The following is a 288,358-nucleotide window of genomic DNA, read 5'->3' on the forward strand; positions in this document are numbered from 1 at the left end:
ACTTTCCTTTGATGAATAACCAATCTCAATCATCTGATAACTTCAGGGCTTTATCATGGATGCCAAAGGTCATGGCTTTCACATAGCATTTCTCATAGTTTTCTAACATGCCCCCAGTCTAGGTCTTCTTTCTTTTAACTCTCTCTCAAACGTTGGACTTTTGTTCTAAGCCTCTCTTTCACTTTTGTCTTCTCTTATTTGCCCCCAGTGTGGGGTGTGATCCTAGTCAGGGTTTCTTCTTGAAAGAAAATATTTTACCAGGCTCAAAATGGGACTGCAAGGGATATAATCTTTAGAAAGTGAAGGGATATCAAAGATGGCCTTTTCTCATTTCAAGCAAGGTCGGTTAGAACCGATAAATTTTGACCTCATCCAGTGTAATGATTGGGACTTATAAGAATAATGATTCACGAGTCCATAACTATCGAATCCACTACATGTCATTATGCATACTGCTAAAACTTAGCTATATGATGTGTGGTTCAGTTTCAGGCGGTATGAGTTCAAAATTGTTTGGTCACGTCATGTCATTTTCAAGCATCGAGTTATTTCTGCAATCAAAATACTTTTAATCTTCAGGATTGATTAATCTTAATCGCATGCTGGAGCTTGATTAAAATATTTTGTAAAAATACCCTTTGAGAGAAGCATCTCTTGATTTCAAAACAACAGGAAGACAAAGGAAAGACATGTTTCGTTCAAGGATGAGATGTGACCCCAAAACAAAATGCAAGATGGCAAAATCCATAACAAAAATGATTGACAGTTTAACCCCTTCTTAGATCAGCCTCTTTGGCAATATCTCTGTTTTGCCAAGCAATTCCGATCACTCGTCATTCTGAGGATGTTCTGGCGACAAAATGATCGATGACAAGCTCATGTTTTCAGACTAGGTTTGACTCTTCGGCCTACTCCAATGTTTCGGTGCTGAAACTGATGAGACAAAGTTTTGTAGCGTGTGGAAGTACTGCATCCCCTCTTGCATGCCCCACTGGCAGATCCACAAACAAATCTCTACAGAGAGAGCTCTGCCACATAGAAGTTTGATGTCTACTCATGTTTTTTTCTAACCAGGTCTGGCTCTTCAACCTGCCACAGTGTCTTTGGGCTGAAACTGATGGGAGATTTTTATAGCATATGCAACTAATAAATCCCCTCTTGCATTCCCAACTTGCAGAGCCATAAACGGATTTTTGTACAGAGAGCTCTGTCACATTGAAGTTTGACGACTACTAATATTTTCAGACCAGGTCTGACTCTTCTGCCTACTACAATGTTTTGCTGGTGCCACTGGTGAGAGAAAGTTTCAAAGCATATGAAACTACTACATCTGTTGCGATGTCGCGGTCGCACAAATTAATTACCCTAGCTTCAAACACAACACACAAGATAGTATAGAGCAAGCAAGGGGTTGATCCCACAAGGAAGATTCAAGTCAGATTTTTATGCTAGATGATATGCAATTTGGGGGGGGGGGGGTTGGACGTTATCTAGGCTAAAGCAAAAGAAAACAGAAAACTATCAAACTAAATTTAATAAAATTAGAAAATTATCAAGAGAACAAACCTTGGTCACAAGCACACATCCACCTACAGAAATCAGAACTGATCATGGAAACGAAACATCAATTTATATTCTGAATATTTATCTCTTCTTAACATTGGTTAGTTAACGGATCCGCCGTATAACTAGCCCTAACCATCAAACAACCACAGTGTCCGCACTAGTAATTTAATTCAATGGCAGCCTTAAGAACTAGATAAGTTGATTAATCAAGAAAACATAACTGTCCGCAGTCTATGTTTGATTTGATTGAATGTTCTCCCTAAGATTAATAACGTAGATCCGCCACAATTATTAAACTCAGTTGCTTCACAAGTTCATATACCACAACTCCGGTTTTGATATCAAACTTAACAATAAATTGTCTACAATAATAACTTAGAGTCTACTCTAGCAATTAAAATAAACAATCATAGGAAAAATAAGCATAGGAGAACAAACATATTCATCATATAAACTGAAAAGAAAAGGTAAAATAAATCTCACAGTTCTTGAAATCCGAAGGTTTCCGTGTCCTTGCAACCAAGAAAAAGTGTTTAGCCTTGCATGTTTGTTGAACAACTCATCAAAAAGAAGGAAGAATGCATAATTTAGGGTTTCTTAGAGGAAGGGGGCGTTTTTCTCTCCTTGGCTGGCTGCCTCCTTCTGCTCTCCCTCATTTTATTTTCTTGCCTTAGATGTCCAGAAAGGTATGGATGTTACCTTTTTAATTCCACTGGAATCACTTCATTTCAACCTCTAGAGCTCACGCTCTGCACAAAACATCGACTGAAGGTCAAATCTGCCAATTATCTCCAATTTACTCCTTTTTGCATCTTTCATCCAAAAGTGCCTTCAAAACATAAAACAAAGAATATCAAGGCATTTTATATATATAACATAGGCAAAACACTAGTTAAATGTGGGTGAAACTATTGAATAATATGGTTGCATCAACATCCCCTCTTGCGTTCCCCACTGGCAGATCCACAAACAAATCTCTACAGAGAGAGCTCTGCCACATAGAAGTTCAGTGTATAATCATGGTTTTTTACATTTTGTGCTGCTGAACTTGGAATTGAGCTCATAGTGGGGGTAACTTCAAAGAAGGCTAATGCACCATGCACAGAAGGCTAGCAGTTATTTGGTGCCATTGAAAGATGTGGAGGCGATGAACAATTAACAGGGCAATTGATCGAGAACAAAAGTTGTCATTAGTTATGACTGAAGGCATTGTCGTTGTTGTTCAGGACTGAAAAGGAGAGGTGCAGCTTCACTTGGACGTGGACAAGCAGTGTTTCCACAGAAGACTGTGCAGACATTCTCTTTCCATTTGATGCTCAACACTTGTTCAGGGAGATCTGAGTCTAGCTACTTCACCTTTGATGCTCTTAACTTCCTTTTGACTCTGTGCCTCTCTCTGACATCTTTCTTCATTTCCCATCATCGTTGTTCAATCAGGTGTAGCAAAGCTCGGACGGGGAACCTATTTTTATCCCGTTACATGCATGATAAATGTATGACATGAAATCTATATGATGAACTCGCCCTTCGAGGGGTGACATATGGTCGTAACTCTTGTATGATGAAACAAGAATCTTGATTCTTGCCCCAAACTCTACAATGAAAATTTTCTGAGTGACGGCCATTGGGTCACCCAAAAGTCTTAAGTTCAAGATGCTTCAAGAAGGGTTTGCCCTGATGCAAAACAACTATTTATGAAGCATACATCCTAACGGCAGGTTCTAATCTTTTTAGGTGAAACAAAAGGTAGGTTTACTACTTGGTCTCTAAAAAAGGGTCTCTCGCTGTCCCAGTGATCGCCCTTGTAAAGGCAATATGGGGGTTCAGCAGATAGTGGGATGGCACATGTACCAATCACTATCAGTCTAAACACTCAGCAAAGAGTTGGGGTTTACACAAACTTAAACCTTGACTCAAGTCATAAGGCAAGCTGCTAGTCCCCCACCTAACCTAAAGCTTGTGTGTGCTTTCAAAAATTAAAACATGTGATGCATGAGACAATTCTACACAATGCATGAATAAAAATAAGACAAAAAGCAAAAAATTTAAACACATCAAAAACACAAAGCTTAGTCCAATAAAGTTGAAAACAATACCTTCCCCAGTGGAGTTGCCATTCTGTCGCACGTCAAAAAAAATCCGCGCGGCATCGGCTTGGTGATTTTCTGTTATGTTGTTTGATTTGATTGGTTCGTTGGAGTCGCCACCTAGTATTTAACTGAAGGCTACTAGGAAACCTGGGTACTAGTCTTATCAGAGATTTGCGGGTAAGGGACTGGTTGTGGTTAGGGAAGGTATTAGCACCCCTAACGCACCCTACCTGAGGTAAGCTGCTTCATGGACTTGATGTGTTAAAGAAGTTTTAAAAATTCTGTTCTTTCATCGAATTTTAGAAATACAACTTACATGTAAGTTCATAATTCTTTATCCGTGAAGAAATAAAAATATTAAATTCTTCTTTATTCTTGCAATTTTATCATAGAAAAAAAACATTCATAAATAAAATTTAAATCACACATTCTCTCACTATACTTTTCTTTTTCTTTTCTTTTCCTTCTTTTTTTTGTACATCCACATTACAAATTAAAAAAAATTCAACACTAAACAAAAATTACATTACATAATTTAAAAATTACAAAATGGTCCCTAAAACTCCAGAAATTGCAGGGAAGGACTTCTGCAAGCCGGAACAGTGCCGCAGGAACAGTGGCGGCGCGTGGGTTCACGCGCCGCCGCCGGAAACTCCAAAATACAGGGGATCTGGAATGTCTTCTTCCCCTCTATCTTCCTACGCCGGCGGTGACCTGCAAGAACAACCAAAACGCAACAAAGCAGTCGATTTTAATTCTCTCTTCTCCTTCTCAGATCTGGTTCATTCGGTTTTTTGGATCTGCTTCACTGCAGATCGGTCTCCTTCGGTCATCTTCTTCTCCTCTGTTCCATGTGCTGCGCGGCAAGGAGGAACAGACGAGGGAGTGGTGTCGCTGCTGGTGGCGGTGAGCTGGCCGCTGGTTTAGGAGGAGAGAGCTGAGGAAACAGTTGAGGGACAGCCGACTTTGGCTTGCTTTGGGGCTGAGGAAAAGGGAAAAGCTTTGGTTGTTTTCTTCTTCTAAGGGAGCGGCGGCCTAGGAGCAGAAGGGGAACAACTCTGGTTTCGGCCCGGCGTGTGGCTGAGCTGGGGCTGTTGGCTTAGTTTTCTGGTGAAGGGAGAGAAGACCCGTGGAAGGGTGGGGGGCGGCTAGGTCTCTGGTTGGCTTCGGTGGAGAAGAAGATGGGGATAATAGGGAAGACTGAAAATGGCAGGGGAAGGGACGTGTGGCTTCAGTTTTTTTTTTAGGAAAAAGGGCCGCTGCCTTGGTTGAGGGTAATGCTCTGTGTTCAGGCGGCTTAAAAGGGATAAAGGGGAGTCTGAAATGGCACAGCATTTCAACAAAAAATGAGAGGGGGTCAGCTGCTGTTTTGGAGTAAAGGCCGGTGTGCAAGGAAGAAAAATCTCAGCGGGCAGTGGCTGAGAGTTTGCGCTCGGCAGCTCCCAGCAGAAGACAATCAAAATGGAGGGGCTGGTTTGGTTCCTTTTTGTGCCCAGGGGAGGGGGCAGTCTTTGGTTCTTTTGGCAGCAGCTCCTCCCCCTTTAGGTTTAGGTCTTTTTTCTTCAAGGAGAAGGGGGCGGCTGCAGAGAAGATAAAATTTTTTAGAGTTTCTCTTTTTTTTGCCCTCCTTTAATTGCCAAATTGCCCCCCCCCCTTTGTTTGAGTTGTGGACCAGTATTTATAGGTAAAATGTTGCATGGATCTCAAAATTGGACCCTCAACTTTCTTTCTTTTTTTGTAAATTTGATTTTTGTAAATTTTTTTTTATTTTTTGAAAACGAGCAATATCAACGTTGACTCAATGAAGAAAATCAATGGTTTTAAAAATAACGCGTTAAAAGTTGAACGCGTTCCAAATGTATTTGAAAATTTAAATTCTTTTGAGACGATGCTAAAAATGCTAAAAACGATGCAAATATATCAAAAATGTATTTTTTGGATTTTCAATGTTTTTTCGCTATTTTTTGGATTTTTTCTAAAAATTTACCGAAAACATGGGTCAAAAATTAGGTAGCAACACACACGTTGGAGGAAGTCATCATCAGGACTTTCGTTCGAAAGCTGGCCGAAGGAGAAACGTTCCAGAATTGGGAGACCCAAGAAGCTCCATTGGTTTTCAAAATGTAATCAACAATGATTTGTTGGATTATAATTTTATCTATGTTGTTTGCCCTTTTCTATTTTTGTTTTTATTTATTGACAATCGAGGCTCAAGATGTCAATTGGATTTTATTTTTTGAGCCAATCTTTTCCTTTTAATGAGATCATGCATTTTCAAAATTCATCTTGATGTCTTACTGTGCATTTACACATCACTTTCCGCCTTCAGGAACCCTGAAAGCGGATCCTCCACAACAACACCTGCACTTTATATTGAGAATGAATGGCCAAACTTTAAAGAATACATAGTAGCTGTAGAAGATGAGGAATGGGAGGAGAAAAACATATGGGAATTCACAAAATTAATAGAACAACACGAACAGGCTTGGAGGCCCGCTAAAGAGGAACTTGAAACCATAAATGTAGGTAATGAAGAAATCAAGCGAGAGTTGAAAATAGGGACTTTGATCACTCCGGAAGAAAAGGAAGAGGTGATTGCACTGCTCCGAGATTACGTATATGTCTTTGCCTGGTTCTACGAAGATATGCCTGGTTTGGATACGGACATCGTAGTATATAGGATACCACTGGTGGAAGGATGCAAGCCGGTTAAGCAGAAGTTAAGGAGAACTCATCCGGAGATCTTAATCAAAGTAAAAGCAGAAATTGAAAAGCAATGGAACGCTGGTTTTTTAGAAGTAGTCAAGTATCCACAGTGGGTGTCAAACATAGTGGTGGTACCCAAAAAGGAAGGTAAAATCAGAGTTTGTGTGGACTTTAGGGACTTAAACCGGGCTAGCCCTAAAGATAATTTCCCTCTACCACACATAGATATGTTAGTTGATAATGCAGCACGCAGCTCCACATATTCCTTTATGGATGGATTTTCAGGCTACAATCAGATAAAAATGGCGCAAGAGGATAAAGAGAAGACAACCTTTGTAACACCGTGGGGAACATTTTGCTACAAAGTCATGCCATTTGGTTTAAAGAATGCTGGGGCCACCTACCAAAGGGCTATGGTGACTTTGTTTCATGACATGATGCACAAAGAGATTGAAGTATACGTGGACGACATGATTGCTAAATCTAGAGAGGGAGAGAATCATGTCCAAATATTGAAGAAATTGTTTGAAAGACTAAGGAAATATAAGTTGAGGCTTAACCCGGCAAAGTGTTCGTTCTGGGTGAAATCTGGGAAGTTGTTGGGATTTGTGGTGAGTGACAAAGGGATAGAAGTAGATCCCGACAAAGTAAAGGCTATTCAATCTATGCCACCTCCCAAGACTGAGAAAGATGTGAGAAGTTTCTTAGGAAGGTTGAATTACATTGCTCGGTTTATATCTCAATTAACCACGACTTGTAACCCGATCTTTTGTTTGTTAAGGAAGAAGAACCCTGGAAGTTGGAATGAAGAGTGCGAAGAGGCTTTTGAGAAAATCAAGCAATACTTGTTGAATCCGCCCCTGCTTGTTCCTCCTGTGCTAGAAAGGCCATTGATATTATACCTAACGGTAACAGAAACAACAATGGGATGTGAGCTTGGGCAACACGATGAAACCGGAAGGAAGGAAAGGGCCATTTATTACCTGAGCAAGAAGTTCACGGAATGTGAGTCTAGGTATACTGTGATTGAGAAGCTGTGTTGCGCACTAACATGGGCTGCAAAGAGATTACGTTAGTATATGTTGTATCACACTACGTGGTTAATTTCCAAATTAGACCCGTTGAGGTACATTTGTGAAAAACCCTATCTATCTAGCCGAATTGCAAGATGGCAAGTTCTATTGGCTGAGTATGACATAGTATATATGACAAGGAAAGCTGTGAAAGGGAGTGTTATTGCCGATCACCTAGCTGACCATGCTATGGAAGATTATGAGTCATTAGACTTTGACTTTCCCGATGAAGATGTGCTTGCAATCGAGGAAGAGAAATCAGATTGGTGGATTATGTACTTTGATGGTGCTGTAAATGCATGTGGTAATGGAGCGGGTGCGGTGATAATCTCTCCTAATAAGAAGCAGTATCCGGTTTCAGTCAAGCTACAGTTTGGGTGCACCAACAACACGGCTGAGTATGAAGCTTGCATTCTCGGTTTAGAGGCTGCATTGGAGCTAAACATCAGAAAGATAGATGTGTATGGAGACTCAATGCTGATCATTTGCCAAATAAAAGGAGAATAGCAAACCAAGGAAGAGAAGTTAAGGCCTTACCAAGAATACCTGTCTAAGCTGACTGGAGAATTTGAGGAAATAGAGTTCACCCATCTAGGAAGGGAAGGAAACCACTTTGCAGATGCTTTGGCTACACTAGCATCTATGGCCAAAATAGACTTTGGGCACAAGGTACAACCAGTACACATCAATATCAGAAATAACCCAGCTCATTGTTGCTCAGTCGAAAGAGAAGTGGATGGAAACCCTTGGTACTATGATGTCAAGAATTTCATCCAAAACCAGGCATATCCCATGGGGGCATCCAAAATCGACAAGAAGACCTTGAGGAGGTTGGCAATGGATTTTTATCTTGATGGGGAGATTTTGTATAAGAAATCATCCGACGGGACTTTGTTGAGATGTTTGGATGAGTTTGAGGCAAAAAGCGCATTACGAGAAGTCCATGAAGGGATTTGCTCAACCCATGCTAATGGACACGTGATGGCTAGGAAGATACAAAGAGCCGGTTACTTCTGGATGACGTTAGAAAAGGATTGCATAGACTATGTCCGAAAATGTCATAAGTGCCAAGTATATAGTGACAAAATCAACGCCCCTCCAGCTCCTCTATTTAATTTGACATCTCCATGGCCCTTCGCGATGTGGGGAATTGATGTGATTGGACCTGTAAACCCAAAAGCCAGTAATGGTCATAGGTTTATTCTCGTGGCTATCGACTACTTTACAAAATGGGTAGAAGCCGGGTCATTCGCTCATGTGACGCAAAAAGTAGTGAAGAAATTTATTGAGAGAGATTTGATTTGTCGATATGGTCCACCAGAAAAGATTATCACTGATAATGCCCAGAATTTCAATGGCAAGATGATAATAGAACTCTGTGCTAAATGGAAAATCAAGCATTCCAACTCTTCGCTGTATAGACCAAAGATGAATGGTGCGGTAGAAGCTACTAACAAGAATGTCAAAAAGATTATTCAGAAGATGGTAGTCACCTATAAGGATTGGCATGAGATGTTGCCGTTTGCCCTTCATGCGTATCGCACCGCAGTCCGAACCTCGACAGGAGCCACCTCATACATATTGGTATATGGAATGGAGGCGGTTATGCCTTTAGAAGTGGAAATCCCCTCATTAAGAGTGCTGGTAGACTCTGAGCTGGAAGAGGTAGAATGGGCAAAAGTTAAATATGAACAGCTGAATCTGATCAGTGAAAAGAGGATAGCCGCAATCTGTCATCATCAACTTTACCAAAGAAGGATGGCCAAATCATACGACAAAAAGGTTCGACCTCGAGGATTCCACGAAGGAGATCTTGTACTGAAGAAAATATTGTCTTTACCAAGAGAAGATCAGAGTAAATGGGCGCCGAACTATGAGGGCCCTTACGTGGTGAAGAAATCATTCTCGGGAGGAGCTTTGCTGTTATCTAGAATGGATGGAGAAGATCTAGTTAGGCCAGTGAATTCTGACTCTGTAAGGAAATATTACGCTTGATGTATTCCGTAATCTCCCAATCAATAAAATAAAGTTTGGCCATGAATTTTCTAAACCTTTCTTCATAAAAAGCATGATCTCATCGCATTTGAAATCTTTTACTTAAACAAACTCTTTTCTTACACATGACTAAGGAGATGACTCCATCAATTGGAGAGAATCAAATCAAATCAAAACTTGACATATTTTTGCACACCACACTAGGGGCAAGGAGCGCACGAAATGCACATAGGGGACCAAAGTTAACCAAAGCCCAAAAGGGGTATCATCATAAAAACTTCTGAAAAAGCATCTTTTAGGGGAATTGCTAATTGCATTGAAAGTTTCAGTTTTCATGAACAAAACCAAATCTTTTGAGTTTTTCTTTTAAAATAATAATAAAAGACAATACTCAATGGAGCAAGAAAGGGCCCCAGAAGGAACCAAAGATCTCTTCACCAAGAGGATAGGAAGTTTAGCGCGTGGAATATATTCTGGTTCGAAAAGGACAGGACATGCAAATAAATGGAAACAGGAGCTCAAAGACGGCTACAATGGAAAGGGGGACCTATGTTTCCAAAATAGGTAACAAAAGCATGCATACTATACTGTCATAAACATTAACCTGGCAGGAAAGGTGGCGAAAACCAAACTAGTTCCAAGTGTTTGGGAACCACTGAGATACAGAATCTAAGGTCAACGGAACTACGGAGGAGATTGGTGAGCTAGCACTGCTTCATTCCTTGAGGTAAGATGATTTCTTTTGAGATTCAAAATGGGCAGGTCACCCGACATTGAGACCATTTCTTAGAAAAGCATGGAGTTTTCTAAGAATCTTAAGATGGGCAGGTCACCCGATATTGAGACCATTCCTTAGAAAAGCGTGGAGTTTTCTAAAGAATTTTAAGAGGGGCTGGTCACCCGATATTGAGACCATTCCTTAGAAAAGCGTGGAGTTTTCTAGGAATTTTAAGAGGGGCCGGTTACCTGATATTGAAACCGTTTCTTGGAAAAGCGTGGAGTTTTCTAAGAATTTTAAGATGGGCCGATCACCTGATATTGAGACCGTTTCTTAGAAAAACGTGGAGTTTTCTAAGAATCTTAAGATGGGCAGGTCACCCGATATTGAGACCATTCCTTAGAAAAGCGTGGAGTTTTCTAAAGAATTTTAAGAGGGGCTGGTCACCCGATATTGAGACCATTCCTTAGAAAAGCGCGGAGTTTTCTAGGAATTTTAAGAGGGGCCGGTTACCTGATATTGAAACCGTTTCTTGGAAAAGCGTGGAGTTTTCTAAGAATTTTAAGATGGGCCGGTCACCTGATATTGAGACCGTTTCTTAGAAAAGCGTGGAGTTTTCTAAGAATCTTAGGATGGGCAGGTCACCCGATATTGAGACCATTCCTTAGAAAAGCGTGGAGTTTTCTAAAGAATTTTAAGAGGGGCTGGTCACCCGATATTGAGACCATTCCTTAGAAAAGCATGGAGTTTTCTAGGAATTTTAAGAGGGGCCGGTTACCTGATATTGAAACCGTTTCTTGGAAAAGCATGGAGTTTTCTAAGAATTTTAAGATGGGCCGGTCACCTGATATTGAGGCCGTTTCTTAGAAAAGTGTGGAGTTTTCTAAGAATCTTAAGATGGGCAGGTCACCTGATATTGAGACCATTCCTTAGAAAAGCGTGGAGTTTTCTAAAGAATGTTAGGATGAGTAGGTCACCCGATAATCGGACCATTTCAAATTTTGGAGTTATTCTAGAAATTTGATAGGGATACTTGTGTTTAGGAAAAGCAGTTGAGATTTCAGCAGGATCAGATGGTTTATCTTTACAACACTTACTACGCGAAGCACTTGACAAGTTTGGCTTCGTAAGCATTGTAAAGAGGGGGCAACTGTTGTTACTCCATTTTGGACCCCACGTGCTGGAGACGGTGTATACCTCTTTTGAACAGAGTATAGGAGTTTAGCTTATATTCTCCAGAACATTGACAAAAGCACAGAAAGAAATATTTTGTTTTTTTGAAACCTGATGTTGAATAAATCCCTCAAAAGTGGCACTAAAAAAAAACTTGGTTCTGCTGCTGCCGTAATTTTTTTGTTCCAACTTAGGCCCTGATTCTGACTGGGCTTCATGCAATATCTGACCATCCCCAGCTGAATTATGTCACTCGTGACATGTTGAAGAATGGACCTACACCTTTATTGGGTCCTAAGGCTCAGTGTTCCTATGACAGACTCGCAGTCGAACTAGGATGTTTGGCATTGTTAGTTTCCTGATTTTAGATCGGGAGACCCTTTCTAACCAACCAGATTGCGGCCCGATCCTGTCCATTAAAACGATTATATCTTGCCTTGAATCCTTCGTGAAAGTTGTAGTCCTACACACATAGATGAATTTTGGCTTTTGAATCGCTGGATTTCGATATCAGAAACTCAAGATATGCATTTTTGAATATCTAATGAGAAAGTGAAATTTCTACCGCATGTTTTTGGCTACCTGCAAACATAATATTAATTATATATAAAAAGAGAGTAGAACCCGAAACAGTGTCATTTTGAGACATTGTTCCTCCCATGTGCATGCCGCTGCCCGAGACCCTCAAGAGTGGGGAGCAGCTGCAGGCGTGCGAGCAGTGCAGGCGTGCGAGCAGCTGCAGGCGTGGGAGCAGCGCAGGCGTGAGAGCAGCGCAGGCTGCCCTGGCTTGGTGTCCCCTGCTCCCCATGCGCATGCTGCTGGCCCCGCTCCCCCTTCACCTATATATACTGTTATTAGCAGCTACCGTTGGTTTTTTTTTGGGAGAGAGGGAAGAGGAGGAGAGCAGTTGTGAACAGAAGACAGTAGGGAAGAAAGAAAAGAGAGAACAAAGAATAGAAAGAAAAAAACCGAAAGAACCAGGAGGAGGCTGAGGATAGGAGAACGGGAGGAGATTACCTTAAGTCTATCCTAACTTGTCGAACCGGGGCTTGCAAAGACTCTATGAGGTTTTTGAAAAGTTCCCAACGGCAAAAGAGAGGAAGGCTTGCTTTGGTTATCAGAAGTAATTAAAAAGGCAGAAGCTTGTCCACCAGTTGTATCTCATTTTCTGCATTTAAACGTGCAGGACCCGCATGTATGAGTCTTGACTTTCTTTTTCTTTAACATATGTAAAGCTATTTGGTTGGTCTTCTTTTCTTTTCAAAATCTGTTTTCTGCTTCTGTTTGGGACGTTCATTTTCCATCTCAGCAACAAAGTTGTATGCTTGCCCACTGTTCCTCCCATGCCTTTGAGTTTAGCTTGTTATTTATGTTAGAGCTGCGTTTTTTTTCTGTTGGTTACTCATACGGTGACTCATTTAGAAAGAAAAACAAGAGAGGGCCCTTTTCAGTTGAGGTGATGTTTCGGCTGGTTCTGGAGTGTGTTTTCCTTCCTGTTTTTTCTTCGAAAGAGAGATAGTTGGCCATTTGATTTGTTGTTTTTGTTTAGCGTCTTCGATATATGCTTGACCGCTTTTTATGTTCGGCTTGTTTTAACTCGCAAGTGCACGAGTGTGCGATGTAGCAATTAACTCGGTAAGATCGAGGTCATATCCACAGAGAGCTAGATCTGGAAATTAAGCTAGGTAACAAAACAAAACTCAAGAGAAATTAAATTAACAATAACTTGGTTGAAAATGATTGATGGATTTGTTTTCAAAGATGAAAAAGTGTAAATAGATTTTAAATGACAAGAAAAAGTAAGTCTTGGTCCAAATCAATTTTAATGGTGATGTATTGGTGATTCCTTCAACATATATAAGATAACTCAACCTAATATCAACGATGGTGATATTAGATCGGAAGATATTACAATGAAGTTTAAAAAGATGAAGATTGATTATTGCTTAAGAATGAACAAGTATTTTCATATTAAGTAAGACATTGAATCAAGCAATCTCTATACCAAAACTAAGGTTTGTGCATAAAAATTCAAGATTATAACATTACCTAAATGATTTCTAAAATTTATTTGCAATAATAAACATTCATGAAGAAAATGAAAAGATAGACATTAAGATTCATTCATATCTTAAAGAACTCACCTCAACCACCATCATCCTTGATTTGGATCCAAGAAGAAGATTAGCCAACCATGATTATATATAATAACACTTTAATAAACATAAAATGACTTGAATCAAACTGAAATAATGAGTTTTACAAGCTAAAGAACCGAAATCTATAAAGAAGAACACAACATAATTTCAGTAAAAATTCGGACACAAATCTGACTCTAACTTTGGACAGCAATTCCACCCTTTTAGAAGCCTCCTCTGGAGATGGCTATTAGAGACATATTTATAGGCCATTCTATTAGCTTTCCAGATCATTAAAGAAAAGCTGATTTGGACATCTGATTCAAAAGTTATGGACAAAACACCGAAAGGTGTTCTGGAAAATCAAACCAGGCCAGCTTGGAGAACACTTTGGTGCACGTTTTTCTTCCTCCTTTATGAGTTGTCTCTTTCTTCTTTTGACCCAAAATAATGTCACAATGTCCCCTCCAGCTTTCCATCCATGTGCTTTCCCTCTTGGATCAATGAATTACCCAAATAAATCAAATGTTATTTATTGTGTGGACATGTAGGATCATGGATTGTGTTTGGGCTGATTTGGAGGGTGATTTGGGGCTGATTTGGGGCTGAATTTAAGCATCAAATAAGGATACAAATGTACCTATTATTTGGGCTAAGATTGACATTGAAACCTTGAGTGTTTGATGGTTGAAGTTTGCACACAACATAAGGCATGTTTGGGCTTGAAATAGATCATATGATATTCTTTTCTAGAATTGGACTAGAATTGATTTTTGGGGCAAATTTGGAGCACTTATTTGAACCAAGATTTGCTTCAATCTTCAACTAAATTTCTCTTCAATTCTTTGTTCCGAATTCCGACGTTGAATTTTCTGAAATAATTCATTTAAGCTCCAAAAACCTATCGAGACATTAAAAGAAACTTCATTACTAAAAAGCACATCAATTATTATAAAAAACCCAAATAAAAATAATAAATACATATGTAAAATAAGAGACTTAATGATACTTTTGATGCACAATCACACCCCCCAACTTAGATTTTGCTAGTCCTCAAGCAAAACAAAACATAAAACCTTTGAAATAAAAAGAATAATAATAACATAATTAGGCTTGACTCATCACACTTAAAGGACCTATCATGCAAACATTGGTATATTTAACTTAGTGTACACAATAGCAAATAAAGAAAAATAAGCATACTCACATTCTCTAAATCAAACATCCATACAAAATTCCAAATTCAATCGTATTTATCATGCAACCAACATAATTGATTCACGCAAAAACTCAACTTGTAATCTTCCCTTCTTACTACTACAAACAAGGTAGCAAACTAGAGAAATATCTATATATATTTTTTTCTTTTTTTTTCTCTTTTTTTTTTTTGAAGATATTATTTATTTTTTTTCTTTAAGTGGTCACTTCCCTTTTGACGCGAATACAAACATTTGTGATGAATGCACCCGGTTACTCACAAAGTCACAAACTTAAAGTGCTTTGCATACTCATATTTCAAGCTGCCGTTTGACGTAAAGATAAACATTTGTGATGAATACCCCTAGTTACTGAGCAACTCAAAACATTGGAGTAGATAGAACTTTGTACACATTTGTGTAATAATGATTACTCTATTTACTTAAACCTTGTTTAGGACTAGATCAAAAGGGATGATCACAAGTAAAGCATCACACTCATCTTTCATGCATAATCACACAACTCACACAACTTTTACAAGGAAAGATGTACTTCAATAATCTTAAGAAAAAAGTATGCTATATCTTGCTTTATAAGATATTATCTATCCCAAATTAAAGCATGCAATGTTCAACACAATAATGAATCCAAAAATATAATGTTGATCCTAAACAAGTCTCATTCACATACAAATGCAAGTTTTTTTTTTTAACAAGCATGGTTATCTCAAGCATTCAACATAATCAAATATCTAAAATTAAGTTTTTCATTATCCTCAATGTAAAAAAGAAAGAGAAGAAAAGTATAAAGATTAGAAAACTGTTACTCCCCTTTTGTTCTCAAGGATGAATGTCTGATTGAATTGGACATGAGCTGACTTCTTGCTTGATTTTTTTTTTACCTGCATATCACAACTAAAAGAAAACATTGATGTTTTTTTTTTTTTGAAAATAAAGAACCTCACACCCCCCAACTTAAAATAATGCATTGTCCCTAATGCATGAACAAGAAAATATAAGAGATGGAAGAAAGAGAAAAAAAAAATAAAAATAAAAACTCATTACTTCTGATACCACAATGGTATTGGATCTTCAAGATCCAATGTCTCAACTTCAGCCACAAAGTTTTCAAGATAAGGTTTCAATCGATGACCATTTACTTTGAAAACATTTCCATTTTTAGGATTTTCTACCTCAAATGCACCATGCTCAGATATGGATTTAATCACAAATGGACCAATCCATTTTGTCCTCAACTTCCCAGGAAAGAGATGTAATCGTGAATTATACAAGAGAACCTTTTGACCAACATGAAAGGATTTTCTAAGAATATGTTTATCATGCAAGGTTTTCATCTTATGTTTTGAAATTTTTGCATTTTCAAATGCATCATTTCTCAGTTCATCTAATTCATCCAATTGAAGCTTTCTATTTTTGCCAACCTCGTTTTCATCATCATTGAATTGCCGGATGGCCCAATATGCACGGTGCTCAATCTCAACAGGGAGATGACAAGGCTTTCCATAAACTAGCCTATAAGGAGACATTCCTAAAGAGGTCTTGTAAGCAGTGTGATATGCCCACAAAGCATCAACTAGTCGTAGGGACCAATCTTTACGGTTTGGATTGACTGTTTTCTCTAGAATGTTCTTGATCTCCCTATTTGCCAACTCAGCTTGGCCACTAGTCTGTGGATGATAGGGGGTACTGGCCTTGTGAATTACACCATATTTTCTCATCAAAATCCCAACGGGCTTGTTACAAAAATGCTTACCCCCATCACTAATCATAGCCTGGGGCATGCCAAAACGAGAGAAAATATTTTCTTTCAAGAATTTGACCACAACTCGATGGTCATTGGTTCGAGATGCAATGGCCTCCACCCATTTAGACACATAATCAACAACTACAAGGATGAATTGGTAACCAAATGAACTTGGAAAAGGTCCCATGAAATCAATCCCCCAACAATCAAATATTTCCAAAACAAGAATGGGGTTTAGGGGCATCATGTTACGCCTAGTAAGGTTACCTAGTCGTTGGCATCGGTCACATGCAACACAGAAGGCATGGACATCTTTGAACATGGTGGGCCAATAAAAACCACACTGCAAGATCTTGGCAGTGGTTTTCTTGGAAGAGAAATGCCCACCACAGGCTAATGCATGACAAAAATTAATTACACTTGGAATTTCATGATCAGGGATGCACCGCCTAACAATTTGGTCAGGGCAGTATTTAAATAGGTAGGGGTCATCCCAAAAAAAGGTACGCACGTTGCGCAAGAATTTTTGTTTGTCAAGTTTAGACCAATGAGAAGGAATCTGACTTGTGGCTAGGTAATTTGCTATGTCGGCATACCATGGAGAGCCAATGTAGGAAACAGTACCTGCACAAAATAAATTTTCATCAGCAAAGAATTCATTTATTGGAGATTCATCAATTATGGTCTCATAGCTTGAAAGACGGGACAAATGATCAGCCACTACATTCTCTACTCCCTTTTTATCTCGAATTTCAAGGTTAAACTCTTGGAGTAGGAGGATCCATCGAATCAAACGTGGCTTGACATCTTGTTTTGTGAGCAAGTATTTCAATGCTGCATGATCAGTGAAAACAATAACAAGAGATCCAACCAAATAAGACCGAAACTTATCCAATGCAAAGACCACAGCTAAAAGTTCTTTTTCAGTTGTAGTGTAATTCAATTGAGCATCATTCAAAGTCTTGCTAGCATAATAAATGACATGAGGTTTCTTATCTTTTCTTTGCCCTAAAACAGCCCCTACCGCAAAATCACTAGCATCACACATCAGTTCAAATGGTAAAGACCAATCAAGAGCTTGCATGATTGGTGCAGTGGTCAACAACCCTTTAAGCTTTTCAAAAGCTTCTTGACATTTTGATGTCCAATCAAATTGAACATCTTGTGACAACAAGTTACACAATGGTTTGGCTATGGTACTAAAAGAATGAATGAATCTTCGGTAAAAACCAGCATGTCCTAAAAAGGATCTCACATCTTTCACAGTCCTAGGGGTAGGTAATTTTTGAATGACTTCAACCTTTGACTTATCTACCTCTATCCCTTTTGAAGAGACAATGTGACCTAAGACAATGCCATGTGTCACCATAAAATGACATTTCTCCCAATTAAGTACAAGATTCCTCTCTTCACACCTTTCAAGAACTTTTTCTAAATGCATTAGACACAACTCATAAGAATCCCCATAAACTGAAAAATCATCCATGAAAACTTCCAAAAAATTTTCCACCATGTCACTAAAGATACTCATCATACACCTTTGAAAAGTGGCTGGTGCATTACACAAGCCAAAAGGCATTCTTCTATAAGCATAGGTACCAAAAGGACAAGTGAAAGTGGTTTTTTCTTGGTCTTCTAAAGAAATCTCAATTTGGTTGTAACCTGAGTATCCATCAAGAAAACAATAGAAAGCTCTTCCGGCTACTCTTTCAAGCACTTGGTCTAAAAATGGAAGTGGAAAATGATCCTTCCTAGTCACCATGTTCAACTTACGATAATCAATGCACATACGCCATCCAGTTTGGATTCTAGTTGGTACTAGCTCATTATTTTCATTCTTCACTACCGTGACTCCAGATTTTTTAGGGACAACTTGGGTTGGACTAACCCATTTTGAGTTTGCAATGGGGTAAATGATACCCGCATCAAGTAGCTTAAGCACTTCACATCTTACTACTTCCTTCATGTTTGGGTTCAATCGTCTTTGCATTTGCCTTACAGTTTTAGCCTCTTCTTCAAGATAGATTCTATGTGTGCATAAAAGAGGGCTAATTCCTTTCAAGTCAGTAATAGTCCACCCAATTGCTTTCTTGTGTTTTCTCACCACTCTTAAAAGTTCTTGTTCCTGCTCTATGCTAAGTTTTGATGAAATCACAATAGGATATGATTCATCTTCCCCTAGAAATGCATATTTAAGATCACTCGGTAAAGGCTTCCTTTCTGGTTTATAAGGTTGGACAAGAGATGCCTCAGCTTTCACTTGGGGTGAAATCAAAGGCTCAAACGATGGGGTCCATTGACCTATTAACATAATAGGCATTGGATCTAAATAAGTCTCGAGTTCTCTTACTTCCTCATCAACACATTCCAAAGAACAAAATCTTTCATCATGAATTAAAGTTCTCTCCAATGGATCCTTGATCCACTCTCTCTCAAAGTGTTCTTGACAAATTGTTTGGATCAAATGTACCTCTCTAATGTCCTCATGTTCACCAATTTGTTTAGAGACATTGAATATGTTCATCTCCACAGTCATGTTCCCAAAAGACAATTTCATCACCCCATTCCTACAGTTGATTAAAGCATTGGATGTAGCTAGGAAAGGTCTACCTAAGATGACTGGGATGGGAGCATTAGAACCTTGAATAGGTGCAGTGTCCAACACTACAAAATCAACAGGAAAGTAGAATTTATCTACTTGGACCAACACATCCTCAACAATACCCCTGGGAATCTTGATTGACCTATCAGCTAATTGAAGGGTGATTCGAGTAGGCTTGATTTCTCCTAAACCTAATTGTTCATAAACAGTGTAGGGTATCAAATTCACACTTGCTCCTAAATCCAACAAAGCTTGGTCTATCTTATGATTTCCAATAATGCATGAAATGGTAGGACAACCAGGATCTTTGTATTTGGGAGGGGTCTTAAACTGGATGATGGCACTAGCATGTTCAGTTAGAAAGGCTCTTTCTTTCACATTCAATCTCCTTTTGACTGTGCATAAGTCCTTGAGGAACTTTGCATAAGATGGGACTTGTTTAATTGCATCAAGGAGTGGAATGTTGACTTTCACTTGTTTGAACAATTCATAGATTTCTAAGTTCATAAGATCATGTTTAGGTTTCCCTAACCTTTGTGGAAATGGTGCTCTAGGAACAAATTCTAAATCACTCACTTTGACTCTAATTTTGCTTGAATCATCTCCTTTCTCACTCATCTCTTTCTCATTTATCTCACCTTCTTTGTCACTCAAGCTCTCATTTGTCACTTGTGTTTTGATTTCCTCTTCACTTTCCCTAGATTCCTCCTCCACAATACTTCTAGGAATCCCAAAACCTATAGCTTTGTCAACAATCTTTCCACTTCTAAGGGTAGTGATGGCTTGGACTTGTTCATGGTTTGAAGGTTCACTAGATGAGGATTCACTCATGTGTACCTGACCTCTAGGATTTGGCATTGGTTGAGCTGGGATCTTTCCCTTCTCTTGAATGCTTAGTGATTGAGTCAACTTGGTTAGTTGACTTCGAATGTCATCTAAGGTCCTATTGGTCTGGTCTTGAAATTTGTAAGCTTGGTTGTTGATTCCTCCTTGTGTTTGCATGAATTGTTGAAGAGTATCCTCTAGGGATCTCTTATGTGGTGGTTGGTATGTATTATGTGTGGGAGCATGAAATGGTTGGGGTGGAGGTTGAAATGTTTGAGGTACTGAAAGGCCCTCATTTCTCCATCCAAAATTTGGGTGGTTCCTCCATCCAGGATTGTAAGTCTCAGAGTAGGGATTGCCTACTTGGTTTGAAAATGGCTTTCTAGCATTACTTGAATCAGAAGTTTGGCCATATAGCACTTCCTTGAAGGCTGGAATGGTAGGACACTCAGTTGTCCTATGCCCTTTGCTCTCACAAACAACACAACTTTTCTCTTGTTGTTCACTCATGACATGCATTTTTTTAATCTCAAGAGACTCTACTTTCCTAGCCAATAGGCTAATATAGCATTGAGGTCATCAGTCTCTTTCAATTGGAACTTCCCACTTGAATGAGAAATGGTGTTTCTAGACTCAACATGAAGTGGGAGAGAAGTCTCCCATTGCTTTGTGTTTTCAGCCAATTGATCAAAGAAATCAAAGGCTTCACTTGGTTCTTTGTCATAAAACTCACCATTACACATGGTTGACACTAGCTTTTTAAAATCGGCGGTAAGAGAGTCGTAGAAGAAACTCACTAACCTCCACATCTCAAAACCATGGTGAGGGCATGCATTTAACAAGTCTTTGAACCTTTCCCAAGCTTGGTGAAATGACTCATTTGGACTACAAGAAAAATTCATCATTTGACGTTGTAAGGCTGCCGTCCTATGAGTGGGGAAGTATTTTTTCAAAAATTCAGCTTGCATTTCTCTTCATGTACCTATAGACCTAGTACGCAAGGAGTTTAGCCAAAGCTTGGCTTTATCCTTTAGAGAGAATGGGAACAATTTAAGCCGAATGGTTTCCTCGGTGCATGTTCTATCAATAAAAGTATTACATACCTCTTCAAAGTCCTTAATGTGTATGTATGGATTTTCAGAATCCATACCGTGAAATGTGGGAAGAAGTTGAATCATGCCCGGTTTCAAATTGAAAGCTTGTTGGTTAAGAGGTAAGATAATACACGAAGGTGTACTTTGTCTAGCCGGGTGAAGATACTCTCTAAGAGTTCGAAAATTAGGTTGATCATTGAATTGTGGAGGTCCATTACCTTGAACACTCCCTTCACCCTCTACATCTTCAACATTAGCCATGATAAAAAAACAATAATATAACAATTATATGAATACGAAAGGAAAGGAAAAGAAAAAGAAAAAGAAAAAAAAGATTGCAAATAAAAGTAAATGAAACGTAAAAGATAAAGTAATAGCTCAAAAATAAAAATACAACAAATTAAGAAATTCACTCTCTAACTAATAAGCAATATTAACAACAATAAACATTAAAAGATAATTATAACAAGCATGAATAAAAGGCGGTAATACCGGCCAAGCACTTCAAACAATAAATATAAGAAAAATAACAACAATAAACAACAAAATAAAATAAAATGAACAAAAGGCGGTAGTACCGGCCAAACACTTCAGACAATAAATATAAGAAAAATAACAACAATAAACAACAAAATAAAATAAAATAAACAAGAGGCGGTAAAACCAGCCTTATAATATAAACAATAAATATTATAAACTAATTAGAATAGACAATAAAAGAAAAATGGTTGAACCAACCAAAATCCAACAATTAATAGTCCAGTCCACAATCCAATATCAGAAGTTGAGGTCAATTTTTTTTTTTAGGCTGTAAAACCAGCCATTTGATTTTTTATTTTTGTGTATTTTTTTTGTTTTCCAATAATCAAATAGAAATTTGTTACCTTTGCTTGCTAGCTCCCCGGCAACGACGCCAAAATTGCTTGACCGCTTTTTATGTTCGGCTTGTTTTAACTCGCAAGTGCACGAGTGTGCGATGTAGCAATTAACTCGGTAAGATCGAGGTCATATCCACAGAGAGCTAGATCTGGAAATTAAGCTAGGTAACAAAACAAAACTCAAGAGAAATTAAATTAACAATAACTTGGTTGAAAATGATTGATGGATTTGTTTTCAAAGATGAAAAAGTGTAAATAGATTTTAAATGACAAGAAAAAGTAAGTCTTGGTCCAAATCAATTTTAATGGTGATGTATTGGTGATTCCTTCAACATATATAAGATAACTCAACCTAATATCAACGATGGTGATATTAGATCGGAAGATATTACAATGAAGTTTAAAAAGATGAAGATTGATTATTGCTTAAGAATAAACAAGTATTTTCATATTAAGTAAGACATTGAATCAAGCAATCTCTATACCAAAACTAAGGTTTGTGCATAAAAATTCAAGATTATAACATTACCTAAATGATTTCTAAAAATTATTTGCAATAATAAACATTCATGAAGAAAATGAAAAGATAGACATTAAGATTCATTCATATCTTAAAGAACTCACCTCAACCACCATCATCCTTGATTTGGATCCAAGAAGAAGATTAGCCAACCATGATTATAAATAATAACACTTTAATAAACATAAAATGACTTGAATCAAACTGAAATAATGAGTTTTACAAGCTAAAGAACCGAAATCTATAAAGAAGAACACAACACAATTTCAGTAAAAATTCGGACACAAATCTGACTCTAACTTTGGACAGCAATTCCACCCTTTTAGAAGCCTCCTCTGGAGATGACTATTAGAGACATATTTATAGGCCATTCTATTAGCTTTCCAGATCATTAAAGAACAGCTGATTTGGACATCTGATTCAAAAGTTATGGACAAAACACCGAAAGGTGTTCTGGAAAATCAAACCAGGCCAGCTTGGAGAACACTTTGGTGCACGTTTTTCTTCCTCCTTTATGAGTTGTCTCTTTCTTCTTTTGACCCAAAATAATATCACAATGTCCCCTCCAGCTTTCCATCCATGTGCTTTCCCTCTTGGATCAATGAATTACCCAAATAAATCAAATGTTATTTATTGTGTGGACATGTAGGATCATGGATTGTGTTTGGGCTGATTTGGAGGGTGATTTGGGGCTGAATTGGGGCTGAATTTAAGCATCAAATAAGGATACAAATGTACCTATTATTTGGGCTAAGATTGACATTGAAACCTTGAGTGTTTGATGGTTGAAGTTTGCACACAACATAAGGCATGTTTGGGCTTGAAATAGATCATATGATATTCTTTTCTAGAATTGGACTAGAATTGATTTTTGGGGCAAATTTGGAGCACTTATTTGAACCAAGATTTGCTTCAATCTTCAACTAAATTTCTCTTCAATTCTTTGTTCCGAATTCCGACGTTGAATTTTCTGAAATAATTCATTTAAGCTCCAAAAACCTATCGAGACATTAAAAGAAACTTCATTACTAAAAAGCACATCAATTATTATAAAAAACCCAAATAAAAATAATAAATACATATGTAAAATAAGAGACTTAATGATACTTTTGATGCACAATCAATATACATGATGAAAAGCATGCTCTTTCGGTTCTTTCATTCTTGGATAAAACAAACCATGGCAGTATCAGAGATTAGAAAAAGGGTAGGCGTGAACAATGTTTTCTGTATTAAGTTTGGTTTTCAAATGTTCAGCTTCCATGTGTATATGACCTGCTCCTCTTTGTCGAAAATGATGGGTCATGGCGTGTTTAGACTGTGAGTTAAGAGGCTGGTTTAGCTTTCCAGTTCTACTACCCAAGAGACCGCAGGTTGTAAAGGTCTTCGTCACCCCTGCTTTCCTTTGGTTGGAGCGTCTCTGTGCAATTGGAACATTACGTAGGAGTAGTTACGGCTTATAGGTACATAAGAAAGAGTGAAAAAAACGTGAGGGAGTGTCCTTTTAATTAAGGGGACTTTGTTTTTGCAGGTTCTGGTTTCATGTTTTTTTTTCCCTCTGTTTCTTGTAGAAATGCATGGCTTCTGTTATAGGTTTCAGTTTCAGGACTTTGTTGTTTTTGGTGCCTGCGGAATTGTTTTTTTAGAGTAATGAGCAGACTTGTTTCAGACTTTAAGCTTTGATTAAACTGTAACCTCCCGCACCGTGCATTTTTTTGCTTTGTGTTTGCACTGTTCAAGTGAAATTTATTTCACTTGAACAGTAACGTGGTCTTTTGCATGCAGTTTGGGGGTACTGTGCATGTGCACAGTAACTGGAAAATTAATTAACGTGTTACTGCGCAGAGGAATAGTAACACGGTTACTGTACAGTGAACAGTAACCAGTCATGTGGTTTGGGCTGGGCTAAGTCCAGCCCTGTAGAAAGTAGGCCCATTTTATTTTTGGGCTGATTTCGGCCCATTTTCCTTTTGGGCCGGGTCTGGCCCATTCAAAAAGTTTTCTTCAAAGATGTATTTAAAAAAATCTGTGATTTTCTGCAAGGTTGTATTTTTGTACTATAAAGATACAAGTCCGGTATGGAAATACCCGGTTTTCGTCGAGACATCAAAAAAATATAAAATAAAAAATATTTTGTTTTCCTGCATACGGCCAATACCCTAACATTGTTTTTACGTTTTTTTATATAAAAAACAAATATTTGAAGTTTTGAAAATGTGTTTTCGCATGGATTTCTTAAACACAACAAAAATCATTTTTCTTGCATTTCTGGATTTTACAACATGTTTGTAAAACTCCAAAGGGTATTGGCCAATATTCCAAAAAATATAAAAATCTTATTTTGGTGGGAATTCATCTATTATTCACCGCTAATGTTTGGATAAAGAAATCCTTAAAGGACGAATATCCAAAATATTATTGGGAATAATTTGTTATTATTCACTGTTAATATTTGGATAAAGAAACCCGGAGTGGTAAATATCCAAAATAATTTTCTAGGAATAATAAATCCGCACAAATCATTGAAAGAAGCCTTGATTATAATCGAGGACATTTCAATTTTTTTTACTCCACGGTTTACGAGACAAAAAATAGGTTTTTAAAGCACCCTAGATTTCGTTCATCAGAGCAGACTTATCCTAGGAAACTGATGGGATTAGAGAACATCAACACCATAACAGTTATAAGGCAAATCAAACACCAAGCAGCTTACCTTAGGTAGGGCGTACTAGGGGTGCTAAAACCTTCCCTTTATGCAACCAGTCCCTTGCCTTAGAATCTCTGAAAGACCAGTTAGGTTTCCTAGTGACCATAATACTAGGTGGCGACTCCCTTCTTCACAACAGAAAGACCCCAACATCAAATCCCCGCTACGAAGGAAGTGTCGCCGTGACGTCGAGCTCTCGGGAGGGTGCGACAGATCGGAATGAAGTTTGAAGTGTTTGAATTTGACAGAATTAGTAATCTCAAGGATTGCGGCATAATAGGACTGTGGTTTGGCTAGATTCCAGGGTTTGTAGTACCAATTTGGAGGGAAAATTTTTGAAGCAGCAATGGAAGGGTTTTCATGATAAAATCCTTCTTCCATAGTTAAAATATTTTGAAAAGTAGTTTTGAAAATATATTTGGATTTGGTTTTTGGAAAACTGGTTTGTTGTAAAGAAAGGAGGGGTTTTGAAGTGGAAATGCCTCCTTGATGTTTTGAAAGTGGTTTAGAAATACTACCTGTTTGAGAGATAGAATCACCGGAGGTCTGTTGAGAAACTTTTTGTAGCGCCAGGAGTAATTCTGGGGATTTGAAAATGGTGTCGACCCAATGCTGGACTGCGTCTGTTTGGTCATGTTGGGGTTTTGTAGCTTCTTCTTCTTCAATAACTGCCTCATACCAAGATTTGATTGGTTTAGCAGCTGAGATAGCTGAAGACATGAGTTTTGTAGAAGGATTGGGGTTCTCTGGTTTTGTAGGCTGGGTTTGAGGGGCTTTCCCCTTGTCTTTGGCCTTTGCTTTTGGAGGCATCAAGACCTGTTTTAAAGGAATTCTCGGGTTAGAAAATCTGGAATGGAATTTGAATCTCCTTTAATGTACACAATATCAAAATAAAAAATGCTTAAAATAGCTTGCCATCGAGCAAAAATTTGTTTTGAAGCAAGATTTTGGACATCTTTTTGCAGAACTTCTTTTGCGGATTTACAATCAACACGTAGAAGAAATTTTTGATTTAGTTAATCACTTTGAAATTTTGTAATACAGAGAACAATTGAAAGGATCTCCTTTTTTATAGTAGAGTAATTTTTCTGGCAATCATTCCAATGGGCAGATGTATATTGGAGGATCTGTTCTTTGTCATTGTGAACTTGTTTGAGAATTCCACCATAACCTATATCAGAGGCGTCGGTCTCAACTATCTTAGGAGCTAACGGGTTAGCTAGATGGAGGAGGGGAATGGTTTGGACCTGTTTCTTAATCTGTTTGACGAGGTTGGTATGAAGATTGGACCAAGGAATGGCGTTTGTTTTTAACCGATCATGTAAGGGTTTTGCTAGACGGCTAAGATTGGGGTAGTAATCCAAAACATAATTAAGACTGCCTAAAAACCGTTGCAATTGGGTTTTATCGGTGATCTTATCAGGGAATTTGTTTGTAAAGGTAAGGGACCTCTCTATTAGTGTTACAGTGCCTTGGCAAATATAATGGCCTAGGAATCGGACACGAGTTTGAAAGAGAGAAATTTTTGCTTTAGAAACAATGAGACCATTTTGTTTGGCAGTATGAAAGAAAATATATAGATGTTTGAAATGTTGATCAATGGAATGTGAAAAAATAAGCACATCGTCAATGTAAACAATGCAGAATTTTGAATGTGCATTGAAAATGTCATTCATGATGCGCTGAAATTCAGATGGAGCATTTTTTAGACCAAAGGGCATGACATTCCATTCATATTGACCAAAGGGAAATGTAAAAGCAGTTTTGTATCTATCTTTTGGATCAATCTGGATTTGCCAAAAGCCAGATTTCATATCGAACTCAGAAAATATGAATGCAGAGTGCAATTTTTGTAACAAATCTTTTTTGTTAGGGATTGGATATCTGATCCATTTGAGAGCAGTATTCAGAGGTTTGTAATTGATCACAAGTCTTGGTGTGCCTCTTTCGATTTCAGAATTTTTATTCACATAGAAGGCGGCACACGACCAGGGTGATCGAGACTTTTGGATAAGACCTTTAGACTCGAGATCATGGATTTCAAGTCTACAATGTTGTTCTAAATCAGCATTCATTTGTATGGACCTTGCTTTTGTAGGTATTAGTTTTTTGAAAAAAGTATCTTCATAAGGAAGATCAACAATGTGTTGTTTTCTTTTCCAAAAAGCATTAGGTAGGTCCGAACAAAGCTATTGCTCAATCTTATTTTGTAAATCAACGATTTTCTTTTGTAAATCAGGGTTTTGTAGTTGTTTGGTTATACGACAAAAAGAAACATGGTTTTGTAAATAATGTAAATGGAATTTTTTGCCATGAATTAGTGCATTGATGTGATAAGTATGTATGGAGCATGCTTTAATTAAATTCAAATTTCTAGTTTTAGACTGTTCTAAAAATGGGAAAACAAGTTTGATGCCATTGATTTTGGAAGTAATGCAATTATGATGTGCTTGGTATGGAGTGATCATGTCAATGAATGGAGTACCGAGAATGTGGTATGATTAATATCTTTTGTAACAACAAAAAATGTCTTAAGAGAGAGGCCTTTGTTGAAAACAGAGGCTTGAGTTTTTCCTGTAATATGTAATTTTGAATTATTAGCAGTAGAGAGTTTTTCAGATGTATGTTGCAAAAATCTTTTTGGAACCACTCCTTCTTTGATGCAGTTCAAATCTGCACCTGTGTCAAATAAGGCGATGGTGTCAAGTTTGAAATCTTCTGAAAAAATAAGAGTAATGCTAATTAAATATTTTTTGGAAGATATTTGTGTTAATACATTTAGAAAATCATCTGGAATATGCTCAATATTTGTAAGTGTATGTGGTAATGCATGAGTTTCAATGGTCGGATCTTCTGTATCAGACTCACTATCAGACTGGCTTTCAATTTTGGATAAAAGATGTTATAGTATGACAGAGTCTTTTTGTTGGGCTTGTTTAAGGGATTGTAATTCGGATTTGAGGGTTTTTATCTCAGAATGTAATTCTGGAATGGTAACAGTGGTTTTGGATTTCTTTTTATTAAGGATTTTTGTAATATCATAGGTATTGGTACTGGTAGAGGGTAATATAGAGCGGTTAGATGATGGAGGGTTTTCTGGCTGATTGAAATCTTTCAATAATTTGTCTAGATAGGTCTTTTGAAGGTGAGGATCATCAAGTCTTTTGACAGCTTCAAGAATGAATTCCTGGTCTTGGGTTAAGACGTTGATTTGTTTGGAATTGGTAGAGGTATCTGAAGTAGCACTGGTAGTTGCTATTTCATCAATTTGAAATTCTTCTTCAGAAGTGTCTGAAGAAGAGTGGTCGGTGTCTGTAGCTTCAATGTAGAGATTTTATAGTTGGTTGATGGTATCTTCATCTATTTGAAGCTCATGAAGTTTTGTATTGACTTTGCAAAAACGGGACGTATGTCCTTTCTGGTTACATTTGTAACAAGTAACGTTTTTGGGATCAAATTTTGTTTTGGGTTTTGATTGGAAAGGTCTTTGGGGTTTGGTAAATTTGTAGGGTTTTTTGTAGTAAGGTGAATCTGGTTTGGAATAAAACTGTTGTCGATTTTTATAGGCTGATCGTCTATAAGGAAGTTTGTGGCTTGGATGTTTTCTTGGTTGTGAGCAGTTTCCGCTGCAGGAAGGTTTTTTAGTGGAAAGGTCAAACTGTTGACAGAAACTACCAAGTTCTTGTCTGGTACGTTTCATTTCCCACTTTAGGTGTTTCTGGAGTTTAAGATCCTGGCAGATCTTAAGACCTTCTTTTTGGGTGAAACTTACAAGTTCACCATATGTGAGCTGGTCATATGGTATGGTTTTCGTTGTAAAGGTGTCTTTGATTTTGTTTCTAACCTTTTCTCCCAAGAGAATAGGTAGACCTGCAAGGAATTTTTCTTTCCAAAAGGGTTGGTTTGAATCTTTTCTAAGCATGGCACGGGTAAGGAAGGTGTTTTTATACCATTGAAAGTCACTAAGCTTCTTAGACCTAAGATTGGAAAGGAGTTCGGCATTTTTGTCTTTCAGATGAGAAGGGTCTCCAACAAAGTGTAAGGAGATTGTAAGAATAAGGGTCAATACAACATCTTGGATAGTGTTTCCGGACGGGTCAAGGATGGGTGTTTGGTCTTCATATGTTTGGAAGGAGTTTAGGATATGTAGGTGGTCAGTTTCAGTTAGATGGTAGTCCCACCATCCTTTTAACTGACAGAAAAACCAGCAATAGCTTTGTCTGAGGTTCCTGTTTGGGTTTTGTAGGCATTGGCTGCCATAGTCATTTGCTGGAGGGTGTTGAGGATATTGTATTCGGACATTCCATCTATATTCCATTCATAGAGGGAAGAAGCATTATATTTGTGTTGAGTAAGGATAGTTGGTTCAGTGGTTATAGAAATGTCTGGAGCAGTGGATGTTTTTGGATTTTGCCATGTAAGTTTGTTGAGGGTAAGAGGTTGGTTTTGAGAAGTACTTTCATCGGAAGACGCCTCAGGGCTTTTGTGTAGAGTACTAACTTGATTTGTGGAGGTGGAAGGGTTAGTTGTTTGTGGTGTTTCTGGGACAATTAAAGATAAACTGTCAAGGTGTTGTAAATGTGTTTGATAGCTTTAAGAAAGTCTGTCTGGTGTTCTTGGAGCTGTTTTTGGCTTGTTTTTGTAATTTGGTAAGGTTTGAAGACTGGGTTTTTTAGTTTCAAGTCAGTTGAGGTTTTAATGTCTATCGAGCTTGTAGTGGTTCTTTGTATTTGTTTTTCTAGTCTTGTAAGCTGTTTTCCCAAGGTGTTAAGGTTGGTATTTGTAAAGTTATTTTGGTTAATGATATGCTTTGTATTGGAAAGGGTGTCATCAGTAGAAAATTTGTAGGGGGCTGCCTCTACAGTCTAGTTGTTGTGGGTTATTTGGATATTTCGCAAAGGTGGATGTTGAGACTCAACTGTGGGTCTACTAGTAAGGTTCCAAACAGGGGTTTTTGATCTTGATGTGACTGGGCATGCATGTTTAATGGATGCAAAAGGATATGCAATGTGATGTTCAGATGCATAATATAATTCAAACCAATCAAAGAATAGAATCTGTATTTTATGTAACTTGATGAAATTATAAAATTGCTTTTGTATCTCACTTCTATGGTGGAAAAAGTTTTGAAAAAACCAAATTCGTTTTGTAGAGTTATAGGCAGAATAGAAATCTTTTTGGAAGAAAGTTTTGTCAAGAACAAAGTGTTTTTCTGAGGTTAATACGCTCAACTCGTTCTGGATATTTTCAGTAATGGCTGAAAAAGTTGGTGAAGTTGGAGGAAAGGATTGTTCAAGACTTGTATAGACAGGTTTTGAGATATTTGTAGTATAGTTTGCATTTTGGAAGCTAGTAGAAGGGATATCGGATGTAGATTTTCTCGGAGAGGTTTGGTGATAAGGAATATTGATAACAGAAGGGATTTTGGAAATTCTTCCCAGGTCTATTGCACTGGAAAAAGAAGAGGCTTCTGAGAATCTGGAACTTGTAGAGTGACGATGGAAAGATAGTTGGACTTTGCCATCTGTGTATTGGGTAATGTTTTTTATTTCAACATTGGGTTGAGGTGGTTGAGACTTTGCTGGTGGTGCTGCACCTTCAAGGATCCAATCTTCTGGAAGGGATATGTCTTTCCATTGGATGGCTTTTGGAACAACAGTGTTTGAATGGGATAAATCAGTTTGTAAGAGGAGTGTTTCTCCTTTTTGAGATTGGAATTTGTGTTTGCTGACAAAAGCTGAGAACATGGCTTTGTAGTGAATTTTAAATATGAGAGCAACAGGGATAAATCCTTCTAGCATGTTATAATTATAGGTTTTTATTTGTAATATCATACTTTGTAGAATATTTTTGTCTTTGAGAGATATGGTTATGTTTGAATAACAATCAAAAGATACGGGGCCACTGCAAAGGCTAGACTCAATAGAACTAAGGAGAGAGTCTTGGAAGTTGTGAAATCGAGCATCCCTTAGGACAGCTAGGATGGAGGTGTTTAGACCTTCTTTTGTGAGGGGTTTTATTCTGACTTGGACAAGGCCAACATGAATATATTTGTAGTTTTTGGCTAGATGTTTTTGTAAGGACTTTTGAGAAAAGAGTTTGATGGTTTCGAAAGGTTTGGTAAGCTGAATATCTCGTTCCTCAGTTTTGATAGTAAAATCTGTTTTGAAAATATTATACTTAGATTTTTGATAAATCTGAGTTTGAGAAATTTTTGGGATTTTCCAATCATCAATGTTTTTTGTAAAATCTTCAATAGTTATTTCTTCACTTTGCACAATTCTTTTACTTTCAGAGGATTCAGAGGTGGAGGAAGCTGAAATAGAAGTAGTCCTGTGGAAAACAGAATCCATAGTAAAGAAAAATAAACTAGGAAACAGGCTGCAGGTTATATGGATTTATTGCCCTTAAGACTCAAGCGGGACTTACACCATTCAGTTGTATTCACCTATTATCTAATATGTCTTCCTACCCGGACCCCAATAGTCTCTGATATATATATATATATATAAACCTAAAATAAAAAAATAATTTTGAAAATAAAACATCGTAAAATCCAATAAAGTGCATGACTTTCGAATTATAGATTTAGCAGTTTAACTAAGATTTTTTTATAATTTTTTAAATTAAATATTTTTATTTCTAATTTAATACTTCAATTTTTTTTATTTAGCATAAAAAAACATGTAGAAAAAATCTATATATTATTTTAAAAAAATAAAATCAGTCCGTGATGAATTGCTAATATTATTCTAAAGACCGAACAAAATGCAAAAATTATAAAATTTCAAATTCTAGGAATCAATTAAAATTTGGATTTTCCGCATAAGTCGCTTTTGTTTCTGCTTGACTGTTCTCTTTCGAATCATAACATTCAAGTTTTTTCTATTTTTAGGATTTGAAATTCATATATTATCTATTAGATATATTTTATTAATGGCGCAATGAAACGTTGAACTACCCGATCCCCTAAAGAAATTAAGGTTTGGAGTTTCTTGATTTATAATATAGCATATATTATTAATTATAGAAATTGAAAAAAAAAAGAATTATGAAAGATCATTTTATAAATAATTTAAATAAATCTATTGAGTTTACTGATTTTATCCGTAGGTTTTCCTTAATTGATTGTAAAAAAAGGAGATTAGATATTTCATATTATTGCTTACAATATAAAACAACATATATATTTCCATTTGAGAAAAGCAATTAACTAGAAAGTTAAAAACAATTTTTTTTTAATGGTTTAGTTTATTGATTTATTTTAAAGCACGGTAAAATTGGTTTTGATTATTTGATATCAATATATTTCTTTTTCTCTATACAATTGAGTTTTAAGAATAAAATAATTAGATATTTGGGACAACATCTAAAAATAAAGGCAAAATCTTTAAATATATCTCTACATTTGTGTCAATTATTTATTTATATCCTTGTATTTTTAATTTGATCAATTAACTATCATGGTCTTTAAATTAATTCAATTAATTCTTGTACTCTAAATCCATCCAATTAACTCAATAGCTAACTTTGTCAAATCTTAATATTAATATGTATGTAAATATGACATTATTAAATGCTTTTCATTCACAAGATATATTTTTATTTCTTCCCACTTTTTATCAAAAATAATTTTTAATATTTTCTAAAACAACTTGTTTCATTATAAAAAATCTACATAAATATAAAAAGTTATTCCATAATAGAATGCATTTAATAATGCTACAAAATAGCATATATAATTTATATTGAGATTTGGTAGAAGTTAACTATTATTAGGTCAATTGAAGAAATTCAGAGAACAGAAGGATTCGTTGAACAAAGTAAAAGTACGTGAGAATTCTTTTATATATAAAATGAAGAAAGTAAGAGTTAATTGCCAAATTAAAAATAGAAATATAAAAATGAATAGTTGATATAGATAAAGGGATAAATTTAGGAATTATATATATATATATATATATATATATATATATATATATATATATATTATCTTTCCACTAAGTGATTACATGGAGTTTTTTATTAAAAAAACTAAAAGGTCAAAGTCACCATAAACTTTTATGTTTTAAAGGGTGTTTGTTTGTGGTGTAATAATTATTTTTTAGAGTATTTTTTTTAGAAAATGTATTAAAATTATATTTTTTATTTTTTAAAAATTATTTTTGATATTATATTTGAAAATATAAAAAATTAAAAAAATTAATTTTTTTCAAAAATATTTTTAAAATAAAAAAAAATCATTCCATGCGGATAACAAAAACGAAAGTAGAATATTTTATCACTGTTGTTGTGTTGTTGTTTATAATAATTAAGTTTTACCCCACCCCAAATTTTTGTATCCTCCAATTGCATGCCTCTATACTTAAGCAATGAGATTTCCCTTTGCTTTTGTCCAAAGAAAGTGGCTGGAGGGCATTTTGGCAATAGAGAACTGGGGGTTGGACATGATTGGAAAGAGACACGCCAGACCAAAAGAAAAGCATTGTCTGAATAAAATGAGAAAAACCACACCTGTAGCCCATTTAAATCCCGGTTCAGAGGTTAAGAGCCAAGACCCCATGGGAAGGAATGCTTAAACCTCTTGACTCCAAAAATATTCAAACAAGCAAAGAAAAGAATTATCACAGTTACCCTTTACCTTGTCCTTCTCTCTATATCTATTCTCCTCCTATTTCTGTTTAGAACTCTAAAGATTCTCCTCCTCTGTCTCTCTCATTGTCTGTCTCTCAATTCCATGGCATTGTTTTTAAGCAGAATTGCCATGATTCATGTTTTTCTTATACTTTTCCTAACTTTTTCAGGTACCTTCTATCTTACCTAGTTTATATATGATGCATGTCTATTTCCTCAGTCATTTCCTTTTTCAAAGCTTCAACATATCTTGCTGTTTCATTTAAACGTTTTTTTGGGTTTCCTCTAATGCTATTGCCTCTATGTATGGTTAAACAGATAATTACGGTTTTCTACGCGGAATCAAATCCCTTGGTATCAACTATGGCCAAGTTGGCAACAATTTGCCACAGCCAGAGAACGTTCTTGATCTCTTGATCTCTCTTAAGCTCACAAAGGCAAGAATCTACGACACCAATCCTCAAATATTGACAGCATTTTCCAACTCCAATGTTGAGCTGATTGTGACTGTAGAAAACCAAATGCTAGCTGTTCTAATGGACCCTCAACAAGCTCTTCAGTGGGTTAGTACCCACATCAAGCCATATTTTCCGGCCACGAGAATCACAGGAATCGCTGTAGGAAATGAGGTTTTCACTGATGATGACACAACATTACTAGCCTATCTTGTTCCAGCCGTAGTCAACATTCATAGCGCGCTTGCTCAATTAGGCCTAGATAGATACATTCAAGTCTCAACACCCAATTCTTTAGCGGTGCTCGCGGAATCATTCCCTCCTTCAGCGGGCACTTTCAAAACTGAGGTCTCAGGAGTTATGTCGCAATTTTTACACTTCTTGTCAAACACAAAATCACCATTTTGGATCAATGCATATCCATATTTTGCTTACAAGGATAAACCTGATGACATACCCTTGGATTATGTACTTTTTAAACCTAATTCAGGCATGGTTGACCCTTACACCAAGTTACACTACGACAATATGCTGTATGCTCAAGTAGATGCTGTTATTTTTGCTATTGCGAGAATGGGTTTTAATGGAATTGAAGTTAGGGTCTCGGAGACTGGTTGGCCATCAAAAGGAGATTCCGATGAGGTTGGTGCCACCATAGAGAATGCAGCTGCTTATAATAAAAATATTTTGAGGAGGCAATTGAATAGTGAAGGTACACCTTTGCGGCCTAACATGAGGCTGGAAGTATATTTGTTTGCTTTGTTCAACGAGGATTTGAAGCCTGGGCCAACATCTGAGAGAAATTATGGCCTCTTTCAACCTGATTGTAGCATGGCCTACAATGTGGGGCTCTCTGCCCTTTCAAGTCCGTCGACGCCATCGGCTTCCATTTCCCTTACTTCCTCGGCCACAAAGGTAAAAACCTAGCTTTCAATTCAATTAAATATTTCTTAATCTTCCATTTTATTATAGGCTAAATGTATAGAAATTATGCATAAGAATATATAATTAAGAAAAGATAATGTATAGCCCGCGGGATCTTTGGACAGAAAGTGTATGCCACGTATTATGTAATGGACAACTTGTGTATACCATCGCAAACCTTTTAGAGAGAAATTTGAGGTTATATATATATAATTGTGTGTTTATCTGTTAGTTGCTGCTCAATCCTAGAAATTAATCTTGCTTGGTGATCAGAGAATGTAATCTAATTCTCCTTAAATGGCGATTAATGTGAAACAGGATACAAACACAGAAAGCTTGGCGTACTGGATGTTTGTGTATTTGCTGACGTTCCAAGTTTTTATCAGAAGAGCATATTAAGCGAGCGATGGAGGAGTTGTAAATATTTTACATTTTTGGTGATCAGAAACATTGGGGTCTTCGGTTCTTTGTTGGGGGTGAACCTCAAAGAAAGAAAGACCCCACGACCACCACAATCAGAAATCAAAGATCCCGTTGTGCGCAAATTTAAGAACCTCAAAATTAATATTGACAATTGTCAGCAGCACACTTCACAACGAATTACACCCTCCTGCAGTTCTCTCAATCAGCTTACTTTCCCCGGAACAACAAAGGATATCATTTCTTCGATTGTAATTATGCCAGGCATTTAGAAAATTTGTTTACTTTGTCATTGTTTTTCTATGTCTCTCTAGGACATATAATTTATATGTATATATATTGTCAGATTAATAGCAAGTAATGGCACTTATAACAATATTATCAACGATCTTTCCCTTATTGGTTGCAAAGAAAGGCACGTCCCTACTTTTGGACGTGGAATCCATCACCGACCTTTCGATAGAGAAAGATTAATTTCACAAGTTTGCTTCCCCCCCTACATTAATTTATGTATAGCATATGAACATATAGTATGAATTAAAGAAAAGCATCTATAAAATATGCTCGAGATAATGAAGAGCATGCAGCAGGATGTAAAGGGGAGACCTTTTCTTTTGTTTGTTTTTTCTTTTCTTATCCTGAAGCCGAAATTGAGACCAGCTTTATTCCCTTGGGCAATATAACCGTCAGCATTGAGTCATGTGGCATTCCTTTGGCAAAGGAGCTTTTAGTTTGTTCTCTCTTTCACTTTCTCTTTAGAGAGCTTAAACAGGGATCATAAGGAGACAATATAAGCTCAGCCTTAGCTAACCCAGATGGGGATGGTTCCTCTATTTCACATCGGCCAACGTGGTGCACATGCAACCAAACAACTTCTATGGACCCCTACTAGCTAGGAATGTTCTTTTCTCTAATATGTACGTGTGGCACAGAAAATCAAATCAAATTAATTATTAATAATCCAAGGCTTTTATTTTGTAAGATTTTAACTCTATTCCAAGGACTACCAAAAATACTGCTATAATCTCACGGGTCCAACTGAATTAATCATGACATTTGTAGTATCAATTATAGCTTCACAAAGATTCATTCATGATTGCATTTTTGAAAATTGTGTTTAATCTCTATATTTGATTTTTAATCCCCTCTAACCTAGCCGTCCTTTGATTGAGTTCATGTTTTTCACCAATTTGCTCTACTTTTTTATTTTTTGAGAAATAGAAAAATAAAGAGAAATTTATTGAAAAAATAAGTGGGTAGGGGGGGAGAATTTAGTTTGAAAGGTGTTTCTGAACAAAAGAAAACCATTAAAGCAAGGATGTTGAAAGCTTCTCCAGATACTAATTATTTCATTGTCTTTTTATAGGATATTACACTAATCAATCAGTCTTAAAAAAATATAGTGACCAAGTGATAACTCAGTAGGTCAAATCCGTTGGAGGCCGAGCTCGTTTATTATCGGAAATGACTTGACACAAAAACAAAAACTAAAGAACGTTTTCATTTCTTAATTTATGTTATCCTTCTCACGAGATTTGTTTAATTTATAGTATAATGGAAGGTTGTGGCGTTAATTTAGTTAGCTTTCCGGCTAATAACATGTTGTAGTGGAGCGCATCATGTTGGGGTCCCATGAACACGTATGCCAGCATCTACTTTTGATGCCCGCCTGATATTCGTATCACAAGTCAACAATTTTATCCATCAACTTCTGATATGATAACAGCCTTGGGTGCTTATAGGGCATACTTTGGTTTACAATAATTCGCATATGCATTCTGTATCAGAGTGCACATATCCACAGTCATAATTTAATTATTATTATTATTATTTACAAAAAACTAGAAGATATGGGAAAATATTGTTTTCCATGCCCTCTTTTCTTTTTACAGTTATTTTTTTTATCCAAATTCTTCTTTTTTTTTTTTGCTCTTATAGGGCCAAATTAAAGATTACATTGTAAGGGAAGGAAGATAGGGCAACATATTCATTATAATCCCTAAACTTTTTGAATTATAAATTTTAGGTCATTTTAGTTTTAAAAATTTAAGAACAAAGTCAATTTTAGTCCACAAATTCATTTTCATTATTTTTAAGTCCTTTGTTTGAGAGAAGAGAGAGAGTTGTAGAAAAAGAAAATCTTTGTTTGCATCGATTATAACCACCAAAATGATCGATCTTGGAGTCAATGGGTTCCATTTGGTGAGAAGAGTTCTACTTCGAGAAGATTTTTGGTGTTTGGGATGATTTTGAGTTTTTATGCGTTTCTTTTTTTTAAAAGGACATTAATGGGTTTAGAATGATGTCTAGGGTGTTTTGGGTAAAAAAATAAATAGTTGAAAACTAGGTTTCTAGATCAAAAAATCATAAGTCTTAATTTTTCAGCCACCACAATGGTTGTAATCTAGACAAATATAGATAACATGTTGTCTGATTTTTTTTTAAAAAAAAACTTGGGGCAGATAACCATTAATATTTTTAAAAAACTAAGGGCCACACGTTGGCTAGACCTAGTAGTAACTAGTCCTTTTCTTCTTCTTTTTTCCTTCTAATTTCATTAATTTTTAATTGATACCTTTTTATGTCTTTTTTAAAATTTTATTATTTTTATTTCAATTTACGTCCTTCTCTGTGATTTTTTTTTCTTTTTTAATTAGTGGTTATTTTTTTATTATTTTGTATGTATTTAATTTTTTAAATAATCTATATTGTCTTTTATGTTTTATATAGATTAACTTTGTTTTTAAAAATAAAAAATATTTATTTTTGGATAATATTTCTAATATGTGTACCTTTGCATATTTTTTTCTTTTTATTTTATTTCAAATAATTTTAAGTGTGCCTATTTCTATTGTAATTTAATTTAATGAAAAATTTAAATAAAAAAATTATTAAACACAATCGGGTAAATAGCCCATGTTGCGAGATCAACTATCTAGATCTACACATGTCTCTTGATTTGTCCAATTTCATGTTTAGTTATCATTAAAGATATTTTTCATTTATTTACATAGATGATTCCGATTTGTTTAACTAGATGTGTACATAAGCTTTTCAATTTATATTTATATTTTTTTTATGTAAAAAAACATGTTGAAAAAGCCTACGCATTCAATTTTCTTTAATTGAAAAAACAATATCTAGTCCATGATGGAACACAAATCAAATAGCTAGTTTAATATTATAACCTATGATAGTTTGGAATTGCTCCCTTTGATGTTGCAACTTGTCAAACAAGATCCTTCTTTAAAAAAAAATACATCAATTTCACACACACACACACACACACACACACACACACACACACACATATATATATATATATAAGTAAAGAACAGGGAAAAATAAAACTATTTAGCACAACAATTATTTTAGAGAATGCCACTTTATAGAAAGTTACAAATTCAATGGGTGGTGGTATATACTCGTAGTTTACATACATATTAGCACAATAATTATTTTAAATAAAACTAGTTTGATTACTATGGTTATAAGATGAGATGGAGCCATGTTTTTTTTTCAACAAAAAAAAGTGCATGTTGATTTTAAAGGTAAATAAAAAAACTTGACATGTCCGTTTTGTTGCACGTGCAGCGTCACGATGATTGTCCTTCCAAGTTGGGGATCTTTGTGATGATGGGTGAAAAGAACAAAGAATTCTATAAAAAAAAATAAATTGGAGTTGCTACCTAGTATTTGAGTCATTAAGAACCTTAACCGATCTTTTAGTGTCTAAATAATGAGACTGGTTATGTACAGAAAGGACACATCACACCTAGTACACCTTACCTATGGTAATATGCATTGTTTGTTTCTCTGATAAAAACTAAGGTATTGTTGTGTTTTCTAATCATTAGTTTATCTAACATTTAAGAAAAGTCCTTCTCGGTAAAGAGGTTGTTATCTTATAAGTTAAAACCTAAATATTATAATGTCAAAACATATTTTTTACATTTTTCTTTTAATATCAGGTATACATCTAATGTTTGAATTTTTGTATTTAAATATGTTAAATCATGCCTTGTATTTTTTATTATTTATGAAAATATGATTTTTTAAAAAACATTTAAGAGACTTGGCGATATACAATTTAAAAATAAAATTTTATTTTTTAAAAGAAAGATTGTTTGTTGTTTTTGTGGAAGAAAATTGGTTCATTTAATATCAAAAACACACCTCATGTGTAGGTCAAAATTTTAAATATTAAATATATGGGCATAAAAAAATGTGGGGAACTCAAAATTAATTGCAAAATGATTTTTTGAACATTTGACTAAAGCCACTTTTAGCAAAACACAATAATGTGTTTTAAATTGAATAAGATACAAATTAAAAAAACAAATCATTTATTAATCAAACTCAATTCAATAGCAAGTAAAAACAAAACCCAAACATAATCCATGAATCAAAACTCAAATCAACATAAATTCAAACACAATTCTCAAATCAAACATTTAATGTTCAAATAGCAATAAACCTTAAAAAAAGATTCACAATCCAACACAAAATTATCAAGTTATCTCAAATTACAAACTACATCATTGCATATCAAATAATGTCCAAACAGTCCAAAATTATAGACAATAATAAATATTTTTTCCAAGAATTTCACAACATTATAGCAATTTATCCAAAAAATATTCTGAGTTTATGAATTGATCTTTTGAGATGTTTAGCGTGTCTAGGAATTAATTGAAATTGAGTCAAAAAGGTTGTTGGAACAGTGAATTCACACGTCACTGCTACTAGATGAGTAGGAGTTGTTGGATCTAAAGTTCCCCTACCTTATCTTTGCTCATACACCGACAATGCTCCTTCACACTCACACTCTCTAAGGAGGGAGAATTAGTCTTCCAAAGCTTCAATTCTATTTGGTGTTTAAATCCTCCTCTTTTGGTTTGTTCTTTTTTCACCAAGTAGATGCATGTATACCCATCGATTGCTATCAGCTACTGGTGGTTGTTGGAGAAGAAAGGTGGTTACAGGGGTGGTTTGATGGAAGTGGAGTTGATTGGTGGTGCATGGCTAGGTAGTTATGGGTTGCATTGAGGAAAAACTGCTATTTTGTTTGATACTCCTTGTTACTGGTGTTTTGGACTATAAAGAAATGGAAGTACGTGGGGGGCTGTTCATGATGGTTGTGGCAAGTTATTTTGGTCTTGTGTATAAAGTTGTCTGGTTAGATGAAGAGATAGATAGAAGGGGCTGGTGAGGAGGTTTTGGTTGTTGAGTTGTTATCGATGTCCTAGTGGTTGACAACGTTGTGAAGGAATTAATGGATGTATTGGCTAGGCATTTGTGATGGTGGTGCTTGTGGGGAAGGTACTTTCAGTTGTGGACGACGACTGAGGGTCATGGTGATTATGGACATCAAGTCATCATAGTGAGAGGGAGAATTTATTTTTTTTGTGCGTAGGTGTGTGTGAGCCGGAGAGAGTTATCTCTTTTTTTTGGTATTTTTCTATTAATTTATTTTTTTGTAATGGCCTCCCTTAAAATTCATCTCTTTTTGACAAAACAAATTTGTCCTTTTCCTCCTAATTGCTTGGTCCCCAAACAACTAAAAAATTATTGGTCCCTCATTTTTCTTTTCTTTTTTTGCACTTTTGGTCCTTTTGTCTAATATATTTTCTTGTATTTTGATTTTTTTTGAAAAAATTAATGTCAATGTCAACACAATGAGATAAATTAATCAATTATTTTGAAATAAGTGTGTTAAAAACCGAATGCATCAAAAGTAAAATTTTTTATTTTTTAATTCTTTTAAAAAGACGTTGAAAATGCCAAAAACGATGCAAATACATCAAAAATATATTTTTTTGGATTTTTGTTGTTTTTTTCCTATTTGTTTTTGGATTTTTTAAAAAACGAAGCAAGAAAAAGGGGTCAAAATCAGGTTATGAAAATTGTTCCTCTCTTTACAATACCTACAATATAAAGTCTTGTAAGGGATTTTAGAAAGTAAGTTTGTAAAGAAAAGAAAATGTGTGAAAGTTTTCCCAAGTTGGAAGAAAAATCAAGAGATGGTTATCCTTGTAGATGTTTTAAAACTCTCTTTTTTTTTCTTGAAAATCGAAGGCTTTCATTTTGTTAAGAAAAATCTTTGAAAGAGAGATCAACTCAAAGAAAAATTACAATTTCAACCTTTTATAGAGTGGTCATCTCGAAGATCTGGTCATTTTAGAGAGTGATGAACTCGAGGGAAATTTTGGAATCTTGACCTTTTAGAGAGTGAGAAGCTCAAAGATTTAGTCATTTTAGAGAGTCATAAGCTCGAAGATAGAATGTCTATGTTTAGGTGACCTGCATATGGTGTGAAATTTATATAAGATTTCTCATGAATGGTCTCTATTCGAGTGACTTGCCGATAGTTCGTGATTGGGTAACCTACCCGTGGTGTGAAAAATATCTAGGATTTTCATAGATGGTCTCTGTTTGGGCAACTACCTTATAGTTCATAATTGGGTAACATGCTTGTGGTCTCTAATTGGGTGACCTTCTTATGGTTTGTGTTCGAGTAACCACCTTGTGGTCTCTAATTGGGTAATCTACCCATGGTCGTTGATCGGGGGACCTGTTCATGGTTCATGATCGTGTAACCTACCTATGGTCTTTGATCGGGTGACCTACCCATGACTTATGTTTAGGTAACTTGCCCCTAATGTGAAAAATATCTAGGATTTTTCATGAGTTGTCTTTGTTCAGGTGACCAACCCATGGTTTGTAATTAGGTAACCTGTCTATGGTCTTTGATTAGGTGAGTTATCCGTGGCTTGTATTCGCGTAACTTGCTATAGTGTGAAAAATATCTAGGATTCTTCATAAGTGGTCTCTGTTTAAGCAACCAGCCTCGTGGTTTGTGATCGGGTAACCTGCCTGTGTGCGAAAAATATCTAAGATTTTTCATGAATGGTGGTGTCTTGGATCTTCATATAAGGAGTTAGCTTTCCTTCTTCTGAGATGACCCATCTTCTGATTTTCTTTATCTATGTACCTTTAATTATCTCTGGAGTGAATTCTTGATGGTTCACATTTCTTGATGGTTGTTGATTAGTACTTAAAAGTGTATTTTTATCAAGGTTTTATATCATCATTTTGCACTTGAAGTATCAATAACTCCTTATGTAAAGCATGTTTTATAATAACAAGTCTGATACCATAAGATACCTTTAATTTATGGTAAATGTTCATCTTAAATGCAAGCCTAACACATAAATGAAAGGATTGATTGGTGAGTTTAAGTACTGAAATTGAAAGGACAAAGAAAGGGCCAAACTATTGCGATGTCGTGGTCGCACAAATTAATTATCCTAGCTTCAAACACAACACACTAGATAGTATAGAGCAAGCAAGGGGTCGATCCCACGAGGAAGATTCAAGTCAGATTTTTATGCTAGATGATATGCAATTTGGGGGGGGGGATTTGGACATTATCTAGGCTAAAGCAAAAGAAAACAGAAAACTATCAAATGAAATTTAATAAAATCAGAAAATTATCAAGAGAACAAACCTTGGTCACAAGCACGCATCCACCTACAGAAATCAGAACTGGTCATGGAAATGAAACATCAATTTATATTTTGAATATTTATCTCTTCTTAACATTGGTTAGTTAACGGATCCGCCGTATAACTAACCCTAACCATCAAACAACCACAGTGTCCGCACTAGTAATTTAATTCAATGGCAGCCTTAAGAACTAGATAAGTTGATTAATTAATAAAACATAACTATCTGCAGTCTATGTTTGATTTGATTGAATGTTCTCCCTAAGATTAATAACGTAGATCCACCACAATTATTAAACTCAGTTGCTTCACAAGTTCATATACCACAACTCTGGTTTTGATATCAAACTTAGCAATAGATTGTCTACAATAATAACTTAGAGTCCGCTCTAGCAATTAAAATAAACAATCATAGGAAAAATAAGCTTAGGAGAACAAACATATTCATCATATAAACTGAAAAGAAAAGGTAAAATAAATATCACAGTTCTTGAAATCCGAAGGTTTGTTGTGTCCTTGCAACCAAGAAAAGAGCTTAGCCTTGCATAACTATTGAACAACTACTAAAGAATGAAAAGAGAATGATTTTTTGGGTTTGTAGAGGAGAGAATTTGTGTTTATTCTCTGCTGGCTGCTTCTGCTCTCCCTCTTTTCTGCTGGCTACTGCCTCCTTCTGCTCTCCCTCTTTTCTGCTGGCTGCTGCCTCCTTCTGCTCTCCCTCTTTTCTGCTGGCTGATGCCCCTTCTCTCTTTCTTTTTATATGCTAAGAAACCCTAGTCTCTATTTTACAAAATAGTCCTTCCTTAAGTTGACAGTTTACATTTAAGTACTTCAATAACTATTTTTCCTAAAAAGGAGAAATAGCCTTGCATGAAATCTTCAAACTCTGACTTAGAGGAGCTAAATTGCTGATATAAAAACTTGGATGTTGGTTTAGATGCTTCAGAATGTAATTTGGACTCGTTTCTTCACGAAACCTGTTTGCTGGTAGAATTCAGTTGTCATCTTTGGAAAATCACATCTCCATCATATGACATCGTTTTGGGCTGAAATGTGGAGCATGGATATGCCTTTGAATTATTAAATTTTGAATGGCCAAAGGTCAACACTGGCAGAATGCGAGATTTGACTTTGCAGGATGTGATTTCCATGATCTTTCTCCTTTTAATTTTCTTGCATTATCCAGAAAGGTATGGATGTTAGATTTTTAGTTCCACTAGAATCACTTCATTTCGATCTCTAGAACTCATGCTTTGCATAAAACATCGACTAAACGTCAAATCTGACAATTACCTCCAATTTACTCCTTTTTGCATCTTTCATCCAAAAATGCCTTCAAAACATAAAACAAAGAATATCAAGGCATTTTATATATAAAACATGGACAAAACATTAGGTAGATGTGGGTGAAACTATCGAATAATATGGTTACATCAAAAACTTAGAAAAGAGATGCTGGTTAAGTCCAAACTGGAACACTGTTCGGTCATCGGGTCATATCTGGAGCTGTAGATCTTGGATTTAGGTCTGATTTATATAGATGTAAAGCTAAGAAATAGGCCTAAAACCTTCATTGGAGTCTAAGATTTTAAAAGGCCGTTTTCAAGTCCAAATTGTAGAAACAACGGAAATGTCTGAATCTGTCCTGCAACCCAAACACTGTTAAGTGTTCAGCCCATATCTCAATTTCTAGAAGTCCAAATGACCTCAATTTTATTTCCTGAAAATCTGAGACAATGTCCGAGAACTTTCATGATTTAAGTCTGTTCAAATTCTGATGTTATCAATGATGTTTTATTCAGACAAGAAGATAAAGATTGTCACCAAGTCAAGATGTGGCCACCCACTCAACAATTAGTCATTAAATCAATAGTTCTAAATTTTGGCCTATAAAGGGAGGCATTTGCCATGCATTTAGGCATCTTGGTTTTCAGATCAAGATCATGCTCTTGCTTCCTCTCTTTATATTTTTGTAATGCTTAAGTTTTGTTTATATTAATATCTTATTTATGCTTTTCATTTCCTCTTCTTTACTTAGTTAACTTATATCTTATTTATGTTCTTATCTTGTTTATTTATGTTTCTCTTTTTCATTATGTTTAGCTAAGTTTATTATGTCAAGGTGAAAAGGTTACACTAATGGTATAAGAATAAGTATAGTATAAACTCAACATGGACCTTAATGTTTGATACTAACATGTTTGTATTTGTTATCTTGTTCACTCTTAATACTTTGCTTGTTAAATGGTTAATCTAGATTTATGTTATATAACCATTGGTAGATCAAATACTTGGCACTTTCATAGCCCAAACCGTATGGTATAACCGACACGTGTGCTATGAAAGGAACTTGATTTGTTGTTAACATAAGTTATAATCATGAATGCTTGACAACATTTACAACTATTAGTATTATTTGAATAAGATAGTTAATGTAATCATGTTAATAACTTATAATCTGATTGGAACCTCATTTGTGTGTGGTTTCCAGTTGAATAATAAGAGTTTATACTATACTTATTTGAAATACCATTAGTGGATCCTCTAACCTTGACAATTGTTTTTATCATTGTTTAATCCTCACATTGATCTTCCATCTCAAAGTTCTCATCAAGTTCTTCTTCTTCTTCTTCTCTATTACTATTATTATTATATTATTACTATTACTATTGTTGTTGTTGTCATTGTTGTTGTTATTACTATTATTATTTATAATTTATACAATTAACCTCCATGTGGTTTGACCCCGGTCTTGCCGAGTTATTTATTACTTTGACACTCCTGTATTTAGGAGAAGACATCAATATTTTAGTCGTGTCAATTTTTTAGCGCTGTTACCGGGGAGGTAAATTCTTGTATAAATTATAATATTTATTTTATTTTCTCTTTTCACTTTTCTTGTATCTAACTTTGTTTCTTTTGTTTTGTTTTTTTTTCCTGTGTTTTCTTCTTCCTTTTATTCTCTTACTACACATGTATGAGAGTTTGGTCACGTACATTAAGTGGTAGACTTTGTAGGGTATCCTCATCATTTTCAAAAAATATGGCCGAAGAAGATAACCAGTCACTTCATAATGAGAAAAATGAGAATAACTGTGTTAGAACACTAAGAGACCACATAAATCCCACAAGAACAAGTGCATCCTCATGCATAGTTTTGTTTTGTTTCCTTTTCTTTTCTTTTGTTCTTCCTTTTATTCTCTTCCTACACGTGTATGAGAGAGTTTGGTCACGTACATTAAGTGGTAGACTTTGTAGGGTATCCTCATCATTTTCAGAAAATATGGCCGAAGAAGATAACCAGTCACTTCATAATGAGAATAATGAGAATAACCGTGTTAGAACACTAAGAGACCACATAAATCCAAAAAGAACAAGTGCACCCTCATGCATAGTTTTCTTTTGTTTAGTTTTCTTTTGTTTTCTTCTTCCTTTTATTTTCTTCCTACACGTGCATGAGAGTTTGGTCACGTACATTAAGTGGTAGACTTTGTAGGGTATCCTCATCATTTTCAGAAAATATGGTCGAAGAAGATAGTCAGTCGCTTCATAATGAGAATAATGAGAATAACCATGTTAGAACACTAAGAGACCACATAAATCCCATAAGAACAAGTGCACCCTTATGCATAGTTTTTTCTCCTGATGAATCTTATTTTAATTTTAAGCTAGGCATTATTCAACTTTTACCTTCTTTTCATGGCTTAGATTTAGAAAATCCATACTTGTATTTAAGGGAATTTAAGGAGGTCTATAACACCTATAATGACTTAAATTAGAGCATGATCACCATCAGATTAAAGATTTTTCCTTTTTGATTAAAAGATAAAGCTAAAATATGGCTACAAAATTTGAGAATTGGATCCATTCATGCTTGGGATGAAATGCAACAACAATTTTTAAAGAAGTTTTTTTCATCTCACAGAACAAACTCTTTCAAAAGACAAATCACCACATTCACTCAAAAACCAGGAGAAACATTTTACCAATGTTGGGATAGGTATCGAGACTTGCTTAATACTTGCCTTCATCATGGTTTTGAAACATGGAGATTGGTTTCATATTTTTATGAAGGGTTAACACCTAAAGATAGACAAATTGTTGAATTGATGTGCAATGGAACTTTTAAAGATAAAGACCCTAATGAGCAATGGAGTACCTAGACTTGCTAGCTGAAAATGCTCAAAATTAGGACACTACATGTAAATCCCGAGATAAATCAAGGCTGGATTAAATTAAAGACAATAAACTAAATTAAAAAGAAGTGGGGGCAAAACAAATACATTTAAAGAAAATGGGGTCTAAATACAAATAAGAATAATTATAGAGCATAAATACTACTCTTCTTACCAAAAACAGATCTGTAACTATCGTAAAGAAAGAAGAGAAGGAGTTTTAGTATCTATTTTTACAGATCAAGAGAGAAACACCAAATTTCAAGAACCCACCCAAGATTTAGGGTTATAGGTAAAAAAATAAAATTAAACACTGGTAGACAAGGGATTAATAAGAAAAAAATTGAACAAGAAGAGAAGAGGGGAGGGTCGGCTGTCATTAGAAAGAAAAGGAGGGATCGAGACCTTGATTCGTATCGGGTAAGATATTCTGAACATGGTCTTATGAGTTGTTTTAAAGTTGATTATGAATTGATGCCTGGATGTTAAATTATAGATTTGAGTTCTATAACTTTAGATATAGTTAAAAATTTGAGGAGAGGTCAGACACTAACAGTTAAAAAATGGACAGTAACAGTTGGACAGTAACAGTCCAAGTGTTTGTTGATGAGCAATTTTGACTATCTTAGAGGTAGAACTAGGTTCTTCTCAAAACATATAACTTGTAGTGTCTTACCTTTCCAACGCCATACATTTCACTTAAATCGGAGTTTTATAACTCCAGATATAGTTAAAAATCTGAGGAGAGATCAGACAGTAACAGTTCAAAAACGGACAGTAACAGTTGGACAGTAACAATCCAAGTGTTTGTTGATGAGCGATTTTGATTATCTTAGAGGCAGAACTAGGTTCTTCTAAAAACATAGAACTTGTAGCCTCATGTCTTACCTTTCAAAGACCATAAATTTTGCTTGAATCAGAGTTCTATAACTCCAAATATAGTTAAAAATCTGAGGAGAGGTCAGACAATAACAGTTCAAAAACGGACAGTAACAGTCCAAGTGTTTGTTGATGAGTGATTTTGACTATCTTAGAGATAGAAATGGGTTCTTCTCAAAACATAGAACTTGCAGTCTCATATCTTACCTTTCCAACGCCATAAATTTCGCTTGAATCGGAGTTCTATAACTCCAAATATAGTTAAAAATATGAGGAGAGGTCAGACAGTAACAGTTAAAAAAGGGACAGTAACAGTTGGACAGTAACAGTTGGACAGTAACAGTCTAAGTATTTGTTGATGAGTGATTTTGACTATCTTAGAGGTAGAACTGAGTTGTTCTCAAAACATAGAACTTGTAGCCTCATGTCTTACCTTTCCAACGCCATAAATTTCGCTTGAATCAGAGTTCTATAACTCCAGATATAGTTAAACATTTGAGGAGAGGTCAGATAGTAACAATTCAAAAACGAGGCAGTAACAGTTGGACAGTGATAATCCAAATATAAAGAAATGAATGATAACTAGGATTGGACAAAGAACGACAGTAATAATGAGTGAAATGAGAAAAACATAAAGTACTAAGAAATGACTGAAAGAAAGACTTATTGGTTGTTGATATGGTTATTATAAAACATATCCTTGAGTGAGGAAAATTTATGAGATAAACCTATGATTTGCAGGAGGGACCACAGGCGTGGTGCAACAGCAGCAGTAGGGAGTACAAGTAAAGCTTCTATTACAGGTAGGTGAATCACACCTTTACCTTCTACATAAATTCCATGTTTTAATATATATTACTGATGTGAAATGTGAATTACTGAATATATATGTACTCAAGGGGAAAGGTTGTTGTGTGAATTGCCAAGTGATGAAATTATCACTAACAAATGAAATATGAGAAGTGTGATTGGAGGTGTAAACTAGCATACATTTAGTGTATGTTAGGATCCCGGGTAAGGGGATCGCCATGGTTGGACTAGCATACATTGAGTGTATGTTAGGATCTCGGGTAAGGGGATCGCCATGTTTTGGGCTAGCATACAGTCAGTGTATGTTAGGATTTCGGGTAAGGGGATCGCCATGTTTTGGGCTAGCATACATTCAGTGTATGTTAGGATCCCAGGTAAGGGGATCGCTATATTTCAGCGTATGTTAGGACCCCGGGTAAGGGGATCACCATGTTTTCAGCTAGCATACATTCAGTGTATGTTAGGATCCCGGGTAAGGGGATCACCCTACATCGACTCATATGGGATGATGATGATGATACTAGTAGAAGGGGTATCAGGTATTGGAAATGGGTTAAACGAAGATAAACATATTTGATCTTATAAAGTATGGAATGAAGGTAAATAGTTTGAATAAGGAAGAGATTCTAATGAAAACCAGAAAGGAGAAGGGAACAACATATGAATGCATGTTACCCTTTTAAAATTGTTTGGTTTCATGTTGTTATTTCTTTTTATGTGATAGTCACCTTTCAATAATATGTATTTTGTTTTAGGAACATCACATGCACGACAGGAGTAGATCCTAGCTTATGTTTCCCTTCTTGTAATTTAGGTTATAGGGGCTATACCCTTATATTTTGTAAACATGAAAATGTTTGTATAACTTAATTTGTATAATTAATGTTTAAACTTGATTGAATGAACTTAATCTCTGTAGTTCATGTAACCATCTTTCATGTCTAAGTATTTACTTTTATTTTCATCCATAATGATATTGTGTTATATAATGCATATCATGAATATCGTGGGTAAGAGGTGTGAGAATATTGTGGAAATTGAAACCCAAGACGATTGGGTCGAGATTAAGTTATGAAAAGCATGTTATTAGAAATGTAAATAGGCTACATATCAATATCTTGGGACCTCCCGGTATAGGGAGGACTCCGTCAAAGTTTCGGTAAATTTTAATATGAAAACCATGAATATATATATAGAGAAAAAAATTTTCTCTATTTTCAGTTGACATAAGAGTGTTGTCTTTTTATCTCCAAGTAGGGGGGTGTTATACTACAGGCACTTATGAGGCACCAAGTAAAAGTTAGCCTCATATATCTAGTGGAGGAATGTACAACCTTAAGGAAGATATGAAAAAGAGTGGTTAATTAAAATCTGTTCAAGACATTGTGTGTCAAATATATGAAACCAATGAACATTTAACTAATGACTATCCAATTTTGCCTTCTTTTAAGGAATGTCTCCATGAACAAGCCCATGCTTTAAACAGTTTCCAAAGGCCCAATCATAACCCATACTCGCAAATATACAACCTTGGTTGGAGAAATCACCCAAATTTCAATTGGAAGAGTGAAAACAGTAATGCACAAACTTCACAGCCACCGTTTCAAGCACCATAATTTCCAAAATTCTCATGGATATGCACCTACTTATGTTCCACCTCCTAAAAGAAATCTTGAGGAAGCATTGCATGCATTCATTGAAAAGCAGGAGACAATCAACACTCAACTTGCTCAAAGCATGACAAATTTTAAAGATACTCTTGCAAAATTGACATCTGCTCTCAGTTTTCAAGAGAAAGGTAAGTTTCCATCTCAACCATAGCAAAATCCAAATGGGCAATACAATCCAAATGCAAGTAATTCTTAAAGCCAACACATGGATCAAGTCAAATCAGTCACTACTCTTCGCAGTGGTAAGGTTATTGAAAAACCCATTCTTGAACCTTGTGAGAATGATGATGAGTAAATCTATGAGGGTAAGGAAGGGGTTGAATCTGAACATTGCAAAGAAAAGACTGATTCCCTGCCAACACTTCCATTTCCTCATGCCATGACCAAACAAAGGAAAGTCAATCATAATTCTAAAATCCTTGAAACTTTCAAACAGGTAAGGATTAATATACCTTTGTTGGATGCTATTAAACAGGTACCTTTCTATGCTAAATTTTTAAAAGATCTTTGCATTGTGAAGAGAAAACGTAATGTGAAAAAGAAAGCATTTTCAACCGAACAAGTAAGTGTCATTCTTTAGAATAATAATGCTTTGAAATATAAAGACCCTGGTTGTCCTCCAATTTCTTGCTTTATTGGAGAACATAAAATTGAAAGAGCTTTACTTGATCTTGGAGCTAGTGTGAATCTACTTCCATACTTAGTTTTTCAAAGTCTCAATCTAAATGAGTTAAAACCAACTTTTGTAACTCTTTTACTTGCCGATAGATCTGTCAAAGTGCCTAGAGGAATAATTAAAGATGTGTTAGTACAAGTCGATAAATTCATTTATCCTGTGGATTTTATTATCTTGGACACACAACTTGTTGAAGCATGTAATTCATTTCCTGTTATTTTAGGACGTCCGTTTCTTGCAACTTCTAATGCATTGATTAATTGTAGGAATGGACTGATGAAGCTATCATTTGGAAACATGACATTGGAGATGAATATGTTCAATATTTGCAAGCAACCTGGAGATGAAAATGATTTGCAAGAAGTAGATTTTATTGAAGAATTAGTTTATGATCAACTTGAATCTACTTTGAGTAAAATTGAGTTGGATAAATCTGAAAATTTGCAAATGATTTATTCTCTAGAAGAAATCATGGATGAAAAAGGCATCGAAAATGTTGATGCGGATCTTTTGTCAAGATTAACAACAGATTTGAGATCTGACATCACACCAATCGATGACTACTTTCCTGATTAATCTTTATTTTCTATCTCTACAATGCCTTGGTTTGCTAATATTGTTAATTTTCTTGTTTCATGACAATTGCTAGCTCATTAGAGTACCCAAGACAAAAGAACGTTCTTGAACGAAGTGAAGAACTTTTATTGGGATGACCCTTATTTATTCAAATATTGTCCTGATCAAATATTTTAAAGATGCATTCCTGACCATGAGGTAAGTAGTGTCATTAAATTTTATTATTCTGAGGCATGTGGGAGTCATTTCTCGTCAAAAAAGATGACTGCAAAAATCTTACAAAATGAATTTTATTGGCCCACCATGTTCAAGGACATGCGTTTATTCTGCAAAACTTGTGAAAATTGTCAAAAAGTTGATACTGGTTAAAAAGTTTTACTTTATAATTCTCGACTCCATTTATTTCCTAGAAAGCTAAGATCAAGATGGAGTGGTCCATCTATTGTGAAACATGTGTATCCTTATGGAGCCTTTGATATTGAGAATCCAAAGAATGACAATATTTTTAAGGTAAATGGACATCGTTTGAAAGCTTACTTTGATAATTTTTCTAGTAAAAATGAATCAATTGGTTTGAATGATCTTGTAGATAAAGGTTGATTATTTTGTTTTTCTTGCATTTTTTATGTGTTTCTTTTTGGTGTGACTCTTGTGTTGCTAGTCTCTCTCACCCCGATCAAATGACGGATAATGGTACTCCGTGACTAAAGTCGGTTCTTTCAATTTTCCATAATAATCGATATCTGTATATATATTTGTTTAATGTTGCTCTTTCTCCCATCTTTGAATCTCTTCTCCAATTCTCATTTGAAAATGAACACCACTCTTGAAAAATTGAAAAAGTATTTTCCCGCTTTGCCTTCAAATGCGATTGCAAAAATTTACCGTGCTAAGTGTGCAAGATTGAGGTTGTTAATGAATCATGGAATTCCTGAACATACTTGCTAGCTAATTGAATCAAAGGTCCGATTATCAGGTGAGTCCTCTAATTCTTTCATTTCATACATACCTGGGACAGGTAAAAGCACTTTTACAAAGAAATGTCATGCAAAACGACTGAAAGTCTATCACAGATGTGCCAGATGGACTTGTAATGCAACATATCGTTCTTTAGGAATGATATCTGTAAACCGTGAAGATAAAATATAATTCATTAAGGATGGCCTGAGTAAAAGGTCTTTAGATAATCTTCTATTGACTCTTGAGACGCATCATAATGGAGATGTGCATCGTGCAATTCATGATTTATGGCCACAATTCCATAAAGAACATGCTCGACATAGTCTTGGGAATCTGTCTAAAAAAGACCATGTTTGCTAGTTTTTAAGAAAACTGGATGGGAAGCCTATCCCCGACCCATATAGGGCGTTTAAGCCGTTTTTGGAAGTAAAACCAAGGGAAGATGTGAGCCACAATCACAACTACCTGTATATACACATGCTTTTTCAAAATAAATAAATAAATAGAGAGAGAGAGAGACTCCAGTTGGCTTACATATAGGTGATATGATTGCATTTTCAATTTCTCATTTATAAAATCTTCTATTACTTCCCTTCATTTCTACTCAACCCATATATTCAGCAAATATATAAGTGTTTAGAAATGGCAGGTTCCTTAAGTCATCACATAAGAAATATTTGTGTTTTCGGTGGATCCAGTCCTGGGAAAGAAAATGAGTTTTTAGAATCAACAAATCATCTTGGTCAGGTACTAACTAAGAGAAAGATTCATTTAATGTATGGAGGAGGCAACCTTGAGTTAATGGCAGGTGTGTTAATAGCTGTATTTTTAGGAGGTAGTCAGGTTTTGGGGGTCGTCCCTAAAGCTTTAGCAAAAGAGGACATCATTGGCAAAACAATTGGAGAGGAACTATAGGTCCCCACAATGTCTGATCGACTGAATGCAATGTTTATCCATGTTGATGCCTTCATTGCTTTACCAAGTGGTTTGAGCACATTGGAAGAGATCTTTTATATTTCCTCTTAGACCCAACTGCACATTCACCATAAACCCATAGATATGTTAAATATTAATGGTTTTTATGATAATTTGTTGTCTTTTCTTGATCAAGGTATGGAACAGGAATTTCTAACATCTTTGGCATGACAAATCATAATCTTTGCTGCTACTGCTGAACAATTGATTGACCAACTACAATCTTTCATCCCTGTAATTGACTCCTCCATGAGTTGCATAAATTGGTCAACTAAGAAAAGCTGTAAAAAGCTTAGATTGGATTTGAGCCTTCGTTTGTGAATCCTTGTGTCTTTTAGTTTTATTAATAGCATATTATTTTGTTTTTTTATTTCTTATATTTGTTTAAGTGTGTTTCAGGTTTGTCAATGTTTGTTGTTTCAGGTGATGTCTTTTATACTCTATTTTTCTACCTGATGACATTGAGGACAATGTCTCATTCTGGTTGAGGGGGGGTAGTAGTTGACATTAAAAAAAATTAACTTACTAACTGTTTATGCTATTATTAAAACCATTTGACAAAACTGTTATTAGGATGGCAGAGTAAAGAGAAATTTTATTGACTTTTGAGACGCATCTTAGTAAATATTCTTATCAAGGTCTATCAGAATACTTCTTGAAATATTCAGGTTTACAAACTCTCGCATTGTTATCACTTGATTTTGCTCATATACTCATTTAACAAGTATTCTTAAACCTTCATTTTCACACACACACTTTAATATATGATTGTGGGTTGCACAATGGATTATTACATTATTTATGTTCTTTTGTTAAAGGTAACAACTAAGGGAAAGTGATAGTATATAATTTGCAAAAAAAACAAAAAAAATAATGATAATAAAAACATAGATAAGTTTGGTTTCGTAGCCTCCCTAACCTAAGCAATTAAGCCTGAAGGGGTGTTTTAACACCTAATACCCTAAAGTTAACTGACTTGGGAGCTATTGGCCCAACACTTGTTACATGGGTTGAAGAGAAAAGCTTAAGGGAATCAAACATTGCACTATCTACGTATCAGTATCGGCAACTCGAGTTACTAAACTCATAGGGGTGTCTCAACACCTAATGCCCTAAGACCAACTGGTCTGGGAGTCATTAGCCGAAAGCTCGTTACATGGGTTAAAGATGCATTGTGTTTTAAGTTATATGTATATATATTAAAAAAAAAGGAAAAAAAAAGAGGAAAAAAGAAGAAAAAGATAATAATCCCAACCTAAGGAAGTTAACCTTAAACATTATAAAACAAATTTTGTTTTCTTCCAAGTAAAGCCCCATAACTATGTGTTAATATATTAAGCATAAAAGGAAGGTTTATTAATATCTTATTTAAGAGGTATTGAGCAGATATATAAATTTAATGAGAGTTTGTTTATCTGGAAAAATTAATGGAAGTTGAATGATGAATGCCTTACTTTGTGGAATTTGCAAATTGTTTTTCTATTTTAACATTTTGATTACTAGGGACTAGTAATAAGCTGGTTGGAGGGGTGATTAGTACTTAAAAACGCATTTTTATCAAGGTTTTATATTATCATTTTGCACTTGAAATATCAATAACCCCTTAACTAAAACATGTTGTATAATAACAAGTCTGATAACATAAGATACCTTTAATTTATGGTAAATTTTCATCTTAAATGTAGGCCTAGCACATAAATGAAAGGATTGATTGATGAGTAAAAGTACTAAAATTGAAAGGACAAAGAGTGGGGCAAGCTTAGAAAAGAGATGTTGGTTGAGTCCAAACTGGAACACTGTTCGGTCATCGGGTCATATCTGGAGCTGTAGATCTTGGATTTAGGTCTGATTTATATAGATGTAAAGCTAAGAAATAGGCCTAAAACCTTCATGGGAGTCCAAGATTTAAAAAGGCCTTTTTCAAGTTCAAATTGTAGCAACAACGGAAAAGTCTGAATCTGTCCTGCAACCCAAACACTATTCAGTGTTAAGCCCATATCTCGATTTCTAGAAGTCCAAATGACCTCAATTTTTTTCCTGAAAATCTGAGACAATGCCTGAGAACTTTCATGATTTAAGTCTATTTAAATTCTGATGTTATCAATGATGTTTTGTTCAGACAAGAAGATAAGGATTGTCACCAAGTCAAGATGTGGCCACCCACTCAACAATTAGTCATCAAGTCAATAGTTCTAAATTTTGGCCTATAAAAGGAGGTATTTGTCATGCATTTAGGCATCTTGGTTTTCAGATCAAGATCATGCTCTTGCTTCCTCTCTTTATATTTTTGTAATGCTTAAGTTTTGTTTATATTAATATCTTATTTATGCTTTTCATTTCCTTTTCTTTACTTAGTTAACTTATATCTTATTTATGTTCATATCTTGTTTATTTATGTTTCTCTTTTTCATTATGTTTAGCTAAGTTTATTATGTCAAGGTGAAAAGGTTACACTAATGGTGTAAGAATAAGTATAGTATAAACTCAACATGGACCTTAATGTTTGATACTAACATGTTTGTATTTGTTATCTTGTTCACTCTTAATACTTTGCTTGTTAAATGGTTAATCTAGATTTATGTTATATAACCATTGGTATAACAAATACTTGGCACTTTCATAGCTCAAACCGTATGGTATAACCGACACCTGTGCTATGAAAGGAACTTGATTTGTTGTTAACATAAGTTATAATCATGAATGCCTGACAACATTTACAACTATTAGCATTATTCAAATAAGATAATTAATGTAATCATGTTAATAATTTAAAATCCAATTGGAACCTCATTTGTGTGTGGTTTCCAGTTGAATAATAAGAGTTTATACTATACTTATTTGAAATACCATTAGTGGATCCTCTAACCTTGACATTTGTTTTTATCATTGTTTAATCCTCACATTGATCTTCCATCTCAAATTTCTCATCAACTTCTTCTTCTTCTTCTTCTTCTCTATTACTATTATTATTATATTATTACTATTACTATTATTATTGTTGTTGTTGTTGTTACTATTATTATTTATAATTTATACAATTAACCTCCCTATGGTTCGACCCCGGTCTTGCCGGGTTATTTATTACTTTGACACCCCTGCACTTGGGAGAAGACATCAATCTTTTAGTTGTGTCAGCTGCTTTTGAGGAACATTCCTTAAGAGGTTCCTGAAAATATTTTTATGATGTTTATGCATTTATTTTACCTGTTTTAAAATATAGTCACCCTTATTGGCATCTCTTTATTGCTTGATGGTTAAGGTTTGTAATTTTTTAGATGAGTTCTCTTGGTCTTTTAACTCTTTACTCCACATGGGTTTTACTCATATGGATGATGTGTATGATTGCCTCTTTGTTGTACAACCTGGATTTTTAGACAATAAATGATGCTTTGCTCAGTTAACCATTCTTTGAGAAGTGACAAACTTTTTTAGCCATGAAGTTCCCTCTTAATTAGACGATGCTATGATGCATCCATATTATTTGATAGTTTTACCCATATTTACTTTGTATTTTGCATATGTTTTATATATAAAATGTATTGATATTCTTTGTTTTATGTTTTAAAGGTAGATTTGACCTCTAATTGATGTTTTGTGCAGAGCTTGAGCTCTAAAGGTCGAAATGAAGTGATTCCAGTGGAATTAGAAAGCTAACATCCATACCTTTCTATATATATATGGTAAAAAAAATAAAAAGAGAAAGAGCATGGAAATCGCAACCTTCAAAGAGAGATCTTGCATTCTGCTAATGTTGACCTTTGGCCATTCCGACTTGAATATCTTGAGTTAAAGAGATCTATTTAATGCAAACTTATTTTTTTTGGATTCCTGACTAGAAGACCTATCAGTCTACCAATTGCAATAGAAAAGGAGCTTATATGACAGAGATATAATTTTTCTTAGACAACTTATAATTTCTGTCAGTAGATAAGTTTTGTAAAGAAACAAGTCCAATTTACTTTCAAGTATCCAAACCGACATCCAAGTCTCTATTTTGGTAATTTAACTCCTCTAAGTTCAAAGTCAAAGTTTGAAGATTTTATGCAAGGCTATTTCTTCTTTTTTAGAAAAATAGTTATTGCATTACTTAAATATAAATTATCAACTTAGAAAAGGACTATATTTTTAGAGAAGTAGGGATCAAAGTTTGCTATCAAATAAAAAGAAAGAGAGAAAGGAAGAGAGGGGAGGCCAGAAGAGAAGAAAAAAACCCCACTCTTTCATCCTATACTAGAAATCATCTATTCATCTTTTCTCTTGATTAGTTTCTCAATAGACATGCAAGGTTAAATTATTATTTTTTGTTGCAAGGACATATAAACCTTTGGATTTCAGATCTATTTTACCTTTTTTTCTGTTTATATGATGAGTATGAGTATGTTTATTTTTCTAGGCTTATTTCATATGATTGTTTAGTTTAATTGCTAGAGCGAACTCTAAGTTATTATTCTAATCAATCTATTGCAAAGTTTGCTATCAAAACCAGAGTAATGATATATAAACTTGTAAAGCAACTAAGTTTAATAATTGTGGCTGATCTATGTTATTAATCTTACGGAAAATATTCGATCAAATCAAACATAAATTGCAGATAATTATGTTGTTTAGTTCTTAAGGCTACCATTGAATTAAATTAATAGTGTGAACATTGTGGTTGCCTAATGGTTAGGGTTAGTTACACTACAGATCGATTAACTAACTAATTTTAAGAAAACATAAATATTCAAAATATAAATTGACATTTCGTTTCAATGATCAGTTCTGATTTCCATAGGTAGATGTTTACTTGAGATCAATAGTTGTTCTCTTGATAAATTTTTGATTTCTTGAAGTTAGCTTGATTGTTTTATTCTGTTTACCATAGCATAGCCGAGATAACTTCAACCCCCCGTGTGATCGACTAAACCTGACTAAACCTTCCTCATGGGATCGACCTTGTCCTTGCTCTATACTATCTTGTTTATTTAAGCTAGAGTAATTAATTTATGTGACCACGACATCATAACATACCCCACAATTTATGATATTCTTGCACCATTTCCCACTCATTTTGATTTTGATGGAGAAAGAACACTACATTTTTCTCACTTATCTGAAGGAGCTTATCAAATCATCTATTATCAATAATTGTTACAAATTGCCACAAATTGATCCTTTCATGTGAGAACAATTATTATTTAGCATAGCCATCCTTCTATGATAACAAGTGTCAATGTCATTTCTGTCAAGGTCTTTGCAAACTCGGCCAATGACTTTTTTTGTTTGAAAATCTCTTTGTTGCTTTGGAATTAACTCGCAAATTTCAAGGATCATGTCCAATCAAGTCTAATTATTGTAAAGAAATTATAAGATGTATATTTGAAAGTGTTTCTTTAATTGTAACCCATGACATGTCATTCCAAACTAAGGTGTATCTTTTATGCATTTTTGGTTGAGAATTGATAAAATAAAGTTTGAGAGGAAGCATTAGCTCAAAATTAAGATCTCCATGGCTCAAATGAATTTTTGCATTTTTCAAGACAAAAATTTATTCGATATAAGCTTAAAACAAAATTTTTTTGAATTTCTTATAATTCCCAGGGGGTTTAATCTTTAGGAAAAAGGATAATTTGATCTTCTATACTAGCGAGATTGGAATTGGTTAAGATACATGATGAGGTGACTTTTTATTTTTGTGGGCTTCAAAGCAAAAGGCTCTAGTAAAACCTCGAGGTTTTGTTTTAAAAAACTATCTATTTTTTTAGCACTTATTTTATCAACATGAATAATAATAAGTAGTTTATGTTTGGGCTGAAACAAAAATTATGCTATGTTAATGCTTTGATTTTGTTTATGTGCTTGATAAACTTGCATGATTATGAACCAAGTGAATGAATGTGTGATTATAACATGTTGTTGTGAGCATACTTGTGATATGATGACTTTCATTATATGATTATATGATATGAGAAATGCTTGAATATGAGCATTTGGTGTATCAGGAGGTGCGATCAGGATCGGATCTTCGACATGAGGACACCCTACAAAAGGAGCAGTTAAGTGGTCTTCACCCTCTTTTGTAATTATATTGGATCCTTGTAATGAATTTTATACAAAATTATTGCTATTCAGTTATGATTACTGGAAATTGCTCATGAAATAGCTAATTGAATAATTTGATTAGCTTTGTTAATGGTATCCATAATGGATGACCGGGATTGAATATTGTGATTAGCTATGGCTAATGGTATTTATAATAGATGACTGGATTTGGAATAATGTGATTAACTATGGCTAATGGTATCCGTAATGGATGACCGAGATAGAATAATGTGATTAGCTTCGACTAATAGTATCTGTAATGGATGATCGAGATTGAATAATGCGATTAGCTTCAACTAATGGTATCCATAATGGATGACTGAGATTGAATAATATGACTAGCTTCGGCTAATGGTATTTGTAAGAGATGATCGGGGTTGAATAGAGTAATTAGCCTCGACTGATGGTGTATTTATTGGATGATTAGGATCAAATGACAGAATTACATTTGGGTAATGAGACTCAGGCTTATGGACCAAAGGAGACTGGGGAGTTAACTTTGGTCTCTAAAACCCAAATTGAGTGAATGGAATGTGCAAATAAGATTAACATAGTTCAACGAAATCATAGTGATTGATTATATGAAGTTAATGAAAAGAATTTACTTACCTAAGTTAATAGTGAAATTTGCAATCATATTCTTCTATTCATTATTATTATTATTATTATATTAAAGATCATCCTTATTTTTTATGATGCATTTGAACTGTAACAGGAACGTCACATAACCAAGGTGCGTAGGAACTTCATTCCACGGTTCCACATGTTTTGATATAAACTCTGTAATCACATGTTTAGGGTGATATGCATTTTGTGCAAAAAAAAAAATGTAACAATCATAGATTTGTCTATCGTCACTTCTATAAAGACTTGTAATGATGACTTTCTAAAACCAGGGATGTGAACTAATATGCATGATGCCATAATAAAATGAAAGTATTGTTGATGTACTCTATGTGGTAAGATGTGGGATTATGTGATCATATGGGTGTCATGCTATAATAACTGGCGATGCATATATGCTTGATCTATAAACATGGTTGCACAAAGCATCGATAGGTAAGATGATACAAAAAAAAAAAAACAATTCACTCATTTTCATGTCATTTGATTAATCATTGTGTCACAAGTTAATGAGAAACTTTGAGCTATTACAACTTCTCCCTAATTCATTGTACTAACCTCCACACTAGGGGCCATAACTGTAAATCCCGAGATAAATCAAGGCTGGATTAAATTAAAGAAAATAAACTAAATTTAAAAGAAGTGGGGGCAAAGCAAATACATTTAAAGAAAATAGGGTCTAAATGCAAATAAGAATAGTTATAGAGCATAAATACTACTCTTCTTACCAAAAACAGATCTGTAACTATCGTAAAGAAATAAGAGAAGGAGTTTTGGTATCTATTTTTACAGATCAAGAGACAAACACCAAATTTCAAGAACCCACCCAAGATTTAGGGTTATAGGTAAAAAAAAAATAATTAAACACTGGTAGGCAAAGGATTAACAAGAAAAAAATTGAACAAGAAGAGAAGAGGGGAGGGTCGGCGGTCATTAGAAAGAAAAGGAGGGATCGAGACCTTGATTCATATCGGGTAAGATATTCTGAACATGGTCTTATGAGTTGTTTTAAAGTTGATTATGAATTGATGCCTGGATGTTAAATTATAGATTTGAGCTCTATAACTTCAGATATAGTTAAAAATTTGAGGAGAGGTCAGACAGTAACAGTTAAAAAATAGACAGTAACAGTCCAAGCGTTTGTTAATGAGCGATTTTGACTACTTTAGAGGCAGAACTGGGTTCTTCCCAAAACATAGAACTTGTAGCCTCATGTCTTACCTTTCCAACGCCATAAATTTCACTTGAATCGGAGTTCTATAACTCCACATATAGCTAGAAATCTGAGGAGAGGTCAGACAGTAACAGTTCAAAAATGGACAGTAACAGTTGAACAGTAACAGTCCAAATGTTTGTTAATGAGCAATTTTAACTACCTTAGAGGCAGAACTGGGTTCTTCCCAAAACATAGAACTTGTAGCCTCATGTCTTACCTTTCCAATGCCACAAAGTTCACTTGAATCGGAGTTCTATAACTCTAGATATAGTTAAAAATTTGAGGAGAGCTCAGACAGTAACAGTTCAAAACGAAGCAGTAACAGTTGGACAGTGAAAGTCCAAATATAAAGAAAGGAATGATAACTAGGATTGGACAAAGAACGACAGTAATAATGAGTGAAATGAGAAATGATTTAATATATTTTGATTAAATATATTGCAGGTAGAGCTTCTATTGCAGGTAGGTGATTCACACCTATGCTTCCTAGTTAAATTCCATGATTTAATATATTTTGATGTGAAATGTGAATTACTGAATTTATGTGTATTCAAAGTGAAAAGTTGTTATGTAAATTGCCAAGTAATGAAATTATCACTGAAAAAGGAAAATATGAGAAGTGTGATTTGAGGCATAAACTAGCATACATTGAGTGTATGTTAGGATCCCGGGTAAGGGGATCACCATGTATTGTCTAGCATACATTAAGTGTATGTTAGGATCCCGGGTAAGGGGATCACCCTGTATTGGCTAGTATACATTTAGTGTATGTTAGGATCCCGGGTAAGGGGATCGTCACGAATGGACTAACATACATTTAGTGTATGTTAGGATCCCGGGTAAGGGGATCTCCACGTATTGGCTAATATACATTCAGTGTATGTTAGGATCCCGGGTAAGGGGATCACCATGGAATGGCCAACATACATTTAGTGTATGTTAGGATTCCGGGTAAAGGGATCGCCTTATATCGACTCCTATGGGGTGGTGATGACGATACCAATGAAATTGGTATCGGTAATGTGATAAGCAAAAGTAACCACGTTGATCTTATAAGGTCTGGAATGAAGGTTGATAGTGGTAGAGGGAACGATTATTAATAGTTTGAATAAGGAAGAGATTTTAAATAAAAAAAAAAACTAGAAGGGAGAAGTAAATGAAATATGAATGCATGTTACCCTGTTGAAATTATTAGATATTTATATTGTTATATTTATGGAAATATTAACCTTGCAATAATATGTATTTTGTTTCAGGATCATCGCATGCACGACAGGAGTAGATCCTAGCTTATGTTCCCTTTTTGAAGTCTAGGTTCTAGGGAGTATACCCTTGTATTTTGGTAAACATGAAAATGGTTGTATAACTTAATTTGTATAATAAATGTTTAAACTTGATTGGATGAATTTAACGTTGTAGTTTATATAACCATATTTCATGTCTATGAATTTATATTTATTTAAATTATCCATCCACAATGATATTTTTGTTATATCATGCATATCATAAATATTATGGTTGATAGGTGTGAGTATAATTGTGGAATTGAAACCCAGGTTGATTGGGTCGGAAATTAAGTTATGAGATGTGAACTGTTAGAAGTGTAAACATGTTACATGTCAGTAATTTGGGACCTTCCGGTATAGGGGGGACTCCGTCGAAATTTCTGGTAGATGTTAACACGAAGACCAGGAATATGTATATATATATATATATAAAAAAAAAAATTTAACTATGTTTTTCTATTGACATGAGATTGTGGTTTTATCCCAGAAATGGGGGATGTTATAAGAAAGGTATGGATGTTAGCTTTTTAATGCCACTATAATCACTTCATTTCAACCTCTAGAGCTCATGCTCTACATAAAATATCGACTGAAGGTCTAACATGCCAATTACCTCCAATTTACTTCTTTTTGCATCTTTCATCCAAAAGTACCTTCAAAATATAAAATAAATAATATCAAGGCATTTTATATATAAAACATAGGCAAAACACTAGTTAAATATGGGTGAAACTATCGAATAATATGGTTGCATCAGATGCCTCATTAAAGTAAGCAAAAAGGGCGAATCAAATAAATATGAATGAAAAGAAGATTGAAAGATATAGTAGTAGTGGTCTGATTAGTACTTAAAAGTGTATTTTTATCAAGGTTTTATATCATCATTTTTCACTTGAAGTATCAATAACTCTTTAATTAAAGCATGTTTTATAATAACAAGTCTGATACTATAAGATACCTTTAAATTATGGTAAATGTTCATCTTAAATGCAGGCTCATCACATAAATGAAAGGATTGATTGATGAGTTTAAGTACTGAAATTGAAAGGACAAAGAGAGGTTCAAACTTAGAAAAGAGATGTTGGTTCAGTCCAAACTAGAACACTGCTCAGTCATTGGGTCATAAATGGAGCTATAGTTCTTGGATTTAGGTCTGCTCTATATGGATGGAAAGCTAAGACATAGGCCTAAACCGTTCATGGGAGTCCAAGATTTAAAAAGGCCATTTTCAAGTTCAAATTGTAGCAACAACGGAGAAGTCTAAATCTGTCCTGCAACCTAGACACTGTTTAGTGTTCAGCCCATATCTCGAGTTCTAGAAGTCCAAATGACCTCAATTGTTTCTTCCTACAAAGTTGCGACAATTTCCTAGAACTTCCATAATTTAAGTCTGTTCAAATTCTAACATTATCAATGATGTTTTATTCACACAAGAAGATAAGGATTGTCACTAAGTCAAGATACGACCAGCCACTCAACAATTAGTCATCAAATCAAAATTTCAAATTTTGGCCTATAAAAGGAGGCATTTGCCATGCATTTAGGCATCTTGGTTTTCAGATCAAGATCATGCTCTTGCTCTCTTTCTTTTTATTTTTGTAATGTTTAAGTTTTGCTCTTATTAATCTCTTGTTTATATTTTTCATCATAACTATGTTCTTATCTTATTTATTTATGTTTCTCTTCTTAATCATATTTAGTTAAGTTTATCATGTCAAGGTGAAAAGGGTACACTAATGGTGTAAGAATAAGTATAATATAAACTCAACATGGACCTTAATATTTGATACTATCATGTTTTGTATTTGTTATGTTATTCAATATTAATACTTTGCTTGTTAAATGGTTAATCTAGATTTATGTTGTATAATCTTGGCACAACAAATACTTGGCACTTTCATAGCCTAAACCGTATGGTATAACCGATACCTGTGATATGAAAGGAACTTGATTTGTTGTTAACATAAGTTATAATCATGAATACCTGACAACATTTACAAGTATTAGCAAGTATTAGCATTATTCGAATAAGATAACTAATGAAATCATGTTAACAATTTATAATCTGATTGGAACCTCCTTTATGTGTGGTTTCCAGTTGAGTAATAAGAGTTTATACTATACTTGTTTGAAATACCATTAGTGGATCCTCTAACCTTGACAATTGTTTTTATCATTGTTTAATCCTTACATCAATATCACATCTCAAAGCTCTCTTTAACTTATTGTTGTTGTTGTTGTTATTTATAATTTATATAGTTAACCTCCATGTGGTTCGACCCCGGTCTTGTCGAGTTATTTATTACTTCGACACTCCTGCACTTGGAAGAAGATATCAATCTTTTGGTCGTGTCATGGTCCTAAGATTTTAGAATCTCAAACACTCTTTGAGCCTATAAATCATTTTTTTCTTTCATAGCCAAGAGCCATAGCCTCATTGTGTATATATAAAAGTCATTTCTAATTAAGCAAGCAAGCAAATTGAACCAATAAATAACGTTTTCAAAATGCAAAGAACTTTTTCACAACAATCATGACATTGCAAACAAAACTACTCGTTATTATTCATACCAATAAAATAAGAGCTGAAAAGAGACATTTTCCTCAACAAAACCTCGAGTTTTTGCTCAAGTCTCGTACTTTAAAACCACAAAATAGAAGGTCACCTCATCATGTACCTTCACTTGACCAAATCATCTTTTTCCTAAAGAGAGATTAAAGCCCTGAGAATTGTAAGAAATTCAAAACAAAATTGTTTTAAGCTTATATTGGGTAAATTTTTATTTCAAAATGAAAAGTTCATTTAAATCATGGATAACTCAACTTTAAGTTAACACTTCTTTCTCAACCTTTACCTTGTCAATTCTCAACTGAAAACACACAAAAATGCATTTAGTGTTGAGTGATATGTCTTAAGATTATAATAAAAGCAAACACTTTTAAAATTGAATCTCATGATTTCGATGCAACAATTGGATTTGAATAGGTATGATCTTTGAATTGTGAGTTGATTCCAAAATAAAAAAAGTGATTTCCAAACAAAAGCAATCATTGACTGCATTTATAAGGTCCTTGATAAGAAATAACAACTTGAGTAACTAGGGGGCAATGCAGTGGGCCCTGAGAGGGATACCAGACAATATCTAAATCTGTTGGGGGGTAAAGAAGGCTATAATCAAATAATGACCTATAAAAACTATGAACAACATTTGGTGATGACAAATGCCTCTTGATGACGAGTAGGAGAATGAGCACAACTAAATCAGCTAAGGATAATGTTGCTCAAGGACAATCAATGATTGGATGAACTCCATTAATGGTTGAGAGTAATTCTACATTTGGGGACATCTTTATGTCTAAAATATGGTTTGCCCTTTTAAGGATGGCTATAATACCTAAAAAATATTATCACATGAATGCATCGGTTGAGGACAATTTGCAACTATCACTAATAACAGATGATTTGATGAACTCTCTTAGAAAATGAGAGTAATGGAGCGCCACTTCTCTATTAAAATGAGCAAACAATGATGCAAGAATATCACAAAGCGGGGTGTATCATCCAACCAGAAGGTAACATCATGGCTAAAAAACTTTGTCATTTCTCGAAGAAAGGTTAAGTAAGCGGAGCTTCATGTATCACCTAAAAGTCTAAGTTGTGTATCAAATAAGCAATCAAGCACAATTGATCACATGGGTAAAACCTAAGTGGGTTGATGCAATGAAGAGGCAATCAAACACATTGATCACATAGAAAAAACCCGAGTGGGATGAAGATTTAAGTTGAGAAACCAAGGGGCTAGATCGGTAACAACAAACCTTTCTACCAACAAAGGATGATTTGCAAAAAAAAAGGGGGTTTACATTTCAAATCAGGTAATGATGCATGTTTGTCATCTAATCCCAAAGGGGGTTTACATTTTTGCAGGAATTGCACAAGAAATAATCCTCAATGAATTCTAGCAAAACTCCAACAAATAAGAACCTAGCAAGGTTTTGAGCTAAGCAAAACTCGACTTAGTTTTCAAAGCCCAACAAGGGTTCAATAATGAAGGAATCCAACAACATCCCAAAGCCTAGCAAGGCTCAAGGTAATCCTAAACCTAGCAAGATTTAACAAGAAAGAGTCTAGTAGAAAATTGATAATTTCTGAAAGATTTTTGTATTTTTAACTTGGGCAGGTTACTCATTACAATAAGATTTTTTTAAAAATCTTTGTATTTTTCATCTAGGCAAGTCATCCATTACAATTTGATCATTTCTGAAAAAATTTAGGATTCACCTGGGCAGGTCACCTATGATAATGAGATCATTTTGAAAACAATTTATATTTTTCACCTAAACAGGTCTCTCATTACAATGAAACCATTTGAAAAAATCTTCATATTTTTCACAGGGGACAATTTGATCATTTCTAAAAACTTATTGTATTTTTCACTTGGACAGGTTACCTATTACAATTAGACCATTTTGAATTTTTTTTTGTATTTTTCACCTGAGCAGGTCGCCCATTACAACAAGATCATTTGGAAAAATCTTCATGTTTCTCACCTGGACAGGTCTCTCATGACAATGTAACCATTTGTGAAAACTTTTTGTATTTTTCACCTGGATAGATCGCCCATTACAATGAGACCATTAGGAAAAATCTTTGTATTTCTCACCTGGGCAGGTCGCCCATGACAATTTGACCATTTCTAAAAAATCCTTTTTGTTTCACAGTTGGGCAAGTCATCCATTATAATGAGACCATTTTGAAAAATCTTTGTACTTTTCACTTGGACATGTCACCCATCATAATGAGACTATTTTGAAAAAAGAATGTATTTTTTACCAGGGCAAGTCTCCCATTATAATGAGACTATTTGGGAAAATCTTTGTATTTTTTATTTGTGCGGGTCACTCATGACAATTTGACCATTTCTGAAAAATATTCGTATTTTTCATAACCGAGCAAGATACCAATTACAATCATATCATTTTGAAAATTTTTTGTATCTTTCACTACTAGGCAAAAACTACTAGGCAAGTCACCCATTACAATGAGACTATTTTGAAAAATCTTCGTATTTTTCACTCTTCGTATTTTTTCACTTGGGCAAGTCACCCATGAAAATTTGACCATTTAAAAAAAATTATAATTTTTCACTTTGGCAGGTCGTCCATTAGACCATTTGGAAAACATTTTGTATTTTTCACCTAAACAGGTCGCCCATGACAATTTGATCATTTAAAATTTTTTTAAATTTTACCAATAAGCAGGTCATCTGGTATAATTATACATTTTTGAAAAATCTTTCAGTTTTTCACAAACATGCTCTTTTTCTTTACAAATCCTATTTATTTTTTCCAGAGTGTGCTTCCTAGCCCTCATATACCAGATTACGTGCTTTCTAGGCCTATCTATTCCTATTCTGAGTGCAATTCTCATCTCTCACCTTATTAGGTTGATTGAAAATAAAGTTTTATAGTTATTTATTTATTTTTTATAGAGTTATCTTAATCTCATGACCCGAGTAGTTTTTTAATTTATTTTTTATTTCGTCTTTCAACGTTAAGTTGAGTAAAAATTAATTTTTATAATTTATTTTATAAAGTTATTATAATTTTATAACTCAAGATTTAACAGGTTGATAGAAATTAATTTAATATATTATTAATTTAATATAAAAAAATATTATCTAATATATAATCATATCAATACTTAAAAAGATATATTCTAATATGCTAAATATTTATTTTTATTAAGGAGCTCGATAACAACATTTAAATATTTATTTTTATTTTAAAAAAATTAAACTAGCCCGCAATATTTATAACAATTCGCGCTTTCCTTTGTGTTTCGAGCAAGCCTGGAGCCCATGGAATAGACCAGAAAATCAACGTCTCTCTCTCTTCCCCAGGTCACCCCTCAATCTTAACTCCCTGTTTGGTTTCCGAGAAAATAAATATAAACAAATAGAAATTGCAAGCGAGCAATTCTCAGATGTTAGCTTCGAAGTTGGCAAATCTTCGGTCCATGTGCTTGACCACAAAATTGCATTTCAGAACTTCCAAAATACGATGCCGATTCATAACAATTGAGGTAAAGATGGCATTAATTCCGTTTGTTTTTTTTTTTGGGATATAAAAATTGAACTGCGGATTAGTTTGTTAAGGAATCTCTTATTCAAGTGAATGAGTTGAGGATTCTAAGTAGTATTTGATTGTAGTTATTCCTCTTCATGTTTGTTTTGATTTTGATGATTTTTTTTACTTCACATTTCTTTTTATCAGCTTAACTCAACATTCATTTTAACTTCAAGGGAACAATGGGTTCTTGAGCAATTCTGAGATAGCTGAAGCAGAGATGACAAAATCGCAACTTGTTGCTGCAAAGGAGGATTTGGACACAAGTTTGGTTTCTAACTACAAATTGACATCACATTTGCAGAAGGAGCTTGATAATGTATTGATCATAAGAAATCAAAAGGAGTAGGAAAGTTTCCCAGTTTCAGTGAAGACGAAGGTTCAATCAAGTAAAACAATCACATGTAAGCAATGCTGTCACATCCTTTCTTGAGTTCTTACAAATATGTTTTATGTTAATACTAAGTATTTCTCATGGTGATTCTCACTCATAGGAATGAGGAAACTAATTTTGAGTATTTGCATGAGTTAAAATTTACACTGTGTAGGCCAGTAATTTCATTTCTTTGCGTATTAGCTACTTGAATACTTGAAATTTATATAATCTGCTATTGCTTATCATGTACATGTTTGCTCACATTGTGTTGTGGAATATTGAAGCTTGTATAGTCTGCTATTGTTGTCGTGGAGATGTCTGCTTATATTGTGTTGTGGTGGTCGTTCGGGATCTTCATGAAAAGTCTAGGAGAACTTAACATCTTAAATGATTTGAAGGATTGAAAAACGTGAACCTTCCTTCCATTTCTTGTTAGTCATTATACAAAGCTGTCTCAAGCTTGGCTTATTTATTCATTAATCAAACTTAAAATATGTTAAGAAGCTTTACACAACAAGCTGGTTGATTTTTGTACAATTTGGTCTCCTAGATCATTTGAGTGGTTTGCTGTAGATTAACATAAACATGAAATCTCATTTTGTTTGGATACAATAGACACTCTAGAGGAAGATGAGGGCAAAGGAAACAGAACAAATGGAACTAAACTCCATTTGCAACGAGAATACAATTTAAACACAGGCTTCTGTTTTATACTTTACTAACTAGAATACAAGTTTAGTTTCTTATGAAAACAAATTTCATTTCATGTGAGTCTAATTTAATTGCAGCTTAAAATACAGACTCTTCCAATGAAAAAGAAAAAGGTGAGACCCCTGTGTCATTCCAAAATTAACCCCTTCAATGGCTGTGTAATTGTTTATTTATGTCTGAAACTGTGGAATCATAGGAAATATAAGAAAATAATTAAATTTAGCTCAATGATTAAAATACAGAACATGGTTTAGTTTAATTCTATTACTTCAATGTTTGAAATTTTGATACAAACAAATAATTAGTTTGAACTAATTCCTGTTGAAATTCAGTTTATTTCTACATAAGATTTATTCTAAACACGATGTATATGCTTGGGATATACATTTATTTATTTATTTTGAAAATGCAGTACATATTTAATTTAATTTTAATGTAAGATACACTCTGAAGTAAGTAAATGCTTTGCCATACAGAAGTCTTGAATTAAATGTAACAGTATTCCTCTGCCAAGCATTCCAAGAGCCCATAAAAATGGAGCTTATTAAAGCTTTCTCAGGGGCACACACCTCCGATATTCTCCAAGAGCCCATAGAGGAAATATATTCTTAAATGAAGCATAATGTAGCATGCAAGTCTTCAAGGAGGCCCCAGTGATTTGCTGTGAGAAAGAATTCATAGTTAAAGAGTTACAGAGAATGTTAAAAGTAAAAATATCATGGAAAATCGTAAATGTAGCTAGAACCATCTGATAGCATGCCATACCTGTTGAGGAAATTCACCATTCTCCATCTGTGAGTTGATAAGCAGCCTTGCTGCTTGATGTAAAGGAGCCGGATCTCTCTCAGCCTGTTAGGAAGTGGGGAAAAAGGTCAAAACTTGCACTTAGTATAAAAAATAATAGAGAAAACAATGCTTTGGAAAACCTTTTATTATGCAATAACTTAAACTCTTCAAACTAGAATTGCATAATGGTTGAACAGGATCACATTTTCAACATTACTTCATATACTCAGAGCTTGTTTCATCATGATAATTAGGTACTTGTCATGGCTGGCACCTTGCTCCTGATGTTAAAAGCTAAAGAATTTTCCTCTTTTTTCTTTGCCAAATGGAAGAAAAATGTTCACAAATTGACACCCATGCAGCAATAGGGCTGTTAGGAAGTAGGGAGATGACAAGTGGCAGTAATTTTTAGATTGAATCTTTCCAAGGAGTATTTACCAATACTAACCTGGAAAAATTATGCCAATCACATTTGGAAAGCAGGAAATCAGAATCAATTTCTTCATACCAGCACTCTAGTTGAGTGTTCTAAGTTAGGAGGAGATGATGTCTAAAAGTGCACAATACATCTGTCTTAGTTTGTGTGGTACTCAATGTTTACAGAGACAAATCCAAGTTTCTGTTTTAGTTCAGCTTTTCAGATGGTGTTTAGTGAGTTACTTTGATCCTTTTAAGGGTTTTTTAATTGTTTGCATTATATTATATTAGACCTTGTAGCAGGATGAGTGGCAGTATGGAAATAAATTTCATCATCAAAACAGACTGATTATACTGATGATTTTTTATAATAGGGCATAAATATTTGAAATTTAATCACCACTTGCCTGTCCTGCATGAATAAGACCCATCATTGCCCATGCTGTTTGTACCACATTTGATTTGTTTCCTTCTATCTCTGTGTACTCCTGTTTGGTGAGACATTCCGAAACAACTGTTAGAACCTCAAACAAACTGTTTGAAACAATTTTCCAGGTGTCTCAACCAGTAATAGGGATAATTGAATTCTGTTAATAGCTTGGAGCTTAAGTATGAACAGATGATATTTAACAGGATAGGGTAGTTACCGAGTTGGCACAGGAAAGATAGCTCTCTCCCCATCCTCCTGAGTTGTGTTGTTTTGACAGCAGAAATTCACAAGCTTTCCGAACCTTCGTGCTGTTTCGGTATGTCTTTCCAACAGAAGCTAGCCCTTTTAATGCAAAGTATGTTCCATATGTGTAGCAAATCCCCCAATTTCCATACCTGCAATCAGAACACCATCCAACTAATTTCTAACTCTGCATTCCCTATAGTGGTTAATAGGACATAATTACCAAGAACCATCGCTCATCTGTGCATCTTCAATATAACTTGATGCCTTGGCCACAGAAGCTTCTATTTCTTTGCTTTGGTATCCTGGATGCAAGCGTTTGAACAATACAAGAGCCTGGATGGCAGATGCCGTGCATTCAACATACCTAAACACCAATAGGTGCTATCAATTTGCACCTTATTTGAGACACTTGAAGTTTTATTTAAAAGAAGGGTGGAATGAACATACTCGGTTTCAACCATCATATCACCAAAAGCTTCAGTGGGATTTAGCACCTGAGGAAGAAGGCATAACAAAACAAATATCATTAGAAGAGGAAAAAGTTTCAAGTTGATTTGGGAATACATCGATAAATAAATATTACCTCCAACCATCTCTGCCCTCTTGCTGGCTCCCAAACAGAAAAACCACCATTTTTGCTCTGGCAAAAGAAACAACTAACGTAAGTGCTATGGTAAGAGCTTATCACGACCTGGGCAAATTACGTTGATGCGGAAGAATAAATTACAGAGTCATACTTGTAAAGATAGGAGGAAATCTATAGCATTATATAATCTTTCTGTGTCAATTGTTTCACCAACAATTTCTGTTGGCATTTGTGAAAGTAAGAGCAAAGCCTGCAAAAGAAGGAATTTTTTTCATCACAAACGTCGTAATCTTTTATGGCATTAATTACTCTAACGAAGACAAATTGAACCTGTTTACCCTTAGCGCTTCAGCAGTGCAATCCGAGACTTGCCAGCCATGATCTTTGATGGAGAGAGTCCATGCCCCTTTGGAAATGTGACGATGCATCCTCCCGAAGTCCCCAGAAGCATTTGCTTGAATCTGATTTGATCGTACAACAAAACAAATAAGGGGATAATATAACACAGGCTTGTCGAACAACTACTTGCCCCGAGTCTGAACAAGGGCTGTGAAGTCATGTCAAAACAGCTATAACGGCTATGATGCCAGACCGGTGAACCAATAAATATGATCTCTTTTAGACTAAGGAATAAACCTGTGACTGTTTCAGGAACTCATGTGCTCTTCTCAGAGTAGACCCGTATTCATCAACAAGCTTGCTTGCGATAACAGCTTGAGTAGCAAAAGCTGCATCCCACAACTGACTGCCAATACTCTGTTGAAAGCAAACAAGTCCAAGGTTTACGTACGTTTTAGTTACTGATATTTTCTTTTAAAAAATAATATTACTGCGGCTGAATCACAGCTTATTAACACTAAACCTGCATTTTCATTCCATCTTCTGCAAGCCATAGAACATCAGGAACTCTAGCAAGGTGAAATTTGAACGCATCTGAAGTCGGGTCTTCTGCCCAGCAAGCCATCATGTTCAAGGACTGAAAGTATCCAACAGTCATTATTCATAATGTAGCATAACAAGAACTCAAACGAATCTAGTCTAGTATGAATTTTTCAATCGATATTCTTATAGCATCTTGATCTCAGAAATCAAACTTCATTACTTCAGTATCTGAATGATTCAATCCACCTATGTTCTACAGGAATACCTTTTCAATACTAGCATGAGTCATGTATCTAGTATTTTCATCTTCATAGTGAATAAGCTTCATTGCTTCTTGTAGAGCTTGCTCTCGTAACTTGGAGAAGGGCCAATGTCTAAGAACCCTCTCACCCAAGTAATGAACACCATCAAAAATCAGATTTTTTGCAAGAGAAGGAGAGGTGTAAAGATCCTCCTGCACCATTTTATCAGAGTTGCACGTAATCAACTTTCAGAAGTATTATTTCGGAAACAGTAAGGGTGATCCTGCATTAACTGTTACTCGAAATAAGTTCAATTTTGTTTATCAGCCAAGTTGTTTAGGGAGACAATCATAACCAAAATATATTACAAGGACATGCATGCTGCAAAAGCTAGTCCATGTAAAAATTGATGGTCCAAACTATTTATAATAATTACATGAAAGAATTTATAAGAACAATCAGTTACCTTTAAGCATAAATGGCGTGCTTTATTCCAATCTACTTCTTCATAAGGTTGATTATAAAGTTCATCTCTCAGTTGCAAGATGAGATCGGTTATCGGTCCGACGAATTTCCTGCCATATAAATAAGCCATGGGTGTGTACACTGTGCGCAAATGACACCACAGCTTCCCTGCATGTCTTGTGAGAGACAAATTAGAAGAAGATGGCAAAGTAATTAAGTTTATACTAAGCTTTACAAGAACCAAGTTTAATACAAGTTGGTGACCAGGAAGTGGTTAATTACCTGGACTAAAAGGAAGAAAGGAAGGGAATAGCAAAAATTCTGGAGGCACTGGGTTGCAGCCTGACCACTCGTACGTTCCAAGTACCTTTGCAATAAGAAATTTAAACATTAAGGAGACAAACAAACAGGGCCTTAAGAAGACGTATTTATTCTTTTTTTCTTCCACGATAAACTCGTTTGTGCATCAACAAAGAGTTTGTTTCTCTCTTGGGGGATTTTAAAAGCACATCTAGGTGTTGATCGCAAGATTTTGAATCAGCATATCTCTTTAATCACTAGGTCACTCCTTGAAATTTAAAAATATATTTATTCTTTAATCGTTTATCCAAAGTTTGGTGACGGCTAATTATTGATTTTGATGAACAACTAATTAATATGCTATTTATAATGTATGCTAATAAAAGAAAGCTTATAGCTAGAATTTGTGTTTGAATATCATTACCGAAAGATAAAGCTTCCCCCAGGAAGGTAGCATTGTGACTCCCCCGTGATCAAGTATCCATTTGCGGGCCTTTGTGAGAGCCCCATCTCTGCCTCCTTCAGGTCCTTCTCCGAGTAGACGCAGGGCAACATAATTAAGTGCCGTGCCCATCATTGTGCTATGGCCCTCAACATGGAATCCCCATCCACCATCTTCATTCTTTACATAGCACACGTGTGTACATGTCGTTCAGCAGACATGTATTGAAATATACTACTGCTATATACAAACGACATCGTTGGGTGCGTTGCATTATAAATATACTTACCCTTTTTGGAGAAAAGGGGTGTATATATATATATATATACTTACTTGATGATTGTAGATATAACGAATAATTTCCTTCTTGTGATCTGATGATAGGACGGTATTAAGGCTTCCACTGAGGTAGACGACCATGATCTGCAATCCTTTTCTATTCTTTGTTAATAATGCCTTGGTAACAACGGATCCATCATTGAAAATTAATTTAGACTTACCAAGGGAGGCGTTAAAAATAAAGGGCCAGAAAATTCAGCAGGCCAATGTCCATCACTTGCTTGGATTGCTGAAGTGAATCGAAGAGCTTTCCTCAAAGCAGTTTCAGCCTTTTCAACTGTTATTTCTTCGCCGTCTCCTAACCTCACTGGTGGAATGCTTAGATCAATTTGGTTTTCTTGGATAAGCTATCTCAAAAAAAAAAAAAAAAACAAAAAAAAAAGTTAAAAAAAATACCTTCGGCTAACTTTCTATGACAACTCGTGATCAGTCAGTCACCTCCTTCAATCAAAGCCTGGATTTATTTACCCAATGATATTTAAGGATAAGCCACTGGTTGACTAGTTTCTGAATATTAATTATTATTAACCACTGAATTTGTTTATTTATTTAACATGAAAAACAAGACTTCAGCACAAGAGAACCAAGAACACTAAACTACAAGCCCATTTATAGTTCGTTTATTTGCAAAATCCTCAATTTTAAGAGAAGGCTTTTTGAGTTGCACCGTAGTCATATCAATAACGATCTTGTGTTTCCTTAGTCCCTCTGCAAAGAAAGAGGATGGGACTGTGATTCCAAACCTCTTCCTTAAACAAATGCAATGTTATTACCAGGAAAGAAGAAGAAGAAGAAGAAGAAGAGAAAACTAAGAAAAACTCCAGTAATTGTTTATGGTAAGAAATATGCACGAGAGTCTTATTCCCTACTCACCTGGAAATTCTTAAGAACATCACTGCTTGCTTTGCAACGAGATCGATTAGATCGAAACTGTTCTCTTGCTATCTCAACTCGTGCATGTTCTTCCGGTGTCCCAACATGCGGTTTAAATTTCCATATCTGTCTACCAACAAAATTATTGGTGCTAAACAACCACGGGCCATCACCATCAGCTACCTCAAGTTTCCACATATCCCTTTTCTTTTGTTCCACGGACGTATGGTAGCTCAAATTCCTTACTGAAATTTCACGATTTGATACACCAGATATATATGTTAGAGAATTTGTTTTGCATAGATAAGCCTCCTGTATTTATGTATGTATTTGTGCGTGCGGCGTACACCCACTTACGTGGAAATTAAAACTAACAAGTGTATTATAGGAAAAAGGAAAATAACAAATTTAAAGTTTCAATACGATCATTAATTCCAAAAGTTGAACAGCAATTCAGGGATAGAAAACAGAAGTATCAATTACTAAACAATAAACATTGTACGAAAAGTAAATCAAACTTAAAAAAGTTTCATGACTTCCTTACATAACTTAGATTACCGGCAAGTGCTATTGCAGAATTCGAAACTCGAAGAGAGGTCAAATGCTTTTGATGGATTTGCTACAATAGATGCCTACACATATATAGAGCCGATCTTCCGCTACGTGACGGCTAAAGACAAAAGGATGGAATCATATTACATAAAGTGCCAATTCCTTTCAGACAACGATAATTCCGAAAAATAGGTCTTCGATTCTAATCCATGATCACAAGTGTGCCCAAAGACAAGAATTCGCATGTTGATAACTGAATTGCCACGATGAGTTCAATCTATTGGTAACTTACTAACTATACACTAATATCATGGGTAAGCTTTGATTTTATTTTAATCATTAAATATGTTATTATTGATCATTAAATAGCAAACTTCCTCCTCAAGTCTTTTTAATTTTCTCTGTGTGAAATGTTATAACATTAATGAAGTTACGAGAAAAATAAATAAATAAAAATGTTGAAAATATGACTTTCATTTTTGTTAGCTATAGCACAAAACAAAAATGCTAAAATTTAAATTTTATAAAAATTATAAGGTATATTTAGAATCTAAAATTATAGGATAGATTGAGGAATTAACATAAACCTAAAATGTGTGGTGTTTTCAATGTTCAATCACAATAGTGAAAACACTATGAATTGTTATAGTAACTTTTTTTTTTGTTATATATTTTTTTTATTTCATCAGATTAATTTTTTGAGAGTTAGGTTTGGTAATTTATTTCTATTTAGTTATTTCAGTGTAAAAAATATATATCAATATTGAGTTCATACACAATTTTGCAAAAAAAAGCTTTTGATTTTGTTATTTAAATAAAATTTGAAATAAAATGATCAAAATTGAAAGTGGATGAAAATCACATCCCTTTTTTAAGTTACTATTCATTAGGATTTGGAAAAATATGCCTCAAGGTTTTTTTTTAATTTTTATTTTGGTCCATCTACTTTCCTTTGAATTTCTTTCAAGTCCTTTTAGTTTTTGAAAATTTTGTTTTGGTCCAAAATTCTATTTTGTTCATCTTTTAGTCCTTAAATTTGAGATAAGAGAGAAGAAGTTGTTGGATTATAGAGAAGAGAGCGAGTTTTTTGATAGCTCGGTTCCAATGACTAAAAGGTCAATCTTGGTGTTAAAGAGTTCTTTTCAATGAGAAGAGTATTTCCATCAATGTATTTTTTAACATCTTGTCGAGGAAAGTAGATTGGGGTTCAGAAAGGTTTCTAAATTCAGGTTGATTTTTTTGTTTTTAACCAATTTCTTTTTAATTTAAGCAAAAAAAGGGGGGTGGGTTATATAGGTTTCTAATGTGTTATTTTGTGTGTTTTCAAGTGTAGAATGATTTAAAAATGGATTTTTTTAATTTTAAAAGTTAAAAACCAAAGTTTCTGATTTCTTAGGTTGATGTTAAATTAGACACAATGTGTCAATGTATTGTGATGATTATTGAAAGTATTGAATTTTATTTTTTGTTTTGTCTCTCTAAAAATAAAAGCTTTATCTAAATCCCATGACAAAGGAATAGAAATGTACAAGATAAAATTTCATTATAGAAAATATCTTTTGATGCAATAAAATGAATTAAAAAAAACCTAAGTTGTATGGTGATTTTACTGTTGAAGATGCATCATTCACTTTATCACAAAACACTGTGAATTGAAATAATTAATTTTTCTTAAATTTTCAATTTGATTCTTAAATATATTTTTTTGCAAAATTGAGCTATTTTGAACCTAAATTAGCACCCAAATGCATATTTTTTTTGGAAGAAATGGTTGAATTGAAAGACAGAAGACTCAAGTGAAAAGAAAAGATAAAATAGATGGCAACTTCAAATTTCATACAAAAAGTTTATTTTAGCCCCTTATTTTTCTCGGTTTATAGTTGATCAGTTCCTTTAGTTGCTAGAAATTTAATTTTGGTACCAAACTTCGTTCCCTCAATTTCTGAGTCCCTTTTTGTGAGAGGAGAGAGATCCATTAGATTTCATGTAGAGAAAGTCATCGTTGATACCTATTCCGACTACCAAAATGGTTAAAATTGACGTCAATGAGTTTCATTCAATGAGAGGTTTCCTATAGTGGTTGTTTTGAGTGTCGATATTGTCTAAAACACATATCTAAGTTGAGAATGATAAAATTTATTCGATTTGATTTTGTAATTTGAGCTGTTTTTTAGGGTTGCTAAATTGGTTTCTACATGTTCTAGGACTGTTTTTAGGGTGTTTTTGGCTTTTAATGGGTTGGAAAATGGGGTTTTTAGGCTAAAAACTCATAACCCTGATTTTCTAGCCACCATAATGGTGGTTGGAATTGTGGCTAGTAGACGATGTGTCATTTGCCTATTTTTTTTCTTAAGAAAAACTTATGATAGTTCATCTGCCCTTTTATATAAGAAAAAAAAGGCTAAATCTGCCCTTTTTTATATAGATTTATGAAAAAAAAATATTAAATTCGGTTAAGTCAATAACCTAGATCGCAAATTCAACGAGTTAAGCCACATCATTCAGTCTATTGTTTTTTTTTCTCTTTAGTGCATTTTTTGTCCCCCTATAAAAAAAAAATTAAAATTTCATCATTTGTTATTAATGATTTATTTTTTTTAACTTAAAATTAAAATAAATTACAATTTCACCTTTTGTTAAGTCAATGACTTGCTTTTGTTATTTCAGTCCTACGCTCATGTCATGTGTTTTTCATTTAAAAAATATTTCTTACAAAAAAAATCACATGCATTTTATTGTCATATAAATCTATTGAATGAAAAACAATATATGAGATAAAGTTTTTTTTAAAAATTGATAGCAAGCATAACTTGCATCAAGAGTTTAGTTGGTTGACTCAAGATCACTTGAATTTGTTTTTAAAAAAATAAAAATTGAGTGTTCTATGTTTTTTTCAATTTCATCTTTCAACATTGAGTTTATTAAAGATTTAGCTTTCTAGTTTTTTTTTTTCAAGATCATCCCTATAAATTTTACATCTTAACCTTAAATAATCTAGGTAGATCTAATATATTTTCTTCTTAATATTAGATAAAAATATTATCTAATATATGATTTATTTTAAATTAATTGTTATTTTTAGAAGACCCGTTAGTTATTTCTATTTTATTTTATTTTATTTGAGTTTTAAAAAATAAATTTCTGCAACCGGTGACTTAACACGGGCCAGTATACTAGTTGGTTACCATAGAGTGTCGGGAAAACCAATGATACGGGGAAAAACATACATTACTCTCCGTATTACCTTATGCAGACAAAGAGTTGTTTCTTTTAAAATCCATGTAATACAACAAGACACCGAATATAATTTCTCTTTTTCAATTGACACGACATGTACTTGACAATTTCATTAAGCATCTTTGAGTGAAGCTTGTTTTGTATCTATATATGTTTTATATTCTTTCCTAATTATTTAATCTTTCGTACTATATAAAATTATGAAAACAAAAACGCATATATATATCATAGAGTTTTAAGGGTAATGTCTCTTAGATTTTGGCTTTGTCAATTCGGATTCTATATTAAATCTCGCTAACTAATTAAAATAATAATTACTTCGGTTAAATACCTTGTCACAAGGACAAAAATGTTTTATTAGCTTTCCATTGCTACATGGATTGCTAATGATTTTTTTTCTGTCAACTAAACAAAACAATATATGTATGTGTATGTGTATTTTTATTGTAACACAAGCAGTATGAAAAAATCACTCAAGATCAAGAGATTTTTTATTGTAAATTGTAATAGTAATTTCACTTTTAATTTCTTATCTTTTCGTAAGACGTTTCTTTGACTTTCTTTTTCTTCCTCAGTGAAAGGGTGGTGCCCGTGCCATTAAGGAAGCATGTGTGACGCTTCCCAGTAGTCAAATCTGGTCATCCATCGTCTCACTAGATGCATAACCGTGTCCTTTTCAACATGGTGTGGTGCGTGTAGACAGATAATAGTTAGATTGCCACTGATAATCGATTGTTTATGTTTTTTCTTTCTTCTTTCTTCTAAAAACTAAAATGCACAATTGTTCTCTTTGTTTATTATTTGTCAAATCAAGCATGTTTGTCATACCCAAATACTTTGGGTCTAGCATGGTTGCTAGAACTAAGTCACTTGGTTCTACACCCGCACGCTTGGGTATTTCAACCATACCAGACTCGCACGTCTGGGTCTACTAGACCCAAGTGTCTGGGTCAAAAAATTTAAAATTTTTCAAAAGCACGATTAAATTGCAAAAACAAACACAGCCTCATTCAAGCAGGATTTTCATTCATATGCAGTAAAACTTTACTACAAACTCTTTTTTATTTGTGCAACTTATTTTATAAATTTGTTATATTCGAAGAGAAAAGAATGGAAAAAATTGTTGACTTCTAAGTGATTTATTTCAAGTCATTAAAAATAAAAAAATTTTGTATGCATTGTGAATGAAAATATTAATTTTATGTTTCCATCCAAGTGTTGGACAGTTTTTTAAAAGGTTCACTCTTTTTTAAATTTGAGATGTTGCATGATCAAATTGTCAAAATTTGTTACAAAGAGAGTTTATTCTACATTATCACTATTAGTATATATGAAAATTTGAAATATATGATCATAAAAGAAAACTTTTGAACTTTTGAATTGATATATTATATTGTAGGAAAATAAAATACTGTATATGTAAAAGACTTATTGTTCTTTTGATTATCTTAATTTATACAATTTTATAGATGATTTCTTCACTAAAATTAGAGATTAATAAAAAATATTAAGTGAATTTTATGGATGTGTTGGCAACAATGCTAGACTCCCATTTGGGTTTGGCAATCATGCTAACAAAAACATCTTAGGTCTTACATCCATGCCAGGACTAAGCTACATGGGTCTAGCATTTAAAAAAAGACACATGGGTTTGACATGGATGTCAGGCCTGGGTTTTTAGGTCAAAAATAAAATTTAAAAATATTCAAAAATAACACTGCAAAAGTGAACCTAAATCTATAATTTGAAATTTTAAAAATCAATTAACTAGTTTTATTGAACTAGAGGAGAAGGGAATAAGTTATAATTAACGCTCTCAAGCCTGTTTTTTGTTGTTTAAGTATAGTTATTAGACTCGGCCTAGCACGACGACAGGTCAACTCGGGACTTCCAGCAGAACCTGGTAAAGACCTTTTTTTTTAAATATGTTTTTCTCCAAACCAGAGACCCCTCTTTTTTCATCTTCTTCAGTTGGTTACTAACCCATATCAAAGTTCACTATATAAATACTAGAAGAATGTTTTATTTTTTCAATGTGAGATTTGAAGCACATCAATATATATACTTTATATTCACAAGAAAAAAATTGTGTTTTTTCAATGTAAAATAAAAAAAAACCCTTTTGAAATAGTATTTTAGCTTATATCCATATAGATTGTTTCTCAATTTTTTCATATGAAATATTAAAACCTCAAATATATTTTTTTTTTCTCGGGTTTACCCATGTCAAGCTAGGCCTAAAAAAATATCAGACCCGCGTCTAGACCTAGCAACCATGCCAAGCACAAGTGCCTTGAGTTTGAGAACCAAGCTAGCCAAAACATCTTGGGTCTGGCAACTACGTCAGGCAAGCACCTTGGGTTGCCAAACTCAAGCAAGTGTACTGTTAACCAAGACACAGTCCATTGTAGACTTGCATAGTGGAGTTTCTAAGCTTTGAAGGCTTGAGATGGGGCTAATGTTGTATTTTCATAAAAAGTTGAATTATCATTTTACCCTTTGGTTGAAAAAATTGAAGCCTTGATTGTAGTGGTATTTCAAAATTTTTAATAGGCTTTTTAGTCATTAAACATTTCAACGGGGGCATGGTAATCTTTTCATAATTATTTGCATAGTAAAAATTATATTCTACCCCCAAAATTAACAAAATTAAGCCATGTTGACCAGGGGTTTTTTGACCTTTCACAAACGGTTAAATAGTTAAAATAAATCTTTAGCCTTGGAAAAGACAAAATAGAAACTTTGTATATAGGGGTAATTTTGTTCTCACACTATTTTTTGTGTAATTTTCTATAATCATGGGGACATTTTGGAATTTTGATATTTTTTTATTTTTAAATTTCAAAATCTGCGATGGACCCATATTTACTTGGTTTTAGCAAACAAGCAAGACCCAAATTACTTGGGTATCAGACCCAAGTAACGTGGGTCTGGCATGTTTGCCTACGTAGATCTGACAGTCATGTCAAGCCCAAGCACCTTTTGGCATAGCTGTCGGACCCAAGGCTCTAGGTCTAGAATGGTTGCTGGACCCAAGTCGATTGAGTCTGGCAAGGCTGCATGTAAAACCCCGGTCAAAATACTTTAAAAAAAAAAGAAGAAGAAGTAAAACAATTAGAGAACAAGAGAAAAGAGAGATAGGTAAGTTTTTGTTAAAATAAAGAGTAAGAAATTAACCAAGGGTTAAATTGAAAGAATTGAATGAGAAGGGATTTCATAGCATGAATTTAAGAAATGAAAGGACCTAAATAAAAAAAATAGAAGCCTCCCTCTCTTAAAGAAGGCCAACAGTTGGAAAGGAAAAACATTCCCTCATCTTTTTCATTCCTTTAGATAATCACCAACCAACCTTACATGCCACCATTTACCCTTCCTAAAGTGTGAAAAACAAAGAGAGATGAGATTAGAAACATGCAAGGTGTAAAAACCCGGCTTTTGAATCGCAAAACAATAGTAATTCTTTTTAGTACTTGACACACATCGTGTCGGTAATCGACGAACATGTTCCCTCACATCATCAAGATACAATCTATACATCAACAACAATCAACATTTCATTTAAAAATGAATCTTACATAAACACATAATATTATGATTACATGATTAGAAGTTTACATTAAGAATATATATGCATAGACATGAGTTTGTATTATATCCTATAAATAGTCATCACAAATTTAAACAAAAAAGATCTAATAATAGTTATACAATTTAGTACATTGATTCATACAAAATACATCATGATTTAGAATGCAACTACATGATTCCTTGTAAAAGTAGGTTCCCGTGTATTGGGTTTCCTAGGCACCTTATTGGTGTGACATCCCTGCTGCAATACAAAACATTTATAAGAATGCAATTACTTAATAATAATAATGATAAAAAATGGTCTGGCAGTTTAATGAAGCATTAACATTATCTCATGTTTGAAGTGTGACATTTGTAGTTCCTTCATGTTTCTAGTATAAACAACTTGTAGTACATATAGAAGCATAAATTCTTGCAATCAGCCATAATCTTAAATCCGGCCATCTTCTTAAGGCATCATTTGTCGAGGTTAACCGTTCACTCAACCCGGCCATCCACTTTAAATGCCATCAGCTAAAGCTAATCAATCATTTGTCTCGGTCGTCCATTCGGATGCCATCAGTCAAAGCTAATCATTCATTTGTTCCATTCGGATGCCATTAGCCAAAGCTAATCAACCGTTTGTCCCAGTCATCCCTTTAGATGCCATTAGCCGAAGCTAATCAACTGTTTATCCCGGTCATCCCTTCGGATGCCATTAACTGAAGCTAATCAATCGTTTGTCTTAGTCATCCATTCAGATGTCATTAGCCGAAGCTAATCAATCGTTTGTCCCCGTCATCCCTTCTGACACAACCAAAAGATTGATGTCTTTTTTCAAGTGCAGGAGTGTCGAAGTAATAAATAACCCGGCAAGACCGGGGTCGAACCACAGGGAGGTTACTTGTATAAATTATAAGCAACAATAATACAACAACAATAGTAACTGATTAGTACTTAAAAGTGCATTTTTATCAAGGTTTTATATCATCATTTTGCACTTGAAGTATTAATAACTCCTTAACTAAAGCATGTTTTATAATAACATATCTAATTACATAAGATACCTTTAATTTATGGTAAATGTTCATCTTAAATGCAGGCCTATCACATAAATGAAAGAATTGATTGATGAGTTGAAGTGCTGAAATTGAAAGGACAAAAAGATGGCCAAAGAGATGCTGGTGCAGTCCAAATTGGAACACAGTTCGGTAATTAGGTCATATCTGGAGCTGTAGATCTTGGATTTAGGTCCATTTTATATGGATAGAAAGATAAGACATAGGCCTACAACTTTCATGTGGAGCCCAAGATTTAACAAGGCTGTTTTCAAGTCCAAATTGTAGCAACAAAGAAGAAGTCTGAATCTGTCCTGCAGCCCAGACACTGTTCAGTGTTCAGCCCATATCTCGAGTTCTCGAAGTTCAAATGATCTCAAATTGTTACCCTGGAAATATGAGACAATTTCCTAGAACTTTCATGATTCAAGTTTGTTCAAATTATGACGTCATCAATGACGTTTTTGGCAGACAAGAAGATAAGAATTGTCACCAAGTCAAGATGTGGCCACCCACTCATCAATTAGTCAACAAATCAATAGTTCCGAATTTTGGCCTATAAAAGGAGGCATTTGCCATGTATTTAGGCATCTTGGTGTTCAGATCAAGATCATGCTCTTGCTTTCTCTCTTTGTATTTTGTAATGCTTAAGTTTTGCTTATATTAATCTCTTGCTTATGCTTTTCTTTTCCTTTCCTTGTTTGTTTATGTTTCTTTCTTTCATTATGCGTAGCTAAGTTAATTATGTCAAGGTGAAAAGGGTACACTAATGGTGTAAGAATAAGTATAATATAAACTTAACATGGACCTTAATGTTGGATACTAACATGCTTTATATTTGTTATCTTGTTCACTTTTAATACTTTGCTTGTTAAATGGTTAATCTAGATTTATGTTGTATAACACTTGGTACAACAAATACTTGGCACTTTCATAGCCCATACTGTATGGTATAACCGACACCTGAGCTATGAAAGGAACTTGATTTGTTGTTAACATAAGTTATAATCATGAATGCCTGAAAACATTTACAAGTATTAGCATTATTCGAATAAGATAACTAATGTAATCATGTTAACAATTTATAATCTGATTGGAACCTCCTTGTGTGTGTTTTCCAATTGAATAATAAGAGTTTATACTATACTTGTTTGAAATACCATTAGTGGATCCTCTAACCTTGACATTTGTTGTTATCATTGTTTAATCCTTACGTTAATCTTTCATCTCAAAGTTCTCATCAACTTCTTCCTCTTCTTCTTCACTATTATTATTATCACTATTATTATTATTATTGTTGTTGTTACTATTGTTGTAGTATTATTGTTGCTTATAATTTATACAAGTAACCTCCTTGTGGTTCGACCCCGGTCTTACCGGGTTATTTATTACTTCGACACTCCTGCACTTGGGAGAAGACATCAATCTTTTGGTCGTGTCAGTAACAACAACAACAATAATAGTAGTAGTAGTAGTAGTAGTAATACTAGTAATAGTAATAGTAGTAATAATAATAATAATACCAATAATACTATTAATAATGATAATAATAAAGAAGATGAAGAAGAAGTTGATGAGAACTTTGAGATGGAAGATTAACGTAAAGATTAAATAATGATAACAACAAATGTCAAGGTTAGAGGATCCACTAATGGTACTTCAAACAAGTATAGTATAAACTCTTATTATTCAATTGGAAACCACACACAAAGGATGTTCCAATCAGATTATAAATTGTTAACATGATTACATTAGTTATCTTATTCGAATAATGCTAATACTTGTAAATGTTGTCAGGCATTCATGATTATAACTTATGTTAACAACAAATCAAGTTCCTTTCATAGCTCAGGTGTCGGTTATACCATACAGTATGGGCTATGAAAGTGCCAAGTATTTGTTTTACCAAGTGTTATACAACATAAATCTAGATTAACCATTTAACAAGCAAAGTATTAAAAGTGAACAAGATAACAAATATAAAGCATGTTAGTATCCAACATTAAGGTCCATGTTAAGTTTATATTATACTTATTCTTACACCATTAGTGTACCCTTTTCACCTTGACATAATTAACTTAGCTAGACATAATGAAAGAAAGAAACATAAATAAACAAGATAAGAACATAAATGAGAAAGAAGTTAACTAAGTAAAGAAAAGGAAATGAAAGGCATAAATAAGAGATTAATATAAAACTTAAGTATTACAAAAGAGAGAGCAAGAGCATGATCTTGATCTAAACACCAAGATGCCTAAATACATGGCAAATGCCTCCTTTTATAGGCCAAAATTCGAAACTATTGATTTGTTGACTAATTGATGAGTGGGTGGCCACATCTTGACTTAGTGACAATTCTTATCTTCTTGTCTATCAAAAACATCATTGATGATGTCATAATTTGAATAAGCATAAATCATGAAAGTTCTAGGAAAGTGTCTCATCTTTCCAGGGTAACAATTTGAGATCATTTGGACATCTAGAACTTGAGATATGGGCTGAACACTGAACAGTGTCTGGGCTGTAGGACAGATTCGGACTTCTTTGTTGTTGCTACAATTTGGACTTGAAAACGGCCTTTTTAAATCTTGGGCTCCACATGAAAGTTGTAGGCCTATGTCTTATCTTTCCATCCATATAAAATGGACCTAAATCCAAGATCTACAGCTCCAGATATGACCCAATTACCGAACAGTGTTCTAGTTTGGACTGCACCAGCATCTCTTTTCTAAGTTTGGCCATCTCTTTGTCCTTTCAATTTCAGTACTTCAACTCATCAATCAATTCTTTCATTTATGTGATAGGCCTGCATTTAAGATGAACATTTACCATAAATTAAAGGTATCTTATATAATTAGATATGTTATTATAAAACATGCTTTAGTTAAGGAGTTATTGATACTTTAAGTGCAAAATGATGATATAAAACCTTGATAAAAATGCACTTTTAAGTATTAATCACACCCCCCAACCAGCTTATTACTAGTCCCTAGTGATTAAGGCGTTAAAATAGAAAAACAATTTGCAAATTCCACAAAGCAAGGCATTCATCATTCAACTTCCATTAATCTATTCAGATAAACAAACTCTCATTAAATTTTATATATCTGCTCAATACCTCTTAAACAAAATATTAATAAACCTTCCTTGTTATGCACTCAATGTATGAAACATAGATGATGGGGCTTTTATTGGAAGAAAACAATATTTTGTTCTAATGTTTAAGGTTAACTTTCTTGGGTTGGGATTATTATCTTTTTTTCTTTCTTTTTTTTTAATATATAACTTAAAACACAATGCATCTTTAACCCATGTAACGAGCTTTCGGCTAATGACTTCCAGACCAGTTGGTCTTAGGGCATTAGGTGTTAAGACACCCCTACGAGCTTAGTAACTCGGGTTGCAGATACTGATACATAGATAGTGCAATGTTTGATTCCCTTAAGCTTTTCTCCTTGACCCATGTAACAAGCTTTGGGCCAATAGCTCCCAAGTCAGTTGACTTTAGGGTATTAGGTGTTAAAACACCCCTTCGGGTTTAATTGCTTAGGTTAGGGAGGCTACGAAACCTAACTTATCTACGTTTTTATTATCATCATTTTTTTTCTCTTTTTCTCTTTTTCTCTTTTTTTTTTGAACATTATATACTATCCCTATCCCTTAGTTGTTACCTTTAACAAAAGAACATAAATAATGTAATAATCCAATACGCTACCCACAATCATATGTTAAAGTGTGTGTGTGAAAATGAAGGTTTAAGAATACTTGTTAAATGAGTATATGAGCAGAATGAAGTGATAACAATGTGAGAGTTTGTAAACCTGAATATTTCAAGAAGTATTCTAATAGGCCTTGTTATGAATATTGCAAATAACCATCAGAAAATGTTTACTAAGATGCGTCTCAAGAGTCAATAAAATTCCCCTTTACTCTGCCTTCCTAATAATAGTTTGGCCAAATGGTTTTTTTAAAAAAAAAAACAAAAACAGTTAGTTGGTTAGTTTTTTTTAAAAAAATACTACTACCCTCTCCCCCCAACCAAAACACGACATTGTCCTCAATGTCCTAAGGTAGAAAGATAGAGTATAGAAGACATTACCTGAAACAACGAACACTAACAAACCTGAAACACACTTAAACAAATATAAGAAATAACAGAACAAAATACTATGCTAGAAATAAAACCAAAAGACACAAGGATTCACAAACGAAGGCTCAAATCTAATCTAAGCTTTTTACGGCTTTCTGTAGTTGACCAATTTATACGACTCATGGAGGGATCAATTATAGGGGCGAAAGATTGTAGTTTGTCGATCAATTGTTCAGCAGTAGCAGCAGAGATTATGATTTGTCGTGCCGAAGATGTTAGAAATTCTTATTCCACAGCTTGATTAAGAAAAGACAACACTTTATCATAAAAACCATTAACATTAAGCAAACCTATAGGTTTATGGTGAATGTGAAGTTGGGCCCAAGAGGAAATATGAAAGATCTCTTCCAATGTGCCTAGACCACTTGGTAAAGCAATGAAGGCATCAGCATGGTTAAACATTGTATTCATTCGATCAAACATTATATTCATTCGATCAAACATTGTGGAGACTTGTAGTTCCTCTCCAATTATTCTTCCAATGATGTCCCCTTTTGTTAAAGCTTCGGGGACGACCCCCAAAACTTGACTACCTCCTAAAAATACAGCTATTGCCACACCCCCCCATTAACCCAAGGTTGCCTCCCCCATACACTAAATGAATCTTTTTCTCAGCTGGTACCTGACCAAGATGATTTGCTGCTTCTAAAAAAGTTATTTCCTTCCTAGGACTGGATCCACCGAAAACACAAATATTTTTTATGTGATAACTTGAGGAATGATGCAACCATATTATTCAATAGTTTCACCCACATTTAACTAGTGTTTTGCCTATGTTTTATATATAAAATGCCTTGATATTCTTTGTTTTATGTTTTGAAGGCACCTTTGGATGAAAGATGCAAAAAGGAGTAAATTGGAGATAATTGGCAGATTTGACCTTCAGTCGATGTTTTGTGCAGAGCGTGAGCTCTAGAGGTTGAAATGAAGTGATTCCAGTGGAATTAAAAAGGTAACATCCATACCTTTCTGGACATCTAAGGCAAGAAAATAAAATAAGGAAGAGCATGGAAATCGCAGCCTTCAAAGTCAAATCTCGCAATCTGCCAGTGTTGACCTTTGGCCATTCCAACTTGAATATCTGGAGCTACAGAAGTCCAATTGATGCAAACTCAATTTTTTTGGATTCATGACTCAAAGTTATATAAACGCTCAAAAGTTCAGCCAAAAACGATGTCATATGAGGGAGATATGATTTTTCAAAGATGACATCTGAATTCTGCCAGCAAACAGGTTTCGTGAAGAAACGAGTCCAAATGACATTCCGAAGCATTTAAACCGATATCCAAGTTTTTATTTCAGCAATTTAGCTCCTCTAAATCAAAGCTTGAAGATTTCATGCAAGGCTATTTCTCCTTTTTAGGAAAATAGTTATTGAAGTACTTAAATGTAAACAGTCTACTTAATGGAGGACTATTTTGTAAAATAGAGACCTAGGGTTTCCTAGGATATAAAAAGAATGAGAGAAGAGAAGGGGAGCAGCCAGCCAAGGAGAGAAAAACGCCCCCTTCCTCTAAGAAACCCTAAATTATGCATTCTTTCTTCTTTTTGATTAGTTGTTCAACAAACATGCAAGGCTAAACACTTTTTCTTGGTTGCAAGGACACGGAAACCTTCGGATTTCAAGAACTGTGAGATTTATTTTACCTTTTCTTTTTAGTTTATATGATGAATATGTTTGTTCTCCTATGCTTATTTTTCCTATGATTGTTTATTTTAATTGCTAGAGCGGACTCTAAGTTATTATTGTAGACAATCTATTGTTAAGTTTGATATCAAAACCGGAGTTGTGGTATATGAACTTGTGAAGCAACTGAGTTTAATAATTGTGGCGGATCTACGTTATTAATCTTAGGGAGAACATTCAATCAAATCAAACATAGACTGCGGACAGTTATGTTTTCTTGATTAATCAACTTATCTAGTTCTTAAGGCTGCCATTGAATTAAATTACTAGTGCGGACACTGTGGTTGTTTGATGGTTAGGGCTAGTTATACGGCGGATCCGTTAACTAACCAATGTTAAGAAGAGATAAATATTCAGAATATAAATTGATGTTTCGTTTCCATGATCAGTTCTGATTTCTGTAGGTGGATGTGTGCTTGTGACCAAGGTTTGTTCTCTTGATAATTTTCTGATTTTATTAAATTTAGTTTGATAGTTTTCTGTTTTCTTTTGCTTTAGCCTAGATAACGTCCAACCCCCCCCCCCCAAATTGCATATCATCTAGCATAAAAATCTGACTTGAATCTTCCTCGTGGGATCGACCCCTTGCTTGCTCTATACTATCTTGTGTGTTGTGTTTGAAGCTAGGGTAATTAATTTGTGCGACCGCGACATCGCAACAAGGAACCTGCCATTTCTACACGCTTCTATATCTGTCTAATGTAAGGGTTGAGTAGAAATGAGGGGAAGGAAGAGAAGATTTTATAGATGCGGAATTGAAAATGCAATCATATCACCTATAGTAGGCCAGCTGGAGTCTCACACTCTCTCTCTCTCTCTCTCTCTCTCTCTCTCTCTCTTTATTTATTTATTTATTTGAAAAAGCATGTGTATGTACAGGTAGTTGTGATTGTGGCTCACATCTTCCCTTGGTTTTACGTCCAAGAATGGCTTAAACGCCCTTTATAGGCCGGGGATAGGCTTCCCATCCAGTTTTCTTAAAAACTGGCAAACAGGGTCTTTTTTAGTCAGATTCCCAAGACTAAGTCTATCATGTTCTTTATGAAATTGGGGCCATAAATCATGAATTGCATGATGCACATCTCCACTAGGATGCGTCTCAAGGGTCAACAAAAGATTATCTAAATACCCCTTACTCAGGCCATCCTTAATGAATTGTATTTTATCTTCACGGTTTATAGATACCATTCCTAAAGAATGACATGTGGCATTACAAGTCCATCTGGCACATCGGTGACAGACTTTCAGTCATTTTGCACGACGTTTCTTTGCAAAAGTGCTTTTACATGTTCCAGGCATGTGTGAAATGAAAGAATTGGAGGACTCACCTGATAATCGAACCTTTGATTTAATCAGCCAGCAAATATCTTTAGGAATTCCATGATGCATTAACAACTTCAATCTTGCACACCTAGCACGGTAAATTTTTGTAATCGCATTCTGAGGCAGAGCGGGAAAGTACTTTTTTAATTTTTCAAGAATGGTGTCCATTTTGAAATGAGAATTGGAGAAGAGATTCAAAAAAGAGAGAAAGAGCAAAGAATTGCACAAATATATACAGATATTAGTTATTATGGGAAACTGAAAGAACCGACTTAAGTCACGGAGTACCGTTATCCGCCTTTTGACCGGGGTGAGAGAAACTAGCAAAACGAAACATAAAACAATGTGAGAAAACGAATCAATCTTTATATACAGGATCACTCAATTCAATAGAGTCATTTTCAACTGAAAAATTGTCAAAGTAGACTTTCAAATGATGTCCATTTACCTTGAAAACATTGTCATTCTTTGGATTCTCGATATCACAGGCCCCATATGGATACACATGTTTCACAATGAAGGGACCACTCCATCTTGATCTTAGTTTTCCAGGAAATAAATGGAGTCGAGAATTATAAAGCAAGACTTTTTGACCAACATTGAATGTTTTTCTCAATATTTTCTTGTCATGAAACTCTTTGATTCTTGCTTTATGAATTCTTGAATTTTCATATGCATCATTTCTTATTTCCTCAAGCTCATTTATTTGTAACTTACGCAGCTGACTAGCATTATCAAGGTTTGAATTGAAAGCTTTAATAGCCCAATAAACTTTGTGTTCAAGTTCCACAGGCAAGTGACAAGGTTTTCCATAGACTAGTCTATAAGGTGACATACCTAATGATGTTTTATAAGCAGTTCGATAAGCCCAAAGTGCATCATTAAGTCTTAAAGATCAGTCTTTCCTATTAGGGTTCACTATTTTCTCCAAGATTTGTTTGATCTCCCTATTAGCAAGCTCTACTTGTCCACTAGTCTGAGGGTGATAAGGGGTGGCAACTTTGTGAGTGATTCCATACTTCTTCATTAAAGACTCAAATGGCTTGTTGCAGAAATGTGTTCCACCATCACTTATCATGGCTCAAGGGATTCCAAATCGACTCAAAATATTTTCTTTCAAGAATTTTATCACTGTTTTGTGATCATTGTTTAGACTTGGAATTGCCTCTATCCATTTTGAAACATAATCTACTGCGACTAATATGTACACGAAACCAAATGATGAAGGAAACGGACCCATGAAATCTATACCCCAACAGTCAAATATCTCAATGACAAGAATAGGATTTAAAGGCATAATGTGATGTTTTGAAATAGATCCCAACTTTTGACAATTTTCACAAATCTTGTAGAATGCATGTGAGTCCTTGAACATGGTGGGCAAGTAAAATCCACATTGTAAGATTTTTGCAGTTGTCTTTCTTGATGAGATATGGACCCCACATGCCTCAGAATGACAAAATTTAATAACACTACTTACCTCATTGTCAGGAATGCATCTTCGAAATATTTGATCAGGACAATATTTGAATAAATAAGGGTCATCCCAATAAAAGTTCTTCACTTCGTTCAAGAACTTTCTTTTATCTTGGGTACTCCAATGAGCTGACCATTGTCCTGAAACAAGAAAATTAACAATATTAGCAAACCAAGGCATCATAAAGACAGAAAATAAAGATTGATCAGGAAAGTAGTCATTGATTGGTGTGATGTCAGATTTTGAATCTGTTGTCAATCTTGACAAATGATCGGCGACAACATTTTCGGTGCCTTTCTTGTCTTTGATTGTGATATCAAATTCTTAAAGTAACAAAATCCACTGCACCAATCTAGCCTTAGAATCTTTCTTAGAAAAAAGATATTTCAACGCTGCATGATCACTAAAAACAACAACAAGTGAGCCAACAAGATAAGACCTGAACTTTTCACATGCACATACTATTGCAAGTAATTCTTTTTCAGTGGTGGTGTAATTCATTTGAGCACTATTTAAAGTTTTACTTGCATAGTAAATCACGTAAGGTTTTTTATCTTTTCTTTGTCCTAAGATAGCACCCACGGCGTAGTCACTAGCGTCACATATTATTTCAAAAGGTAAAGACCAATCAGGAGGTTGAATGACTGGAGCAGAAGTAGGCAGGTTTTTAAGTTTAACAAAGGCTTCTTCATAATGTTCAATCCATTCAAAGATATTATCCTTTGTTAGAAGGTTACTTAAGGGCTTAGATATTACGCTAAAATCTTTGATGAACCTTCTATAAAAACCAGCATGTCCTAAGAATGATCTAACATCTTTAATAGATTTTGGTGTTAGCAATTAACTCAATTTTAGATTTGTCAACCTCAATTTCTTTTGATGAAACAATGTGACCAAGTACAATGCTGTCTGTTACCATAAAGTGACATTTTTCCCAATTCAGTACAAGATTCTTCTCTTCACATCTGCTCAAAACCTTTTCTAAGTTAGTCAAACAATCATCAAATGAATCACCAAAAATATAAAAGTCATCCATAAAAATCTCAAGAAAACGTTCAACCATATCACTGAATATACTAAGCATGTATCTTTGAAACGTGGCTGGTGCATTACATAATCCGAAAGGCATCCTTCGATATGCAAAATGATTAGTACTTAAAAGTGCATTTTTATCAAGGTTTTATATCATCATTTTGCACTTAAAGTATCAATAACTCCTTAACTAAAGCATGTTTTATAATAACATATCTAATTATATAAGATACCTTTAATTTATGGTAAATGTTCATCTTAAATGCAGGCCTATCACATAAATGAAAGAATTGATTGATGAGTTGAAGTACTGAAATTGAAAGGACAAAGAGATGGCCAAACTTAGAAAAGAGATGCTGGTGCAGTCCAAACTGGAACACTGTTCGGTAATTGGGTCATATCTGGAGCTGTAGATCTTGGATTTAGGTCCATTTTATATGGATGGAAAGATAAGACATAGGCCTACAACTTTCATGTGGAGCCCAAGATTTAAAAAGGCCGTTTTCAAGTCCAAATTGTAGCAACAACGAAGAAGTCCGAATCTGTCCTGCAGCCCAGACACTGTTCAGTGTTCAGCCCATATATCGAGTTCTAGAAGTCCAAATGATCTCAAATTTTTACCCTGGAAAGATTAGACAATTTCCTAGAACTTTCATGATTCAAGTTTGTTCAAATTATGACGTCATCAATGACGTTTTTGGCAGACAAGAAGATAAGAATTGTCACCAAGTCAAGATGTGGCCACCCACTCATCAATTAGTCAACAAATCAATAGTTCCGAATTTTGGCCTATAAAAGGAGGCATTTGCCATGTATTTAGGCATCTTGGTGTTCAGATCAAGATCATGCTCTTGCTTTCTCTCTTTATATTTTGTAATGCTTAAGTTTTGCTTATATTAATCTCTTGCTTATGCTTTTCATTTCCTTTCCTTGTTTATTTATGTTTCTTTTTTTCATTATGTTTAACTAAGTTTATTATGTCAAGGTGAAAAGGGTACACTAATGGTGTAAGAATAAGTATAATATAAACTTAACATGGACCTTAATGTTGGATACTAACATGCTTTATATTTGCTATCTTGTTCACTTTTAATACTTTGCTTGTTAAATGGTTAATCTAGATTTATGTTGTATAACATTTGGTACAACAAATACTTGGTACTTTCATAGCCCATACTGTATGGTATAACCGACACCTGAGCTATGAAAGGAACTTGATTTGTTGTTAACATAAGTTATAATCATGAATGCCTGACAACATTTACAAGTGTTAGCATTATTCGAATAAGATAACTAATGTAATCATGTTAACAATTTATAATCTGATTGGAACCTCCTTTGTGTGTGGTTTCCAATTGAATAATAAGAGTTTATACTATACTTGTTTGATGTACCATTAGTGGATCCTCTAACCTTGACATTTGTTGTTATCATTGTTTAATCCTTACGTTAATCTTCCATCTCAAAGTTCTCATCGACTTCTTCCTCTTCTTCTTCACTGTTATTATTATTATTATTGTTGTTGTTGTTATTGTTACTTTTGTATTATTGTTATCTATAATTTATACAATTAACCTCCCTGTGGTTCGACCCCGGTCTTGCCGGGTTATTTATTACTTCGACACTCCTGCACTTGGGAAAAGACATCAATCTTTTGGTCGTGTCAAGTTTTTGGCGCCGTTGCCGGGGAGGTAAATTCTTGTACAAATTATAGTATTTATTTTATTTTCTCTTTTCTCTTTTCTTGTATCTAACTTTGTTTCTTTTGTTTTGTTTCTCTTTCTTTTATTTTCTTCTTCCTTTTATTCTCTTCTTACACGTGCATGAGAGTGTGGTCACGTACATTAAGTGGTAGACTTTGTAGGGTATCCTCATCATTTTCAGAAAATATGGCTGAAGAAGATAACCAATCGCTTCATAATGAGAATAATGAGAATATTCGGGTTAGAACTCTTAGAGATCACATGAATCCCACAAGAACAAGTGCACCCTCATGCATAGTTTTTCCTCCTGATGCATCTCATTTTAATTTTAAGACAGGCATTATTCAACTTTTACCGTCTTTTCATGGCTTAGATTTAGAAAATCCATACTTGCATTTAAGGGAATTTGAGGAGGTTTGCAACACGTATAATGACTCAAATTGTAGCATGAACACCATTAGATTGAAGCTTTTTCCTTTTTCATTAAAAGATAAAGCTAAAACATGGCTACAAAATTTGAGACCTGGATTCATTCGTGTTTGGGATGAAATGCAACAATAATTTTTAAAGAAGTTTTTTCCATCCCACAGAACAAACTCTTTCAAAAGACAAATCATTACTTTCTCTAAAAAACCAGGAGAAACATTTTATCAATGTTGGGATAGGTATCGAGACTTACTTAATACTTGCCCCCATCATGGTTTTGAAACATGGAGATTAGTTTCACATTTTTATGAAGGGTTAACTCCTAGAGATAGGCAAATGGTTGAATTGATGTGCAATGGAACTTTTGAGGATAAAGACCCTAATGAAGCAATGGAATACCTAGACTTGCTAGCTGAAAATGCGCAAAATTGGGACACCACAGGTACTTATGAGGCACCAAGTAAAACCCAACCTCATACATCTAGTGGAGGTATGTACAACCTTAGGGAAGATCATGACCTCCAAGCCAAGTTTGCATCTTTAGCTAGAAAGGTTGAGGCACTAGAATTAAAAAAGAGTGGTCAATTAAAATCTGTTCAAGACATTGCATGTCAAATCTGTGAAACCAACGAACATTCAACCAATGATTGTCCAACCTTGCCTTCTTTTAAAGAATGTCTCCATGAACAAGCCCATGCATTAAACAGTTTTCAAAAGCCCAATCATAACCCATATTCGCAAACATATAACCCTGGTTGGAGAAATCATCCAAATTTCAGTTGGAAGAGTGAGAACAGTAATGCTCAAACTTCACAGCCATCGTTTCCAGCACATCATAATTTCCAAAATTCTCATGGATATGCACCTCCTTATGCTCCCCCTCCTAGAAGAAATCTTGAGGAAACATTGCATGCATTTATGGAAAAGCAAGAGGCAATTAACACTCAACTTGCTCAAAGCATGACAGATTTTAAAGATACTCTTGCAAAATTGACATCTGCTCTCAGTTTCCAAGAGAAAGGTAAGTTTCCATCTCAACCACAACAAAATCCCAAGGGGCAATACAATGTGAATGCAAAGTAGTTCGGGAAGCCAACACATGGATCACGTAAAATCAGTCATCACTCTTCGCAATGGTAAGGTTATTGAAAAACCCATTCTTGAACCTTGTGAGAATGATGATGAATCAATCTCTGAGGGTAAGGAAGGGGTTGAATTAATCAATCTCTAAGGGTAAGGAAGGGGTTGAATCTGATCATTGCAAAGAAAAGACTGATTCTCCGCCAGCACTTCCATTTCCTCATGCCATGACCAAACAAAGGAAAGTCAATCACAACTCTAAAATCTTTGAAACTTTCAAACAGGTAAGGATCAATATACCTTTGTTGGATGCTATTAAACAGGTTCCTTCTTATGCTAAATTTTTGAAAGATCTGTGCACTGTGAAGAGAAAACTGAATGTGAAAAAGAAAGCCTTCTTAGCCGAACAAGTAAGTGCCATTCTTCAGAACAATAATGCATTGAAATATAAAGACCCTGGTTGTCCTACAATTTCATGCTTTATTGGAGAACATAAAATTGAAAGAGCTTTACTTGATCTTGGAGCTAGTGTGAATTTACTTCCATATTCAGTTTTTCAAAGTCTCAATCTAGGTGAGTTAAAACCAACTTCTGTGACTCTTTTACTTGCCGATAGATCTGTAAAAGTGCCTAGAGGAATAGTTGAAGATGTGTTAGTACAAGTCGATAAATTCATTTATCTTGTGGATTTTATTGTCTTGGATACACAGCCTGTTGAAGCATGTAATTCATTTCCTGTTATTTTAGGACGTCCATTTCTTGCAACTTCTAATGCATTGATTAATTGTAGGAATGGACTGATGAAGCTATCTTTTGGAAACATGACATTGGAGATGAATATTTTCAACATTTGCAAGCAACCTGGAGATGATAATGATTTACAGGAAGTGGACTTTACTGAAAAATTAGTTCATGATCAATTTCAAACCACTTCCAATGAAATTGAGATTGATGAATCTGATGATTTGCAAATGGTCTATTTTCAGGAAGAATCAAAGGCAAGTAATTGGAGACCACAAATTGAGGAATTGCCGCCACGATCAATTGAGCCAATACCTTCAAGTGTTCAACCACCAAAACCTGATTTGAAGTCGTTACCCCTCAATCTCAAATACTCATTTTTGGGAGAAAATGAAACTTTTCCGGTAATAATCTCTTCCAAACTTAATGCACAACAAGAAGGTAAGTTATTACAAACTCTGAAAATGCATAAAAATGCATTAGGATGGACCATAGCTGACATAAAAGGAATTAGTCCTTTGATTTGCACTCACAGGATTTATTTGGAGGAAAATGCTAAACCCTCTAGAGAAATGCAACGAAGGCTTAATCCTAATATGAAAGAAGTAGTGAAAAATGAAGTCATTAAGCTTCTAGATAATGGAATCATTTATCCTATTTCTGACAGCAAATGGGTAAGTCCTACTCAAGTGGTACCTAAGAAGTCTGGAGTCACTGTGATAACAAATGAAAAAAATGAGTTAATTCCAACTAGGACTATTACTGGTTGGCGCATGTGCATTGATTATAGGAAACTTAATTCAATGACTAGAAAAGATCATTTTCCCTTACCTTTCATGGATCAAATCCTAGAAAGAGTTGCAGGTCATGAATTTTATTGTTTCCTAGATGGCTATTCAGGTTATAACCAAATTGAAATTGCATTGGAAGATCAAGAGAAAACTACTTTCACATGTCCATTTGGCACTTTTGCATATCGAAGGATGCCTTTTGGATTATGTAATGCACCAGCCACGTTTCAAAGATGCATGCTTAGTATATTTAGTGATATGGTTGAACGTTTTCTTGAGATTTTTATGGATGATTTTTCTGTTTTTGGTGATTCATTTGATGATTGTTTGACTAACTTAGAAAAGGTTTTGAGCAGGTGTGAAGAGAAGAATCTTGTACTGAATTGGGAAAAATGTCACTTTATGGTAACAAACGGCATTGTACTTGGTCACATTGTTTCATCAAAAGGAATTGAGGTTGACAAATCTAAAATCGAGTTAATTGCTAACTTGCCAACACCAAAATCCATTAAAGATGTTAGATCATTCTTAGGACATGCTGGTTTTTATAGAAGGTTCATCAAAGATTTTAGTGTAATATCTAAGCCCTTGAGCAACCTTCTAACAAAGGATAATATTTTTGAATGGACTGAACATTGTGAAGAAGCCTTTGTTAAACTTAAAAACTTGCTTACTTCTGCTCCTATCATTCAACCTCCTGATTGGTCTTTACCTTTTGAAATAATGTGTGACGCTAGTGATTATGCCGTGGGTGCTGTCTTGGGACAAAGAAAAGATAAGAAACCTTATGTGATTTACTATGCAAGTAAAACTTTAAATAGTGCTCAAATGAATTACACCACTACTGAAAAAGAATTACTTGCAGTAGTATTTGCATGTGAAAAATTCAGGTCTTATCTTGTTGGCTCACCTGTTGTTGTTTACAGTGATCATGCAGCATTGAAATATCTTCTTTCTAAGAAAGATTCTAAGGCTAGATTGGTTCGGTGGATTTTGTTACTTCAAGAATTTGATATCACAATCAAAGACAAGAAAGGCACCGAAAATGTTGTCGCCGATCATTTGTCAAGATTAACAACAGATTCAAAATCTGACATCACACCAATCGATGACTACTTTCCTGATGAATCTTTATTTTCTGTCTCTACGATGCCTTGGTTTGCTAATATTGTTAATTTTCTTGTTTCAGGACAATTGCCAGCTCATTGGAGTACCCAAGACAAAAGAAAGTTCTTGAACGAAGTAAAGAACTTTTATTGGGATGACCCTTATTTATTCAAATATTGTCTTGATCAAATATTTCGAAGATGCATTCCTGACAATGAGGTAAGTAGTGTCATTAAATTTTGTCATTCTGAGGCATGTGGGGGCCATTTCTCATCAAGAAAGACAACTGCAAAAATCTTACAATGCGGATTTTACTGGCCCACCATGTTCAAGGACTCACATGCATTCTGTAAGATTTGTGAAAATTGTCAAAAGTTGGGATCTATTTCAAAACGTCACATGATGCCTTTAAATCCTATTCTTGTCATTGAGATCTTTGATTGTTGGGGTATAGATTTCATGGGTCCATTTCCTTCATCATTTGGTTTCGTGTACATATTAGTCGCAGTAGATTATGTTTCAAAATGGATAGAGGCAATTCCAAGTCGAAACAATGATCACAAAACAGTGATAAAATTCTTGAAAGAAAATATTTTGAGTCGATTTGGAATCCCTCGAGCCATGATAAGTGATGGTGGAACACATTTCTGCAACAAGCCATTTGAGTCTTTAATGAAGAAATATGGAATCACTCACAAAGTTGCCACCCCTTATCACCCTCAGACTAGTGGGCAGGTAGAGCTTGCTAATAGGGAGATTAAACAAATCTTGGAGAAAACAGTGAACCCTAATAGGAAAGACTGGTCTTTAAGACTTAATGATGCACTTTGGGCTTATCGAACTGCTTATAAAACATCATTAGGTATGTCACCTTATAGACTAGTCTATGGAAAACCTTGTCACTTGCCTGTGGAACTTGAACATAAAGCTTATTGGGCTATTAAAGCTTTTAATTCAAACCTTGATGATGCTGGTCAACTACGAAAATTACAAATAAATGAGCTTGAGGAAATAAGAAATGATGCATATGAAAATTCAAGAATTCATAAAGCAAGAATCAAAGAGTTTCATGACAAGAAAATATTGAGAAAAACATTCAATGTTGGTCAAAAAGTCTTGCTTTATAATTCTCGACTCCATTTATTTCTTGGAAAACTAAGATCAAGATGGAGTGGTCCTTTCATTGTGAAACATGTGTATCCATATGGGGCCTGTGATATCGAGAATCCAAAGAATGGCAATGTTTTCAAGGTAAATGGACATCGTTTGAAAGTTTACTTTGATAATTTTTCAGTTGAAAATGACTCGATTGAATTGAGTGATCCTGTATATAAAGATTGATTAGTTTTCTCACATTGTTTTGTGTTTCATTTTGCTAGTTTCTCTCACCCCGGTCAAAAGGCGGATAACGGTACTCCGTGACTTAAGTCGGTTCTTTCAGTTTCCCATAATAACTGATATCTGTCTATATTTGTGCAATTCTTTACTCTTTCTCTCTTCTTTGAATCTCTTCTCCAATTCTCATTTCAAAATGGACACCGTTCTTGAAAAATTGAAAAAGTACTTTCCCGCTCTACCTCAGAATGCGATTACAAAAATTTACCGTGCTAGGTGTGCAAGATTGAAGTTGTTAATGGATCATGGAATTCCTGAAGATATTCGTTGGCTGATTGAAGCAAAGGTCCGATTATCAGGTGAGTCCTCCAATTCTTTCATTTCACACATGCCTGGAACAGGTAAAAGCACTTTTGCAAAGAAACGTCGTGCAAAACGACTAAAAGTCTGTCACAAATGTGCCAGATGGACTTGTAATGCAACATGTCGTTCTTTAGGAATGGTATCTATAAACCGTGAAGATAAAATACAATTCATTAAGGATGGCCTGAGTAAGGGGTCTTTAGATAATCTTTTGTTGACCCTTGAGACGCATCCTAGTGGAGATGTGCATCGTGCAATTCATGATTTATGGCCCCATTTTCATAAAGAGCATGATAGACTTAGTCTTGGGAATCTGACTAAAAAAGACCCTGTTTGCCAGTTTTTAAGAAAACTGGATGGGAAGCCTATCCCCGACCCATAGAGGGCGTTTAAGCCGTTCTTGGACGTAAAACCAAGGGAAGATGTGGGCCACAATCACAACTACTTGTACATACACATGCTTTTTCAAAATAAATAAATAAATAAATAAAGAGAGAGAGAGTGTGAGACTCCAGCTGGCCTACATATAGGTGGTATGATTGCATCTTCAATTTCTCATCTATAAAATCTTATCTTCCTTCCCCTCATTTCTACTCATCCTTTACATTAGACAGATATAGAAGCGTGTAGAAATGGCAGGTTCCTCAAGTTATCACATAAAAAATATTTGTGTTTTCGGTGGATCCAGTCCTGGGAAGGAAATAACATTTTTAGAAACAGCAAATCATCTTGGTCAGGTCCTAGCTGAGAGAAAGATTCATTTAGTGTATGGAGGAGGCAGCCTTGGGTTAATGGGGGGTGTGGCGATAGCTGCATTTTTAGGAGGTAGTCAAGTTTTGGGGGTCGTCCCTGAAGCTTTAACAAAAGGGGACATCATTGGAAGAACAATTGGAGAGGAACTACAGGTCTCCACAATGTTTGATCGAATGAATACAATGTTTAACCATGCTGATGCCTTCATTGCCTTACCAGGTGGTCTGGGCACATTGGAAGAGATCTTTCATATTTCCTCTTGGGCCCAACTTCACATTCACCATAAACCTATAGGTTTGCTCAATGTTAATGGTTTTTATGATACTTTGTTGTCTTTTCTTGATCAAGCTGTGGAACAAGAATTTCTAACATCTTCGGCACGACAAATCATAATCTCTGCTGCTACTGCTGAACAATTGATCGACAAACTACAATCTTTCACCCCTGTAATTGATCCTTCCATGAGTCGCATCAATTGGTTAACTACAGAAAGCCGTAAAAAGCTTAGATTGGATTTGAGCCTTCGTTTGTGAATCCTTGTGTCTTTTGGTTTTATTTCTCACATAGTATTTTGTTCTGTTATTTTTTATATTTGTTTAAGTGTGTTTCAAGTTTGTCAGTGTTCGTTGTTTCAGGTGATGTCTTCTATACTCTATCTTTCTACCTTAGGACATTGAGGACAATGTCTCGTTTTGGTTGGGGGGAGAGGGTAGTAGTATTTCAAAAAAAAAAAAAAAACCAACTAACTGTTTTTGTTTTAAAAACCATTTGGCAAAACTGTTATTACTAGGATGGCAAAGTAAGGGGGAATGACTCTTGAGACGCATCTTAGTAAACATTTTCTAATGGTTATTTGCAATATTCATAACAAGGCCTATTAGAATACTTCTTGAAATATTCAGGTTTACAAACTCTCGCATTGTTATCACTTGGTTCTGCTCCTATACTCATTTAACAAATATTCTTAAACCTTCATTTTCACACACACACTTTAACATATGATTGTGGGTTGCACATTGGATTATTACATTATTTATGTTCTTTTGTTAAAGGTAACAACTAAGGGATAGGGATAGTCTATAATTTCCAAAAAACAAAAAAAACAAAAAAAACAAAAAAAAAGAGAAAAAAAATGATGATAATAAAAACGTAGATAAGTTTGGTTTCGTAGCCTCCCTAACCTAAGCAATTAAGCCCGAAGGGGTGTTTTAACACCTAATACCCTAAAGTCAACTGACTTGGGAGCCATTGGCCCAAAGCTTGTTACATGGGTTAAGGAGAAAAGCTTAAGGGAATCAAACATTGCACTATCTACGTATCAGTATCTGCAACCCGAGTTACTAAGCTCGTAGGGGTGTCTCAACACCTAATGCCCTAAGATCAACTGGTCTGGGAGTCATTAGCCGAAAGCTCGTTACATGGGTTAAAGATGCATTGTGTTTTATGTTATATGTATAGATATTAAAAAAAAAGTAAAATAAAATAAAATAATCCCAACCTAAGGAAGTTAACCTTAAACATTAGAACAAAATATTGTTTTCTTCCAACAAAAGCCCCATAATCTATGTTTCATACATTAAGCACATAACAAGGAAGGTTTATTAATATTTTGTTTAAGAGGTATTGAGCAGATATATAAAATTTAATGAGAGTTTGTTTATCTGAATAGATTAATGGAAGTTGAATGATGAATGCCTTGCTTTGTGGAATTTGCAAATTGTTTTTCTATTTTAACGCCTTAATCACTAGGGACTAGTAATAAGCTGGTTGGGGGGTGTGATTAGTACTTAAAAGTGCATTTTTATCAAGGTTTTATATCATCATTTTGCACTTAAAGTATCAATAACTCCTTAACTAAAGCATGTTTTATAATAACATATCTAATTATATAAGATACCTTTAATTTATGGTAAATGTTCATCTTAAATGCAGGCCTATCACATAAATAAAAGAATTGATTGATGAGTTGAAGTACTGAAATTGAAAGGACAAAGAGATGGCCAAACTTAGAAAAGAGATGCTGGTGCAGTCCAAACTGGAACACTGTTCGGTAATTGGGTCATATCTAGAGCTGTAGATCTTGGATTTAGGTCCATTTTATATGGATGGAAAGATAAGACATAGGCCTACAACTTTCATGTGGAGCCCAAGATTTAAAAAGGCCGTTTTCAAGTCCAAATTGTAGCAACAACGAAGAAGTCTGAATCTGTCCTGCAGCCCAGACACTGTTCAGTGTTCAGCCCATATATCGAGTTCTAGAAGTCCAAATGATCTCAACTTTTTACCCTGGAAAGATGAGACAATTTCCTAGAACTTTCATGATTCAAGTTTGTTCAAATTATGACGTCATCAATGACTTTTTTGGCAGACAAGAAGATAAGAATTGTCACCAAGTCAAGATGTGGCCACCCACTCATCAATTAGTCAACAAATCAATAGTTCCGAATTTTGGCCTATAAAAGGAGGCATTTGCCATGTATTTAGGCATCTTGGTGTTCAGATCAAGATCATGCTCTTGCTTTCTCTCTTTATATTTTGTAATGCTTAAGTTTTGCTTATATTAATCTCTTGCTTATGCTTTTCATTTCCTTTCCTTGTTTATTTATGTTTCTTTTTTTCATTATGTTTAACTAAGTTTTTTTCACCTGAGCTATGAAAGGAACTTGATTTGTTGTTAACATAAGTTATAATCATGAATGCCTGACAACATTTACAAGTATTAGCATTATTCGAATAAGATAACTAATGTAATCATGTTAACAATTTATAATCTGATTGGAACCTCCTTTGTGTGTGGTTTCCAATTGAATAATAAGAGTTTATACTATACTTGTTTGATGTACCATTAGTGGATCCTCTAACCTTGACATTTGTTGCTATCATTGTTTAATCCTTACGTTAATCTTCCATCTCAAAGTTCTCATCGACTTCTTCCTCTTCTTCCTCACTGTTATTATTATTATTATTGTTGTTGTTGTTATTGTTACTTTTGTATTATTGTTATCTATAATTTATACAATTAACCTCCCTGTGGTTCGACCCCGGTCTTGCCGGGTTATTTATTACTTCGACACTCCTGCACTTGGGAAAAGACATCAATCTTTCGGTCGTGTCACAAAAGTACCAAATGGACATGTGAAAGTAGTTTTCTCTTGATCTTCCAATGCAATTTCAATTTGGTTATAGCGTGAATAGCCATATAGGAAACAATAAAATTCATGACCTGCAACTCTTTCTAGAATTTGATCCATGAAAGGTAAAGGAAAATGATCTTTTCTAGTCATTGAATTAAGTTTCTTATAATCAATGCACATGCGTTAACCAGTAATAGTCCTAGTTGGAATTAACTTATTTTTTTCATTTGTTATCACAGTGACTCCAGACTTCTTAGGGTACCACTTGAGTAGGACTTATCCATTTGCTGTCAGAAATAGGATAAATGATTCCATTATCTAGAAGCTTAATGACTTCATTTTTCACTACTTCTTTCATATTAAGATTAAGCCTTCGTTGCATTTCTCTAGAGGGTTTAGCATTTTCCTCCAAATAAATCCTGTGAGTGCAAATCAAAGGACTAATTCCTTTTATGTCAGCTATGGTCCATCCTAATGCATTTTTGTGCATTTTCAGAGTTTGTAATAACTTACCTTCTTGTTGTGCATTAAGTTTGGAAGAGATTATTACCGGAAAAGTTTTATTTTCTCCCAAAAATGAGTATTTGAGATTGAGGGGTAACGACTTCAAATCAGGTTTTGGTGGTTGAACACTTAAAGGTATTGGCTCAATTGATCGTGGCGGCAATTCCTCAATTTGTGGTCTCCAATTACTTGCCTTTGATTCTTCTTGAAAATAGACCATTTGCAAATCATCAGATTCATCAATCTCAATTTCATTGGAAGTGGTTTGAAATTAATCATGAACTAATTTTTCAGTAAAGTCCACTTCCTATAAATCATTATCATCTCCAGGTTGCTTGCAAATGTTGAAAATATTCATCTCCAATGTCATGTTTTCAAAAGATAGCTTCATCAGTCCATTCCTACAATTAATCAATGCATTAGAAGTTGCAAGAAATGGACGTCCTAAAATAACAGGAAATGAATTACATGCTTCAACAGGTTGTGTGTCCAAGACAATAAAATCCACAGGATAAATGAAATTATCAACTTGTACTAACACATCTTCAACTATTCCTCTAGGCACTTTTACAGATCTATCGGCAAGTAAAAGAGTCACAGAAGTTGGTTTTAACTCACCTAGATTGAGACTTTGAAAAACTGAATATGGAAGTAAATTCACACTAGCTCAAAGATCAAGTAAAGCTCTTTCAATTTTATGTTCTCCAATAAAGCATGAAATTGTAGGACAACCAGGGTCTTTATATTTCAATGCATTATTGTTCTGAAGAATAGCACTTACTTGTTCGGCTAAAAAGGCTTTCTTTTTCACATTCAGTTTTCTCTTCACAATGCACAGATCTTTCAAAATTTTAGCATAAAAAGGAACTTGTTTAATAGCATCCAGCAAAGGTATATTGATCCTTACCTGTTTGAAGGTTTCAAAGATTTCAGAGTTGTGATTGACTTTCCTTTGTTTCGTCATGGCATGAGGAAACGGAAGTGCTGGCGGAGAATCAGTTTTTTCTTTGCAATGATCAGATTCAACCCCTTCCTTACCCTCATAGATTGACTTATCATCATTCTCACAAGGTTCAAGAATGGGTTTTTTAATAACCTTACCATTGCGAAGAGTGATGACTGATTTGGCTTGATCCATGTGTTGGCTTCCAGAACTACTTGCATTCACATTGTATTGCCCCTTTGGATTTTGTTGTGGTTGAGATGGAAACTTACCTTTCTCTTGGAAACTGAGAGCATATGTCAATTTTGCAAGAGTATCTTTAAAATCTGTCATGCTTTGAGCAAGTTGAGTGTTAATTGCCTCTTGCTTTTCCATAAATACATGCAATGTTTCCTCAAGATTTCTTCTAGGAGGTGGAGCATAAGGAGGTTTCTAAACACTTCCTAACTGAAATTGTAAGTAAAACCCTTAATTTTCAAAGTTTTTCTATTAGGGTTCTTAAGCAAAAATTAAGGAAAAAGACAAAAAACTCATAAAGTCTACACTTAGAAGACAAATTGTTTAATAAAATGACATTGTTATTCAAGATTGAAGAAGATATTGGGGTGGGAGATAGCCCATTGGGTTCAGCCAAATGGAAAAAAAGAGTGAACGAAGACTTTCTTCAATACAAATGTGCAAATAATCAATGTTTAATCAGTTACAATATTTAAATAAATTGATGATTTTAATGTTTAGCACAATATTTAAATTGTTGCTGATTTTAATGTTTCTATTTGATGTTTATGAATGAGATCCATAAGGTTGCTTGAATTGAACATGGGAGGATTGCCTAGAGTAAAAATGTGTACCAAAATAGAAGACAATGAAGTAGAATTATTATTCCTTAAGTTTCTGCCAAGATTATTACAAAGAAAAGAAAGGGGGTGACTTGTTTAAATTTGAGGTTTTGTTGGAAGTTATCAAATCTTGAATTTCATCATGTCAGCATGATCATGGAACAAAATGAATCATGAAAATCTAACTAAAAAAAAAAGAATGATGAACTACGCTAAATTTTATTATCATAAAAAGAATCTTTTTATTGGAATATTCACGAATATCTTAGTATAATAAATTTTATTGTATTACTTCATTAACTGCAGGAACTTCTTATACCCGGTAGGTTCATCACTCCATCTGTGTGACCTGTAGATATTAGGGAGACTTTTGTGCATGTGTTGACTTCCTGTTTTGGCGTGTAATTATAACGTAAACTCTTGCAATTTCGTGTAATGTTATTGTTTGTAACTAGTATAACTTAGACTCTTGTTTGGAGGATCATAATATAAGTAGTAGTAAATTTCATGTTTATTATTACATGTCAAGTCTTCTTTATTTTAGTTACTATTATTTTTCTACTTCATGATTAAGCATTTTATACTTGTTTATGATGCAGAGATGATGAGATAAATAACAACTATTATTGATGTGAATTCTTGAGATTAAGTTGCTAGTGTGAGTTGTATGAGACTCTAATTAGGATGTCGATAACTTACCAACTTGGTAAGAATAAATACAAAGGAAACTCTGCTAAATTTTCAGTAGGAACCTACAAAAAACAAATTCCACCCATCTTTGGCTTTAAAAAAGCTGGGTTGTTACATTATCAAACCTAAGGCGCTTGGGTGTGGGAAGATTGTCAGTGGGGTGTGGGCTAATATACTATTTTATTTTTATATTACGTTGAAAACATTGACTTTATATAATCTTAGCAGATACAAAGTAATGGATTTTTTCTAACCAACAACTTTGATTGAAATATTTTTTTTCATAATATATTTGTTATTAATTATTTTTAAAAACAAAATTAAGGATATGTTATACGCTTTAAATTAGTACGTTCTTTAAGTTCATAAAAAAAAAGTTATTTTTTCAATGTGGGATTTTAAGCCCTTTCATATATATACTATATGTTCACAAGAAAAAAGTTATATTTTTTCAATGTAGAATTTGAAACCCTTTAGTATATATACTCTATGTTTCCAAGAAAAAAATTATTTTTTCAATGTAGGATCTGAAACCCTTTAGTATATATATAGTCTATGTTTCCAAAAAAAAAGTTATTTTTTTCAATGTAGGATTTGAAACTCTTTCGTATATATACTCTATGTTCACAAGAAAAAAAGTTATGTTTTTTCAATGTGGGATAAAAAAAAACTTTTTAGTTTAAACACTTCAACTTAAAAGAATAACATAGTATCTTTTCAATGTGGGATTTGAAACCATTTAGTATGTATACTCTATGTTCACAAGAAAAAAGTTAGGTTTTTTCAATGTGAGATTTGAAACCCTTTAGTATATATACTTTATGTTCACAAGAAAAAAAATTAGGTTTTTTCAATGTGGGATAAATAACTTTTTGGTTTAAATACTTTAACTTAAAAAGATAACATGGTATCTTTTCAATGTGAGATAAATGTTTTTTAAAAATATTATTTTAAACTTCATTATTTACAACACATATAGCTATATTCATATAGATTTTTTCTTGATTTTTTCATATGAAATATTAAAATTTTAAATATTTTTAAAATTTTTCTAGGTTGATCCATAAAACTCGGGATCTGGCCTCTTATCCAAGTCAATCCTTGAAATGGGTTTGATAACTATGATATAAATGAAAAAGCTTTAAAAAGATATTAAAAACCAGGCTAACCAGTTTCAATGTTTCTTAAGCTGTTGAAAAATCTAGAAGTTTTTCCAATTAATTTTTTGATGTTTTTGGTATAGCAATGATGGATTTAATTTAACAAAATCAAATACTTTAGTAGCTTGCTACTCATGAACTACTTATATTTTTTTCTTAATTAGTGATAATAAAATAAATATTTCATATTGACAAAATTAATATATAAAATCAACCATTGATTGTCATATATATATATAAAAATATTTCAATATTCAAAGATGTAAGTCATGTGTATTTTTTTAAAAAAAAAATTGCATATTTCAATATATATAAAAGAAAAATTAGCAATAATTATTTAGAAACATGAAGAAAATAACTTTTTTAATACAACAGATGTTGATGTGTGTGTGTGTGTAATTCAAAGAATGATAATCAATTTACATTTAACATTTTGAATTTATAAATAATTCAACGTTCATATTATCAAAACAGACCCCATACTATAGAGGCCATTAACTAGTTTATGTATTTAAAACGAAAACATGCACCTTTGAATGCATTCGAAATAGACACCTCGATATCTTTGTTTATTGTCGTGTACAGTGTTTAGCATTACAACCAAGGGCGGAGACAGGGGGTGGCAAGCAAGGGTTGGAGCCCCCGCAAGGAAATTATTTTTACAGCCCTTCCTTGATAATTTATATGATTTTAGCTAAATTAATAACACAATTGAAATCTTACCCCCTCTAATTTTATCTTTTAGCTCCGCCCCTGATTACAACCTTTATATTTTTGCTTGTAAGCAATTATATTGAATAAAGCAAATTAAATGCAATAATAAAAGATATATTCTTACAAATTAATATTCTTGAAATCATGAAATTTTATTTATTAATTAATATATTATTTAATTCATAAACTAATAATTTATATATTAATTAATAAAAAAATAATTTATTATGTATTCATTATTTTTTTACAAAACACTAAACTTAATACATGCATTATGTATGATTATACAAATATTATCTAATTATATAATTATAAATTATTATTATTCTATGTTTTTATTTAATCAAAACAAGTTCATGAATGTAATTAGTTTTATTAAATAGAAGTCATGGATCTATCCATTTTTATAACAAACTTAAATTACATTCCATATATACTTAAGTAATATATGTACTTAAAGATTGAGAACATCATGAAAAATGAAAAATGACAAAGAAAATAAAGTTGAAGATGATAATTTTATACTAGAGCTTCTCTCATAAAAAAACACACTTTAAACAACAATTACATTGATGGAATTGATTTATAAAATATATAGTAAACTTTTTAAGATCAAATTATATGTGAGGTCCGCTAGGCTAAAACCATGTTGGATGAGTACTTTAATATGAAATATTAACTTATTTTAAAAAATCAATTAAATGTGAATGATAAATTGTTATAAAAAAACCTCTAGATATCAAAAATTTCAAACTCAAAATAACTTTGTAGATTAGACAGTGGACTTGTGGGCAAGAGTTTAGGCTTAGGTTTGATTAATAAAAATAATATTTTTTATTAAGTCCTTGTTTAATCAGTAATTTCTTTTAGTCTCCAAAATATCTTAGTACATGAACAATGTATTAATTATATGATCGTTTAAAGGAAAACATTCACTAGCATTTTCTAAACCTAAAACAACATTAACCACTACATAAAGAAGAAAAGGTATTGGCAAAATATTCAAGCAAGCTAAATATTGATTATGCATTGATCACAAGCTTATCAAAAGGTTTTTTAGTTTAATTTTTGTTTTTTTGGTTAGAGAAAAGAATATATAAGTCAATTACTTGGCTAAATAAGAACATGATATAAAACAACCTTTAATCATCTTAACATTATCCTTGGGAGGATTATTGACCAATTAACTATACTTGATTTGTAACAAAGGTGTAATGTTGAACAAAGAAGTATAAACTCTATGGTCAAAATGGTTGAAAACACACAAAACAATGAACTGTTGTTGAAATTTTCTGATAAGTACAAGCAAAGGATTTTGATATAATAAGTTTTCTTTATCCATATAAAAATTGGAGAGAAGAAGTCAAAGAATGTTTATAAAACCCTTCACAAATAGTTTCAAGATCTAATAAGACATTCTCTTGATTTTTATATAAAAAAATAAGGTACTGACTTGAGATTATAGGCGTGAAGTCACTCTAAATATGTTATGTTTGTATTTTGAGCCTGATAAGTAGGCTATTATTAATTTATAACCTTTTTTTTGTTGTAGATTCTAATAACATCAAAAAATGAGTTGTTTATTGAGTACAAATAGTTAAGAAATCTATATTGTAGAAAGTTCAAGAAAATGCAAAGCATGCCTCATTTTAAATATTGATTGGCTAAACATATCATATATGGTCAATATTTTTAGATAACAACGTTCATTAACCATATATTTGTTTAATCGATTTCAATATTATTATGATAAGGAAATATTCCTTCATTTAGTCTAGAAATAAAAGAATATGAAAGGCATTGTTTATACAAAAAATAAACATAAACATGGTGTCCAAATAAAAAGAATATTTGTTCATAACCAAATAGGAAAAGGAACACTGAAATCAATCATGAACAACAAAATCAACTAGGGGTCATGATCAACCAAGAGTCACAATTAACTAAGAAAACATGATTGACTATAGTAGTAAGAGTTCACATAATCAATTGAAAGGTTTAGTCCTATTTAGAGTGAGAATTATCAATATAAAAATTTGATTAATATTGTAAATTAGTTAGGACTCACGTGGTTATCAACAAGAAGATGAGATATAGTTTAACTAGTATTAGGATTTATCATATAATCACTTTATCTAATATGAATAAGTTTGTAAATGATTAGATTTAAATATTTACATGAACTCTAATCCTATAACAATATAAATAGGTCATACCAGCTACTAGGAAACAAAGTTAGCCCTATATATATATATGCAATTGCAATTATCTTTCTTACTATTTTTAATACAATTTATCTTTTCTTTTTCAATTTATTTACTAGCTTTCTTTAATTTTCTATAGTTTAGTTCATGAGATTCTATTATCTCTTTTTTTCATAAACTTGTCCTTTTTCTTATGTAATGTAACTAGGAGCACCTTTTCTATAGTTCAAGGTCTTAGATCCTCAAACCCCACTTGACTTTGTGAGGTTGCTTCTTATCTTCTCTTAGGATTAAGTTCTAATTGATTAGTTTATGTTTCTTAAAAGGTAGACATGATTACCTATGGCATTAGAAGATTATTTGAGTGATCAACTGATTGCCATGTCTGGTAGGATAAGATTTACATTAATCATCCAACTAAACACTTTACTACCAACATATTGGTATGTCTAGTGGGATCAGATTAATTATTTATTTCATTAACCACTAGTCCTGCGCTTTTTCTTTTCTAATATGATTGCCTTTATCAACTACTGGTAGGTATATTAGTGTGTGTATTTTTTCAACACAACCTTTTACCTCATACTTTTAGAGAGGATTCCTAGGATATACTACAGTAAAGAGTACTTTAATAAAAGTGTTTGCAAGTATTCAACCTCACCTTAAGTATCACGTGCCTATATAGAAGGTATCATAACAAGCTCAACTTAATTTGAGCACAATCGTTCATAAGGTACCACCTACCTCATAAATATATAGGAAATTTTAGGTCAATCACATGGCCCAACCACCTTATTTTTTGCTAGCTCAACCTAGAATTGGAAAGATCAACGCCCCACATGTTACCTCTCATCAATGTAATTTCAACATTCTTATATTGTCGATCAAAAAGTAAAGGAAAGATGACTAGTTGATTATTTAAAAAAGGTCATAATAGCCAATTCAAACTCTTATAAGGAATTTAAAAAAGATTAGTAGCAACTGATATCAGTCATGAAATTTAAAGTGACTGATAAAAATAAAGGATACTTAAACCCTTTTTTTCATGTAATAATTATAGTTGTTGTTACTAAATTAGAAGCACTTATTGGTCAAAATGGAATACAACAAGCTAGTCTTGGTCACCTATGATAGAGGTTGGTATTAGTCACTAACATTGTTACATGTAAAATGTTTATCGATCATGATAAGACCAATTAATTAGTATAAGAGAGCCATGGAAAACCTCTATGTGAAGTATACAAGTTCCTTACTTACCATAACATTCTATTTAGAGGAGAAAACTTGAGGAGGGAAAGCTAACCAATTTGACATGCGATGAAAGGTCAAGCCGTTTAGGATTAAATAACCTTCTAATAAGGAATGACATCAAAGTTAATGTGATAAGGATGATGATTTGACAAACAATCACTAATAGATTACAATGTGACCTTATCATTTTGACTTGATTTCTCTTATATAAACAATCAAGCTAAATATAAAGGCCTTATTATAGGCTTAAAAATACTTCTAGATTTAGGAGCTATATCAATACAACTAATAGGAGATTGTTGCTTATTATGAACTAGTTAGCTGGTGAATATATATGTGAACACCTTACCTTAACTTCATACCATACAATGGCCATAACCTTATTAAAAGTTTTTTTAATTTTATTTTAAATAATAAAGATCCAAATTACTTGGCTCAATAAGAGAGGCCTTCAATAATCATAACATCATCTATATAAAGATTTCTTATCATTTAGTTGTTATTGATATACAAAATAGGTGCAATGATGAGAAAAAAAATACATATTCTATGATAAAAAAAAACAAAGACATAAAACATTGAAGATAAAATTGTTGCTAAATACAAGTAGAGATTTCAATAAAAACAAGTATTCTTGATCCATAGAAGAATTTGAGAGTACAGATCAAAGCCTATTTACAGGACTATTCGTACATTATTTCAAGATCTTTCAATACATTCTCCAGGTTCCTAGAAATACTAAAGGATTGACTTGTAGATCATAAGTGTGAGATTACTTAGGAATTATAATGTTTGTATTTTAGGCTTGAATGTTAGGCTATTGTTGATTTATGACTAATTGTTTTGCTATTGATTCTCAACAACAATAAAAAAAAAATTGATTTGTTTATTTAAGTTCAAATAATTAAGAAAGTTATTCACAAAAATGGAGAGCATGTTTTGTTTGAAATGATATAATTAGTTGACATGTCCAATACACATAAAAGAATAGTCAACAGTTTTAGGTGATCAATGTTATTTGTCATGTCATATTTAATAGATTAGATCGATGGATTTTAGTACTAATAGGATGAAAAATAATCCTTCATTCAGTCTAGAAATAAAGAAATATAAGGGACATGGTTCATATATGAATTATACATTCATGTGCCAACCAAATAAAAACAGTTGTTGTTTACTATCTTTCAAGGAAATAAATGCTGAATTTGATAATGAATAGTGGAATTAATTAAGCTAAAAGAGTTATAATCAACTAAAGAAACTAAAAAGAAGCAAACTAGATGTTTAAGAGTTATGATCAACCAAGAAAAACAACTGACCATAAAAGCTTGTGTGGATAAAAGTAATTGGACTGTTTAGTCATACTCAAATTAAGAGTCCCTAATACATTAAATTGATCAAAATTGAATATTAGTTAGGACTTATATGGTTATCAATAAGATAGAGTTTAACTTGTATTATAATTTATAATGTAATCTCTTTATCTATATAAGATTAGAATTATATGTTTAGACTAAACTAAAATATTGTACTATTATAAATAAGTCATCCAATTACTATGAAAGATGACTAACGCTATATATGCAATTTCAACTATCTTTTTACTGGTTCTAGTATTATTTATCTTTCCACAATTTATTTACTTTCTTTGTTTCCCCGCACTTTTATTTATGTAATTCCTCTCTTTATATCTCTCTCTCTCTCTCTCTCTCTCTCTCTCTCTCTCTCTCTCTTTCTCCCCCACTCCCTAGACCTATCATTTTTCTTGATGGTGTAACTTGGAGTAAATAACCTTTTCTTGGGTTTTGACATCTTATATTCTCATACTTTGCTTGATCTTGCAAGATTGCTACTTGCCTCTTCTCGTGATTAATTTCTTGTTAAGTAATTTATTCTTCTTTAAAAGTATAAAGGATTAATTGGTAGCATATTGATTGGAAGATTATCTTAGTGATCAATAATTAGTCAACATAAAATAAACAATAGAGGCAACTAGGTTAAGAAAAAAAAAACCCAACATTTTCAATTGCTAAAGAATGTTAAATTCTCTTTAGGCTTTATTTGTTTGCTAGAAAGTATTTTTTTAGAAAATAGTTTTCTAACTTTCTCATGTTTGGTTATAATGTGGAAAACTAATAAACAAAAACAAAATTTACTTTTCGATCAAAGAAAAATATAAGCTTTAGATGGAGAAAAATATTTTCCGGCTTAGAAGATTGAAAAATACTTTCCATGAGAACCTAAAAAAACTAAAGTGGTACAATACCTTATAATTCTTATATATATAATACTTCAAAATATAATATTATTAAATAATAATAAATTACTAATATATTAATATAGGAAACAATATATTATGATATATTAATATAAAATATAAAAGTATATTAATTTCATATATTAGTGCATATAATGCTTTAATTTAGATAATAATGCTAGAAAATACATTCAAATACAAAACATATTATATTATACAATAATCATATATTTTAAATCATACAAATTATGTTTAAAACTAGGATACCATAGAAAAGAAATTTATTTCCAATGTTCTCCAAACACTAAAAAATGATTATATGTCTATAATATTATATTTAAAATATTTATATTATATGTCTAGTTACATTTTATAAAATAAACTATATATAAATATATGATATAATAAATTCTTTTTTTTTTACTATTACACTTTTTATATTTCATTCTTTTCTTGTACATGGTAAATTAATTACATTTAATATTCTATATATGTTAAATAAACTTGAAAAAAAACTAAACATTGATAAATAATTTTTCATCTTATTTTTTATGGCATAGTTAACAACTGAAATATTTTTCAATTTAATTTTTTATGACAATTTTAAATATTGAAAAATAATTTAGTTTTAATAGAAGTCAGTACTGCCATAAAAATTAAAAAAATACTACTTTACACTCCTTTATTTTCTTATTTTAAAAGGGAATCACATCCTCTAGTTTTAAGAGAATGTGATATCCAATAAATATTAAATTCCTTCCATTTAACATTCCGTGCAAACACAAATACAAAATTTATCATTCAAAAATTTTTTAGGAGAGAGTTTGATATTTTCCCAAAGAAAACGTTCATTGGTTGTAAGATTCAACAAGACAAACAGTCAACTTTAATAATAGAGTAATGCGTACTTTGGATGTAATTGGCTTTAAACGTTCATTTAAAAGACCCTGCCCCCAAAATTCTCAAATATTACTTCGAATTTAGCTATTTTTATTATGGTTTCTTAGAAATCATGTTAGTTTCTTCTCTAAAGCCCTCCATAAATGCATCCACGATGCGCCCCCCAAGTATTGCTTGGTGTGAGCTCTTTTAATTTTTATGTCAGTTTTCAATTGTGAGAACTTTAAAAATAATTTTTAAGTGTGTTCTAAAAATATATTTTACTTGAAAGAATATAAAATTACTAATTTTTTTATATAAATTTAATACACTGATATTAAAAATAAAAAAATTATTTTATTATATTTTTAAATAAAAAATACTCTTAAAAACTGTAAATAGATTTAATCCATACTGGCCTTATTTTTATATAAGCAACGATGCAATACATCCAAGTAATTTTCAATGGGTCGACCATCCAACAAACAGCATTCTCGGAGCCCAAAATGGCTAGGTAGCCCATCAAAGAAAACCTAGCTCAAAATTTCTACACGGCCCTAGAACCTTCTCCACCGAAAAGCCCTACTTCAAGAAAAAGAAAAATGGAAGCCCAAACTTACACTACTTTGAGGTTCTAGCACTTTCCATAGGGTTTTGTTGTCTCTTCACTTGCCTTCCAGTTCCAGATATAAAAATACGAGAACAAAGAATAAGCGGTGTCAGGAAGCAATACTTGTGATCTTTCCAGTGCAAAAACCACGAAAAAAGAAAAAAAATGGCCGAAGATTTGGCGTTGGATTTACAAGAGTTGAGGCAGTTAGGGAGCATCGCGAAAAGGCCTCGTGTCGTTTCTCTCATCTCCTCTGAGATTAGCCACTTGGAGAAGGTAATATTTTTTATTTAATTTTTTTAAAAAAATATTAATTTACTAAAAGACGATGACAAGAGCAATTAACAATAACTTGGTATTTGATGTTCTTGTTTTAGTGGTTTTTATTTATATGTTTATCGATTCTGATAAGTTGTTTTCATTTAGGGTCGTAATGAAATGAAAGAAAAAGAAATGTTGTAGATAGAATGATTACAGTCCGAGGAGAGGAATCCTCTCTTAACACGGTATATAAAGTAGTGTTAATAACTCAAAACTGTCCTGCAAATGTTAGTGCTTCTGGTTTAAGGAAACTGTTAGTCATGGTTCCTTCTCTACTTGAATTGCCCAATTGTGTCTTTGTGCGGATTCCTTTTATTTTCTTGTTTCTGAAATAAAGGAGAGAGGCTCTTACTCGTTACATCTTGTTTGTAAGCAAACGCTAGAACCAACCAATTGAGCCACAGGCGCATTGACATTAAACATAAATGTAATCAACTTGAAAGGATGATAATCGTTTGAACCTTGTTCAATTAGGTAGCCATACATTTAGATTTAGTTGAATCAAGGTGTTTTTTTTTTTTTTGATGATGGGGTGCATCTTAACCTGGTGGATTGATTAGTGACCTACGAGCCCCCCCCCCCCCCCAAATAATTTTGATTAATTGAAAAGAAATAGTACTTGGTTTTGCAAACTTTTATATTTTTTCAAGTTGGGGTTGGTTCATCTTTGGTGATCGGGTTAATCTTCTTCTTACTTCTCATACACAGTTATCAAAGGAACATGTTTCTGATCCACATGCAACTTCTACTCCTATTCAAACTCCTATCTCATCTGGGGTTAAGCTGCCTTCATCCCTTGCAATTAATTATGTTACGCTTGGATCGTTCAGTTGGGATCAGGACAATGATAAAGTCAAGGTAACAGACTCGTTTCCTGAACAAAATCTTACAAGAAGGATGTAGCGAGCTCAAGCTTTGTCATGTCTGTTATGGATTTTTGGCTTTTTTAAGTTTCTTTCTAATGCTGGTGCTCTGTTTTGCTCTGCTTTGATTTTGCTTCTCCCTTTTCTTCTTATACAGATATATGTCTCTCTAGAGGGTGTCGGGAGAGAAAAGATTGAGTCGGAGTTCCAGGCAATGTCATTTGATGTTAAATTCCATGATGTCCAAGGAAAGAACTATCGATGTGCTATACCAAAACTGAACAAGGAGATTGTACCAGAGAAATGCTTAGTGGTGGTTAAGCCTAAAAGAGTGATCATCACATTGTTTAAAGCTTCAAAGGGGAACTGGTTAGACATACATTTCAAGGACGATAAGGTAATGACTTTTGTGTAGAATAATGGTTTGTTTGAATGCATTTTCGGATGAAAGTTGTAATTTTTTCACGTTACCTTGCAGCTAAAACCAAATCTGGATGAGAAACGAGATCCTATGGCTGGAATTATGGACTTAATGAAGGTTAGTTATCTACGTACAACATAATTCTAGAATAGACTACTTGTGACTACCGAAAGGAACAGCCAACATTAGTTCGGATACTTATCTTTGTAAAACACAAATTGCAGAATATGTATGATGAAGGGGATGAAGACATGAAACGAACGATTGCAAAAGCATGGACTGATGCAAGATCTGGGAATGCAGCTGACCCTTTGAAGGGGTATCGTTAAACCAATTTAGCATTCATATAATTCTAGTGAAGGGGTATCGTTAGATGGTCTTGTTTCCATGGTTTGCCATTATCTTTTTGGTTGGTTTCTGTGTTATGGTGGACATATTAAGCCTCTTCTTTTCGCCTTCTTTCATTCTTCATAAATGCTTTTGAGTTTGCGTTTAGATTGTATTATTATAGATACTTATCTAATGTAATGGCCTCAGCTTTCCTTATGCATGGAATATGGTTTTAGCTTTCCGATTTGAATATAATCTGGATTTCGCAGCTTCCATTACGCTTGCTTCAATTGACTACAAAAAATGCAGCTCGTTATTCTGCACGAGAGGACATTATTCTCGGTGGAAAAGTGAGTTTTTTTTTTAAAAAATTAATTCTATGGAAATTAAAGTAGATATTTGTTAAAGAAAGTAATGATTTAAATTCCGGATAAAAAAATATGTATTTGTTTTAGAAAATACTTATTTTATTCATGTATTTTTTTAATTGAAATAAAACTTTTATTTTTCTTAGCAATAATAATCAATGACAATTAAAATAAATCTGTTAAAATTCTCAATAATTTAAATTAAGGAGAAAAAAATGCAGACTCTTTGATCAATTCTTTTTATTCATGTATTTTTTTATGATCATTGAGAATTTTAAATAAAAAATAATAGTGTTATAAAATTATGTAAAAATTAATAATAAAAAGTAAAAAAAACGGATACTTTATTTTTATCATAGCAACAATTATGTATTAAATTCATATATAATTATTCATAAAAGAATTTTTAATATTACCAATTTTATTTAAAAGTAATGGCTGTTGAATAATTTTTGAAATATTGTTTTAATCATTTCACTTAAAAAACATTATTCTAAGATAAAAGAAAAAAAAACCTAAAGGGCCATTTATATATATATATATATATATATATATATATATATATATATATATATATATATATAAAATAAATCATGCGCGACGAGGCCTGAAAAGACTGTGCGCGCTAAAAAAGGCCTTGGAGTAGATGACCTCAATCCAATTTCAATAGAAAAACTTACCAGCTTTTTAGTCCCTCTCTTTATTTTCTCTATCTTCGTCATTGTCCCAGTTTTTTCTTCCGTCCTATGTGCTTTTTACACTAATATAAAGATAGGGTGTTGAGGTGGGTTAGTGATATTTTTAATTAGGTTTGAGGCTCTTTTAAGTACATTGCACGTGAGTTTTAACATAGAAAATAGATGGAAAGTAATAAAAAGGATATATTAATTGTTTCAGGGTAGAATAAGGGTTTTTATCCAAATGAATAATAATTCAAGAAATGTTTGTATAAAAAATTGTTGACGATATTACGGCAATACATTTGTAGGTAAGGATTTCTTCATTTCTTTACAAAAAAAAAATAATGATTCGATTGATGATGTAAATTAAAAGATACATTTCTATTTTTATGGCATGATGATACCAAAAAATAAGAAGAAAATTGCAAATTGTTATATAAAAAAGTGAGGAAATCCCTTTGCAATAATGATGAGTGGTGTTGTAAGCAGTAATTAGTCTCTTCATTAAAAGCTTGAAACTTCTCAACGAAAGTTGAGATATTTTGTTGTGTGATTGGTATTATGGTAGTTTTTGTAATTATGGTTTGAAAAAAATTATTTTATAAAAATATTTTTAGTTGAGATTGGTTTGATATTTATATATATTTGGTTAAAATTATAGTTGAAATTAAAGTTGAACAAAAAGTAGTTTAATGTATTTGGTTAAAAATGTTTTTCAAATTGAGGTTATAAAATAACTAAAAAATATATAAATTAGTATTAATGGTTTTTAATTTAAATATTCTAGATTTAACTACTGCTATTACATCTTAAAATAAATAATATTTTATATAATTTTTTTTATTGTTCCATTAAACTATCTACAATTTTATCACGTATGAAATTCATCTGACAAGAATTACAGTTCTCATGGTTTTTTGAGCGTGCAACAAAATCAGGTAAAATATCATCAGGAATAAAATTGGGATTACGATCAAATTCTGCAAATGCTACGCCATCATGTGATCTCCTTCTATTTTATGTAGTGTTATTGAATAATGTTAAACATTAATTTCTTGAATAAAACATAATTAAAAATAAAAAAATTAAATTTTTTATACTATGTTAGATCTAGATTCGGATCGGACTCAGTCCAACCATAAATAGTGAAAATTGTTCAAGGGAAGTGCGTAGTGAAATTCATTATGCACTTCATGTAAAGTATCTGGGAATTGCTTTTAATTCAACTATATTTTCAATGTAAAATTAACTGGGTCCACGGATAATAAATAACATTTTATTTTTTACTACACATATATTTTTCATAATTTACTTCAAATGCAGAAATAATCACGGAAACAAACGACTTCCTAGAAAGGAGAACAAACTGCAGTTCAAAGACTCCATGATGCAAAATTTCAACCATAAAAAGTTGTCAATTTCTCTCGACGAATAAGAAACCACCCACACCATAAATCCAATAAAGGTACACACACCTAAGCCCTATTCCAAGGACTAAACTTCATGGCCAAGAAAGAAATTCAGACACAAATCTAGAATTGAGTCGTTAACATCTTAAAGAACAGAAAAGATGAAAGTGCTACCCTTAATGAGAAAGTCAACGGCAGGAGCTAGATGTTTTTTTTTTTTATTATTGAGATTAAAATAATGAAAAAAAGAGTTAGATGAGAATATTACAAGAATTTTTATAAATTGAAGTTCAGTTGTAAGAAAAAGTGAGATTCTTAAGTATATATATAAGCATTAATTAGAGATGAGACTAATGGTTGTGATTGAGTCAAATATCATTTAATGATATATAATTCCTCGTTACTCCTCTACCTATTCATTGTTCGTATTCATTAAAAACAAATATTATCATTTTGTTAATAAATCCTGCTCAAGCTTATTTGAACATTATTCTATAATAGGAAATGATTATCCTCCATTGTCTAGCCTAAAGTATAACAAGCATCCCGATGAATAATAATAATAATAATTTAAAAAAAAAACAAATCCTAACTTCATTCTTTGTTTATATGCTATAGGTAATAGAGTATGTCATAATTTATTTTTCACCCTCAAATTAGAAAAATAAAACTTAAAAATTATGAAAATAAATACATTTTTCATTAAAATTCTCAAAATTTTCAGAATATAGCCATTTCACGAACTATTTGAGGTTTTCTCGAAATTTCTATGTTTTTCTTTATTTAAGGTAAGCAACAGCAAGCATGAAAAAAATATAGAGAGAAAAAGGAAAAATTAAAATCATTTACAAGTGAAAATAGAAAAGAAAAATGATGTGTGAGAGTGTTGAGAAAACAAATTGAAATATTGAAAAGAATGAAATGGTATAAAGTAAAAAAAAAAATCCTAGCAAGTAAGAAAAATAAATAAAATGCGAGAGCTAGTATATCATTATCATAATCTAAAATTTGATTATTTTTTCAAAAATTTTCCAAAAAATAACAAAATTCTCAAACAAATATGTTTTCGATACAATTTGGTCAATTTCTGGTCATTTTGTAATTCTTGACCATTTTACTTATTGTTCTTGTATTGATAAATCTTTCAAAAAACTAAAAAGAAAAAAAGCAATCAAGCAAAAAGAAAATTTTCATAGTGATTAAAATGTAATTAAAAAAAGTAATGAGTAGTTTAGAAAAAAAAATTGCATAGTGTTGTTTTTTAAGAGAGAGAGAGAGAGAGAGAGGGAGTTTTAAAAAATTAGAAGTTAAAAGGTGGTAGAAGTTTTTAGAGAAATCAAGAAAATAGTAAATGAGTGTGGAATATTTTAGAGATTAAATGTGAAAAGAATATTTTTGAGCAGTACAAATAAGTGATTATGCAAAAAAAAAGGGAGGGGGGAGGATTGCTTAGAGCATTAGCCCCAAAAAAAGACCATATATAATTAGATTTTCATCAAACACTCCTCTCCTAAAAATCACCAAAAGCAAACAAATAAAAAAAGACACCTTCTCTCTCTCTTGAGAAAACAAAAAAAATGACCCCTACCCTTCAAAAACAAAAATGACATCTCACAATCTCTTTTGGAAGCAACCCTCCCTCAACAACCATAGACCACCATAAATCAGCTCTCATGACTGTTTCAAAGCCTTCTACCCATCCTTTCCCTCATTGCTAATAACTAATCAACGATGACCATATTGCCACCAACTCACCTTCCCACAACCCCTAAACTTGAGATTAACACAAGCATACTCATGAACTAAACTCCCAACCTTTACCCATCTCTATTATTACCTACTGAAATGATGCCCCCTCTGAAAAGACCACACATAACCACCATAATCAACATTATAACCTTTACTAACTAAAGATTAGTAACCTTTTTCATTTTTCCCTCATCACAAAAAATGACAGTCTCTCTCTATACCATGAGAAAACCCCAATCAAGACCCATCTCAACCTAAGCCACAACCCACAATATCATTTATCTTCTCTTGTATGCCATTTTACCTAACCTTTTCAACCACCATTACTCACAAACCTAGCTAACACAAGCCATCATAGCTCATCAATAATTTTTAAGGCTTAATTCGGGTCAATTCACAAAGATTGGAAGAATAGGACTCAATGGAAACTTTGAGGAACCAAATTGGTGCAATCAGGGGTTCAATTAAAAGAAATTAAAAGTTTAAAGGCTGATGGAGGGTTAAAATCAAAGATTTTCATGGCTAAGGACTAATTTGTAAAAAGTGCGCCACTTCTAGGACTAAAATTGATCAAAGCAGAGGATAATTTGAAAGAATTTTAAATTTTCGCATTTATTAAGGATCAAATTGAACAAATTAGAAACCAAGAAATAATTTGAAAAAGATGCTCAAATCAAAAGAGATAATTAAAAATTTCCAGGGGCACGATTGCATAGATTAAAAAGTTTAAAAACCAATCGGGGCCACAGGTAATGGAATTGAAACAACGAGTACCTAGTTTGAAGTTTACCAGATCCCAAATTAAAAAACCCTAATTTATAGGGTTTAACCAAAACGACATCATTTAGAATACTGTGCTTTCTTCTCCTTTAGTTTTGGTTAATCGAGTAGGCATTTTTAGGCGAATGAATGTGACAACTCCGACCACCTCCTAGGCTTTAACCACCATCGATCAACAAGGGAGTTTCCCCTATTCATGGTGGTACCACCCTTGTTTGACGTTTATACCCTACCTACCATATGGAAGCCCTCAACTTTTTGTCCAAGTCAGCTTTGACTGATTCATAAATCTTGATAGTTTTTAATCTAACTTTGAATCAATGGCAGAAGAGCTATAAGTTTCCAAATGGAGTTTGGTTTGGTTTTAGTTGAAGAAAAACATCTCATCTATAATGTTCATGGCTTATTTTGTTTCAATAACCTCTCATCTGCCACAATAAAATTGAGAAAGAGGCATTCCCAATTAGCCATTTGTGGACCAATTTCAACCCTTTTTTCCCAACTCTTTCTAAAAGCTCCCAAATGTTTTTAGGGACCTAGAAACATGGAAAACTGAGAGAAAAGAGGAAAAAGAATCTTAAACAGAATGAGAGAGATGAATCCTCTACATGCTAGTTTTAGAATACCACCAAGGGGAAGGTGGTTTGGGTAACCTCTAGCCTTTGAAATGCTATAAGAAGGAAAAAAAGGGTAGAATACAAAGAGAGGAGAAAAAATGAAAGAAAAACACAAAAAAAAAAATAAAGATCAAAATCAGCTTTTGGAATAAAAAGGGAGAGAAAGAAGGTTTCAAGGAAGGAAGGAAGGGATTCTTGGTCATTTGGAGATCGAATAGAAGCTAGGAATCCGGTTGGTAATCAGCAAGGAATTAAAAGGAAACCCATTGCTCCCATTTGTTTAGGTAAGTCTTCAACTCTTGATGAGGGGTGGATCTTAATAAGCACACCTCTATCTAGTAATGGCATTATAATCACTAATAACACTTTATTCCGTGACAAGATAAGACAAATGACAAGGTAAGTTGAGTAAGCAACCCATTAAGCTGAGAGATTGCAACAACAAGCTACCTAGGTTGAGAATGATGCTATGAAGTACCAGGAGCATTTATTAGTAATATACTTAATAGAGGCAATGCCCTCTAAGAGTAGTGATGTGTAGGGTTTTTTTTATGGTTGTTTAAAGTTTGATTTGTCCAAATGTATTAAATCTTTTATTATATGCAATGAAAGAGCCACAAATCACTTTCCCCTTATCTAATGTGTTTGGAATTCAACCATGATATGAACTTGGTAAAATATCTCTTTATAACAATCATCAGAATCAGAAATCTTGCTTTGGATCGAAAAGATGGAAGTCATGGATCGGTTCAATTCATGCATAAGCATCGTAATGCAAACATTTTTTTAACATACATGCATTGACACGATCAAAAGATTGATGTCTTATCCCAAGTGCAGGAGTGTCGAAGTAATAAATAACCCGGCAAGACCGGGGTCGAACCACAGGAAGGTGAACAACAAATGAAAAGGAGCTGAAGAGAACTTTTGAGATGTGATATTGATGTGAGTATTAATCAAAGATAAAAGTAATTGTCAAGGTTAGAGGATCCACTAATAGTATTAGAAATAAGTATAGTATAAACTCTTTTTATTAATAAACTGGAAACCACACACAAAGAAGGTTCCAATCAGATGATTTATCCTTAATAGTTCATTATAAATTTTTAACATGATCATATTAATTATCTTATTTTAGTAACATCATACTTTTAAATATTGTCAGGAATTCATGATGTTAACTTATGTTAATAACAAATCAAGTTCATTTCATAGCACAAGTGTCAATTATACCATACAGTAGGCTATGCAAGTGCTAAGTATTTGTTGTACCAAGGGTTGTACAACACAAATCTAGATTAATCATTTAACAAGTAAGGTATCAAGAATTAGTAAGATAAAAAAGATAAGACATGTTAATAACAAACTTTATTGGATATAAATATTGAAGTCCATGTTGAGTTTATATTATACTTATTCTAACATCATTGGTGAAACCTTTTCACCTTGACATAATAAACTTAGCTAAATATTGTGAAGAAGAGAAACATAAATAAACTAGATAAGAACATAGTTATGATGAAAAGCATAAACAAGAGATTAATGAAAGCAAAACTTAAATATTACAAAAATACAAAGAAAGAAAGCATAAATATGATATTGATCTGAAAACCAAGATGTTTAAATGTATGGAAAATGCCTCCTTGGATAGACTAAAATTCGAAACTATTGATTTGATGAGTAATTATTGAGTGGATGGCCACCTTTTGACTTGGTGACAACCATTATCTTCTTGTCTGAACAACACGTCATTGCTAATGTCAGAATTTGGACAAATAGCATTCATGAAAGTTCTGGAAATTTGTCTCAACTTTCCAACAAACCAAGAATGAGCTTATTTGGACTCCTAAAACTAGAGATATGGGCTAAACACTGAACAATGTCTGGGCTGCAGGACAAATTCTGACTTCTCTTTTATTGCTACAATTAGAACTTGAAAACAGATGTTTTGAATCTTGAACTCTTCATGAAAGTTTTAGGCGTATGTCTTAGCTTTCCATCCATATAAACCAGACCTAAATCCATGTTTTACAGCTCCAGTTATGATCCAATAACCGAATGATGTTCCGGTTTGAATTGAACCAGCATCTCTTCTTTAAGCTTAACCATCTCTTTGTCTTTTCACTTTCAATAGTTAAACACATCATTCAATCCTTTAAATTGTGAGATATGCCTGCATTCAAAATGAGCATTTACCATAAATTAAATATATCTTATGTTATTAGACTTGTTATTATAAAACATGCTTAAGTTAGGGAATTTAATGATACTTTAGGTACAATATGATGATATAAAACCTTGATAAAAATGTTCTTTTAAGTACTAATCATGCATTTGCAAGAATCGAAATATTGGTCCCTTATTAAATGAATTTCTCACACAAGATCAAAAAAGAAGCTGATGGTTTGCTATAAAAATTCATTATAAATGTATAACTTTCTAATTCAAAATGAGAGGCTACCTTTCAATTCTCGAACACCCCAAGCACCTCATTAAATTCATTTGCAACCTAAAAAAACCTTTCAATTAGTAAAAAAAAAACACAAAATTAAATCAAATAAAAAAAATTCTCAATCTCTAATATACTTTTTCCTGCAAGATAAAATTTTCAAAACATCTCAATGACACTTCTCTCACCAATATAAACCTCTTGATACCAAGATCGACTTAATATATGATTGGAAAATGGCAAACCGATCACTTTTTCTCTCCTCCCCTCATTTTATAACAATTTTTTTTTGTCCTTTCTCAAAACTCAAGGACTAAAAATTAAAACAAATAGTGTAAACCCTCGAATAAAAGCCTTATATTGAAATTGAAATAGTTAAATGAAAAGAAGAGATAGAAAAATTAAAGTGATAAATATGTTTAGAGAAATTATTTTTTATCAAAATGAAATAGACTTTTCGCTCGAAATTTAATGTATAGTCTTGAATGAAAAGTTTTGGAGTTACTAAATATTAACAATGTAATTTATGAGTAGAAGGGTTATATTGAACAAATTAATTAAGTCAAATAAGAGTTTTAATGTAAGGGATGAAATAAAATAAGAGTTTATGGGACGAATGTACAAATAAGAGAAATATTAGGCCAATGTATAAATAAAAGATATGGTGGGGTCAATGTAAAAATAGAAGAAAATATAAGGGGTTAATATAGAAATCTAAACCAAACATATTCAAATGGTTTGCTATAATTATTATGAATGTATCACCTTCTAATTCAAAAGGAGAGGCTACTTTTCAATTCTCAAACATCCCAAGCACCTTATTAAATCCATTTGCAACCTTAAAACACCTTTCAATTAGTAAAAAAACACAAAATCAAATTGAATAATTTTTTTTTTCTATCTCTAATCTACTTTTTCTAGCAAGATATAATTGTAAAAACATCTCAATGACACTTCTCTCACCAATATAAACCTCTTGATATCAAGATCGACTTAATATATAACTGGAAAGTAACAAACCGATCACCTTTTCTTTTCTCCCCTCATTTTATAACGACTTTTTTCTCTTTTCTCAAAACTCAAGGACTAAAAATTAAAACAAATAGTATAAACCCTCGGATAAAAACCTTATATTGAAATTGAAATTGTTAAATGAAAAGAAGAGATAGAAAAATTAAAGTGGTAAATATGTTTAGAGAAATTATTTTTTATCAAAATGAAATAAACTTTTCGCTTGAAATTTAATGTAAACTCTCAAATGAAAAGTTTTGGAGTTACTAAATATTAACAATGTAATTTATGAGTGGAACGGTTTTATTGAACAAATTAATTGAGTCAAATAGGAGTTTTAATGAGAGGGATGAAATAAAATAAAAGGAGTTTATAGGGTGAATGTATAAATAAGAGAAATATTAGGCCAATGTATAAATAAAAAATATGGTGGGGTCAATGTAAAAATAGAAGAAAATATAAGGGGTTAATATAGAAATTAAGAAAACATGAGGGTATAATGTGCAAATAAAAAATATAAAGGGGCAAAATAAAAATAAAGAAAATTATAGCTATAAATACAGAAGAATTCTCTAGAAATTCCTAGATTTGGCTAGCTCTAAGAGGAGAAAAGAGGGAGGAGAGAGTGAGTTAAAACGCTTAAAAAAATCACACTAAAAACTCCGAACAAAGTGAGATTAGAATTCAAAATTTACACAGGAAAAATTGAAGAATTCCAAGGGGTTCAACCTTGATAAGGGCGATATAAGAAACAAAAGGAGACTGGAAGAAACTTGATTCATCTTTGGATTTCAACTTTAATTTCTTGTTTTTAGAAGGTAATAAATTCTCATAATAACTTGTTTTATATTATTTTTTTTATGGTTGAGTTGCTAGAGTATTTGGTAGAGGTTTCTAGTTTATGAAGTTGAATATGGAATTGTGTTTTGATTATAGCATGATGATATTTGATATAGGTTATGGATAAAAAAATGGGTTAGTAGAGAGAGTTTTCATTTTAAAGAATGGATTTCATGAGGTTAATAGGTTTAAGATTATGTTAAATAATGATATATGAAGGTATTATATGTTATGGTTGCTAAAAATGATGAAAACATGCACGAGAAATAAGTAGATACATGTTAAACTTAGAAATAAAAAATTAGACAGCTTGTCTCTCAGTTTCTCCACTAAGATTAAAAACCTAAGATGATAGGATTTGAGATAACTTCAATCATAAGCATTATAGACAAGGATGTTACCTTTTTAATGCAACTGACCTTGCTTAATTTGGAGTGATGAAACATTACATATGGGATAAAAACCAAAGAAGGGTTTAAAATGAAATCAGCAGGATAATTTTTTGTGCTATTGTAATTTGTGAATTTAGACAACTAGATGGTAAAAGTGGGTTTTGTCATCTTCATTGGGTTTTGTCATCTTCATAAAAGTTGTAGACTTATGTTTTGGATTTTCAAATAAAGAAACCACATATAAAACCAAGTTCCATAACTCTAGTTATAATCAAGATATTGCATAGTGTTATGAGTCAATTATGTTAAATCACCTGAAATTTGTAAATTGTTAGCTTTTATTTGTTGTTCCTAATTGAAAATTTTGAATTATTGAAGGAATGTAAATAGAAAGTGTGTGTATGTATGCATAAAGCTTGAAATTAATAAAGTGTTCATGTTGATACAAGTGAAATCATAGGCACCAAACAGCAGCAAGGGACGACCAATAGAGCACAAACTTCAAGTAGATGCTTATCACCTTAGACAATTATTTTAAAGTCTCTTGTAAATTATTTATTGAGTTTATTTTAAAATGAACATCAAAATTTTTATTATACATGTTTATTATATGAATACTGATTGAATTAGCCCCTTGGTTCGAGACTTGTGCCCCGTGAATGGGCTATTGGTTGAATTAGCTCCCTGGTTTGGGACTGGTGTGCCTTGTGAAAGGGCTATTGATTGGACTAGCTTTTTAGTGCTAGAACTGGCACCCTGGAAATGGGCGATTGGTAGAACCAGTTACCTAGTTTGGGACTAGTGCCCTGTTAAATGGGTAATTATAAAAATTTGGTTAACGAAATTAGAATCTTGGATAACAGGCTATTAAAAAGAAATTGATAATGTGTTGTATAATTTCTTAAATTATTTAATTAATTTTATGATATTTTTATAAATTAATGTGCAAGTTTATCTCACCATTGTATCTTATAGTTGATGAATTGATGTCTCTTTTATATATTCACTTAGTTTAATAAGACAATGATGACAATCCTTTTCGGATTGTATGTAACATTAATTATGATTCGTATGTATAAATTTATGTAGTACTTTATTTTTTTACGTAATAGATTTATATTTATTATCTAAGTTATATGATGCATGAACCCAATTGTTGTAAGTAATTAATTATTTGTTTCTTTAATTAGATTGCATGTACTTTTCTTAGATTTTATTTTAAAAGAAGTGTAGAAAAGTATTGGTTAAATGATGACGACTTACGTCTAGGATGTTGGACCATGGATGTAATATATTATTAATGAGAAACTAAATGGTATTGGTGATATCTTGGTACCACTTATATATAAAAAAAATTGTAGGATTTTCTTTTTATTATCCTGGTGAACATTATTTTAAAAGTTGGGGTTGTTACAAATAGAGTTTAGAACCTAAATAAAAAAGAATAAAACTAAAAGGATAAAAAATACATAAATGAAGACTTTTTGGATGAAAATGAAGTTTTTTTATGCAAAAATGAAAAAATATCCATTATTTAATCTTATTTCATTAAATTGGTCTCCAATTCAATTTGAAATTCTATCGAAAACCTTGAATTTCCTAAAATATGCAAAGAAAATAAATCTTAACAAATAAAATATTATCAAACATCATATGAAAGGATAAAATTGAAAGAGAGTAAAGTTAAAAGGTAAAAAATTAAGGCAATGTTCAATGAATAGTGTCATTCACAATAATACATAGTAAAATACCATATGCTTTTAATGTTATTGTATACTATGTGTTTACAATCATTTAAATATATTTGGCATGTTGATACTATCAGTGACTCTTAAATAACAATAAGGTGATTCTTAATATCTCATGATGAGTGTAAGGGACATGTTGATATTTGGATTATTTGAGGCATACTTGTTTGGTCTCAACATAATTTTTAACTTTGTTGGTGTGTTATGTGTTGTCGTTGCTATTTTAGGATTATTATATGTATGTTTATTGGTTGTGTTTGTGATTTTTATTTTATTTATGTTCATTGTATTCTTCGAACCACTTTTAGGCTTTGTCATTTCAAAAAATTGCTATTAGCATCAAAATGATTTTTGGTGTTGAAAGTTTGCTTTTGTTATTTAATTCTAATTACTACAATATCTAGTTTACTTAAAAACGATATTTACTTTGTTGTAGCGTAAAAAATCTTGTTCTAAGTAATCATTCATGGCTAGAAGGGTTTTTTTTTTCTACATGGTTTTGAATACATTTTAGTATCAAAGACATTATTTTTAATTTTTTTTATATCATCAATGTTATTAAGATAAGTCATGCTTCAAGTATATACTAGTAGATTCGTCTATGCTCCGATGAGGATCGAACTACTCTTTTTTTAAACTTACAAAAACTGTTAAGAGTATGGAGATTTTTTTTACAGTATCATTAAATCTAATTAAGTGGTTTGATCTTGAAATCTGTCAACTCAGCTCTTTGTCTAGCTCAAGTTTCAAATTAAATCACAAAGGTGCTGATTCAAAATAAATTATTCAATTTAATGAGTCTAAAGACAACTTGAATGGCTGGTAAGAACATGACATAATTTTTTTTTTTATATTGAGACGATATCAGATTGGATCAACCCTAGTCACCCTGCGACCTGGGTCATGGATTTTAATGAGTTTAATAACTTTGTTGTTTTTGTAAAATATTTTTATTTAATTTTATGATAACATTAGATACTTTCAAGATCGAGTACCAACCTTGAAAAATATATTTATTTGAGATCGTGATAACCTTATCTGTAGAAAGTAGAAAAAAATAAATCATGAATTCTTTTTCTCAAATATTAGAAAAAAATTACAAAAAGCAAAGGATTAGAAACTAAAAAAACACATATCAGGTTTGATGGGTAAACCCGTTAAACTCGTGAATTGGATAACCCAGATCAACACGTCAAACCCTCAAATCAAGTAATAAACTCCATTGAAATTAATAACTTGTTTTTTTTTTTATAAACTATTGTTTATTTAACTAAATGATAACAAAAATAGATGATCGCAAAATCTAGTGTCAAACTAATATTGAGACTTTTTCTAAGACTATGATAACCTCATAGAAAGCAAAACAAAACAAATTATGAAATTCAATTTTCAACCAGTAATATCGAAGGATGAAATAAAAAAATGAATTTTAAAAAAAAGGTTAAACTCGTCATACTCATCAACAAGTTAATGGACTTTTTAAAATTTAATAAAATGTTTTTTTTCAAAATTAATTTTTTAACTATATGAAAAAAAAAAAATAGACGATCACATAATCGAGTTCAATTAGAGGAAAAAAAAAGTACTCCTCTAAACTCACAAACCGGGGCAACTAAGGTTACCTTGTCAAACTCGCAAATTAAGTTATTGACTCCACAAAGATTAGTAACCTAGTTTTTTTAAAATTATTTTTTATTTAACTATTTTTTTTAAAAAATAGTTCTTATTGCAGTGCTGGAATATTTTTCTGATACCAACCTGATGCTATGATATTTTTTTAATACTGCGATAATTATATAAAAGGTAAATTAAAATAAATTATCAACTTTAAATCATCATATACACATCATATAACGACTAAATTAAAAAAAACAAAAAAAAAAGAAAAACAAGTGAGGTCAAAATGAAAGAAAAAAAAACATAACACATCTTTAAGCTTTTTACTTAATTTTTATGGTAGCCATGTTAGCTTTCTTTGCATTTTAAAATGATTTTGTTTTAATTGTGCTTGTTTGTCATGCTTACCATCCAAGATAGGCATTTTTCTATTTAATTTTATCATTTCTTAGAAAGTCTTCCCTCGATTTCTATCATTATTTTATGTCTATTATGCGTTCTTTTTGTTTCTTTCCCTATTCAATTCAAGTTTATTTTTTTTAATCATGATATACAATATCTTTCTATGCCTATGAATTGTAATTTTCCATTCAAGCTACTAAACAACTCGTTTTAGTAAGTTTATTTGCTTCAGTTTGTTATTTGTTTGTGTTTTTATATTTTAAAAATATATATGCATTATATTGTTGCATTATATCGCTACTTGTTTCTTTTGATTAAATGTTTGTTTTATTTACCTATTACATAATGTCTTGATAAAAGCCCCCAAGGAATGATGGCCAATGATGATTTTTGTTTTCTTGTATTACATGAAGTCATGTTTTAAAATAGTCCTATAAGGCTCAAAGTGCCAAAATAAGCATAAATTGATTGCCTAGACTACAAATTGTATAATGAGAACACTTTGATAATTATAACTTTTGTATGTTGCATGCTAGTTGAATTTTAACTTCTTGACTTGTCATAACCTAAATTTTGATTTTTTTGCTTTTTATTTTTTATTTCTATTTCTATTTTTATTTTTGATAAATAAAAAGAAAATGAAATGAAAAAAATAATTAAAATTCAGGTCAAGACAATACAAGTTGGAAGTTTGGACGGTTTAATCATGGTGGAATTTTAACTTTAGAAGTTAATTTTGGAAGAAATTGAAAACATTAATAAGTTTGAGGTTTTAATTAAACTTTAATTCGGTTTAATTAATGATATCAAGAGTTTAATTGAAGAATTGATAAGATTAAGGACTTGATTAAGCTTAGAATAAGATTAATTAATGAAATCAGGGGCATAATTGAAGAAATATTAAATTTCTAAGCTAATTAAGGTCAAAATTACAAGTGATTAAATTCCAGAGACCATCTTGTAAAAGGCGTTGCAATTTTGCCCATGGGCTCGATTAAGAATTGTTGAGACTTTGAGGGCCAGATTTAAAAATGGTCGCCTGTCCAGAAACGACATCGTTTTTTATTTTTGGCCACCGTACTCCCTATAAAAAAAGAAAAAAATAGGAAAAACAATCGATCAAACCACCCGGTGATTGATCTCCACAACCGCCATCACCACTTTCCTAGACCGCTCCCACCATTGGCAGGTCATGGATATGGGCAAGAAACCACCACCAAAGACCCCTGCAATGGTAGGACTCAAGGAATCCGAGTCCTTGTCAAACACCAAGTCCCAACAAACTTTAACCTCTTCCTATGAAGGAAGAGGCATGCTAGAAGTTTGCCATTGAATCCCTATAAATACCCAACAGGGCAGCCATCGTCACGGGGAGAAAAAAAAAGAAGGGGGGAGGAAATAAAAAATGAAAACAACAAAAAAAAAACCCTACAGGTAGAGAGAAACTAGAGAGAAAGGAAAGAAAAAATGAAGGAAGAATAGAAACAGAAAGGGTGAAGCACCGATCGACCAAGGGACCATCACCTCGCGTCTTTGTCTCTAGCAGTACGCCCAAGTAAGTCTTCTTTCTCCTTCCTCGATTTGCATTTTCAAACTTCTCAAAACAGTGCAAAGGTAATTATCATTACCTTCGCACTATGCAGTGCATGCGTGAGTTAGTTCACGCGTGCCTGCTGCCCAATCAGGTCATTTGCTTGGGCCAGTGACCAGGCTGGGTTGGCCTAGCCCGTACGGTCGGGCTAGATCTAGCTAGGTAAAAAAGAAGAGACTGGGCCGGGTTTAGGACTCAGCCCATCCAGCCCAAGCTACTTTTGGTCAAGGGTGTGTTTGGGAAAACACATCCTTGTGTCTTTCCTATATATTTTATTCCATTTTTTGTTTTGATATCTAGCCAAACAAACCCTTTTTTATATCAGAAAATTCCAGAAAAATTTAAGGATCTTTATTGAGTTATTTATGGGCCCCTCAAGCTTTGTTTTATTTTTTCACCGTGTTTTCTTTTTATTTCCACTATATGTTCAATCTGTAGATCATTGTTGTTAAATACAAATCTGTTGTGCAATGCTTTTTTATTATAGTCTAAAAAGAGTAAATAATAAAAAAGGTAAACAAAAAGAAAAAGGCATAGAAAAATTGTTTCTTCTTCATTAAAAATTTAAAATTTTACAAACTTATTCACTAGAGCTAGAGTCAAGAATATCATATTTTTTTTAAGGTTTGTGTAATATTTACTAACACTAAAGTTTGGAAATATTTATAGGTATTGTTCATTGATGCTAGAGTCAGGAAAATTATAGGAAGAACAAAAAAAAGGAGAACAAACTCTTAGCAATTTTAGAAAAAAAACCAACAATGCAACCTGCCTCAGATAGGATGTTTAAGGGGTGATACCATCCAACTGTCGCTTGATTGTTTACTCGATAGTGGTCAATACATCGATCTAATATTACTCAGAGCATTTATCTTCACACTACTTGTAAGCCTCATATCGACCTTTCGAGGATGATCACTGAGCATACAAAAGACCGTTTGAGACTAGATAGTAACCTACCCTCGTAATGCACTTAACGACTAGAACTAACCTACTAGATTGTACTTTGTGTAATCTCACTTTGGCTAGCCCAACATGCGACATCTTGATTTTCAAGACCATTGGGTGGCAAATAGTCATCACATAGGATACAAGAATCTAAGTTGTTATAGTTGATAAAAGAAGACCGTCTTAATTTGAAAGCTGAAAGGTGTATCAAAAGCTCAAACTTTAAGCGAGACTGGACAAGGATCCCCTCATTAGCATGATAACGACATCATATCCCTAAAATCCATGAATAAACGACCATTTCCACCCCGCGAAGGGTGAGTCCACATTGAATCTACATTTTCCTTGTTGATAGCATCATCATTTGCGTATGATTGCATAATTTTCATTTAGCGGGTTGAAATGTAGGTTCCCCATTGAAATGCACCTATAACACTCGACTGCAGGAAAGACAAATAGATAATAAAGAAAGCCTTGATAGGTCAAACTTGCAAGCTATGGAAAAAGACAACAAGGAATCTATAAGAGAATACACCTAAATGTGACATGAGACGGCCGTACAGGTTAATCCTTTTTTATTGAAAAAAGAGATGATCAATTTATTTGTCAACACTTTCAAGGCCCCATACTTTGAATATCTGGTCGGAAGCTCTACACAACTCTTTTCTTACTTGGTTGCTATAGTTGAGAGGATTGAACAAGTCATCCGGTTAGGAAGGATTGCTTACTCGACCGAGGAGAAAAGTTTCACTGAAAACAAAGAATCTAAGGTTCACAATATCGAAGGTGTTACAAAGGCGAAAAAAACTACCAAAACAAAGACACCAAGAGATCAATTGTCCTGAAGATGAGGCCATGGGGTCATTAGGCCAAAACTGGTCCATGCGTGACCTTAACTGACTGCTGGAAAGGTACCTCTGTAGAGACATTTGTAGGAGAGGGATGATTGGAAGATTTTAGAAATTCCAATCAATGATTGCTGAGTGATTAGCCCTTTTATGTATTACCTTGCTAGTAATCATAGCTCAAGATGTTAGCATAAGGTCTTTGTTGTTAAGCCTCTTTTCTAAAATTTCAATGAAATAATGAGTTTGTCTTTCAATTATGTCTTTTCCTTTGATTTACAAATATCTTGAAATAGGTTTTCTCTAAGGACTTACAAATACACTTTTGAAGCCTTGTGTGATCTCATAGACGCTACTGTTTTTAAACCCGGCCCGGTGGTTGACCTGACTCAAGGCTCGGGTCACGGATTTTGATCAGGTCATCAGGTTTTCATCGAGTCAACCCTAATTTTTTTTATAAATCAAAATCACGTCGTTTTGGTTAAAAAAATAAATAGTCAATGGGTTGCAATTGAGTTTTTGACCTGGTCTTGCCGGGTCAACCCGCCAAGTCAGCCGAGTTTTTTACTTCCTTTATTTTTTGATAAACTCAGCCTGGTTCCAACCTCAAGTCAGTCGGGTCCCGGGTTGACCCACTGTGCCGAGTTGGGTTTTAAAACTATGATAGATCCACTATGCCGGGTCGGGCTCGGTTTTTGAGACTTGGAGAACTAGATTGAAAAACGGTTGCCCAGTCCAAAAACAACACCGTTTTTTGTTTCTGGCCATCGTCTTCTTCCTCCGAAAACAGAGGAAAACTCCCTACAAAAAAAAGAAGAAAAGGGAAAAACAGCCGATCAGACCACCCAATGATTGATCTTCACGACCGCCATCACCACCTTCCCAAATTGTTCCCACCATTGGCAGGTCATAGAGACGGGAAAGAAACCACCACCAAAGACCCCTGCAACGGCAGGACTGCAGGAATCCGAGTCCTCGTCAAACACCAATTCCCAGCAAACTTTATCCTCTTTCTATAAAGGAAGAGGCGTGCTAGAAGTCTGCCACTAAATCCCCATAAATACCCAACAGGCATCGCCAAGGGGAGAAAAAAAACAGCAAAAAAAAACCCAGGAGCATGTCACCTCGCGTCTTCGTCTTCAGCAGCACGCCTATGAGGGAGTGAACATAGTGGTGCAAACAGCGTTCCCTCAAAATTTAAAATATTATTTTTGCTTAAAATAATATTTTTATATATTTTTGGATCGTTTTGATGTGTTGATGTTAAAAATAATTTTTAAACAATGAAAAAATTTTATTTTAATGCATTTCTAAGCGAAAAATACTTTGAACTGCCACCACTACCACAATCTCAAACATATCTTAAAAGTCTTCTTCCTGCCCCGTTTTGCATTTCAAATTTCTCAAAACAGTGTGAAGGTAATTATAATTACATTCGTAGTGTGCAGTGCACGAGTGAGTTAGTTCACGCATGACTGCTGCCCAGTCAGACATTGGATTGGGCCAGTGACTAGGCTGGGCTAGATCCAGCCCAGTAAAAAAGGAGAGAGCAGGCCTGGTCCGAGTCTCAGCCCATCCGGCCCAAGCTACTTTTAACCAAGGGTGTGTTTAGCAAAACATATCCTTGTGTCTTTCCCATATATTTTATTCCCCTTTTATTTTGATATCTGGTTAAATGAGCTCCTTTTTTGTATCAAAAAATTCCAAAAAAAATTAGGGATCTTTGTTGAGTTATTGTGGGCTCCTCGCGCTATGTTTTTATTTTTTCTCTGTGTTTTGTTTTTTTCTGTTATATGCTCAATCTGTGTACCATTGTTGTTAAATATAAATTTGTTATGAAATGTTTATTTATTCTTATCTAAAAAGAGTAAATAATAAAAAAAAAGGTAAACAAAAAGAAAAAGGCATGGAAAAATTGTTTCTTCTTCATTAAAAATTCAAAAATTTCTGAACTTATTCACAAGCATCAGAGTAAAAAATATCATTTTTTTTTGTTTGTGTAATATTTACCAACACCAGAGTTGGAAATATTTATAGGTATTGTTCACTGATGCTAGAGTCAAGAACACTATAGGAAGAACAAAAAAAAAAGAAAACAAACTCTTAGCAATTTTAGACAAAACTAGCAATGCAGTCTGCCTCAGGTATGACGCTTAAGAGGTGATAGCATATTTCCTTTCGTGTAACCAGTCCGGAACCATAGAATCTCTATTGACCAGTTAGGGTTCCTAGTGATCATAATACTAAGTGGCGACTCCTTAAACAAGATCTTTTCCATTAAAAAAACAAGATGTAAGATATTTGTTCTTTTTCTAAGATTATTTTTTTAATCAGTCGCCGCGTGTCCGGGTGTGACAACTCTGATGTCAAGCTTTAATATATCTATATATTTTCTTTTATCTTATTACTTGGTTAAGAGTCTAGGGTGTTCTAGGGTCGTCAATGTCATAATAAAATATTATTAGTTCTATTCTGACCTTTAAAAACGCAATCATGTTTATTTATGATAAATAACTGAGAATCTTGAACTTGTTCATTTTGTTTCTTGTTTTTGTGTGCTTAAATGTTTTTTTTTTAAATAACATGATTTTATTACAAGTATATTTGAATTTTGATCGGTGTCATTTACATATTTCTTTGGCTATTTATTAATTCTTGAGTTCGGATTTTGTGTAAGGTTTCATGATCGTAGGTCTTTCTAAATCATTTATTCAAGTATGTGTGCGCGCGCGTGGTATATTGTAACATCCCTATATTCGGGATTAAACAACAATCTCATGTCAATCCTATACATGAATTTTTTTTACTTTTATTTCCCATGTAGTTAATTTGAAATTTAAACAACCTTTATTTTTCAGGATTTACATATATGTTTTGCCCATACCAGAGATGTTTTAGGACTTTAGTTAAACTTGTAGAATGTTTCGGACCATAAGGTCTTGATGTACAGATTTATTATTTTTATAATAATGTTTGAGGTAATTTTTATGCAAATTATGAAGTAGGATGATTATCCTTGAGCTTAAGGCCCGGGGACACTTTTTGGAGCTTGGACTCAACTAGCTACAACATTTGTTTTATAGATCGGATGAAATCATCCACCATTGAGCCACAGATTCATATACTTTGCATACATGTCCAGGATTTAATTCAATATTTTTGGGTTGGGTTAGTTGAAGACTAGATAAGATCCAAAAATGGGTTAGTTTTTTCCAAATAAGTGAAAATAGTCCAAAACCCTAATTGCAGTCTTACATGGATTCCAAAGATTCATTATCAAATCAATGGAGAAAAGAGTGTTATCACCCCCATTCTAAAGTTATTTATCTAAAATTTGGATAGTTATATTTCCTTAAACACATCCAGCACACAAATAGAATTAGAGTAAAATGGATTGATTGGATTTGTTAAAAATGAATTCCTAGATTATAAGCTACAGTAACTCGTTGTGAGATATTAATTTTTAGGATGACTGGTCTTTTTTTTATGTAAACTTCTCCTTTAGCTAAATCTGTAGGATTAGTGTATGCTTTTTTAGTTTTAACCATTCAATTAAATTGAGCAGTGATTCCATTGTGTGTAATGTCTTTCATATTCACCTAAATGTTCATGTTCATGTACAAAAAAATATTATTTCAGAAACTATGTTATGCAAGTATGTTCATTGTATTATCCCTACTTTGTTCCCTCCTTCCTTATTGTTTTCATAAACCTCTTGTCCATAAGTATAACATAGAGAGCATTATATGTTTTATATGAATGATGAAAGTCTTTGAAAAAATAATGAATTTATAATACAATACAATGTACACACTTTCTCAAAAATAAATACATATTGAATCATTCATGTATATGTAAGCTAATCAGTATAGACTAGCAATTTTTATAAACATAATTGTAATTTTAAATTACATATAGTATCAACTAGTCAATTGACTCATGCTTTATTGTGGGTTGAATAAAAAAAAATTAATGCAAAAATAGAATGTGCATGTAATGTTAACGTGCTTTTCAGCATAAGTTTTATTTAACTATGAATTGAAAATTTTATAAATTTATTTAATAAAATTAATCAAGAATTATATGCATCAATAAATGTTATAAAAAATTGTTAATACTAACTAAAAACTAAGCTAGAAAGCTAATTGATAGATATAAATTAACATATATAATCTCATATCGTAAAGAGCCCTTTAAATTTTTTTCAATTATATGAAAATTATTTTTTATATATAAAAAGAGTGATAATTTAAATTATGATAAAACAAAATGATTTGATAGTATAATTCCTCATTTTTTTCTTTTCTTTTTTCTACAAAGAAATATATCTTCTTTATTCTATGTTTTTTATTTAATAAAAATCAAAAGCAATTGGAACAAATATATAAAAAAAATTAATGATTTGGAATAAGAATAAGAAAGGTATCTCTTTAATAAAAACCTTTTTTTATCTTATCATTGCACTTCATTTTTTTTCTTTTTTTTATTAGAATATTTGTTTTTTTAGATAACATCCTATCATAATTATAAAAACATGCTTTCATTATAAAAGAAATATTCTATAATTTTGGCATGAATGTATTAAAAAAATATAAGAATAATACACCGATAATTAAATAATATACAAAATAAATTTTAATTTATTTATTTTAATGAATCATAACTAAAAAAAAAACAAAAAAAAACTAAGGCTAAAAAAGGGTAGCACCTAGGCTTGGGTAGGCAAGTGTTTTCGGCCTATTAAAAAGATGATCAGGCAACCGTCTAGGTGGTGATCTAGTGGTAAGAACTTAGGACCAAGATGTTTGCTTTCTCTCTGGTCTCAGGTTCGAGCCTTGTGGTTGCTAATATGATGGTTACTGGAGGTTTACATGGTCGTTAACTTCAGAACCCATGGGATTAATCGAGGTGCGCGCAAACTGGCTTGGATACCCACATTAAAAAAAAAAAAAAAGAGAGAGTCAGACAAATGAGCTTGTAAGAGAAGTACCTGTCCATTATTTCTACTTTTTTTAAAAATGTGTGGTCTGCAAATATATATATATATATATATATATATATATATATATATATATATATATATATATATATATATTTGTCTATTCTTGTTTTTTTTAAACATGTTGTCCACCCATTTTTTTCTTAAAAAAAAAAATAGAGAGCATACAATGTGCTGTATGTAGTTGCAGAAGATGCATCATCCATTTGTTTTGCTTTGGTCACCTTAGATGGCTTAAAAATTAGGCTCCAACATTTTAGTTCAAAAAAAAACCTATTTTAACTTTTATTTTAACTGAAAACACATAAAAAACACAATATGAACCTCAACAAATCTATATCTAATCTTAAAGCAACTTATAAGTGATTGAAAATATAAAAATATCAACCCAAATGAAAAAAATTCTCAAGCCTCAATTTAATTTTCTAGCAATATAAAGGTGTAATGAAACTCTTTTAATTAAATAAAACACCAATATAAAATTGATTTTTTTAGTTTCTGAAACGTGGATAATTATCAACTTTCTCATAGTTCTCTTGTTTTTTAGTAATTTTCTTTCCTTTTAAACTTAGAAATTAAAATGTAAACAAAATGAAATTTTGGACCACAACGTATAAATCTCAAAATAAAAAAAATAAAACAAAACTTTGGGGATTAAAATTTGTAAAACCACTCCTCATGAATGGTAAAAAAATAAAGAAAAAGAAGCTTGCATTTTTTCTTCAGTGTCAAATTCGGTTCCGTAAGTAAATAATCCAGTTTAATTTCTAGCCAATATAATATGAAAAAAAAAATTTAAAGACGGCAGTAAAAATTTCTTTAAGGGCTGACAAAAGAAGAAAAACATTATAATAATACACAGTATTATAAGTATACATGCACAATGCTTTACAAAGTGTAGTCACAACACTTGTAATTTTTCTTGTAATTTTAACTATATATTGTAATGTTTGAAGCTTTACTAAAGAGAACCTTAAGTGAAAATTCTTTATCAAAGAGAAATACACATTTTTTTCAGAAAAAAATCATAGATCTTGTTGGTTGGGACCCGGTTGATAGAAATGCCCTTAGCGAACTGAATGGTATTATCGAGGAACTCCGCACTTTTCACTAGGCTTTCAACAAAAAGGTGAAGATCTTTCTTCCTCTCGTGCCATTTTTAAGCAATTGATATCATGCATGTTCTGCTTGAGTGTCATGAGACCATGGCAAAATGACATTTTGAAAACCTTGCAGCCAGTGATATGAGCACCCCAACTGTTGTCATCTTTAAATGCAGAATACTTTAAATATATAAAATTTTAATTGATATTAATGTTTAGAATCATAATATCTAATTATATATGATGATTCTAACCACATATTAATTAAATATCACGATTCTAAATCATAATATCTAGAAAGTGTTTTATTTTACCGGAAAAAAGAAATTCTACTGTGTTAATTTGCAATTTCTTTTCATTTTATATGTTAATTATCCAATTTATCCAAAATTTTCCATGAAAAAAAGCTAATCCATGCTAATTTGCCTCATCAATCGGTATCATGTCAGATCTATCCCATCAAAATAGAAGCAACTTCCACTCCGTGTAAAAGCGAGTGGCTCCAATTATGCCATTCTATATATTGCTAGCTTACATTGGCAAATTACCATGAATATTGTCCGAGACCAAATCATGAAGCGTTGGAGAAATCTTTCTTCTCAATGGGGCTAGTCCATTTTCATTATATCCTAAAGCTGAGGATTAAACCTCTCCTTTACGATCTACTTTGGAAAAAAGAAAGAAGGATGCTTTAAACATCCAAAGCTGCAGGAGAAGTGAGTAGCATGACTTTGCTTCCTGCAGTTTGATGATAAACTTTTCAATGTACCCCTGATAATTGACAAAAAAAAAACTTCTGCAAAGTAAAACTCAGATTCGTCAACAAAAACCAAACCTCTATGAAACTACGATATCACAGAAGCATCAGCATCTGCTCATGTAAATCCAAATGCTGCTTGCAACATTGTTTATTGAACAATTTGAAAGTTATTGAAATCAATTACTTAAATAATAATTACCCCTGATAATAACTGCTATCTCCTGACAACAAAATTTTTGCGGTATTGATTATACAGTGAGAATACAAGAAATCCAGAAACATTACAGGTAGCCCATTTTGAAGGATAATTGACATTGTATGCCTTCATTGGAGTATCTGACTGCCGTAATCAGAATTGAATTTCTCATAGCGATGGGCGTGAAGATGAGCAGATGGCCTTGTGTTATTCAAAGCTGTCTCTATATCCTCAGATCTGAGCGGCCCAACTTTTGGCAACTCTGCAGGCTCACAACATTCAGTCCAAGTATGATGAAAAACTAATTGCACATACACATTCACCAAGCAAAAATGTGATTAAGACAGTATAGGAAGTGCTCTCTTTGAAGGTGGCTGAAAATGTTGTGCTATGGAACCAAATAAGAACGAGATAAGGTGTTCGTATCAGCCACAGTAATATCAAGGAAAGAAAAACCAAAAGGAGCAGCTGAACATTTCTTTGTATACAGAATTAAGGTGTCAATTCATTTCGCTCATCACATTCTCTTCCTTCCTGGGAAACTGGTATGGATGAGAATGCATAGGTTACCTAGCACTAAGAATCAAAAAAGGAAAACAAAAAAGAGTTGACCACATCCTTTTTTCTAAGTGTTGGACTTACCCCTTCATGGAAAAGATATGTTACTATGAGAATATCACTAGAGCTCCATACAGACTTGCCAAAGAAAAGACGCCTTAACTTTCCATCTCAACTCACCCTTAAGGCAGACATGCTTCACAAAGATAGCTGACAGGGAAGGTTGATAGCATCATAAGAGATGATTAGAGCGAGCTTTTACAGACAGGGATATAGACAGCAGGGGAAGATAAAGGAGGATCTATTTTGGTGAGATGGTCATTCTCAAGAAGGGGGGAGCCCTTGGGATACAAGAATAATCTCATAGTTACTTTCCATTTATTAGAAGAATTTTCTGGATTTCCCTCAAGAAAATGTATGATAGAAGTCACTTACCATCATCAGGCACTATTTCCTCTCTGTCTTCAAGGAGTGTCATTATGCGTCTCAATGGTTGCATGGCAGCCTCTTTGCATAATAGCCGGATATCTGAACCAGAAAATCCTTCTGTTCTTTCCACTAATAAATCATAAGGAAGCATGTCCTCATCAGGCTGTGATGGGAGAAGTTCTTCAAACATGGTTCTTCTAGCTTCTGGTTCTGGAAGGGGTACAAGAATCTTTGGTTTTACATGGTCAACAGAAAACTATTTGAATGACACACAAAGCGTTAGCAACATGTTTTGCTCCCTTGTTTTATATCGTGACACTGACATCAGACAAAAAAGTTCAACAGCTAAATAACAACAAGAGGAAAAAGGTTACTGGTGGCAATGTCCACCAAACATAGCATGATTTAAACTATAATTTAGCGAGCTAAGACTGTAAAAAAAAAAAGGTTCCAAAAGGTGGAGGTGCTAATAAAATGTAAAGACTGCAAAATATCTCTTGTTTTGCAGTAGAATTGCCCAAATCTTTTAAACCAAGAACAGAAGTGCAACCTTCCACTTTAAATTGAAGGATGAGCATCTCTCATCTGACAAGAGCACAATATCATCAAGTATGGCCTTAAATAGCTTGCTATCCAAAAATAGTTTAGATCTAACTCTGCTCACTATCTAGTAAGCTTAGCACTTTAGCAGAAAATATCAAAGGATACCCGCTTCTCAAGACGCCGGAGCATGGCCGCATCCAATTCCCAAGGGAGATTAGTCGCCGCCAAAACAAAAACAAGCTCCTTTGTGCGAGTCAAACCATCCATCTGCAATCTAATCAAATGGATCAATTTATGCCAAAAAGCTGAAGAAATTATAAATCATTTCATTTCTGAATTGAGATATAAATTGTGCGCACAATTTGAAATGACATGCAATGGAACTAGTGAAATGCTGTAATGTCAAATGTGGCACCTGACCATATCCATCAGGAAAATACCAGTAAATATGATTAAGTATCAGGAGAATCAGAACAATGGTAGGGGAACTAATGCATGACAAAACCACCATGAAATGACATTAACAATAATACTGGTGCCAGTGCTTGGAACTGGAGTACAAGAGTGCTCGACACAGAGAATAAAGGCATTGAACTTCATTCATTAACTATAGTTGATGCTACTAAAATAGTGTTGCCTAAACAGAGAACAAAAATATTCCATGAATTTGCTATGGTATGTATGTACTCGTTGGGCAAACACTCTGCAGTGCCTGTTAGAAGAAACAACACATCAGTAAATGATATGCACCATCTTTCCAAGGAAAACTGCAAAATATGTATACAAATATAAATTGACTCGAGTTCGTTTTTGCATTTTCACCTGTTTTTAAGGAGTACAACCTGAAATTACAATTATGTTGGACCACTTTAGTTGAGAATAAATGTGATCATAAGTGACAGATGATTGTCTTAACAGGAGTTGCAAAAATATTTTTGCACTTAACAGTATATTGATTGGAAACATAAATGCACAAGCACACACATAGAGGCATACACACACTTGCATGCATGTGCAGATGCGTATGTACAAACAAAAAGGTTTAAGGAAACAAACATCACCTGGATGAGCAGTTCGGTCTTCAAACGCCTACTTGCTTCATGCTCACTGCGAGCTTCACCACGTTGACTGATAATAGCATCAATTTCATCAAGAAATATAGTTGATGGTGCGTGATGCCTAGCAAGCTCAAATAAAACCTTTATTAATTTCTCTGAATCACCTGCCACATGCACAAACTTTGATTCAGATTCACTTTCAGTACCATGACAGGGAATGGTTTTGCAAAACAGGGGAAAAGGCATATACTTTATATTAAAAAAAATTTCTATTCCCTTCTTTCCCTCAAACATTTGTTGATTGATGACAAGAAGAACAATGGTACAAGAACAGAATAATGGTGGCAGTTGGCCTTACTTCAATATGATGTAGAATTACAACAAAATGGAAATAGGAAAATTTAGGTATTTTTGCATGGAGAAAACCTAGGTCAGAAAATAAAGACCCGTCAAATAAGACAACAATTTGGCTTTGTTATCTGCCACCATCATATAATAAAAGTTAGAAAACTTTATGTGAATTTCTTAATTCAAATCCATTGGGTGACTTTCATACATGAATTCTACAATCTGAACCAACTTCCTACTTATCCTATCACCTGGATTTTTCTTTTGTTTTCGTTTTTTTTTTGGGTCAATTAGTTTCCAATGACCATTTGTTCTAACAACATGCAGGAGTTGAGAAAGAAAAGCACACCATGTAGAACAGAAATTCATTAAATTCACCTTAAAACAGTTCACAAACTGTTTCATAATTCATAAGATATGAAGGCTGAGAATCCATAATGTCTTTGCAAGTTCACAACTTTATTTAGTTTGATGACTTAATCAGCCCTTCACCACAAACTAGCAACTCTTCCCCCTTATCATGTCAATAATAAAATCAGTATTGCTAACCAAAACAATTCTTCAAGCCAAAGGATAACCAATCCAAAACATGGCGATGGCTGTTTAATATATAGTTGACACCTGCAGGGAAATAGAGATGGTATGCAACTGCTGAACAATAAGCCTGAATTCCCTAAGATGCTGAAGCCCAAAAATTTCCCATAGCTGTAACAATTTATCACGACAAATATTCATTCATGATAGAAGAGATCATCCTTCCATCACTCAGAAAACCCCAAATAAGCAAAGCAGATTGCTCAACCAAACAGGTATTGCATAAAATGACAAGAATAACATTGCTCAACAAAACAGGTATTGCATAACACGACAAGAATAACATCCACTCAAACATAGATATTATTTATCCTCTTAGGCCTAGAAACCCGTATCATCACAAATCACATCAAAAGAAAGTCAGTCATGCTTTATTTCTCCATACAAAGTACTTGATATATTTTATATTCTAAACATGATCTTAGAAAAGTTCTCAAACATACCCCGCCATTTGCTAACCACTGAAGATGCTGAGATATTGAAAAATGTGGTTTTGCACTCTGTAGCAACAGCCTTTGCGAGCATTGTCTGAAACATAGATATCAAAAGTTACATAGCAATAAAAATTTCACTAGAAGAAAGCAAGCTCAAGAAACAGCAAGATATGGCAAACCATTTTTTTTATTAATCTAGAACTTTTCTCCTGTAATCATTGAGAAAAACTCTTAAACATACCATTGGGCAGAATACAACATTTCAATTCCAAAGACAACTTTTGACAAACACATTTCCATGGACATGTGATAGCATACAACAAGATGAGTTCATAAGAGAGGCTGCATGGTGGTTGCGGAGGGAGGAGCACCATTGCAGCACGGTCATATAAAGTACATGCAATGGAAATCCAAAACATGCTTCTCGTGCATGACCTCTTGGCCTTATCATATGGGGCACTTTGCCTCTAGTCAATGGGAGACCTGCAAGCTATTGCCTATTATACTTTTGTTCACGTAATTAATGATCCCCAATTCCTTTCCTAGATTCTTTTGATGCCATAAAAATAATTGCTCTGAATACAGTAGGATACCAGTTATAGAAAATAACAGGTGCAACCACATACATGCCAAATGGCAACTTTTATCCAATACGGTATCTCCTAGACTTTCAGGTGAATGACAGAAAAGGACAGTCTCTTTCCAATCATTCACAGTTTTCCAACCAAAAAAAGAAGAAAGAAAAGGAAGGATTGTTTTGCTGCACCCAAATCATTACAGTTTACATCCCATGCAAAACTTTGAATACAGGGAAAAGAATCTTACAAAAGTAATCCAAGTTTCAATATAGTTACCTGATTAACATACTTGTATGAAAAAACCTCAACCCAACACCCAGCAACACACACACACACACACACACACACACACAAAAAAAAACATAAAGAAAATATGTACATCTCTAAAAATGTTCAAGACACAAGTTCTATATAGGGACGGGAAAAAATTGTATAACAGAAATAAAAGATAAAATAACACTAGTAACAATGAATACAATGTTCACAAACCTTCCCTGTCCCTGGAGGGCCAAAAAGAAGAATGCCTTTCCATGGCGACAGAAGACCAGTGAAGTATCTGTAAAAGGCAGGATCAGGTTAACTGTGAAAAGAAAACTTCATAGACCTAAATGAAGCAATTTCTAAGTGTAAAGAGCACCATAGCAGTAAAGCACATTGATGTAATGCTAACAAATACACATTTCTGTGATGGAACTCTGCCAAACAGGCAGACACATTAAAACAGATGCATCATAAGCATGATTAAAGGTGGCCAGCAAAATTCCTTAATTCTCAAGATCATCAAAATCATAATCTTACAGCTTGTTAAAGAAAACTTTTCATAACTAAATAATCCAGTAAGTTTTTGAATGAAGTAACTTTAGCAATAGCTCAGGCCTCGGTGCTTTTCTATATCATTCTTCAAAAACAGAGAGGAAAAAGAAAACCTTTCCAACAAAATTGTCAAGACATGCTCCACGTTTAAGAAGGAAACTTTTCAAATTTGTTTCGTACATTTAACATGGAATATGCAAATTCACCATAAAAGAAGGGGATTCAAAATAAATGTGTGCGTGAAGATAATGAAGTAAACAAGTTTATATTAACATGACCCACTTGGGATATTTTATCGGCATGACTACAGCTTCTTTCAGTAAACGTTTTGCATTCTCTAACCCCTTAATGCTTTCCCACTTCACATTTGGACTGCCGCGAATGATATCCCTGTACATATTAAATCAATATTCATCGTCAAAACATTCAGAGCAGTTAAGTCAAAATGTAAAATCCCCGGGAACCTGGATGATACAAATATGACATCGAACAACTATCCTATGCAAGAGTTTCAACAGGTAATCCATTGGGTGTAAAAATCTGTTCAGATTACCAATTACCTGCATAAACTCTCTGCTAAAGCGCGTGTTTCAGAAGAATCAAAAGCAGGAATCAAAGGCTTCTGACTGGAAAACGAAAAACAAAAATCAGCGGATTCTCAGAGCAAAAAGCTGTTATCTTGCATGCAAAATAAAACTTCACTTACGGTATTTCATTAATTCCATTAGGCAAAACTCCGTTGGAGTGTAATGTTGAGCTCCTATCCTGACATCAAATTACAACAAATTCATTTTTCACATTGCAAAAATAGCGAAGAAGAAGAAGTAACAAAGACAGAGAAAAGTAGAAGCCATACTTGGTTTCTATACTGCTCATAAATGGCCATATCAGATGGGTTCTTGACATGACCATTCCCATTCGATGCTACTGCTGTTGTTTGACCGTTTTGCTGCGACTCCGATGATGTTTGTGCTGTTGCTGCAGCCACCTTCTTTCTCCCAAACTTATCATCATAAAATATTTTAAAATCCTAAATACACACATTGGTAACTTAAATAAACAAAAAATAAATGAGTTTTTTAAGATCAAATTTTTGCAACTTTGAAATTAATTTGATCTGAAATAGCTATGTAAAAAAGAGAGTAGACTTTAATAGAAATGGGAAGAAAGCGAAGGTGGAGGAGGGTACCTGAAAAGACCAGCGAGTGAGAGAAGGTTCATCGGCCATTACTTATTTACTTGCTGATGAGAAACACCAGAGGGAGAGGGATAGGGATCTGTGTAACAAAAAGACCAAGAAATCGCATGTGCTTAAAATTGGGAAATGAATCTTTTCTTTTTTTGGGCAAACTTACCGATAGATTAATTTTGAATAATTTAAAATATTAATTTTTTAAAATTTAAAGAAAATTAAAAGGTTGTAATTTTATAAAATAAAAATCAAACATGGTGATTAAAAAAAAAAAATCTAATCTAATCAGCTCAACTAATTCAACCCTACCTATTTATTTTAAAATTTAATTTAAATTAAATCTTGAATAAATTTACTAGTGAGTTTACTCACCAAGTAAAATTGAGTTTAATAATAGTAATTTTTACTTGGTTATTATTTAATATTTCAATAAAAAAAATCGGACAAATAGATTTTGCCAACAAGGTGTGTGATTTAAATGAGCTGTCACTTTTCTAACACTACTTGCTATATTCATCAACCCCCTAAATAGTCTTTTTTTTTTATCACAATTGGGTCTTTAATGCTATATCATTGGATTCGTTTTTTTTTTTTTGTCAAATTAGCTTGTTTATCAAATTGAGACCAATGCAAAAGCGAAATTGTTTTTTTTTTTTCCAAACGCTACTTCCTTGTGAGAGAGTTCAAATGAAAAAAAAAACTAATTTTAAAAGGTTTTGAATACTTTTGGGACTAAATACAGAGATAAGGATTTAATGGAGATAAAATCCACAATGGGGACTTTTTAAGGTTTTCCACTACCGATCACCTAAAATGAGATAGGAAAGTTGTTTTACCCCTTTTATATATATGGATTTGAATTTTGTTGCCAAGCGAAATTGTCATGAAGTTTAGAAAGTGGTTGGAATTGTATTTTTTTATATTTAAATTTTTTTTTGTTTAAAATTAATTTTTTTATGTTTATATATTATTTTGATGTGTTGATATCAAAAATAATTTTTAAAAAATAAAAAAATTTATTTTAATATATTACTGAATAAAAAACACTTTCAATTATAATTGCTATCATATTTTCAAATACTTCTTTTTAAGTGATTTTTTATTTTAGTTGTATATAAAAATAAAAATAGTCTTCAGATTCTTTAATTCCATGTAAATTTTGTTTAATTTTACCATGCTTTAATTAAAGTAATTATATTTTTTTTCTTACACAAAAGCTAAACAAAAGCTAATGTATAATTGGTACACATGTTTTTTTTCTTTTTACTAAATGATATAGCAGCAAATGTTAGAAATTTCATCTATTATACGTCAAATATAATTGAGATTTTTTTAAAAAATGTACCAAATAATTGATAGTATTAAAAATAATTAGTTATTAAGTTCTTATTCAATTACAAAAGAACTTAAACATTTTGAATTTGAAGAAAATGACTTTTTAGCCTAAAAAATATGCTAATATAATTAAATTCTTAGCTCATAATTTATTTGCTAAATTCAGAAACATTTTTTAATTTGATGACCTGTATTGATTAAAAAAGAGTATGTTTGGTCATTTTTTTAATTACATAAAAAATATAACATCCCCAACTTTTTGGTATAAATTTTTTATAATAAATTTGCAAGCAGTACAATTTTTTTTTACAAAACAATTGACCAACTTATATCAGGATCTTATTTTTAAGACTTGATCGATTTCTATCTTTAGGTATTACATCAAATTAACATTATTTCTTTTAAAATTTGAACATAATTTTCTTTGTATTTTAAATGTCTCAAGTATTAGACATCAATCAAGTAAAATTAATAACACTTCTAAACCATGTATTCATGCAAACTCATCATCTATTTCTAGTCCAATCATTCTGGATGTTAAACTCACTATATATTATTCCTTTTATTATATCTCATCAATCCATAATACCACTAAAAACTATTAATATTCACATTATCAATAATTATTAATATAATAAAGTCGACACTACGTTATACAAAATAAACTAGTTACATTGTTTCTACACAAAATGCAATATCATGCATAACATACATTTACAACTTTCATTTTACAAGTTTTGGGAAATTAATTACATAAAAAAATAATATATATATATATATATAATTAAAACCCAAAAAGCTAGATTATACATCATGTTAATTCATATTTCTTAAATTTAATCCAAAATAACAATTATTAGCTATTTGTGAGGAGCCTATAAATCTCCTGAAATGTAACAAAAACTAATAACATTATTTAATTTTCAAGTTATAAATTGTCAAAACATTAATAATTTTCATCTAAACGATACTTTATTCCACTTTTATAATAATATGATCTTCTCATTTCGTTTACTCACTCATTTTCCAAATAATCTCTTGAGGTTCACTACAAATCTAGTGATTCTAGTATTCCCGTATGGAAACCAACACTTCAATATTCTTTCTTAATCACCAATTACTCTGGTAATCCATTTTGGATACCCATTAATTTGGACAACCCATCTTGGTTATCAAATATTTTAGCGTTCCTATTCGAAAGCCAATAATCCGGTCAATCCATCTTTATTGCCAATTTATCTGGCATTTCCATTCGAAAACCAATAATCCGATTAACCCATCTTGATTGCCAATCAATCCAGCATTCTTATTTGAAAGCCAATAATCCGCTCAACCCATCATGGTTCCCAATCAATCTTAACATCATGTATCTCTCTCTTTCTTTGTCTACTAACCATGTCATTATCCACGCTTTTATAGATCAACTAATTTCCACAATAAAAGTAATGAAGCTTTTAAAGAAGAGTTTCTATAAGGCACCGAGTACCTACTTGCAGCTTGACTATAAGCTTGTAAACCCTGGAAAAAAAAATAAAGGTTGCTTAAATTGAAAACTAACTACATGAGAAATAAAAATGAGGAAATTCATGCGTATGATTAAATAAAAGACAGGAATTCAAAAAAATTTGAATATAATTTCCGGGCAAAATAATTCGAGACATTATAATAAGCTGGTAGTTTATTATACACTTAAAGGAAATGGGGCCTAGATACAAATAAAGGAAAATATATAGTTTAAATACTCTCTCCTCACCAAAAATCTGCAGAAACCATAAGGAGAGAAAATAGGGAGTTTTATACCTGTTCTTAAAAAATCAAGAGAGAGAAACACTAAAACTTCAAGAACCCATCCAAGATTAAGGGTTTATAGATGGGATAAACACTTGTGAGCAAGGGATTAACAAAAAATTGAATAAGAAGAAAAGAAAGGATGGAGTTGAAAATCTTCAACTAGTTGAAGGTCAAAATCTTAATTCGTACCGGGTAAGGTGTTCTAAACATGATCTTAAAAAAAATCATTTCAAATTCGATAATGAATTAATGCATTGATATTGAATTATAGGTTAGGGTTCTTAGACATGAATTGGGGGGGGGGAAATACTTATTGTTAAAATTAAATTAATTCATGTGTGGTATGTAGTTTATGAAAGTATTGTGTGAAGGGAATGGGGAGATGAATTTTGACAGACTTGTCTCCTGATTTTCGGTGACATTTCAGGTAGGAGGATGAGGGAATTAGGATCGAGTTCCTTCATACAAATTGTAGATTTGGATGTTAGCTAACCAAGGAAACTAGTATTGCTCAATTTGGAGATGTAGAACTCCAATTATGGGTTACCAACCGAGACTGAGTCGTGACTAATTCTGTAGGGCAGTAGGACTGATGGGTTGATGAGCAATTTTGACTATCTTGGAGGCAGAACTAGGTTCTCCTTCCTTCAGAGAATTTGTAGCCTTGTGTCTGAGCTTTCCAATTAGATCAATCTCACTTAAATGGAGTTCTAGAACCGTAGATATAATTAAAAATCTAATAAATGTTCAGACAGCAACAGTTGGATAACAACCGTTGAATAGTAACAGTTCAAACAGCAACGGTTGGACAACAACCATTGGATAGTAATAGTTCAAACAACAATGGTTGGACAATAATAGTTCAATATCTAGATAGCAACGGTTGAACAGCAACCGTTGGACAGTAACAGTTCAAACAGCAACCGTTGGACAGTAATAGTTTAATGTCTAGACAGCAACAGTTGGACAGCAACCGTTGGACAATAACAGTTCAAACAACAATAGTTGGACAGTAACAATTTAAAGTTAGACAATAACAGTAGACTTTCATGTGAATATTATATGTAAGAATATAAAAGAATTGAGTCATACGAACACTTGCACATTGAGATACTAACTTTGAAAATATACATGATATATGTATGTTTGTTATTACGAGGAAATGAACATGCATAGAAACTTTCTTATGATTCAGGAGGAGCAACCAAGATTGGATCTTCTGTTAGGGGAGGTCACGAGATAAGCGGAGCAGGTGCGTGATTTTCCCTCCTTTTTACACTTATACAATTTAAAATTCTTATGGTGAATGCAATTACAATAAATATTGTGTTCGATGTAAATAAAGTCTAACGTATTTACAAGATTAGCTTCGGTTAATGACTTTCGTGATAGGATTGTCGGGAGACGAATTACAAGATTAGCTTCGGCTAATGGCATCCGTGATAGGATTACCGGGAAATGAATCACAAGATTAGACTTTGCAAGGTCACCCGGTTCATGCAAGTAAATAAGAGTATTCAAATTAAGAATATGCAAATGAGTGTTAATTGGGTTTAAAAGATTTACAAGCAAAATATAAATTGTCTGTTAGAATTCCTATGAATCCGATGAAAAATTAATACTTCATTCATATACATTACATGAGCAAATATATATTTCTTTTATCAATATAATGGTATGTTTATTTATGTAACATGTCCATCAAATATCCAGGAAGATCATTAGTTTAGGACTCTACTTTGTGAAACTTATGTAAATATTTAACTTAAACAAAAAGGAATTAACGCATTTATGTAGTATGCTTTTGTATAAACCTTGATGTATTTATAAAAGTTCAGCTTAGTATGTAGTACTTTAGTTATCTTGTAATTAACCATTTTGAAATGTTTAAGAACACTTATTATGTTGTAATGCTTTCTTTGGATGTTATTATTCCTTTTTCTTTTAAATTTTATGATATGATATGTGGGTTATGTTCATATTGAACTTACTCGTAGGATATATATATATATATATATATATATATATATATATATATATATTGTGTGGATTGTATGAGGTGTTGAATTATGATGATTGATATAAGGTCCGGAATTATAACTTGGGATGTCCTAAATACAAACGAAACTTTGCTGAATTTTTAGTAGATTTTTTTTAAAAAAATTACCCTCAAATTAAGAGAATGTGTTGGGATCTTTTAACATTGATCAAGTCGTACAGCCGGGCTGTTACAGTTGGTATTAGAGCCTTGGTATGGGTCTTGGGAAAAATTTAAAAGAGGTTGTTGATGTTCATTAATTTATTGCAGGATGGTACGTACCCGCCAAGAGATTAGAACAGATCTAACCACTGCAGGGAGGGGGAACAAAGATATGGACTTTTCCGAGGGGCAAGAAGAGAGCCCTTTGGAAGATACTGCTTCTCATGCACTAGTAGTATCAACTCAAGCAAGGCATGAAGAATGAACGAGGCTTCAAATTAAACAGGCACCAAGGCAAACTTGGGATGTTCGGCCGACCATGTCAGCCCTAGGGAACGAGTAGAGGAGCCCCCTCAGACTACACCTGTAGAGCCATCTGTTTCTTATGTTGATCCGATGCTCCTGGCCCAGCTAGTCAAAGCAGTAATGGAAGGTATGACTAATGCTGCCACTCCTGTGCCAGCACCCCCACTTGCACACATCATACCAACCATTTCAGAAGCAGCTACAACTACTAATAATGTGGTACATCTAGTTCGGTTGGTGAAAAGTATGAGAGAAATGGGTTGTGAACCCTACTCAAGTGAACATGATGCTAAAGTGGCATAAAGGTGGATTAGAAAGGTGGAGAAAACAATGATTCAAATTAAGATACCACATGATTTGCGGGTAAATTGTGCTACTCAATTACTATGAGACGGTGCTATGACTTGGTGGGAGACAGTTCAGTTGAGGAGGGTTACAGAAAACCTATCATGAGATGATTTCAAGACAGAGTTTGAGAATCAATATTACTCCAAATATCATCCAAAGATAAAGGAACAGGAATTCCTAGCCTTGAGATAAGAGGGAATGTTAGTACTCGAGTATGAGAGACGATTTCATGACCTCTCACTATTCGCACCACATTAGGTCCCATCAGAACAACATATGATAGAAAAGTCAAGGGATGGCTTCAGACAAGAATTGAAGCAGGGGTTGATTGCTTTACAATTCAAGACAGTAAGGGAACTGATTGAAGCAGCACAGGCCTTGGAGGCTATGGAAGAAGGCCAACAGAGTCGGGGGTGTAGGAAAACGAAAGGATATGGAATTTTAGGCAGGCCACCGCTTCCAAAGAAAGGTAAAGGCGAACAGTTCCTCTAATTCAAAAAGAAAAGGGGGACATCAACTAGCTTCCGACGGGATATCAGTGGGAAGTCGGGAAGTGGTCAGACCTGCTCCAGGGCTATAGCTGCGAGGGGGCCTAATGATCAAAAGGAAATTGTCTACCCTCGATGTGCTCAGTGTTAACAAAGACACCCCGGGAGTTGTTTGGTTTCTCCTGGACGATGCTATATAAGGCAAAGAGAAGGTAATAAGTGGAAAACCTACTAGTAATTGGGAAGAGAATGTCATCATTGTGGGGAAAATGTTAACTTTAAAAGGGAATCCCCCATTTAAACATTGAACAACCTTAGAGACATAGGCAACAAAGTTAGAGTCATCAACTGTAACATCCCCATATCTGGGATAAAGCAACGATCTCATGTTAACTGATAAATAGAGTGACTAATATATATACACATAGTATTTGTATTAAGGTCTACTGAAATTTTGACGAAGTCTCCCCTATATCGGGAGGTCCCAAGTTATCGACATACGACTTGTTTACACTTTTAATATTCCACATCTCCTAACTCAATTTAACCCAATCATCCTAGGTCTCAATCCCACAAACATCATCATTCATATCAACCACAATGTTTATGATATACATTGTACAACAATTATCATTATGGATGGATCAAGATATAAACATGCATACATGGAATATAGTTAAACAAACTACATAATTAAATTCATCTATTCAAGTTTAAACATCAATTATACAAATTGAGTTAAATAAAAGTTGTAATATTATCAAATACAAGGGTACACTCCCTAGAACCTAAATTACAAAAAGTGAACCTAAGCTAGAATCTACTTTTGTCGTGCATGTGATGGTCCTGAAAACAAAATACATACTATTGAAATATGAATATCACAATAATATAGCAATACAAATATCGAGCAATTTAAAAAGGCAAACATGCATTCATATTTTATTCACTTCTCCCTTTTGGTTTTCATTAGGGACTTTTTCTCCTTCAACTATTAAAAACCACTTCCTCTTCCATTATCAACCTCCATTCAAGATCTCATAAAACCACCCATGATTATTTCCACTTAACACATTACCGATATCAATTTCACTCTTATCATCATCACCCCGTAGGAGTCGATGCAAGCTGATCCCCTTACCCGAGATCCTAACATACACTAAATGTATGCTAGTTCACGCCCCAAATCACACTTCTCATATTTCTTTGTCAACGATAATTTCATCACTTGGCAATTCACATAACAACCGTTCACCTTGAATACACATACATTCATAATACTATCCAAAATATCGGCATCATTACGCAAACTCTTCCTCCTTTCTTCTAATATCCATTGTTTGGTGCTTGACCGCTTTTTATGTTCGGCTTGTTTTAACTTGCAAGTGCACGAGTGTACGATGTAGCAATTAACTCGGTAAGATCGAGGTCATATCCACAGAGAGCTAGATCTGGAAATTAAGCTAGGTAACAAAAAAACTCAAAAGAAATTAAATTAACAATAACTTGGTTGAAAATAGTTGATGGGTTTGTTTTCAAAGATGAAAAAGTGTAACTAGATTTTAAATGACAAGAAAAAATAAGTCTTGGTCCAAATCAATTTTAATGGTGATGTATTGGTGATTCCTTCAACATATATAAGATAACTCAACCTAATATCAACGATGGTGATATTAGATCGGAAGATATTACAATGAAGTTTAAAAAGATGAAGATTGATTATTGCTTAAGAATAAACAAGTACTTTCATATTAAGTAAGACATTGAATCAAGCCATCTCTATACCAAAACTAAGGTTTGTGCATAAAAATTAAAGATTATAACATTACCTAAATGATTTTTAAAATTTCTTTGCAATAATAAAACATTCATTAAGAAAATGAGAAGATAAACATTAAGATATTCATTCATATCTTAAAGAACTCACCTTAACCACCATCATCCTTGATTTGGATCCAAGAAAGAGATTAGCCAACCATGATTATATATAAGAACACTTTAATAAACATGAAATAACTTGAATCAAACTAAAATAATAAGTTTTACAAACTAAAGAACCGAAATCTACAAAGAAGATCACAACACAATTTCAGTAAAAATTCTAACACAAATCTGACTCTAACTTTGAACAGAAATTCGACCCTCTTAGAAGCCTCTTCTGGAGATGGCTAATAGAGACATATTTATAGGCAATTCTGTTAGCTTTCCATATAAAGAACAACTCATTTGGACATCTGAGTCAAAAGTTATGGGACAAATACCGAAAGGTGTTCTGGAAAATCAAATCAGGCCAACTTGGAGAACACTTTGGTGCACGTTTTTCTTCCTCCTTTATGAGCTGTCTCTTTCTTCTTTTTGACCTAAAATAATGTGACAATGTCCCCTCCAGCTTCCATCCATGTGCATGCCCTCTTGGATCAATGAATTACCCAAAATAAATCAAATGTTATTTGTTGTGTGGACATGTAAGATCATGGATTGTGCTTGGGCTGATTTGGAGGCTGATTTGAGGCTGATTTGGGGCTGAATTTAAGCATCAAATAAGGATACAAATGTTTCTATAATTTGGGCTAAGATTGACATTGAAACCTTGAGTGTATGATGGTTGAAGTTTGCACATAACATAAGGCAAGTTTGGGCTTGAAATAGATCATATGATAATCTTTTCATAGAATTGATTTTTGGGGCAAATTTGGAGCACTTATTTGAACCAAGATTTGCTTCAATCTTCAACTAAATTTCTCTTCAATTCTTTGTTCCGAATTCCGACATTGAATTTTCTGAAATAATTCATTTAAGCTCAAAAAACCTATTGAAACATTAAAAGAAACTTCATTACTAAAAAGCACATCATTTATTATAAAAACCCCAAATAAAAACAATAAATACATATGTAAAATAAAAGACTTAATGATACTTTTGATGCACAATCATTCGATAATTCACATCTCACATCAATAACATATTAAATTATAGAGTTTAACTAGAAAGTATAGGTACGGATCACCTACCTGCAATATAAGCTCTACTCGTGCTCTCCTGCTGCTGCTGTTGCACCACGCTTGTGGCCCCTCCTGCAAATCACAGGTTTATTTCATAAATTTTCCTCACTCAAGGATATGTTTTATAATAACCATATCAACAACCAATAAGTCTTTTTTTTCAGTCATTTCTTAATATTTTACGTTTTTCTCATTTCACCCATTAATATTGTCATTTTCTGTTCAACCCTAATTATCATTCCTTTATTTATATTTGGACTGCTACTGTCAAACTGTTACTGTCTCGTTTTTTAACTATTACTGTCTGACCTCTCCTTATATTTTTAACTATATCTGGAGTTATAGAACTCCGATTCAAGCGAGATTAGTCTCATTGGAAAGCTAAAACATGAGGCTACAAGTTCTATGAATTAAGAAGAACCCAGTTCTGCCTCTAATATAGTCAAAATTGCTCATTAATAAACACTTGGACTATTACTGTCTCGTTTTTGAACTGTTACTGTCTGACCTCTCCTTAGATTTTTAACTATATCTGGAGTTATAGAACTCTGATTCAAGCGAGATTAGTTTCGTTGGAAAGCTAAGATATGAGGCTACAAGTTATATGAATTAAGGAGAACCCAGTTCTGCCATTAAGATAGTCAAAATTGCTCATCAACAAACACTTGGATTGTTACTGTCCAACTGTTATTGTCTCATTTTTTAACTATTACTGTCTGACCTCTCCTTATATTTTTAACTATATCTGGAGTTATAGAACTTCGATTCAAACGAGATTAATCTCGTTAGAAAGCTAAGACATGAGGCTACAAGTTTTATGAATTAAGAAGAACCCAGTTCTGCCTCTAAGATAGTCAAAATTGCTCATCAATAAACACTTGGACTGTTACTGTCTCGTTTTTGAACTGTTACTGTTTGACCTCTTCTCAGATATTTAACTATATCTGGAGTTATAGAACTCCGATTCAAGCGAGATTAGTTTCGTTGAAAAGATAAGACATAAGGCTACAAGTTCTATGGTGAAGAAGAACCCAGTTCTGCTTCTAAGATAGTCAAAATTGCTCATCAACAAACACTTGCACTGTTACTGTCCAACTGTTACTGTCTGACCTCTCCTCAGATTTTTAACTATATCTGGAGTTATAGAACTCCGATTCAAGCGAGATTAGTCTCGTTGGAAATCTAAGACATGAGGCTACAAGTTCTATGAATTAAGAAGAACCTAGTTCTAATTCCCTCATTCTCCTATCTGAAATCTTACTGAAAGTCAGGACATGAGTCTGTCCAGAGTCGTCACCCCCCTTCCCTTCACACATAACTTTCCCAAACTACATTTTCTAGGTAAATTATCATGGTTTCACGTCCCCAATCACATACCACACATAAATTAACTTAATTTTAAAAATAAATACTTTTTCCCCAATTCAAGTCTAAGAACCCTAATCTATAATTCACCTCAAGGCATCAATTCATTATCGATTTTGAAATGACTTATAAGATCATGTTTAGAACACCTTACCCGGTATGAATTAAGGTTTTGATCTTCAACTAGTTGAAGATTTTTCAACTCCCTCCTTTCTTCTCTAATGATAGTCAGCCCTCCATCTTCTCTTCTTGTTCAATTTCCTTGTTAATCTCTTGCCCACAAGTGTTTATTCCATCTATAAACCCTTAATCTTGGATAGTTTTCTTGAAATTTTGGTGTTTCTCTCTTGATTTTGCAAGAATGAATACAAAAACTCCCTCTTTTCTTTCCTTATGATTTCTGTAGATTTTGATGAGAATATGAGTATTTATGCCCTATAATTTTTCTTATTTGCATTTAGGCCTCTACATCGTTTTTTTTCTTCTTATAATTAAGTTATACCTCTTTTCATTTCTTATAATTTCACCCCACAACTTTTAGTTTAGTTTATTTTCTTTAATTTAATCCAACCCTCAACATTTTTGGGTTGATTTATAATGTCTCGAAATATTTCATTCAGAAACTTATATCCAAATTTTCTGAATTCTCGTTTTTATTTAACCATATGCATGAATTTCTTCACTTTTATTTCTCATGTAGTTAGTTTGCAATCCAAATAACCTTTATTTTTCCCCGGGGTTTACATCAGCAATCCATCGTAGTAAATAGATTGGGAAGGTCGACTCAGTTAGGAGCTAACTCAAATAAGGGTCGACCTAGAGTGCAAAATGAAAGGGATCAAGGGAGGGTTTTCCATATGATCTAGGAGGATGTCAGAGCAATATCAGATGTGGTGGCAGGTATGCTACAAATGAATGACTATCAAATGCATGTTTTGTTTGATTCTGGTGCCACTCACTCCTTTATAGCAAATAAAAATGTAACCAAATTGAGTAAGGAAACAAAAAGGGTAGAAAAAGGATTTATTATTGGGACACCTTTGGGTGAAACTATGGAAACAAATGTTGTATTCAAAGGGGTGGGAATTAACATTAATGGGTGTGAACTAGAAGCATATTTAATACCCCTAGAATTAAGTGATTTTGATATAATTCTAGGTATGAATTGGTTGGGAAAAAATAAGGCTCGTTTAGACTGCTTTACAAAAACAGTAACCTTCCAAGGAGCTAAATGTGAAACAATGGTCTTTAAGGGGGAGAGAATTTCCAACTTTACAAATATAATCTCGGTTATGGAAGCAAGAAAACTGCTAAAGAAAGGTTGTACAACATACCTTGCCTATGTGATAAATTTGAAAAAGGGTAAAATAGGACTGTTTGACATTCCAATTGTGAGGGAATTTCCAGACGTATTTCTGGAAGAATTGCCAGGACTACCCCAGAAAAAGAAGTTGAAGTCACCATCGACATATTGCCTGAGGTGTCTCCTATAGCCCAACCACTGTATAGAATGGCCCCAAAAGAATTGGATGAGTTGAAAATTCAATTGCAGGAGCTCTTAGACAAAGGGTTCATATGACCAAGAAACTCACCTTAGGGGGCACCCGTATTATTTGTGAAGAAGAAAGATGGAATGTTGAGGCCTTGCATAGATTACTGTCAGTTGAATAAAGTGACGGTAAAGAACAGATATCTGCTTCCGTGGATAGATGATTTGTTTGATCAGTTGAAGGGTGCTAAAGTATTCTCAAAGATTGATTTTAGATCAGGATACTACCAGATGCGAATCAAAGGGCAAGATGTGTCGAAAATTGCCTTCAGAACTCGCTACGGACACTTTGAGTTCTTAGTGCTACCCTTTGGATTAGCTAATGCTCCAGCACTTTTTATGGATTTAATGAACCGAGTATTTCAACCATACCTTGATAAGTTTGTTGTCGTATTCATCGATGCCATCTTGGTTTACTCCAAATCCTATGAGGAGCATGCACAACACCTAAGACAGACATTACAAACTTTGAGGAGCTGCCAGCTATATGCCAAGTTGGATAAATGTGACTTCTGGTTAAAAGAAGTTACCTTTTTATGGCATGTAGTGGCTTTAGAAGGCATTTTTATGGATCCTCAGAAGGTGGAAGCAGTTCTAAGATGGGAAAGGCCTACTACGATAACTGAAATTCATAGTTTTCTCGGATTGGCAGGGTATTATAGAAGGTTTATCGAAGGGTTTTCAACAATAGCAACTCCATTGACACGGCTCACCAGGAAGAACATAAGATGGGAGTGGTTAAAGGAGTGCGATGAGAGCTTTCAAGAATTGAAAAGAAGGCTTACTACCGCCCCCGTACTAATCCTTCCATCTAGAACAGAAGGCTTTATAGTTTACAATGATGCCTCAAGAAAAGGACTGGGTTGTGTCCTAATGCAACATGGAAAAGTAGTTGCCTATGCATCGAGACAACTGAAGACTTATGAAATCAACTACCCAGTTCATGACATAGAATTGGCAGCAGTAGTTTTTGCCTTACGAGTATGGAGGCACTACTTATACGGATCCCAGGTTCAAATTTTCATGGATCATAAGAGCCTTAAATAACTGATGTCACAGAAGGAGTTGAACATGTGACAATAGAGATGGATAAAATTAATTAAAGATTACGATTGTATTATAGATTATCATCTAGGAAAAGCGAATGTAGTCGCGGATGCTCTCAACCGTAAAGACAAGGTAATTAGGGGTGGACCAGTGATTTGGAATGAGAAAACCATGAGTGAGCTAAAGAGATTGGGGGCAATATTAAATGTGAGTTCGAAAGGATCCTTAATAGCTCAATTAAGGGTGAAGTCAGGATATCGAGAGCAAATATTAGAGGCACAACAGCTTGATGATGAAGTGTCAAAAGTAAGAATCAAACTAGAATCGGGGGGTGAAACTCTTTTTCGAATGGTGATGATGGAATAGTGATGTTGATGCGATGTATGTATGTGCCTGACAACAAAGCCCTTAAACAAAAGTTACTACAAGAGGCCCACAAGTCTAAGTTCACTGTACATCTAGGTAGTACTAAGATGTACCAGGATTTAAAACAATACTACTGGTGGCCAAATATGAGAAAAGAAGTGGCTGGCTATGTGACAAAATGTAGTATTTGCTAGCAAGTAAAGGTAGAACTCCAAAAACCGGCAAGGATATTACAACCATTACCAGTCCCTGAGTGGAAGTGGTAGATGATCACAATGGACTTTGTGTCAGGACTACCTAGAGGAAAGAGGGGAAATGATGCAATCTGGGTCATTATGGATCGACTAACTAAGTCTGCCTTTTTCCTACCAGTAAAGATGATAGATCCAGTTGACAAGTTGGCCAAAATATATGTGAACGAAGTTGTGAGGCTTCATAGAGTTCCAATATCAATTGTTTTAGACCGAGACCCAAGATTTACTTCACGTCTCTAGCCGAGCATACAACATGTCTTGGGAAAAAATTTGAGTATCAGTACTGCCTTTCATCCGCAGACCGATGGCCAATCTAAAAGAGTTATTTAGATTTTAGAGGATTTACTAAGGGCATGTGCTTTGGAATTTGGTGGAAACTAGGAGGAGCACCTGCCACTAGTAGAATTCACGTATAACAACAGTTATCAGTCAACAATTGGAATGACCCCATTTGAATCTCTTTATGGCAGAAAGTGTAGGACACCTTTGTGCTGGGAAGAAGTTGGGGACATAAAGTTGTATGGGGCAGAATTAATACAAATCACTACTGAAAAAGTGAGGATTATCAAGGATTGAATGAAGGTGGCTTAGGATAGAAAGAAGAAGTATGCAAATATTAGAAGAAGACCACTTGAATTTTGTCATGGAGATAAAGTATTCTTGAAGGTAGCTCCATGGAAGCACATGTTGAGATTCAACATGAAGGGGGAGTTAACTTTGAGGTTCATCGGACCATTTGAAATCTGAAAACGTATCGGACCTGTAGCATATGAAATAAACTTGCCCTCCCAATTAGCCGAAGTTCACAATGTATTCCATGTTTCTTTGTTGCGAAAAGTTGATGTAGACCCTTCGAGAGTGTTACCTCAAGTGCTAGTGGAGGTAAAAGAAGACTTAACACTTGAGGTGAGACCTATAAAGATTCTCAATTGGGGTGAGAAAGAACTTTGTAATAAGAAATTTCCCATCATAAGAGTCTTATGGCGAAGCTCACAAATCGAGGAAGAGACATGGGAGAGAGAATCAGAAATGAGACGAAAATTCCCCGACTTGTTTATAAACTCAGGTACATTACTCAAATTTCAAGGATGAAATTTCTATTAGGAGGGGAGAATGTAAACCTCGAAAAAATAAATAAATAAAGGTTGCTTAAATTGAAAACTAACTACATGAGAAATAAAAGTGAGGAAATTCATGCGTATGGTTAAATAAAAGACAGGAATTCAAAAAATTTTGAATATAATTTTCGGGCAAAATAATTCGAGACATTATAATAAGTCGGTAATGTTGAGGGTTGGATTTAATTGAAGAGAATAATACACTTAAAGGAAATGGAGCCTAAATGCAAATAAGGGAAAATATAGAGTATAAATAATCTCTCCTCACCAAAAATCTACAGGAACCATAAGGAGAAAGATAGGGAGTTTTATACCCGTTCTTGAAAAATCAAAAGAGAGAAACACTAAAACTTCAAGAACCCATCCAAGATTAAAGGTTTATAAATGGGATAAACACTTGTGAGCAAGGGATTAACAAGAAATTGAACAAAAAGAAAAGAAAGGAGGGAGTTGAAAATCTTCAACTAGTTGAAAATCAAAATCTTAATTCGTACTGGGTAAGGTGTTCTAAACATGATCTTAAAAAATTCATTTCAAATTTGATAATGAATTGATGCCTTGATATTGAATTATAGGTTAGGGTTCTTAGACATGAATTGGGGAAAAAAATACTTATTTTTAAAATTAAGTTAATTCATGTGTGGTATGTAGTTTATGAAAGTATTGTGTGAAGGGAATGGAGAGACGAATTTTGACAGACTTGTCTCCTGATTTTCGGTAAGATTTCAGGTAGGAGGATGAGGGAATTAGGATCGAGTTCCTTCATACAAATTGTAGATTTGGATGTTAGCTAACCAAGGAAACTAGTCTTGCTCAATTTAGAGATGTAGAACTCTAGTTATGGGTTACCAACCGAGACTGAGTCGTGACTAATTCTGTAGGGCAGTAGGACTGATGGGTTGATGAGCAATTTTGACTATCTTGGAGGTAGAACTGGGTTCTCCTTCCTTCAGAGAACTTGTAGCCTCGTGTCTGAGCTTTCCAATAAGATCAATCTCACTTAAAATGGAGTTCTAGAACTGTAGATATAGTTAAAAATCTAATGAGTGTTCAGACAACAACTGTTGGACAACAACCATTGGATAATAACAGTTCAAACAACAATGGTTGGACAACAACAGTTAGACAATAACAGTTCAATGTCTAGATAGCAACGGTTGGACAGCAACGGTTGGACAGTAACAGTTCAAACAGTAACGGTTGGACAGCAACCGTTGGACAGTAACAGTTCAATGTCTAGACAGCAACGGTTGGACATCAACCATTGGACAGTAATAGTTCAAACAACAATAGTTGGACAGTAACAATTCAAAGTTAGACAGCAACAATAAACTTTTACGTGAATATTATATGTAAGAATATAAAAGAATTGAGTCATATGAACACTTGCACATTGACATGCTAACTTTGAAAATATACCTGATATATGTATATTTGTTATTATGAGGAAATGAACATGCATAGAAACTTTCTTGTGATTCAGGAGGAGCAACCAAGATTGGATCTTCTGTTAGGAGGTCACGAGACAAGCAAAGCAGGTGCGTGATTTCCCTCCTTTTTGCACTTATACAATTTAAAATTCTTCTGGTGAATGCAATTACAATAAATATTGTGTTCGATGTAAATAAAGTCTAGCGTATTTACAAGATTAGCTTCGGCTAATGACATCCGTGATAGGATTGCCGGGAGACGAATTACAAGATTAACTTCGGCTAATGGCATCCGTGATAGGATTGCTAGGAAATGAATCACAAGATTAGACTTTGCAAGGTCACCCGGTTCATGCAAGTAAATAAGAGTATTCAAATTAAGAATATGCAAATGAGTGTTAATTGAATTTAAAAGATTTACAAGCAAAATATAAGTTGTCTGTTAGAGTTCCTATAAATCCGATGGAAAATTAATACTTCATTCATATAAATTACATGAGCAAATATTTATTTCTTTTATCAATATAATGGTATGTTTATTTATGTAACAGGTCCATCAAATATCCAGGGAGATCATTAGTTTAGGACTCTTCTTTGTCAAACTTATGTAAATATTTAACTTAAACAAAAAGGAATTAACGCGTTTATGTAGTATGCTTTTGTATAAACCTTGATGTATTTATAAAAGTTCAGCTTAACATGTAGTACTTTAGTTATCTTGTAATTAACCATTTTGAAATGTTTAAGAATATTTATTATGTTGTAATGCTTTCTTTGCATGTTAGTATTCCTTTTTCTTTTAAATTTTATGATATAATATGTGGGATATGTTCATATTGAACTTACTCGTAGGATATATATATATATATATATATATATATATATATATATATATATATATATATATATATATATATTGTGTGGATTGTACGAGGTGTTGAATTATAATGATTGATATAAGGTCCAGAATTATGGGACCTTGTGATGATGAGTTGATTGAATAAATTGATAGTAGTCGATAACTTGGGATGTCCTAAATACAAACGAAACTCTACCGAATTTTTTGTAGATTTTTTAAAAACATTTACTCTCAAATTAAGAGAATATGTTGGGATCTTTTAACATTAATCAAGTCGTACAGCCGGGCTGTAACAGAGCTGCTCTACTTGAACACTGAATCACCTTAATAGTCTCCCCTGTATTGAAAAGTTTTTCCATTAATATCATTTTCACATAACAACATACTCCTTATTCATCGTAACATTCATTATAGTTTTATTTACGTTTTTCATCCGTATTTTTGAATCATTTACTACACAAAAAAATCAACTAAATTATAAACAATTTCATGATTCCTTTAACTCCTATCAATTTTACACAATTCCATGAAATTTACAATTCTCTATAATTTTGCAATTTCACCATTTTAGAGAGGATCATCAGATCAGAAAAGGGCTCTCTTTCAATCTTAGAATAGGATCTTAGGCATATGGTGATGTCAATTACTCAATATTTTATTATTTCAATACTTCAACTCAATCAAAATCATTATTCACATAATCACACATAGATTTACAGCACAATTAATGGATAATATCATAAATGCATAACTTCCCATTTAATTCTCCTTATGGCGGCTCTTGCAGGCTTCTCACCTATCACTTTTCTTCATCATTCTTTCATGATTTCACTCCCTTAACAACCTATAAAGGTCATAGAAACTCAATTTATAAGAACTATAATTCAAATTTTTTTTGGTCAATTTAGCTTAAAATCACTAAACTCTTATTCAAATTGATACAAAGAGGTTTCGAACACCTACTCGATTGCCGAACGTAATTTGAAAGTTGACCCGTCAAGACTTTCCCAAAACTTCTATATTTTATTCTTCTAAGCACATAGACTACTACTGACTCATAAACTGTTGATGAAATCTGGGTCCCTGCGGACCCATAAATCATCCATGAAACCTAGTTTTACAGCTGACGCTAAAATCTTCAGCGCACATAGACTACTTCGACCTAAGAAATCGTTGACGAAACTGAGTCGCTGCTGACCCATAAATCATCAACGGAACCCAGTTCTATGGCTGACGCTCAAATCTTCAGCGCACATAGACAATTACTGACTCAAAAATCATTAACAAAAACTACATCACTACCGACATAGAAATCATCAACGAAACCTAGTTCTATGGTTGATGCTAAAATCTTTATCGCTCATAAACTAGTGTTGACTCAAAAATAATTGACAAAACCTGAGTCGCTACCGACCCAGAAATCATCAATGAAACCTAGTTTTACGGCGGACGCTCAAATCTTCAGTGCACATAGACTACTCCTGACTCAGAAACCGTTGACGAAATTGAGTCACTGCCGACCTAGAAATCATCAACGGAACCCAGTTCTACGACTGATGTTGAATGATTAGTACTTAAAAGTGCATTTTTATCAAGGTTTTATATCATGATTTTGCACTTGAAGTATCAATAACTCAACTAAAACATGTTTTATAAATGAAAGGATTGATTGATGAGTTTAAATACTGAAATTGAAAGGACAAAGAGAGGGCCAAACTTAGAAAAGAGATGTTGGTTCAGTCCAAACTGGAACACTGTTCGGTCATCGGGTTATATCTGGAGTTGTAAATCTTGGATTTAGGTCTGCCTTATATGGATGGAAAGCTAAGACATAGGCCTAAAACTTTCATGAGAGTCCAAGATTTTAAAAGGCCATTTTCAAGTCCAAATTGTGGCAACAATGGAGAAGTCCGAATCTGTCCTGCAGCCTAGACACTGTTTAGTGTTCAACCCATATCTTGAGTTCTAGAAGTCCAAATGACCTCAATGTTTTTTCCTGGAAAGCTGAGACAATTTCCTAGAACTTTCATGATTTAAGTCTATTCAAATTATGATGTTATCAATGATGTTTTTGGCTGACAAGAAGATAAGGATTGTTACCAAGTTAAGATGTGGCCAACGATTCAACAATAAATCAACAAATCAATAGTTCCAAATTTTTGCCTATAAAAGGAGGCATTTGCCATGTATTTAGGCATCTTGGTTTGCAGATCAAGATCATGCTCTTGCTCTCTCTCTTTGTAATGCTTAAGTTTTGTTTATATTAATCTCTTGTTTATGCTTTTCATTTCCTTTCCTTTACTTAGTTAACTTATATCTTATTTATGTTCTTATCTTGTTTATTTATGTTTCTCTTCTTCATTATATTTAGCTAAGTTTATTATGTCAAGGTGAAAAGGTTACACTGATGGTGTAAGAATAAGTATAGTGTAAACTCAACATGGACTTTAATGTTTAATACTAACATGTTTTATATTTGTTATCTTGTTCACTTTTAATACTTTGCTTGTTAAATGGTTAATCTAGATTTTTGTTGTATAACCCTTGGTACAACAAATACTTGGCACTTTCATAGCCCAAACTGTATGGTATACCGACACCTGTGCTATGAAAGGAACTTGATTTGTTGTTAATATAAGTTATAATCATGAATGCCTGACAACATTTACAAGTATTAACATTATTTGAATGAGATAACTAATGAATCATGTTTTTTTTTCTTTTCTTCCTTTTATTCTCTTCCTACACGTGCATGAGAGTTTGGTCACGTACATTAAATGGTAGACTTTGTAGGGTATCCTCATTATTTTCAGAAAATATGGCCGAAGAAGATAATCAGTCACTTCATAATGAGAATAATGAGAATAACCGAGTGAGAACACTTAGAGACCACATGAATCCTACAAGAACAAGTGCACCCTCATTCATAGTTTTCCCCTCTGATGCATCTCATTTTAATTTTAAGCCAGACATTATTCAACTTTTACCTTCTTTTCATGGCTTAGATTTAGAAAATCCATACTTGCATTTAAGGGAATTTGAGGAGGTCTGTAACACCTATAATGACTCAAATTGTAGCATGAACACCATCAGGTTAAAGCTTTTTCCTTTTTCATTAAAAGATAAAGCTAAAACATGGTTACAAAATTTGTGACCTAGATCTATTCGTGCTTGAGATGAAATGCAACAACAATTTTTAAAGAAGTTTATTCCATCTCACAGAATTTTCTTTCAAAAGACAAATCATCACTTTCACTAAAAAACCAGGAGAAACATTTTACCAATGTTGGGATAGATATCGAGACTTGCTTAATACTTGCCCTCATCATTGTTTTGAAACATGGAGATTGGTTTCACATTTTTATGAAGGGTTAACTCCTAGAGATAGGCAAATAGTTGAGTTGACATGTAATGGAATTTTTGAGGATGAAGACCCTAATGAAGCAATGGAGTACCTAGACTTGCTAGCTGAAAATGCTCAAAATTAGGACACTACAGGCACTTATGAGGCATCAAGTAAAACCTAACCTCATACATCTAGTGGAGGTATGTACAACCTCAGGGAAGATCATGACCTCTAAGCCAAGTTTGCATCTTTAGCTAGAAAAGTCGAGGCACTAGAATTAAAAAATAGTGGTCGATTAAAATCTGTTTAAGACATTGTGTGTCAAATCTGTGAAACCAATGAACATTCAACCAATGACTGTCCAACTTTGCCTTCTTTTAAGGAATGTCTCCATGAACAAGCCCATGCTTTAAACAGTTTCCAAAGGCCCAATCATAACCCATACTCGTAAACATACAACCCTAGTTGGAGAAATCACCCAAATTTCAATTGGAAGAGTGATAATAATAATGCATAAACTTTACAGCCACCATTTCAATCACACCATAATTTGCAAAATTCTCATGGATATGCACCTCTTTATGCTCCACCTCCTAGAACAAATCTTAAGGAAACATTGCATGAATTCATTGAAAAGCAAGAGACAACCAACACTCAACTTGCTCAAAGCATGACAGATTTTAAAGATACTCTTGCAAAATTGACATCTGCTCTCAGTTTTCAAGAGAAAGGTAAGTTTCCATCTCAACCACAACAAAATCCAAAGGGGCAATACAATGCAAATGCAAGTAGTTCTGGAAGCCAATACATGGATCAAGTCAAATCAGTCATCACTCTTCGCAGTGGTAAGGTTATTGAAAAACCCATTCTTGAACCTTGTGAGAAAGATGATGAGTTAATCTTTGAGGGTAAGGAAGGGGTTGAATATGAACATTGTAAAGAAAAGACTGATTCTTCGCCAACACTTCCATTTCCTCATGCCATGACCAAACAAAGGAAAGTCAATCACAACTCTGAAATCTCTAAAACTTTCAAGAAGGTAAGGATCAATATACCTTTGTTGGATACTATTAAACAAGTACCTTCTTATACTAAATTTTTGAAAGATCTGTGCACCGTGAAGAGAAAACTGCATGTGAAAAAGAAAGCCTTTTTAGCCGAACAAGTAAGTGCCATTCTTCAGAACAATAATGCTTTGAAATATGAAGAACCTGGTTGTCCTACAATTTCATGCTTTATTGGAGAATATAAAATTGAAAGAGCTTTACTTGATCTTGGAGCTAGTGTGAATTTACTTCCATATTCAGTTTTTCAGAGTCTCAATCTAGATGAGTTAAAAGCCACTTCTGTAACTCTCTTACTTGCTGATAGATATGTAAAAGTGCCTAGAGGAATAGTTGAAGATGTGTTAGTACAAGTTGATAAATTCATTTATCCTGTGGATTTTATTGTCTTGGACACACAACCTATTAAAGCATATAATTCATTTCCTGTTATTTTAGGACATCCGTTTCTTGCAACTTCTAATGTATTGATTAATTGTAGGAATGGACTGATGAAACTATCATTTGGAAACATGACATTGGAGATGAATATTTTCAACATTTTCAAGCAACCTGTAGATGATAATGATTTACAGGAAGTGGACTTTACTGAAAAATTAGTTCATGATCAATTTCAAACCACTTCTAGTGAAACCGAGATTGATGAATCTGATGATTTGCAAATGGTTTATTTTCAGGAAGAATCAAAGGCAAATAGTTAGAGACCAAAAATTGAGGAATTACCACCACAATCAATTGAGTCCATACCTTCAAGTGTTCAACCACCAAAACCTGATTTGAAGTTGTTACCATTCAATCTCAAATACTCATTTTTGGGAGAAAATGAAACTTTTCTAGTAATAAGCTCTTCAAAACTTAATGCACATCAAGAAGGTAAGTTATTAAAAACTCTAAAAATGCACAAAAATACATTATGATGGACCATAGCTGACATAAAAGGAATTAGTCCTTTGATTTGCACACATAGGATTTATTTGGAGGAAAATGCTAAACCGTCTAGAGAAATCCAACGAAGGTTTAATCCTAATATGAAAGAAGTAGTGAAAAATGAAGTCATTAAACTTGTAGATAATGGAATCATTTATCCTATTTCTGACAACAAATGGGTAAGTCCTACCTAAGTTGTATCCAAAAAGTCTGAAGTCACTGTGATAACAAATGAGAAAAATGAGTTAATTCTAACTAGGACTATTACTGGTTGGCGCATGTGCATTGACTATAGGGAACTTAATTCAATGACTAGAAAATATCATTTTCCTTTACCTTTCATGGATTAAATCCTAGAAAGAGTTGCAGGTCATGAATTTTATTGTTTTCTAGATGGCTATTCAGGTTACAACCAAATTGAAATTGCATTGGAAGATCAAGAGAAGACTACTTTCACATGTCCATTTGGTACTTTTGCATATCGAAAGATGCCTTTTGGATTATGTAATGCACCAGCCACATTTCAAAGATGCATGCTCAGTATATTTAGTTATATGGTTGAACATTTTCTTGAAATTTTTTATGGATGATTTTTCTGTTTTTGGCGATTCATTTGATGATTGTTTGACTACCTTAGAAAAGGTTTTGAGCAGGTGTGAAGAGAAGAATCTTATAATGAATTGGGAAAATGTCACTTTATGGTAACAAACGGCATTGTACTTGGTCACATTGTTTCATCGAAAGGAATTGAGGTTGACAAATCTAAAATCGAGTTAATTGCTAACTTGCCAACACCAAAATCTGTTAAAGATGTTATATCATTCTTAGGACATGCTGGTTTTTATAAAAGGTTCATCAAAGATTTTAGTATAATATCTAAGCCCTTAAGTAACCTTCTAACAAAGGATAATATTTTTGAATGGACTAAACATTATGAAGAAGCCTTTGTTAAACTTAAAAACTTGCTTACTTCTGCTCCTGTCATTCAACCTCCTGATTGGTCATTACCTTTTGAAATATTGTGTGATGCTAGTGATTATGTCGTGGGTGCTGTCTTGAGACAAAGAAAAGATAAGAAACCTTATGTGATTTACTATGCAAGTAAAACATTAAATAGTGCTCAAATGAATTACACCACCACGAAATCTTCAGCGTATATAGGCTACTGCTGACTCAAAAATCATTGACAAAAACTGAGTCACTGCTAACCAAAAAAACATCCTTTAAGTCCACTTCAACGGCTGACGCTGCAATCTTTAGCGCACCTAGACTACTGCTAACTCATAAATCATTGATGAAATTGAGTCATTGCTGATCCAGAGATCATCATCAGAATCCGGTTCTACAGTGGGTGCTGAAATCTTCAGCGCACATAGACTACTCTTGACTCAGAAACTGTTGACGAAAACTATGTTGCTGTCGACCAAGAAATCATCCTTGAAACCCACTTATACAACTGACGCTGAAATCATTAGCACATATAGACATCTGCTAACTCAGAAATCATTGATGAAAAATGACTCGTAGCCGATGTAGAAATCATCATCAGAACCTAGTTCTACGGCTGACACTGAAATCTTCAGCGCACCTAGACTATTGCTGACTCAGAAATTATTGACGAAAACTGGGTCCCTGCAGACCCAGAAATCATCATCGCAACCTAGTACTATGGCTGACACTAAAATCTTCAGCTCACCTAGACTACTAATGACTCATAAATTGTTGGCGAAAATAGAGTCGCTGCCGACCAAGAAATCATCTTTGAAACCCACTTCTACGGCTGACACTAAAATCTTCAGCACACATAGACTTCTACTGACTCAGAAATCATTGATGAAAAATGACTCCTTGCCGACGTAGAAATCATCATCAGAACTGAGCTCTACGGCTGTCGCTGAAATCTTCAGCGCACCTAGACTACTGCTGACTCAGAAATCGTTGATGAAAACTAGGTCCTTGCCAAAACAGAAATCGTCATCGGAACCTAGTACTACGGCAGATGCCGAAATCTTCAGCACACCTAAATTAATGATGACTCATAAATCGTTGGCGAAAACAGAGTCGCTGTCGACCAAGGAATCATCATTGAAAGAAATCATTGACGAAAAATGACTCGTTGCCGACGTAGAAATCATCATCATAACCGAGCTCTACGGCTGACGCTGAAATCTTCAACACACCTAGACTACTTCAGACTAAGAAATCGTTGATGAAAACTGAGTTGCTACCGATCCAGAAAGCATCACCAGAACCCCGTTCTACAGTTGACGCTGAAATCTTTAGCGCACTTAGACTACTGCTGACAGAGAAATCATTGATGAAAACTAGGTCGCAGGCGACCAGGAAATCATCACCGGAACCCAGTACTATGGTGGGCACTGAAATCTTTAGCGCACATAGACTACTGCTTACTCATAAATCATTGGTGAAAACAGAGTTGGTGCCGACCAATAAATCATCCTTGAAACCCATTTCAACGATTGACGCTGAAATCTTCAGTGCACATAGACTTTTGCTGACTCAGGAATCGTTGATGAAAAATGACTCGTTGCCGATGTAGAAATCATCATTGGAATCGAGCTTTACGACTTACGTTGAAATCTTCAGCGCACCTAGACTACTTTTGACTAAGAAATCATTGATGAAAACTGAGTTGCTGCCGATCCACAAATCATCACCGGAACCCAGTTCTATGGTTGAAGCTGAAATCTTCAGCCCACCTAGACTACTGCTGACTCAGAAATCATTGACGAAAACTAGGTCGCGGCCGACCAAGAAATCATTATCGGAACCCAGTACTACAGTGGGCACTGAAATCTTCAGCGCACATACACTACTGCTGACTCATAAATCGTTGGCGAAAACAGAGTCGGTGCCGACCAAGAAATCATCCTTGAAACCGACTTCTACAACTGACGCTAAAATCTTCAGCGCACATAGACTTCTGCTGACTTAGAAATCGTTGATGAAAAATGACTCGTTGCCGATGTAGAAATCATCATCGGAATCAAGCTTTACGGCTAACGCTGAAATCTTCAGCGCACCAAGACTACTTCAGACTAAGAAATCATTGATGAAAACTAGGTCGCCGCCGACCAAGAAATCATTACTAGAACCGAGTACTGCAGTGGGCACTGAAATTTTCAGCGCACCAAGGCTACTACTGACTAATAAATCATTAGTGAAAACAGAGTCGCTGCCGACCAAGAAATCATCCTTGAAACCCGCTTCTACTGCTGACGTTGAAATCTTCAGCGCACATAGACTACTCCTCACTCAAGAACTATTGACAAAAACTGTGTCACTGCCGACCAAGAAATCATCCTTAAACTCACTTCTACGGCTGACTCTGAAATCTTTAACGCACATAGACTTCTGCTGACTAAGAAATCGTTGATGAAAAATGACTCGTTTCCGACATAGAAATCATCATCGGAATTGAGATCTACGGCTGACGCTGAAGTCTTCAGCGCACCTAGACAACTTCTGACTAAGAAATCGTTGATGAAAACTAAGTTGGTGGCGATCTAGAAATCATCACCAGAATCCAGTACTACGGTGGGCATTGAAATCTTCAGCGCACATAGACTACTCCTCCCTCAGAAACTGTTGATGAAAACAGAGTCGGTGCCAACCAAGAAATCATCCTTGAAACCCACTTCTACAACTGATGCTGAAATCTTCAGCACACATAGACTTCTGCTGACTCAAAAATCGTTGATGAAAAATGACTCTTCGACGACCTATAAATCATCATCGGAACCGAACTCTATGGTTGACGCTGAAATCTTCAGGGCACTTAGACTACTGCTGGCTCAGAAATCGTTGATGAAAACTGAGTTATTGTCGATCCAGAAATCATCACCGGAACCTAGTTCTATGGTTGACGCTGAAATCTTCAGCCCACCTAGACTACTGCTGACTCAGAAATCATTGACTAAAACTGGGTCCCAACCGACCTAGAAATCATCACCTGAACCAAGTACTATGGTGGGCGCTGAAATCTTTAGCGCACATAGACTACTGCTGACTCATAAATCATTGGCGAAAATAAAGTCGGTGCCGACCAAGAAATCATCCTTGAAACCCACTTCTACGGCTGCCGCTGAAATCGTCAGCGCACATAGACTTCTGCTGACTCAGAAATCGTTGATGAAAAATGACTCGTCGCCGACCTATAAATCATCATCGAAACCGAACTCTATGGTTGACACTGAAATCTTTAGGGCACTTAGACTACTGCTGGCTCAGAAATCGTTGATGAAAACTGAGTTGTTGTCGATCCAGAAATCATCACCGGAACCCAGTTCTACAGTTGACGCTGAAATCTTCAGCCCACCTAGACTACTGCTGACTCAGAAATCATTGAAGAAAACTGGGTCCCAGCCGACCTAGAAATCATCACCTGAACCAAGTACTATGGTGGGCGCTGAAATCTTCAGCGCACATAGACTACTGCTGACTCATAAATCATTGGCGAAAATAAAGTCGATGCCGACCAAGAAATCATCCTTGAAACCCACTTCTACGGCTGCCGCTGAAATCGTCAGCGCACATAGACTTCTACTGACTCAGAAATCGTTGATGAAAAATGACTCGTCGCCGACCTATAAATCATCATCGGAACCGAACTCTATGGTTGACACTGAAATCTTCAGGGCACTTGGACTACTGCTGGCTCAGAAATCGTTGATGAAAGCTGAGTTGTTGTCGATCCAGAAATCATCACCGGAACCCAGTTCTATAGTTGACGCTGAAATCTTCAGCCCACCTGGACTATTGCTGATTCAGAAATCATTGACGAAAACTAGGTCCCAACCGACCTAGAAATCATCATCTGAACCAAGTACTATGGTGGGCGCTGAAATATTCAGCGCACATAGACTACTGCTGACTCATAAATCCTTGGCGAAAATAAAGTCAGTGCCGACCAAGAAATCATCCTTGAAACCCACTTCTACGGCTGCCGCTGAAATCGTCAGCGCACATAGACTTCTGCTGACTCAGAAATCGTTAATGAAAAATGACTTGTTGCCGATGTAGAAATCATCATCGGAATCAAGCTTTACGGCTAACGCTGAAATCTTCAGCGCACCAAGACTACTTCAGACTAAGAAATCATTGATGAAAACTGGGTTGCTGCCGATCCAGAAATCATCACCGGAACCCAGTTCTACGGTTGACGCTGAAATCTTCAGCCCACCTAGATTGCTGCTGACTCAGAAATCATTGATGAAAACTGGGTCGCAGCCGGCCAAGAAATCATTACCAGAACCCAGTACTGCAGTGGGCACTGAAATTTTCAGCGCACATAGACTATTGCTGACTCATAAATCGTTAGCGAAAACAGAGTTGGTGCCGACCAAAAAATCATCCTTGAAACCCACTTCTACAGCTGACGCTGAAATCTTCAGCGCACATAGACTTCTGCTGACTCAGAAATCGTTGATGAAAAATGACTCGTTGCCGATGTAGAAATCATCATCGGAAACGAGCTCTATGGCTGACGCTGACAACTTGAGCGCACCTAGACAACTTCTGACTAAGAAATCGTTGATGAAAAATGACTCGTTGCCGATGTAGAAATCATCATCGGAATCAAGCTTTAAGGCTAACGCTGAAATCTTCAGCGCACCAAGACTACTTCAGACTAAGAAATCATTGATGAAAACTAGGTCGCCGCCGACCAAGAAATCATTACTAGAACCGAGTACTGCAGTGGGCACTGAAATTTTCAGCGCACCAAGGCTACTACTGACTAATAAATCATTAGTGAAAACAGAGTCGCTGCCGACCAAGAAATCATCCTTGAAACCCGCTTCTACTGCTGACGCTGAAATCTTCAGCGCACATAGACTACTCCTCACTCAAGAACTGTTGACAAAAACTGTGTCACTGCCGACCAAGAAATTATCCTTAAACTCACTTCTACGGCTGACTCTGAAATCTTTAACGCACATAGACTTCTGCTGACTAAGAAATCGTTGATGAAAAATGACTTGTTTCCGACGTAGAAATCATCATCGGAACTGAGATCTACGGCTGACGCTGAAGTCTTCAGCGCACCTAGACAACTTCTGACTAAGAAATCGTTGATGAAAACTAAGTTGGTGGCGATCGAGAAATCATCACCAGAATCCAGTACTACGGTGGGCGCTGAAATCTTCAGCGCATATAGACAACTACTGACTCGTTGGCGAAAACAGAGTCGTTGCCAACCAATAAATCATCCTTGAAACCCACTTCTATGACTGATGCTGAAATCTTCAGCACACATAGAATTCTGCTGACTCAGAAATCGTTGATGAAAACTGGGTTGCAGCTGACCTAGAAATCATTACCAGAACCCACTACTACAGTGGATGCTGAAAAATGACTCGTTGCCGACCTAGAAATCATCAACAACACTTAGTTCTACGCTAAAATCTTTAATGGACAAAAACCATTGACAAAAATGGCGTCCATACGGACCAAAAAAAATCCAAGAAGCCCAGTTCTACGGATTACGCTAACATCTTCAACGCATATAGACTAATAATAACTGAGAAACCATGGATGAAAACAGAGTCCCTACTGTCCCAAAAATCATCCTCAAAACCTAGTTCTATGGTTGACGCTGAAATCTTCTTTCTACATAGACTACTGCTTACTCAAAAACCGTTGACAAAAACAAAGTCCCTGCGAACCTAAAAATCATCCAAGATGCCTAGTTCTATGGCCGACGCTGACATCTTCAGCACACATAGACTACTGCTGACTGAGAAACCGTTGATGAAAACTAAGTCCCTGCTGTTGCAAAAATCATCCTCGAAACCCAGTTATACGGCTGACACTGAAATCTTAAGTCTTCATAGACTATTGCTTGCTTAGAAACCATTGGCAAAAACTGAGTCCTTGGGAACCAAAAATCATCCAAGAAGCCTAGTTCTATGGCTGCCGCTGACATCTTTAGTGCATATAGACTACTACTAACTAAGAAACCGTTGTCGAAAACTGAGTGCCTGCTGTCCCAAAAATCATCCGCGAAACCCAGATCTATGTCTAACGCTAAAATCTTCAGTGGACATAGACCATTGCTGACTCAAAAACCATTGACAAAAACGACGTCCTTACGAACCAAAAAATAATCCAAGAACCCAGTTCTATGGCTGAGGCTGACATTTCAGCGCGTATAGACTACTACAGACTGAGAAATTGTTGTCGAAAACTGAGTCCCTGCTGTCGCAAAAATCATCCTTGAAACCAAGTTCTGAGGTCGACGCTTAAATCTTCAGTGGATAGAGACCACTATTGACTCAAAAACCATTGACAAAAACGGTGTCCTTATGGACCAAAAAAATCCAAGAACCCAGATCTACAGCTGACGCTGACATCTATAACGTATATAGACTAATGCTGACTAAGAAAACATTGACAAAAACTAAGTCCCTATTGTCCCAAATATGATTCTCGAAACCCAATTCTAAGGCTGACGCTGAAATCTTCAATGGACATAGACTACCGCTGGCTCAGAAACCGTGACAAAAACTAGGTCCCTAGGACCCAAAAATCATCCACGATGCCCAGTTCTACGACTGACGTTGACATCTTCAGCGCACATAGACTACTGGTGATTGAGAAACCGTTGACGAAAGTGAGCCCCTGGTCTTCCAAAAATCATCCTCGAAACCTAGTTCTACGGCGGACGCTGAAATCTTCAGTTTACATAGACTACAACTGACTCAAAAACCGTTGACAAAAATTGCATCCATGCTGACCTAAAAATCATCCAAGATGCCTAGTTCTAAGGCCGATGCTTACATCTTCAGCGCACATAGACTACTCATGATTGAGAAACCGTTGACGAAAACTAGGTCCCTGGGACCCAAAAATAATCCAAGATGCCTAGTTCTACAGCTGACGTTGACATCTTTAGCGCACATAGAATACTAGTGACTGAGAAACCTTTAACGAAAGTGAGCCCCTAGTGTCTCAAAAATCATCCTCCAAACCAAGTTCTACGACTGATGCTGAAATCTTTAGTCTATATAGACTACTGCTGACTCAAAAAAACATTAACAAACACAGAGTCCCTGCGGACCAAAAAATAATCCAAGATGCCCAGTTCTACGGCAGACGCTGACATCTTCAACACCCATAGACTATAGTTGACTGAGAAACCATTGTCGAAAACTAAGGCCCTGTTGTCCCAAAAATCATCCTCGAAACCTAGTTCTACGGCTGACGCTGAAATCTTTAATAGACATAGACCACTACTGACTCAAAAACCACTGACAAAAACAGCGTCCCTGCGGACAAAAAAATAATTTAAGAACCCAGTTCTACGGTAGAGGTTGACATTTTTTGCTCACATAGACTATTGCTGCCTGAGAAACAGTTGACGAAAACTAGGTCTCCAGAACCCAAAAATCATCCAAGAAGCCCAATTCTACGGCTAACGCTAAAATATTCTTCCACATAGAGTATTGCTTCCTCAGAAACCGTTGAGAAAACACTGAATACCCAGTGTCCCAAAAATCATCCTCAAAACCCAGTTCTATGACAGACACTGAAATCTTCTGTGCACATAGACTACTGCTTTCTAAGAAACCGTTGACAAACACTAGGTCCCGCAACCTAAAAATCATCCAAGAATCCCACTTCTACGGCTGACGCTGAAATATTCTGCCACGTAGAGTACTGCTACATGAGAAACCGTTCACGAAAACTGAATCCCTGTTGTCCCAAAAATCATCCTAAAAACCGAGTTTTATGGCTGACGTTGAAATCTTCTGCGCACATGGACCACTGCTTACTGAGAAACCGTTGACAAAAACTAGGTCGCCGAAACCCAAAAATCATCCAAGAAGCCCAATTCTACGGCTGACACTGAAATATTCTTCCACATAGAGTACTGCTTACTCAGAAATCGTTGAGAAAAACTGAGTACTCGGTGTCCCAAAAATCATCCTCAAAACCCAGTTCTACGACATACGCTAAAATCTTCTGCGCACATAGACTACTGCTTATAGAGAAACCGTTGATGAAAACTAGGTCCCCGGAACCAAAAAATCATCTAAGAAGCCCAATTCTACGGCTGACGCTGAAATCTTCTACCACGTAGAGTACTCCTGCATGAGAAACCGTTGACGAAAAGTGAGTCCCCGGTGTCCCAAAAATCATCCTAAAAACCCAATTCAACGAGTGACGCTGAAATCTTCTACGCACATTGACTACTACTTACTGAGAAACCGTTGATGAAAACTAGGTCACCTGAACCAAAAAATCATCCAAGAAGCCCAATTCTACGGCTGACGCTGAAATCTTTTGCCACATAGAGTACTGCTGCATGAGAAACTGTTGACGAAAAGTGAGTCCCCGGTGTCCCAAAAATCATCCTAGAAACCCAGTTCTATGGGTGACGCTGAAATCTTCTGCCACATAGAGTACTGCTACATGAGAAACCATTGACGAAAAATGAGTCCCCGGTGTCCGAAAAATCATCCTCCAAACCTAGTTCTACGCCAGTCGCTGAAATCTTCTGCGCACATAGACTGCTTTCTAAGAAACCGTTGACAAAAACTACCTCCCTAGAACCCAAAAATCATCCAAGAAGCCTAATTCTCCGGCCGACGCTGAAATCTTCTTCCACATAGAGTACTTGGTGTCCCAAAAATCATCCTCCAAACCTAGTTCTACGCCAGTCGCTGAAATCTTCTGCGCACATAGACTGCTTTCTAAGAAACCGTTGACAAAAACTACCTCCCTAGAACCCAAAAATCATCCAAGAAGCCTAATTCTCCGGCAGACGCTGAAATCTTCTTCCACATAGAGTACTTGGTGTCCCAAAAATCATCCTCCAAACCTAGTTCTACGCCAGTCGCTGAAATCTTCTGCGCACATAGACTGCTTTCTAAGAAACCGTTGACAAAAACTAGCTCCCTGGAACCCAAAAATCAACCAAGAAGCCCAATTCTTCGGCTGACGCTGAAATCTTCTGCCACGTAGAATACTGCTGCATGAGAAAATGTTGACGAAAACTGATTCCTTAGTGTCCCAAAAATCATCCTTAAAACCCAGTTCTACGGCTGACGCTGAAATCTTCTGCGCACATGGACTACTCGTTACTGAGAAACCATTGATGAAAACTAGGTCCCCGGAACCCAAAAATCATCCTAGAAACCCAGTTCTACTGGTGACGCTGAAATCTTCTCCGCACATAGAGTACTGCTGACTGAGAAACCGTTAAGAAAAACTGAGTCCCCAGTGTCCCAAAAATCATCCAAGAAGCCCAATTCTACGCCCAACGCTGAAATCTTCTTCCACATAGAGTACTGCTGCATGAGAAACCGTTGAGAAAAACTGAGTACCCGGTGTCCTAAAAATCATCCTCCAAACCTAGTTCTACGCCAGTCGCAGAAATCTTCTGCTCACATAGACTGCTTTCTGAGAAACCGTTAACGAAAACTAGGTCCCCGGAACCCAAAAATCATCCAAGAAGCCCAATTCTACGGCTGACGCTGAAATCTTCTTCCACATAAAGTACTGCTCACTGAGAAACCGTTGAGAAAAACTGAGCACCCGATGTCCCAAAAATCATCCTGAAAAACCAATTCTACGGCTGACGCTGAAATCTTCAGCGCACATAGACTACTGCTACCTGAGAAACCGTTGACAAAAAGTAGGTCCCCGGAACCCAAAAATCATCCAAGAAGCCCCATTCTACGGTTGACGCTGCAATCTTCTTCCAGATAAAGTACTGCTCACTGAAAAACCGTTGAGAAAAACTGAGAACCCGGTGTCCCAAAAATCATCTTCAAGAGTATGTTCTACGGCAGACGCTGAAATCTTCTACGCACAAAGTCTACTGCTACCTGAGAAACCGTTGATAAAAACTAGGTCCCCGGAACCCAAAAATCATCCAAGAAGCCCAATTTTACGGTGACACTGAAATCTTCTGCGCACATAGACTACTGCTACCTAAGAAACCGTTGACCAAAACTAGGTCCCCGGAATCCAAAAATCATCCAAGAAGCCCAATTCTACGGCTGACGCTGAAATCTTCATCCACATAAAGTACTGCTTACTGAGAAACCGTTGAGAAAAACTGAGAACCCGGTGTCCCAAAAATCATCCTCAAAACCCTGTTCTACGCCAGACGCTGAAATCTTCTGCGCATATACACTACTGCTTCCTGAGAAACCATTGACAAAAACTAGGTCCCCGGAACCCAAAAATCATCCAAGAATCCCAATTCTATGGCTAACGCTGAAATCTTCTTCCACATAAAGTACTGCTTAGTGAGAAACCGTTGAGAAAAACCAAGAACCCGGTGTCCCAAAAATCATCCTCAAAACCCTGTTCTACACCAGACGCTGAAAACTTCTTCCCACATAGACTACTGCTTACTGAGAAACCGTTAACGAAAACTAGGTCCCCGGAACCCAAAAATCATCTAAGAAGCCCAATTCTACGGCTAACGTTGAAATTTTCTTCCACATAAAGTACTGCTCATTAAGAAACCTTTGAGAAAAACTGAGAACCCAGTGTCCCAAAAATCATCTTTAAGAGTATCTTCTACGGCAGACGGTGAAATATTCTGCGCACATAGACTACTGCTACATGAGAAACCGTTGACAAAAACTAGGTCCCCGGAACCCAAAAATCATCCAAGAAGTCCAATTTTACGGTGACGCTGAAATCTTTTGCGCACATAGACTACTGCTACCTGAGAAACCGTTGACCAAAACTAGGTGTCCGGAACCCAAAAATCATCCAAGAAGCCCAATTCTACGGCTGACGCTGAAATCTTCTTCCACATAAAGTACTGCTTACTCATAAACCGTTGAGAAAAACCAAGAACCCGGTGTCCCAAAAATCATCCTCAAAACCCTATTCTACACCAGACGCTGAAATCTTCTTCCCACATGGACTACTGCTTACTGAGAAACCGTTAACGAAAACTAGGTCCCCGGAACCCAAAAATCATCCAAGAAGCCCAATTCTACGGCTGACGATGAAATCTTCTTCCACATAAAGTATTGCTCACTGAGAAAACGTTGAGAAAAACTCAGAACCCGGTGTCCCAAAAATCATCCTCAAAACCCTATTCTACGCCAGACGCTGAAACCTTCAGCGCACATAAAGTACTGCTTACTGAGAAACCGTTGAGAAAAACCAAGAACCCGGTGTCCCAAAAATCATCCTCAAAACCCTCTTCTACACCAGACGCTGAAATCTTCTTCCCACATGAACTACTGCTTACTGAGAAACCGTTAACGAAAACTAGGTCCCCGGAACCCAAAAATCATCCAAGAAGCCCAATTCTACGGATAACGCTGAAATCTTCTTCCACATGAAGTACTGCTCACTAAGAAACCGTTGAGAAAAACTGAGAACCCGGTGTCCCAAAAATCATCCTCAAAACCCTGTTCTACGCCAGACGCTGAAATCTTCTCCGCACATCTACTACTGCTTACAAAGAAACCGTTAACGGAAACTAGGTCCCCGGAACCCAAAAATCATCCAAGAAGCCCAATTCTACAGCTGACGCTGAAATCTTCTTCCATATAAAGAACTGCTTACTGAGAAACCGTTGAGAAAAACTGAGAACCGGTGTCCGAAAATCATCCTCAAAAGCCTTTTCTAAGCCAGACGCTGAAATCTTCTGCGCACATAGACTACTGCTACCTGAGAAACCGTTGACGAAAAATAGGTCCCCGGAACCCAAAAATCATCCAAGAATCCCAATTCCACGACTGACGATGAAATCTTCTTCCACATAAAGTACGGCTTACTGAGAAACCGTTGAGAAAAACTGAGAACCCGGTGTCCCAAAAATCATCCTCAAAACCCTGTTCTACACCAGACGCTGAAAACTTCTTCCCACATAGACTACTGCTTACTGAGAAACCGTTAACGAAAACTAGGTCCCCGGAACCCAAAAATCATCCAAGAAGCCCAATTCTATGGCTAACGATGAAATCTTCTTCCACATAAAGTACTGCTGACTGAGAAACCGTTGAGAAAACTGAGAACCGGTGTCTGAAAATCATCATCAAAATCCTTTTCTACGCCAGACGCTGAAATCTTCATCGCACATAGACTACTGCTACCTGAGAAACCATTGACAAAAACTAGGTCCCCGGAACCCAAAAATCATCCATGAAGCCCAATTCTACGGTTAACGCTGAAATCTTCTTCCACATAAAGTACTGCTCACTGAGAAACCGTTGAGAAAAACTGAGAACCCGGTGTCCCAAAAATCATCTTTAAGAGTATGTTATACGGCAGACGCTGAAATCTTCTGCGCACATAGATTACTGCAACATGAGAAACCATTGACGAAAACTAGGACCCCGGAACCCAAAAATCATCCAAGAAGCCCAATTCTACGGCTGACGCTGAAATCTTCTTCCACATAAAGTACTGCTTACTGAGAAAACTGTTGAGCAAAACTGAGAACCGGTGTCCGAAAATCATCCTCAAAAGCCTTTTCTACGCCAGACGCTGAAATCTTCTGCGCACATAGACTACTGCTACCTGAGAAACCATTGACGAAAACTAGGTCCCCGGAACCCAAAAATCATCCACGAAGCCCAATTCTACGGCTGACGATGAAATCTTCTTCCACATAAAGTACGGCTTACTGAGAAACCGTTGAGAAAAACTGAGAACCCGGTGTTCCAAAAATCATCCTCAAAACCCTGTTCTACGCCAGACACTGAAATCTGAAGCGCACATAGAATATTGCTACCTGAGAAACCATTGACTAAAACTAGGTCTCCGGAACCCAAAAATCATCCAAGAAGCACAATTGTACAGCTGACGCTGAAATCTTCTTCCACATAAAGTACTGCTCACTGAGAAACCGTTGAGAAAAACTGAGAACCCTGTGTCCAAAAATCATCCTCAAAAGCCTGTTCTACGCCAGACGCTGAAATCTTCTCAGCACATCGACTACTGCTACCTGAGATACCGTTGACGAAAACTAGGTCTCCGGAACCCAAAAATCATCCAAGAAGCCCAATTCTACGACTGACGGTGAAATCTTCTTCCACATAAAGTACTGCTTACTGAGAAACCGTTGAGAAAATCTGAGCACCCGGTGTCCCAAAAATCATCATCAAAACCTTGTTCTACGCCAGGCGCTGAAATCTTCTGCCCACATAAACTACTGCTACCTGAGAAACCGTTGACGAAAACTAGGTCCCCGGAACCCAAAAATCATCCAAGAAGCCCAATTCTACGGCTGACGCTCAAATCTTCTTCCACATAGAGTACTACTTACTGAGAAACCGTTGAGAAAAACTGGGCAACCTGTGTCCAAAAAATCATCCTGAAAACCTAGTTCTACGGCAGACGGTGAAATCTTCTACGCACATAGACTACTGCTTACTGAGAAACCGTTCATGAAAACTAGGTCCCCGGAACCCAAAAATCATCCAAGAAGCCCAGTTCTATGGTTGACGCAGAAATCTTCTGCCACAAAAAGTACTGCTCACTGAGAAACCGTTGAGAAAAGCTAAGAACCCAGTGTCCCAAAAATCATCCTCAAAACCCTGTTCTACGCCAGACGCTGAAATCTTCTCCGCACATCGACTACTGCTTACTAAGAAACCGTTAACGGAAACTAGGTCCCCGGAACCCAAACATCATCCAAGAAGCTCAATTCTACGGCTGACGCTGAAATCTTCTTCCACATAAAGTACTGCTTACTGAGAAACCGTTGAGAAAACTGAGAACCGGTGTCCTAAAATCATCATCAAAAGCCTTTTCTACGCCAGACGCTGAAATCTTCAGCGCACATAGACTACTGCTACCTGAGAAACCATTGACAAAAACTAGGTCCCCGGAACCCAAAAATCATCCATGAAGCCCAATTCTACGGTTAACGCTGAAATCTTCTTCCACATAAAGTACTGCTCACTGAGAAACCGTTGAGAAAAACTGAGAACCCGGTGTCCCAAAAATCATCTTTAAGAGTATGTTATACGGCAGACACTGAAATCTTCTGCACACATAGACTACGACAACATGAGAAACCATTGACGAAAACTAGGTCCCCGGAACCCAAAAATCATCCAAGAAGCCCAATTCTACGGCTGACGCTGAAATCTTCTTCCACATAAAGTACTGCTTACTGAGAAAACCGTTGAGCAAAACTGAGAACCGGTGTCCAAAAATCATCCTCAAAAGCCTTTTCTACGCCAGACGCTGAAATCTTCTGCGCACATAGACTACTGCTACCTGAGAAACCATTGACGAAAACTAGGTCCCCAGAACCCAAAAATCATCCACGAAGCCCAATTCTACGGCTGACGATGAAATCTTCTTCCACATAAAGTACTGCTCACTGAGAAACCGTTGAGAAAAACTGAGAACCCTGTGTCCAAAAATCATCCTCAAAAGCCTGTTCTACGCCAGACGCTGAAATCTTCTCAGCACATCGACTACTGCTACCTGAGATATCGTTGACGAAAACTAGGTCTTCGGAACCCAAAAATCATCCAAGAAGCCCAATTTGTACGACTGACGGTGAAATCTTCTTCCACATAAAGTACTGCTGACTGAGAAACCGTTGAGAAAAACTGAGCACCCGGTGTCCCAAAAATCATCATCAAAACCCTGTTCTACGCCAGACGCTGAAATCTTCTGCCCACATAGACTACTGCTACCTGAGAAACCGTTGACGAAAACTAGGTCCCCGGAACCCAAAAATCATCCAAGAAGCCCAATTCTACGGCTGACGCTGAAATCTTCTTTCACATAAAGTACTGCTTACTGAGAAACCGTTGAGAAAAACTGAGCACCCGGTGTCCCAAAAATCATCATCAAAACCCTGTTCTACGCCAGACGCTGAAATCTTCTCCGCACATCGACTACTGCTTACTAAGAAACCGTTAACGGAAACTAGGTCCCCGGAACCCAAAAATCATCCAAGAAGCTCAATTCTACGGCTGACGCTGAAATCTTCTTCCACATAAAGTACTGCTTACTGAGAAACCGTTGAGAAAAACTGAGAACCGGTGTCCGAAAATCATCATCAAAAGCCTTTTCTACGCCAGACGCTGAAATCTTCTCCGCACATCGACTACTGCTTACTAAGAAACCGTTAACAAAAACTAGGTCCCCGGAACCCAAAAATCATCCATGAAGCCCAATTCTACGGTTAACGCTGAAATCTTCTTCCACATAAAGTACTGCTCACTGAGAAACCGTTGAGAAAAACTGAGAACCCGGTGTCCCAAAAATCATCTTTAAGAGTATGTTATACGGCAGACACTGAAATCTTCTGCACACATAGACTACGACAACATGAGAAACCATTGACGAAAACTAGGTCCCCGGAACCCAAAAATCATCCAAGAAGCCCAATTCTACGGCTGACGCTGAAATCTTCTTCCACATAAAGTACTGCTTACTGAGAAAACCGTTGAGCAAAACTGAGAACCGGTGTCCAAAAATCATCCTCAAAAGCCTTTTCTACGCCAGACGCTGAAATCTTCTGCGCACATAGACTACTGCTACCTGAGAAACCATTGACGAAAACTAGGTCCCCAGAACCCAAAAATCATCCACGAAGCCCAATTCTACGGCTGACGATGAAATCTTCTTCCACATAAAGTACGGCTCACTGAGAAACCGTTGAGAAAAACTGAGAACCCGGTGTTCCAAAAATCATCCTCAAAACCCTGTTCTACGCCAGACGCTGAAATCTGCAGCGCACATAGACTATTGCTACCTGAGAAACCATTGACTAAAACTAGGTCCCCGGAACCCAAAAATCATCCAAGAAGCACAATTCTACGGCTGACGCTGAAATCTTCTTCCACATAAAGTACTGCTCACTGAGAAACCGTTGAGAAAAACTGAGAACCCTGTGTCCAAAAATCATCCTCAAAAGCCTGTTCTACGCCAGACGCTGAAATCTTCTCAGCACATCGACTACTGCTACCTGAGATATCGTTGACGAAAACTAGGTCTTCGGAACCCAAAAATCATCCAAGAAGCCCAATTTGTACGACTGACGGTGAAATCTTCTTCCACATAAAGTACTGCTGACTGAGAAACCGTTGAGAAAAACTGAGCACCCGGTGTCCCAAAAATCATCATCAAAACCCTGTTCTACGCCAGACGCTGAAATCTTCTGCCCACATAGACTACTGCTACCTGAGAAACCGTTGACGAAAACTAGGTCCCCGGAACCCAAAAATCATCCAAGAAGCCCAATTCTACGGCTGCCGCTCAAATCTTCTTCCACATAGAGTACTGCTCACTGAGAAACCGTTGAGAAAAACTGAGCAACCTGTGTCCAAAAAATCATCCTGAAAACCTAGTTCTACGGCAGACGGTGAAATCTTTTGCGCACATAGACTACTGCTTACTGAGAAACCGTTCATGAAAACTAGGTCCCCGGAACCCAAAAATCATCCAAGAAGCCCAATTCTATGGTTGACGTTGAAATCTTCTGCCACATAAAGTACTGCTCACTGAGAAACCGTTGAGAAAAACTCAGAACCCGGTGTCCCAAAAATCATCCTCAAAACGCTGTTCTACGCCAGACGCTGAAATCTTCTGCGCACATCTACTACTGGTTACTAAGAAACCGTTAACGGAAACTAGGTCCCCGGAACCCAAAAATCATCCAAGAAGCCCAATTCTACGGCTGACGCTGAAATCTTCTTCCACATAAAGAACTGCTTACTGAGAAACCGTTGAGAAAAACTAAGAACCCGGTGTCCCAAAAATCATCCTCAAAACCCTGTTCTACGCCAGACGCTGAAATCTTCTCCGCACATCTACTACTGCTTACTAAGAAACTGTTAACGGAAACTAGGTCCCCGGAACCCAAAAATCATCCAAGAAGCCCAATTCTACGATTGATGCTGAAATCTTCTGCCACAAAAAGTACTGCTCACTGAGAAACCGTTGAGAAAAGCTAAGAACCCGGTGTCCCAAAAATCATCCTCAAAACCCTGTTCTACGCCAGACGCTGAAATCTTCTCCGCACATCTACTACTGCTTACTAAGAAACCGTTAACGGAAACTAGGTCCCCGGAACCCAAAAATCATCCAAGAAGCCCAATTCTACGAGTGACGCTGAAATCTTCTTCCACATAAAGTACTGCTTACTGAGAAACCGTTGAGAAAAACTAAGAAACCGGTGTCCCAAAAATCATCCTCAAAACCCTGTTCTACGCCAGACGCTGAAATCTTCTCCGCACATCGACTACTGCTTACTAAGAAACCGTTAACGGAAACTAGGTCCCCGGAACCCAAAAATCATCCAAGAAGCTCAATTCTACGGCTGACGCTGAAATCTTCTTCCACATAAAGTACTGCTTACTGAGAAACCGTTGAGAAAAACTGAGAACCGGTGTCCGAAAATCATCATCAAAAGCCTTTTCTACGCCAGACGCTGAAATCTTCTCCGCACATCGACTACTGCTTACTAAGAAACCGTTAACAAAAACTAGGTCCCCGGAACCCAAAAATCATCCATGAAGCCCAATTCTACGGTTAACGCTGAAATCTTCTTCCACATAAAGTACTGCTCACTGAGAAACCGTTGAGAAAAACTGAGAACCCGGTGTCCCAAAAATCATCTTTAAGAGTATGTTATACGGCAGACACTGAAATCTTCTGCACACATAGACTACGACAACATGAGAAACCATTGACGAAAACTAGGTCCCCGGAACCCAAAAATCATCCAAGAAGCCCAATTCTACGGCTGACGCTGAAATCTTCTTCCACATAAAGTACTGCTTACTGAGAAAACCGTTGAGCAAAACTGAGAACCGGTGTCCGAAAATCATCCTCAAAAGCCTTTTCTACGCCAGACGCTGAAATCTTCAGCGCACATAGACTACTGCTACCTGAGAAACCATTGACAAAAACTAGGTCCCGGAACCCAAAAATCATCCATGAAGCCCAATTCTACGGTTAACGCTGAAATCTTCTTCCACATAAAGTACTGCTCACTGAGAAACCGTTGAGAAAAACTGTGAACCCGGTGTCCCAAAAATCATCTTTAAGAGTATGTTATACGGCAGACACTGAAATCTTCAGCGCACATAGACTACTGCAACATGAGAAACCATTGACGAAAACTAGGTCCCCGGAACCCAAAAATCATCCAAGAAGCCCAATTCTACGGCTGACGCTGAAATCTTCTTCCACATAAAGTACTGCTTACTGAGAAAACCGTTGAGCAATACTGAGAACCGATGTCCGAAAATCATCCTCAAAAGCCTTTTCTACGCCAGACGCTGAAATCTTCTGCGCACATAGACTACTGCTACCTGAGAAACCATTGACGAAAACTAGGTCCCCGGAACCCAAAAATCATCCACGAAGACCAATTCTACGGCTGACGATGAAATCTTCTTCCACATAAAGTACGGCTTACTGAGAAACCGTTGAGAAAAACTGAGAACCCGGTGTTCCAAAAATCATCCTCAAAACCCTGTTCGACGCCAGACGCTGAAATCTTCAGCGCACATAGACTATTGCTACCTGAGAAACCATTGACTAAAACTAGGTCCCCGGAACCCAAAAATCATCCAAGAAGCTCAATTCTACGGCTGACGCTGAAATCTTCTTCCACATAAAGTACTGCTTACTGAGAAACCGTTGAGAAAACTGAGAACCGGTGTCCGAAAATCATCATCAAAAGCCTTTTCTACGCCAGACGCTGAAATCTTCAGCGCACATAGACTACTGCTACCTGAGAAACCATTGACAAAAACTAGGTCCCCGGAACCCAAAAATCATCCATGAAGCCCAATTCTACGGTTAACGCTGAAATCTTCTTCCACATAAAGTACTGCTCACTGAGAAACCGTTGAGAAAAACTGAGAACCCGGTGTCCCAAAAATCATCTTTAAGAGTATGTTATATGATGCAACCATATTATTCAATAGTTTCACCCACATTTAACTAGTGTTTTGCCTATGTTTTATATATAAAATGCCTTGATATTCTTTGTTTTATGTTTTGAAGGCACTTTTGGATGAAAGATGCAAAAAGGAGTAAATTGGAGATAATTGGCAGATTTGACCTTCAGTCGATGTTTTGTGCAGAGCGTGAGCTCTAGAGGTTGAAATGAAGTGATTCCAGTGGAATTAAAAAGGTAACATCCATACCTTTCTGGAAATCTAAGGCAAGAAAATAAAATAAGGAAGAGCATGGAAATCGCAGCCTTCAAAGTCAAATCTCGCAATCTGCCAGTGTTGACCTTTGGCCATTCCAACTTGAATATCTGGAGCTACAGAAGTCCAATTGATGCAAACTAAATTTTGTTGGATTCATGACTCAAAGTTATATAAACGCTCAAAATTTCAGCCAAAAACGATGTCATATGAGGGAGATATGATTTTTCAAAGATGACATCTGAATTCTGCCAGCAAACAGGTTTCGTGAAGAAACGAGTCCAAATGACATTCCGAAGCATTTAAACCGATATCCAAGTTTTTATTTCAGCAATTTAGCTCCTCTAAATCAAAGCTTGAAGATTTCATGCAAGGCTATTTCTCCTTTTTAGGAAAATAGTTATTGAAGTACTTAAATGTAAACAGTCTACTTAATGGAGGACTATTTTGTAAAATAGAGACCTAGGGTTTCCTAGGATATAAAAAGAATGAGAGAAGAGAAGGGGAGCAGCCAGCCAAGGAGAGAAAAACGCCCCCTTCCTCTAAGAAACCCTAAATTATGCATTCTTCCTTCTTTTTGATTAGTTGTTCAACAAACATGCAAGGCTAAACACTTTTTCTTGGTTGCAAGGACACGGAAACCTTCGGATTTCAAGAACTGTGAGATTTATTTTACCTTTTCTTTTTAGTTTATATGATGAATATGTTTGTTCTCCTATGCTTATTTTTCCTATGATTGTTTATTTTAATTGCTAGAGCGGACTCTAAGTTATTATTGTAGACAATCTATTGTTAAGTTTGATATCAAAACCGGAGTTGTGGTATATGAACTTGTGAAGCAACTGAGTTTAATAATTGTGGCGGATCTACGTTATTAATCTTAGGGAGAACATTCAATCAAATCAAACATAGACTGCGGACAGTTATGTTTTCTTGATTAATCAACTTATCTAGTTCTTAAGGCTGCCATTGAATTAAATTACTAGTGCGGACACTGTGGTTGTTTGATGGTTAGGGCTAGTTATACGGCGGATCCGTTAACTAACCAATGTTAAGAAGAGATAAATATTCAGAATATAAATTGATGTTTCATTTCCATGATCAGTTCTGATTTCTGTAGGTGGATGTGTGCTTGTGACCAAGGTTTGTTCTCTTGATAATTTTCTGATTTTATTAAATTTAGTTTGATAGTTTTCTGTTTTCTTTTGCTTTAGCCTAGATAACGTCCAACCCCCCCCCCCAAATTGCATATCATCTAGCATAAAAATCTGACTTGAATCTTCCTCGTGGGATCGACCCCTTGCTTGCTCTATACTATCTTGTGTGTTGTGTTTGAAGCTAGGGTAATTAATTTGTGCGACCGCGACATCGCAACAAATTTTGGCGCCGTTGCCGGGGAAGTAATTTTAGTTGATTCTTGTGCTATTATTTTTATTTGCTGTGATTGTTATTTCTTTTTCTGAAAAAAAAAAAAAACAGAATTTTTGTTTGCTGCGGTACTGTTCATTACGGCAGCGGTACTGTTCAAAACAGATTTTTTGGTGGAATTAGGTATCGGCCATTTGTTTCCTGAAGGGAAATGACGTTCTAAACAGGACTTGTGGTAAACCACTAGCCCCACCCTATCGAGGCCAAATTCCGCTGTTTTCTAGGGTTTTTAGGCAGTTTTTGTTTTCTACCGTAGGATTTTCGTACAATTTGCATTGTTTTCGATCTCTTGTGTGGTTGGTTTATTTTGAATTTTCTTGATGATTTATGCCAGTAACCCGTTCTACTAATCAAATTCAAGTGCATTTGGATCTCGAAATAGAAAAAACTTTACGCAGGTTACGAAAGGAAGCTCGCCTTAACACCATGGCTGTTGCACGACAACAAACACTCAAGGAGCTTGCTGCTCCTAACATGGAAAATCAGCCATTGTGCATAAACATCGACAATAATGTAAACTTTGAGCTCAAATCTGGTTTTATACATTTGCTACCAACTTTCAATGGTCTTGCAGGAGAAGATCCTCATACTCATCTCAAGGAATTCCATATGGTTTGCGTTGGCATGAAACCGAATGGAGTTGATGAAGAACAGGTTAAGTTGAAAGCTTTCCCTTTCTCTTTAAAAGGGGCAGCAAAGGTATGGCTTTTCTCCATTCTCCCAGGTTCAATTGGAACGTGGAATGGCATGAAGAAGATCTTCCTTGAGAAGTATTTCCCAGCATCTCGAGTTGCCAACATAAGGAAAGAAATATGTGGGATTCGACAATCTCATGGAGAGACACTTTCCGAGTATTGGGAAAGATTTGAGCAACTGTGCATTCAATGCCCTCATCATCAAATACCCGATCAGCTGCTCATTCAATATTTCTATGAAGGATTGATGCCTACTGACCGTAGTATCATTGATGCTGCAAGTGGAGGGGCATTGGTAGATAAGACACCCGAGGCTGCACGCCAATTGATCTCAAACATGGCAGCCAACTCGAAACAGTTTGGCACTCGTGGAGACTTTGCAAATAAACGAGTAAATGAGATAAGTATTTCTAACCTTGAGAATAAAGTTAATGATCTTACTTCTCTTGTGCGTTCTTTGGCTTGTGGCAATGTACAGCAGGTGAAAGTTTGTAGCATATGCTCCTTACAAGGACATGCTTCAGATATGTGCCCAACAATGCAAGAAGATTACATTGAACAAGCTAATGCAGTTGATGGAGCATTCAATGGACAACCTCAGCGTAAGTATGATCCTTTTTCCCACACGTACAATCCTGGATGGAGAGATCATCCCAACCTACGGTATGGGAACCAGCCTCAACAAGGCAATCAAGGCCGACAATTCCATCCCCATGGATTTCAGCCCCAACAGAATTATCAAGCAAGACAACCCCCTTCATTCACAAACTCCAATGTTATGGGGTCGTCATCCAGTGATGATCTTCGTGAGATGATGAAAACTTTGGCTTCTAACACTGTGACCTTGCAACAAAATGTCATGTCTTTTCAACAGGAAACAAGGTCAAGTATTCACAACTTGGAGAAGCAAATGGGGCAAGTAGCTTCAAGTGTGGGGAAATTGGAAGCACAAATGAATGGAAAATTGCCCTCCCAAGCATTGAATTCAAAAGAGAATGTTAGTGCGATCATGCTGCGAAGTGGGAAAGAACTTGAAGAGAAAAGGTCGAAACAAATTGAGATGGAGGAAGAAGAAGAGATAGAAACTGAATTGAGTACAAAAAAGAAACATCCTTCTCCTTCACAAATTGAAACCACGACCAACACTCTAAAGGTAAGTCCTCAATCAATGACTTCCAGTTTTAAAACAATTCCACCCTTTCCTGTGAGTTCTTCTAGGTCAAAGAAAGAGGACAAAGAAAAAGAGATTTTAGAGGTTTCAAGAAAGTAGAACTCAACATTCCTTTGCTTGATGCTATCAAGCAAATTCCCAAGTATGCAAAATTCTTGAAGGAGTTGTGTACTACTAAGAGAGCTTTCAAACTGAAAGGTCATGAAACGGTAAGTATGGGTGAAGTTGTATCTGCCGTTGTTCAAAAGAATCTGCCTTTGAAACAAAAAGACCCAGGTGCGTTTACTATCCCATGTGTTATTGGTAATGCTAGTTTTAAAAGAGCTTTATGCGATTTAGGTGCATCCATTAGTGTTATGCCCAAACATGTTTATGATTCTCTTAGTCTTGAGCCTTTGAATAAAACTAGCATTGTAATACAACTTGCGGATCGTAGTTTTGTTTACCCACTTGGTGTGATAGAAGATGTCCTAGTTAAGATTGATAGTTTGGTCATTCCATGCGACTTTTATATTCTTGATATGGAACATGATTCTTGTGATTCATCAAACAGCACTCCTATATTGTTTGGGAGACCATTCTTGAAAACTGCCAATACAAGGATAGATTGTGGTAAGGATACTTTGTCTATGGAAGTAGGAGATGAAAAGATTGAATTTAATTTTCATGATGCAATGAAATATCCTTATAGCAATGTTTATTCTATCACATGCTATGACCAAGTTGATAAGTGTGTGCAGCAAGTTTTTGATTTTGATTGTGAGGATGGATTAAGCGTAGCTTTGAGCTATGGCTATGATTTTACCGAGATAGAAGAGATGGAGAGGCACATATGTGTTCCCCAAAACGTGCACGAATCAGCATTGGCTTTGCAATCATTGCAAACTGTTCCCCATGGTAATGTCTTTGTTGATTTAGTACTCTCACATAAAAAGCTTTTGCCATCTATTTTACAGGCACCCGAGTTAGAATTGAAACCTTTGCCCGATAATTTGAATATGTATTCATTGGCGAAAACAATACACTTCCCGTTATTATAGCATCAGGTTTGACAAATACGCAAGAGGAAAAACTTGTGAAATTGTTATGTGATCACAAGACGGCCATTGGATGGACTTTAGCTGACATCAAGGGCATTAGTCCCTCAATGTGTATGCATCACATACTATTGGAGGACAATGTGAAACCAACAAGGGAAATGCAAAGGAGGTTGAACCCGCCTATGATGGAGGTAGTGAAAGCTGAAATTTTAAAACTGTTAGATGCAGGAGTCATTTATCCTATCACGGACAGTAAATGGGTTGCGCCAATCCATGTGGTGCCTAAAAAGACCGGAATCACGTTGGTGAAAAACAAAAATGATGAGCTCATTCCTACTCGCATCTCGAGTGGATGGAGAATGTGTGTTGATTACAGAAAGCTAAATCTTGCTACACGCAAAGATCATTTTCCATTACCATTCATGGATCAAATGCTTGAACGCCTAGCAGGTAAGTCTTTTTATTGCTTTCTTGATGGATATAGTGGATACAATCAGATTGTTATTAATCCTGAGGATCAAGAAAAGACTACATTTACATGTCCATTTGGTACATATCCATATAGGAGAATGCCCTTTGGTCTCTGTAATGCACCTGCAACTTTTCAAAGATGCATGATGAGTATTTTTTCTGACTATGTTGAAAGAATAATTGAGGTTTTCATGGATGATTTCACGGTGTATGGTGATTCTTTTGATAAATGTCTAGAAAATTTATCTTTGATCTTGAAAAGGTGCATTGAAACTAACCTTGTCTTAAACTATGAGAAGTGTTATTTTATGGTAGAACAAGGAATAGTTCTTGGGCATGTTGTGTCTTCACGTGGATTAGAGGTTGATAAAGCTAAAATAGACGTTATTTCATCATTGCCTTACCCCTCCTGCGTGAGGGAAATTCGTTCTTTTCTTGGCCATGCAGGTTTCTATCGACGCTTTATTAAAGATTTCTCAAAGATTACAGCACCCTTGTGCAAACTATTAGCCAAAGAAGTGGATTTTGTGTTTGATCAAGCATGTAAAGATGCCCATGATGAGCTTAAGAGGCGTGTCACATCTGCCCCTATCATCCAACCACCAAATTGGGATGAGCATTTTGAGATAATGTGTGATGCAAGTGACTATGCGGTAGGGGCTGTCCTTGGGCAAAGAATTGGGAAGAATTTGCATGTTATCGCCTATGCTTCCCGCATGTTGGACGGTGCACAATGCAATTACCATACAACTGAGAAGGAACTTTTTGCAGTGGTGTTTGCTCTTGAAAAATTTAGGTCATATCTACTTGGTACAAAAGTCATAGTTTTTACTGATCATGCAGCTTTAAGGTATCTTTTGAAGAAAAAGGAGTCCAAACCAAGATTGATTAGGTGGATCTTGCTTTTACAAGAATTTGATCTTGAGATCAAAGACAAAAAAGGTGCCGAAAATCATGTGGCTGATCACTTGAGCCGACTAAGGACTGAGGATATACAAACCGAAACAATAAGAGAGACATTCCCCGATGAGCAGTTGTATGTGTTACATTCCTCTACAAGACCATGGTATGCTGATTTGGTGAACTATTTAGTCACCAAAGAATTCCCTCCAGGTTTGTCTACATCCCAAAAAGACAAGTTACGAGCTGATGCTAAATATTATTTTTGGGATACTCCTTATCTGTGGAAATTTTGTGTGGATCAAGTAGTTAGGAGATGTGTACCACAAGATGAATTTCATTCCATTCTTACCTTTTGTCATTCTCATTCTTGTGGTGGGCATTTTGGAGCAAAAAGAACGGCCCACAAGGTACTTGAAAGTGGTTTTTATTGGCCTTCTATTTTTAAGGATGCATATCATTTTTGCAAATCATGTGAAAAATGCCAAAAAACAGGTAATATCACTCACAAGAATCAAATGCCTTTAACAAATATTCTTGTGAGTGAAATTTTTGATGTTTGGGGTATTGATTTTATGGGTCCATTTCCTTCTTCTTTTGGCAATCTTTATATCCTTCTTGCTGTTGATTATGTGTCCAAATGGATTGAGGCGAAAGCCACACGAACTAACGATGCTAAGGTTGTTTTAGATTTTGTCAGGACTCACATAGTTGACAGGTTTGGAATCCCTAAAGCTATCATTAGTGATCGTGGCACTCATTTTTGCAATCGTTCAATGGAAGCATTGTTACGCAAATATCATGTGACTCATCGAACTTCCACAGCATACCATCCTCAAACGAATGGCCAAGCTGAAATTTCAAATCGAGAAATCAAGTCCATTTTGGAGAAGACAGTGCAACCTAACCGGCGAGATTGGAGTCTACGACTTGGTGATGCACTTTGGGCTTATCGGACTGCTTACAAATCACCTATAGGAATGTCACCTTATAGGATGATTTATGGAAAAGCATGTCATCTACCGGTGGAGCTTGAACACAAAGCTTTTTGGGCCATTAAAAAATGTAACATGGATTATGATGCTGCTGGGATTGCAAGAAAGTTGCAATTGCAAGAGTTGGAAGAGATTCGAAATGATGCTTACGAGAATGCAAGGATTTATAAAGAAAAGACTAAGAGTCTCCATGACCGAATGATTACAAGAAAAGAGTTTAATGTTGGAGACAAAGTCCTTCTTTATCATTCGCGTTTGAAACTTTTTCCTGGAAAGTTACGCTCTCGTTGGATTGGACCATTTGTTGTTTCTAATGTTTTTTCTTATGGTGCAGTTGAAATTACAAGTTTAGAAACCAACAAAGTACTCAAGGTCAATGGGCATCGCTTGAAACCTTTCTATGAAGGTTGGACGACAGAACTCACCGCTTCTGCGGAGTTAGCTGAACCAATCTATGAAGAATAAGCATGCCAGATGTCAAGCCAATGACATAAAACAAAAGCGCTTACTGGGAGGCAACCCAGCACATAAAAAAAAACAGATTTGCTTTCTTTTTCCCTTGTCTTTTATTTTTCACATTTTACTTTATTTTTGTCATTCTCCAATATTCCTTTTCTTTTATTTCAACATTGAGGACAATGTTATGTTTTAAGTGTGGGGGTATTGGGAGAATGTTGGTTTTCTAATTTTGGTTTTCTTTGTTATTTTTCAAAATAAAAAAAAATTATGTTTGATCTTTTGAACTCCCATTGGTTTTTGAGAATATGAGTATTATGTATGAGAATTAGTTGAGATAGATGAAGATATAAATCGAATGAAGGAGTGTGCATGCAAGTTTTAAGGTTTAATTGGTTTAGGGATTGACTTTGAGAATATGCCATGTTGACTTTATAGTGTTATACCAATGCAAGCTTTTGAGCCTTCAACATTATATTCTTTGATTGTGCCTTCTTTCAATGATATGTATCTTTAGAACTTGCTTCATATCTTGTTGAGATTACATTCATATTACATACATACATAAAGATGATAAAGGCATTAGGAATTTTAACCACTTGAGCCAAAAAGCCAACCTAAAGCATATTATCCTTAGTAAACCCCTTTTGAGCTTGTTTATCTTTTCTTTGCTTTATCCATGTAGAAGCCTTAACTTTATATATGTTTTCCTTTTCCCTTGGCCAAGGATTAGTAGAGCATATACTAGTGATATTTCATGGAATTATGGTTGGAAATTATGTGAAAAGAAAGAAGAAGTGATGTTTGATGAAAAGATGGGCAAAGTTGCCAAAGGTAAAAAACAAAAAACAAAAACAGAAAAAAGAAAAAGAAAAGAAAAAGAAAAAGAAAAAAAAATGTTCCTTTATGTTCTTGAGATTTTATATTGAAAAAGCTTGAAATCAAAAGAAGTTAAGCATTGGTGATTAAAGATGGAAAATTTATGTGCTTTGATGGAATATCTTGTTTGAAATATCATTTTTCAGAATGTTCTACTTTCTTTGGTTTGAACCTTTTTCTTTTACTCTCTTTTACCTCACCTTTACCTTATCCCCATTACAACCAGAAAATAAGACCTTTTGATTCATGCATTGTTTGTAATATGTTATTAATGGAGATGAGATTGAAGAGCAAGCTTATAGTAGAACATATTCATTGATTGAATTTGAGAGATTTAAACACATAAGCCCTAAACACGTGAGTGTTGGAGTGTATATCAATGAGAGGACCTATCACTTTGGCATGGCATAGATTTCATTTAAATCCCGACGATTAATTAAGTTTTGAAGTTTGCATGTAAATAAATTCATGAAAATTTATACTCTTTATCCTTCTTAATTGTGTTCTTGTTTATAATGCATATATTCTTGGATATTGATGGGAGATTAGAAGATTAGTCATAGTGATTTCATTTAATTTAACTTGAATTTGGTTTTACCTATCCTTTCTCGAGGACGAGCAAGAGGTAAGTGTGGGGGTATTTGATGCAACCATATTATTCAATAGTTTCACCCACATTTAACTAGTGTTTTGCCTATGTTTTATATATAAAATGCCTTGATATTCTTTGTTTTATGTTTTGAAGGCACTTTTGGATGAAAGATGCAAAAAGGAGTAAATTGGAGATAATTGGCAGATTTGACCTTCAGTCGATGTTTTGTGCAGAGCGTGAGCTCTAGAGGTTGAAATGAAGTGATTCCAGTGGAATTAAAAAGGTAACATCCATACCTTTCTGGACATCTAAGGCAAGAAAATAAAATAAGGAAGAGCATGGAAATCGCAGCCTTCAAAGTCAAATCTCGCAATCTGCCAGTGTTGACCTTTGGCCATTCCAACTTGAATATCTGGAGCTACAGAAGTCCAATTGATGCAAACTAAATTTTGTTGGATTCATGACTCAAAGTTATATAAACGCTCAAAATTTCAGCCAAAAACGATGTCATATGAGGGAGATATGATTTTTCAAAGATGACATCTGAATTCTGCCAGCAAACAGGTTTCGTGAAGAAACGAGTCCAAATGACATTCCGAAGCATTTAAACCGATATCCAAGTTTTTATTTCAGCAATTTAGCTCCTCTAAATCAAAGCTTGAAGATTTCATGCAAGGCTATTTCTCCTTTTTAGGAAAATAGTTATTGAAGTACTTAAATGTAAACAGTCTACTTAATGGAGGACTATTTTGTAAAATAGAGACCTAGGGTTTCCTAGGATATAAAAAGAATGAGAGAAGAGAAGGGGAGCAGCCAGCCAAGGAGAGAAAAACGCCCCCTTCCTCTAAGAAACCCTAAATTATGCATTCTTCCTTCTTTTTGATTAGTTGTTCAACAAACATGCAAGGCTAAACACTTTTTCTTGGTTGCAAGGACACGGAAACCTTCGGATTTCAAGAACTGTGAGATTTATTTTACCTTTTCTTTTTAGTTTATATGATGAATATGTTTGTTCTCCTATGCTTATTTTTCCTATGATTGTTTATTTTAATTGCTAGAGCGGACTCTAAGTTATTATTGTAGACAATCTATTGTTAAGTTTGATATCAAAACCGGAGTTGTGGTATATGAACTTGTGAAGCAACTGAGTTTAATAATTGTGGCGGATCTACGTTATTAATCTTAGGGAGAACATTCAATCAAATCAAACATAGACTGCGGACAGTTATGTTTTCTTGATTAATCAACTTATCTAGTTCTTAAGGCTGCCATTGAATTAAATTACTAGTGCGGACACTGTGGTTGTTTGATGGTTAGGGCTAGTTATACGACGGATCCGTTAACTAACCAATGTTAAGAAGAGATAAATATTCAGAATATAAATTGATGTTTCGTTTCCATGATCAGTTCTGATTTCTGTAGGTGGATGTGTGCTTGTGACCAAGGTTTGTTCTCTTGATAATTTTCTGATTTTATTAAATTTAGTTTGATAGTTTTCTGTTTTCTTTTTCTTTAGCCTAGATAACGTCCAACCCCCCCCCCCCAAATTGCATATCATCTAGCATAAAAATCTGACTTGAATCTTCCTCGTGGGATCGACCCCTTGCTTGCTCTATACTATCTTGTGTGTTGTGTTTGAAGCTAGGGTAATTAATTTGTGCGACCGCGACATCGCAACAAGGAACCTGCCATTTCTACACGCTTCTATATCTGTCTAATGTAAGGGTTGAGTAGAAATGAGGGGAAGGAAGAGAAGATTTTATAGATGCGGAATTGAAAATGCAATCATATCACCTATAGTAGGCCAGCTGGAGTCTCACACTCTCTCTCTCTCTCTCTCTCTCTTTATTTATTTATTTATTTGAAAAAGCATGTGTATGTACAGGTAGTTGTGATTGTGGCTCACATCTTCCCTTGGTTTTACATCCAAGAATGGCTTAAACGCCCTTTATAGGCCGGGGATAGGCTTCCCATCCAGTTTTCTTAAAAACTGGCAAACAGGGTCTTTTTTAGTCAGATTCCCAAGACTAAGTCTATCATGTTCTTTATGAAATTGGGGCCATAAATCATGAATTGCATGATGCACATCTCCACTAGGATGCGTCTCAAGGGTCAACAAAAGATTATCTAAATACCCCTTACTCAGGCCATCCTTAATGAATTGTATTTTATCTTCACGGTTTATAGATACCATTCCTAAAGAATGACATGTGGCATTACAAGTCCATCTGGCACATCTACTACTGCTTACTAAGAAACCGTTAACGGAAACTAGGTCCCCGGAATACAAAAATCATCCAAGAAGCCCAATTCTACGGCTGACGCTGAAATCTTCTTCCACATAAAGAACTGCTTACTGAGAAACCGTTGAGAAAAACTAAGAACCCGGTGTCCCAAAAATCATCCTCAAAACCCTGTTCTACGCCAGACGCTGAAATCTTCTCCGCACATCTACTACTGCTTACTCAGAAACCGTTAACGAAAACTAGGTCCCCGGAACCCAAAAATCATCCAAGAAGCCCAATTCTACGACTGACGCTCAAATCTTCTTCCACATAGAGTACTGCTCACTAAGAAACCGTTGAGAAAAACTGAGCACCCTGTGTCCAAAAAATCATCCTGAAAACCTTGTTCTACGATAGACGTTGAAATCTTTTGCGCACATAGACTACTGCTTACTGAGAAACCGTTCATGAAAACAAGGTCCCCGGAACCCAAAAATCATCCAAGAAGCCCAGTTCTATGGTTGACGCTGAAATCTTCTGCCACAAAAAGTACTGCTCACTGAGAAACCGTTGAGAAAAGCTAAGAACCCGGTGTCCCAAAAATCATCCTCAAAACCCTGTTCTACGCCAGATGCTGAAATCTTCTCCGCACATCTACTACTGCTTACTAAGAAACCGTTAACGGAAACTAGGTCCCCGGAACCCAAAAATCATCCAAGAAGCCCAATTCTACGATTGACGCTGAAATCTTCTTCCACATAAAGTACTGCTTGCTGAGAAACCCTTGAGAAAAACTGAGAACCCGGTGTCCCAAAAATCATCCTCAAAACCCTGTTCTACGCCAGACGCTGAAATCTTCTCCGCACATCGACTACTGCTTACTAAGAAACCGTTAACGGAAACTAGGTCCCCGGAACCCAAAAATCATCCAAGAAGCTCAATTCTACGGCTGACGCTGAAATCTTCTTCCACATAAAGTACTGCTTACTGAGAAACCGTTGAGAAAATTGAGAACCGGTGTCCGAAAATCATCATCAAAAGCCTTTTCTACGCCAGACGCTGAAATCTTCAGCGCACATAGACTACTGCTACCTGAGAAACCATTGACAAAAACTAGGTCCCCGGAACCCAAAAATCATCCATGAAGCCCAATTCTACGGCTGACGCTGAAATCTTCTTCCACATAAAGTACTGCTCACTGAGAAACCGTTGAGAAAAACTGAGAACCCGGTGTCCCAAAAATCATCTTTAAGAGTATGTTATACGGCAGACACTGAAATCTTCTGCGCACATAGACTACGGCAACATGAGAAACCATTGACGAAAACTAGGTCCCCGGAACCCAAAAATCATCCAAGAAGCCCAATTCTACGGCTGACGCTGAAATCTTCTTCCACATAAAGTACTGCTTACTGAGAAAACCGTTGAGCAAAACTGAGAACCGATGTCCGAAAATCATCCTCAAAAGCCTTTTCTACGCCAGACGCTGAAATCTTCTGCGCACATAGACTACTACTACCTGAGAAACCATTGACGAAAACTAGGTCCCCGGAACCCAAAAATCATCCACGAAAACCAATTCTACGGCTGATGATGAAATCTTCTTCCACATAAAGTACGGCTCACTGAGAAACCGTTGAGAAAAACTGAGAACCCGGTGTTCCAAAAATCATCCTCAAAACCCTGTTCTACGCCAGACGCTGAAATCTGCAGCGCACATAGACTATTGCTACCTGAGAAACCATTGACTAAAACTAGGTCCCCGGAACCCAAAAATCATCCAAGAAGCACAATTCTACGGCTGACGCTGAAATCTTCTTCCACATAAAGTACTGCTCACTGAGAAACCGTTGAGAAAAACTGAGAACCCCGTGTCCAAAAATCATCCTCAAAAGCCTGTTCTACGCCAGACGCTGAAATCTTCTCAGCACATCGACTACTGCTACCTGAGATACCGTTGACGAAAACTAGGTCCCCGGAACCCAAAAATCATCCAAGAAGCACAATTCTACGGCTGACGCTGAAATCTTCTTCCACATAAAGTACTGCTCACTGAGAAACCATTGAGAAAAACTGAGAACCCCGTGTCCAAAAATCATCCTCAAAAGCCTGTTCTACGCCAGACGCTGAAATCTTCTCAGCACATCGACTACTGCTACCTGAGATACCGTTGACGAAAACTAGGTCTCCGGAACCCAAAAATCATCCAAGAAGCCCAATTCTACGACTGACGGTGAAATCTTCTTCCACATAAAGTACTGCTTAATGAGAAACCGTTGAGAAAAACTGAGCACCCGGTGTCCCAAAAATCATCCTCAAAACGCTGTTATACGCCAGACGCTGAAATCTTCTGCGCACATCTACTACTGCTTACTAAGAAACCGTTAACGGAAACTAGGTCCCCGGAATACAAAAATCATCCAAGAAGCCCAATTCTACGGCTGACGCTGAAATCTTCTTCCACATAAAGAACTGCTTACTGAGAAACCGTTGAGAAAAACTAAGAACCCGGTGTCCCAAAAATCATCCTCAAAACCCTGTTCTACGCCAGACGCTGAAATCTTCTCCGCACATCTACTACTGCTTACTCAGAAACCGTTAACGAAAACTAGGTCCCCGGAACCCAAAAATCATCCAAGAAGCCCAATTCTACGACTGCCGCTCAAATCTTCTTCCACATAGAGTACTGCTCACTAAGAAACCGTTGAGAAAAACTGAGCACCCTGTGTCCAAAAAATCATCCTGAAAACCTAGTTCTACGATAGACGCTGAAATCTTTTGCGCACATAGACTACTGCTTACTGAGAAACCGTTCATGAAAACAAGGTCCCCGGAACCCAAAAATCATCCAAGAAGCCCAGTTCTATGGTTGACGCTGAAATCTTCTGCCACAAAAAGTACTGCTCACTGAGAAACCGTTGAGAAAAGCTAAAAACCCGGTGTCCCAAAAATCATCCTCAAAACCCTGTTCTACGCCAGATGCTGAAATCTTCTCCGCACATCTACTACTGCTTACTAAGAAACCGTTAACGGAAACTAGGTCCCCGGAACCCAAAAATCATCCAAGAAGCCCAATTCTACGATTGACGCTGAAATCTTCTTCCACATAAAGTACTGCTTGCTGAGAAACCCTTGAGAAAAACTGAGAACCCGGTGTCCCAAAAATCATCCTCAAAACCCTGTTCTACGCCAGACGCTGAAATCTTCTCCGCACATCGACTACTGCTTACTAAGAAACCGTTAACGGAAACTAGGTCCCCGGAACCCAAAAATCATCCAAGAAGCTCAATTCTACGGCTGACGCTGAAATCTTCTTCCACATAAAGTACTGCTTACTGAGAAACCGTTGAGAAAATTGAGAACCGGTGTCCGAAAATCATCATCAAAAGCCTTTTCTACGCCAGACGCTGAAATCTTCAGCGCACATAGACTACTGCTACCTGAGAAACCATTGACAAAAACTAGGTCCCCGGAACCCAAAAATCATCCATGAAGCCCAATTCTACGGCTGACGCTGAAATCTTCTTCCACATAAAGTACTGCTCACTGAGAAACCGTTGAGAAAAACTGAGAACCCGGTGTCCCAAAAGTCATCTTTAAGAGTATGTTATACGGCAGACACTGAAATCTTCTGCGCACATAGACTACGGCAACATGAGAAACCATTGACGAAAACTAGGTCCCCGGAACCCAAAAATCATCCAAGAAGCCCAATTCTACGGCTGACGCTGAAATCTTCTTCCACATAAAGTACTGCTTACTGAGAAAACCGTTGAGCAAAACTGAGAACCGATGTCCGAAAATCATCCTCAAAAGCCTTTTCTACGCCAGACGCTGAAATCTTCTGCGCACATAGACTACTACTACCTGAGAAACCATTGACGAAAACTAGGTCCCCGGAACCCAAAAATCATCCACGAAAACCAATTCTATGGCTGATGATGAAATCTTCTTCCACATAAAGTACGGCTCACTCAGAAACCGTTGAGAAAAACTGAGAACCCGGTGTTCCAAAAATCATCCTCAAAACCCTGTTCTACGCCAGACGCTGAAATCTGCAGCGCACATAGACTATTGCTACCTGAGAAACCATTGACTAAAACTAGGTCCCCGGAACCCAAAAATCATCCAAGAAGCACAATTCTACGGCTGACGCTGAAATCTTCTTCCACATAAAGTACTGCTCACTGAGAAACCGTTGAGAAAAACTGAGAACCCCGTGTCCAAAAATCATCCTCAAAAGCCTGTTCTACGCCAGACGCTGAAATCTTCTCAGCACATCGACTACTGCTACCTGAGATACCGTTGACGAAAACTAGGTCTCCGGAACCCAAAAATCATCCAAGAAGCCCAATTCTACGACTGACGGTGAAATCTTCTTCCACATAAAGTACTGCTTAATGAGAAACCGTTGAGAAAAACTGAGCACCCGGTGTCCCAAAAATCATCCTCAAAACGCTGTTATACGCCAGACGCTGAAATCTTCTGCGCACATCTACTACTACTTACTAAGAAACCGTTAACGGAAACTAGGTCCCCGGAATACAAAAATCATCCAAGAAGCCCAATTCTACGGCTGACGCTGAAATCTTCTTCCACATAAAGAACTGCTTACTGAGAAACCGTTGAGAAAAACTAAGAACCCGGTGTCCCAAAAATCATCCTCAAAACCCTGTTCTACGCCAGACGCTGAAATCTTCTCCGCACATCTACTACTGCTTACTCAGAAACCGTTAACGAAAACTAGGTCCCCGGAACCCAAAAATCATCCAAGAAGCCCAATTCTACGACTGCCGCTCAAATCTTCTTCCACATAGAGTACTGCTCACTAAGAAACCGTTGAGAAAAACTGAGCACCCTGTGTCCAAAAAATCATCCTGAAAACCTAGTTCTACGATAGACGCTGAAATCTTTTGCGCACATAGACTACTGCTTACTGAGAAACCGTTCATGAAAACAAGGTCCCCGGAACCCAAAAATCATCCAAGAAGCCCAGTTCTATGGTTGACGCTGAAATCTTCTGCCACAAAAAGTACTGCTCACTGAGAAACCGTTGAGAAAAGCTAAAAACCCGGTGTCCCAAAAATCATCCTCAAAACCCTGTTCTACGCCAGATGCTGAAATCTTCTCCGCACATCTACTACTGCTTACTAAGAAACCGTTAACGGAAACTAGGTCCCCGGAACCCAAAAATCATCCAAGAAGCCCAATTCTACGATTGACGCTGAAATCTTCTTCCACATAAAGTACTGCTTGCTGAGAAACCCTTGAGAAAAACTGAGAACCCGGTGTCCCAAAAATCATCCTCAAAACCCTGTTCTACGCCAGACGCTGAAATCTTCTCCGCACATCGACTACTGCTTACTAAGAAACCGTTAACGGAAACTAGGTCCCCGGAACCCAAAAATCATCCAAGAAGCTCAATTCTACGGCTGACGCTGAAATCTTCTTCCACATAAAGTACTGCTTACTGAGAAACCGTTGAGAAAATTGAGAACCGGTGTCCGAAAATCATCATCAAAAGCCTTTTCTACGCCAGACGCTGAAATCTTCAGCGCACATAGACTACTGCTACCTGAGAAACCATTGACAAAAACTAGGTCCCCGGAACCCAAAAATCATCCATGAAGCCCAATTCTACGGCTGACGCTGAAATCTTCTTCCACATAAAGTACTGCTCACTGAGAAACCGTTGAGAAAAACTGAGAACCCGGTGTCCCAAAAGTCATCTTTAAGAGTATGTTATACGGCAGACACTGAAATCTTCTGCGCACATAGACTACGGCAACATGAGAAACCATTGACGAAAACTAGGTCCCCGGAACCCAAAAATCATCCAAGAAGCCCAATTCTACGGCTGACGCTGAAATCTTCTTCCACATAAAGTACTACTTACTGAGAAAACAGTTGAGCAAAACTGAGAACCGATGTCCGAAAATCATCCTCAAAAGCCTTTTCTACGCCAGACGCTGAAATCTTCTGCGCACATAGACTACTACTACCTGAGAAACCATTGACGAAAACTAGGTCCCCGGAACCCAAAAATCATCCACGAAAACCAATTCTATGGCTGATGATGAAATCTTCTTCCACATAAAGTACGGCTCACTGAGAAACCGTTGAGAAAAACTGAGAACTCGGTGTTCCAAAAATCATCCTCAAAACCCTGTTCTACGCCAGACGCTGAAATCTGCAGCGCACATAGACTATTGCTACCTGAGAAACCATTGACTAAAACTAGGTCCCCGGAACCCAAAAATCATCCAAGAAGCACAATTCTACGGCTGACGCTGAAATCTTCTTCCACATAAAGTACTGCTCACTGAGAAACCGTTGAGAAAAACTGAGAACCCCGTGTCCAAAAATCATCCTCAAAAGCCTGTTCTACGCCAGACGCTGAAATCTTCTCAGCACATCGACTACTGCTACCTGAGATACCGTTGACGAAAACTAGGTCTCCGGAACCCAAAAATCATCCAAGAAGCCCAATTCTACAACTGACGGTGAAATCTTCTTCCACATAAAGTACTGCTTAATGAGAAACCGTTGAGAAAAACTGAGCACCCGGTGTCCCAAAAATCATCATCAAAACCCTGTTCTACGCCAGACGCTGAAATCTTCTGCGCACATAGACTACTGCTACCTGAGAAACCGTTGACGAAAACTAGGTCCCCGGAACCCAAAAATCATCCAAGAAGCCCAATTCTATGGTTGACGTTGAAATCTTCTGCCACATAAAGTACTGCTCACTGAGAAACCGTTGAGAAAAACTCAGAACCCGGTGTCCCAAAAATGATCCTCAAAACGCTGTTATACGCCAGACGCTGAAATCTTCTGCGCACATCTACTACTGCTTACTAAGAAACCGTTAACGGAAACTAGGTCCCCGGAATACAAAAATCATCCAAGAAGCCCAATTCTACGGCTGACGCTGAAATCTTCTTCCACATAAAGAACTGCTTACTGAAAAACCGTTGAGAAAAACTGAGCACCCTGTGTCCAAAAAATCATCCTGAAAACCTAGTTCTACGATAGACGCTGAAATCTTGTGCGCACATAGACCACTGCTTACTGAGAAACCGTTCATGAAAACAAGGTCCCCAGAACCCAAAAATCATCGAAGAAGCCCAGTTCTATGGTTGACGCTGAAATCTTCTGCCACAAAAAGTACTGCTCACTGAGAAACCGTTGAGGAAAGCTAAGAACCCGGTGTCCCAAAAATCATCCTCAAAACCCTGTTCTACGCCAGATGCTGAAATCTTCTCCGCACATCTACTACTGCTTACTAAGAAACCGTTAACGGAAACTAGGTCCCCGGAACCCAAAAATCATCCAAGAAGCCCAATTCTACGATTGACGCTGAAATCTTCTTCCACATAAAGTACTGCTTACTGATAAATCGTTGAGAAAAACTAAGAACCTGGTGTCCCAAAAATCATCCTCAAAACCCTGTTCTACGCCAGACGCTGAAATCTTCTCCGCACATCGACTACTGCTTACTAAGAAACCGTTAACGGAAACTAGGTCCCCGGAACCCAAAAATCATCCAAGAAGCTCAATTCTACGGCTGACGCTGAAATCTTCTTCCACATAAAGTACTGCTTACTGAGAAACCGTTGAGAAAACTGAGAACCGGTGTCCGAAAATCATCATCAAAAGCCTTTTCTACGCCAGACGCTGAAATCTTCAGCGCACATAGACTACTGCTACCTGAGAAACCATTGACAAAAACTAGGTCCCCGGAACCCAAAAATCATCCATGAAGCCCAATTCTACGGTTAACGCTGAAATCTTCTTCCACATAAAGTACTGCTCACTGAGAAACAGTTTAGAAAAACTGAGAACCCGGTGTCCCAAAAATCATCTTTAAGAGTATGTTATACGGCAGACGCTGAAATCTTCTGCGCACATAGACTACTGCAACATGAGAAACCATTGACGAAAACTAGGTCCCCGGAACCCAAAAATCATCCAAGAAGCCCAATTCTACGGCTGACGCTGAAATCTTCTTCCACATAAAGTACTGCTTACTGATAAACCGTTGAGAAAAACTAAGAACCTGGTGTCCCAAAAATCATCCTCAACACCCTGTTCTACGCCAGACGCTGAAATCTTCTCCGCACATCGACTACTGCTTACTAAGAAACAGTTAACGGAAACTAGGTCCCCGGAACCCAAAAATCATCCAAGAAGCTCAATTTTACGGCTGACGCTGAAATCTTCTTCCACATAAAGTACTGCTTACTGAGAAACCGTTGAGAAAACTGAGAACCGGTGTCCCAAAAATCATCCTCAAAACCCTGTTCCAAGGCTGACGCTGAAATCTTCTTGCACATAAAGTACTGCTCACTGAGAAACCGTTGACAAAAACTGAGAACCCGGTGTCCCAAAAATCATCCTCAAAACCCTGTTCCAAGCCAGACGCTGAAATCTTCTCCGCACATCTACTACTGGTTACTAAGAAACCGTTAATAGAAAACTAGGTCCCCGGAACCCAAAAATCATCCAAGAAGCTCAATTCTACGGCTGACGCTGAAATCTTCTTCCACATAAAGTACTGCTTACTGAGAAAACGTTGAGAAAACTGAGAACCGGTGTCCGAAAATCATCATGAAAAGCCTTTTCTACGCCAGACGCTGAAATCTTCAGCGCACATAGACTACTGCTACCTGAGAAACCATTGACGAAAACTAGGTCCCCGGAACCCAAAAATCATCCACGAAGCCCAATTTTACGGCTGACGCTGAAATCTTCTTCCACATAAAGTACTGCTTACTGAGAAACCCTTGAGAAAAACTTAGAACCCGGTGTCCCAAAAATCATCCTCAAAACCCTGTTCTACGCCAGACGCTGAAATCTTCTCCGCACATCGACTACTGCTTACTAAGAAACCGTTAACGGAAACTAGGTCCCCGGAACCCAAAAATCATCCACGAAGACCAATTTTACGGCTGACGCTGAAATCTTCTTCCACATAAAGTACTGCTTACTGAGAAACCCTTGAGAAAAACTTAGAACCCGGTGTCCCAAAAATCATCCTCAAAACCCTGTTCTACGCCAGACGCTGAAATCTTCTCCGCACATCGACTACTGCTTACTAAGAAACCGTTAACGGAAACTAGGTCCCCGGAACCCAAAAATCATCCAAGAAGCTCAATTTTACGTCTGACGCTGAAATCTTCTTCCACATAAAGTACTGCTTACTGAGAAAACCCTTGAGAAAAACTGAGAACCCGGTGTCCCAAAAATCATCCTCAAAACCCTGTTCTACGACAGACGTTGAAATCTTCTCCGCACATCGACTATTGCTTACTAAGAAACCGTTAACGGAAACTAGGTCCCCGGAACCCAAAAATCATCCAAGAAGCTCAATTCTACGGCTGACGCTGAAATCTTCTTCCACATAAAGTACTGCTTACTGAGAAACCGTTGAGAAAACTGAGAACCGGTGTCCGAAAATCATCATCAAAAGCCTTTTCTACGCCAGACGCTGAAATCTTCAGCGCACATAGACTACTGCTACCTGAGAAACCATAGACGAAAACTAGGTCCGCGGAACCCAAAAATCATCCAAGAAGCCCAATTTTACGTCTGACGCTGAAATCTTCTTCCAAATAAAGTACTGCTTACTGAGAAAACCCTTGAGAAAAACTGAGAACCCGGTGTCCCAAAAATCATCCTCAAAACCCTGTTCTACGCCAGACGTTGAAATCTTCTCCGCACATCGACTATTGCTTACTAAGAAACCGTTAACGGAAACTAGGTCCCCGGAACCCAAAAATCATCCAAGAAGCTCAATTCTACGGCTGACGCTGAAATCTTCTTCCACATAAAGTACTGCTTACTGAGAAACCGTTGAGAAAACTGAGAACCGGTGTCCGAAAATCATCATCAAAAGCCTTTTCTACGCCAGACGCTGAAATCTTCAGCGCACATAGACTACTGCTACCTGAGAAACCATTGACTAAAACTAGGTCCCCGGAACCCAAAAATCATCCATGAAGCCCAATTCTACGGGTAACGCTGAAATCTTCTTCCACATAAAGTACTGCTCACTGAGAAACCGTTGAGAAAAACTGAGAACCCGGTGTCCCAAAAATCATCTTTAAGAGTATGTTATACGGCAGACACTGAAATCTTCTGCGCACATAGACTACTGCAACATGAGAAACCATTGACGAAAACTAGGTCCCCGGAACCCAAAAATCATCCAAGAAGCCCAATTCTACGGCTGACGCTGAAATCTTCTTCCACATAAAGTACTGCTTACTGAGAAACCCTTGAGAAAAACTGAGAACCCGTTGTCCCAAAAATCATCCTCAAAACCCTGTTCTACGCCAGACGTTGAAATCTTCTCCGCACATCGACTATTGCTTACTAAGAAACCGTTAACGGAAACTAGGTCCCCGGAACCCAAAAATCATCCAAGAAGCTCAATTCTACGGCTGACGCTGAAATCTTCTTCCACATAAAGTACTGCTTACTGAGAAAACGTTGAGAAAACTGAGAACCGGTGTCCGAAAATCATCATCAAAAGCCTTTTCTTCGCCAGACGCTGAAATCTTCAGCGCACATAGACTACTGCTACCTGAGAAACCATTGACGAAAACTAGGTCCCCGGAACCCAAAAATCATCCACGAAGCCCAATTTTACGGCTGACGCTGAAATCTTCTTCCACATAAAGTACTGCTTACTGAGAAACCCTTGAGAAAAATTTAGAACCCGGTGTCCCAAAAATCATCCTCAAAACCCTGTTCTACGCCAGACGCTGAAATCTTCTCCGCACATCGACTACTGCTTACTAAGAAACCGTTAACGGAAACTAGGTCCCTGGAACCCAAAAATCATCCAAGAAGCTCAATTTTACGTCTGACGCTGAAATCTTCTTCCACATAAAGTACTGCTTACTGAGAAAACCCTTAAGAAAAACTGAGAACCCGGTGTCCCAAAAATCATCCTCAAAACCCTGTTCTACGCAAGACGCTGAAATCTTCTCCGCACATCGACTACTGCTTACTAAAAAACCGTTAACGGAAACTAGGTCCCCGGAACCCAAAAATCATCCAAGAAGCTCAATTCTACGGCTGACGCTGAAATCTTCTTCCACATAAAGTACTGCTTACTGAGAAACCGTTGAGAAAACTGAGAACCGGTGTCCGAAAATCATCATCAAAAGCCTTTTCTATGCCAGACGCTGAAATCTTCTGCGCACATAGACTACTGCTACCTGAGAAACCATTGACGAAAACTAGGTCCCCGGAACCCAAAAATCATCCAAGAAGCCCAATTCTACGGCTGACGCTGAAATCTTCTTTCACATAAAGTACTGCTTACTGAGAAAACCGTTGAGCAAACTGAGAACCGGTGTCCGAAAATCATCCTCAAAAGCCTTTTCTACGCCAGACGCTGAAATCTTCTGCGCACATAGACTACTGCTACCTGAGAAACCATTGACGAAAAATAGGTCCCCGGAACCCAAAAATCATCCACGAAGCCCAATTCTACGGCTGACGATGAAATCTTCTTCCACATAAAGTACGGCTTACTGAGAAACCGTTGAGAAAAACTAAGAACCCGGTGTCCCAAAAATCATCCTCAAAACCCTGTTCTACGCCAGACGCTGAAATCTTCTCCGCACATCGACTACTGCTTACTAAGAAACCGTTAACGGAAACTAGGTCCCCGGAACCCAGAAATCATCCAAGAAGCTCAATTCTACGGCTGACGCTGAAATCTTCTTCCACATAAAGTACTGCTCACTGAGAAACAGTTTAGAAAAACTGAGAACCCGGTGTCCCAAAAATCATCTTTAAGAGTATGTTATACGGCAGACGCTGAAATCTTCTGCGCACATAGACTACTGCAACATAAGAAAGCATTGACGAAAACTAGGTCCCCGGAACCCAAAAATCATCCAAGAAGCCCAATTCTACGGCTGACGCTGAAATCTTCTTCCACATAAAGTACTGCTCACTGAGAAACCGTTGAGAAAAACTGAGAACCCCGTGTCCAAAAATCATCCTCAAAAGCCTGTTCTACGCCAGACGCTGAAATCTTCTCAGCACATCGACTACTGCTACCTGAGATACCGTTGACGAAAACTAGGTCTCCGGAACCCAAAAATCATCCAAGAAGCCCAATTCTACGACTGACGGTGAAATCTTCTTCCACATAAAGTACTGCTTAATGAGAAACCGTTGAGAAAAACTGAGCACCCGGTGTCCCAAAAATCATCATCAAAACCCTGTTCTACGCCAGACGCTGAAATCTTCTGCGCACATAGACTACTGCTACCTGAGAAACCGTTGACGAAAACTAGGTCCCCGGAACCCAAAAATCATCCAAGAAGCCCAATTCTATGGTTGACGTTGAAATCTTCTGCCACATAAAGTACTGCACACTGAGAAACCGTTGAGAAAAACTCAGAACCCGGTGTCCCAAAAATGATCCTCAAAACGCTGTTATACGCCAGACGCTGAAATCTTCTGCGCACATCTACTACTGCTTACTAAGAAACCGTTAACGGAAACTAGGTCCCCGGAATACAAAAATCATCCAAGAAGCCCAATTCTACAGCTGACGCTGAAATCTTCTTCCACATAAAGAACTGCTTACTGAAAAACCGTTGAGAAAAACTGAGCACCCTGTGTCCAATAAATCATCCTGAAAACCTAGTTCTACGATAGACGCTGAAATCTTTTGCGCACATAGACTACTGCTTACTGAGAAACCGTTCATGAAAACAAGGTCCCCAGAACCCAAAAATCATCGAAGAAGCCCAGTTCTATGGTTGACGCTGAAATCTTCTGCCACAAAAAGTACTGCTCACTGAGAAACCGTTGAGAAAAGCTAAGAACCCGGTGTCCCAAAAATCATCCTCAAAACCCTGTTCTACGCCAGATGCTGAAATCTTCTCCGCACATCTACTACTGCTTACTAAGAAACCGTTAACGGAAACTAGGTCCCCGGAACCCAAAAATCATCCAAGAAGCCCAATTCTACGATTGACGCTGAAATCTTCTTCCACATAAAGTACTGCTTACTGATAAATCGTTGAGAAAAACTAAGAACCTGGTGTCCCAAAAATCATCCTCAAAACCCTGTTCTACGCCAGACGCTGAAATCTTCTCCGCACATCGACTACTGCTTACTAAGAAACCGTTAACGGAAACTAGGTCCCCGGAACCCAAAAATCATCCAAGAAGCTCAATTCTACGGCTGACGCTGAAATCTTCTTCCACATAAAGTACTGCTTACTGAGAAACCGTTGAGAAAACTGAGAACCGGTGTCCGAAAATCATCATCAAAAGCCTTTTCTACGCCAGACGCTGAAATCTTCAGCGCACATAGACTACTGCTACCTGAGAAACCATTGACAAAAACTAGGTCCCCGGAACCCAAAAATCATCCATGAAGCCCAATTCTACGGTTAACGCTGAAATCTTCTTCCACATAAAGTACTGCTCACTGAGAAACAGTTTAGAAAAACTGAGAACCCGGTGTCCCAAAAATCATCTTTAAGAGTATGTTATACGGCAGACGCTGAAATCTTCTGCGCACATAGACTACTGCAACATGAGAAACCATTGACGAAAACTAGGTCCCCGGAACCCAAAAATCATCCAAGAAGCCCAATTCTACGGCTGACACTGAAATCTTCTTTCACATAAAGTACTGCTTACTGAGAAAACCGTTGAGCAAACTGAGAACCGGTGTCCGAAAATCATCCTCAAAAGCCTTTTCTACGCCAGACGCTGAAATCTTCTGCGCACATAGACTACTGCTACCTGAGAAACCATTGACGAAAACTAGGTCCCCGGAACCCAAAAATCATCCATGAAGCCCAATTCTACGGCTGACGATGAAATCTTCTTCCACATAAAGTACGGCTTACTGAGAAACTGTTGAGAAAAACTAAGAACCCGGTGTCCCAAAAATCATCCTCAAAACCCTGTTCTACGCCAGACGCTGAAATCTTCTCCGCACATCGACTACTGCTTACTAAGAAACCGTTAACGGAAACTAGGTCCCCGGAACCCAGAAATCATCCAAGAAGCTCAATTCTACGGCTGACGCTGAAATCTTCTTCCACATAAAGTACTGCTTACTGAGAAAACCGTTGAGCAAAACTGAGAACCGGTGTCCGAAAATCATCATCAAAAGCCTTTTCTACGCCAGACGCTGAAATATTCAGCGCACATCGACTACTGCTACCTGAGAAACCATTGACGAAAACTAGGTCCCTGGAAACCAAAAATCATCCAAGAAGCCCAATTCTACTGCTGACGCTGAATTCTTCTTCCACATAAAGTACTGCTCACTGAGAAACCTTTGAGAAAAACTGAGAACCCGGTGTCCCAAAAATCATCTTTAAGAGTATGTTATACGGCAGACGCTGAAATCTTCTGCGCACATAGACTACTGCAACATGAGAAACCATTGACGAAAACTAGGTCCCCAGAACCCAAAAATCATCCAAGAAGCCCAATTCTACGGCTGACGCTGAAATCTTCTTCCACATAAAGTACTGCTTACTGAGAAAACTGTTGAGCAAAACTGAGAACCGGTGTCCGAAAATCATCCTCAAAAGCCTTTTCTACGCCAGACGCTGAAATCTTCTGCGCACATAGACTACTGCTACCTGAGAAACCATTGATGAAAACTAGGTCCCCGAAACCCAAAAATCATCCACGAAGCCCAATTCTACGGCTGACGATGAAATCTTCTTCCACATAAAGTACGGCTTACTGAGAAACCGTTGAGAAAAACTAAGAACCCGGTGTCCCAAAAATCATCCTCAAAACCCTGTTCGACGCCAGAAGCTGAAATGTTCTCCGCACATCTACTACTGCTTACTAAGAAACCGTTAACGAAAACTAGGTCCCCGGAACCCAAAAATCATCCAAGAAGCCCAATTCTACGGCTGATGCTGAAATCTTCTTCCACATAAAGTACTGCTTACTGAGCAAACCGTTGAGCAAAACTGAGAACCGGTGTCCGAAAATCATCATCAAAAGCCTTTTCTACGCCAGACGCTGAAATCTTCAGCGCACATAGACTAGTGCTACCTGAGAAACCATTGACGAAAACTAGGTCCCCGGAACCCAAAAATCATCCAAGAAGCCCAATTCTACGGCTGACGCTGAAATCTTCTTGCACATAAAGTACTGCTTACTGAGAAACCGTTGAGAAAAACTCAGAACCCGGTGTCCCAAAAATCATCCTCAAAACCCTGTTCCACGCCAGACGCTGAAATCTTCTCCGCACATCTACTACTGGTTACTAAGAAACCGTTAACAGAAACTAGGTCCCTGGAACCCAAAAATCATCCAAGAAGCTCAATTCTACGGCTGACGCTGAAATCTTCTTCCACATAAAGTACTGCTTACTGAGAAACCGTTGAGAAAACTGAGAACCGGTGTCCGAAAATCATCATCAAAAGCCTTTTCTACGCCAGACGCTGAAATCTTCAGCGCACATAGAGTACTGCTACCTGAGAAACCATTGACAAAAACTAGGTCCCCGGAACCCAAAAATCATCCATGAAGCCCAATTCTACGGTTTAACGCTGAAATCTTCTTCCACATAAAGTACTGCTCACTGAGAAACCGTTGAGAAAAACTGAGAACCCGGTGTCCCAAAAATCATCTTTAAGAGTATGTTATACGGCAGACACTGAAATCTTCTGCGCACATAGACTACTGCAACATGAGAAGCCATTGACGAAAACTAGGTCCCCGGAACCCAAAAATCATCCAAGAAGCCCAATTCTACGGCTGACGCTGAAATCTTCTTCCACATAAAGTACTGCTTACTGAGAAAACCGTTGAGCAAAACTGAGAACCGGTGTCCGAAAATCATCATCAAAAGCCTTTTCTACGCCAGACGCTGAAATATTCAGCGCACATAGACTACTGCTACCTGAGAAACCATTGACGAAAACTAGGTCCCTGGAAACCAAAAATCATCCAAGAAGCCCAATTCTACTGCTGACGCTGAATTCTTCTTCCACATAAAGTACTGCTCACTGAGAAACCTTTGAGAAAAACTGAGAACCCGGTGTCCCAAAAATCATCTTTAAGAGTATGTTATACGGCAGACGCTGAAATCTTCTGCGCACATAGACTACTGCAACATGAGAAACCATTGACGAAAACTAGGTCCCCAGAACCCAAAAATCATCCAAGAAGCCCAATTCTACGGCTGACGCTGAAATCTTCTTCCACATAAAGTACTGCTTACTGAGAAAACCGTTGAGCAAAACTGAGAACCGGTGTCCGAAAATCATCCTCAAAAGCCTTTTCTACGCCAGACGCTGAAATCTTCTGCGCACATAGACTACTGCTACCTGAGAAACCATTGATGAAAACTAGGTCCCCGAAACCCAAAAATCATCCACGAAGCCCAATTCTACGGCTGACGATGAAATCTTCTTCCACATAAAGTACGGCTTACTGAGAAACCGTTGAGAAAAACTAAGAACCCGGTGTCCCAAAAATCATCCTCAAAACCCTGTTCGACGCCAGAAGCTGAAATGTTCTCCGCACATCTACTACTGCTTACTAAGAAACCGTTAACGAAAACTAGGTCCCCGGAACCCAAAAATCATCCAAGAAGCCCAATTCTACGGCTGACGCTGAAATCTTCTTCCACATAAAGTACTGCTTACTGAGCAAACCGTTGAGCAAAACTGAGAACCGGTGTCCGAAAATCATCATCAAAAGCCTTTTCTACGCCAGACGCTGAAATCTTCAGCGCACATAGACTAGTGCTACCTGAGAAACCATTGACGAAAACTAGGTCCCCGGAACCCAAAAATCATCCAAGAAGCCCAATTCTACGGCTGACGCTGAAATCTTCTTGCACATAAAGTACTGCTTACTGAGAAACCGTTGAGAAAAACTCAGAACCCGGTGTCCCAAAAATCATCCTCAAAACCCTGTTCCACGCCAGACGCTGAAATCTTCTCCGCACATCTACTACTGGTTACTAAGAAACCGTTAACAGAAACTAGGTCCCTGGAACCCAAAAATCATCCAAGAAGCTCAATTCTACGGCTGACGCTGAAATCTTCTTCCACATAAAGTACTGCTTACTGAGAAACCGTTGAGAAAACTGAGAACCGGTGTCCGAAAATCATCATCAAAAGCCTTTTCTACGCCAGACGCTGAAATCTTCAGCGCACATAGAGTACTGCTACCTGAGAAACCATTGACAAAAACTAGGTCCCCGGAACCCAAAAATCATCCATGAAGCCCAATTCTACGGTTTAACGCTGAAATCTTCTTCCACATAAAGTACTGCTCACTGAGAAACCGTTGAGAAAAACTGAGAACCCGGTGTCCCAAAAATCATCTTTAAGAGTATGTTATACGGCAGACACTGAAATCTTCTGCGCACATAGACTACTGCAACATGAGAAGCCATTGACGAAAACTAGGTCCCCGGAACCCAAAAATCATCCAAGAAGCCCAATTCTACGGCTGACGCTGAAATCTTCTTCCACATAAAGTACTGCTTACTGAGAAAACCGTTGAGCAAAACTGAGAACCGGTGTCCGAAAATCATCATCAAAAGCCTTTTCTACGCCAGACGCTGAAATATTCAGCGCACATAGACTACTGCTACCTGAGAAACCATTGACGAAAACTAGGTCCCTGGAAACCAAAAATCATCCAAGAAGCCCAATTCTACTGCTGACGCTGAATTCTTCTTCCACATAAAGTACTGCTCACTGAGAAACCTTTGAGAAAAACTGAGAACCCGGTGTCCCAAAAATCATCTTTAAGAGTATGTTATACGGCAGACGCTGAAATCTTCTGCGCACATAGACTACTGCAACATGAGAAACCATTGACGAAAACTAGGTCCCCAGAACCCAAAAATCATCCAAGAAGCCCAATTCTACGGCTGACGCTGAAATCTTCTTCCACATAAAGTACTGCTTACTGAGAAAACCGTTGAGCAAAACTGAGAACCGGTGTCCGAAAATCATCCTCAAAAGCCTTTTCTACGCCAGACGCTGAAATCTTCTGCGCACATAGACTACTGCTACCTGAGAAACCATTGATGAAAACTAGGTCCCCGAAACCCAAAAATCATCCACGAAGCCCAATTCTACGGCTGACGATGAAATCTTCTTCCACATAAAGTACGGCTTACTGAGAAACCGTTGAGAAAAACTAAGAACCCGGTGTCCCAAAAATCATCCTCAAAACCCTGTTCGACGCCAGAAGCTGAAATGTTCTCCGCACATCTACTACTGCTTACTAAGAAACCGTTAACGAAAACTAGGTCCCCGGAACCCAAAAATCATACAAGAAGCCCAATTCTACGGCTGACGCTGAAATCTTCTTCCACATAAAGTACTGCTTACTGAGCAAACCGTTGAGCAAAACTGAGAACCGGTGTCCGAAAATCATCATCAAAAGCCTTTTCTACGCCAGACGCTGAAATCTTCAGCGCACATAGACTAGTGCTACCTGAGAAACCATTGACGAAAACTAGGTCCCCGGAACCCAAAAATCATCCAAGAAGCCCAATTCTACGGCTGACGCTGAAATCTTCTTGCACATAAAGTACTGCTTACTGAGAAACCGTTGAGAAAAACTCAGAACCCGGTGTCCCAAAAATCATCCTCAAAACCCTGTTCCACGCCAGACGCTGAAATCTTCTCCGCACATCTACTACTGGTTACTAAGAAACCGTTAACAGAAACTAGGTCCCTGGAACCCAAAAATCATCCAAGAAGCTCAATTCTACGGCTGACGCTGAAATCTTCTTCCACATAAAGTACTGCTTACTGAGAAACCGTTGAGAAAACTGAGAACCGGTGTCCGAAAATCATCATCAAAAGCCTTTTCTACGCCAGACGCTGAAATCTTCAGCGCACATAGAGTACTGCTACCTGAGAAACCATTGACAAAAACTAGGTCCCCGGAACCCAAAAATCATCCATGAAGCCCAATTCTACGGTTTAACGCTGAAATCTTCTTCCACATAAAGTACTGCTCACTGAGAAACCGTTGAGAAAAACTGAGAACCCGGTGTCCCAAAAATCATCTTTAAGAGTATGTTATACGGCAGACACTGAAATCTTCTGCGCACATAGACTACTGCAACATGAGAAGCCATTGACGAAAACTAGGTCCCCGGAACCCAAAAATCATCCAAGAAGCCCAATTCTACGGCTGACGCTGAAATCTTCTTCCACATAAAGTACTGCTTACTGAGAAAACCGTTGAGCAAAACTGAGAACCGGTGTCCGAAAATCATCCTCAAAAGCCTTTTCTACGCCAGACGCTGAAATCTTCTGCGCACATAGACTACTGCTACCTGAGAAACCATTGACGAAAACTAGGTCCCCGAAACCCAAAAATCATCCACGAAGCCCAATTCTACGGCTGACGATGAAATCTTCTTCCACATAAAGTACGGCTTACTGAGAAACCGTTGAGAAAAACTAAGAACCCGGTGTCCCAAAAATCATCCTCAAAACCCTGTTCTACGCCAGAAGCTGAAATCTTCTCCGCACATCGACTACTGCTTACTAAGAAACCGTTAACGAAAACTAGGTCCCCGGAACCCAAAAATCATCCAAGAAGCTCAATTCTACGGCTGACGCTGAAATCTTCTTCCACATAAAGTACTGCTTACTGAGAAAACCGTTGAGCAAAACTGAGAACCGGTGTCCGAAAATCATCATCAAAAGCCTTTTCTACGCCAGACGCTGAAATCTTCAGCGCACATAGACTATTGCTACCTGAGAAACCATTGACGAAAACTAGGTCCCCGGAACCCAAAAATCATCCAAGAAGCCCAATTCTACGGCTGACGCTGAAATCTTCTTGCACATAAAGTACTGCTTACTGAGAAACCGTTGAGAAAAACTCAGAACCCGGTGTCCCAAAAATCATCCTCAAAACCCTGTTCCACGCCAGACGCTGAAATCTTCTCCGCACATCTACTACTGGTTACTAAGAAACCGTTAACAGAAACTAGGTCCCTGGAACCCAAAAATCATCCAAGAAGCTCAATTCTATGGCTGACGCTGAAATCTTCTTCCACATAAAGTACTGCTTACTGAGAAACCGTTGAGAAAACTGAGAACCGGTGTCCGAAAATCATCATCAAAAGCCTTTTCTACGCCAGACGCTGAAATCTTCAGCGCACATAGACTACTGCTACCTGAGAAACCATTGACTAAAACTAGGTCCCCGGAACCCAAAAATCATCCACGAAGCCCAATTCTACGGCTGACGATGAAATCTTCTTCCACATAAAGTACTGCTTACTGAGAAACCCTTGAGAAAAACTGAGAACCCGGTGTCCCAAAAATCATCATCAAAACCCTGTTCTACGCCAGACGCTGAAATCTTCTGCCCACATAGACTACTGCTACCTCAGAAACCGTTGACGAAAACTAAGTCCCCGGAACCCAAAAATCATCCAAGAAGCCCAATTCTACGGCTGACGCTCAAATCTTCTTCCACATAGAGTACTGCTCACTGAGAAACCGTTGAGAAAAACTGAGCAACTTGTGTCCAAAAAATCATCCTGAAAACCTAGTTCTACGGCAGACGGTGAAATCTTCTGCGCACATAGACTACTGCTTACTGAGAAACCGTTCATGAAAACTAGTTCCCCGGAACCCAAAAATCATTTAAGAAGCCCAATTCTATGGTTGACGTTGAAATATTCTGCCACATAAAGTACTGCTCACTGAGAAACCGTTGAGAAAAACTCAGAACCCGGTGTCCCAAAAATCATCCTCAAAACGTTGTTCTACGCCAGACGCTGAAATCTTCTGCGCACATCTACTACTGCTTACTAAGAAACCGTTAACAGAAACTAGGTCCCCGGAACCCAAAAATCATCCAAGAAGCCCAATTCTACGGCTGACGCTGAAATCTTCTTCCACATAAAGAACTGCTTACTGAGAAACCGTTGAGAAAAACTAAGAACCCGGTGTCCCAAAAATCATCCTCAAAACCCTGTTCTACGCCAGACGCTGAAATCTTCTCCGCACATTGACTACTGCTACCTGAGATACCGTTGACGAAAACTAGGTCCCCGGAACCCAAAAATCATCCAAGAAGCTCAATTCTACGGCTGACGCTGAAATCTTCTTCCACATAAAGTACTGCTTACTGAGAAAACCGTTGAGCAAAACTGAGAACCGGTGTCCGAAAATCATCATCAAAAGCCTTTTCTACGCCAGACGCTGAAATCTTCAGCGCACATAGACTACTGCTACCTGAGAAACCATTGACGAAAACTAGGTCCCCGGAACCCAAAAATCATCCAAGAAGCCCAATTCTACGGCTGACGCTGAATCTTCTTGCACATAAAGTACTGCTTACTGAGAAACCGTTGAGAAAAACTCAGAACCCGGTGTCCCAAAAATCATCCTCAAAACCCTGTTCCACGCCAGATGCTGAAATCTTCTCCGCACATCTACTACTGGTTACTAAGAAACCGTTAACAGAAACTAGGTCCCTGGAACCCAAAAATCATCCAAGAAACTCAATTCTACGGCTGACGCTGAAATCTTCTTCCACATAAAGTACTGCTTACTGAGAAACCGTTGAGAAAACTGAGAACCGGTGTCCGAAAATCATCATCAAAAGCCTTTTCTACGCCAGACGCTGAAATCTTCAGCGCACATACACTACTGCTACCTGAGAAACCATTGACTAAAACTAGGTCCCCGGAACCCAAAAATCATCCATGAAGCCCAATTCTACGGTTAACGCTGAAATCTTCTTCCACATAAAGTACTGCTCACTTAGAAACCGTTGAGAAAAACTGAGAACCCGGTGTCCCAAAAATCATCTTTAAGAGTATGTTATACGGCAGACGCTGAAATCTTCTGTGCACATAGACTACTGCAACATGAGAAACCATTGATGAAAACTAGGTCCCCGGAACCCGAAAATCATCCAAGAAGCCCAATTCTACGGCTGACGCTGAAATCTTCTTGCACATAAAGTACTGCTTACTGAGAAAACCGTTGAGCAAAACTTAGAACTGGTGTCTGAAAATCATCCTCAAAAGCCTTTTCTACGCCAGACGCTGAAATCTTCTGCGCACATAGACTACTGCTACCTGAGAAACCATTGACGAAAACTAGGTCCCCGGAACCCAAAAATCATCCACGAAGCCCAATTCTACGGCTGACGATGAAATCTTCTTCCACATAAAGTACTGCTTACTGAGAAACCCTTGAGAAAAACTGAGAACCCGGTGTCCCAAAAATCATCATCAAAACCCTGTTCTACGCCAGACGCTGAAATCTTCTGCCCACATAGACTACTGCTACCTCAGAAACCGTTGACGAAAACTAGGTCCCCGGAACCCAAAAATCATCCAAGAAGCCCAATTCTACGGCTGACGCTCAAATCTTCTTCCACATAGAGTACTGCTCACTGAGAAACCGTTGAGAAAAACTGAGCAACCTGTGTCCAAAAAATCATCCTGAAAACCTAGTTCTACGGCAGACGGTGAAATCTTCTGCGCACATAGACTACTGCTTACTGAGAAACCATTCATGAAAACTAGGTCCCCGGAACCCAAAAATCATCTAAGAAGCCCAATTCTATGGTTGACGTTGAAATATTCTGCCACATAAAGTACTGCTCACTGAGAAACCGTTGAGAAAAACTCAGAACCTGGTGTCCCAAAAATCATCCTCAAAACCCTGTTCCACGCCAGACGCTGAAATCTTCTCCGCACATCGACTACTGCTACCTGAGATACCGTTGACGAGAACTAGGTCCCCGGAACCCAAAAATCATCCAAGAAGCTCAATTCTACGACTGACGCTGAAATCTTCTTCCACATAAAGTACTGCTTACTGAGAAAACCGTTGAGCAAAACTGAGAACCGGTGTCCGAAAATCATCATCAAAAGCCTTTTCTACGCCAGACGCTGAAATCTTCAGCGCACATAGACTACTGCTACCTGAGAAACCATTGACGAAAACTAGGTCCCCGGAACCCAAAAATCATCCAAGAAGCCCAATTCTACGGCTGACGCTGAAATCTTCTTGCACATAAAGTACTGCTTACTGAGAAACCGTTGAGAAAAACTCAGAACCCGGTGTCCCAAAAATCATCCTCAAAACCCTATTCCACGCCAGACGCTGAAATCTTCTCCGCACATCTACTACTGGTTACTAAGAAACCGTTAACAGAAACTAGGTCCCTGGAACCCAAAAATCATCCAAGAAGCTCAATTCTACGGCTGACGCTGAAATCTTCTTCCACATAAAGTACTGCTTACTGAGAAACCGTTGAGAAAACTGAGAACCGGTGTCCGAAAATCATTATCAAAAGCCTTTTCTACGCCAGACGCTGAAATCTTCAGCGCACATAGACTACTGCTACCTGAGAAACCATTGACTAAAACTAGGTCCCCGGAACCCAAAAATCATCCATGAAGCCCAATTCTACGGTTAACGCTGAAATCTTCTTCCACATAAAGTACTGCTCACTGAGAAACCGTTGAGAAAAACTGAGAACCCGGTGTCCCAAAAATCATCTTTAAGAGTATGTTATACGGCAGACACTGAAATCTTCTGCGCACATAGACTACTGCAACATGAGAAACCATTGACGAAAACTAGGTCCCCGGAACCCAAAAATCATCCAAGAAGCCCAATTCTACGGCTGACGCTGAAATCTTCTTCCACATAAAGTACTGCTTACTGAGAAAACTGTTGAGCAAAACTGAGAACCGGTGTCCGAAAATCATCCTCAAAAGCCTTTTCTACGCCAGACGCTGAAATCTTCTGCGCACATAGACTACTGCTACCTGAGAAACCATTGACGAAAACTAGGTCCCCGGAACCCAAAAATCATCCACGAAGCTCAATTCTACGGCTGACGATGAAATCTTCTTCCACATAAAGTGTTGTAACCCATTTTTGGGTCCCCCACAAAATATATATATATAAAAAAATATATATATAGCCAAAGGAGGTTAAGAAAAATAACAGGAGGCAAAAGCGCTCAGAAAATGGTCGGAAAATACAAAGATTGGATTTTTGACAGTATATTCTTGGAGAAAGAGAGCCCTGTTGAGAAGGAAAATTTGGAATTTGAGGAGAAAAGCCCAAATTTGGATGTTTATGGACTTAATTGGATTTTTAAATAAATTTATAGGGGATTTGATTGCAAGAAAAATTGATTTTTAAGTCAATTTGGGCTTTAATTAGAAGAAATTTAAGTTTTGGGGCCAAAATATTTTTTTTAGGAATTTATTAAGTCAAATCAGGGGCTTAATTGCACAAATATTGAAGTTTAAGGGCCAATTAGGGACTTAATTGAAGAAATCCAAGACCAGGGACCAAAATTGAAGAGGCGCGCAAGTAGGGGGGCTGGAATTAATTGAATCAGGGGCCTAATTGAAGAAATTGGAAGTTTATTGATCAATTAAGGGCTCAATTGCAGAAATCAAAGGCCAAGGACCAAAGTGAAAAAGGCGGCCAAATATAGGGACGAGGTTCGAATTCGGCAGGGATTCAATTGAAGGGACAAGATAATTGAGGGCCGATTTGAAATTTGGCGCGTTCTGGCGCCATTTTTTAAATGAAACGGCGCGTTTTATCCAAAACGACGCCGTTTCATACTTAAAAAAAAAAAAAAAAAACAAAGGGCTGAACGGTGCCGTTTTGAACGGCACTGTTCCCCTTTCTTCTTCCCCCCGAACATGCAGCGGGGAAGAAGGAAAAAGAAACATTTGTTTAAGTTGTTGGTCCCTCTAGCCCACCGACCAACCCAAGGCCCCATGTCGTTGGACCACCGACCGAAGACGTTGGCCGACCACCCGCCGCGCTGCCGAAACCGAGGGAGGCACGCCTGGACAGCGGCGCCCCGACCAGCCGCCGCGCGGCTAGCTGCTCCCCATGCTCCACAGCGAAAAGCCACTCACTTGGCTCTATAAATAACACCAACACAGCAGCAACAGAGGGGGGAGGAAGAAAAAAAAACGGGGGGAGAGGGAAGACCCGAAGAAAAAACAGAAGAGAGAGAAGAGGAGAGAGAAACAACCGAACAGGGGAGAGGGGCACCGAAACCCAGCACTGAGAGGAAGGAAAGCTAGAAACCGCGAGGGAACGTAGAAAACAAAAATACAGCAACGAACCGGGAGGAACGTCGCTGAGCCGTAGGAGACCGGAGCACCGCTTGGAACTGCCGTTGGAATCACAGCGCCGCTTGACACCGCCACCAACCTCCACCGCAGCACCGGCAACGCGACCGCCTCCTCCACGCCAGGTACGGTTTTCTGTTTTTTTCCTTTCACCTCTGCATTTAGGTTGCAGGCGTCGGCCTCTTGCATGCAGAATCGTTCTGCATGCAAGAGTCGGGGGGGAGAAAATAATTCTCCCCCTTGCTGGGCTGTCTTCCTGGGCCAGCCCGATGCTGGCCCAGCCTTGCATGTCTGGGCCGGTACCGGCCCAGACGGAAGAAGCATTTTAGTTTGGGCCGATCTCGGCCCAAATTTGTTTTGGGCCAAGATCGGCCCAACATCTTTGGGGCTGAGCCCGGCCCATCCCAGTTGGTTGGGCCGGACCAACCCAGCCCATTTAATATTATATATTATATATATTATTTTGTTTTTGTTTTATTTATATATAGATATATATATATGAAAAAAATTTAAGAAAATTCTGAAAAACTTATTTCAAAAAATATGTGATTTTCCGTAACTTTATTATTATTTTTGATTAATATCGGTTGGTATTTTTATACTGTAAAGATACAATTCCGGTATTAAAATACCCGGTTTTCGTCAAAGCGTCAAAGATTTTCAAAAAAAAAAATGTCTTTTGCTTTCCAAAAATTTTCTAAATACCTTTAAAAATATTTTCGAATTTTTCTGCATATTTTTATCAAAGTGGATTAATATTTGGTTGTATTTTTATACTGTAAATATACAAATCCGGTATTAAAATACCCGATTTTCGTCAAGACATAAAAAAATAAAATAATTTTAAAATGTTTTGTTTTCATGCATACGGCCTAGTATCTCCAATATATATATATATAAATATTATAACATCATGTTTTCATACAACAAAGAAAGTTTCAAAAAACAATATATGTATTAGCATGCATTTTGGCTTTAATAACCAGTTTATTCAAGCCATGAGAACTAGGCCAATATTTCAAAAATTCTAAAAAAATATTTTTGTCTTCCTTTAATATGTGGGATTACGAATTTATACGTAAAACGTATTCCTGATTAAATATGTTTTTTTTTACATTGATGTTAGAACGGTTAGGCTTTACCCGATAAGATAAGGATCTCCTTATTGAGGAGGACTTTTCTTGAACCATAGACGGACCAACAACTAGGAAACACAACAAGACCTTGAATTTTATCAGACAAATAAACAATGCAGCTTACCTTAGGTAGGGCGTATTTGGGGTGCTAATACCTTCCCTTTACGCAACCAATCCCCGTACCCAATCTCTGAGACCAGTTAGGGTTCCTAGTGACCAAAATACTAGGTGGCGACTCCCATTCCATTTTCTACCAACAAAAGACAATATGTTTTGTCTCCCCACATTTGCCAAATAGATACCATACACTTTCCGAGATTTTTTTAAAAAAGTGGAATTTCGCCGCGACGCCGCGCACCCGCGACATAAAGTACGGCTTACTGAGAAACCGTTGAGAAAAACTAAGAACCCGGTGTCCCAAAAATCATCCTCAAAACCCTGTTCTACGCCAGACGCTGAACTCTTCTCCGCACATCGACTACTGCTTACTAAGAAACCGTTAACGGAAACTAGGTCCCCGGAACCCAAAAATCATCCAAGAAGCTCAATTCTACGGCTGACGCTGAAATCTTCTTCCACATAAAGTACTGCTTACTGAGAAAACCGTTGAGCAAAACTGAGAACCGGTGTCCGAAAATCATCATCAAAAGCCTTTTCTACGCCAGACGCTGAAATCTTCAACGCACATAGACTACTGGTACCTGAGAAACCATTGACGAAAACTAGGTCCCCGGAACCCAAAAATCATCCAAGAAGCCCAATTCTACGGCTGACGCTGAAATCTTCTTCCACATAAAGTACTGCTTACTGAGAAACCGTTGAGAAAAACTCAGAACCCGGTGTCCCAAAAATCATCCTCAAAACCCTGTTCCACGCCAGATGCTGAAATCTTCTCCGCACATCTACTACTGGTTACTAAGAAACCGTTAACAGAAACTAGGTCCCCGGAACCTAAAAATCATCCAAGAAGCTCAATTCTACGGCTGACGCTGAAATCTTCTTCCACATAAAGTACTGCTTACTGAGAAACCGTTGAGAAAACTGAGAACCGGTGTCCGAAAATCATCATCAAAAGCCTTTTCTACGCCAGACGCTGAAATCTTCAGCGCACATAGACTACTGCTACCTGAGAAACCATTGACAAAAACTAGGTCCCCGGAACCCAAAAATCATCCTTGAAGCCCAATTCTACGGTTAACGCTGAAATCTTCTTCCACATAAAGTACTGCTCACTGAGAAACCGTTGAGAAAAACTGAGAACCCGGTCTCCCAAAAATCATCTTTAAGAGTATGTTATACGGCAGACGCTGAAATCTTCTGTGCACATAGACTACTGCAACATGATAAACCATTGACGAAAACTAGGTCCCCGGAACCCAAAAATCATCCAAGAAGCCCAATTCTACGGCCGACGCTGAAATCTTCTTGCACATAAAGTACTGCTTACTGAGAAAACCGTTGAGCAAAACTGAGAACCGATGTCCGAAAATCATCCTCAAAAGCCTTTTCTACGCCAGACGCTGAAATCTTCTGCGCACAGACTACTACTACCTGAGAAACCGTTGACGAAAACTAGGTCCCCGGAACCCAAAAATCATCCAAGAAGCCCAATTCTACGGCTGACGCTGAAATCGTCTTGCACATAAAGTCCTGCTTACTAAGAAACTGTTGAGAAAAACTGAGAACCCGGTGTCCCAAAAATCATCCTCAAAACCCTGTTCTACGCCAGACGCTGAAATCTGCAGCGCACATAGACTACTGCTACCTGAGAAACCATTGACAAAAACAAGGTCCCCGGAACCCAAAAATCATCCAAGAAGCACAATTCTACGGCTGACGCTGAAATCTTCTTCCATATAAAGTACTGCTCACTGAGAAACCGTTGAGAAAAACTCAGAACCCGGTGTCCCAAAAATCATGCTCAAAACCCTGTTCTACGCCAGACGCTGAAATCTTCTCCGCACATCTACTACTGCTTACTAAGAAACCGTTAACAGAAAATAGGTCCCTGGAACCCAAAAATCATCCAAGAAGCCCAATTCTACGGCTGACGCTGAAATCTTCTTGCACATAAAGTACTGCTTACTGAGAAACTGTTGAAAAAAACTAAGAACCCGGTGTCCCAAAAATCATCCTCAAAACCCTGTTCTACGCCAGACGCTGAAATCTTCTCTGCACATCTACTACTGCTTACTAAGAAACCGTTAACGAAAACTAGGTCCCCGGAACCCAAAAATCATCCAAGAAGCCCAATTCTACGGCTGACGCTCAAATCTTCTTCCACATAGAGTACTGCTCACTGAGAAACCGTTGAGAAAAACTGAGCACCCTGTGTCCAAAAAATCATCCTGAAAACCTAGTTCTACGATAGACGCTGAAATCTTTTGCGCACATAGACTACTGCTTACTGAGAAACCGTTCATGAAAACTAGGTCCCCGGAACCCAAAAATCATCCAAGAAGCCCAGTTCTATGGTTGACGCTGAAATCTTATGCCACATAAAGTACTGCTCACTGAGAAACCGTTGAGAAAAACTAAGAACCCGGTGTCCCAAAAATCATCCTCAAAACCCTGTTCTACGCCAGATGCTGAAATCTTCTCCGCACATCTACTACTGCTTACTAAGAAACCGTTAACGGAAACTAGGTCCCCGGAACCCAAAAATCATCCAAGAAGCCCAATTCTACGATTGAAGCTGAAATCTTCTTCCACATAAAGTACTGCTTACTGAGAAACCGTTGAGAAAAACTAAGAACCCAGTGTCCCAAAAATCATCCTCAAAACCCTGTTCTACGCCAGACGCTGAAATCTTCTCCGCACATCTACTACTGCTTACTAAGAAACCGTTAACAGAAACTAGGTCCCCGAAACCCAAAAATCATCCAAGAAGCTCAATTCTACGGCTGACGCTGAAATCTTCTTCCACATAAAGTACTGCTCACTAAGAAACCGTTGAGAAAAACTCAGAACCCGGTGTCCCAAAAATCATCCTCAAAACCCTGTTCTACGCCAGACACACATCTACTACTGCTTACTAAGAAACCGTTAACGAAAACTAGGTCCCCGGAACCCAAAAATCATCCAAGAAGCCCAATTCTACGGTTAACGCTGAAATATTCTTCCACATAAAGTACTGCTCACTACGAAACCGTTGAGAAAAACTGAGAACCCGGTATCCCAAAAATCATCTTTAAGAGTATGTTATACGGCAGACGCTGAAATCTTCTGCGCATATAGACTACTGCAACATGAGAAACCATTGACGAAAACTAGGTCCCCGGAACCCAAAAATCATCCAAGAAGCCCAATTCTACGGCTGACGCTGAAATCTTCTTCCACATAAAGTACTGCTTACTAAGAAAACCGTTGAGAAAAACTGAGAACCGGTGTCCGAAAATCATCCTCAAAAGTCTTTTCTACGCCAGACGCTGAAATCTTCTGCGCACATAGACTACTGCTACCTGAGAAACCGTTGACGAAAAATAGGTCCCCGGAACCCAAAAATCATCCAAGAAGCCCAATTCTACGGCTGACGCTGAAATCTTCTTGCACATAAAGTACTGCTTACTAAGAAACCGTTGAGAAAAACTGAGAACCCGGTGTCCCAAAAATCATCCTCAAAACCCTGTTTTACACCAAACGCTGAAATCTGCAGCGCACATAGACTACTGCTACCTGAGAAACCAATCACAAAAACAAGGTCCCCGGAACCCAAAAATCATCCAAGAAGCACAATTCTACGGCTGATGCTGAAATCTTCTTCCACATAAAGTACTGCTCACTGAGAAACCGTTGAGAAAAACTCAGAACCCGGTGTCCCAAAAATCATCCTCAAAACCCTGTTCTACGCCAGACGCGGAAATCTGCAGTGCACATAGACTACTGCTACTTGAGAAACCATTGACAAAAACTAGGTCCCCGGAACCTAAAAATCATCCACGAAGCCCAATTCTACGGCTGACGCTGAAATCTTTTGCACATAAAGTACTACTTACTGAGAAACCGTTGAGAAAAACTAAGAACCCGGTGTCCCAAAAATCGTCCTCAAAACCCTGTTCTACGCCAGACGCTGAAATCTGCAGCGCACATAGACTACTGCTATCTGAGATACCGTTGACGAAAACTAGGTCCCCGGAACCCAAAAATCATCCAAGAAGCACAATTCTACGGCTGACGCTTAAATCTTCTTCCACATAAAGTACTACTCACTGAGAAACCGTTGAGAAAAACTAAGAACCCTGTGTCCAAAAATCATCCTCAAAAGCCTGTTCTACGCCACACGCTGAAATCTTCTCAGCACATAGACTACTGCTACCTGAGATACCGTTGACGAAAACTAGGTCCCCGGAACCCAAAAATCATCCAAGAAGCCCAATTCTACGGCTGACGCTGAAATCTTCTTCCACTTAAAGTACTGCTTACTGAGAAACCGTTGAGAAAAACTGAGAACCCGGTATCCCAAAAATCATCTTTAAGAGTATGTTATACGGCAGACGCTGAAATCTTCTGCGCATATAGACTACTGCAACATGAGAAACCATTGACGAAAACTAGGTCCCCGGAACCCAAAAATCATCCAAGAAGCCCAATTCTACGGCTGACGCTGAAATCTTCTTCCACATAAAGTACTGCTTACTAAGAAAACCGTTGAGAAAAACTGAGAACCGGTGTCCGAAAATCATCCTCAAAAGTCTTTTCTACGCCAGACGCTGAAATCTTCTGCGCACATAGACTACTGCTACCTGAGAAACCGTTGACGAAAAATAGGTCCCCAGAACCCAAAAATCATCCAAGAAGCCCAATTCTACGGCTGACGCTGAAATCTTCTTGCACATAAAGTACTGCTTACTAAGAAACCGTTGAGAAAAACTGAGAACCCGGTGTCCCAAAAATCATCCTCAAAACCCTGTTTTACACCAAACGCTGAAATCTGCAGCGCACATAGACTACTGCTACCTGAGAAACCAATCACAAAAACAAGGTCCCCGGAACCCAAAAATCATCCAAGAAGCACAATTCTACGGCTGATGCTGAAATCTTCTTCCACATAAAGTACTGCTCACTGAGAAACCGTTGAGAAAAACTCAGAACCCGGTGTCCCAAAAATCATCCTCAAAACCCTGTTCTACGCCAGAAGCGGAAATCTGCAGTGCACATAGACTACTGCTACTTGAGAAACCATTGACAAAAACTAGGTCCCCGGAACCTAAAAATCATCCACGAAGCCCAATTCTACGGCTGACGCTGAAATCTTTTGCACATAAAGTACTACTTACTGAGAAACCGTTGAGAAAAACTAAGAACCCGGTGTCCCAAAAATCGTCCTCAAAACCCTGTTCTACGCCAGACGCTGAAATCTGCAGCGCACATAGACTACTGCTATCTGAGATACCGTTGACGAAAACTAGGTCCCCGGAACCCAAAAATCATCCAAGAAGCACAATTCTACGGCTGACGCTTAAATCTTCTTCCACATAAAGTACTACTCACTGAGAAACCGTTGAGAAAAACTAAGAACCCTGTGTCCAAAAATCATCCTCAAAAGCCTGTTCTACGCCACACGCTGAAATCTTCTCAGCACATAGACTACTGCTACCTGAGATACCGTTGACGAAAACTAGGTCCCCGGAACCCAAAAATCATCCAAGAAGCCCAATTCTACGGCTGACGCTGAAATCTTCTTCCACTTAAAGTACTGCTTACTGAGAAACCGTTGAGAAAAACTGAGAACCCGGTATCCCAAAAATCATCTTTAAGAGTATGTTATACGGCAGACGCTGAAATCTTCTGCGCATATAGACTACTGCAACATGAGAAACCATTGACGAAAACTAGGTCCCCGGAACCCAAAAATCATCCAAGAAGCCCAATTCTACGGCTGACGCTGAAATCTTCTTCCACATAAAGTACTGCTTACTAAGAAAACCGTTGAGAAAAACTGAGAACCGGTGTCCGAAAATCATCCTCAAAAGTCTTTTCTACGCCAGACGCTGAAATCTTCTGCGCACATAGACTACTGCTACCTGAGAAACCGTTGACGAAAAATAGGTCCCCGGAACCCAAAAATCATCCAAGAAGCCCAATTCTACGGCTGACGCTGAAATCTTCTTGCACATAAAGTACTGCTTACTAAGAAACCGTTGAGAAAAACTGAGAACCCGGTGTCCCAAAAATCATCCTCAAAACCCTGTTTTACACCAAACGCTGAAATCTGCAGCGCACATAGACTACTGCTACCTGAGAAACCAATCACAAAAACAAGGTCCCCGGAACCCAAAAATCATCCAAGAAGCACAATTCTACGGCTGATGCTGAAATCTTCTTCCACATAAAGTACTGCTCACTGAGAAACCGTTGAGAAAAACTCAGAACCCGGTGTCCCAAAAATCATCCTCAAAACCCTGTTCTACGCCAGACGCGGAAATCTGCAGTGCACATAGACTACTGCTACTTGAGAAACCATTGACAAAAACTAGGTCCCCGGAACCTAAAAATCATCCACGAAGCCCAATTCTACGGCTGACGCTGAAATCTTTTGCACATAAAGTACTACTTACTGAGAAACCGTTGAGAAAAACTAAGAACCCGTTGTCCCAAAAATCATCGTCAAAAGCCTGTTCTACGCCAGATGCTGAAATCTTCTCAGCACATAGACTACTGCTACCTCAGATACCGTTGACGAAAACTAGGTCCCCGGAACCCAAAAATCATCCAAGAAGCCCAATTCTACGGCTGACGCTGAAATCTTCTTCCACTTAAAGTACTGCTTACTGAGAAACCGTTGAAAAAACTAAGAACCCGGTGTCCCAAAAATCATCCTCAAAACCCTGTTCTACGCTAGACGCTGAAATCTTCTCCGCACATCGACTACTGCTTACTAAGAAACCGTTAACGGAAACTAGGTCCCTGGAACATAAAAATCATCCAAGAAGCTCAATTCTACGGCTGACGCTGAAATCTTCTTCCACATAAAGTACTGCTTACTGAGAAACCGTTGAGAAAAACTGAGCACCCGGTGTCCCAAAAATCATCATCAAAACCCTGTTCTACGCCAGACGCGGAAATCTGCAGTGCACATAGACTACTGCTACTTGAGAAACCATTGACAAAAACAAGGTCCCCGGAACCCAAAAATCATCCAAGAAGCCCAATTCTACGGTTGACGCTGAAATCTTCTTCCACATAAAGTACTGCTTACTGAGAAACCGTTGAGAAAAACTGAGCACCCGGTGTCCCAAAAATCATCATCAAAACCCTGTTCTACGCCAGACGCGGAAATCTTCTGCGCACATAGACTACTGCTACCTGAGATACCTTTGACGAAAACAAGGTCCCCGGAACCCAAAAATCATCCACGAAGCCCAATTCTACGGCTGACGCTCAAATCTTCTTCCACATAAAGTACTGCTCACTGAGAAACCGTTGAGAAAAACTAAGAACCCGGTGTCCCAAAAATCATCCTCAAAACCCTGTTCTACGCCAGATGCTGAAATCTTCTCCGCACATCTACTACTGCTTACTAAGAAACCGTTAACGGAAACTAGGTCCCCGGAACCCAAAAATCATCCAAGAAGCCCAATTCTACGATTGAAGCTGAAATCTTCTTCCACATAAAGTACTGCTTACTGAGAAACCGTTGAGAAAAACTAAGAACCCAGTGTCCCAAAAATCATCCTCAAAACCCTGTTCTACGCCAGACGCTGAAATCTTCTCCGCACATCTACTACTGCTTACTAAGAAACCGTTAACAGAAACTAGGTCCCCGAAACCCAAAAATCATCCAAGAAGCTCAATTCTACGGCTGACGCTGAAATCTTCTTCCACATAAAGTACTGCTCACTAAGAAACCGTTGAGAAAAACTCAGAACCCGGTGTCCCAAAAATCATCCTCAAAACCCTGTTCTACGCCAGACACACATCTACTACTGCTTACTAAGAAACCGTTAACGAAAACTAGGTCCCCGGAACCCAAAAATCATCCAAGAAGCCCAATTCTACGGTTAACGCTGAAATATTCTTCCACATAAAGTACTGCTCACTACGAAACCGTTGAGAAAAACTGAGAACCCGGTATCCCAAAAATCATCTTTAAGAGTATGTTATACGGCAGACGCTGAAATCTTCTGCGCATATAGACTACTGCAACATGAGAAACCATTGACGAAAACTAGGTCCCCGGAACCCAAAAATCATCCAAGAAGCCCAATTCTACGGCTGACGCTGAAATCTTCTTCCACATAAAGTACTGCTTACTAAGAAAACCGTTGAGAAAAACTGAGAACCGGTGTCCGAAAATCATCCTCAAAAGTCTTTTCTACGCCAGACGCTGAAATCTTCTGCGCACATAGACTACTGCTACCTGAGAAACCGTTGACGAAAAATAGGTCCCCGGAACCCAAAAATCATCCAAGAAGCCCAATTCTACGGCTGACGCTGAAATCTTCTTGCACATAAAGTACTGCTTACTAAGAAACCGTTGAGAAAAACTAAGAACCCGGTGTCCCAAAAATCATCCTCAAAACCCTGTTTTACACCAAACGCTGAAATCTGCAGCGCACATAGACTACTGCTACCTGAGAAACCAATCACAAAAACAAGGTCCCCGGAACCCAAAAATCATCCAAGAAGCACAATTCTACGGCTGATGCTGAAATCTTCTTCCACATAAAGTACTGCTCACTGAGAAACCGTTGAGAAAAACTCAGAACCCGGTGTCCCAAAAATCATCCTCAAAACCCTGTTCTACGCCAGACGCGGAAATCTGCAGTGCACATAGACTACTGCTACTTGAGAAACCATTGACAAAAACTAGGTCCCCGGAACCTAAAAATCATCCACGAAGCCCAATTCTACGGCTGACGCTGAAATCTTTTGCACATAAAGTACTACTTACTGAGAAACCGTTGAGAAAAACTAAGAACCCGGTGTCCCAAAAATCGTCCTCAAAACCCTGTTCTACGCCAGACGCTGAAATCTGCAGCGCACATAGACTACTGCTATCTGAGATACCGTTGACGAAAACTAGGTCCCCGGAACCCAAAAATCATCCAAGAAGCACAATTCTACGGCTGACGCTTAAATCTTCTTCCACATAAAGTACTACTCACTGAGAAACCGTTGAGAAAAACTGAGAACCCTGTGTCCAAAAATCATCCTCAAAAGCCTGTTCTACGCCACACGCTGAAATCTTCTCAGCACATAGACTACTGCTACCTGAGATACCGTTGACGAAAACTAGGTCCCCGGAACCCAAAAATCATCCAAGAAGCCCAATTCTACGGCTGACGCTGAAATCTTCTTCCACTTAAAGTACTGCTTACTGAGAAACCGTTGAGAAAAACTGAGAACCCGGTATCCCAAAAATCATCTTTAAGAGTATGTTATACGGCAGACGCTAAAATCTTCTGCGCATATAGACTACTGCAACATGAGAAACCATTGACGAAAACTAGGTCCCCGGAACCCAAAAATCATCCAAGAAGCCCAATTCTACGGCTGACGCTGAAATCTTCTTCCACATAAAGTACTGCTTACTAAGAAAACCGTTGAGAAAAACTGAGAACCGGTGTCCGAAAATCATCCTCAAAAGTCTTTTCTACGCCAGACGCTGAAATCTTCTGCGCACATAGACTACTGCTACCTGAGAAACCGTTGACGAAAAATAGGTCCCCGGAACCCAAAAATCATCCAAGAAGCCCAATTCTACGGCTGACGCTGAAATCTTCTTGCACATAAAGTACTGCTTACTAAGAAACCGTTGAGAAAAACTGAGAACCCGGTGTCCCAAAAATCATCCTCAAAACCCTGTTTTACACCAAACGCTGAAATCTGCAGCGCACATAGACTACTGCTACCTGAGAAACCAATCACAAAAACAAGGTCCCCGGAACCCAAAAATCATCCAAGAAGCACAATTCTACGGCTGATGCTGAAATCTTCTTCCACATAAAGTACTGCTCACTGAGAAACCGTTGAGAAAAACTCAGAACCCGGTGTCCCAAAAATCATCCTCAAAACCCTGTTCTACGCCAGACGCGGAAATCTGCAGTGCACATAGACTACTGCTACTTGAGAAACCATTGACAAAAACTAGGTCCCCGGAACCTAAAAATCATCCACGAAGCCCAATTCTACGGCTGACGCTGAAATCTTTTGCACATAAAGTACTACTTACTGAGAAACCGTTGAGAAAAACTAAGAACCCGGTGTCCCAAAAATCGTCCTCAAAACCCTGTTCTACGCCAGACGCTGAAATCTGCAGCGCACATAGACTACTGCTACCTGAGATACCGTTGACGAAAACTAGGTCCCCGGAACCCAAAAATCATCCAAGAAGCACAATTCTACGGCTGACGCTTAAATCTTCTTCCACATAAAGTACTACTCACTGAGAAACCGTTGAGAAAAACTGAGAACCCTGTGTCCAAAAATCATCCTCAAAAGCCTGTTCTACGCCACACGCTGAAATCTTCTCAGCACATAGACTACTGCTACCTGAGATACCGTTGACGAAAACTAGGTCCCCGGAACCCAAAAATCATCCAAGAAGCCCAATTCTACGGCTGACGCTGAAATCTTCTTCCACTTAAAGTACTGCTTACTGACAAACCGTTGAAAAAAACTGAGCACCGGGTGTCCCAAAAATCATCATCAAAACCCTGTTCTACGCCAGAAGCGGAAATCTTCTGCGCACATAGACTACTGCTACCTGAGATACCGTTGACGAAAACAAGGTCCCCGGAACCCAAAAATCATCCAAGAAGCCCAATTCTACGGCTGACGCTCAAATCTTCTCCCACATAAAGTACTGCTCACTGAGAAACCGTTGAGAAAAACTGAGAACCCTGTGTCCAAAAATCATCCTCAAAAGCCTGTTCTACGCCAGATGCTGAAATCTTCTCAGCACATAGACTACTGCTACCTCAGATACCGTTGACGAAAACTAGGTCCCCGGAACCGAAAAATCATCCAAGAAGCCCAATTCTACGGCTGACGCTGAAATCTTCTTCCACTTAAAGTACTGCTTACTGAGAAACCGTTGAAAAAACTAAGAACCCGGTGTCCCAAAAATCATCCTCAAAACCCTGTTCTACGCCAGACGCTGAAATCTTCTCCGCACATCGACTACTGCTTACTAAGAAACCGTTAACGGAAACTAGGTCCCTGGAACATAAAAATCATCCAAGAAGCTCAATTCTAAGGCTGACGCTGAAATCTTCTTCCACATAAAGTACTGCTTACTGAGAAACCGTTGAGAAAAACTGAGCACCCGGTGTCCCAAAAATCATCATCAAAACCCTGTTCTACGCCAGACGCGGAAATCTGCAGTGCACATAGACTACTGCTACTTGAGAAACCATTGACAAAAACAAGGTCCCCGAAACCCAAAAATCATCCAAGAAGCCCAATTCTACGGCTAACGCTGAAATTTTCTTGCACATAAAGTACTGCTTACTGAGAAACCGTTGAGAAAAACTGAGAACCCGTTGTCCCAAAAATCATCCTCAAAAGCCTGTTCTACGCCAGATGCTGAAATCTTCTCAGCACATAGACTACTGCTACCTCAGATACCGTTGACGAAAACTAGGTCCCCGGAACCCAAAAATCATCCAAGAAGCCCAATTCTACGGCTGACGCTGAAATCTTCTTCCACTTAAAGTACTGCTTACTGAGAAACCGTTGAAAAAACTAAGAACCCGGTGTCCCAAAAATCATCCTCAAAACCCTGTTCTACGCTAGACGCTGAAATCTTCTCCGCACATCGACTACTGCTTACTAAGAAACCGTTAACGGAAACTAGGTCCCTGGAACATAAAAATCATCCAAGAAGCTCAATTCTACGGCTGACGCTGAAATCTTCTTCCACATAAAGTACTGCTTACTGAGAAACCGTTGAGAAAAACTGAGCACCCGGTGTCCCAAAAATCATCATCAAAACCCTGTTCTACGCCAGACGCGGAAATCTGCAGTGCACATAGACTACTGCTACTTGAGAAACCATTGACAAAAACAAGGTCCCCGGAACCCAAAAATCATCCAAGAAGCCCAATTCTACAGCTGACGCTGAAATCTTCTTCCACATAAAGTACTGCTTACTGAGAAACCGTTGAGAAAAACTGAGCACCCGGTGTCCCAAAAATCATCATCAAAACCCTGTTCTACGCCAGACGCGGAAATCTTCTGCTCACATAGACTACTGCTACCTGAGATACCTTTGACGAAAACAAGGTCCCCGGAACCCAAAAATCATCCACGAAGCCCAATTCTACGGCTGACGGTCAAATCTTCTTCCACATAAAGTACTGCTCACTGAGAAACCGTTGAGAAAAACTGAGAACCCTGTGTCCAAAAATCATCCTCAAAAGCCTGTTCTACGCCAGATGCTGAAATCTTCTCAGCACATAGACTACTGCTACCTAAGATACCGTTGATGAAAACTAGGTCCCCGGAACCCAAAAATCGTCCAAGAAGCCCAATTCTACGGCTGACGCTGAAATCTTCTTCCACTTAAAGTACTGCTTACTGAGAAACCGTTGAAAAAACTAAGAACCCGGTGTCCCAAAAATCATCCTCAAAACCTTGTTCTACGCCAGACGCTGAAATCTTCTCCGCACATCGACTACTGCTTACTAAGAAACCGTTAACGGAAACTAGGTCCCCGGAACATAAAAATCATCCAAGAAGCTCAATTCTACGGCTGACGCTGAAATCTTCTTCCACATAAAGTACGGCTTACTGAGAAACAGTTGAGAAAAACTGAGAACCGGTGTCCGAAAATCATCCTTAAAAGCGTTTTCTACGCCAGACGCTGAAATCTTCTGCGCACATAGACTACTGCTACCTGAGAAACCGTTGACGAAAACTAGGTCCCCGGAACCCAAAAATCATCCAAGAAGCACAATTCTACGACTGATGCTGAAATCTTCTTCCACATAAAGTACTGCTCACTGAGAAACCGTTGAGAAAAAATGAGAACCCTGTGTCCAAAAATCATCCTCAAAAGCCTGTTCTACGCCAGACGCTGAAATCTTCTCAGCACATAGACTACAGCTACCTGAGATACCGTTGATGAAAACTAGGTCCCCGGAACCCAAAAATCATCCAAGAAGCCCAATTCTATGGCTGACTCTGAAATCTTCTTCCACATAAAGTACTGCTCACTGAGAAACCGTTGAGAAAAACTGATAACCCTGTGTCCAAAAATCATCCTCAAAAGCCTGTTCTACGCCAGACGCTGAAATCTTCTCAGCACATAGACTACAGCTACCTGAGAAACCGTTGACGAAAACTAGGTCCCCGGAAACCAAAAATCATCCAAGAAGCACAATTCTACGGCTGACGCTGAAATCTTCTTCCACATAAAGTACTGCTCACTGAGAAACCGTTGAGAAAAACTGAGAACCCTGTGTCCAAAAATCATCCTCAAAAGCCTGTTCTACGCTAGATGCTGAAATCTTCTCAGCACATAGACTACAGCTACCTGAGATACCGTTGACGAAAACTAGGTCCCCGGAACCCAAAAATCATCGAAGAAGCCCAATTCTACGGCTGACTCTGAAATCTTCTTCCACATAAAGTACTGCTCACTGAGAAATCGTTGAGAAAAACTGAGAACCCTGTGTCCAAAAATCATCCTCAAAAGCCTGTTCTACGCCAGACGCTGAAATCTTCTCAGCACATAGACTACAGCTACCTGAGAAACCGTTGACGAAAACTAGGTCCCCGGAACCCAAAAATCATCCAAGAAGCACAATTCTACGGCTGACGCTGAAATCTTCTTCCACATAAAGTACTGCTCACTGAGAAACCGTTGAGAAAAACTGATAACCCTGTGTCCAAAAATCATCCTCAAAAGCCTGTTCTACGCTAGACACTGAAATCTTCTCAGCACATAGACTACAGCTACCTGAGATACCGTTGACGAAAACTAGGTCCCCAGAACCCAAAAATCATCCAAGAAGCCCAATTCTACGGCTGACTCTGAAATCTTCTTCCACACAAAGTACTGCTTACTGAGAAACCGTTAAGAAAAACTGAGCACCCGGTGTCCCAAAAATCATCATCCAAACCCTGTTCTACGCCAGACGCGGAAATCTGCAGTGCACATAGACTACTGCTACCTGAGAAACAGTTGACGAAAACTAGGTCCCCGGAACCCAAAAATCATCCAAGAAGCCCAATTCTACGGCTGACTCTGAAATCTTCTTCCACATAAAGTACTGCTTACTCAGAAACCGTTGAGAAAAACTGAGCACCCGGTGTCCCAAAAATCATCATCAAAACCCTGTTCTACGCCAGACGCGGAAATCTGCAGTGCACATAGACTACTGCTACTTGAGAAACCATTGACAAAAACAAGGTCCCCGGAACCCAAAAATCATCCAAGAAGCCCAATTCTACGGCTAACGCTGAAATTTTCTTGCACATAAAGTACTGCTTACTGAGAAACCGTTGAGAAAAACTGAGAACCCGTTGTCCCAAAAATCATCCTCAAAACCCTGTTCTACGCCAGACGCGGAAATCTGCAGTGCACATAGACTACTGCTACTTGAGAAACCATTGACAAAAACAAGGTCCCCGGAACCCAAAAATCATCCAAGAAGCCCAATTCTACGGCTGACGCTGAAATCTTCTTCCACATAAAGTACTGCTTACTGAGAAACCGTTGAGAAAAACTGAGCACCTGGTGTCCCAAAAATCATCCTCAAAAGCCTGTTCTACGCCAGACGCGGAAATCTTCTGCGCACATAGACTACTGCTACCTGAGATACCTTTGACGAAAACAAGGTCCCAGGAACCCAAAAATCATCCAAGAAGCCCAATTCTACGGCTGACGCTCAAATCTTCTTCCACATAAAGTACTGCTCACTGAGAAACCGTTGAGAAAAACTGAGAACCCTGTGTCCAAAAATCATCCTCAAAAGCCTGTTCTACGCCAGATGCTGAAATCTTCTCAGCACATAGACTACTGCTACCTAAGATACCGTTGACGAAAACTAGGTCCCCGTAACCCAAAAATCATCCAAGAAGCCCAATTCTACGGCTGACTCTGAAATCTTCTTCCACATAAAGTACTGCTCACTGAGAAATCATTGAGAAAAACTGAGAACCCTGTGTCCAAAAATCATCCTCAAAAGCCTGTTCTACGCCAGACGCTGAAATCTTCTCAGCACATAGACTACAGCTACCTAAGAAACCGTTGACGAAAACTAGGTCCCCGGAACCCAAAAATCATCCAAGAAGCACAATTCTACGGCTGACGCTGAAATCTTCTTCCACATAAAGTACTGCTCACTGAGAAACCGTTGAGAAAAACTGATAACCCTGTGTCCAAAAATCATCCTCAAAAGCCTGTTCTACGCCAGATGCTGAAATCTTCTCAGCACATAGACTACTGCTACCTGAGATACCGTTGACGAAAACTAGGTCCCCGGAACCCAAAAGCATCCACTAAGCCCAATTCTACGGCTGACGCTGAAATCTTCTTCCACTTAAAGTACTGCTTACTGAGAAACCGTTGAAAAAACTAAGAACCCGGTGTCCCAAAAATCATCCTCAAAACCCTGTTCTACGCCAGACGCTGAAATCTCCTCCGCACATCGACTACTGCTTACTAAGAAACCGTTAACGGAAACTAGGTCCCCGGAACATAAAAATCATCCAAGAAGCTCAATTCTACGGCTGACGCTTAAATCTTCTTCCACATAAAGTACTGCTTACTGAGAAACCGTTGAGAAAAACTGAGCACCCGGTGTCCCAAAAATCATCATCAAAACCCTGTTCTACGCCAGACGCTGAAATCTGCAGTGCACATAGACTACTGCTACTTGAGAAACCATTGACAAAAACAAGGTCCCCGGAACCCAAAAATCATCCAAGAAGCCCAATTCTACGGCTAACGCTGAAATCTTCTTGCACATAGAGTTCTGCTTACTGAGAAACCGTTGAGAAAAACTGAGAACCCGTTGTCCCAAAAATCATCCTCAAAACCCTGTTCTACGCTAGACGCTGAAATCTTCTCAGCACATAGACTACAGCTACCTGAGATACCGTTGACGAAAACTAGGTCCCCGGAACCCAAAAATCATTCAAGAAGCCCAATTCTACGGCTGACTCTGAAATCTTCTTCCACATAAAGTACTGCTTACTGAGAAACCGTTGAGAAAAACTGAGCACCCCGTGTCCCAAAAATCATCATCAAAACCCTGTTCTACGCCAGACGCGGAAATCTGCAGTACACATAGACTACTGCTACCTGATAAACCGTTGACGAAAACTAGGTCCCCGGAACCCAAAAATCATCCAAGAAGCCCAATTCTATGGCTGACGCTCAAATCTTCTTGCACATAAAGTTCTGCTTACTGAGAAACCGTTGAGAAAAACTGAGAACCCGTTGTCCCAAAAATCATCCTCAAAACCCTGTTCTACGCCAGACGCGGAAATCTGCAGTGCACATAGACTACTGCTACCTGAGAAACCATTAACGAAAACTAGGTCCCCGGAACCCAAAAATCATCCAAGAAGCCCAATTCTACGGCTGACGCTGAAATCTTCTTCCACATAAAGTACTGCTTACTGAGAAACCGTTGAGAAAAACTGAGCACCCGGTGTCCCAAAAATCATCATCAAAACCCTGTTCTACGCCAGACGCGGAAATCTTCTGCGCACATAGACTACTGCTACCTGAGATACCTTTGACGAAAACAAGGTCCCCGGAACCCAAAAATCATCCAAGAAGCCCAATTCTACGGCTGACGCTCAAATCTTCTTCCACATAAAGTACTGCTCACTGAGAAACTGTTGAGAAAAACTGAGAACCCTGTGTCCAAAAATCATCCTCAAAAGCCTGTTCTACGCCAGATGCTGAAATCTTCTCAGCACATAGACTACTGCTACCTGAGATACCGTTGACGAAAACTAGGTCCCCGGAACCCAAAAGTCATCCAAGAAGCCCAATTCTACGGCTGATGCTGAAATCTTCTTCCACTTAAAGTACTGCTTACTGAGAAACCGTTGAAAAAACTACGAACTCGGTGTCCCAAAAATCATCCTCAAAACCCTGTTCTACGCCAGACGCTGAAATCTTCTCCGCACATCGACTACTGCTTACTAAGAAACCGTTAACGGAAACTAGGTCCCCGGAACATAAAAATCATCCAAGAAGCTCAATTCTACGACTGACGCTGAAATCTTCTTCCACATAAAGTACTGCTTACTGAGAAACCGTTGAGAAAAACTCAGAACCCGGTGTCCCAAAAATCATCCTCAAAACCCTGTTCCACGCCAGACGCTGAAATCTTCTCCGCACATCTACTACTGGTTACTAAGAAACCGTTAACGAAAACTAGGTCCCCGGAACCCAAAAATCATCCAAGAAGCCCAATTCTACGGCTGACGCTGAAATCTTCTTCCACATAAAGTACTGCTTACTGAGAAACCGTTGAGAAAAACTGAGCACCCCGTGTCCCAAAAATCATCATCAAAACCCTGTTCTACGCCAGACGCGGAAATCTGCAGTGCACATAGACTACTGCTACTTGAGAAACCATTGACAAAAACAAGGTCCCCGGAACCCAAAAATCATCCAAGAAGCCCAATTCTACGGCTAACGCTGAAATCTTCTTGCACATAAAGTACTGCTTACTGAGAAACCGTTGAGAAAAACTGAGAACCCGGTGTCCGAAAAATCATCCTCAAAACCCTGTTCTACGCCAGACGCGGAAATCTGCAGTGCACATAGAGTACTGCTACCTGAGAAACCTTTGACGAAAACTAGGTCCCCGGAACCCAAAAATCATCCAAGAAGCCCAATTCTACGGCTGACGCTGAAATATTCTTCCACATAAAGTACTGCTTACTGAGAAACCGTTGAGAAAAACTGAGAACCCGGTGTCCCAAAAATCATCCTCAAAACCCTGTTCTACGCCAGACGCTGAAATCTTCTCCGCACATCGACTACTGCTTACTAAGAAACCGTTAACGGAAACTAGGTCCCTGGAACATAAAAATCATCCAAGAAGCTCAATTCTACGGCTGACGCTGAAATCTTCTTCCACATAAAGTACGGCTTACTGAGAAACCGTTGAGAAAAAGTGAGAACCGGTGTCCGAAAATCATCCTTAAAAGCGTTTTCTACGCCAGACGCTGAAATCTTCTGCGCACATAGACTACTGCTACCTGAGAAACCGTTGACGAAAACTAGGTCCCCGGAACCCAAAAATCGTCCAAGAAGCCCAATTCTACGGCTGACGCTGAAATCTTCTTGTACATAAAGTACTGCTTACTGAGAAACCGTTGAGAAAAACTGAGCACCCGGTGTCCCAAAAATCATCATCAAAACCCTGTTCTACGCCAGACGCGGAAATCTTCTGCGCACATAGACTACTGCTACCTGAGATACCTTTGACGAAAACAAGGTCCCCGGAACCCAAAAATCATCCAAGAAGCCCAATTCTACGGCTGACTCTGAAATCTTCTTCCACATAAAGTACTGCTCACTGAGAAACCGTTGAGAAAAACTGAGAACCCTGTGTCCAAAAATCATCCTCAAAAGCCTGTTCTACGCCAGAAGCTGAAATCTGCAGCGCACATAGACTACTGCTACCTGAGATACCGTTGACGAAAACTAGGTCCCCGGAACCCAAAAATCATCCAAGAAGCACAATTCTACGGCTGACGCTGAAATCTTCTTCCACATAAAGTACTGCTCACTGAGAAACCGTTGAGAAAAACTGAGAACCCTGTGTCCAAAAATCATCCTCAAAAGCCTGTTCTACGCTAGACGCTGAAATCTTCTCAGCACATAGACTACAGCTATCTGAGATACCGTTGACGAAAACTAGGTCCCCGGAACCCAAAAATCATCCAAGAAGCCCAATTCTACGGCTGACTCTGAAATCTTCTTCCACATAAAGTACTGCTTACTGAGAAATCGTTGAGAAAAACTAAGAACCCGGTGTCCCAAAAATCGTCCTCAAAACCCTGTTCTACGCCAGACGATGAAATCTGCAGCGCACATAGACTACTGCTACCTGAGATACCGTTGACGAAAACTAGGTCCCCGGAACCTAAAAATCATCCAAGAAGCACAATTCTACGGCTGACGCTTAAATCTTCTTCCACATAAAGTATTGCTCACTGAGAAACCGTTGAGAAAAACTGAGAACCCTGTGTCCAAAAATCATCCTCAAAAGCCTGTTCTACGCCAGACGCTGACATCTTCTCAGCACATAGACTACTGCTACCTGAGATACCGTTGACGAAAACTAGGTCCCCGGAACCCAAAAATCATCCAAGAAGCCCAATTCTACGGCTGACGCTGAAATCTTCTTCCACTTAAAGTACTGCTTACTGAGAAACCGTTGAAAAAAACTGAGCACCCGGTGTCCCAAAAATCATCATCAAAACCCTGTTCTACGACAGACGCGGAAATCTTCTGCGCACATAGACTACTGCTACCTGAGATACCTTTGACGAAAACAAGGTCCCCGGAACCCAAAAATCATCCAAGAAGCCCAATTCTACAGCTGACGCTCAAATCTTCTTCCACATAAAGTACTGCTCACTAAGAAACCGTTGAGAAAAACTGAGAACCCTGTGTCCAAAAATCATCCTCAAAAGCCTGTTCTACGCCAGATGCTGAAATCTTCTCAGCACATAGACTACTGCTACCTGAGATACCGTTGACGAAAACTAGGTCCCCGGAACCCAAAAGTCATCCAAGAAGCCCAATTCTACGGCTGACGCTGAAATCTTCTTCCACTTAAAGTACTGCTTACTGAGAAACCGTTGAAAAAACTAAGAACCCGGTGTCCCAAAAATCATCCTCAAAACCCTGTTCTACGCCAGACGCTGAAATCTTCTCCGCACATCGACTACTGCTTACTAAGAAACCGTTAACGGAAACTAGGTCCCCGGAACATAAAAATCATCCAAGAAGCTCAATTCTACGACTGACGCTGAAATCTTCTTCCACATAAATTACTGCTTACTGAGAAACCGTTGAGAAAAACTGAGCACCCGGTGTCCCAAAAATCATCATCAAAACCCTGTTCTACGCCAGACGCGGAAATCTGCAGTGCACATAGACTACTGCTACTTGAGAAACCATTGACAAAAACAAGGTCCCCGGAACCCAAAAATCATCCAAGAAGCCCAATTCTACGGCTAACGCTGAAATCTTCTTGCACATAAAGTACTGCTTACTGAGAAACCGTTGAGAAAAACTGAGAACCCGTTCTCCCAAAAATCATCCTCAAAACCCTGTTCTACGCCAGACGCGGAAATCTGCAGTGCACATAGACTACTGCTACCTGAGAAACCATTAACGAAAACTAGGTCCCCGGAACCCAAAAATCATCCAAGAAGCCCAATTCTACGGCTGACGCTGAAATCTTCTTCCATATAAAGTACTGCTTACTGAGAAACCGTTAAGAAAAACTGAGCACCCGGTGTCCCAAAAATCATCATCAAAACCCTGTTCTACGCCAGACGCGGAAATCTTCTGCGCACATAGACTACTGCTACCTGAGATACCTTTGACGAAAACAAGGTCCCCGGAACCCAAAAATCATCCAAGAAGCCCAATTCTACGGCTGACGCTCAAATCTTCTTCCACATAAAGTACTGCTCACTGAGAAACCGTTGAGAAAAACTGAGAACCCTGTGTCCAAAAATCATCCTCAAAAGCCTGTTCTACGCCAGACGCTGACATCTTCTCAGCACATAGACTACTGCTACCTGAGATACCGTTGACGAAAACTAGGTCCCCGGAACCCAAAAATCATCCAAGAAGCCCAATTCTACGGCTGACGCTGAAATCTTCTTCCACTTAAAGTACTGCTTACTGAGAAACCGTTGAAAAAAACTGAGCACCCGGTGTCCCAAAAATCATCATCAAAACCCTGTTCTACGCCAGACGCGGAAATCTTCTGCGCACATAGACTACTGCTACCTGAGATACCTTTGACGAAAACAAGGTCCCCGGAACCCAAAAATCATCCAAGAAGCCCAATTCTACAGCTGACGCTCAAATCTTCTTCCACATAAAGTACTGCTCACTAAGAAACCGTTGAGAAAAACTGAGAACCCTGTGTCCAAAAATCATCCTCAAAAGCCTGTTCTACGCCAGATGCTGAAATCTTCTCAGCACATAGACTACTGCTACCTGAGATACCGTTGACGAAAACTAGGTCCCCGGAACCCAAAAGTCATCCAAGAAGCCCAATTCTACGGCTGACTCTGAAATCTTCTTCCACATAAAGTACTGCTTACTGAGAAATCGTTGAGAAAAACTAAGAACCCGGTGTCCCAAAAATCATCCTCAAAACCCTGTTCTACGCCAGACGATGAAATCTGCAGCGCACATAGACTACTGCTACCTGAGATACCGTTGACGAAAACTAGGTCCCCGGAACCTAAAAATCATCCAAGAAGCACAATTCTACGGCTGACGCTTAAATCTTCTTCCACATAAAGTATTGCTCACTGAGAAACCGTTGAGAAAAACTGAGAACCCTGTGTCCAAAAATCATCCTCAAAACCCTGTTCTACGCCAGACGCTGAAATCTTCTCCGCACATCGACTACTGCTTACTAAGAAACCGTTAACGGAAACTAGGTCCCCGGAACATAAAAATCATCCAAGAAGCTCAATTCTACGACTGACGCTGAAATCTTCTTCCACATAAATTACTGCTTACTGAGAAACCGTTGAGAAAAACTGAGCACCCGGTGTCCCAAAAATCATCATCAAAACCCTGTTCTACGCCAGACGCGGAAATCTGCAGTGCACATAGACTACTGCTACTTGAGAAACCATTGACAAAAACAAGGTCCCCGGAACCCAAAAATCATCCAAGAAGCCCAATTCTACGGCTAACGCTGAAATCTTCTTGCACATAAAGTACTGCTTACTGAGAAACCGTTGAGAAAAACTGAGAACCCGTTGTCCCAAAAATCATCCTCAAAACCCTGTTCTACGCCAGACGCGGAAATCTGCAGTGCACATAGACTACTGCTACCTGAGAAACCATTAACGAAAACTAGGTCCCCGGAACCCAAAAATCATCCAAGAAGCCCAATTCTACGGCTGACGCTGAAATCTTCTTCCATATAAAGTACTGCTTACTGAGAAACCGTTGAGAAAAACTGAGCACCCGGTGTCCCAAAAATCATCATCAAAACCCTGTTCTACGCCAGACGCGGAAATCTTCTGCGCACATAGACTACTGCTACCTGAGATACCTTTGACGAAAACAAGGTCCCCGGAACCCAAAAATCATCCAAGAAGCCCAATTCTACGGCTGACGCTCAAATCTTCTTCCACATAAAGTACTGCTCACTGAGAAACCGTTGAGAAAAACTGAGAACCCTGTGTCCAAAAATCATCCTCAAAAGCCTGTTCTACGCCAGACGCTGACATCTTCTCAGCACATAGACTACTGCTACCTGAGATACCGTTGACGAAAACTAGGTCCCCGGAACCCAAAAATCATCCAAGAAGCCCAATTCTACGGCTGACGCTGAAATCTTCTTCCACTTAAAGTACTGCTTACTGAGAAACCGTTGAAAAAAACTGAGCACCCGGTGTCCCAAAAATCATCATCAAAACCCTGTTCTACGCCAGACGCGGAAATCTTCTGCGCACATAGACTACTGCTACCTGAGATACCTTTGACGAAAACAAGGTCCCCGGAACCCAAAAATCATCCAAGAAGCCCAATTCTACAGCTGACGCTCAAATCTTCTTCCACATAAAGTACTGCTCACTAAGAAACCGTTGAGAAAAACTGAGAACCCTGTGTCCAAAAATCATCCTCAAAAGCCTGTTCTACGCCAGATGCTGAAATCTTCTCAGCACATAGACTACTGCTACCTGAGATACCGTTGACGAAAACTAGGTCCCCGGAACCCAAAAGTCATCCAAGAAGCCCAATTCTACGGCTGACGCTGAAATCTTCTTCCACTTAAAGTACTGCTTACTGAGAAACCGTTGAAAAAACTAAGAACCCGGTGTCCCAAAAATCATCCTCAAAACCCTGTTCTACGCCAGACGCTGAAATCTTCTCCGCACATCGACTACTGCTTACTAAGAAACCGTTAACGGAAACTAGGTCCCCGGAACATAAAAATCATCCAAGAAGCTCAATTCTACGACTGACGCTGAAATCTTCTTCCACATAAATTACTGCTTACTGAGAAACCGTTGAGAAAAACTGAGCACCCGGTGTCCCAAAAATCATCATCAAAACCCTGTTCTACGCCAGACGCGGAAATCTGCAGTGCACATAGACTACTGCTACTTGAGAAACCATTGACAAAAACAAGGTCCCCGGAACCCAAAAATCATCCAAGAAGCCCAATTCTACGGCTAACGCTGAAATCTTCTTGCACATAAAGTACTGCTTACTGAGAAACCGTTGAGAAAAACTGAGAACCCGTTGTCCCAAAAATCATCCTCAAAACCCTGTTCTACGCCAGACGCGGAAATCTGCAGTGCACATAGACTACTGCTACCTGAGAAACCATTAACGAAAACTAGGTCCCCGGAACCCAAAAATCATCCAAGAAGCCCAATTCTACGGCTGACGCTGAAATCTTCTTCCATATAAAGTACTGCTTACTGAGAAACCGTTGAGAAAAACTGAGCACCCGGTGTCCCAAAAATCATCATCAAAACCCTGTTCTACGCCAGACGCGGAAATCTTCTGCGCACATAGACTACTGCTACCTGAGATACCTTTGACGAAAACAAGGTCCCCGGAACCCAAAAATCATCCAAGAAGCCCAATTCTACGGCTGACGCTCAAATCTTCTTCCACATAAAGTACTGCTCACTGAGAAACCGTTGAGAAAAACTGAGAACCCTGTGTCCAAAAATCATCCTCAAAAGCCTGTTCTACGCCAGACGCTGACATCTTCTCAGCACATAGACTACTGCTACCTGAGATACCGTTGACGAAAACTAGGTCCCCGGAACCCAAAAATCATCCAAGAAGCCCAATTCTACGGCTGACGCTGAAATCTTCTTCCACTTAAAGTACTGCTTACTGAGAAACCGTTGAAAAAAACTGAGCACCCGGTGTCCCAAAAATCATCATCAAAACCCTGTTCTACGCCAGACGCGGAAATCTTCTGCGCACATAGACTACTGCTACCTGAGATACCTTTGACGAAAACAAGGTCCCCGGAACCCAAAAATCATCCAAGAAGCCCAATTCTACAGCTGACGCTCAAATCTTCTTCCACATAAAGTACTGCTCACTAAGAAACCGTTGAGAAAAACTGAGAACCCTGTGTCCAAAAATCATCCTCAAAAGCCTGTTCTACGCCAGATGCTGAAATCTTCTCAGCACATAGACTACTGCTACCTGAGATACCGTTGACGAAAACTAGGTCCCCGGAACCCAAAAGTCATCCAAGAAGCCCAATTCTACGGCTGACTCTGAAATCTTCTTCCACATAAAGTACTGCTTACTGAGAAATCGTTGAGAAAAACTAAGAACCCGGTGTCCCAAAAATCGTCCTCAAAACCCTGTTCTACGCCAGACGATGAAATCTGCAGCGCACATAGACTACTGCTACCTGAGATACCGTTGACGAAAACTAGGTCCCCGGAACCTAAAAATCATCCAAGAAGCACAATTCTACGGCTGACGCTTAAATCTTCTTCCACATAAAGTATTGCTCACTGAGAAACCGTTGAGAAAAACTGAGAACCCTGTGTCCAAAAATCATCCTCAAAACCCTGTTCTACGCCAGACGCTGAAATCTTCTCCGCACATCGACTACTGCTTACTAAGAAACCGTTAACGGAAACTAGGTCCCCGGAACATAAAAATCATCCAAGAAGCTCAATTCTACGACTGACGCTGAAATCTTCTTCCACATAAATTACTGCTTACTGAGAAACCGTTGAGAAAAACTGAGCACCCGGTGTCCCAAAAATCATCATCAAAACCCTGTTCTACGCCAGACGCGGAAATCTGCAGTGCACATAGACTACTGCTACTTGAGAAACCATTGACAAAAACAAGGTCCCCGGAACCCAAAAATCATCCAAGAAGCCCAATTCTACGGCTAACGCTGAAATCTTCTTGCACATAAAGTACTGCTTACTGAGAAACCGTTGAGAAAAACTGAGAACCCGTTGTCCCAAAAATCATCCTCAAAACCCTGTTCTACGCCAGACGCGGAAATCTGCAGTGCACATAGACTACTGCTACCTGAGAAACCATTAACGAAAACTAGGTCCCCGGAACCCAAAAATCATCCAAGAAGCCCAATTCTACGGCTGACGCTGAAATCTTCTTCCATATAAAGTACTGCTTACTGAGAAACCGTTGAGAAAAACTGAGCACCCGGTGTCCCAAAAATCATCATCAAAACCCTGTTCTACGCCAGACGCGGAAATCTTCTGCGCACATAGACTACTGCTACCTGAGATACCTTTGACGAAAACAAGGTCCCCGGAACCCAAAAATCATCCAAGAAGCCCAATTCTACGGCTGACGCTCAAATCTTCTTCCACATAAAGTACTGCTCACTGAGAAACCGTTGAGAAAAACTGAGAACCCTGTGTCCAAAAATCATCCTCAAAAGCCTGTTCTACGCCAGACGCTGACATCTTCTCAGCACATAGACTACTGCTACCTGAGATACCGTTGACGAAAACTAGGTCCCCGGAACCCAAAAATCATCCAAGAAGCCCAATTCTACGGCTGACGCTGAAATCTTCTTCCACTTAAAGTACTGCTTACTGAGAAACCGTTGAAAAAAACTGAGCACCCGGTGTCCCAAAAATCATCATCAAAACCCTGTTCTACGCCAGACGCGGAAATCTTCTGCGCACATAGACTACTGCTACCTGAGATACCTTTGACGAAAACAAGGTCCCCGGAACCCAAAAATCATCCAAGAAGCCCAATTCTACAGCTGACGCTCAAATCTTCTTCCACATAAAGTACTGCTCACTAAGAAACCGTTGAGAAAAACTGAGAACCCTGTGTCCAAAAATCATCCTCAAAAGCCTGTTCTACGCCAGATGCTGAAATCTTCTCAGCACATAGACTACTGCTACCTGAGATACCGTTGACGAAAACTAGGTCCCCGGAACCCAAAAGTCATCCAAGAAGCCCAATTCTACGGCTGACGCTGAAATCTTCTTCCACTTAAAGTACTGCTTACTGAGAAACCGTTGAAAAAACTAAGAACCCGGTGTCCCAAAAATCATCCTCAAAACCCTGTTCTACGCCAGACGCTGAAATCTTCTCCGCACATCGACTACTGCTTACTAAGAAACCGTTAACGGAAACTAGGTCCCCGGAACATAAAAATCATCCAAGAAGCTCAATTCTACGACTGACGCTGAAATCTTCTTCCACATAAATTACTGCTTACTGAGAAACCGTTGAGAAAAACTGAGCACCCGGTGTCCCAAAAATCATCATCAAAACCCTGTTCTACGCCAGACGCGGAAATCTGCAGTGCACATAGACTACTGCTACTTGAGAAACCATTGACAAAAACAAGGTCCCCGGAACCCAAAAATCATCCAAGAAGCCCAATTCTACGGCTAACGCTGAAATCTTCTTGCACATAAAGTACTGCTTACTGAGAAACCGTTGAGAAAAACTGAGAACCCGTTGTCCCAAAAATCATCCTCAAAACCCTGTTCTACGCCAGACGCGGAAATCTGCAGTGCACATAGACTACTGCTACCTGAGAAACCATTCACGAAAACTAGGTCCCCGGAACCCAAAAATCATCCAAGAAGCCCAATTCTACGGCTGACGCTGAAATCTTCTTCCATATAAAGTACTGCTTACTGAGAAACCGTTGAGAAAAACTGAGAACCCGTTGTCCCAAAAATCATCCTCAAAACCCTGTTCTACGCCAGACGCGGAAATCTGCAGTGCACATAGACTACTGCTACCTGAGAAACCATTAACGAAAACTAGGTCCCCGGAACCCAAAAATCATCCAAGAAGCCCAATTCTACGGCTGACTCTGAAATCTTCTTCCACATAAAGTACTGCTTACTGAGAAATCGTTGAGAAAAACTAAGAACCCGGTGTCCCAAAAATCGTCCTCAAAACCCTGTTCTACGCCAGACGATGAAATCTGCAGCGCACATAGACTACTGCTACCTGAGATACCGTTGACGAAAACTAGGTCCCCGGAACCTAAAAATCATCCAAGAAGCACAATTCTACGGCTGACGCTTAAATCTTCTTCCACATAAAGTATTGCTCACTGAGAAACCGTTGAGAAAAACTGAGAACCCTGTGTCCAAAAATCATCCTCAAAACCCTGTTCTACGCCAGACGCTGAAATCTTCTCCGCACATCGACTACTGCTTACTAAGAAACCGTTAACAGAAACTAGGTCCCCGGAACATAAAAATCATCCAAGAAGCTCAATTCTACGACTGACGCTGAAATCTTCTTCCACATAAATTACTGCTTACTGAGAAACCGTTGAGAAAAACTGAGCACCCGGTGTCCCAAAAATCATCATCAAAACCCTGTTCTACGCCAGACGCGGAAATCTGCAGTGCACATAGACTACTGCTACTTGAGAAACCATTGACAAAAACAAGGTCCCCGGAACCCAAAAATCATCCAAGAAGCCCAATTCTACGGCTGACGCTGAAATCTTCTTCCACTTAAAGTACTGCTTACTGAGAAACCGTTGAAAAAACTAAGAACCCGGTGTCCCAAAAATCATCCTCAAAACCCTGTTCTACGCCAGACGCTGAAATCTTCTCCGCACATCGACTACTGCTTACTAAGAAACCGTTAACGGAAACTAGGTCCCCGGAACATAAAAATCATCCAAGAAGCTCAATTCTACGACTGACGCTGAAATCTTCTTCCACATAAATTACTGCTTACTGAGAAACCGTTGAGAAAAACTGAGCACCCGGTGTCCCAAAAATCATCATCAAAACCCTGTTCTACGCCAGACGCGGAAATCTGCAGTGCACATAGACTACTGCTACTTGAGAAACCATTGACAAAAACAAGGTCCCCGGAACCCAAAAATCATCCAAGAAGCCCAATTCTACGGCTAACGCTGAAATCTTCTTGCACATAAAGTACTGCTTACTGAGAAACCGTTGAGAAAAACTGAGAACCCGTTGTCCCAAAAATCATCCTCAAAACCCTGTTCTACGCCAGACGCGGAAATCTGCAGTGCACATAGACTACTGCTACCTGAGAAACCATTCACGAAAACTAGGTCCCCGGAACCCAAAAATCATCCAAGAAGCCCAATTCTACGGCTGACGCTGAAATCTTCTTCCATATAAAGTACTGCTTACTGAGAAACCGTTGAGAAAAACTGAGAACCCGTTGTCCCAAAAATCATCCTCAAAACCCTGTTCTACGCCAGACGCGGAAATCTGCAGTGCACATAGACTACTGCTACCTGAGAAACCATTCACGAAAACTAGGTCCCCGGAACCCAAAAATCATCCAAGAAGCCCAATTCTACGGCTGACGCTGAAATCTTCTTCCATATAAAGTACTGCTTACTGAGAAACCGTTGAGAAAAACTGAGAACCCGTTGTCCCAAAAATCATCCTCAAAACCCTGTTCTACGCCAGACGCGGAAATCTGCAGTGCACATAGACTACTGCTACCTGAGAAACCATTAACGAAAACTAGGTCCCCGGAACCCAAAAATCATCCAAGAAGCCCAATTCTACGGCTGACTCTGAAATCTTCTTCCACATAAAGTACTGCTTACTGAGAAATCGTTGAGAAAAACTAAGAAACCGGTGTCCCAAAAATCGTCCTCAAAACCCTGTTCTACGCCAGACGATGAAATCTGCAGCGCACATAGACTACTGCTACCTGAGATACCGTTGACGAAAACTAGGTCCCCGGAACCTAAAAATCATCCAAGAAGCACAATTCTACGGCTGACGCTTAAATCTTCTTCCACATAAAGTATTGCTCACTGAGAAACCGTTGAGAAAAACTGAGAACCCTGTGTCCAAAAATCATCCTCAAAACCCTGTTCTACGCCAGACGCTGAAATCTTCTCCGCACATCGACTACTGCTTACTAAGAAACCGTTAACAGAAACTAGGTCCCCGGAACATAAAAATCATCCAAGAAGCTCAATTCTACGACTGACGCTGAAATCTTCTTCCACATAAATTACTGCTTACTGAGAAACCGTTGAGAAAAACTGAGCACCCGGTGTCCCAAAAATCATCATCAAAACCCTGTTCTACGCCAGACGCGGAAATCTGCAGTGCACATAGACTACTGCTACTTGAGAAACCATTGACAAAAACAAGGTCCCCGGAACCCAAAAATCATCCAAGAAGCCCAATTCTACGGCTGACGCTGAAATCTTCTTCCACTTAAAGTACTGCTTACTGAGAAACCGTTGAAAAAACTAAGAACCCGGTGTCCCAAAAATCATCCTCAAAACCCTGTTCTACGCCAGACGCTGAAATCTTCTCCGCACATCGACTACTGCTTACTAAGAAACCGTTAACGGAAACTAGGTCCCCGGAACATAAAAATCATCCAAGAAGCTCAATTCTACGACTGACGCTGAAATCTTCTTCCACATAAATTACTGCTTACTGAGAAACCGTTGAGAAAAACTGAGCACCCGGTGTCCCAAAAATCATCATCAAAACCCTGTTCTACGCCAGACGCGGAAATCTGCAGTGCACATAGACTACTGCTACTTGAGAAACCATTGACAAAAACAAGGTCCCCGGAACCCAAAAATCATCCAAGAAGCCCAATTCTACGGCTAACGCTGAAATCTTCTTGCACATAAAGTACTGCTTACTGAGAAACCGTTGAGAAAAACTGAGAACCCGTTGTCCCAAAAATCATCCTCAAAACCCTGTTCTACGCCAGACGCGGAAATCTGCAGTGCACATAGACTACTGCTACCTGAGAAACCATTCACGAAAACTAGGTCCCCGGAACCCAAAAATCATCCAAGAAGCCCAATTCTACGGCTGACGCTGAAATCTTCTTCCATATAAAGTACTGCTTACTGAGAAACCGTTGAGAAAAACTGAGAACCCGTTGTCCCAAAAATCATCCTCAAAACCCTGTTCTACGCCAGACGCGGAAATCTGCAGTGCACATAGACTACTGCTACCTGAGAAACCATTAACGAAAACTAGGTCCCCGGAACCCAAAAATCATCCAAGAAGCCCAATTCTACGGCTGACTCTGAAATCTTCTTCCACATAAAGTACTGCTTACTGAGAAATCGTTGAGAAAAACTAAGAACCCGGTGTCCCAAAAATCGTCCTCAAAACCCTGTTCTACGCCAGACGATGAAATCTGCAGCGCACATAGACTACTGCTACCTGAGATACCGTTGACGAAAACTAGGTCCCCGGAACCTAAAAATCATCCAAGAAGCACAATTCTACGGCTGACGCTTAAATCTTCTTCCACATAAAGTATTGCTCACTGAGAAACCGTTGAGAAAAACTGAGAACCCTGTGTCCAAAAATCATCCTCAAAACCCTGTTCTATGCCAGACGCTGAAATCTTCTCCGCACATCGACTACTGCTTACTAAGAAACCGTTAACAGAAACTAGGTCCCCGGAACATAAAAATCATCCAAGAAGCTCAATTCTACGACTGACGCTGAAATCTTCTTCCACATAAATTACTGCTTACTGAGAAACCGTTGAGAAAAACTGAGCACCCGGTGTCCCAAAAATCATCATCAAAACCCTGTTCTACGCCAGACGCGGAAATCTGCAGTGCACATAGACTACTGCTACTTGAGAAACCATTGACAAAAACAAGGTCCCCGGAACCCAAAAATCATCCAAGAAGCCCAATTCTACGGCTGACGCTGAAATCTTCTTCCACTTAAAGTACTGCTTACTGAGAAACCGTTGAAAAAACTAAGAACCCGGTGTCCCAAAAATCATCCTCAAAACCCTGTTCTACGCCAGACGCTGAAATCTTCTCCGCACATCGACTACTGCTTACTAAGAAACCGTTAACGGAAACTAGGTCCCCGGAACATAAAAATCATCCAAGAAGCTCAATTCTACGACTGACGCTGAAATCTTCTTCCACATAAATTACTGCTTACTGAGAAACCGTTGAGAAAAACTGAGCACCCGGTGTCCCAAAAATCATCATCAAAACCCTGTTCTACGCCAGACGCGGAAATCTGCAGTGCACATAGACTACTGCTACTTGAGAAACCATTGACAAAAACAAGGTCCCCGGAACCCAAAAATCATCCAAGAAGCCCAATTCTACGGCTAACGCTGAAATCTTCTTGCACATAAAGTACTGCTTACTGAGAAACCGTTGAGAAAAACTGAGAACCCGTTGTCCCAAAAATCATCCTCAAAACCCTGTTCTACGCCAGACGCGGAAATCTGCAGTGCACATAGACTACTGCTACCTGAGAAACCATTAACGAAAACTAGGTCCCCGGAACCCAAAAATCATCCAAGAAGCCCAATTCTACGGCTGACGCTGAAATCTTCTTCCACATAAAGTACTGCTTACTGAGAAACCGTTGAGAAAAACTGAGCACCCGGTGTCCCAAAAATCATCATCAAAACCCTGTTCTACGCCAGACGCGGAAATCTTCTGCGCACATAGACTACTGCTACCTGAGATACCTTTGACGAAAACAAGGTCCCCGGAACCCAAAAATCATCCAAGAAGCCCAATTCTACGGCTGACGCTCAAATCTTCTTCCACATAAAGTACTGCTCACTGAGAAACCGTTGAGAAAAACTGAGAACCCTGTGTCCAAAAATCATCCCCAAAAGCCTGTTCTACGCCAGACGCTGAAATCTTCTCAGCACATAGACTACTGCTACCTAAGATACCGTTGACGAAAACTAGGTCCCCGGAACCCAAAAATCACCCAAGAAGCCCAATTCTACGGCTGACGCTGAAATCTTCTTCCACTTAAAGTACTGCTTACTGAGAAACCGTTGAGAAAAACTGAGCACCCGGTGTCCCAAAAATCATCATCAAAACCCTGTTCTACGCCAGACGCGGAAATCTTCTGCGCACATAGACTACTGCTACCTGAGATACCTTTGACGAAAACAAGGTCCCCGGAACCCAAAAATCATCCAAGAAGCCCAATTCTACGGCTGACGCTCAAATCTTCTTCCACATAAAGTACTGCTCACTGAGAAACCGTTGAGAAAAACTGAGAACCCTGTGTCCAAAAATCATCCTCAAAAGCCTGTTCTACGCCAGACGCTGACATCTTCTCAGCACATAGACTACTGCTACCTGAGATACCGTTGACGAAAACTAGGTCCCCGGAACCCAAAAATCATCCAAGAAGCCCAATTCTACGGCTGACGCTGAAATCTTCTTCCACTTAAAGTACTGCTTACTGAGAAACCGTTGAAAAAAACTGAGCACCCGGTGTCCCAAAAATCATCATCAAAACCCTGTTCTACGCCAGACGCGGAAATCTTCTGCGCACATAGACTACTGCTACCTGAGATACCTTTGACGAAAACAAGGTCCCCGGAACCCAAAAATCATCCAAGAAGCCCAATTCTACAGCTGACGCTCAAATCTTCTTCCACATAAAGTACTGCTCACTAAGAAACCGTTGAGAAAAACTGAGAACCCTGTGTCCAAAAATCATCCTCAAAAGCCTGTTCTACGCCAGATGCTGAAATCTTCTCAGCACATAGACTACTGCTACCTGAGATACCGTTGACGAAAACTAGGTCCCCGGAACCCAAAAGTCATCCAAGAAGCCCAATTCTACGGCTGACGCTGAAATCTTCTTCCACTTAAAGTACTGCTTACTGAGAAACCGTTGAAAAAACTAAGAACCCGGTGTCCCAAAAATCATCATCAAAACCCTGTTCTACGCCAGACGCTGAAATCTTCTCCGCACATCGACTACTGCTTACTAAGAAACCGTTAACGGAAACTAGGTCCCCGGAACATAAAAATCATCCAAGAAGCTCAATTCTACGACTGACGCTGAAATCTTCTTCCACATAAATTACTGCTTACTGAGAAACCGTTGAGAAAAACTGAGCACCCGGTGTCCCAAAAATCATCATCAAAACCCTGTTCTACGCCAGACGCGGAAATCTGCAGTGCACATAGACTACTGCTACTTGAGAAACCATTGACAAAAACAAGGTCCCCGGAACCCAAAAATCATCCAAGAAGCCCAATTCTACGGCTAACGCTGAAATCTTCTTGCACATAAAGTACTGCTTACTGAGAAACCGTTGAGAAAAACTGAGAACCCGTTGTCCCAAAAATCATCCTCAAAACCCTGTTCTACGCCAGACGCGGAAATCTGCAGTGCACATAGACTACTGCTACCTGAGAAACCATTCACGAAAACTAGGTCCCCGGAACCCAAAAATCATCCAAGAAGCCCAATTCTACGGCTGACGCTGAAATCTTCTTCCATATAAAGTACTGCTTACTGAGAAACCGTTGAGAAAAACTGAGAACCCGTTGTCCCAAAAATCATCCTCAAAACCCTGTTCTACGCCAGACGCGGAAATCTGCAGTGCACATAGACTACTGCTACCTGAGAAACCATTAACGAAAACTAGGTCCCCGGAACCCAAAAATCATCCAAGAAGCCCAATTCTACGGCTGACTCTGAAATCTTCTTCCACATAAAGTACTGCTTACTGAGAAATCGTTGAGAAAAACTAAGAACCCGGTGTCCCAAAAATCGTCCTCAAAACCCTGTTCTACGCCAGACGATGAAATCTGCAGCGCACATAGACTACTGCTACCTGAGATACCGTTGACGAAAACTAGGTCCCCGGAACCTAAAAATCATCCAAGAAGCACAATTCTACGGCTGACGCTTAAATCTTCTTCCACATAAAGTATTGCTCACTGAGAAACCGTTGAGAAAAACTGAGAACCCTGTGTCCAAAAATCATCCTCAAAACCCTGTTCTACGCCAGACGCTGAAATCTTCTCCGCACATCGACTACTGCTTACTAAGAAACCGTTAACAGAAACTAGGTCCCCGGAACATAAAAATCATCCAAGAAGCTCAATTCTACGACTGACGCTGAAATCTTCTTCCACATAAATTACTGCTTACTGAGAAACCGTTGAGAAAAACTGAGCACCCGGTGTCCCAAAAATCATCATCAAAACCCTGTTCTACGCCAGACGCGGAAATCTGCAGTGCACATAGACTACTGCTACTTGAGAAACCATTGACAAAAACAAGGTCCCCGGAACCCAAAAATCATCCAAGAAGCCCAATTCTACGGCTGACGCTGAAATCTTCTTCCACTTAAAGTACTGCTTACTGAGAAACCGTTGAAAAAACTAAGAACCCGGTGTCCCAAAAATCATCCTCAAAACCCTGTTCTACGCCAGACGCTGAAATCTTCTCCGCACATCGACTACTGCTTACTAAGAAACCGTTAACGGAAACTAGGTCCCCGGAACATAAAAATCATCCAAGAAGCTCAATTCTACGACTGACGCTGAAATCTTCTTCCACATAAATTACTGCTTACTGAGAAACCGTTGAGAAAAACTGAGCACCCGGTGTCCCAAAAATCATCATCAAAACCCTGTTCTATGCCAGACGCGGAAATCTGCAGTGCACATAGACTACTGCTACTTGAGAAACCATTGACAAAAACAAGGTCCCCGGAACCCAAAAATCATCCAAGAAGCCCAATTCTACGGCTAACGCTGAAATCTTCTTGCACATAAAGTACTGCTTACTGAGAAACCGTTGAGAAAAACTGAGAACCCGTTGTCCCAAAAATCATCCTCAAAACCCTGTTCTACGCCAGACGCGGAAATCTGCAGTGCACATAGACTACTGCTACCTGAGAAACCATTAACGAAAACTAGGTCCCCGGAACCCAAAAATCATCCAAGAAGCCCAATTCTACGGCTGACGCTGAAATCTTCTTCCACATAAAGTACTGCTTACTGAGAAACCGTTGAGAAAAACTGAGCACCCGGTGTCCCAAAAATCATCATCAAAACCCTGTTCTACGCCAGACGCGGAAATCTTCTGCGCACATAGACTACTGCTACCTGAGATACCTTTGACGAAAACAAGGTCCCCGGAACCCAAAAATCATCCAAGAAGCCCAATTCTACGGCTGACGCTCAAATCTTCTTCCACATAAAGTACTGCTCACTGAGAAACCGTTGAGAAAAACTGAGAACCCTGTGTCCAAAAATCATCCCCAAAAGCCTGTTCTACGCCAGACGCTGAAATCTTCTCAGCACATAGACTACTGCTACCTAAGATACCGTTGACGAAAACTAGGTCCCCGGAACCCAAAAATCACCCAAGAAGCCCAATTCTACGGCTGACGCTGAAATCTTCTTCCACTTAAAGTACTGCTTACTGAGAAACCGTTGAGAAAAACTGAGCACCCGGTGTCCCAAAAATCATCATCAAAACCCTGTTCTACGCCAGACGCGGAAATCTTCTGCGCACATAGACTACTGCTACCTGAGATACCTTTGACGAAAACAAGGTCCCCGGAACCCAAAAATCATCCAAGAAGCCCAATTCTACGGCTGACGCTCAAATCTTCTTCGACATAAAGTACTGCTCACTGAGAAACCGTTGAGAAAAACTGAGAACCCTGTGTCCAAAAATCATCCTCAAAAGCCTGTTCTACGCCAGATGCTGAAATCTTCTCAGCACATAGACTACTGCTACCTAAGATACCGTTGACGAAAACTAGGTCCCCGGAACCCAAAAATCACCCAAGAAGCCCAATTCTACGGCTGACGCTGAAATCTTCTTCCACTTAAAGTACTGCTTACTGAGAAACCATTGAGAAAAACTGAGCACCCGGTGTCCCAAAAATCATCCTCAAAACCCTGTTCTACGCCAGACGCGGAAATCTTCTGCGCACATAGACTACTGCTACCTGAGATACCTTTGACGAAAACAAGGTCCCCGGAACCCAAAAATCATCCAAGAAGCCCAATTCTACGGCTGACGCTCAAATCTTCTTCCACTTAAAGTACTGCTTACTGAGAAACCGTTGAAAAAAACTGAGCACCCGGTGTCCCAAAAATCATCATCAAAACCCTGTTCTACGCCAGACGCGGAAATCTTCTGCGCACATAGACTACTGCTACCTGAGATACCTTTGACGAAAACAAGGTCCCCGGAACCCAAAAATCATCCAAGAAGCCCAATTCTACAGCTGACGCTCAAATCTTCTTCCACATAAAGTACTGCTCACTAAGAAACCGTTGAGAAAAACTGAGAACCCTGTGTCCAAAAATCATCCTCAAAAGCCTGTTCTACGCCAGATGCTGAAATCTTCTCAGCACATAGACTACTGCTACCTGAGATACCGTTGACGAAAACTAGGTCCCCGGAACCCAAAAGTCATCCAAGAAGCCCAATTCTACGGCTGACGCTGAAATCTTCTTCCACTTAAAGTACTGCTTACTGAGAAACCGTTGAAAAAACTAAGAACCCGGTGTCCCAAAAATCATCCTCAAAACCCTGTTCTACGCCAGACGCTGAAATCTTCTCCGCACATCGACTACTGCTTACTAAGAAACCGTTAACGGAAACTAGGTCCCCGGAACATAAAAATCATCCAAGAAGCTCAATTCTACGACTGACGCTGAAATCTTCTTCCACATAAAGTACTGCTTACTGAGAAACCGTTGAGAAAAACTGAGCACCCGGTGTCCCAAAAATCATCATCAAAACCCTGTTCTACGCCAGACGCGGAAATCTGCAGTGCACATAGACTACTGCTACTTGAGAAACCATTGACAAAAACAAGGTCCCCGGAACCCAAAAATCATCCAAGAAGCCCAATTCTACGGCTAACGCTGAAATCTTCTTGCACATAAAGTACTGCTTACTGAGAAACCGTTGAGAAAAACTGAGAACCCGTTGTCCCAAAAATCATCCTCAAAACCCTGTTCTACGCCAGACGCGGAAATCTGCAGTGCACATAGACTACTGCTACCTGAGAAACCATTAACGAAAACTAGGTCCCCGGAACCCAAAAATCATCCAAGAAGCCCAATTCTACGGCTGACGCTGAAATCTTCTTCCACATAAAGTACTGCTTACTGAGAAACCGTTGAGAAAAACTGAGCACCCGGTGTCCCAAAAATCATCATCAAAACCCTGTTCTACGCCAGACGCGGAAATTTTCTGCGCACATAGACTACTGCTACCTGAGATACCTTTGACGAAAACAAGGTCCCCGGAACCCAAAAATCATCCAAGAAGCCCAATTCTACGGCTGACGCTCAAATCTTCTTCCACATAAAGTACTGCTCACTGAGAAACCGTTGAGAAAAACTGAGAACCCTGTGTCCAAAAATCATCCTCAAAAGCCTGTTCTACGCCAGATGCTGAAATCTTCTCAGCACATAGACTACTGCTACCTAAGATACCGTTGACGAAAACTAGGTCCCCGGAACCCAAAAATCACCCAAGAAGCCCAATTCTACGGCTGACGCTGAAATCTTCTTCCACTTAAAGTACTGCTTACTGAGAAACCGTTGAGAAAAACTGAGCACCCGGTGTCCCAAAAATCATCATCAAAAGCCTGTTCTACGCCAGACGCGGAAATCTTCTGCGCACATAGACTACTGCTACCTGAGATACCTTTGACGAAAACAAGGTCCCCGGAACCCAAAAATCATCCAAGAAGCCCAATTCTACGGCTGACGCTAAAATCTTCTTCCACATAAAGTACTGCTCACTGAGAAACCGTTGAGAAAAACTGAGAACCATGTGTCCAAAAATCATCCTCAAAAGCCTGTTCTACGCCAGATGCTGAAATCTTCTCAGCACATAGACTACTGCTACCTGAGATACCGTTGACGAAAACTAGGTCCCCGGAACCCAAAAGTCATCCAAGAAGCCCAATTCTACGGCTGACGCTGAAATCTTCTTCCACTTAAAGTACTGCTTACTGAGAAACCGTTGAAAAAACTAAGAACCCGGTGTCCCAAAAATCATCCTCAAAACCCTGTTCTATGCCAGACGCTGAAATCTTCTCCGCACATCGACTACTGCTTACTAAGAAACCGTTAACGGAAACTAGGTCCCCGGAACATAAAAATCATCCAAGAAGCTCAATTCTACGGCTGACGCTGAAATCTTCTTCCACATAAAGTACTGCTTACTGAGAAACCGTTGAGAAAAACTTAGCACCCGGTGTCCCAAAAATCATCATCAAAACCCTGTTCTACGCCAGACACGGAAATCTGCAGTGCACATAGACTACTGCTACTTGAGAAACCATTGACAAAAACAAGGTCCCCGGAACCCAAAAATCATCCAAGAAGCCCAATTCTACGGCTAACGCTGAAATCTTCTTGCACATAAAGTACTGCTCACTGAGAAACCGTTGAGAAAAACTGAGAACCCGTTGTCCCAAAAATCATCCTCAAAACCCTGTTCTACGCCAGACGCGGAAATCTGCAGTGCACATAAACTACTGCTACCTGAGAAACCATTGACGAAAACTGGGTCCCCGGAACCCAAAAATCATCCAAGAAGCCCAATTCTACGGCTGACGCTGAAATCTTCTTCCACATAAAGTACTGCTTACTGAGAAACCGTTGAGAAAAACTGAGCACCCGGTGTCCCAAAAATCATCATCAAAACCCTGTTCTACGCCAGACGCGGAAATCTTCTGCGCACATAGACTACTGCTACCTGAGATACCTTTGACGAAAACAAGGTCCCCGGAACCCAAAAATCATCCAAGAAGCCCAATTCTACGGCTGACGCTCAAATCTTCTTCCACATAAAGTACTGCTCACTGAGAAACCGTTGAGAAAAACTGAGAACCCTGTGTCCAAAAATCATCCTCAAAAGCCTGTTCTACGCCAGATGCTGAAATCTTCTCAGCACATAGACTACTGCTACCCGAGATACCGTTGACGAAAACTAGGTCCCCGGAACCCAAAAGTCAACCAAGAAGCCCAATTCTACGGCTGACGCTTAAATCTTCTTCCACATAAAGTATTGCTCACTTAGAAACCGTTGAGAAAAACTGAGAACCCTGTGTCCAAAAATCATCCTCAAAAGCATGTTCTACGCCAGACGCGAAAATCTTCTGCGCACATAGACTACTGCTACCTGAGATACCTTTGACGAAAACAAGGTCCCCGGAACCCAAAAATCATCCAAGAAGCCCAATTCTACGGCTGACGCTAAAATCTTCTTCCACATAAAGTACTGCTCACTGAGAAACCGTTGAGAAAAACTGAGAACCCTGTGTCCAAAAATCATCCTCAAAAGCCTGTTCTACGCCAGATGCTGAAATCTTCTCAGCACATAGACTACTGCTACCTGAGATACCGTTTACGAAAACTAGGTCCCCGGAACCCAAAAGTCATCCAAGAAGCCCAATTCTACGGCTGACGCTGAAATCTTCTTCCACTTAAAGTACTGCTTACTGAGAAACCGTTGAAAAAACTAAGAACCCGGTGTCCCAAAAATCATCCTCAAAACCCTGTTCTATGCCAGACGCTGAAATCTTCTCCGCACATCGACTACTGCTTACTAAGAAACCGTTAACGGAAACTAGGTCCCCGGAACATAAAAATCATCCAAGAAGCTCAATTCTACGGCTGACGCTGAAATCTTCTTCCACATAAAGTACTGCTTACTGAGAAACCGTTGAGAAAAACTTAGCACCCGGTGTCCCAAAAATCATCATCAAAACCCTGTTCTACGCCAGACACGGAAATCTGCAGTGCACATAGACTACTGCTACTTGAGAAACCATTGACAAAAACAAGGTCCCCGGAACCCAAAAATCATCCAAGAAGCCCAATTCTACGGCTAACGCTGAAATCTTCTTGCACATAAAGTACTGCTCACTGAGAAACCGTTGAGAAAAACTGAGAACCCGTTGTCCCAAAAATCATCCTCAAAACCCTGTTCTACGCCAGACGCGGAAATCTGCAGTGCACATAAACTACTGCTACCTGAGAAACCATTGACGAAAACTGGGTCCCCGGAACCCAAAAATCATCCAAGAAGCCCAATTCTACGGCTGACGCTGAAATCTTCTTCCACATAAAGTACTGCTTACTGAGAAACCGTTGAGAAAAACTGAGCACCCGGTGTCCCAAAAATCATCATCAAAACCCTGTTCTACGCCAGACGCGGAATCTTCTGCGCACATAGACTACTGCTACCTGAGATACCTTTGACGAAAACAAGGACCCCGGAACCCAAAAATCATCCAAGAAGCCCAATTCTACGGCTGACGCTCAAATCTTCTTCCACATAAAGTACTGCTCACTGAGAAACCGTTGAGAAAAACTGAGAACCCTGTGTCCAAAAATCATCCTCAAAAGCCTGTTCTACGCCAGATGCTGAAATCTTCTCAGCACATAGACTACTGCTACCTAAGATACCGTTGACGAAAACTAGGTCCCCGGAACCCAAAAATCATCCAAGAAGCCCAATTCTACGGCTGACGCTGAAATCTTCTTCCACTTAAAGTACTGCTTACTGAGAAACCGTTGAGAAAAACTGAGCACCCGGTGTCCCAAAAATCATCATCAAAACCCTGTTCTACGCCAGACGCGGAAATCTTCTGCGCACATAGACTACTGCTACCTGAGATACCTTTGACGAAAACAAGGTCCCCGGAACCCAAAAATCATCCAAGAAGCCCAATTCTACGGCTGACGCTCAAATCTTCTTCCACATAAAGTACTGCTCACTGAGAAACCGTTGAAAAAACTAAGAACCCGGTGTCCCAAAAATCATCCTCAAAACCCTGTTCTATGCCAGACGCTGAAATCTTCTCCGCACATCGACTACTGCTTACTAAGAAACCGTTAACGGAAACTAGGTCCCCGGAACATAAAAATCATCCAAGAAGCTCAATTCTACGGCTGACGCTGAAATCTTCTTCCACATAAAGTACTGCTTACTGAGAAACCGTTGAGAAAAACTTAGCACCCGGTGTCCCAAAAATCATCATCAAAACCCTGTTCTACGCCAGACGCGGAAATCTGCAGTGCACATAGACTACTGCTACTTGAGAAACCATTGACAAAAACAAGGTCCCCGGAACCCAAAAATCATCCAAGAAGCCCAATTCTACGGCTAACGCTGAAATCTTCTTGCACATAAAGTACTGCTTACTGAGAAACCGTTGAGAAAAACTGAGAACCCGTTGTCCCAAAAATCATCCTCAAAACCCTGTTCTACGCCAGACGCGGAAATCTGCAGTGCACATAAACTACTGCTACCTGAGAAACCATTAACGAAAACTAGGTCCCCGGAACCCAAAAATCATCCAAGAAGCCCAATTCTACGGCTGACGCTGAAATCTTCTTCCACATAAAGTACTGCTTACTGAGAAACCGTTGAGAAAAACTGAGCACCCGGTGTCCCAAAAATCATCATCAAAACCCTGTTCTACGCCAGACGCGGAAATCTTCTGCGCACATAGACTACTGCTACATGAGATACCTTTGACGAAAACAAGGTCCCCGGAACCCAAAAATCATCCAAGAAGCCCAATTCTACGGCTGACTCTGAAATCTTCTTCCACATAAAGTACTGCTCACTGAGAAACCGTTGAGAAAAACTGAGAACCCTGTGTCCAAAAATCATCCTCAAAAGCCTGTTCTACGCCAGACGCTGAAATCTTCTCAGCACATAGACTACTGCTACCTGAGAAACCGTTGACGAAAACTAGGTCCCCTGAACCCAAAAATCATCCAAGAAGCACAATTCTACTGCTGACGCTGAAATCTTCTTCCACATAAAGTACTGCTCACTGAGAAACCGTTGAGAAAAACTAAGAACCCTGTGTCCAAAAATCATCCTCAAAAGCCTGTTCTACGCCAGACGCTGAAATCTGCTCAGCACATAGACTACTGCTACCTGAGAAACCATTGACGAAAACAAGGTCCCCGGAACCCAAAAATCATCCAAGAAGCCCAATTCTACAGCTGACTCTGAAATCTTCTTCCACATAAAGTACTGCTTACTGAGAAACCGTTGAGAAAAACTGAGCACCCGGTGTCCCAAAAATCATCATCAAAACCCTGTTCTATGCCAGACGCGGAAATCTTCTGCCCACATAGACTACTGCTACCTGAGAAACCGTTGACGAAAACTAGGTCCCCGGAACCCAAAAATCATCCAAGAAGCACAATTCTACTGCTGACGCTGAAATCTTCTTCCACATAAAGTACTGCTCACTGAGAAACCGTTGAGAAAAACTAAGAATCCTGTGTCCAAAAATCATCCTCAAAAGCCTGTTCTACGCCAGACGCTGAAATCTTCTCAGCACATAGACTACTGCTACCTGAGATACCGTTGACGAAAACTAGGTCCCCGGAACCCAAAAATCATCCAAGAAGCACAATTCTACGGCTAACACTGAAATGTTCTTGCACATAAAGTTCTGCTTACTAAGAAACCGTTGAGAAAAACTGAGAACCCGGTGTCCCAAAAATCATCCTCAAAACCCTGTTCTACGCCAGACGCTGAAATCTGCAGCGCACATAGACTACTGCTACCTGAGAAACCATTGACAAAAACAAGGTCACCGGAACCCAAAAATCATCCAAGAAGCACAATTCTACGGCTGACGCTCAAATCGTCTTCCACATAAAGTACTGCTCACTAAGAAACCGTTGAGAAAAACTGAGAACCCTGTGTCCAAAAATCATCCTCAAAAGCCTGTTCTACGCCAGACGCTGAAATCTTCTCAGCACATAGACTACAGCTACCTGTGATACCGTTGACGAAAACTAGGTCCCCGGAACCCAAAAATCATCCAAGAAGCCCAATTCTACGGCTGACGCTCAAATCTTCTTCCACATAAAGTACTGCTCACTGAGAAACCGTTGAGAAAAACTGAGAACCCTGTGTCCAAAAATCATCCTCAAAAGCCTGTTCTACGCCAGACGCTGAAATCTTCTCAGCACATAGACTACTGCTACCTGAGAAACCGTTGACGAAAACTAGGTCCCCGGAACCCAAAAATCATCCAAGAAGCACAATTCTACTGCTGACGCTGAAATCTTCTTCCACATAAAGTACTGCTCACTGAGAAACCGTTGAGAAAAACTAAGAACCCTGTGTCCAAAAATCATCCTCAAAAGCCTGTTCTACGCCAGACGCTGAAATCTGCAGCGCACATAGACTACTGCTACCTGAGAAACCATTGACGAAAACAAGGTCCCCGGAACCCAAAAATCATCCAAGAAGCACAATTCTACGGCTGACGCTCAAATCGTCTTCCACATAAAGTACTGCTCACTGAGAAACTGTTGAGAAAAACTGAGAACCCTGTGTCCAAAAATCATCCTCAAAAGCCTGTTCTACGCCAGACGCTGAAATCTTCTCAGCACATAGACTACTGCTACCTGAGATACCGTTGACGAAAACTAGGTCCCCGGAACCCAAAAATCATCCAAGAAGCCCAATTCTACGGCTGACTCTGAAATCTTCTTCCACATAAAGTACTGCTTACTGAGAAACCGTTGAGAAAAACTGAGCACCCGGTGTCCCAAAAATCATCATCAAAACCCTGTTCTACGCCAGACGCGGAAATCTTCTGCCCACATAGACTACTGCTACCTGAGAAACCGTTGACGAAAACTAGGTCCCCGGAACCCAAAAATCATCCAAGAAGCACAATTCTACTGCTGACGCTGAAATCTTCTTCCACATAAAGTACTGCTCACTGAGAAACCGTTGAGAAAAACTAAGAATCCTGTGTCCAAAAATCATCCTCAAAAGCCTGTTCTACGCCAGACGCTGAAATCTTCTCAGCACATAGACTACTGCTACCTGAGATACCGTTGACGAAAACTAGGTCCCCGGAACCCAAAAATCATCCAAGAAGCACAATTCTACGGCTAACACTGAAATGTTCTTGCACATAAAGTTCTGCTTACTAAGAAACCGTTGAGAAAAACTGAGAACCCGGTGTCCCAAAAATCATCCTCAAAACCCTGCTTTACGCCAGACGCTGAAATCTGCAGCGCACATAGACTACTGCTACCTGAGAAACCATTGACAAAAACAAGGTCACCGGAACCCAAAAATCATCCAAGAAGCACAATTCTACGGCTGACGCTCAAATCGTCTTCCACATAAAGTACTGCTCACTAAGAAACCGTTGAGAAAAACTGAGAACCCTTTGTCCAAAAATCATCCTCAAAAGCCTGTTCTACGCCAGACGCTGAAATCTTCTCAGCACATAGACTACAGCTACCTGTGATACCGTTGACGAAAACTAGGTCCCCGGAACCCAAAAATCATCCAAGAAGCCCAATTCTACGGCTGACGCTCAAATCTTCTTCCACATAAAGTACTGCTCACTGAGAAACCGTTGAGAAAAACTGAGAACCCTGTGTCCAAAAATCATCCTCAAAAGCCTGTTCTACGCCAGATGCTGAAATCTTCTCAGCACATAGACTACTGCTACCTCAGATACCGTTGATGAAAACTAGGTCCCCGGAACCCAAAAATCGTCCAAGAAGCCCAATTCTACGGCTGACGCTGAAATCTTCTTCCACTTAAAGTACTGCTTACTGAGAAACCGTTGAAAAAACTAAGAACCCGGTGTCCCAAAAATCATCCTCAAAACCCTGTTCTACGCCAGACGCTGAAATCTTCTCCGCACATCGACTACTGCTTACTAAGAAACCGTTAACGGAAACTAGGTCCCCGGAAGCACAATTCTACGGCTGACGCTGAAATCTTCTTCCACATAAAGTACTGCTCACTGAGAAACCGTTGAGAAAAACTGAGCACCCGGTGTCCCAAAAATCATCATCAAAACCCTGTTCTACGCCAGACGCGGAAATCTGCAGTGCACATAGACTACTGCTACCTGAGAAACCGTTGACGAAAACTAGGTCCCCGGAACCCAAAAATCATCCAAGAAGCCCAATTCTACGGTTGACGCTCAAATCTTCTTGCACATAAAGTTCTGCTTACTGAGAAACCGTTGAGAAAAACTGAAAACCCGTTGTCCCAAAAATCATCCTCAAAACCCTGTTCTACGCCAGACGCTGAAATCTTCTCAGCACATAAACTACAGCTACCTGAGAAACCGTTGACGAAAACAAGGTCCCCGGAACCCAAAAATCATCCAAGAAGCACAATTCTACGGCTGACGCTCAAATCGTCTTCCACATAAAGTACTGCTTACTAAGAAACCGTTGAGAAAAACTGAGAACCCTGTGTCCAAAAATCATCCTCAAAAGCCTGTTCTACGCCAGACGCTGAAATCTTCTCAGCACATAGACTACTGCTACCTGAGAAACCGTTGACGAAAACTAGGTCCCCGGAACCCAAAAATCATCCAAGAAGCACAATTCTACTGCTGACGCTGAAATCTTCTTCCACATAAAGTACTGCTCACTGAGAAACCGTTGAGAAAAACTAAGAACCCTGTGTCCAAAAATCATCCTCAAAAGCCTGTTCTACGCCAGACGCTGAAATCTGCAGCGCACATAGACTACTGCTACCTGAGAAACCATTGACGAAAACAAGGTCCCCGGAACCCAAAAATCATCCAAGAAGCACAATTCTACGGCTGACGCTCAAATCGTCTTCCACATAAAGTACTGCTCACTGAGAAACCGTTGAGAAAAACTGAGAACCCTGTGTCCAAAAATCATCCTCAAAAGCCTGTTCTACGCCAGATGCTGAAATCTTCTCAGCACATAGACTACTGCTACCTGAGAAACCATTGACGAAAACAAGGTCCCCGGAACCCAAAAATCATCCAAGAAGCACAATTCTACGGCTGACGCTCAAATCGTCTTCCACATAAAGTACTGCTCACTGAGAAACCGTTGAGAAAAACTGAGAACCCTGTGTCCAAAAATCATCCTCAAAAGCCTGTTCTACGCCAGACGCTGAAATCTTCTCAGCACATAGACTACTGCTACCTGAGATACCGTTGACGAAAACTAGGTCCCCGGAACCCAAAAATCATCCAAGAAGCCCAATTCTACGGCTGACTCTGAAATCTTCTTCCACATAAAGTACTGCTTACTGAGAAACCGTTGAGAAAAACTGAGCACCCGGTGTCCCAAAAATCATCATCAAAACCCTGTTCTACGCCAGACGCGGAAATCTTCTGCCCACATAGACTACTGCTACCTGAGAAACCGTTGACGAAAACTAGGTCCCCGGAACCCAAAAATCATCCAAGAAGCACAATTCTACTGCTGACGCTGAAATCTTCTTCCACATAAAGTACTGCTCACTGAGAAACCGTTGAGAAAAACTAAGAATCCTGTGTCCAAAAATCATCCTCAAAAGCCTGTTCTACGCCAGACGCTGAAATCTTCTCAGCACATAGACTACTGCTACCTGAGATACCGTTGACGAAAACTAGGTCCCCGGAACCCAAAAATCATCCAAGAAGCACAATTCTACGGCTAACACTGAAATCTTCTTGCACATAAAGTTCTGCTTACTAAGAAACCGTTGAGAAAAACTGAGAACCCGGTGTCCCAAAAATCATCCTCAAAACCCTGCTCTACGCCAGACGCTGAAATCTGGAGCGCACATAGACTACTGCTACCTGAGAAACCATTGACAAAAACAAGGTCACCGGAACCCAAAAATCATCCAAGAAGCACAATTCTACGGCTGACGCTCAAATCGTCTTCCACATAAAGTACTGCTCACTAAGAAACCGTTGAGAAAAACTGAGAACCCTGTGTCCAAAAATCATCCTCAAAAGCCTGTTCTACGCCAGACGCTGAAATCTTCTCAGCACATAGACTACAGCTACCTGTGATACCGTTGACGAAAACTAGGTCCCCGGAACCCAAAAATCATCAAAGAAGCCCAATTCTACGGCTGACGCTCAAATCTTCTTCCACATAAAGTACTGCTCACTGAGAAACCGTTGAGAAAAACTGAGCACCCGGTGCCCAAAAAATCATCATCAAAACCCTGTTCTACGCCAGACGCGGAAATCTTCTGCCCACATACACTACTGCTACCTTAGATACCGTTGACGAAAACTAGGTCCCCGGAACCCAAAAATCATCCAAGAAGCCCAATTCCACGGCTGACACTGAAATCTTCTTGCACATAAAGTTCTGCTTACTAAGAAACCGTTGAGAAAAACTGAGAACCCGGTGTCCCAAAAATCATCCTCAAAACCCTGTTCTACGCCAGACGCTGAAATCTGCAGCGCACATAGACTACTGCTACCTGAGAAACCATTGACAAAAACAAGGTCCCCGGAACCCAAAAATCATCCAAGAAGCACAATTCTACGGCTGACGCTCAAATCGTCTTCCACATAAAGTACTGCTCACTAAGAAACCGTTGAGAAAAACTAAGAACCCTGTGTCCAAAAATCATCCTCAAAAGCCTGTTCTACGCCAGACGCTGAAATCTTCTCAGCACATAGACTACAGCTACCTGAGATACCGTTGACGAAAACTAGGTCCCCGGAACCCAAAAATCATCCAAGAAGCCCAATTCTACGGCTGACTCTGAAATCTTCTTCCACATAAAGTACTGCTCACTCAGAAACCGTTGAGAAAAACTGAGAACCCTGTGTCCAAAAATCATCCTCAAAAGCCTGTTCTACGCAAGACGCTGAAATCTTCTCAGCACATAGACTACTGCTACCTGAGATACCGTTGACGAAAACTAGGTCCCCGGAACCCAAAAATCATCCAAGAAGCCCAATTCTACGGCTGACTCTGAAATCTTCTTCCACATAAAGTAATGCTTACTGAGAAACCGTTGAGAAAAACTGAGCACCCGGCGTCCCAAAAATCATCATCAAAACCCTGTTCTACGCCAGACGCGGAAATTTTCTGCCCACATAGACTACTGCTACCTGAGAAACCGTTGACGAAAACTAGGTCCCCGGAACCCAAAAATCATCCAAGAAGCACAATTCTACTGCTAACGCTGAAATCTTCTTCCACATAAAGTACTGCTCACTGAGAAACCGTTGAGAAAAACTGAGAACCCTGTGTCCAAAAATCATCCTCAAAAGCCTGTTCTACGCCAGACGCTGAAATCTTCTCAGCACATAGACTACTGCTACCTGAGATACCGTTGACGAAAATTAGGTCCCCGGAACCCAAAAATCATCCAAGAAGCCCAATTCTACGGCTGACTCTGAAATCTTCTTCCACATAAAGTTCTGCTGACTGAGAAACTGTTGAGAAAAACTGAGAACCCGTTGTCCCAAAAATCATCCTCAAAACCCTGTTCTACGCCAGACGCTGAAATCTTCTCAGCACATAAACTACAGCTACCTGAGAAACCGTTGACGAAAACTAGGTCCCCGGAACCCAAAAATCATCCAAGAAGCACAATTCTACGGCTGACACTGAAATCTTCTTGCACATAAAGTTCTGCTTACTAAGAAACCGTTGAGAAAAACTGAGAACCCGGTGTCCCAAAAATCATCCTCAAAACCCTGCTCTACGCCAGACGCTGAAATCTGCAGCGCACATAGACTACTGCTACCAGAGAAACCATTGACAAAAACAAGGTCCCCGGAACCCAAAAATCATCCAAGAAGCACAATTCTACGGCTGACGCTCAAATCGTCTTCCACATAAAGTACTGCTCACTAAGAAACCGTTGAGAAAAACTGAGAACCCTGTGTCCAAAAATCATCCTCAAAAGCCTGTTCTACGCAAGACGCTGAAATCTTCTCAGCACATAGACTACTGCTACCTGAGATACCGTTGACGAAAACTAGGTGCCCGGAACCCAAAAATCATCCAAGAAGCCCAATTCTACGGCTGACTCTGAAATCTTCTTCCACATAAAGTACTGCTCACTCAGAAACCGTTGAGAAAAACTGAGAACCCTGTGTCCAAAAATCATCCTCAAAAGCCTGTTCTACGCAAGACGCTGAAATCTTCTCAGCACATAGACTACTGCTACCTGAGATACCGTTGACGAAAACTAGGTCCCCGGAACCCAAAAATCATCCAAGAAGCCCAATTCTACGGCTGACTCTGAAATCTTCTTCCACATAAAGTAATGCTTACTGAGAAACCGTTGAGAAAAACTGAGCACCCGGCGTCCCAAAAATCATCATCAAAACCCTGTTTTACGCCAGACGCGGAAATCTTCTGCCCACATAGACTACTGCTACCTGAGAAACCGTTGACGAAAACTAGGTTCCCGGAACCCAAAAATCATCCAAGAAGCACAATTCTACTGCTGACGCTGAAATCTTCTTCCACATAAAGTACTGCTCACTGAGAAACCGTTGAGAAAAACTGAGAACCCTGTGTCCAAAAATCATCCTCAAAAGCCTGTTCTACGCCAGACGCTGAAATCTTCTCAGCACATAGACTACTGCTACCTGAGATACCGTTGACGAAAATTAGGTCCCCGGAACCCAAAAATCATCCAAGAAGCCCAATTCTACGGCTGACTCTGAAATCTTCTTCCACATAAAGTTCTGCTGACTGAGAAACTGTTGAGAAAAACTGAGAACCCGTTGTCCCAAAAATCATCCTCAAAACCCTGTTCTACGCCAGACGCTGAAATCTTCTCAGCACATAAACTACAGCTACCTGAGAAACCGTTGACGAAAACTAGGTCCCCGGAACCCAAAAATCATCCAAGAAGCACAATTCTACGGCTGACACTGAAATCTTCTTGCACATAAAGTTCTGCTTACTAAGAAACCGTTGAGAAAAACTGAGAACCCGGTGTCCCAAAAATCATCCTCAAAACCCTGCTCTACGCCAGACGCTGAAATCTGCAGCGCACATAGACTACTGCTACCAGAGAAACCCTTGACAAAAACAAGGTCCCCGGAACCCAAAAATCATCCAAGAAGCACAATTCTACGGCTGACGCTCAAATCGTCTTCCACATAAAGTACTGCTCACTAAGAAACCGTTGAGAAAAACTGAGAACCCTGTGTCCAAAAATCATCCTCAAAAGCCTGTTCTACGCAAGACGCTGAAATCTTCTCAGCACATAGACTACTGCTACCTGAGATACCGTTGACGAAAACTAGGTGCCCGGAACCCAAAAATCATCCAAGAAGCCCAATTCTACGGCTGACTCTGAAATCTTCTTCCACATAAAGTACTGCTCACTCAGAAACCGTTGAGAAAAACTGAGAACCCTGTGTCCAAAAATCATCCTCAAAAGCCTGTTCTACGCAAGACGCTGAAATCTTCTCAGCACATAGACTACTGCTACCTGAGATACCGTTGACGAAAACTAGGTCCCCGGAACCCAAAAATCATCCAAGAAGCCCAATTCTACGGCTGACTCTGAAATCTTCTTCCACATAAAGTAATGCTTACTGAGAAACCGTTGAGAAAAACTGAGCACCCGGCGTCCCAAAAATCATCATCAAAACCCTGTTTTACGCCAGACGCGGAAATCTTCTGCCCACATAGACTACTGCTACCTGAGAAACCGTTGACGAAAACTAGGTTCCCGGAACCCAAAAATCATCCAAGAAGCACAATTCTACTGCTGACGCTGAAATCTTCTTCCACATAAAGTACTGCTCACTGAGAAACCGTTGAGAAAAACTGAGAACCCTGTGTCCAAAAATCATCCTCAAAAGCCTGTTCTACGCCAGACGCTGAAATCTTCTCAGCACATAGACTACTGCTACCTGAGATACCGTTGACGAAAATTAGGTCCCCGGAACCCAAAAATCATCCAAGAAGCCCAATTCTACGGCTGACTCTGAAATCTTCTTCCACATAAAGTTCTGCTTACTGAGAAACTGTTGAGAAAAACTGAGAACCCGTTGTCCCAAAAATCATCCTCAAAACCCTGTTCTACGCCAGACGCTGAAATCTTCTCAGCACATAAACTACAGCTACCTGAGAAACCGTTGACGAAAACTAGGTCCCCGGAACCCAAAAATCATCCAAGAAGCACAATTCTACGGCTGACACTGAAATCTTCTTGCACATAAAGTTCTGCTTACTAAGAAACCGTTGAGAAAAACTGAGAACCCGGTGTCCCAAAAATCATCCTCAAAACCCTGTTCTACGCCAGACGCTGAAATCTGCAGCGCACATAGACTACTGCTACCAGAGAAACCATTGACCAAAACAAGGTCCCCGGAACCCAAAAATCATCCAAGAAGCACAATTCTACGGCTGACGCTCAAATCGTCTTCCACATAAAGTACTGCTCACTCAGAAACCGTTGAGAAAAACTGAGAACCCTGTGTCCAAAAATCATCCTCAAAAGCCTGTTCTACGCCAGACGCTGAAATCTTCTCAGCACATAGACTACTGCTACCTGAGATACCGTTGACGAAAACTAGGTGCCCGGAACCCAAAAATCATCCAAGAAGCCCAATTCTACGGCTGACTCTGAAATCTTCTTCCACATAAAGTACTGCTTACTGAGAAACCGTTGAGAAAAACTGAGCACCCGGTGTCCCAAAAATCATCATCAAAACCCTGTTCTACGCTAGACGCGGAAATCTTCTGCCCACATAGACTACTGCTACCTGAGAAACCGTTGACGAAAACTAGGTCCCCGGAACCCAAAAATCATCCAAGAAGCAGAATTCTACTGCTGACGCTGAAATCTTCTTCCACATAAAGTACTGCTCACTGAGAAACCGTTGAGAAAAACTGAGAACCCTGTGTCCAAAAATCATCCTCAAAAGCCTGTTCTACGCCAGACGCTGAAATCTTCTCAGCACATAGACTACTGCTACCTGAGATGCCGTTGACGAAAACTAGGTCCCCGGAACCCAAAAATCATCCAAGAAGCCCAATTCTACGGCTGACTCTGAAATCTTCTTCCACATAAAGTTCTGCTTACTGAGAAACCGTTGAGAAAAACTGAGAACCCGTTGTCCCAAAAATCATCCTCAAAACCCTGTTCTACGCCAGACGCTGAAATCTTCTCAGCACATAAACTACAGCTACCTGAGAAACCGTTGACGAAAACTAGGTCCCCGGAACCCAAAAATCATCCAAGAAGCACAATTCTACGGCTGACACTGAAATCTTCTTGCACATAAAGTTCTGCTTACTAAGAAACCGTTGAGAAAAACTGAGAACCCGGTGTCCCAAAAATCATCCTCAAAACCCTGTTCTACGCCAGACGCTGAAATCTGCAGCGCACATAGACTACTGCTACCTGAGAAACCATTGACAAAAACAAGGTCCCCGGAACCCAAAAATCATCCAAGAAGCACAATTCTACGGCTGACGCTCAAATCTTGTTCCACATAAAGTACTGCTCACTGAGAAACCGTTGAGAAAAACTGAGAACCCTGTGTCCAAAAATCATCCTCAAAAGCTTGTTCTACGCCAGACGCTGAAATCTTCTCAGCACATAGACTACTGCTACCTGAGATACCGTTGACGAAAACTAGGTCCCCGGAACCCAAAAATCATCCAAGAAGCCCAATTCTACGGCTGACGCTGAAATCTTCTTCCACTTAAAGTATTGCTTACTGAGAAACCGTTGAAAAAAACTGGGCACCCGGTGTCCCAAAAATCATCATCAAAACCATGTTCTACACCAGACGCGGAAATCTTCTGCGCACATAGACTACTGCTACCTGAGATACCGTTGACGAAAACTAGGTCCCCGGAACCCAAAAATCATCCAAGAAGCCCAATTCTACGGCTGACGCTGAAATCTTCTTCCACATAAAGTACTGCTCACTGAGAAACCGTTCAGAAAAACTGAGAACCCTGTGTCCAAAAATCATCCTCAAAACCCTGTTCTACGCCAGACGCTGAAATCTTCTCAGCACATAGACTACAGCTACCTGAGATACCGTTGACGAAAACTAGGTCCCCGGAACCCAAAAATCATCCACGAAGCCCAATTCTACGGCTGACTCGGAAATCTTCTTCCACATAAAGTACTGCTCACTGAGAAACCGTTGAGAAAAACTGAGAACCCTGTGTCCAAAAATCATCCTCAAAAGCCTGTTCTACGCCAGACGCTGAAATCTTCTCAGCACATAGACTACAGCTACCTGAGATACCGTTGACGAAAACTAGGTCCCCGGAACCCAAAAATCATCCACGAAGCCCAATTCTATGGCTGACTCTGAAATCTTCTTCCACATAAAGTACTGCTCACTGAGAAACCGTTGAGAAAAACTGAGAACCCTGTGTCCAAAAATCATCCTCAAAAGCCTGTTCTACGCCAGACGCTGAAATCTTCTCAGCACATAGACTACAGCTATCTGAGATACCGTTGACGAAAACTAGGTCCCCGGAACCCAAAAATTATCCAAGAAGCCCAATTCTACGGCTGACTCTGAAATCTTCTTCCACATAAAGTACTGCTCACTGAGAAACCGTTGAGAAAAACTGAGAACCCTGTGTCCAAAAATCATCCTCAAAAGCCTGTTCTACGCCAGACGCTGAAATCTTCTCAGCACATAGACTACAGCTATCTGAGATACCGTTGACGAAAACTAGGTCCCCGGAACCCAAAAATTATCCAAGAAGCCCAATTCTACGGCTGACTCTGAAATCTTCTTCCACATAAAGTACAGCTTACTAAGAAACCGTTGAGAAAAACTGAGCACCCGGTGTCCCAAAAATCATCATCAAAACCCTGTTCTACTCCAGACGCGGAAATCTTCTGCGCACATAGACTACTGCTACCTGAGATACCGTTGACGAAAACTAGGTCCCCGGAACCCAAAAATCATCCAAGAAGCACAATTCTACGGCTGACGCTGAAATCTTCTTCCACATAAAGTACTGCTCACTGAGAAACCGTTGAGAAAAACTGAGCACCCGGTGTCCCAAAAATCATCATCAAAACCCTGTTCTACTCCAGACGCGGAAATCTTCTGCGCACATAGACTACTGCTACCTGAGATACCGTTGACGAAAACTAGGTCCCCGGAACCCAAAAATCATCCAAGAAGCACAATTCTACGGCTGACGCTGAAATCTTCTTCCACATAAAGCACTGCTCACTGAGAAACCGTTGAGAAAAACTGAGAACCCTGTGTCCAAAAATCATCCTCAAAAGCCTGTTCTACTCCAGACGCGGAAATCTTCTGCGCACATAGACTACTGCTACCTGAGATACCGTTGACGAAAACTAGGTCTCCGGAACCCAAAAATCATCCAAGAAGCCCAATCCTACGGCTGACTCTGAAATCTTCTTCCACATAAAGTACTGCTCACTGAGAAACCGTTGAGAAAAACTGAGAACTCTGTGTCCAAAAATCATCCTCAAAAGCCTGTTCTACGCCAGACGCTGAAATCTTCTCAGCACATAGACTACAGCTACCTGAGAAACCGTTGACGAAAACTAGGTCCCCGGAACCCAAAAATCATCCAAGAAGCACAATTCTACGGCTGACGCTGAAATCTTCTTCCACATAAAGTACTGCTCACTGAGAAACCGTTGAGAAAAACTGAGAACCCTGTGTCCAAAAATCATCCTCAAAAGCCTGTTCTACGCCAGACGCTGAAATCTTCTCAGCACATAGACTACAGCTACCTGAGATACCGTTGACGAAAACTAGGTCCCCGGAACCCAAAAATCATCCACGAAGCCCAATCCTACGGCTGACTCTGAAATCTTCTTCCACATAAAGTACTGCTCACTGAGAAACCGTTGAGAAAAACTGAGAACCCTGTGTCCAAAAATCATCCTCAAAAGCCTGTTCTACGCCAGACGCTGAAATCTTCTCAGCACATAGACTACAGCTATCTGAGATACCGTTGACGAAAACTAGGTCCCCGGAACCCAAAAATCATCCAAGAAGCACAATTCTACGGCTGACACTGAAATCTTCTTGCACATAAAGTTCTGCTTACTAAGAAACCGTTGAGAAAAACTGAGAACCCGGTGTCCCAAAAATCATCCTCAAAACCCTGTTCTACGCCAGACGCTGAAATCTGCAGCGCACATAGACTACTGCTACCTGAGATACCGTTGACGAAAACTAGGTCCCCGGAACCCAAAAATCATCCAAGAAGCCCAATTCTACGGCTGACGCTAAAATCTTTTGCACTTAAAGTACTCCTTACTGAGAAACCGTTGAGAAAAACTAAGAACCCGATGTCCCAAAAATCGTCCTCAAAACCTTGTTCTACGCTAGACGCTGAAATCTGCAGCGCACATAGACTACTGCTACCTGAGAAACCATTGACAAAAACAAGGTCCCCGGAACCCAAAAATCATCCAAGAAGCACAATTCTACGGCTGACGCTCAAATCGTCTTCCACATAAAGTACTGCTCACTAAGAAACCGTTGAGAAAAACTGAGAACCCTGTGTCCAAAAATCATCCTCAAAAGCCTGTTCTACGCCAGACGCTGAAATCTTCTCAGCACATAGACTACTGCTACCTGAGATACCGTTGACGAAAACTAGGTCCCCGGAACCCAAAAATCATCCAAGAAGCCCAATTCTACGGCTGACTCTGAAATCTTCTTCCACATAAAGTACTGCTCACTGAGAAACCGTTGAGAAAAACTGAGCACCCGGTGTCCCAAAAATCATCATCAAAACCCTGTTCTACGCCAGACGCGGAAATCTTCTGCCCACATAGACTACTGCTACCTGAGAAACCGTTGACGAAAACTAGGTCCCCGGAACCCAAAAATCATCCAAGAAGCACAATTCTACTGCTGACGCTGAAATCTTCTTCCACATAAAGTACTGCTCACTGAGAAACCGTTGAGAAAAACTGAGAACCCTGTGTCCAAAAATCATCCTTAAAAGCCTGTTCTACGCCAGTCGCTGAAATCTGCAGCGCACATAGACTACTGCTAACTGAGAAACCATTAAAAAAAACAAGGTCCCCGGAACCCAAAAATCATCCAAGAAGCACAATTCTACGGCTGACGCTCAAATCTTCTTCCACATAAAGTACTGCTCACTGAGAAACCGTTGAGAAAAACTGAGAACCCTGTGTCCAAAAATCATCCTCAAAAGCCTGTTCTACGCCAGACGCTGAAATCTTCTCAGCACATAGACTACAGCTATCTAAGATACCGTTGACGAAAACTAGGTCCCCGGAACCCAAAAATTATCCAAGAAGCCCAATTCTACGGCTGACTCTGAAATCTTCTTCCACATAAAGTACTGCTTACTAAGAAACCGTTGAGAAAAACTGAGCACCCGGTGTCCCAAAAATCATCATCAAAACCCTGTTCTACTCCAGACGCGGAAATCTTCTGCGCACATAGACTACTGCTACCTGAGATACCGTTGACGAAAACTAGGTCCCCGGAACCCAAAAATCATCCAAGAAACCCAATCCTACGGCTGACTCTGAAATCTTCTTCCACATAAAGTACTGCTCACTGAGAAACCGTTGAGAAAAACTGAGAACCCTGTGTCCAAAAATCATCCTCAAAAGCCTGTTCTACGCTAGACGCTGAAATCTTCTCAGCACATAGACTACAGCTATCTGAGATACCGTTGACGAAAACTAGGTCCCCGGAACCCAAAAATTATCCAAGAAGCCCAATTCTACGGCTGACTCTGAAATCTTCTTCCACATAAAGTTCTGCTTACTAAGAAACCGTTGAGAAAAACTGAGCACCCGGTGTCCCAAAAATCATCATCAAAACCCTGTTCTACTCCAGACGCGGAAATCTTCTGCGCACATAGACTACTGCTACCTGAGATACCGTTGACGAAAACTAGGTCCCCGGAACCCAAAAATCATCCAAGAAGCACAATTCTACGGCTGACGCTGAAATCTTCTTCCACATAAAGTACTGCTCACTGAGAAACCGTTGAGAAAAACTGAGAACCCTGTGTCCAAAAATCATCCTCAAAAGCCTGTTCTACGCCAGACGCTGAAATCTTTTCAGCACATAGACTACAGCTACCTGAGATACCGTCGATGAAAACTAGGTCCCCGGAACCCAAAAATCATCCAAGAAGCCCAATTCTACGGCTGACTCTGAAATCTTCTTCCACATAAAGTACTGCTCACTGAGAAACCGTTGAGAAAAACTGAGAACCCTGTGTCCAAAAATCATCCTCAAAAGCCTGTTCTATGCCAGACGCTGAAATCTGCAGCGCACATAGACTACTGCTACCTGAGATACCGTTGAAGAAAACTAGGTCCCCGGAACCCAAAAATCATCCAAGAAGCACAATTCTACGGCTGACGCTGAAATCTTCTTCCACATAAAGTACTGCTCACTGAGAAACCGTTGAGAAAAACTGAGAACCCTGTGTCCAAAAATCATCCTCAAAAGCTTGTTCTACGCCAGACGCTGAAATCTTCTCAGCACATAGACTACAGCTACCTGAGATACCGTTGACGAAAACTAGGTCCCCGGAACCCAAAAATCATCCAAGAAGCCCAATTCTACGGCTGACTCTGAAATCTTCTTCCACATAAAGTACTGCTCACTGAGAAACCGTTGAGAAAAACTGAGCACCCGGTGTCCCAAAAATCATCATCAAAACCCTGTTCTACGCCAGACGCGGAAATCTTCTGCGCACATAGACTACTGCTACCTGAGATACCGTTCACGAAAACTAGGTCCCCGGAACCCAAAAATCATCCAAGAAGCACAATTCTACGGCTGACGCTGAAATCTTCTTCCACATAAAGTACTGCTCACTGAGAAACCGTTCAGAAAAACTGAGAACCCTGTGTCCAAAAA

At 37.4% G+C, this 288,358-nt stretch overlaps 4 protein-coding genes, 1 long non-coding RNA gene and 1 pseudogene across 13 annotated transcripts; 4 read left to right on the forward strand and 2 right to left on the reverse strand.

Moving 5' to 3' along the window:
- Nucleotides 1-33,594: 33,594 nt before the first annotated feature.
- On the forward strand, nucleotides 33,595-35,864 carry LOC133703281 (glucan endo-1,3-beta-glucosidase 11-like). Its single transcript, XM_062127743.1, has 3 exons — nucleotides 33,595-33,850; nucleotides 33,999-35,050; nucleotides 35,378-35,864. Exons 1-3 carry the CDS (start codon nucleotides 33,784-33,786, stop codon nucleotides 35,456-35,458), a joined length of 1,200 nt encoding a protein of 399 aa, XP_061983727.1. The 5' UTR covers nucleotides 33,595-33,783; the 3' UTR covers nucleotides 35,459-35,864.
- Nucleotides 35,865-50,588: 14,724 nt separating this feature from the next.
- Nucleotides 50,589-199,308, forward strand: LOC133702733 (uncharacterized; annotated as a pseudogene).
- Nucleotides 68,762-73,757, forward strand: LOC133703198 (uncharacterized). 3 transcript variants are annotated; one of them, XR_009843839.1, is made up of 4 exons: nucleotides 68,762-69,000; nucleotides 69,192-69,448; nucleotides 73,248-73,376; nucleotides 73,486-73,757. It is a non-coding gene; the product is annotated as an uncharacterized LOC133703198 (long non-coding RNA). The 3 variants fall into 3 exon arrangements; XR_009843838.1 differs by having other exon boundaries at nucleotides 73,248-73,757; XR_009843837.1 differs by lacking the exons at nucleotides 73,248-73,376; nucleotides 73,486-73,757 and having other exon boundaries at nucleotides 69,192-69,669.
- LOC133703197 (beta-amyrin synthase-like) lies at nucleotides 70,488-76,337 on the reverse strand. The gene is made up of 18 exons (XM_062127654.1): nucleotides 76,140-76,337; nucleotides 75,428-75,613; nucleotides 75,261-75,350; nucleotides 74,910-75,107; nucleotides 74,468-74,552; nucleotides 74,187-74,353; nucleotides 73,744-73,932; nucleotides 73,459-73,572; nucleotides 73,233-73,352; nucleotides 72,935-73,057; nucleotides 72,748-72,846; nucleotides 72,594-72,650; nucleotides 72,458-72,504; nucleotides 72,231-72,374; nucleotides 71,982-72,159; nucleotides 71,735-71,822; nucleotides 70,897-70,970; nucleotides 70,488-70,792 (listed from the first exon to the last, which is right to left on the reverse strand). The coding sequence occupies exons 1-18, from the start codon at nucleotides 76,335-76,337 to the stop codon at nucleotides 70,676-70,678; spliced, it is 2,274 nt and encodes a 757-aa protein (XP_061983638.1). The 3' UTR covers nucleotides 70,488-70,675.
- On the forward strand, nucleotides 117,756-119,857 carry LOC133702899 (uncharacterized). Of its 2 annotated transcripts, XM_062127229.1 has the most exons (5): nucleotides 117,760-117,982; nucleotides 118,736-118,885; nucleotides 119,048-119,287; nucleotides 119,369-119,428; nucleotides 119,536-119,857. In XM_062127229.1, the coding sequence occupies exons 1-5, from the start codon at nucleotides 117,872-117,874 to the stop codon at nucleotides 119,638-119,640; spliced, it is 666 nt and encodes a 221-aa protein (XP_061983213.1). In that variant the 5' UTR covers nucleotides 117,760-117,871; the 3' UTR covers nucleotides 119,641-119,857. The 2 variants fall into 2 exon arrangements, with proteins under 2 accessions (XP_061983214.1, XP_061983213.1); XM_062127230.1 differs by lacking the exon at nucleotides 118,736-118,885 and having other exon boundaries at nucleotides 117,756-117,982.
- Nucleotides 144,070-150,845, reverse strand: LOC133702671 (uncharacterized). 6 transcript variants are annotated; one of them, XM_062126991.1, is made up of 13 exons: nucleotides 150,690-150,842; nucleotides 150,357-150,530; nucleotides 150,207-150,265; nucleotides 150,061-150,126; nucleotides 149,783-149,890; nucleotides 149,177-149,243; nucleotides 148,119-148,203; nucleotides 146,737-146,897; nucleotides 146,498-146,517; nucleotides 145,841-145,949; nucleotides 145,139-145,361; nucleotides 144,788-144,913; nucleotides 144,271-144,407 (listed from the first exon to the last, which is right to left on the reverse strand). In XM_062126991.1, exons 1-12 carry the CDS (start codon nucleotides 150,726-150,728, stop codon nucleotides 144,825-144,827), a joined length of 1,200 nt encoding a protein of 399 aa, XP_061982975.1. In that variant the 5' UTR covers nucleotides 150,729-150,842; the 3' UTR covers nucleotides 144,271-144,407; nucleotides 144,788-144,824. The 6 variants fall into 6 exon arrangements, with proteins under 6 accessions (XP_061982976.1, XP_061982974.1, XP_061982972.1 ...); XM_062126992.1 differs by lacking the exon at nucleotides 144,788-144,913 and having other exon boundaries at nucleotides 144,070-144,407; nucleotides 150,207-150,260; nucleotides 150,357-150,503; nucleotides 150,690-150,845; XM_062126990.1 differs by lacking the exon at nucleotides 144,788-144,913 and having other exon boundaries at nucleotides 144,070-144,407; nucleotides 150,357-150,503; nucleotides 150,690-150,845.
- Nucleotides 199,309-288,358: the final 89,050 nt, after the last annotated feature.

The sequence above is a fragment of the Populus nigra genome, chromosome 9 (genome assembly GCF_951802175.1).
Source record: "Populus nigra chromosome 9, ddPopNigr1.1, whole genome shotgun sequence".
Classification (NCBI taxonomy): Eukaryota; Viridiplantae; Streptophyta; class Magnoliopsida; order Malpighiales; family Salicaceae; genus Populus; species Populus nigra.

Bases quoted from the DNA above. Each gene is read 5' to 3' on its own strand.
- LOC133703281 (XM_062127743.1), top strand. From the start codon at position 33,784: ATGGCATTGTTTTTAAGCAGAATTGCCATGATTCATGTTTTTCTTATA. The intron at 33,851-33,998 runs GTACCTTCTATC...ATGGTTAAACAG, and splicing joins ACTTTTCCTAACTTTTTCAG to ATAATTACGGTTTTCTACGC. The intron at 35,051-35,377 runs GTAAAAACCTAG...AATGTGAAACAG, and splicing joins TTACTTCCTCGGCCACAAAG to GATACAAACACAGAAAGCTT.
- LOC133703197 (XM_062127654.1), bottom strand. From the start codon at position 76,337: ATGTGGAAACTTGAGGTAGCTGATGGTGATGGCCCGTGGTTGTTTAGC. The intron at 75,108-75,260 runs GTAAGTATATAT...TGCTATGTAAAG, and splicing joins GTTATATCTACAATCATCAA to AATGAAGATGGTGGATGGGG. The intron at 71,823-71,981 runs GTAACTACCCTA...CTCACCAAACAG, and splicing joins ATCTTTCCTGTGCCAACTCG to GAGTACACAGAGATAGAAGG.
- LOC133702671 (XM_062126988.1), bottom strand. From the start codon at position 150,728: ATGGCCGATGAACCTTCTCTCACTCGCTGGTCTTTTCAG. The intron at 150,266-150,356 runs GTATGGCTTCTA...ATTTGATGTCAG, and splicing joins ATGAGCAGTATAGAAACCAA to GATAGGAGCTCAACATTACA. The intron at 148,204-149,176 runs GTTTGTGAACAT...TCTATGTTTCAG, and splicing joins GCCCTCCAGGGACAGGGAAG to ACAATGCTCGCAAAGGCTGT.
- LOC133702899 (XM_062127229.1), top strand. From the start codon at position 117,872: ATGGCCGAAGATTTGGCGTTGGATTTACAAGAGTTGAGGCAGTTAGGG. The intron at 118,886-119,047 runs GTAACAGACTCG...CTTCTTATACAG, and splicing joins AGGACAATGATAAAGTCAAG to ATATATGTCTCTCTAGAGGG. The intron at 119,288-119,368 runs GTAATGACTTTT...GTTACCTTGCAG, and splicing joins TACATTTCAAGGACGATAAG to CTAAAACCAAATCTGGATGA.